This window comes from Schistocerca cancellata, chromosome 4 (assembly GCF_023864275.1).
Source record: "Schistocerca cancellata isolate TAMUIC-IGC-003103 chromosome 4, iqSchCanc2.1, whole genome shotgun sequence".
In the NCBI taxonomy this organism is placed as follows: Eukaryota; Metazoa; Arthropoda; class Insecta; order Orthoptera; family Acrididae; genus Schistocerca; species Schistocerca cancellata.
In genome coordinates this window covers 707,570,686-707,859,043 of record NC_064629.1, presented here as the reverse complement: position 1 = coordinate 707,859,043, position 288,358 = coordinate 707,570,686, and the positions used below count along the sequence as shown (strand labels likewise).

At 41.9% G+C, this 288,358-nt stretch overlaps 1 protein-coding gene and 1 pseudogene across 1 annotated transcript; both read left to right on the top strand.

The window, feature by feature from the left end:
- The first annotated feature begins 135,578 nt into the window (after window positions 1–135,578).
- On the top strand, window positions 135,579–287,404 carry LOC126184855 (homeobox protein engrailed-1a-like). Its single transcript, XM_049927463.1, has 2 exons — window positions 135,579–136,675; window positions 285,640–287,404. Exons 1-2 carry the CDS (start codon window positions 136,210–136,212, stop codon window positions 286,035–286,037), a joined length of 864 nt encoding a protein of 287 aa, XP_049783420.1. The 5' UTR covers window positions 135,579–136,209; the 3' UTR covers window positions 286,038–287,404.
- LOC126186141 (5S ribosomal RNA) lies at window positions 274,678–274,795 on the top strand (annotated as a pseudogene).
- Window positions 287,405–288,358: the final 954 nt, after the last annotated feature.

Genomic DNA, 288,358 nt, shown 5'->3' with positions numbered 1-288,358 from the left:
TGCTCTGAAAAGCTAATCATTTGCAAATCACAGCATCTACTTTCTGTCGGTTAAATATCGCGTCTGCAGCACGTCATCTTCGTAGTGTAGCAATTTTAATGGCCACTGATGTATAGTCAATGAGAAGCAATACTTGGGGTGAACAGTGAATGCCTGGAAACGAGTAATTTGGAATGGCGAATCACGCTCTACGTGGTGGGAATCCGATCGTTTGGGTTCGACGAATGGCTGGAGAACGTTACCTGCCATCATGTGTGGTGCCAACAGTGAAGTACAGAGTAAATAGTGTTACGTTACGGAACTGTGTTTCGTCGTTATATTGTGGCCCCATTACTGAGCTTTAGATGACGCTAGACGTGGACGGATATGAAAAAATTTTACAGCGTGGTGTACTGCGCACAGGAGATACACATATCATAGACGATGATTCTTTGTCTATGGGGTAATGTTTCGTAGACAATAATATTCATGAAATGGACTGGCCTACCTCTACCCAGAGTCCCGAGCTGAGCTCTATGTAACAAGTTTAGGATTAGTTAGAACGACGGCCTTGCTCCAGACGGCAGCGTCCAATATCACTTTCTTTTCTGTTTCAGGCTCTTGAGAAAGAACGGGCTGCCGTTCTTCCACATACACTCCTGGAAATGGAAAAAAGTACACATTGACACCGGTGTGTCAGACCCACCATACTTGCTCCGGACACTGCGAGAGGGCTGTACAAGCAATGATCACACGCACGGCACAGCGGACACACCAGGAACCGCGGTGTTGGCCGTCGAATGGCGCTAGCTGCGCAGCATTTGTGCACCGCCGCCGTCAGTGTCAGCCAGTTTGCCGTGGCATACGGAGCTCCATCGCAGTCTTTAACACTGGTAGCATGCCGCGACAGCGTGGACGTGAACCGTATGTGCAGTTGACGGACTTTGAGTGAGGTCGTATAGTGGGCATGCGGGAGGCCGGGTGGACGTACCGCCGAATTGCTCAACACGTGGGGCGTGAGGTCTCCACAGTACATCGATGTTGTCGCCAGTGGTCGGCGGAAGGTGCACGTGCCCGTCGACCTGGGACCGGACCGCAGCGACGCACGGATGCACGCCAAGACCGTAGGATCCTACGCAGTGCCGTAGGGGACCGCACCGCCACTTCCCAGCAAATTAGGGACACTGTTGCTCCTGGGGTATCGGCGAGGACCATTCGCAACCGTCTCCATGAAGCTGGGCTACGGTCCCGCACACCGTTAGGCCGTCTTCCGCTCACGCCCCAACATCGTGCAGCCCGCCTCCAGTGGTGTCGCGACGGGCGTGAATGGAGGGACGAATGGAGACGTGTCGTCTTCAGCGATGAGGGTCGCTTCTGCCATGGTGCCAATGATGGTCGTATGCGTGTTTGGCGCCGTGCAGGTGAGCGCCACAATCAGGACTGCATACGACCGAGGCACACAGGGCCAACACCCGGCATCATGGTGTGGGGAGCGATCTCCTACACTGGCCGTACACCACTGGTGATCGTCGAGGGGACACTGAATAGTGCACGGTACATCCAAACCGTCATCGAACCTATCGTTCTACCATTCCTAGACCGGCAAGGGAACTTGCTGTTCCAACAGGACAATGCACGTCCGCATGTATCCCGTGCCACCCAACGTGCTCTAGAAGGTGTAAGTCAACTACCCTGGCCAGCAAGATCTCCGGATCTGTCCCCCATTGAGCATGTTTGGGACTGGATGAAGCGTCGTCTCACGCGGTCTGCACGTCCAGCACGAACGCTGGTCCAACTGAGGCGCCAGGTGGAAATGGCATGGCAAGCCGTTCCACAGAACTACATCCAGCATCTCTACGATCGTCTCCATGGGAGAATAGCAGCCTGCATTGCTGCGAAAGGTGGATATACACTGTACTAGTGGCGACATTGTGCATGCTCTGTTGCCTGTGTCTATGTGCCTGTGGTTCTGTCAGTGTGATCATGTGATGTATCTGACCCCAGGAATGTGTCAATAAAGTTTCCCCTTCCTGGGACAATGAATTCACGGTGTTCTTATTTCAATTTCCAGGAGTGTATATTCCTGGCACTTCAGAGATCAAAGCGTTATAGAGCCGGGAGGTGGACTCTTCTCATATTATTGTCCACTAGTATTGCCCAGATACTTTTTATAGATACTATATACATCATTCCCCAATATTGCAACTTGTTGCTAATTTTTCAGGAGCTTCTTCATTAAAATGAAGATTACAATCATTTTCGTCCTCAACATTTCTCATGATGAATTGAGTTAGAGGAATCTACTGTGCTAGAGAGAAAGAGAGCGCTCCTGTCAACCCAAAAAATAATTTGTTAGGCGAGTCACGTGACTGTGATGTAATCAGATCTTATACTAGCCGTTGGTATGGCAATTGCACGATTCCAAAGTGCGCGGGATTAGTGCATTTTCGGACGCTACCGTGACAAAGCTGTTCATTGGCTGTAGTGGTCACTGTTGACTATCACGGACTAGCTGCAGACAGCGGCCGGCCGAGGTGCCCGAGCGGTTCTAGGCGCTACAGTCTGGAACCGTGCTACCGCTACGGTCGCAGGTTCGAATCCTACCTCGGGCATGGATGTGTGTGATGTCCTTAGGTTACTTAGGTTAAAGTAATTCTAAGTTCTAGGGAACTGATGATCTCAGACGTTAAGTCCCATAGTGCTCAGAGCCATTTGAACCATTTTTGCAGACAGCGACCGCCAATTTAACTGTTTTAACAACAGCAGGTGAGAATCCATACCATCATGGATCCCCTGCACCACATGCGTACTTCACCTTACCACACGTCACAGGATACGCATATTATCACGGACGCTGGGTTGCTCGAAACATGTAAAAACGTTACCTTAACTGATGAGCCACGGTAGCCGTTGGTATACGTCGATGGCACAGTACGATTACTTCGTAAGTCACACGAGACGATGCATCCCACTTGTCAACATGCCATTATTCAAGCTGGTTGTAGAAGCGTAGCAATATTATAAATGTTTAAATAGGATTACATACATCCCCTGACAGGAATACTATCATCTCTTGCAGGCGGCCCATATAGGAACGTACGATCTTATCATATAATGCGTTTGTTTGCATACAACATCCCGAAGACGACTTGTATCTTCAGCAAGGCAGTCGGTTCCCGAACCATGTAATAATGGATTTGTGGAACACTCAAAGGGCAAGATGATACTGCTGCCGTTCTCCGGATCATATGAGTACCCACTGCTTTCAGTGTGTCGTGGAGCCATGCTATAATGCGGCGTTACCGTAAACAGTGTTGAAAGCAGATGATACTCCGTACGAGGTAGACTGATGTACTTCAGTTACCAATGAGACATGTCGGAATTTTAGAGCAGTATATGAAATTTACTTTAAAGGAAACAAATGATCATTTAGTGATTCAGAAATGTCTGTTCACTGACACTCACTACATCACCAGTAGCTTGCCACAAGGGAAAAAACTGTCACCCGTTGCCTTGGAGACTGCAAGGTCACATAGTCATTTTCGACTATTTATTTACTTACTGTATGGAACGGGCTGTACTAGGACGAGAGCTGTTGACCTGCGGCTACGAAAAGATTTGGTACATGATATGCCATTCCCTACGTAGTTTAATGAAACATCCGTTCGAAATGACGAGCTTCTTGGTCTATACACAGCTATGCACCACATTATAAGAACAATCTGACACGGTGCGATATTTCCCATGTAACAAATTGGCTGGCCTCTGCAGTGAGCTGTAGAAGTTTATCAGTAGTTGTCGGTTACTGTGCTACCTGGCGGGCCAGAGAACGAGTCCACACCTTCCTGGTTTCGGTTCTTGAGGATGAATGGGCTGCGATTCCTTTACAGCCTTTTAGACACCTCATTGAAAGTATCCCCAGCAAAGTTCAATTAGTCATGCAGATGTAGTGATAACACAAATAATATGAATAATCAAAGCCGGCCGTTGTGGCCGAGTGGTTCTAGGCGCTTCAGTCTGGAACCGCGCGACCGCTACGGTCGCAGGTTCGAATCCTGCCTCGGGCATGGATGTGTGTCATGTCCTTAGATTAGTTAGGTTTAAGTAGTTCTAATTCTAGGGGACTGATGACCTCACTGTTGAGTCCCATAGTGCTCCGAGCCATTTGAACCATTTGAATAATCAAAGGCTTTTCGCGAAACATGTACCGTATGAAAATACTGACGGTTTCGTTGCCATACCTTGCAGCACAGCCTGTCCACAATAGCTCCTCTCTGTCTACTAAGCACCAGGAATGTGCCCCTTCTCATCAAGATTTACACAAATTTTTCGAGTAACTGGAAGGTTTCGTCGTGTTCTCTGACGAACTTCGTGGAAACAAAGTAACGCATCAGTCTTGTGCCCATGCCCAAAGAGTTTCCTGCTTCAGGAATACCGATTCTGACGAGGTATCTTTGCTCCGGCTGGCATTTAGTCTGTTGAAGGCTGACGAAGTACTAGAAGCGCCATGAAATTTGGTACGATTAATGTTTATCTTAGTACATACAGGGAAACAGTCAAATTTTAAGTGTAACGTGAAATGCAATGAAGCATTGCGAATAACTTCGGCTCTTGAACTTGCTCTAGGCTCACATGCTTAGGTACCGAGAAAAACAGTTTCCACAAATGACACACTACGGATTAGGTAACGATCAAGATTATTATTTTAGTTTTAAATTGTGCAATGAGTTTCCTTTTGTTAGTGAATTGCGTTATACATTGTTTAATCACTTAATGCGGCCACTCGTCGAAAGGCTGAATAACCACCTTTCTCTGAGCGAACGTGCAAGAAGAGAGTCAGTGAGGTTCTGGAAGTACTGACAAGGATGTGGACCCATGCTGACTACAGTGCCATGGCCAGCTACGCTAGGTTTCGCGGCTGAGGCTCCACTGTACAAACAGACCGATAGAGATGGTCCCACAGATTCTCAATTGGATATAAATCCGGGGAGGGGGGGTTTGGTGGCCAGGGTACTACGATAAACTCGTAAGTCATCCTGGTGCTCTCCGGACCACACACGTACACTGTGAACAGTGTGACGCGTTGCATTGTCCTGCTGGTAGATGCCATCGTGCCGAGGAAAAACGAACTGCCTGTAGATGTGAACTTCTTCCCCAAGGACAGATGCTTCCTTGCGATTATCTATTGTGTCTTTCAGAAAGACAAGGTCACTCAGGAAATACCACGAAACCATTTCCCAGAGCATAACGCGTGGACCAGGCGCCTGTTGCGGAGCTGGCCGCTGTGGCCGTGCGGTTCTAGACGCTTCAGTCTGGAACCGCGCGACCGCTACGGTCGCAGGTTCGAATCCTGCCTTGGGCATGGATGTGGGTGATGTCCTTAGGTTAGTTAGGTTTAAGTAGTTCTAAGTTCTAGGGGACTGATGACCACAGATGTTAAGTCCCATAGTGCTCAGAGCCATTTGAACCTGTTGTGGAGGCCCATAAACAGAAATCTTCACTGAACGCTTGTTGATAACACACTGTTGGTCGCCCCTTGGTTCATCTGGGCGATCAGCTGCTCAACAGTTGTACGTCTATTCGCCCGTACACATCTCTGCAGCCGTTGTTCACCCCTGTCATACGTTTCCGTTCGAAATGACGAGCTTCTTGGTCTATACACAGCTATGCACCACGTTATAAGCACAATCTGACATGGTGAAATATTTCCCATGTAACAAATTAGGTGGCCTCTGCAGCGAGCTGTTGAAGATTGCAGTAGTTGTCGGTTACTGTGCGATCTGACGGGCCGGAGAACGAGTCCACACGTTCCTGGTTCCGGCTCTCGAGGGAGAATGGGCTGTGATTCCTTCACAGTCTTTTAGACACCTCATTGAAAGTATCCCCAGCAAAGTTCAGTTACTCATGCAGACGTAGTGATAACACAGATAATATGAATAATCAAAGGCTTTTCGTGAAACATGTATGAGAATACTGACGGTTTCGTTGCCATAGCTTGCAGCACAGCTTGTCCACAACAGCTCTTCTCTGTCTACCAAGCACCGTTGCCTCGGCGACGGGTTTGGATAACGCCATTTTACCATGTACCGTATATTTTAACCACGTAAGTACGCGAACATTTTCCAACTTAGCCGTTTCGGAAATGCTTCCACCTTTGGCCCGAAAGCCAATAATCATGCTCTTTTGAACGTCAGAGAAATCGCTTTGTTTCCGCATTACGACAACGACTGCACTATTTTCCGTGACCCCTCCGCCTATTATCTTCATGCTGTTTATGGACTCTGTCAGAAGACTAAATGGGGACGTCTGGAAGCGGACTGAACACTGCTGCTGCACGTTTCGGTGTAGCAATAATTTCCAGATTCCGCGCACCCGGCATGGTCGATGGCTTGCGACCTCACTGTTTTGACGTAGCTATGTGACTGGATAGAGAGCTCTACTACTAATAGTAATACTCATTACGATACTAATCTTCTTTAATATTAACGATCGGGATCACGAACTACATATCAACATTTCATTCATATTTTTGATGTCTGAATGTGCTCGAGCTACATTAGAGTGTACAAGACTCCTCACTCGGCAATTTTCTTCAGGAGTGAAGCTTACTAATGGCAATGCTTATATGAGGCAGTGTTATAAAAGATAATTATGCAACTCAAAGCAATAAACGAGAAAAATGGAAGCAAGGGGCACATAGCGTCCTTCGCTGATGTTACCTCAATAAGTAAACACGGATCGTCACTGGATGGATTACACACAGAATTTGTAAGGAAACGTGTTAATTAAAATCTTGATATTCAAAGAGATAGCTTTTGTTTGATCTAGATAGGTCTGTTAACGTGAAAAATTCCAAAATGCACCTTGGTTCGAAGCACACGCCAATCCGTAGGTTCCTCTACATTTGGGTTGGTTCAAATGGTTCAAATGGCTCTGAGCACTATGGGACTTAACATCTATGGTAATCAGTCCCCTAGAACTTAGAACTACTTAAACCTAACTAACCTAAGGATAGCACACAACACCCAGTTTGGGTTGGTAAACCAGTTCAAAGGTCGGAGGAAAATATGGCTCTGAGCACCATGCGACTTAACTTCTGAGGTCATCAGTCGCCTAGAACTTAGAACTAATTAAACCTAACTAACCTAAGGACATCACAGACATCCATGCCCGAGGCAGGATTGGAACCTGCGACCGTAGCGCCTAGAACCGTACGGCCACTCCGGCCGGCAAGGTCGGAGGAAGGCACATCTTACCATCTCCGATAGGACAGTGCCTACAAATCTACTATGGTTCTCAAACCGACCTTTGAACTGGTGACAGTTCTACTTTGTGTGACGTCAATACAATTTACAATGATTAAATTACACTCTACATACCCTTGTTAGTAGTACAGAGTGAGGAAAAAGAAGAAATATAATGAAAGCCGAATGAACGAATTTTTCTTTCTGCAGAGGGCAGTGACGATCTACATGAATTGGCAGTTTGTTTCTACTGTTGATCGACTGCAAGTCTACAGGCAACTCACATCACACCTATAGAACAATAATATGCATTCTTTTCTCATATCCAGAAAAGTCTACCGCTGTATGTTGTCTTGATTCACAACTTATCAGCGTCGTCTTTACGTGTAAAATGGACTATATCATATGTTTACTGAAACCCACGTCCGTCCTTTTTAATTATTTTTATCTTCTCATATCATATAAGGAAACTCAAGCGCCCAAAGAATGTGTAATAGGCACTTATAAATTCTCATATCCGTCTATGTACGGGCGTCAACGCCTATAAATTAACAGTGCAATTAAAATAATTATGAACCCGAAAACCGGCAATAATAAATCTCTCTGGAACATTGGTACGCCTTCTTAATGAACTCTAGGGCAGACTGCATTTTAGTCTCCTACGTTGTGGGGAGACCGCTTTGGCTGATATGAAAGAAAAGCCCATGATGAAATGTGTGAGATAAGACGGGTACAGCGGGTCTGCTTTATCCGTGTCAGCAGATGCAGAGGTGACGAGCATGACGTGAACCGATGTGGTGACTTGGTAGTCACTAACACTGTTATACCGTGAAAGCTTCACCACTGATTGTTGTCTTAGCTAATTCCCCTAAAACGTGAGATAGATTAATATTCGTTAACAATGTTACTTCGAGCTCGTGATAGTATATAGGAGTTTTCTGTAACTGTAGCCGTTCCTGTTTTCCATTTTTAGTGCGCCGCAAAGTCACTTTTTCATTGTTTACTCATCTGTACCATCACTATATTGGCTTCGCCTCGTTTTCCAACTATGGATCCTCAGCAGCGCCTCACAGATTTTTTTCTTTTACCAATTTTATGAATTCCCACAACAGCCTGCTCTGTTGTTTTCATGCACTTTCTCAGTTATAAGTCTATTGATGACTGCTGTAATTCTAGTTATGATAATAAGAACTGGAGATATCAACTATTTGTGAAACTTTTTCGCCGGTGCGTGGTAAGCACAACGACTGTCTCCGGTTCTGATAACCATTCCAGCAACGTTCTGTCACTATCAAGATGCATTTTCAAAACTCTTCCTGTACTCATCTGTGTATATTAGTCTGGCTTCCTATGTCGACTAGTATCTGCTTTGTTGAGACTGACAAGTAACGCAATAAATTTTTCAATGTAGTTTATAACACAAGCCGACCACACTCTTCGCTTATATTGATGTAAATGTAGCTTTTAGTATCAGTTACCGTTTACAGTATCGCAGTCTATGAAACATTTGCTGTACACCACAGAAATTTAAATTTTATGCAGTCTATATTTCTGTCAAGCTTAGGGTATGTATGTAAGGAAGGCAGAGAGCATCGTTCACTGACAGGGCGGTTGCCATTAGTTATTACTTTAACACTGCTGCACGGTCCTTGTAAAGATTCGAGTTTGCAACTATTCTGCCTCATTGAAGTGTACAAGTCTCATCTAAAATAAATAAATAATTTCAAAAGGATAAAATCATATATTTTCGAACTACCGACTCACGCTCTCTGACAATAAAGCGCAAGAGTATGCTGCAGACAGTTCTGTACGTTTACATTATTTTTATTTGCATATCTGAAGTTATACTTCACATACACTTTATAACTGCATGTTGTTAGTACTTAAACAACATCCAGTTATGAAATTACTTCTAAGTATCTGGAGGTAATATTATTTCTTAGCAGCGAGTAAACAATAAGTGGCTAGAATACCGTACCACAATAACCTTTGTGGTGTCTTGCTTAACACAAGGCCTCATTTATATGTGGTAGCACAGTAGTACTTAGTTTTTTTTATGTTTCGTCTGAAGATTAAAAAACTATTCTATGGGAATTGTCTTCTAAGTAGCTCGACATGAGCATGTAACCAAATTGCCCCGGATACTACCTTTTAACGAGAAACAGCGGTCTGCAGTCGGAAAACATCTTTTTCCTCGTGAAGACATTTGAGCGCACATGTATAGAAATGGGTGATTTTGATGTGGTTCTCATACCATGAACATTATTTTTGTAAGCAATTTAAACCTAAGTGGAATTTATTAAGTGTCACTGAACGTTGTGACCAAAATCTTTTAAGCCTGATGCAAATGTCATAGTGTCACATTAAATTTTAAGAAATATATACTTATTAGACGCATCGAGAATGTTGTGTAAACGGGAAACGTTAGGTCGTACATTGATGCAACTCAGTTGTGGTCAACCGGCCGGTGTGGCCGTGCGGTTCTAAGCGCGTCAGTTTGGAACCGCGTGACCGCTACGGTCGCAGGTTCGAATCCTGCCTTGGGCATGGATGTGTGTGATGTCCTTAGGGTAATTAGGTTTAAGTAGTTCTAAGTTCTAGGGGACTGATGACCTCAGTAGTTAAGTCCCATAGTGCTCAGAGCCATTTCAACCATTTTTTTCAGTTGTGGTCAGTCAAGAAACTATAAATGGGAAGTGAACAAAGAACCTATCATGAATAAATATTTAAGCCTGTGAAAGTGTGTCTGGAAAAAAAAATCCTTCAGATCATACTAATTTTTTTTCGTAGTTTGGAGTAAAATATAACAGAAGGGCCGGCCGCGGTGGTCTAGCGGTTCTGGCGCTGCAGTCCGGAACCGCGGGACTGCTACGGTCGCAGGTTCGAATCCTGCCTCGGGCATGGGTGTGTGTGATGTCCTTAGGTTAGTTAGGTTTAAGTAGTTCTAAGTTCTAGGGGACTTATGACCTAAGATGTTGAGTCCCATAGTGCTCAGAGCCATTTGAACCAAGCCATATAACAGAAGGATATACTTTCGCACATAATTTTTAGGCTTGACTTCAGCTAAATAGAAACAATGATGTTTGAGTGGTTTCAATAGGAAGGAATAGTATGGCATTCGTCAGTCTAAGACTGAATGGTTATCTTCCTTTTCACACACAGATATACAGGGAGTCCCAAAAACATCTTTGCAGAGACGAGCTTCATAACTTTGATCATTTCATAATGCATATTTCAGAAATACAGTTGGGTAGAAAGGTATCGTTTGCGGCACAATTTTCACACACGTCTGAAGTTTTAATATCCGTTTAACAGTGTTCAATGTGTACACCATCCGTAGCACGCAGAATATCTAAGTGATTTTCCAGTTCCTTCCATGCCCGGCCTAGCATGTTCTCATTAACGTGTGCATTTGCTGTCTGATGGTCGGACGTGATGGTTGTGAGTTTCTGTACGGTGTGTGTGAGCTCCGCTGGACCTGGGTGTCAGATTTGGTCTGTATAAACCATACCACACTCTGTCCCATCTGCTGTGGGTAGCCATTTTCGTCAACAGCTAAAAAAATAAAAAATGAAAAAATAAAAAAAAACTTTTGGGGTGTGTAAACACTGTGAACATTATGCCACAAACTTCGCCTCCCTACCTATCCCCATTTCTGGAAATTACGTGATCAAAGTTGTACAGATGGTTTTTTAACACCTTGCATTAGTTCCTTAGAGAGCTTTGAATGTTGTGTCCTACAAGTAACTGTTTAGTGTAGATGACTTTGTTGACAGAATGCAAAATGTAATGACGTGTATGTGTTGTTATTGTATATGACAGAGAAGGGAGAAGGTGACACTCAGTACAAAATCTACAGCTCTTAAATGATATTTGTGGGACTGCCAAGCTTAACGGATCATCGTCAATAGTGTTAAAAGCCCTCAATCCAGACAGCGCGCAAATTTTACAAATTTATCACGCCACTTCGGCTCATGCCATGGTGCTGAGATGCAGCACGCAGCAACTCACGTTCCCTTGTCAGCAAAATACTGAGAATGAAGATGTATTTCTGCCTGCTACTTTTGCTCTGATCGTCGCCACAATGCCGTGCTTTCGCTGCCACGGATACAGAGATGGTTGAGGGCTAATCAAATGGCGACTTGCCTGTAACCAATGTCACAATTGCCTTATCTTCAAATCTGAACCATTTTACAAGCTAATAAAGTTTCTATGAATGTTTGTAGGTTTCCCTTGGCCGCAGAAATAAGTGCGACTCCGAAAGTGTTGTGCTAAAGCTGAAATTGCTCTCTTTTCCTGCACCACCTCGGTAAATATTATATTCGTTTCATATCGTTATATGTTTCTGACCATTAACAAAGATGCACAGCAAAGTGAGAGCCACACAGTTCTAGGATGGTCCACGGAAGAGATCAGTCCTGTTAAATTAATTTTACAGGTGTACACACTCATCCCACGTTCATTATCCAGTACTTGCCGGATTACAAAATCCTAATCCCTTCAATGACGGTGCGAAGCGGATTTAAAATGTATTCTTACCCGTCAACGTGTCAAATAAGTTTGAGCAGCGACGGAACATCCACACACAAGCATACGTGTAAATAAATGAAATGACGTAACAAAAGAGTAACAGGCTGTATCAGAATATTCCAAGGGAACACAGAATATAGAAGAAGCTAATTTTCTTCAGTAAATACGTAATAATTTGACAAAAATCTAATAATAATTCTGACAGTGCACTACAACCATGAATTTGTCAACTTTAAATACTTCGAATAGTAGTGTCGATCCGTGAAAATAAGTTTTGGTAGCTGACTGGTGAAAAACAGTTCCCCTATGCACTGAAGAATGCAGCTGCAAACTCAACGTATGCCAACATAATGTGGAAAAAATGAAAACGAATGTTTAACCAAACTCACTTTAGTAATGAATACGTCAATAACCGACATTACAAGTTTATTAAATATGACTTCAGATATACTTCAACATTTAAAGAATGTGAACTGAGAAAAAAAAGAAAAAGAAAACAGTAAGTTTAAGGGCATGAACGGAAGCTCTAGAAAACAAAATTTACTTCGAGGAAATGTTGTTCTACACAAGACTTTGCATTTTTCATTACTCATTGCTGTCACTCTTTTCTGGTATTTGAAATTAAATTTCAATTCAAGCAATGCTGAGACGTTATAAGGGAGAGAAAGGAATGAGGAGAGGAAAAAAATGGTTCAAATGGCTTTGAGCACTATGGGACTTAACTTCTGTGGTCATCAGTCCCCTAGAACGTAGAACTACTTAAACCTAACTAACCTAAGGACATAACACACATCCATGCACGAGGCAGGATTCGAACCTGCGACCGTAGCGGTCGCGCGGTTCCAGACTGTAGCGCCTAGAACCGCTCGGCCACTCCGGCCGGCGGAGAGGAAAAAGCACTTACTTTGTGCTTAGGGCATACTTACGCAAATCAACAAAAGCGACTTGCATTTTCAACTTTTTACTGCGTAATGAATAAAGAATTGTGTTTCTAGCACGAAACCATGCAAATTTCTGTTCTTCCGCTAATATTTTGGCCGCATATCTACCGGCCATCCTCAGAGTGTGCCTAGAGACACTCAGTCTATAGGTTCATTCAGAGGGTGGCTGAGCTACGTTCGACTGAAATGTCAGAGGAAGTATTTGAATTTGCGCAGCTGCGTGTCGGAAATTTAATGGATTGACAAAAATGACATTAGTTTCTAAGCCCCATCGATCTCGAAGTCATTAGAAAATGAGAAAATGAACAAGATGAATAAGGGCCGTAGTCTGCTTAAAAGAATCAACGTGTTGCTCTTCAGAAGTTCTTTAAGGAAACCACTGTTAATCTACGACTGGATGCCAGACTGGGTTTAGAAACTTGGGCCTTCGAATTTCGTGTTCAGTGTTTTAAACGATGTGCCACCACGGTCGAAAGGAAAGGAAGGCAAATTATGGTTTAACGTCTTGTCGACGACCTTATAGACGACTTCAGTTTATCAGTAGTACAATTCAGCCGCTAAACCGTAGACCTACATCATTGTAATGGCCACAGAAGACATACGCACTAGTTTACGAGCTGCACATGAATTTTAGTTGGGAATGAGACGGAAAGAAAAATATTTTCGCTATCTGGCAACGACCATTACATTGGTAGCACCCTTCGTATATTAAACTAATCTTTCCGGAAGACGTTTAGCTGGACCAACATTATATGCAGCTTTCCAAAATCTTTATCTTCCTCACACTTATCTATCAGACAAACAGCAGCAGAACGACTAGTACATATCCTAAGTTGCCTTTATGCGATTGGCATACACAGTGAGAATAATTTGCTGTCCCTTTCGATTCCATACAATAACTACTGTAAATTTACTGTATTGTCCTGGAATGACATCCAAATAAGCAAGTTTGAGTTACTGACGATCACTCATCACCTCAAATTATCCGTCTGGGATGTAAACACTTCTATTTGGTCCGAAATCACGTACTCGGTAAAGCTGGAATTTTGTTAAAGCCACTTTTACTTTTGCACTCGTTAGTCCATTTCTGAATCTCATTCCGACGTTCAATTGTATATTCGTGCAAGAGGGTCGGATATGCTCACGAAAATTAGAAACATACATCCGACTCACTAGGTATGTAATTCCAGAATATCTAGCGGTTCAACCGCAGTGACAAGAAAAGTAGCTGTTCTCTTAACATGCAAGAAATGACATGAAATAGAGAAGTTCGCCTTTTGCAATGCTGTTCGCTTTTCATACTGCCGTGACTTGTAATGCATTCAGTATGACGTAGTGTTAGCGTTGCTGGCTGGTGTGTTGCGGGTCGCCAGTTCAAATCAGAACACTAACAATTATTTGTAATTTAATTTTAATCAACTCTGGAAAGTTCTTGAAATATCTTACGTTCATAATGTTTTTATATTCCGGAATATTCGATGTTTGCGTAATTACCAGCATTCTGGCAAATTCTATGTTGCCGTAAACAGCTGCTTTATGTATACCTTATACCACGGTCCAAAAGAGGTATGTAAAAATTACACTGCGCACCGCATAAAGAGAAAAAAAATTGTACAAACGCACAATCAACTCGGCATTCAGAGGGAAAAATATTTGTGCATTATTATTATCTTTTAAATGATGGAAAAGTATTTACATTCATTTCTTCTTTATTTCATTTTGACTGTACTTTCGTAACAGAGTTCCGCATTTCTCAATGTATAATAGTTACTATTAACTGAGAACGTTACTTAAAATAACTACCATGGAGGGCTTGTGAATAATTTAGTATAACATCGGTATAGAAACTTGCGAAAATATTATGTTATAGATGCTATTCAAGAAAAGGCAACGACAATCATGACACTCATACTCAAATTCATGACATTAAATCCACTCTTTTGTTGATGAATGACATATATACCTTAGAGCTTCGAGAGAGAAAAGTTTGATGATGATGATGATGATGATGATGTTAGGTTTGTGGGGCGCTCAACTGCGTGGTTATCAGCGCCCGTACAATTTCCCAACCTTTGCTCAGTCCAATTTCGCCACTTTCCTGGATGATGATGAAATGATGAGGACAACACAAACACCCAGTCATCTCGAGGCAGGTGAAAATCCCTGACCCCGCCGGGAATCGAACCCGGGACCCCGTGCTCGGGAAGCGAGAACAGAAAAGTTTGCAGTTCATACGATGACATTTCAGTTTTTCTCTACTTTCTGTTGGTGATCACCACAGAATCTAACATTCTCCATTTACAGTTGTTTCTTTCATGTTTTCTTAAATGTAACTTCAACTACTCTTTGAATGGAGCTCCAAAAACAGTTGTTAACTGGTTTCCTTTCTTTTAAGCTCTATAGCGATATTTTCTTCTTGAGACTTGAACTATTTTGTAGAAAAACTGAGTCACTGTCGCCTGATTGTGATGTTTGTAGAGATGCAGTGCAATAACAGATAGAGTTAGGGAATATTCCAATTGAAATATTTAAATATCTACTGAGGAAATGTAACATACTTTAAATTCTTTTATTGCCTTCGTATTTGTGGCTATGTTTCGGTTACGCTAATACTGCCTCAAAAACATTAATGCGTTTCTCGAACTACTGTAGTGGTGTGATCAATAGTCCAAATTTGACGAATCCAGTGTTAGAAAGCAGCATTTGCTTGCTAGGCAAGACCCTGTTCGATAAGCTCTTCTTAATACTTTTGTGACAAAATCTTTATCCAGGAGACACTGAATTTTCACTTCTTTCAATAAGTTAACTGTTGTTAGCAAACTCTGTAAGCGCAGTTTTGCCTATGTGTTTGTTTTTGCTGAATACTGAAATAACTTTTCGAGTTATGAAGTGAAAATGTGCAATCCCAGTTCATCAACGATAAATATCTAAGGAAGCCCAGGATTCAGACTTCCAGTTACCAGTAGAACTTTGGTAAGGGCAATGTCCGTATTTGTGTAATTTACTTTGCTTATATTTTCTCTGAGCATTCAAAAACTAATCAAAACACTTCTTGTTTTTCTTTAGCCTGATGACAGGGTCCACTGAGTGAATTCGCTCTGTCCATCTTGTTCGATCGTGGGCCATGTCTGGATGAAGATTCACTGTCTTCAGATCAGTGTGCAGAGTGTCTTCCCATCGCTTTCTTGGTCGTCCCTGGTGACTTTTCGCATTTGTGTGCTGCCTTTGCTATAGTATCGTCCTCTGCCCATGTCCAGACAAACGCAGACGGCTTTATCGCATATTCTTCTGGATCGGTTCCACTCCAAAACGTTTCCTGCTAGTGACGTTCGAAACGTGATCCAGTCGAGTGATGCCAATTATCCATCTAAGTATCTTAGTCTCTATGAACCCCAGTTGTCTTTCTGTCTCTTTTGTAGTTGACCAACACTAGGTGCCGTAGAGTGCAAACGGGCGTACATCAGTTCGGTAGATTTTTGACTTCAGATGGTCCCAACTTCTCGTGGATTTGATGTCACGTACTTCTTTTTCGCCATACCGCACGTATGTATGTCTGAAGGACATTTACGTGGAACTACGGCCAAATACAGACACTGCATAAACTGCAGTAAAAGCGTTGCAGAGACTCCCCTCCACGCATTCACGCATACCTAGCATTTCCATTCTTCTGGAAATGTGCTGACTAATTCTGATCAGCCCGCATCTCGTGGTCGTGCGGTAGCGTTCTCGCTTCCCACGCCCGGGTTCCCGGGTTCGATTCCCGGCGGGGTCAGGGATTTTCTCTGCCTCGTGATGGCTGGGTGTTGTGTGCTGTCCTTAGGTTAGTTAGATTTAAGTAGTTCTAAGTTCTAGGGGACTTATGACCACAGCAGTTGAGTCCCATAGTGCTCAGAGCCATTTTTTTAAATTCTGATCAACACCAAAAACACACTTTCATGCCTAATATAATTTAGGAAAACAGTTGACATTGAAAACAGTTTCCATCCGTCTCCGAATGGACAAATACAGGCCCTGTCTGCTTTTCAAGAGAATCTTGCACCATTCTTCCTCCAAAATAGTGGCAAGTTCGGTAAAGATGATGGAGATAGATAGCGATCACGCACCCTTCTCTCCAAAGAGAACCACAAAGGGTCACTAATACTGAGATCTGGTGACTGTGGTCGCCAGGGGAGATGCGACAATTCATCTTCGTGCTTACGAAACCAGCACTGGACGATGTGAGCTGTGTGAATAGGGGCCCTATCGTCTTGGAACACAGTAACACCATTTAGAAATAAATATTGTACCTTGGGATGGATCTGATCGACGAAAATGGTCACATAATCCTTCGCCGTAATCCAAGCTTGCAGAGTATCCATGGGGCCCATGGAATACCACGATGTGGCTCCCCAAATCATCACCGAACCCCCGACATGTTTCACTCTTGGGACGTAAACTCGACCAAAAGTTGGAAATAGTGTGAACAAGAGACATTAGACCAAATGACTATATTTAATTGTTCCATAGCCCAGGTTTAATGGTCTCGGCGCCACGTTTTCCTATAACGAAGATTTGCATGACTGACAAGTGGTTTTCGGATTCCAACTCACCCTGCAGTTCCTTGCTGATGGAGATACCTTCGCTTTGCTCTGGTATTGATGAGATTTGCGAGTGCTAGTTCAGTTCTGCAGTGACTCTGCAGCTGTTGACCTCTTATTTTTCGTCCCAATCCTCTTCAATGACCGTTTGTCATGATCACTCACTTTCATTCGTGTTGTGACTCATCGGATAAAGTTTTCCGGCTTTCTTCGGAAGGGTGTTCTTGAAACACTAAACACTTGGATTACCTTGGTTGCGGAAGCACGCACCATACAATTTGCCCACTTTCAGATTCACGTAGCTCCGACGTAATGAACTCAACTACACAGAGCACTGTTCTGACCACGTCTGACACAAATTATTGATAACACTGAACTGGTGCCATTCGTGGTCAAATACAACAGCACAACCTAACCTGCAGACTTGGATAACGTCTGCATTTCTATTCAAGGACGCATTTCTCGTGGTGTTTCCATGTTGTTATCCAATACTTGTATTGATGTCATGAAATACTTCCCGTCAGGAGTTTAGTTGCAAGCTGTGTCCAAGCACTGTTCAGAAACTGTTCTGCAAAAGGATATGCGGAGTTAATATCAAATAATTAAGTGCCGTATTCGAGGAACAGACTCTAACTCAAGAGTGTGGCGTTGTCTTCTAGTTACCACCGTAATCGAACTTAACCGAATACACTTGCCTCTGACCTCTTCAATGCTGAATACGGCACTGGGGAATCAAACGTCACTGATGTCGGAGGGTTTCTGAGGATAATGACTGGCAAAACGAATTGTTGCTTCTAGAGATGAGAGCTGAATATCACCGCAAGAGTGAGTGTCACGAAGTATCTGAATGACAATTATCTGCTGCACTGGTTGTCGTTAATTCGTTGAAAACGTCCTTTTATCTTGTATTCTTCACTGCTTGGCAGTTCCAGCTGCATAGCCACCGTCAGTTGTTTGAAATACATACCAGATGCACTTCTGTTAGGGTATAAACAAGATTAAATGAAACAACAAGTTTACTGTTACCATTCACCGTTTTATTTATTTCCACAGCGCGTTTCAAAGGTTTAAACCTCCATCATCGGGTGGATTTACATTAGTTAGTATGACATTTGTGTGTGTGTGTTGTGTTACGATTTTTTGGAGGAACTTGTGGCACTGCCTCCAGTCGTCACAGGTTCCTTTCACTGTCGTAACACATCACATGTATACTGTCATATTTGACAGTGAAAGGAACCTGTATCAGTGGAGGCAGTGCCACAAGTTCCTCCAAAAAATCGTAACACAACACACACACAAATGTCATACTAACTAATGTAAATCCACCCGATGATGGAGGTTTAAACCTTTGAAACGCGTCGTGGAAATAAATAAAACGGTGACTGGTAACAGTAAACTTGTTGTTTCATTTAATGTCAATAACAGTCACGGTAAAGCCTGACCTAAAATGTTCGCATAAACAAGATTACTGCACATATACAGAGTAGTGTCTATCCTTTCGGACGTGCTAAACGGAACAGACACTACTCGTGATGCCGCGACAGGTGTATACATTTTATGTTAAATAGAGGAATGGGAAGGGGAGGGAAAGCTTGGGTGGGAAACTAGTCACTTGCAGACGCTGAGGGCATTGTGGAAATGCAATAGCGAGAGCTGAAAATTTGTGCCGGACCGAGACTCGAACCCGGATTTACCGCTCTTCATGAGCGGTTCACTTAACTGCTTCGGCCATCCGGACGCGGTTCCTTGACCACCCAAAATTTCCGACTTATCACCGGCTGCAATGCAGCGTCACTCGTTCATTAACCTTCCACTCGCAAATTATTGAGTCCCTTAGGAGTTCAGAAGATATTAGAGCGTCCATACTGAAGGAACTGTCATAAAGCTGTCACACACACACACACACACACACACACACACACACACACAGATATATATATATATATATATATATATATATATATATATATATATATATATCATCATTTAAGACTGATTATGCCTTTCAGCGTTCAGTCTGGAGCATGGCCCCCCTTATACAGTTCCTCCATGATCCCCTATTCAGTGCTAACATTGACGCCTCTTCTGATGTTAAACCTATTACTTCAAAATCATTCTTAACCGAATCCAGGTACCTTCTCCTCGGTCTGCCCCGACTCCTCCTACCCTCTACTGCTGAATCCATGAGTCCCTTGGGTAACCTTGCTTCTCCCATGCGTGTAGCATGACCCCACCATCTAAGCCTGTTCGCCCTGACTGCTACATCTATAGAGTTCATTCCCAGTTTTTCTTTGATTTCCTCATTGTGGACACCCTCCTGCCATTGTTCCCATCTACTAGTACCTGCAATCACCCTAGCTACTTTCATATCCGTAACCTCAACCTTGTTGATAAGGTAACCTGAATCCACCCAGCTTTCGCTCCGATACAACAAAGTTGGTCGAAAGATTGAACGGTGCACAGATAACTTAGTCTTGGTACTGACTTCCTTCTTGCAGAAGAGAGTAGGTCGTAGCTGAGCGCTCACTACATTAGCTTTGCTACACCTTGCTTCCAGTTCTTTCACTATGTTGCCATCCTGTGAGAATATGCATCCTAAGTACTTGAAACCGTCCACCTGTTCTAACTTTGTTCCTCCTATTTGGCATATATATATATATATTGGTTGGTTGTTTGGGGAAGGAGACCAGACAGCGTGGTCATCGGTCTCATCGGATTAAGGAAGGTTGGGGAAGGAAGTCGGCCGTGCCCTTTCAGAGGAACCATCCCGGCATTTGCCAGGAGTGATTTAGGGAAATCACGGAAAACCTAAATCAGGATGGCCGGACGCGGGATTGAACCGTCGTCCTCCCGAATGCGAGTCCAGTGTCTAACCACTACGCCACCTCACTCGGTATATATATATATATATATATATATATATATATATATATATATATATATATATATATATATATTTTTTTTTTTTGCCTGTCACCCCATAGCAAATAAAATATCCCCACAAAGCATGACACGAATGGAATTGTGGAAATCTGCTCGCAGAATTTTTTGCCACGAATGTTTACCGTAGAGTAGAGGCGAGTGGGTGGAGAAATAACAAGGTTGCAGCAACACGCAGCAGCACTCACAGCTCTCCCCATAAAACCGAAGAGCACTTACTGACGCAAATTTCGCGTCTTCTGACTTAATTAATTTAGCAGATTGTTCATTTCGTCAGAGTAACCGAATATATTTGGGGACTGGTTTATAAATCTAAGAGTCACGCTACTTACGCAGCCAGAATATCGTTATCCGAGTGGGTGTCGGGGAGTATTCGGGGTTCAATAAAACTGCGCGAGGCAGCGGCGTTACAATGCTGCCACAGCCGGTTATTTGAGTCCGCATGGCATCCGGGCCGGGCCGGGTCTTGTGTAACGGCAACAGGCTTCCGCGTGCCGCCGTTTGCAAGGCAAATGCGCGCGCCCGCCGCTACGTCATGCCCACCCGCCGATCCCATCAGCACAAGTTTCACTCGAAATGGAGATTCTCGGAAGGGGCGTCCCATCGCACTTGTTGGAAACAGTCGGCGACGGAAACCACCAATACCATTAGCAGCTGACTGTCACTTTCGGGTGTCGCTTGTGCGATAAGTTAAAATACGCAATGTGATCACTGAGTTATTGCCAGTTGTTCTCTCCACTCTTTTTCTGTACAGCAGCCGTCCTCTGCGGTTGAGAGTTCAATGTGTGTTACTACCAGACGGAGAACCTGATTTCAGCCCACGGAGCTTAACTTGGTTAGAGTATTAGAAAGGGATCCATTCAGGTTCGTCAGGCCAGTTAAGGAACTACGTAAAGAATAAGTAATAGCGGACGTTGATAGGAATAATCAGAATGGCAATACTTTGTGATATTTAAATACTGTTTATTTATTTCCATAACTACAGAGCGGTCAGAAACAATCTGACAAGGTTGTAAAGGCGTTGTATGGTAGTTTACACTGACAAATAATGGTTAGGAAATAAATTTGATACGGTGCGCCATTTCGAATTTATTTAGCATTGAATTTAGCCAATCAGATCGTCGTGCGCTCAAATACAAGCAGTTTGCCAGACGCGGTGTCGCCAAATGTCTTCTTCGTTTGGTTTCCTCAAACCGAACAAACCTAGCTTTAGCATATCTAGTTCAGATTAATCACTTTCAAAAAAAGTCACGTTTTAAATGGCAGGTCATAACTCACTGACTCACACAGGACTGTGCATTTCCACTTTTTAGCGCGTGCAACCGCTTGAATTTGCGAGGGTAGCGACCTGATTGTGTAACTCCAATGCTAAATAACTCGGGGACGACGCAAAGTGTCGATTTTTTTTAGCAATTGTATCTCAGTACAACGTCCCCTGTAACAGCTTTTCCGACTGTTTCCGACCACTCTATAGAGACCTCCCATCTTATGAGTAAAGCGGTATGTGACACTATTTTAAAGCAATTCCTTACATTCGAGATATTAAAGTACTGAAGAACACAAGTACTGAAGTAACGACTCGACTGCTGACGCCAGTCACATCAGGTGACAGTGTACTGACTAAGTAATTTTCTTAGAATTACAGTATGCCTATAGCGTTTAGTTACATTCGGCACTACGGAGCTGGTTAGATTCCGTCAGTGTCTTCTAACTGAAATCACACTAACCCAATACCCAAGTGAATATCATCCAGACAAGGGTATCAATTGCGGATAAAACGTTTTAGAATACACAAAATATCCAATGAGCAACACAATATCACAAATTTAAGTTCAGGACTTATTTCTGTTCCGTCTGTTCCCCATGCTGCCTGCTGTAATTTAGGCTGTGGCCTACCTAGGGATTTGTTTTGTAAGAAGAAGAGGATGTTGTACCTAGAGAATAGTGAAGCTAAGAACACATGATGGTGTTTTGTCGGTGATTCAGTCTAGTGACTGATTTTAAAATCACATGAAGAGATGCGCACAGAGACCACCATAAGCAGTTTCCGCCATTTTCGACACTTCTTGTTGTTGTTAGACATGAGGCAGCGGTTAGTGCAGCTTTTGTACATACTTCGCGTTATACACTTTTATGTCCTATATAACGTGTAGAAGCTATTTGTAATGTACTGTTAATTCTTCAGGGAAGCCTACGCAATTCTGTGCTGCCTATAAAGAGTATCTTAAGACTGCACCATCTTGTACCTTGAAACAGAAGATCTTTTACCAAGGAACACTCGCTACTTGCAAATGAACTGAGTTTCTTTAATGTCTTAACAATTTGATCTGTCTTGAAATGGAAATTTGTGTTACTTTCCAGCAACACCTATTGCAAAATGTATTCAACTTCTGATTGATTTTTGATAGTACTTCTGCTTGATTTGATTTCACTTATTGATAATTTGATAATACTTCTGCTTAATTTGATTTCACTCACTGATTACTGTTGTGTAGTAGAGTAATAATGTATCAGACTGTTCAACACAGCAGTGACAATATTGTTTCTATTGCAACTCTTCTAGTTTCAATAGCATAATTGTTCCTTAGTGCATGATCATGTTGCATCTTGGAACATGTTTTCACATCTGGAAAATCCTTGATTTTCCGGCGTAATATTGGTAACTTCAAAAATGACTTCGGCACTGAAAAAGTGAATGTCAGAATTTAAAAACTGAATAAAAAGATATATTAAACATCCGTTCCAGAGCTGGCTAGAGGCGAAGTCTGAAAAGCATTCGAAGGCACAACACTCTCCTCTACATGTTGAGTGACCTTTCGGAGAACTGATCTGTCAGCCTACCGAATGCTCCCTCTGTGGGCTGTTGTAGACACTGATACCTCTCAGAGGATCTGCATCACCGTTTCTAACAAGTTACAAATCACCGGACTACAAAACCACGTGCTCCGACTTCCCATCTGCGACGCACATACATATTCCATCCATTCTCCTGCTCATTCTGACTAAATAACTAGGATGTGACGTTATATCCCCCTGAGTCTGTGACCTCTCGTAATAAAGAAACCCCAAGCCATATAATTCGAATCACAGGACTAGTGTGCACACGAGCGTGTCTGTATATGTGTGTGTATTTGTGGCTGGATTGGTCCGTTTTCGTTATTCCAAATGTATTGCACCGTTGTGAAACTACTTGATTTCTTTTAGGGACAGCACGTTTTCTAGACAGTCGCAGCGTTGCAGCGATGTTTGTACTTGTATTTACTTGTAAGCACACGAACAAGTTGTGTGTCCCAATGGCAAGCGCAACAGTACCACGGGAGATCATTTATCATGCAAGGTCTGGTACTGTCACACGTCACGCAGCGACCCGAGAAGTCTGCAGAAAGTGAAAACGTACCAGCTGCAAGGTGATACTGCTGCTTACAGTGAGTAATCCTGCTTGAGGTAACTACTTGGCACCATCTAAATGATTATAATCGCGCCAATAACCGTCGTTGCACCACTGTAGCCAGACTCAGTTTGAATTTGTGACTGGAACTGTTAGATATACTCCCATTCAATGGTCACCTGTCGTAGGTAATATTGCTCCGCAAGATCTAAGGGGGGAAATCAGCTATGATAAACTTTGCCCATGAAGATCACTTCTATAAGAACTCTACCTTGTACGATGCCCTACAAGTTCCATTACAACTCGTCTGAAATCACGCAAAACGCCCTGAGTTGATTCAGAAAGTATCAGGTTTTTGTACGTGACCTCCAAACGGCGACAAAGCTGGCTGTAATGAACGTCCATCTTACAACACTCAGCTGCTTCAAAATCCAAGAAGGAAGCAAGTACTGCAACAAGCCACAAGTTTTCTTGAAATGATTTTATTATACCATTACTAGTTTCGGGTCTGGGTCCATCGTCACATGGTAGCTCTGGCGTCTTGCATGTTTTACGTCTGTGTCTTCCTGAAAAGCCCTCCTTTACATATATAAGCCATAGGACTGGTTTTCTTTTACAAACCATACAGATCAATGAACTGGACTAAAAACAAAATGACGGATACATTTGTTTATATCGGCTGCTGATTTGGTTTTAGTTTTTGGTTATAGTATGTACTGTCAAAGAAAACCTAAACTCTGTCTTATAACATGTAACGGAGGGCTCTTCAGGAATATACCGGGTGATCACAAAGTCAGTATAAATTTGTAAAGGGAAGAGAGGTACAAATTGACACACTTGTTTGGAATACATGGGGTTTTATTAGAACGAAACATGTGTGTCAATTTGTACCTCTCTATCTACATTATTCCGTGATTTATTCAGTTTTCAAATTTATATTGACTTTTTGATCACCCGGTACAAGCCACTAAACCACTCCCAATGGTGTCTTGTGATATAACTGGACCCCTACCCTCTGTGAGGGCTGGAATAATGTATATCGTAGCAATATATGATCTATTTAATAAGCAAACGACCACATTTCGCAGCTGGGGAAATCCGATGTAGTTCTACCTGATAGTACTTCATATTTCACGGTACGGAAGTGGAAAGAATTTTTAAGGGAACAGAACACTAAGCAAATCTTATTATCCAGATTTCATGACGAATACAATCCTGTGGAACGTATCTTTAGGGAGTTTAATCGGTTTATCAGATTATATGCCGCCAAGTAACAAACCAAATGGATTGAGTACCTATGCAGTCTTCAAGGTATTTTTAATTATCTTCCCTCACACTTCCAGCAAGCATACGCCGTCTGAATTGGTGGTAAATGAGGTAGAAAGAAACGAATGGATAAACCCAACCCCGTAGTTTCCTGAGTTAGTCTGGAACAAAGAAGATCAACTACGACGAGTTCTACAAGAATTGCAGCTTAGCGTCCAAAAGTGGAAACTACAATATGATTAAAAGTTTGGTAAAATCCTCTGCTACCAAACTGGAGATAATATTTTGCTTAAGACTTATCCAAAGGCTTCATTAGTAAAGAAACAAAATAAAAAATGGCAACCTGTATATTCTGGTCCCTCTACAATTCTTGACATCCCTCTTGAAAGCAATTATTTACTCATAACCCCTGAAACGCGAAGAATAAAGTGATTTTATCCTCATAAAGATGTTGAAAATTATTATGAAGAAGAAGTTCTTTATGTACCACGTTTATTAAGTTCTAATGAGTGATGAAGCTGAATGAGCACGAAAATTTCTTGATTATCCATGTCTGTAGCTGTTTAAGTGTATAATTTCAGAAAGCATATTTATGTTGTTAGTTATTAAGTGTGAAGTTCAAACAAAACTACTGATTGTAGCTTAAGGAAATGTACGGATAATTTCCAACGGAAGTGATAAGAAATAAAATTTCATGAAAAATTTAATTACTGATGATCTTTTGACTCTTAACTGTATGATTTTATCTCAGTGAGTTTTCTGCTAGTAGTTGAAATAATTTATGATTCTGGCTTAATGATCGGGGGAGGTGGCGCAGTGGTTAACCCACTTGCTTCAGGCAAATGCCGGGACGGTTCCTTTGAAAGGGAACGGCCGACTTCCTTCTCCATCCTTCCCTAATCCGATGATCGCTGTTTGGTTCCCTACCCCCCAAATCAACCAGCAAATCATCCTGTCTTAATGAGCCTTTAGCTCTTATTTAAACACAGTAATAACTTTGTTTTGATGAGCCTTCAGCTCTTAATTGAAACAAGTTATGCTTTTATCTTGGTGAGCCTTCAGCTTTTACTTGAAAAAATTTATGATTTTTGCATTCATGAGCCTTTAGCTCTTATGGGAAATATTTTATGACTTTGATGTAATGGATTCAACCTAAATCTCCTATTACTCCGAAAATGCAATAGAAATATTCTTTGTGTAATTGAGAAGTGCTTGCTGCGCAAGATAATTTTAAACATGTGTCAATTGCATAATGATTCGTCATGATTCAAGTCCAAACTTAGGTTCAGGACAGATTTTTTTTTTCTTTGACCTGACGTGTATTTTGTTAACAGAGTTCTCTGGTAAGTCATTTCGGGGCTGCAGGGTTGTACACGGTGTTTGATGAGGAAGGCTAACTGCGAATACTAACGACCACTAAAGTCTCGATAAACAACTACAGCTCTGTAATTGCTTGTGTCTACTTAAGCAGTGGTGACCAAAATTTTGTAAATTTCAAATTAATTAGAGATATATTGAATCTGAACTTTTAAAATGCTAGACTGCAAAGATAGCCGTATAACATGCACCTTTGGATTTCTTGCGATACAGGCTGTACTAACAGATCTCACAACAATGCCAGAGTCACTGAGTCGCCGAAGTGTGCGATAAGAATGCAGAAGCAAGAACGCACTCTTGGTGACATAACTTGTAAAACACACTGTGATTATAGTGTTCACAAACATTAAGAGACAGAATATGATAAAAATGTGATTATAGAGCAGTGACAAAATGAATCAGTCAAAGATAATCTATCGTGACGGTGGTATAAATATGAGAGATTTAACTAAAGTGCACATCTGGAATGATTAGTCAGCGCAAGAGCGACGGGACACAGGTTCTCCCAGATAGCGATGAAGTGGGGATTTTCCCATACGACCATTTCACGAGTCTACCGTGAATATCAGGAATCTGGTGAAACATCAAATCTCCGACATCGCTGCGGCCGGAAAAACATCTCGCAAAAACGGGAGCAACGACGACTGAAGAGAACCGTTCAACCTAACAGAAATGCAACGCTTCCGCGAACTGCTGCAGATTTCAATGCTGGGCCATCAACAAGTGTCAGCATGCGAAACATTGAACGAAACATCATCAATATGGGCTTTCGGAGTCGAAGGCCCACTCGTCTACCCTTGATGGCTGCACGGCACAAATCCTTACGCCTCGCCTAGGAGCGTCAACATCGACATTGGACTGTTGATGACTGGAAACGTGTTGCCTGGTCGGACGAGTCCCGTTTCAAATTGCATCGAGTGAATGGACGTGTAGGGGTATGGAGACAATCTCATGAATCCATGGACCCTGCATATCAACATGGGACTGTTCGAGCTAGTAGAGGCTCTGTAATGGTGTGGGCGTGTGCTACGACTCCCACAGAAGACACGTACGTAAGCATCCTGTCTGATCACCTGTATCCACTCATGCCCATTGTGCATTCCGACGGACTTGGGCAATTCAAGCAGGACAATGTGACACCCCACACGTCCAGAATTGCTACAGAGTGGCCCCAGGAACACTCTTCTGAGTTTAAACACTTCCGCTGTCCACTAAACTCCCCAGACATGAACAGTATTGAGCATATCTGGGATGCCCTATAACGAGCTGTTCAGAAGAGACCTCTACCCATTCGTACTCATACGGATTTATGGAGAGCCCTGCAGGATTCATGGTGTCGATTCCCTCCAGCACTACTTCAGACATTAGTCGAGTCCATGCCACATCGTGTTGTGGCACTTCTGCGTGCTCGTGGGGGGCCTACACTTTAATTGGCAGGTGTACCAGTTTCTTTGGCTCTTCAGTGCATTAACTGGTAAATTTACGTTACGCAGAGTAGACGCTGTTTACTTGTCTGATTAGATTGCCGATTCTCGCACTCCTGTGCTATCACTCGCTATCACTATTTCCGACGATACTAAAACTTTAAACATGAACTAAAGCTCTTTTTAAATCTGCTGAATAGATAGAACTAACTATATCTATCAGATATTCTAGCTCTGTCTCTCCTACACCGATATAGCTAGAATATAATTTAATTATTGTTTGGTCTCCTGTGCAAGATTATCCAAACAATTTACGTGTTCCTGAGAGCTCACACAGGAAGACTTAGAGCAGTGTTTCCATCACCGGAAAATTCGCATGGAGTGTTGTAGAGATAAAGTCCGGGAATGCAATGACCGTGGCAATAACTAAATATGTATTTTTTTCAAATAACATGTTGTATGGTAATAGTCCCGTTATTTTATAGCTACACCTCGCAACAGCAGACTGTGTCTATCGACCGCGTAGGTGAGTATAACGTATTAATGTACAGTTGAACGCAGGTGAACTCGGACAAGGACTACACCTATTATGTACGGTCGTAGCCACTGTCCGGAAACAGTAGGTGACGGTCGACTGACTTCAGGCTGATACCATGGATTTCGGTTGCACTGAGACAAACGCAGCGAGGGGTGTGCCACCTGTGGCGCCTCTAGCGTCACCTAAGATACTTGATGTCAAATCCCCTTCCGATACGCCTGACCTGGCCCGTTCTGTAAGTAGGCTATGTAAGTAGGCTGTTTAGGTTCTTATATTGGTAACGCCGCCGCCATGTAGCGCTCTCTGTATGAAAATCACTGCCTGTGCTGTGTGCAGTCTGTGGCTAGTTTGCATTGTTGTCTGCCATTGTAGTGTTGGGCAGCGGCAGCTGGATGTGAACAGCGCGTAGCGTTGCGCAGTTGGAGGTGAGCCGCCAGCAGTGGTGGATGTGGGGAGAGAAATGGCGGAGATTTGAAATTTGTAAGACTGGATGGCATATATATTATGATTATTAAGGTAAATACATTGTTTGTTCTCTATTAAAATCTTTAGTTTGCTAACTATGCCTATCAGTAGTTAGTGTCTTCAGTAGTTTGAATCCTTTATTTAGCTGGCAGTAGTGGCGCTCGCTGTATTGCAGTAGTTCGAGTAACGAAGATTTTTGGTGAGATAAGTGATTTGTGAAAGGTACAGGTTAATGTTAGTCAGGGCCATTCCTTTGTAGGGATTTCTGAAAGTCAGATTGCGTTGCGCTAAAAAAAATTTGTGTGTCAGTTTAAGCACAGTCCTGCATACATGTTCAAAGGGGACGTTTCATATGTCGACCCTTAGCCGAGGATACCTCACTGGAATCTTTTGATTTTTTCTTGTAGTTTGTGTAATTAGTGTAGATTTTGTTTATTGCTAGTGCGTAATTGTAGAGAGAATCTCCTTTGTAATTGCAGTCTTTCATTGTTGTACAGTAAAACAGTTGTGGCATGCATGTAGATTTGCACCAAGTATTTCGCAGCTGCGCTTGCAATTAACTAGATATTATTTTCAGTGCTATGTTAATGTGTTCCCCTATTTTTGCTCTTCAAATTGTGTTTTTCTGTGTTGTCGTGTGAAATATTGTGACAATAATGGCGTGTGAAAAACGTAACACTAGGCTCCAAAGTAAACTGAGAAATAATAGTGACAACGAGCGTAGCTTATCAACACCTCTGTGTAGTGAATTAACAGACATTCGAAGTAGTAATTTGGTAAGTGTGCATAGGGAAATGGAGCGGGCGGCAAACAATGGCGTAGGCAGTGAAACAATTAGTGAACAGGGAAGCATTATCGATCGATCGCTTGGCAACAGCTCGCCTCAGGAATGCGAAATGACAGGACACAATTTTGCAAATACTGTAGATTCAGGTTTTGCGTCCTCACCGTTTTCTCAAATAAGTCAAGACACATTTTCTGCTTGTCAAAATGTGAATGTTGCCGGTGCAAATGCACTGCCGAAAAGCGTAGAGGAACAGATTCCAGACACTAATGCATTGTTATTACAGCTAATGCAACAAATGGAACAAAATCAGAGGCAAACACAGCAACAGTTAGACACAATGGAACAAAATCTTCAAAAGTTAGACACAATGGAACAAAATCTTCAAAAGTTAGACACAATGGAACAAAAGATTCAAAAGTTAGACTCAGTGGAACATAAGCTTGAACAAACACCTGAAGATTTAACTACTGAGTTACATAACATTGAATCGAAATGTCAAAAAGTCTGTAACGATGTAAAAACACAAATTTGTGAGCATTTTCAACCTATTTTTTCGCGGCATGAAAATGCATTACAGAATCACGAAGCAGCCATAAAAGAACTCCAAACTATTGTTCATGAAAATCACTACGCCTTGCAAGCTAAAATTGACTGAGTTGCATCTGCCGATTCGGTTACGCAACTTGCAAAAACTCAAGAAAACTTAAAGGACACAGTAGATACGATTTCAACACAAATGGACACTCTGAAACTTGGTTCAGAAAAACACACTGAGGAAATAAGTACACTATCGGAGAAAGTAGCCGAACTTTCGGATCAGTTCACTAACTTATCTACAAAGGTAGATGATCTGAATGACACAAGACCTGTAGCCAGCACTGACACAGAAGAGTGCGAACAAATTAGGAAATTCAAACAAAATCAGAATCAAATTAATACGCAACACCAAAGAGAAATCCGGGAAGTACAAGATCAGCTGACACAGGTAATACAAGAATTACGTATTTCAGAGGCCACTCGCGCTCCAATACGGGAAGAGGGTCATAGAAATACGGAACAGCCACAAAATAATAACTCAGGGCACTTCAGAAATTATGAAAGAAATTGGCAAAGTACACCGAATTTTGAGATGGAACCGCCGACACGACGTAACAATGACCGACATGCGACTCGCCGACATGATGATTTTGACTATAAGCTGTTCATTACTACATGTAAATTCAAAACGTTTAAGAATTCTGCCAACGACATTCATCCACAAGCATGGCTCCATCAATTCTCCCATTATTTTCCTCCCAACTGGTCATTGGAGCACAGGTTAGAATTTATGTGTGGCTACTTGGAGAATGAACCAGCTGTAAGAATGCGATCGGTCATTCACGATTGTCACAGTGAAGGAGAATTTTACCATGCGTTCCTCTCAGCATATTGGTCTCAAGCTACACAAGACCGAGTAAAACACAGCATCATAATGATGAAACATTTCGAACAATCTGAAATTTCCACTCTTGTGAAATATTTTGAAGACATGTTGCACAAGAATCAGTACCTGTCAAACCCATACAGCCCCTCAGAACTCATCCGCATTTGCTTAATCAAACTGCCTGAACATTTACGACATATTATTTTAGCAGGACGTGGCAAAGACGACATTGAAGCTTTTCAGGGACTGTTACAAGAACTGGAAATTGACACTGACAATTGCGGAACGCGAAAACAGGAGCACAACAATTACAGATCACATCCGTCACAATTCCACAATGACAGAAATAATATACGACAAGGCTATTCTTTCAATGTAAATCGTGACCGAAACAGACACCACCCATATGATAACCATTGGAGGAGTAGTAATAATTACAGGGAAAGATCACCTCTCCGCGGTAATGACTATCACAGAGACAATCAGAGAAACAGACAATATGGGAACCAAAATAATTATTATCAAGGGAGACAGAATAACTTTAGACGCAACGGTCCAGTGCGCAGTTACGACTCAGGGAGAAATTCTCCACCACGTGACCGACAAGAAAGAAACTATGGAATCTACCGACATGACGACAGACGATATGATCGTAACGACAGACCTGAACTGCATCAGAACTGGCGGGATTTAAACAGGGCAGGGCCCTCTCGTCACAGTGAATTTGTAGAAGATAGGTCTCCAAATCCCAATAACGACGCGCGCCAACAAAGAGACAATAGGCAATGACTCACACCGCTGGCAGCCACAAAACGTACTTATGAAACTGACGACGCAGCTGCCGTAGCTAGTAATTACGTAAAAATGGAAGACATTAGGGACATCTTACTCCCGGATCACGACGTAAAACATAACAACATTGCATATCCTGTGATTCACATTACTGTAAATGACGTAAAATTTACGGCAGTACTTGACTCTGGCAGTCCTATTTCAGTAATTAGTGAAACAGCTTTTAGCAAATGCAACAAATCGAACGATTGCCCCACACTTCCGTTACGTAAGATTAAATTACAAGGTGCAATCTTTGGAAAAAGTGTAGATGTACGCCAACAAACCAATTTAGAATTCTTTTGCCAAAGCCACAGCTTCTCTATGGACTTTCTTATTGTTCCATTATTGTCGACGGAAATTATACTGGGAGTAGACTTTTTGAATGAATACAAAGCAATCTTGAGCTTTCACGATGCTGAAATAAGTTTAGAGAAAGAAGGTAAGTCAATAGCTTTGAAATTTGAAGACTGGCTCTCAAACCATGATGAGGAAATTAATCGGCTTTACCTTCTGTTAGACAACAGTTCGGAATTTTATACGGAACTAGACACTAACAATCACTCTGCAAGTACTGACAGGGATGATATCGACGACATATTTGAAACCAATGAGTTAATTCAGAATAAAATTCAAACAATTGAGAATTGTAATGACACTGATAGGCAGGACCTTTTTGAGATTTTACAAGCACTTTCCACAGTTTTTACTCACAAAACAGGAACAATCAAGGGATTTCAATACCAATTTCGTGTTCGTGAGCATACTAAATTTTGTGTTAGACCATACGTAATTCCAGCACATTATAGGGACCGTGTTACAACAGAAATACAACCTATGCTTGACGAGGGCATTATTGAGCCTGCAGTACGCTCATACAACAATCCGTTACATGTTGTTGAGAAGAAAAATGAATCGATCAGGCTTGTCTCAGATTCGAGACAAATCAATACTATCATTATTCCTGAAACAGACAGGCCGCAGACGATGGAAGAACTTCTTCAAAATTTTAATGGTGTAAAAGTGTTATCTTCCATTGATCTCAGATCCAGCTTTTATCAGATCGAACTTCATCCAGAATGTAGAAAATACACAGCTTTCCTTTGTTTCGGCGTTTGTTATCAGTTTCGGAAACTTCCTTTTGGTTTGAACATTTCTTCAGCAGAATTCATTCGCGGGCTAAATTCCATATTACCTGAGTTCTTAAAACGTCACATCACCTTATATGTGGACGATATTCTAATAGCAGAAGCTTCATGGGAACAACATAACCGCATCCTCAACAGTTTGTTACCAATTTTTGCAGAATCTGGAATTACAGTTAACTTGGAAAAGTCTGAATTCGGTAGGTCAAAGGTGAGGTTTTTGGGACATATTATCTCTTCTGAAGGCATTCAGCCGGATCCTGAAAAGTTAGAAGCAATCAGAGCCATTCCAATTCCATCCACAAAAAAACAAGTCCGCAGTTTTCTAGGTCTCGTAAATTTTTACCGTCGTTTTCTGAATATGCAAATTCTTGTTACACCAAAACTTTGTTCTCTCACTGGAAAAAAAACTATTTGGAACTGGGACGAACAAGCACAGTTGGAATTCAATTCTTTGAAAGAATCGCTACTTAACGCGCCAATACTAGCTCATCCAGATCTGTCACAAGATTTCTGCCTTAGCACGGATTCTTCTAAAGTCGGTCTTGGTGCCCATTTATTTCAAGAAGCCGTAGAAAATGACACTACCATTCAGAAAACCATTGCTTTTGCTAGCCGAATGCTAACAAAATCTGAAAAAAATTATTCCCTTACTGAATTAGAAGCTTTAGCTATCGTTTGGGCATTTAACAAATTCCGTTTCTTTCTTCCTGGCAGGCACGTAAAAGTATACAGTGATCATCGTGCATTACAATTTCTTATGTCTTCAAAATTAAATCATGACAGGTTAAAACGCTGGGCATTGTTTCTGCAAGAATTACGCTTCACAATAGTCTACATTCCCGGCAAGGAGAACATTGTTGCGGACGCGCTGTCACGCGCACCGGCTGGGCTTGAGAAAAGTAACACAGAAGGCAACCTTGAGAAAAATTTCAGTATTCTTTACATTCAGAAAGTCGCCTTTGAAAACTTCATCACCACATCTTTAAAGGACATTGCTCATGAACAAGATAAAGATCCAATTTGGAAAGACATCAAAAGTAAATGGCATGAAAAGACACACACTCAGATTCGGCATTATTACCTGGTTAGAAACAACATACTCTTCAAACGCTGCACTGTTGATGACAAGCTATGGGTACTTTGCATTCCAGACGATTTTGTTAATAAGCTCATTTGGTACAGTCATTTCAGCTACGCACATTTTGGCCCACGAAAATGTTATCATATTCTTCGAACGACTTGTTATTTTAACAATATGGAAAAGCGAATTCGAAGACTCTTGTCTATTTGTAAACTTTGTCAAAAGGCGAAACCATCTACTATCTCACATCGTGCTCCGTTGTTTCCTATTATTCCTTCTAAATTAAAAGAATTTGCTGCTGTTGATCTCTTGTGACCCCTTGTCAGAACATCGAATGGATTTTCGTACGTTCTAGTCGCTGTTGAACTTACTTCAAAATTTGTTTCTTTCGCTCCGTTACGTAAAGCCACTGGACGGTCTGTATCCAACGCCTTTGTTAAAAATTTCTTACGTGAAGTTGGTCACGCATGCTTCGGAATCATAAAATCAAACCTGTTTTTATTTCATTGTACTCACCACATTGTAACCCGTCTGAAAGGATTATGAAAGAAATCAATAAGCTTTGCAGACTCTATTGTCACAGAAAGCATCAGCATTGGGACAGATATTTACACTTATTTCAAAATGTGCTGAATGAAATGCCTCATGATTCCACTGCTTTACCACCTACTCTTGTACTAAAGAATGAAGAACCACCGAACAGAATCAGAGAGCTTGTACGTTTCCCGAATACACGTAAACTTCAACACAAAGACATAATTGATTTGGCTCTTAAAAATATAAAATCTGCAGCAAACAAAAGGAGAAAACTACACGGTAAAGCAAATGCAAAGAAATTATATATTGGTCAGAAAGTTCTCATTAAAGCTCATTCATTGTCACATAAGAAGAAACACTTGAGTCACAAATTCTTTCTAGTTTACAATGGACCTTACAGAATCCGACGTATACCACATGATAATTGCGTTGAAGTTGAAACTCTGCGTACTAGGAAGAGTAAAGGTTTACACCACATTTCACATGTAAAACCGTTTATTGAAAGATAATCTGCTTTTTAACTTTGTCTTTGCCATAAAATGTTTCACTTCACATTTCTAGTATGCATTGTCAGACTTAGAAACTGTTACCATGCAACAATGTTTGAAGTTAAATATCCAGTCAAGAACCAAGAGAACTTATTTAAACAGAAATTACGAATGCATTCTTATTGTGAACAGACGACACAGTGTTATTGTGTGGGTGCATTCTTGCTTGTTAGTTGCACGATTACGTAACGACTATAAGGCTCACATACTTAGAACATTTACCAGTACTGCTAATGAGATTTTAATGCAACATTTTGGTTTACTTGAAAATGCATTCTGAATTAAAGTACTTTCTGAGAGATACCAGATGACACAGTGGTTAGTTTATGTGACAGCTACACGATTATATCACGACGTTACTAATGAGTGACAATTTGCAATGTTGCTTTTGCGGTGTATCTGTTTTATATCTGCACAGTTTTTCTGAATTCTTCTGTAAAGTAAAACATGTTTTAGTAGTAACTTTTGTGGTATAGCTACAAGGAGACAGCCTTTTCCGTAGCACAACAATACGTTACAGCACAGTACTTTCATCATCACAACAATAAGTGTAATAACTAAGATATCTATACGCAAAGCATTTCACTTTTGTTTATCATGAGGTAAGTGCATTGGCTTCTGCAGAACTTAGCTTTCGGAGGAAAATAACTACGACACTTCCACAGAGATTATCTTACAACAAGACGCACATTTAGCGCTACAGGACACGCATTTCAGTGATTAATTTTGTACTTTATTTTTAAAGATTTTTGAATTACAAAGAAAGTTTTCTGTGATACATTTCATTCCATTGCTGTAATCTGTAACACCTGAGGGTATAATTACATTAACCCTTAGAGGGGTACACGCTTACTTCGTGTATCATGTGTTTGGCAAGCACAAGGAGCCCTAGCTAATATGATATTTGCTTATACAACTTTACACATCGGTACCATAATTCTCTAACACAAATTACACAGCTATCTGATCATTTAACTGAGAGAGACAAACTTTTTTACTATGGCAGTGACAGATGTTTACTTAATTACACCGTTGGATAACTTCACACTTACGAAATTGTATTTTGTCTGTACTTTGTGAACTGTTCATATTTTTTCGGACCCATTGTGATATTATGAGAGCTTTGAATGATATATTTGGTATGGGATCACGATTTTTAAAGTACGTTTGAGGCAGATGACACTTTTGACATGAGCAGAGAATTTTTTTAGGTTTTGAAATTACTGGAGGAAGCTACGACGATTTTGAGAGTTGACTGAGGTGTTATGATGTTATTATTACGATGACTATGTGTATTATGCTGTTGCAGTATGTTTATGATCAATAAGCTGATGCTATATGAGGAATTTGATTATGCTATGTATTTATTATGATGAAATATTGAAGTGTCGTCGCAAGATTGACGTGTCGACGAATATATATGTGTAATAAGGTAAGGAGTAATGAATAGTGGTTAGGGACTCTGACTTGTGAAAAAAGATGTTGGAAACCAAGAATCATACTTTAAGAGTTATGAAATGTGTGTAAATGCGTGAATGTATCACAATGCCGGCGAACATTTTTTGGACACTGCTATATTCATAAGATTTTGTTTCTACACATTTGCAACGCAAATTCTCGACCCGTGAAATGTTGTATATGAGACTGTCACTGTAGCGGAAACTGCTGTCGTAAATATTTCCGTAAGAAAGTTAAGTGACCACCTGCACGTAATGCGTCATGGGCACCCAGCTGTGTCAGACGCCTGGAGAATAAGCCATTAGGATGTGCCTTTTCTGAGGCACAGGTAGAAAAAAAAAGGGAGGCCATTATCCTCGCTATTGACATTCCTTTGTAGAAAGCATCGCAAATATGACACGCTCATTACTTGGAAACATTCTTACATCTGCACACCTGATTATGACAAGTATCTTTCTACGAGAGTTGAGAGATTTTTTTTACTACTTTATGAAATGCCATATGGCTAATGAATGATGTTTCATGCCTTCCTTTGTACATATTTTCATTTTTTTAATATCTAGTTTCTAGCTGCACTGCAGCATTGGTTAAAATTGAATTTTATAGATGTACTAATATAAATATTTTGTGTCTACAGATCCAGTAAATACTAATTTTGTAATACATTTCCCAAAAATGGGGGAGCACAAAGACATTTTCCTTCACAAGAATTGCATACGGAATTTTCTTTTCAAGTACTTGGTAATTTTTTTGTGGAATTAGTTTTTGTGGTGCACCACTTTAAATTACATAGACATTAAGATGTGAATATACATTTCCCTTGTCTGCATTGTTGTCTTTAATGTAATATTTTTCCTGCTTGAGCTATGTCATGTTCAGATGTAAGTTATTGCATTTGCTGCTGCTGTTTGCCAGGCATAGTGCTACTAAATTTCACTTTGTATTACTCTGTTAAGCTAGTTTTACTACTGATTTATTTTTCTTGTTTGCTGCACATTGCCTTATATTAGTTGTAATATTGCAATTGCTTTGCTAATTCCTATAATGCTGCTTGCTTCGCAAATCTGCATTTTTTTCATTGCTGTTTGCATTAATTGTTTTGTGCTGCTGCATTGCCTCGTTTCTTAGTTTAGCATCTGAACTCAGTAGATTTAAGTTAGCTTTAGAGGGGTAGACTATATAAGAAACTGACTATGGAGAATAGGTAAAGAATGCATTGTGAAGTTATGTGAAAAAGATTTGGGCCGAAATGAGTATTGTACAATCAGAAATAATTATTTTCAAAGAAATAGGAATAGAATACAGGAAGGAGGTATATATAGGACTTTTTGGGAATAATGATGAATGAAGGGAGATCTCCAAGAAGCAAAGAAAGTTTTGTTTGCAAAATACTGCAATAAAACAAAACCTGTCCTTTCCTTGTGTTATCCCACTATGTGTTTATGTACCCTTGTTTATTTGTCTTTTTCCTGTCTTTATGTGTTTAGCAAATGACAGCTATGTTGTAGAATTTTTCTGATAATATGTTATTTTCTTTGTAAAGATGTTTAGACATTATTTATTCTGTTTTATTTTAATGCTCATGTGTAAAGTTGATGTTTCTGAAGTTATTCTGATCTTTTATGTATGTACTCATGTCATAATTCCTGTAGCACTGAAGTATATGTTATTTCGATTCTTTTGTAAAGCTTGTACTACAAATGTTATCTGTATTGTTATGTTCTTTAATGATGTTTTCTGTATTTCTGTAATTGTATTCTCATGTTATAATATTGTAATTGACACCAGTTCATCAAATTAAGTAACTTTTAAGCATTCATTTCACTGCACACATTTCTGTTGGTCATAGTAATGCACAATATGTGAGAAGTTGGGACTGTTAGTGTTTGCACGTGTGTTACTAATCCAGCAAGGGACTGGTTAACAGCATTGCTGGTTCTAAGGACAATTATAAAAAACTTTGTGTGTGCACAAGTGGTGGTAATAGAACTTGCTATATTCTCCGCAAGACTCTTCGATGGTGAATGTGCACCTGCACAGTCGCATCAGATGGCTGCTGGCCGTCTCTACATGGACTACAGTGGGTCTGCATCTTTGATGGCCCACCATTACCATTATTTCTACAAGGACTGCAGTGGGTCTGCAGTTCTGGTGGCCCACCAATACCATAATCTCTACCAGGACTACAGTGGGTCTACTCTGTGATGACCTACCTACCAATATTCTTCAAAACGTCGACTGACTCTGCTGTGGATTTGCTCTGTTGTGGCCCATTACCTGTCAGCATGTCAAGAGTCAGCACTGTCTTTCCGTTGGAAGGACAACACTTCTTCTTCAAGACTCCATGGAAATCCACTACTTCCGTGTGCATTTTCTTTTACTGCTCAGACTTTGAGAAAAACACTGCAATTTTACAGTGATGAACAATCTGGACTGTCTTTATGGACTGTGAGAAAATTTTAGCTTTTGACCAACATTGTATCAATAAGTGTGTGCATTTGATATCTTTATTATTGTAATTATGAAAAATTTTATCAAATCATTATTGGCCACTGCCCAAAACAATTTGTAAAATTTTTTGTGGGGGCATGGGGGCTATGTAAGTAGGCTATGTAAGTAGGCTGTTTAGGTTCTTATATTGGTAACGCCGCCGCCATGTAGCGCTCTCTGTATGAAAATCACTGGCTGTGCTGTGTGCAATCTGTGGCTAGTTTGCATTGTTGTCTGCCATTGTAGTGTTGGGCAGCGGCAGCTGGATGTGAACAGCGCGTAGCGTTGCGCAGTTGGAGGTGAGCCGCCAGCAGTGGTGGATGTGGGGAGAGAAATGGCGGAGATTTGAAATTTGTAAGACTGGATGGCATATATATTATGATTATTAAGGTAAATACATTGTTTGTTCTCTATTAAAATCTTTCATTTGCTAACTATGCCTATCAGTAGTTAGTGCCTTCATTAGTTTGAATCTTTTATTTAGCTGGCAGTAGTGGCGCTCGCTGTATTGCAGTAGTCGAGTAACGAAGATTTTTGGTGAGATAAGTGATTTGTGAAAGGTACAGGTTAATGTTAGTCAGGGCCATTCCTTTGTAGGGATTTCTGAAAGTCAGATTGCGTTGTGCTAAAAAAATTTTGTGTGTCAGTTTAAGCACAGTCCTGCATAAATGTTCAAAGGGGACGTTTCAGTTCTCACTCACGTTAGGGTGCACTGAGAGCAGTGACGAGGTCAAAAATCTCAGGGCAGAAAGCAGAAGTGGGTATTGGACGGATTTAAATCGATTTGCTGAGGGTACATTTGAGCTAGCACGCAATGTGTCGTCTGTCGGGAATGGGGCCGAGGCCGGCCGAAGTGGCCCTGCGGTTCTAGGCGCTGCAGTCTGGAAACGCGAGACCGCTACGGTCGCTGGTTCGAAGCCTGCCTCTGGCATGGATGTGTGTGATGTCCTTAGGTTAGTTAGGTTTAACTAGTTCTAAGTTCTAGGGGACTAATGACCTCAGAAGTTGAGTCCTATAGTGCTCAGAGCCATTTGAACCTGTTTTTTTTAATGGGGCCGACCTACTTGAAAGTATCGGTCAAGTGCAGAGGGAGAAGTTCTAGTGACTGGGAGCTCCAACTGTAACGCAGCAAGTTATTACGATATAACATTCGTTGCAGTAATGCACGCAGCCGTCACGTACGGTGGCTGCAGGATGGCTACGTTTCTTTTTCGCTCAGCTCACTGCACAGTTGACGCTGCACGCCGTTAGAACTGCATAGCGTAACAATCAGTCGATACGAACATTCATACCCTCTACGAATGTAAATAATCCATATTAGTTATTATCAGATGTTGTTCAAATTTGGTACACAGATTTTTGTTATTCATGGAATGATGTTGTCAAAATTTCAGATTTTTATTTGTTATAGGTCCGAAAATAAATAAAATTACCCAAGAGTCCTAAAACCTACGCCTCCTTTTTAGAACCAAGTTAGGAACAATAACAGATTGACTTTCATTATCATTTGAAGCCATTACAAAGTTGTCAGTGCATTAAAATCAGTTAATTAGAATTTTCTTTTTAAAACGTTAGTCACTTTGCATTACGTAATACATAAACCGGTCAAAATTATTATTTGATTATATTTTGTTATGTGAGTGCGTGAGAATGATTGGAAGAGTGTATGTGGGACATATGTTAAAATTTAATATTTCATTTTATGTAAAACTTTGTATAAACGAACCGTGGGGAAGTTTTGTAGCAACCACTACTCAGGTGACGTATGTCTGTGTGTGCATGCTTTTGTATAAAAGCAGCCAGAATGGAAGTTACAGGCGGAATTAGTTTATTTATCAATTTGAAGAATATTTCGCACTTTGCTTGCTGACATTAATTACTATCAGATTAGTGATTGGATAAGGTAAGATTTGGTGCGAGAATGATCAGGAAGGAACGTTCTGGTTGGTCGTTTAGATCAACAGCCAATTAGAATTAAGCTTTTCCCGCGCGAATAGAGGAGTGTGCAGAAACGAGAGTACCTCGAGAAGGTCGCTTGCTAGCTGAGTTACGGTTAACACGATGTTAGATCGCTCCTTAAAAATACTATGTAAGATGAGGAAATAGTGAGCTAATTTCGGTTCGAACATATCGTGACTGAATCAACTGGAGTTACGAACATTTTAATGAAAGTTTGGTGTTTTTAAGTTAAATAGTTCGAGAGGTATGAGCGTGTAAACGTTTTGGTCGTAGTAACAACTCCGCGTGGCGTGTTTCGTGCTCTGTACAGAATATTTTGGTGAGCACTTCTTACGAAGAAGAACACTGAAACAACCGAATGTTTAACTCGCGAATAGTTGTGTGTCTGTGACTGGTAGAACGTGAAAATTAGTGGGGTCGGACTTGCTGAAATTTGGGCTGCTTTTTGAGTGAATATTTGTTATACAGACAGTGAACTTTCAGTAATAACGTTTCACCATATTAAATACGGACTTGATGGCCATTTCATGTGTTTCAATACAAATAAAAAACAGAGTTAATTTAATTTTAAACGCTTTTCTGCAAGTAGGCTGAATATCCCGAACGCCCCAATTTTAATCATGAACTTTCAGGAACTTTCACCTAGAGTTACGCGGCCTCTGTGTGGTAGGTATTAGGTAGAGGTTTCATGAACGCTGCTCTACATTGCCTATCACGTATTTGCTACCACAGAGTGAAGGGACATCGGCAAGAATCCTTTCGAGATAGGTGGACTGGACGTTAGCGTTAACAACAACACAGACAACCGACCCCGCCCCGCCACACAACTTTAAATGGATGTGGAGCCCCTCAAGAAAAACGAAAGCAACTCGAGAAAGCAGGGCAGTCTAGTGTCTGTATGTCTACCGCACTGTCTCGTCAGAGATATGGAGGAGCCTCTGCCGCCGGTTATTGGGTACACTGATAGCAGCCAGCTACAAATTGTGATTTATGTAGGCACAAATTCCTACAGAAATGAATATCGCAAAGATAAGCCGGATGCCGGTGATGGAGGCGTGTTTATTCCTAAGGGACCAAACTGCTGGAGTCATCGGTCCATAGGCTTACACACTATTTAAACTAATTTATGCTAAGAACAACACACACACCCATGCCCGAGGGAGCACTCTAACTTCCTGTTCAAGGGGCAGTGCAATCCGTGACATGGCGCTTCAAACCACACGGCCACTCCTCGCGGCAAATAATATGATATACCATCTAATACGATTAGTAGATTTTCCAAATGCGAAATACTTTGGGTGGAGATAGATGTTAAAGTTCAACAGGACTTGATAAGTATATGCATTTATAGTCTGCCTCAGGGGTCATAGTGGCAGGACATTGCAGAGAAACTCTGGAGAAAGTCGAGCATTAAATTTGTGGTCGTGTTATAGTGTTAGAGGGATATTTACGTTCACCATCTTAAGACTCTGAGATTCAGTCGATAGCGGCAGATTGTGCTGACGGGCAGTCTTGCGGTAAATTGCCTTGGATACAAGGACTCACTGATTATAAGGCTGTTATAGCACCACTGATATTCAGGTGCCGGCCGAAGAGGCCGAGCGGGTCTAGGCGCGTCAGTCTGGAATAGCGCGACCGCTACGGTCGCAGGTTCTAATCCTGCCTCGGGCATGGATGTTTGTGATGTCCTTAGGTTAGTTAGGTTTAAGTAGTTCTAAGTTCTAGGGGACTGATGACCTCAGATGTTAAGTCCCATAGTGTTTGTAGAAATGTTTGGAAGGAAAATATATCTGGTCAGCAAGTGCTGCAGGCAACAGATTTCAAATTACCTGAGCAATCAATATAAAAAAATTCACAAAGAGAATGAAGATATTGACGATAATTGAACAAAAGTCAAGAATATTGTACAAGACGCCTTATACAGGTACAGGATGACAACTTTTGAACCATATGAAATAAAATCATTATAACTTCTGAACGGTTTGCGTTAGAATGTTCAGACAGCGCGGTTGGCCACGGGGCATGATGGAAATTAGTATGCGCGTTGTTGTTTGGTTTAGCGACGAAAACCACTATGCCGGCCGCGGAGGCCGTGCGGTTCTAGGCGCTGCAGTCCGGAACCGTGGGACTGCGACGGTCGCAGGTTCGAATCCTGCCTCGGGCATGGATGTTCGTGATGTCCTTAGGTTAGTCAGGTTTAAGCAGTTCTAAGACTAGGGGACTGATGACCTCAGATTATAAGTCCCATAGTGCTCAGAGCCATTTGAACCTTTTGAACTGTATGGTGTGCAATGGCCGGTCACGGAATAATGAGTGCGATATTCCTTGATGGCACCGAACGGTACGTCGAGGTTATGGAAGATGATTTCATCCCTACTTCCCAAAGTGACCCAGATTTCGAGGCCGCGCAGCGTAGCCGTGCGGTGAGGCGCCCTGTTACGGTTCGTGCGGCTTCCCCCCGTCGGAGGTTCGAGTCCTCCCTCGGGCATGGGTGTGTGTGTTGTCATTAGCGTAAGTTAGTTTAAGTTAGATTAGGTAGTTTGTAAGCTTAGGGACCGATGACCTCAGCAGTTTGGTCCCATAGGATCTCACCACAAATTTCCATTTTCCTGATTTCGACAAGATATGGTTCACGCAAGACGGAACACGGCCCTATCGAAACAGGAGAGTGTTTGATGTCCTGGAGGAGCGCTTTCTGGACCGCATTCTGGCTCTGGGGTACTCAGAGGCCACTGGTATTGACCTCGATTTGGCCGCCATTTTCTCTGAATCTGAACACATGTGACTCCTTTTTGATGGGCTATATTTAAGACAAGGTGTACAGCAATCACCCCAAAATCATTTGCTGAGCTGAAAACAGCCATTCAAGAGGTCATCGACAGCATCGATGTTCCGACACTTTAGCGCGTCATGCAGAATTTCGCTATTTGTCTGCACGTCATCATCGTCAATGATGGCAGGCATATCGAACATGTCATAACCTAAATCTGAATATCCGTAGTGACGTTTACATGTTGAAAAAAGCGTGTGAACGCCGTAGTTTGTAACTAATTTACGTTTTTTTTTCATATAGTTCAGTAATTGTCTCTCTGGATGTGCGGAGAAAGCTGAGAGGGGTGAGAAAGTTCCGTCGTGGCTGAACAACCGTGTTAGATAGTAGTTCTGGAAGCAAAGGGTTCTTCGATACACATTTAAACGAAACCAAAATCGAACGAAGCCAAACTGAGCATAAAGTGAACTATGCGGGAAGCGTTCAACGAATTCGAAAGCAGACTCCTATCTTATATTAAGTCAGCCACCTGTTCAGTCGCTCAGTGACCATACGAGCACTGAAACAGAGGATGACAGAAAGAAAGACAAAATACTAAATTCCATTTTCGCAATTGTTTCACAAAGAAAGATCGTACTATAGTTCCTCGTTTCAGTCATCGAACGACCACAAAAATTTATATTACATGGTCGCAGGATAAATACACTCCTGGAAATTGAAATAAGAACACCGTGAATTCATTGTCCCAGGAAGGGGAAACTTTATTGACACATTCCTGGGGTCAGATACATCACATGATCACACTGACAGAACCACAGGCACTTAGACACAGGCAACAGAGCATGCACAATATCGGCACTAGTACAGTGTATATCCACCTTTCGCAGCAATGCAGGCTGCTATTCTCCCATGGAGACGATCGTAGAGATGCTGGATGTAGTCCTGTGGAACGGCTTGCCATGCCATTTCCACCTGGCGCCTCAGTTGGACCAGCGTTCGTGCTGGACGTGCAGACCGCGTGAGACGACGCTTCATCCAGTCCCAAACATGCTCAATGGGGGACAGATCCGGAGATCTTGCTGGCCAGGGTAGTTGACTTACACCTTCTAGAGCACGTTGGGTGGCACAGGATACATGCGGACGTGCATTGTCCTGTTGGAACAGCAAGTTCCCTTGCCGGTCTAGGAATGGTAGAACGATGGGTTCGATGACGGTTTGGATGTACCGTGCACTATTCAGTGTCCCCTCGACGATCACCAGTGGTGTACGGCCAGTGTAGGAGATCGCTCCCCACACCATGATGCCGGGTGTTGGCCCTGTGTGCCTCGGTCGTATGCAGTCCTGATTGTGGCGCTCACCTGCACGGCGCCAAACACGCATACGACCATCATTGGCACCAAGGCAGAAGCGACCCTCATCGCTGAAGACGACACGTCTCCATTCGTCCCTCCATTCACGCCTGTCGCGACACCACTGGAGGCGGACTGCACGATGTTGGGGCGTGAGCGGAAGACGGCCTAACGGTGTGCGGGACCGTAGCCCAGCTTCATGGAGACGGTTGCGAATGGTCCTCGCCGATACCCCAGGAGCAACAGTGTCCCTAATTTGCTGGGAAGTGGCGGTGCGGTCCCCTACGGCACTGCGTAGGATCCTACGGTCTTGGCGTGCATCCGTGCGTCGCTGCGGTCCGGTCCCAGGTCGACGGGCATGTGCACCTTCCGCCGACCACTGGCGACAACATCGATGTACTGTGGAGACCTCACGCCCCACGTGTTGAGCAATTCGGCGGTACGTCCACCCGGCCTCCCGCATGCCCACTATACGCCCTCGCTCAAAGTCCGTCAACTGCACATACGGTTCACGTCCACGCTGTCGCGGCATGCTACCAGTGTTAAAGACTGCGATGGAGCTCCGTATGCCACGGCAAACTGGCTGACACTGACGGCGGCGGTGCATAAATGCTGCACAGCTAGCGCCATTCGACGGCCAACACAGCGGTTCCTGGTGTGTCCGCTGTGCCGTGCGTGTGATCATTGCTTGTACAGCCCTCTCGCAGTGTCCGGAGCAAGTATGGTGGGTCTGACACACCGGTGTCAATGTGTTCTTTTTTCTATTTCCAGGAGTGTATATTAGCGTTGCTCAATAATAGAAAGAGGGCTGGACTGATTGGGATACTTGAACGATTGTATATACAATACACGAAAGAACTCACTCCCTATCTAGCAGTGTTTATTCTAGTGCGCTGAACTAACGAAAACTGTTGAGGTAATTCCTTTTTTCAAGAAGTGTCACCGAAAATATGTGTACTTTTATAGACCTGCATCGCTGATGTCAACATGTTGAAGAATTTTTGAACATTTAATCTCGGTTATTTTGCCTTTTCTGGAGTAATCAGTAAACTCTTGAAACCTAGCTTGTCCTGTTCGTCCATGAGACCGAGAAGGCAATAAATACCGGCACCCTGATTGATACAATGTTTCTTTACTTTCGGAAGGCGTCCAACATTATTCCATACTGTTGTCGAATAAAAAAAAGTACGAACGAACGCAATATCAGACGAGCTTTGTGCATGGGCTGAACAGTTCATAACAAGTAGAACAATGCATGTTGTTCTTACTGTAATTGAATATTCCGATGTAAAACAGCTTGGGACGTACTGCAAGAATATAAATAGCTTAGTCAGTAACTTCAGGATATAGAGACGTCGCGACATAATCAAACGTAGTCTACTGTGTGTCAATATGCGGAAAAATCTGTTGGTGTTTAGTTACACAATTTCCAAACAGGCACTGGGACTCTTACACTAAAACGCGTCCGCCAGTTTCCTAGTTTTTTAGTTTCCGCCACTTTGATTACATATGAATGCAAGGACACGAAAGAAAAACAGAAATACACTGATGAGCCAAAACATTATGACCACTGCCCACCGCGATGTTCAGTGCCTCCTGGTGGTGTTGGGGGCACGAGAGGCAATAAGGAAAGAATGTAAGCGGAAGAGAGACGAATGGGGAATCATTATAGACGGCGAAGTCGGTCGGCTGTTTGCGTACTACTATCGTGAGTACCTATGGAAAGTGGTGGAAGGATGGTGGAATAATGCGTAGGCCATATGGTACTCGACGTCGACGTCTAATAACAAAAGGTAGAGGTCGGAGGAACCCCCCCCCCCCCCTCACACACACACACACCCACACACTGTGTAATCCAGGACAGGCAGCGATCTGTGGCACAACCGTTTCGTAGCACACCGTTCAAAAGTCATTGTTGAACATGGAGCTCCACATCACACGACCCCGACGTGCTTCTGTTGACCCAACAACACCGTCAATGACGTTTTCAGTCGGCACAGCATCAGTAAATTTATACCGTGGATCAATAAAAAAGTCTCGTCTCTCCTTGTTACACCAGATCGATGGTTGGGTCCTTACATGCCGTCATTCAGGCGAATGGCTGCTTAAAAGTGCACCACGCGACAGATACAAGTCGGTGAGAGCAGAATTATGTTATGGGGAAATGGGGAACATTGAGCTGGGCTTCTGTGTGTGTGTGAAATCTTATGGGACTTAACTGCTAAGGTCATCAGTCCCTAAGCTTACACACTACTTAACCTAAATTATCCTAAGGACAAACACACACACACACACATGCCAGAGGGAGGACTCGAACCTCCGCCGGGATCAGCCGCGCAGTCCATGACTGTAGCGCCTCAGACCGCTCGGCTAACCCCGCGTGGCAGCTGGGATTCTGTGTGACCTATGAAAGTACTGAAGATACCATGATAGTAGTGAACTGCATCTACGTCTACATCTACATGGTTACCCTGCAATTCACACTTAAGTACCTGGCAGAGGGTTCATCGAACCATTTTCATACTACTTCTCTACCATTCCAATCTCGAACTGCGCGTGGGAAAAAGGAACACCTAAAACTTTCCGTTCGAGCTCTGATTTCTCTTATTTTATTATAATGATCATTTCTCCCTACGTAGGTGGGTGTCAACAAAATGTTTTCGCATTCGGAAGCGAAAGTTGGTGACTGAAATTTCGTAAACAGATCTCGTCGCAAAGAAAACCTCCTTTGTTTCAGTGACTGCCACCCCAACTCACGTATCATATCAGTGACACTATCATCCCTATTGCGCGATAAAACGAGCTGCCCTTCGTTGCACCTTTCTAATGGCCTCCGTCAATCCTACCTGATAAGGATCCCATATCGCGCAACATTATTCCAACAGAGGACGGACAAGTGTAATGTAGGCTGTCTCTTAAGTGGGTTTGTCACATCTTCTAAGTGTTCTGCCAACAAAGCGCAGTCCTCGTTTCGCCTTCTCCACAATATTATGTATGTGATCTTTCCAATTTAAGTTGCTCGTAATAGTAATTCCTAGGTATTTAGTCAAACTGAGAGCCCTTAGATTTGTGCGATTTATCGTATACCCAAAATTTATCGGATTTCTTTTAGTACCCATGTGGATGACCTCGCACTTTTCTTTGTTTAGTGCCAGTTGCCACTTTTCGCACCATACAGAAATTCTCTCTAGATCATTTTGTAATTGGAATTGATCGTCTGATGATTTTCCTAGACGGTAAATTACAGTGTCATCTTCAAACAATCTACGGGGGCTGCTCAGATTATCGCCTAGATCATTTATGTAAATCAGGAACAGCAGAGGGCCTATGACACTACCTTGCTGAACGCCAGATATCACTTCTGTTCTACTCGATGATTTACCGTCTATCACTACGAGCTGCGACCTCTCTGAGGGGAAATCACGAATCCAGTCACACAACTGAGACGATACTCCATATGCACGCAATTTGATTAATAGTCGCTTGTGAGGAACGGTATCAAAAGCCTCCTGGAAATCTAGGAATATGGAATCGATATGAGATCACTTACGACAGCATTCATTACTTCATGGGAATAAAGAGCTAGCTGTGTTGCACAAGAACGATATTTTCTGAATTCGTGTTGGTTATGTATCAATAAGTCATTTTCTTCAGGATGATTCATAATGTTCGCGTACAGTATATGCTCCAAAATCCTACTGCAAATTGAGGTCAGTGATATGGGTCTGTAATTCAATGGGTTACTCCTATTTCCTTTCTTGAACACTATTGCGGATCACCTGCATCCTTTCGTGACTGAAGTCTTCTCTGACCGCGATGATATCTTCCATCAGGACAACTCTCCGCAATACAGAGCCAAAATCGCGCTGCCGTTGTTCGAAGAGCGTAATAGTGAACTCATATTGATGTGTTAGCCAGAAATGTCCTCTGATCTGTAATCATTCGAACACACATCGGGCGCCAGCAGCATGCCCACAAACCACCGTACCGTAATTTGCAGGAATTTAGTGAGCTGTGAGCAGACCTATGGTGCCACATAATTCTGGAAACCTATCAACGACTTGTAGAATCCATGCCAAGCTGTAATGTGTTTGAAAAGTCGACCAACACGCTATTAAACAAGTGATCACAAAGTTTTGGCTCATCGGTGTAACTGTATTGATAAGTAGTTAGCTCCCTTATATTCCGTCCATTTCTAGGTAGTTAGACGCATCTCTTCAACAGGCAGTGTTTCAGCAGGTTTGAAGTCCCGCCATGTAGCGAGGATAGAAACTCGTTTTCATCTTTGATCTGTCATTTCGACTATCTCTGGGCAGAGCGATTCACGAGGGCAGTCTCCTCTGATACACAAAGGTTGGCATCAGGTCACTTGCCTCGTTTGACTGGTCAAGTTTAGGGACCCTTTCTTGCCCAGGGGTGCACGAGGACAAAGGCAGAGTTAGCCACTTTAGATGGTGGCTAGGTAGGGTCCACAGCAAGACAGTGGAATTTCTGTTTCGCTTCGAAGGTTGACTTGAACCTAAGCTGAGACAATACAGTATCAGTCACATATCGATTGATTTTTAGAGTCTTTAAGGTGACATTTTAATTGCTTAGTAGGCACATTATTAATTTTTGGCCATTCGCGAGTGAATGTTTCATTTCTAGATATATTTTTGTTGTACTTTCTTCCACGCGGCTGGGTGGACTTGAGTCTTTTTGTTATGATAGGGCTAACGGAGCGTTTCACATTAGGTTTTTCTTGTAATTAATATTTTTATCTCACTTTAGACTGATTCACGTGCTATTTTTATTTAGCACTAGATTTTTTCTTTTTGGTGAGGGTGCACGTGTGTGAGATGAGGTTTTTCAGAGTTTCTTGTTAGTTCAACCGTTTCATTTCAGCTTTATGTTAGAGAAAATTATCCTTTAAATGAACCCTATCCCTCTCTAGCAACATTTGTCCTAGTAGATTCAAATGTAATCATGATTTCTTTGTGGTCCTGACAAACATGATGCTAACAAGGTTTCACAATCACTCATGTCCCTCTCCAAGCTCCGTTACAGCTTTCTTGCTCTTAAAGCGAATTATCTTTGCATTAAGAAACTTCATGGAGTTCTTTTCGCGGTCTATGCTATGAATTTCCTTGGTTTTCTTTTTGCATCCGCAACACGTAGAACACGCTACGTTCTCGCGCACAGAAGCACGTGGATATCAGTAATTCTTATGGAACTATTTGCAAAATTCTTATCGCTGCTGATGAGGTCACTCACGCGAATTTGGAAGCGATTTAAAGTAGAGTGTAATTTTGCTCTTTCGTTACAGTGTGACTACACTACTTTCGTCGGACGAAGCAATTGCTCATTTCAGTTCCAGTAGCACATCACCAACTCTTTTTGCATGCCTGTCGAGCATTCAGAGCATTGTCGAAGCAATTATTTTTGTGCTATAGTCAAAAGTAGATTCGATAGTGATTCATTTTGGCAAGTTTCCTTTCGTTCCGTCTTACGCTGCAGCTCACTCATGACTGTTTTGAAGTCCATTTCATGCAACTTAAATGATTTTCCGTATTCAGTTGTACTATTTGAATATAAATTTATTTTAAACGCAATTTATATGTGTGTAGGTATTATAACGAGCAAATGAGGAATTAATTGGACCTTCTCTGTTACCAAAGCCGTAGTTAGATAATCCTTTCATCCTACAGTGGTTGATTTATTTGAAGCCGGTACCTGTTATTCAAGTACGATGAGTTCTTCCCTTTTTTGTACCCGTTGCGCGAAATTAAATTTTAAGTTACATATTTCGGCGAGAGGGGAGTGTTTTGACTACCTTGAGGTCCAGCCGGTACCAGAAAGTAAGACCGGAAGTTTCGTCACCTCACGTATGCCCTCTTACAACAGCCACCAAATGTCTGCACATAAGTGTATCGAGTGATTTAAAGTAGAACGACCATACAAAAATAATGGCCGATGTTAGAATGAGATTCCTCAGGAACTGCAGTCCACCTAAGAAAGAGGTAGATTACAAAATCCAAATTTGACAGATATTTGACCATTGCTCCTTAGTCTGTCACCCTTACTATATCGGACTGGTAGGTGAAATAGGGTAGGGATGATTCAGTCGAAGCAGTGCGTTTCATTACGGATTCGTTCAGTAAGGGCGAAAGCGTCACGAAGATGATCGTCCAGCTAGAGTGGCAGACACTGCAAGAGAAGTGATGTGCCACACGATGCGATTTACTTTCAAAGTTTCGAGAGCGTACGTTCCTAACTAGAGTCAACTAACACATTGCTCCCTCCTGTATACAGGATGGTCCATTGATAGTGACCGGGGCAAATATCTCACGATATGAAGAACGAAACTCGTCTAGCTTGAAGGGGGAAACCAGATGCGGCTATGATAGGACCGCTAGATGGCGCTGCCATAGGTCAAACGGATATCAACTGCGTTTTTTAAATAGGAACCTCCATTTTTTATTACATATTCGTGTAGTACGTAAAGAAATAAGATTGTTTTAGTTGGACCACTTTTTTCGCTTTGTGATAGGTGGTTCTGTAATAGTCACAAACGTATAAGTACGTGGTATCACGTAACATTCCGCCAGTGCGTACGGTATTTGCTTCGTGATACATTACCCGTGTTAAAGTGCACCGATTACCAATTGCGGAAAAGGCTATTGTCATCAAAATGCCCAACGGGCGTGTGCTCTGTATGCTGCTCGGTATTCTGGACGACATCATCCAAGTGTCCGGACCGTTCACCGGATAGTTACGTTATTTTAGGAAACAGGAAGTGTTCAGCCACATGTGAAACGTCAACCACGACCTGCAACAAATGATGATGACCAAGTAGGTGTTTTAGCTGCTGTCGCGGCTAATCCGCACATCAATAGCAGACGAATTGCGTGAAAATAGGGAATCTCAAAAACGTCGGTGTTGAGAATGCTAGATCAGCATCGATTGCACCCGTACCATATTTCTGTGCACCAGGAATTGCATGGCGACGACTTTGAACGTCGTGTACAGTTCTGCCACTGGGCATAAAAGGAATTACGGGACGATGACAGATTTTTTGCACGCGTTCTATTTAGTGACGAAGTGCCATTCACCAACAGCGGTAACGAAAACCGGCATAATATGCACTATTGGGTAACGGAAAATCCACGATGGCTGCGACAAGTGGAAGATCAGCGACCTTGGCAGGTTAATGTATGGTGCAGCATTATGGGAGGAAGGATAATTGGACCCCATTTTATCGATGGCGATCTAAATGGTGCAATGAATGCTGATTTCCTACGTAATGTTCTACCGATGTAACTACAAGATGTTTCACTACATGACAGAGTGGCGATGTACTTCCAACATTTCAGACTACCTAACAGATCAAAACGAAAATTTCTGTTCCGACACTGACAATGTTGAGTGTTTATGGAAAAAGTTCAAGGCAATCGTAAAATGCGTTTTAGACAGGTACGTGCCGAGTAAAACTGTGAGGGACGGGAAAAACCCACCGTGGTCCAACAACAAAGTTAGGAAACTACTGCGAAAGCAAAGAGAGCTTCACTCCAAGTGTAAACGCAGCCAAAACCTCTCAGACAAACAGAAGCTAAACGATGTCAAAGTTAGCGTAAGGAAGGCTATGCGTGAAGCGTTCAGTGAATTCGAAAGTAAAATTCTATGTACCGACTTGACAGAAAATCCTAGGAAGTTCTGGTCTTACGTTAAATCAGTAAGCGGCTCGAAACAGCATATCCAGACACTCCGGGATGATGATGGCACTGAAACAGAGCATGACACGCGTAAAGCTGAAATACTATACACCTTTTTCCAAAGCTGTTTCACAGAGGAAGACCGCACTGCAGTTCCTTCACTAAATCCTCGCACAAACGAAAAAATGGCTGACATCGAAATAAGTGTCCAAGGAATAGAAAAGCAACTGGAATCACTCAACAGAGGAAAGTCCACTGGACCTGACGGGATGCCAATTCGATTCTACACAGAGTACGCGAAAGAACTTGCCCCCTTCTAACAGCCGTGTACCGCAAGTCTCTAGAGGAACGGAAGGTTCCAAATGATTGGAAAAGAGCACAGGTAGTCCCAGTCTTCAAGAAGGGTCGTCGAGCAGATGCGTAAAACTATAGACCTATATCTCAGACGTCGATCTGTTGTAGAATTTTAGAACATGTTTTTTGCTCGCGTATCATGTTGTTTTTGGAAACCCAGAATCTACAATGTAGGAATCAACATGGATTCCGGAAACAGCGATCCTGTGAGACCCAACTCGCTTTATTTGTTCATGAGACCCAGAAAATATTGGATACAGGCTCCCAGGTAGATGCTATTTTCCTTGACTTCCGGAAGGCGTTCGATACAGTTCCGCACTGTCACCTGATAAACAAAGTAAGAGCCTACGGAATATCAGACCAGCTGTGTGGCTGGATTGAAGAGTTTGTAGCAAACAGAACACAGCATGTTGTTATCAATGGAGAGACGTCTACAGACGTTAAAGTAACCTCTGGCGTGCCACAGGGGAGTGTTATGGGACCATTGTTTTTCACAATATATATATAAATGACCTAGTAGATAGTGTCGGAAGTTCCATGCGGCTTTTCGCGGATGATGCTGTAGTATACGGAGAAGTTGCAGCATTAGAAAATTGTAGCGAAATGCAGGAAGATCTGCAGCGGATAGGCACTTGGTGCAGGGAGTGGCAACTGACCCTTAACATAGACAAATGTAATGTATTGCGAATACATAGAGAGAAGGATCCTTTATTGTATGATTATATGATAGCGGAACAAACACTGGTAGCAGTTACGTCTGTAAAATATCTGGGAATATGCGTACGGAACGATTTGAAGTGGAATGATCATATAAAATTAATTGTTGGTAAGACGGGTACCAGGTTGAGATTCATTGAGAGAGTCCTTAGAAAATGTAGTCCATCAACAAAGGAGGTGGCTTACAAAACACTCGTTCGACCTATACTTGAGTATTGCTCATCAGTGTGGGATCCTTACCAGATCGGATTGACGGAAGAGATAGAGAAGATCCAAAGAAGAGCGGCGCGTTTCGTCACAGGGTTATTTGGTAACCGTGATAGCGTTACGGAGATGTTTAGCAAACTGAAGTGGCAGACTCTGCAAGAGAGGCGCTCTGCATCGCGGTGTAGCTTGCTGTCCAGGTTTCGAGAGGGTGCGTTTCTGGATGAGATATCGAATGTATTGCTTCCCCCTACTTATACCTCCGGAGGAGATCACGAATGTAAAATTAGAGAGATTCGAGCGCGCACGGAGGCTTTCAGACCGTCGTTCTTCCCGCGAGCCATACGCGACTGGAACAGAAAAGGGAGGTAATGGCAGAGGCACGTAAAGTGCCCTCCGCCACACACCGTTGGGTGGCTTGCGGAGAATAAATGTAGATGTAGATGTAGAACATGATAGATGTCCGGCACATAGCTCGCGTGCGGCTGAAGCGGTAATGAATAGCATATTTCATGACAGGTGGATTGGTCGTCGAAGCACTATACCATGGCCCGCACGTTCACCGGATCTGACGTCCCCGGATTTCTTTCTGTGGGGAAAGTTGTACGATATTTGCTATCGTGATCCACCGACAACGCCAGACAACATGCGTCAGCGCATTGTCAATACATGTGCGAACATTACGGAAGGCGAACTACTCGCTGTTGAGAGGAATGTCGTTACACGTATTGCCAAATGCATTGAGGGTGACGGACATCATTTTGAGCATTTATTGCATTAATGTGGTATTTACAGGTAATTACACTGTAACAGCATGCGTTCTCAGAAGTGATAAATTCACAAAGGTATATGTATCACATTGGAACAACCGAAATAAAATGTTCAAACGTACCTACGTTCTGTATTTTAATTTAAAAATCCTACCTGTTACCAACTGGTCGTGTAAAATTGTGAGCCATATTTTTGTGACTATTACAGCACCATCTATCACAAAGCGAAAAAAGTGGTCCAACTAAAACATTCATATTTCTTTAGGTACTACACGGATATGTAATAAAAAATGGGGGTTCTTATTTTTAAAAAAGCAATTGATATCCGTTTGACCTATGGCAGCGCCATCTAGCGGGCCAACCATAGCGCCATCTGGTTTCCCCCTTCAAGCTAGACAAGTTTCGTTCTTTGTAGTTTTTTGGTTTGACGCTTATTTTGTGAGATATTTGGCCCGGTCACGATCAATTGACCTCCCTGCATACAGATGGGTGAAGGTTAAGGACGGAAGTAACTTTAACTTGTAACATAGCTCGATAAAACTTGTATCGTATGTACAAAGAACTGCTACAGCACAGTACAGAAGGCCCGGCCAGGGCGGCCGAGCGGTTCTAGGCACTACAGTCTGGAACCGCGCGACTGCTGCGGTCGCAGGTTCGAAACTTGCCTCGGGAATGGATGTGTGTGATGTCCTTAGGTTAGTTAGGTTTAAGTAGTTTTAAGTTCTAGGGGACTGATGACCTCAGAAGTTAAGTCACATAGTGCTCAGAGCCATTTTTGAACAGTACAGAAGGCAACGAAAGAAAAAGGTAAGGAAACGAACAGAAATGACACTTTTATTCAAAGACAATAATTAATGGAAGTCAACGCGATTCGTGATCTTTCCCTTGTCGTTACAAACGGTGACACATGGTTCTTAATAAAGTGCGTGATCACTACGACCAGTAATGCCTGCTCTGCAACGTGCTCCCATGCTGTCCACAAGGTTTGGTAAGAAGTTCTTGTGTTAAGACGTTCCGTTGCTCCACCAGCGCAGTTGACAACTGCTGGATGGCCGTTTGTGCATGCAAATCACACTTGCTCGATGGGATTTAAGTCGGGAGAACGGACAGGCCAGTCCATTCGCCGAAAATCTGTTCGTTCCAAGAGCTACTTCACCTGTGCTATTCGACACGATCGTGCATTATGATCCATAAAAGTGAAGGCAGGGCCAAATATACCCTTAAAAGACACACATGGGTAAGGAGTACAGTGTCACAATAACGTTGAGCATTGAGTAATAATGATGTTTGGTATATGGGGCGCTCAACTGCGCGGTCATTAGCGCCCGTGCAAAGTCCCAGTTTTTACACAGTCCAATTTTTTTTACACTGTCAAATCTGGCCACTGTCACGAACGATGATGATGAAATTATGAGAACAACACAAACACCCAGTCCTAGGGCAGAGAAATCCCAAACCCGGCTGAGAATCGAACCCAAGACCCCGTGATCCAGAGGCAGCAACTAGAGCACGAGCTGCGGATTGAGCATTATGTGAACCGTGTTCCAAGTACTTAGAGGTCAGTACACCCACGCACAATTATGTCTCCCCACACCATATCATCTGGTCCATCAAAACGGTCATGTTGGACAGTGCCGGACGTACCTTAAGATGGCGATACGAGGGAAAACGTAACGCACCCCGGAACGTGGTCCAACATAATTGTTTTGGTGATCCAAGTTTCATCGACTTAGGTTACTTGGCAGTGACACATCATGCGAAGGGTACTTTCGTCCTTCAGTTTTGCGTACGAATGCATATTTTCTTTAAAAACCATGAATGTATAATGAGAGTAATTTGAGTTTATGCGAAAGCTTACCAACAGTTCTTCCCGCGCAGCATCACCGCCTAGAACGAAACAGGGGAGAAATGACAGTAGTACACGAAGTACTGGCAGTTGGCTTGCTGAATATTGGTGTAGATATAGAACTGTAAAGAGCGATTGTGGAAACGTTATAGTGTGGAGAGAATAGGTAACAAGTTACGCTGTCCACAACGTATAGTAACGTTCATTACCTACTCGCAGCCATGGCATGGGCAGGTATCACAGTCAGTTCAGGAAGAACAGTGTGTGGATTACACAACAGAGTAGGTCCGAGATGGATGATATTCCATAAATATAGTGGTGGTTTATGTTCGACTTTTCCATGATACAGTTCACCCTGACTTTATTTTTGATGCTCAAATCTCGTCTCAATAAAACTGCTGAAGCACTAGAGAGCGCGAGCGGTTCTAGGTGCTTCTGTCCGGAACCGCGCTGCTGCTACGGTCGCAGGTTCGAATCCTGACTCGGGCTTGGGTGTGTGTGATGTCCTTAGGTTAGTTAGGTTTAAGTAGTTCTAAGTCTACGGGACTGATAACCTCAGATGTTAAGTCCCATAGTGCTTAGAGCCATTTGAACCATATGAACTAGAGAGCGAGAACTTTGTGGAAACAGAGAGGCATACATATTTTACCACCTTGTTATTCCACGGGCACACTTGCGACTTTTGCAGGTGACGTCTTGCTCAAATGTCACCACTTTGGGACCTGAAAATCGAATCGATGTAAGAACTCAACAGCCTACGTACGGAAAATTTGAACAGCGTTAAGGAGTATATCCAAAGAAAGAGATAGAAATCATTCATTTTTGTACACGATGGGTATGCGTTTTATTGTGAGGAGTAATTAATATACTTGTCGTCGTTGAAAATGCTCCAAGGGGAGTTTCCACGGCGAAATTTCTGCTAATCATTAAACTAGCGTTGTCGTGTTTTCTGGAGTTTCTCATGGGTTCGCTTACGTACCTAAATAGTGAATTCTATATAGAAGGTGATTTTGCTATAGGGGGACAAACCGCAGGAAACGATCTCTAAGATGATACGGGGTAAAAACTGGTCATACGGACGTATGGCCGGAGATGCATTCGGACGGAGGTAAGCTACGTAGGTTTCAGTGACTGAAAACGCACGTGAAACACACCAGGCAAGCGGGAACGATCTGCCTGTACTGCTAGGGTTTTGATGCACGGACCGTTGCGAAACGTGCAGAAAGGGAGTCAGTGAGGTTCTGGAAGTTATCAATAGGGATGTGGAGCCTTGACGACTCCAGTGCCATGGCCAGCCGAAACGTGCAGAAAGGAAGTCAGTGAGGTTCTGGAAGTTATCAATAGGGATGTGGAGCCTTGACGACTCCAGTGCCATGGCCAGCCGAAACGTGCAGAAAGGAAGTCAGTGAGGTTCTGGAAGTTATCAATAGGGATGTGGAGCCTTGACGACTCCAGTGCCATGGCCAGCTGCACTAGGCTTCTCGGTTGCGGATCCATTTCGCCAACAGCCCATCGAGGTGGCCTCATAGATTCTAGACTGGTATAAGTCCGGGAAGTATGCTGGTCAGGGGAGTACAGTAAGCTCATCCTGGTGCTCTCTGAACCTTGTACGTACACCTCGAGCTGACACTTTGTTTTGTCCCGCTGGGGGATGCCATCTTGCCGAGGAAAAGCAAACTGCATGTGGGAGTGGACATGGTCCCCAAGGATAGATGCATACTTGTGTTGATCCACTGTGCCTTCCAGAATGATGAGATCACCCAGGTAACGCCACGGAAACATTCCCCAGACTACAACGTTCCCTCCTCCGGCCCGTACCCTTCCAACGATTATTTCAAGGTCGGACATACCAAAGGCCATCCAATCTGTCCAACAGACTATAAAACGTGATTCATCTAAAAAGACCACCTATAGCCACTCAGTGGACATCCAGTTCAGGGACTGCTGTGCAAATTCCAGCTGAACGGTCCTCAAGGAGGCACTGTTGGTAACGCCTTAGTTTATCTGGGTAGTCAGTTGCTCAACAGTTGCACGTCTATTCGCCCGTACACATGTTCGCAGTCGTCGCACACCCTCGTCCTCTGTGGCCCGTGGTACAGGACAGTTGCCCCGGCGCCAGTTTTGAACTGCTCCATTTGGCCATGCACGGAGTGCTTTAACCACTACCGCATGCGAACAGTTAACGTATTTCGGTAATGCTTCCTCCCCCCCCCCCCCCCCCCGCCCCCGGCGAGGAAGCCAATCATCATGCCCATTTGGACGTCAGATAAAACGCTCCGTTTCTGCATTACAACGACAGCGCTGTTTACCGCGTCCACCGGTGATGCTTTATATACCCTCCATTGCTGGCGCTGTCACCTGCCGTCTGTGAGTGACTATTGCACGTTGACGTTGAAAACAGTCGGTGATGAGAATAATGTGACTAGACCGTGTATATAACACGAATGCCGGATCTCGAGTGGGTTTCATCCGAAGTTTGGCGGTCTGCGCTTTCATTGCCTTCCGCAAGTTAAAGTATGCGAAGTGACCGTAACATGTTGCATTCGATGGCACGAAGATACACTACTGGCCATTAAAATTGCTACACCACGAAGATGACGTGCTACAGAAGCGAAATTTAACCGACAGGAAGAAGATGCTGTCATAAGCAAATGATTAGCTTTTCAGAGCATTCACACAAGGTTGGTGCCGGTGGCGACACCTACAACGGACTGACATGAGGAAAGTTTCCAACCGATTTCTCATACACAAACAGCAGTTGACCGGCGTTGCCAGGTGAAACGTTGTTATGATGCCTCGTGTATGGAGGAGAAATGCGTACCATCACGTTTCCGATTTTGATAAAAGTCGGATTGTTGCCTATCGCAATTGCGGTTTATCGTATCGTGACATTGCTGCTCGCATTGGTCGAGATCAAATGCCTGTTAGCAGAATATGGAATCAGTCGGTTCGGGAGGGTAATACGGAACGCCGTGCTGGATCCCAACGGCCTCGTATTACTAGCAGTCGAGATGACAGGCATCTTATCCGCATGGCTGTAACGGATCGTGCAGCCACGTCTAGATCCCTGAGTAAACAATGGGGACGTTTGCAAGACAACAATCATCGGTCCCTAGGCTTACACACTACTTAAAGTAAACTTATGCTAATAACAACACACACACCCATGTCCGGGGGAGGACTCGAAGCTCCGGCGGGAGAGGCCGCGCAATCCGTGACATGGCGCCTAAGACCGAGCGGCCACTCCTCGCGGACAGAGTAATCAATATTGTGGTCATTAATGAGTATGAATGTCACCTACCATGTGGTAGGCGTTTGGCTAAATCGGTTATTTCAACGACGGAAAACCCAAATCAGGACGTAACATTAAAATCGCGGCATACTCCTGTTTGGATATAATTGTAAACATTACATGTTTTCTATAAGTAAATGTGCAGACTTTCAACTGCTGTTGTGTTCAAATTATATATTCAAATAATGCTTTTGCGGCTGTTATTACATCTTCTCCAATACCTTGAAATGCTCAAGTTCCTTTTGTTTGGAGGGTCATAGCGGCCTTAGCAAAAATATTAAAAATTACCTTAGTACAGTTCATTTCCATTGCCATTAGTATTAGTATTTAGAGAAATGTTTTGAATCGTAGAAGCCCATTTTGCCATTCTAGCGAAAGATGTGTTGTATAACACTATGTCCGATGGAGACTGGTAAACGTTTGTTAGGCGGACTTATCTCAGTTTATACTCTATGCTGCAGTGTGTCCGAACCTAAAAGCTGTACTTACCGACCAAAAACTGGCTTTTAAGTGTGAGCTGGTGGTAACAGCTCTGCACAGCCTCTTCGAGAGTTACGTTCGGCAGGTATAATTTGATGTCACATTCACTAGTAAATTTCTCGCTTCGAATTAGTTTGCTGAAAATGGCAAAAAACTGGTTTCATTCTGTAACTTGCTTTCCAAGTTCCGACATCCTCTTTCTGGCTCCACTCACTTATTTCGCAAAAACTTGTCTTCGAGCTTTCTCCAGCACCTGAAAATACGATAAAATAAGAGTTAGTTTCTGGATACAAATAACGAGCTACACCGAGCCAGTTTTACGACAGCATAATGTGCAATAATTTGTCAAGTCTTCTCCTATTCCAAGAGTTAATTGCCGCCACTTCAAGTTAATACTCTTTTATCCTATCTCACACACAACCATTTAAGAACATTCCTGAAACGTCCAGTTTATTACCTAGTTATTTTGTGAAACTGGTTTGAACTATCTCTTTTTCAAACAAAAAAGGAAACCCCTCGATCAGTCTCTGGAGGCCACGCAGCAGTCAACCGACTGCCGTGCCATCTTCACTCATTCATCATTGGATGCGGTATGGAGAGACATGGTGTCAGTACACCTCACATCCCTCCATAGTCGACGTTCCGACCTTGGAGCCGCCACCTCTCACTCATATACCTCCTCAATAGCCATCACTAGGCTGAGTACACCCCTGTCCAGTCCTCCCACCAAAGATAAAATCCCTGTCAGTACCAGGAATCGAACCAGGGTCCCCGCGTGAGGGTCTGTCGCGATAACCATATTTTTAGGGCCTCCACCGTTCCCTTTAGCCCCACCTTACGCTATCCATTAAAAACGCCTTAATTGGCCTAAGCTTGTAGCTCATAATTATATTTTCCTCTCGGAAATGGCCCTGTGGTGTCTTCCAGACTCCGTAATTGACTCGTCCTAGTAACAGATGAGATTCTTCGTGAAAAAAACATACAGATAATTTCTTCATGTAACTGAATAAAATAAAAACTCCCAGGGAAGAAAAAGAAATAAACCTTATCTTAGAAAACTAAGAGACGTCATCATGGGAAGCAAATAAGTTACGACAAACTACTATGAACGAAAATTTTTCTAAAATTAGGGAATACTCACTCCTCTTGAAAACATAATGAAAACTTCTTGAGGAAAACAACACAGCGCAAAGACACTTAATGATAAATGGTGGAAACTTCTCTTGAGAGAAAACAAAGAGTCTCACTACGAAGACTAAGAAAAGAACCTAGCTTAAGAACTTCAGTCTCCCTGGCAGAGATTTTCAAAAAATTACAGACTTTTTTTATACTTCCGTTGTAACTTGTCTTAGAATATCCGTTGTTGCTGAATTAAATAATATTTAATTTCGGCAGCTTCTGGCGTTGAAGTCGAGAATACGCACGAAGCACAGTGAGCTGCTTACCATTCATAGCTGTTGTGCTTTGTTGCCAGACAGAAGTGCCAATTTGGACGTAACATATTGTATATTCTAGGAGTATTCCTGAAGGCGCCTTGCGGGTAATACGAGCTAACCATTTACAAACCCATGTCCACCTCTTTTTGGTTCGGCGCACACGCAACGGTGTACTAGGGTGTCTTGTACAGCACACTTAATTCAATAAGGGTTCGGTGCCACTCCTATTCGAAATACGCTACTGGCCATTAAAATTGCTACACCACGAAGACGACGTGCTACAAACGAGAAGTTTAACCGACAAGAAGAAAATGCTGTGATATGCAAATGATTAGCTTTGCAGAGCATTCACCCAAGGTCGGCGTCGGTGGCGGCACCTACAACGTGCTGATATGAGGAAAGTTTCCAACCGATTTCTCATACACAAACAGCTGTTAACCGGCGGTGTCTGGTGAAACGTTGTTGTGATGCCTCGTGTAAGGAGGAGAAATGCATACCACCAAGTTTCAACTTTGATAAAGGTTGGTTCAAATGTCTCTGAGCACTATGGGACTCAACTTCTGAGGTCATTAGTCCCCTAGGACTTAGAACTACTTAAACCTAACTAACCTAAGGACATCACACACATCCATTCCCGAGGCAGGATTCGAACCTGCGACCGTAGTGGTCTCGCGGTTCCAGATTGCAGCGCCTATAACCGCACGGCCACTTCGGCCGGCGATAAAGGTTGTATTGTAGCCTATCACGATTGCGATTTATCGTATCGCGACATTGCTGCTCGCGTTGGTCGAGATCCAATGACTGTTAACAGAATGTGGAATCAGTGGGTTCAGGAGGGTAATACGGAACGCCGTGCTGGATCCCAACGGCCTCGTATCACTAGCAGTCGAGATGACAGGCATCTTATCCGCATGGCTGTGACGGATCGTGCAGCCACGTCTCGATCCGTGAGTCAACAGATGGGAACGTTTGCAAGACAACAACCATGTGCACGAACAGTTCGACTGCGTTTGCAGCAGCACGGACTATCAACTCGGAGACCATGGCTGCGGTTACCCTTGACGCTGCATCACAGACAGGAGCGCCTGCGATGGTGTACTCAACGACGAACCTGGGTGCACGAATGGCAAAACGTCATTTTTTGGGATGAATCCAGGTTCTGTTTACAGCATCATGATGATCGCATTCGTGTTTGACGACATCGCGGTGAACGCACATTGGAATCGTGTATTCGTCATCGCAATACTGGCGTATCTCCCGGCGTGATGATGTGGGGTACCATTGGTTACACGTCTCGATCACTTCTTGGTAGCATTGACGCCACTTTGAACAGTGGACGTTACATTTCAAATGTGTTACGACCCGTGGCTCTACCCTTCATTCGATCCCTGCGAAGACTTACATTTCAGCAAGATGATGCACGGCCGCATGTTGCAGGTCGTGTACGGGCCTTTCTGGATACAGAAAATGTGCGACTGCTGCCCTGGCCAGCACATTCTCCAGTTCTCTCACCAATTAAAAACGTCTGGTCAATGGTGGCCGAGCAACTGGCTCGTCACAATATCCAGTCACTACTCTTGATGAACTGTGGTATGGTGTTGAAGCTGCATGGTCAGCTGTACCTGTACACGCCATCCAAGCTCTGTTTGACTCAATGCCCAGGCGTGTCAAGGCCGTTATTACGGCCAGAGGTGGTTGTTCTGGGTACTGATTTCTCAGGATCTATACACCCAAATTGCGTGAAAATGTAATCACATGTCAGTTCTAGAATAATATATTTGTCGAATGAATATCCGTTTATCATCTGCATTTGTTCTTCGTGTAACAATTTTAATGACCAGTAGTGTAGTTTCTCTCGCGTCACCACTATGTCGTTGATGTCATTCCACTGCGACCTGACGTTTGCGAGCAGTAAATGTTGACGTATATTAATCCAAACACGCACCCAGTTCCTTCTAGGATGGACAATTAGTCTTGGATGTAAGGGAGATGATTCAAAGGTCCATTGCTATAGCACCGCTATGGATAGCCTTAAAGTTTCCTCGCCAATATAGCAGGCATCATTGTAGTATTGCTTGACATATAGAACGGGAGACTCAGACCTAGACATGCGTACTGGAGGCGGCACGTCTGTCGGTCTGCAGAGAAGCACCAAAGTTTTCGGGATGAAATTTGTTATTTCTTAAAAGATATGATACGTGTCCTTCACGAACACGGTGCGAAAATGAATCCACGGATTTCGTAGAGAGATTCCTCCGACTGCAGTTCCCGGGTGATAAGACATGGTTTACTGTTTTATGTGCTGTAGGGTAGGACGGACGCTACCTGTTGTAACTTGGGTGGCACACACATACTTATAAAGCGCGCCGTATGTAAACGGTTCATGTGGTGTTCTCGTTGTTCACATGTTGAATTGCACATTAAGCAATTACGATTTGCCAGTTCGTTTAATACATAATCTGCAGATCTGCCAGAATGTGCACCCCTAGTTATTTGCGTTCATTTACATTTATAAGTCACTCCGTATCAGGTGGTGCGGTTCCGCACCTGGCTTGGTAAGATCGCGGATTTGTTCTTGTTAAGGACCGCTCCGCCGTCCTGCTCATAAGCTGCTACAACGCGTCATATCCTTAACAGATCGTTGGCTTCCGCCAAGACTGCTCCGATATCGTCAGGGTATGCCTGTGCTGATATTCTGCAGCCATAAACTGCTACGCCCGTGAGAGTTGTGTATAATGGTTGCAGCAACGGCTCTTGACTTTAATTTTAGTGGTAATATCAGCAACGCACCGCGTAGTAGTCTCAACAAATCGGTCGGTAATACCACTTTGACGCAAAAACTTTTGTATTCATACGTTTTTAATATCTAAGAACGCAGAAAATACAGGAAATTTAATAGGCCATCACTGTCATATGGTGGTATGTTGCCATTATATTGGTAATAATTTGTAATTGTAATTACACTACGTTAATAATCAGCCAAGACACGATGTGTAATTTGTTATAGCCATGAACTACCTTTGCGGGTGTAATGCTCAAAGTCACTATCGCAACTCGGTATCGGGCGACAGTGCTATATTTTTTTCGTAGAAGATAATTTTTCGATTAACGTGGTAACGCCTTCTGTGAAAATGGGTGGCAACGTACCTCCTCGTAATAGATCGTTATAAATTTGAATCAATTACGGTCCTATCAAATGCCAATAGCGTTTTTAAACTTCTGCAGGGATTCCATCAATACTCGGGGACCTCTTAGAATATTTCCTTTTTCATTATGACAGCTATTTTATCTTGATTTACGATTTGCACTAATGACTAATGGTTGAAGTTTGTAGTTACATCTTGGTATGAAGGTTGAGACGACCAAGTAAGGATATGAAGGCGTGGCGCTTTCGTATGAGAAAACAAACCTTGAAAAAGTCGCAAACGTTATGTTTTACTTGCTGTTGGGTGTCTCATTTACCGTTCTGAGAGTCGATTAGCAATGTGATAATATGATGATGTGCGCGATGTCACTCTTTTATGATATGATACTTTGTAGAGTTTTACTGAACGTCTGTCGCAGAGTCCTTAGTTCTGATAAAATGTCCCTGTGTAGCAATTTGCGTCAGCTGCACAATTTAAGCTTTGTACCGTTCAATTCGTGTATTTTTTGTTGTATGTTTTCGGTACCTTCATAAGACTGTGTCAACGATCAGAAATAATAATTCTGAGAGTGGTGTCTCCTATGTGCAGTTTCTCTTGAAAATTGTATTAATAGTCGTATAAGTTCGGGTTTGGTAGAGAATATCCACCAGTCAATACCTTTCCGGAACTAGGAGGAAGCAGCGACACAATATTACCAAATATTTTAGAGTTCTGTCTGTAGTAAGTCCCTCTTTAAGTGGCTGATATTAAAGTGCCAAAGGCAGCGTGTTCTAAATACTTTTTGTTTCGTTGGTTTCCATAAAATATGACAGCTGGAATGATCATAATAAGTGGCAATGTTTGACCACTCGATATGCGAAGTAGTAGTTCAGTCTGTGCGTATATATACGATTGAGTCGGCTTGACATGTTATTTGCAACGTAGATGAATGCCGTTTGCTTGGAGTGGTCTTTGCGACATACATCGGTGAATGTCGCGTCCCTGACCAAGTTGCGTAATTCTGGATTATAATTGAAGTTTAGTTCTTGATATTTCTTGTCTATAACACAATTGAATGTCCGGCAAGAATTGTGTTCGGGAACTGGAAAACAACTGAGCCAGTTGCGTTAAAAAAACAGCGATTCTTCAATTCTGTTATCTTTTACGCGATTGTAACTCTGCTAATATTTATGTTTGCTATACGGTACGCTTATAGCACGTTGTTAATTGAATTACACTGTGTCATCGTCAGACCATTTCGTGCCAGGACTATACTCTAAATCTTTCATTATCATTACGTGCTCATTCCTTACTTCAGTATTGACCTTTTGTGTCTCTTGGCTGGGTGAGGTGATGAGCCTATCTTGCAGTTGTGTTTCTGACCGTGATAGCACTACTTTTTTGTGGAGTTTCAACGACCTTAACTGTTTGTTGTCGCTTTCAGTACTGACATTGTCCTGCTGAGTGTTGAGTGGCTAACGTTCTTTTTGCTATGGTGGTTCAGGTGGGTTTCTGGTCATATGTGGTTATAGTATCACAGATATTATATAAAGACTGTGCTCCTTTCATATTTTATGAGCTTGCCATAATTTCACGAATGCTTTTCGCCGGTATGGACGCTTCTGTCTGTAGAGTAGCTCGCTTTCTATTAGCGCTTGGAGCTCTGGTACTTTCCCAACACAGCTACGACAATTTACAACTGTTATGCCGATAGTTCCTGGATCTAAGTTCTTCCTGTGATCGGCCTGCAGCCTTTCTGACTGAAGCCCTTCTTGTGTTTTACCGAGACCCTCTAACACAAAAAAACTGCCCAGTCCACGCCACACAGCCCCTGCTACCCGTGGAGCCGCCTCTTGTGTATAGTGGACACCTGACCTATTCAGGGGAACCCGAAACCCAAACACCCTTTGGCGCAAGTCGAGTAATCTGCAGCCTACACGGTCGCAGAACCGTCTGATTCAGACGCTCCACTCGGCTCTGTACCAGAAGTCCGCTGCAAATGGTCAGCTCTGCTTTCATCTTGCAAGTAAGACTGGCAACCTTTACCACTTCTGTTAGCCGCTCGAAACCACAGAGAATCTCTTCTGATCCAAAGTGACACACATCATTGGTACCGACGTGAGCAGCCACCTGCAGTTGGCTGCACCCTGTGCTCTTCATGGCATCCGGGAGGACCCGTTCCACATGTGGAATGACTCCATCCGGTATGCACAAGGAGTGCACATGGGTTTTCTTTCCCTTCTTGGCAACCAAGTCCCTAAGGGACTCCATAACGCGCCTAACATTGGAGCTCCAAACCATCAATAATCCCATCCTCTGTGACTGTCCACATCTTGCAGGCTGAGAGGTTTCCTCTGAAACAGGACAGGCGACAGATCTGACTCAGCGACAGTGTCATCAACAACAGACAGCACCTGGAACCTGTTTCTCAGACAAACCGGGGACGCCTTATGTGCGGCCTCCTGGGAACTCTTTCACTGTCTACTACGCGCCGGGGCGGCCTTCCACTCGACCATAGGTGAGGGGTGAACCTCAGTGCGAGCTGTAACTGGGCTGGCCACCAGTGAGGATCGATCGGAGGACTTGGTCGTGCTGGACGTCCGTTGGATCCCCACGGCCGACCCACAACAGTGGTGCCCGTCCACTGCAGCCTCAAGCTGTGTAACCGAAGCCATCACAGCCTGGAGCTGAGAGCGAAGTGTCACCAACTCGGCTCGCATCCGCACGCAACAACAACAATTGCAGTCCCTGTCCATACTAAAGACCGAGGAAAACTAAACTATGCAGATAAACCGGGTTCCCGGGTTCGATTCCCGGCGGGATCAGGGATTTTCTCTGCCTTGTGATGACTGGGTGTTGTGTGCTGTCCTTAGGTTAGTTAGATTTAAGTAGTTCTAAGTTCTAGGGGACTGATGACCATAGATGTTAAGTCCCATAGTGCTCAGAGCCATTTGAACCATTTCTGCAGATAAATGGACTATCGGCACTTGCTGCGCAACTCTACAGTAGACCCTGTCGAAAATGCCGAAACGGTGTCTAATAAAGTATAGTAATACGCAGAGATTCAGAAACCTAACTACTGAAGCACTCAGGTGAAACTAAATGATCCACCCCTGATTAGGAACTTCTAATACGTCACAAAATCGGTTTACTTTCCGACACAAATGAAAACGAGAGAACTGTGGCTGCTGGATATTAAATTAACAAGCAGAAACTCAAGAAACGAAACTAATGATGCACACAGATGAAATTATGAAATTCGCTCCTGGCTAGGAACTCGTAAAAGTCACAATATCGTTTACTGCCCTGTTACTGTTTGTGTCTCGGCCGGCTACTGCTGCCTGACTCCTCACATTTATTTAGTACTTCTTCGTCAGTTACTCAATCTAACCATCTAATTTTAGTATTCAACTGTAGCACCAAATTGCTCGAACCTAGACCTGCATTCATTTTCATCTGTACTCTTTGTCGACCATGTTTCATTCCATGTAACGGGATATCAAACAAACACTTTCATGAAAGCGTTCGTAGCACTTACATTTAAATACGACGTTAACATACTACTTGCTACTTCTAATGAATTCTCTTACTGTAATTGATGAAAGTATGTGTGTGTGTATGCAGCTAGCCGCTAACTTGGTGTAATGTTTTGTCTGTACAGAAGTGTATCTGTCGCCTTTATCGCTCTCTCAACCTCATACACAATTCTGTACAATAAAGTCAAGGGCTTAGGTTTTCTTATCAGGCTTATCCGTGCAAAGACAGACAAAAAAATTATACTAATGGGAGGATTCTGATTAACTTCTAGAATTCCATTCGCCCTCTCTTTCTCTCTCTCTCTCTCTGTCCTTTATCTGTGTACAGTTCAAATATAATTTACATGAAATCAGCCTAGTAGAATCTCTGGTGGAGCCCTTCGTCTTAATATTCAGCGGCTGGCTTGCTAGGAAAGATCTTTACATACGTTATTATTATTAAGCGCTGCATTCAGTTGGGAAAATCGATCGTGTGAACACTTCGTTCAGTTTACGACAGATCTAAAATTTCAGATGTGGACGAAGCCTTTTTGGACGATTTCAATAAAACTCAGAGATTGCAGGCTCTCTTCGTCACAGCTGAAACTTCCCAATTAAGTACAGGGCCCAGACAATCATCAATGATTCAGACAGAGAACGCATTCGTCATTCACTCTAGAATAAAATGGTCACAAACCTTATTTCTGAGGAAAATTGTATATTGAATCCATTTCCGTACATGTTCCGTTTCCGTGGATTTTAAGTCTCATGCAATTTACTTTTACAAGTCCTTCTTTCTCTTTATCTACCACGCTAGCGGCACAAACTTTCCTGTCTCGCTTTAGCGCGAAGAAGAGTAAATAAATCTCCTTTAGCAATCCGAAAATCTTCCAACCAATACTTTCCGAAGCTGTTCCTTTCTCTCTCTCTCTCTATAATAACCATGGAGCATACATCTCTGTACCTCTGTTGTTCCAAAGAATAAACGTACTAGAAAAATACCTTGGCGTCGACGAGCTGTCGGCGCATATATTACTAGAAAATCTGCTCAGATACTTTTCAAACGTAAATAAATGTGGATGATTTGATTGACCATTATTAATTATTGCGTGGTAGAGGGTAATTTTCCGTGGGGAGATTACAATGCCCCTCGCAGTGAGCGAAGTTTGTGAGGTCAATTTTTATTCACCGAACACACTTCGCGAGCTATCTATTAGCGTGGATAACCCGGAAGTGATGATTGTCAGTCCTCCGACTGAAAAAGAATATTATGTTTGAACTAGACGAAGAAAAGAAATGTTGAAGACAGAAGAAATGAAGAGACAGGTACCGCGGCTGTATTACTTTTACGTGCATCTAGGTGTTATGTTTGCTGTGCACAACCAAGGAAGATGATCTTTCATGAACTTATGTCAGGGTCTACCCATTCGGGAACTTTCTTAAGCAGGGAAACCTTGGAAAACCTCTTAAGTTTAGACCCCCAGCCTACGGTACATAGAAGATAGGAAAGCCTATAGAAGAACAAAATTAATTTTGAAATTTATCTCTAAAGGAAAGATAGGGCTTAATTTGTATCACGATTTGGAGAAGAGTAGTTTGTGCCTCTAGCAAAAAAAAAAAAAAAAACGTTTTACAATAAATAACGTGAATTTGCGTTTTACAATCTTGCTCCTAGGACAATATCTTGCGGTGCTAAACTCCCCCGGGTCTTGCATGTCCCCGACGTCCACATTTGTAGTCGGTCTTCTATGCGGCCCCCTCTGTCGTTGATCTTCTACGCGGCCCACAATGGGAAGAGTAGAAGGGACAGGGATACTCGAAGACACATGCAACATTCATTCCAAAAGAATTAGCAATGACCAAAAGGGAAACTCTTCCTGTAAGAGAACTGATTAGGTTGCACCGTCCAAGATTCTCCTTTTTGAAAGCAAAATCCTTGTGGCTTCATGGATCCTTTTTGTTACGACGTACTTCAAGGAATTCAACTCTTAATTAATGATGTTGCCAAAAGCATCATGCGATTTACTCTCGTTTGAATACTCGTTTTGACTTTGCCTCCCCACTTGTGCTTATAAGTCCAAAAGTTTTAACAGATTTTCTATGACTGATTTGTTCTTCGTAATTTAAAGGATTCATGTAACTGACTATAGATTTTGGATTCAAATCATCGAATAATGGAAAGTGTAGTTCATTTTATTCCAAGACATCATCCATATTTCCTTGATAAGTCATATAATTTAGCTATACTCAAAAAAAAAACTTTTTATTCTAAATACATATATTTCTACGCTTGAGTGCTGAAATGTAGAAGTTATTAGTACTGAGGAATGCGGATTCACTTCTTTCATTTACTCTCTGATTCATACGGCGTTCATCCATGCTCATATATGGAAATGGATTTTTCACACAAAATTCCCAAACGAACACGAACCATTAAATTACTACTGAATCTATGAATTCTACTTTCTTTAATCATTCATTAATAAATTAAAACTCTTAACTTCAAATTATACCACCTATTCCTTTTAAAGTTCAACATGAATCAGTTTATCCTCGCGTTTGGTGCGAGTCTCTTACAAAGGATATCTGTATCGTCTATATCGATTTTAATTCTCGCGCGGACGTCAACTGTTTTGCGCGGGAAATAATCTTTGCGGCGTTAACCGTCACTCACGATTCACTACCACAACACATCCCTTCACATATTTACACATTTAAGCGTTCACATGAGATTATATATGAATCTTCACTCGAACCTCTTTAGATTATTCAGCGTCATTTGCGGGGAAACACTTCATTCTTCTTGAAGGTCATTCAGATCCTTTATACATCTTGATAACATTAGCAATGCTAAAGTTCTATGTTCACCCAAACCACAGGTGAAGCCTATCTCCACTATCTTTTTTACAACACTCAATAGTACTAATTAGTCACTATTTCTATACTCTATGTCACTGACTAACTATTTCAATTTAAAGGCTTTTAACACTACACACACACAGTTTATTGTTATATTTTTTTTACGAGCGTTCATCTCTGTCACTCGGAACACCATTCCTCCCTATCTTCTAATCTTCATTATATCTTTTTAAGTCGTTATGAGGAAATAACCCTTTTATTTTGTTCGATCCCGGGTATGCTAACAGATAAGCTCCAGGATTCAGAATTTGTAGGATAATGTATGGTCCAGTATATAGTAACTCCCATTTCTTTATACTTTTCTTTATTACGGATGATTTGGTATGTCGTTTAACTAGTACCTTCTCGCCGACATGGTATGTCTGTACCCTCTTGATTAATTTGTCATATCGTTGTTTTCTTTGATCAGACTTTTTCGTCATATTTATGATAGCCTGTCTTATTTTTTCTTCCCAAGGCATCTCGGTTTCCTGAGTTTTGGGGATATGGTCAGTCCAGAAATTTTCCTCTTTTGCTTCGAACATCAATTCACGAGGTGTATATCCAGTTGAGGAGTGGGGCATGTTATTGTATATTTGCTCAAACTCTTCCACATAATTTGCCCACGCAGTTTGCTTATTATGGCAATACGTCCTCATAAATCGATTGAATTCTCTAAAAATCCTCTCCACCAAATTACCTTGTGGGTGGTAAAATGATGTTAGTACGTGTTTCACACCGACTTGAGACAAAGTCTGCTTCCACCGGAGTCCCGTGAATATTTTAGCATTGTCAGTTATGATCGCCTTTGGTGTACCAACATGTGGAAGATAATCTCTTATCAATCTTAATAAAATTACTTTGGCTGTAGCCGTCTTTATCGGGTATAGCTTTACGTATTTCGTGCACACATCTAGAAATGCTAACACATATTTAACACCACCTCTTGAAGTAGGTAACGGTCCACACAGATCGCACGAAATTAATCCTTTTGGTTCTTGTACTAATATAGAGCATAATGGGTGCTTAGTCCCTTTTGAATCCGTCTTTGTTTTTTGGCAGATTATGCACCTCTTTAAGACCTCATGCACTCTGCGCTTTATGTTGGGGAAATAACAGTACCCACTTATCTTGTCTGCACATTTTGTCGCACCGAAATGTCCCCAGGTCAAATGAGTGAACCAGACAAGTTTCTCTATTTGTGCCTCAGGTATACAAACACACCAACGGACTTTGTTTGGCCTTCCACAGCGGAAAAATAATACGCCATTTACCAGCTTGTAATAATTTGCAATCTGATCCGAAGGTTGCTGTTGTAACCTTTGAATGACACTTCCCCATTTAGCATCCTTTTTCTGTAACTGGGCCATATGCACACACAAATTGATGTAGTACGTCTTATATGGATTTTCCTGCAGCAGCAATATAGGGAATTCTGAGGAATTATTTACTTCAATCTCTTTGGTTAAACCCTGCGGTGACCTTGATAGAGCGTCCGCAATAATGTTTTGCTGCCCTGAGACATGTACGATCTTAAACTGGTATTGTTGCAGAGCGAGAGTCCATCTAGCCAGTCTGGGGTGTAACAGTTTACACGTTTGTAAAAACGTTAATGATTGGTGATCGCAATATACGATAGTCTTTGACCCATATAAATAATAATGAAATTATTTAAATCCCCAGACGACCGCAAGAGCCTCTAATTCTGTCGTCGTGTACGTTCGTTCACAGTTGGACAAAACACGACTAGCAAACGCAATAGGACAAAAGGTAAGCTGTCCATTTATCTTGCGTACTTGGAAAAGGCACGCTCCAAGACCCACATTTGACGAATCTGTTGACAAGTAGAATTCCTCTTGCATGTCCGGATGGTACAAAAGCGGTGCATTTACTAATTGCTTCTTTATCTCTTCAAATGCTTCTTGACACTCTAATGTCCAGAGCCAGGGCACATCCTTCTTCAGCAAACTATTCAGAGCTGCTGCATTCATGGCCTGATTCGTAATAAATCTTCTAAAAAATGATGCAAGACCCATAAACCCTTTTAATTGCCTCCTATTTCTTGGTGTTGGAAACTTACTAATCGCCATTAGCTTCTCCTTGGTCGGTAAAATTCCCTTTGCGTCAGTTATATGCCCCAGGAACTTGATTCTATTTAGTGCAAAATGTGATTTCTGTAGGTTAGCAGTTATTCCCATGGTTTTGAAAACGTCCAACACCCGACTCAGTAAAGTAATATGCTCTTCCCAGGTCTTCGATGCATTAAGCATATCATCAACAAATACTGTTATCCTGCTTCTTAGTTCTGGGCCTAATGCGTAATCTAGCGCTGCTATAAAAATTCCAGCACTAATGTTGAGTCCGAAAGGAACTACAGTAAATTGGTAACTTCTTCCTGCATAAATGAAAGCTGTATATCTCCTTGATACCTCATCCAGCTTGACTTGCCAATAAGAACTCCGCAAATCGATGCTCGTCAAATATTGGACATCCTGGAACCGTTGTATCAGTTCGTCTATGTTTTCCGGATGTGTCCTCACTGGAATTATAATTTTATTTATTTCCCTGGCGTCGAGTACCAGTCTCACAGTTCCATTTGCTTTTGGCACAACCAACAATGGGGAGCAGTATGGGCTTGTAGAGGGTTCGATCAAACCCCATTTCAACATGCGATCTATTTCCTTTTGAACTTGAGCCTTTAACCTCCAGGGAACAGGATAGAAAGTTCTACAATACGTTTCGTGCGGCTTAACGTAGAGATGGCATATGTATCCTTTAATCACTCCTGGCCTTTCATCAAACACGTTTTCATACGATGATAATAATTCTTTGAGCTGCTTCTTCTGATCTTCAGTGATGCAGTCGGATTCATTTAACTTCTCATACACTAATTGACCGAAATCTCCTTTGACTTTGAACTCATTATTCACCTGCTGTTTAGAATTTTGTGCAGTCCTGATTACTTGCACACTGATCCCACTATTATATTTTCTGGTAAGGCTTTCTTTTTTCAACAAGTCCAACTCAATTTCTTGTTTATTTACATTTAACCAAATTTTTCCTGTTTTAAAATCTATTCTGCATCCGTATTGACGTAGGCTGTCGACTCCGATAATGAAGTCTACCACCAAATTTTTCACAACAAGGAATGTGCTTAATATTGCTACCTTTCCTACTTCTACACTAAGTAGTGACTGCACTTTTACATTCGCCGATCGAGCCCCAACGGCGCCTATTATTTTGCAATGTTGAACTGGAAAAATTGGTACTCGTCTTATATTTCTGATCTTGTTGAATAGAGCCTCCGAAATAACATTTGTGGTTGCAGCTGTGTCTAAAACCGCCACTATAGGTACAGTTTCCAAAATGACTTGCACTTCGGCTACTGCCACCTGTTCCTTATTCTCATCTTGGGGTTCTAAGTCCTCGGTCAATTCATCTGCCAGTAATCCTCCATCATTATACGTTAGCATGGGTACACATATCCTGTTGCCCCTCAACCTATTGTTGACCGCTCCTCCGGGGCACGAGTGGGTCCTTACAAGTTTGTTGGATTTTGATTCACCTGGTGGTTGACCTCATCCGTCACTTCGGTAATTACCGGTTGATTCGCGGATGTCCGTCCCCACTGATGTTGGTTATTTGAGTTTATTCCCCCCGGTTGGTTCCACTTTCTATTACTGTTATTGTTCCAAGCTTGTGGTCTGAAATTCCTTTCGTTCCCCCATACGGGGTTATATCGTTTCCCATTCCTGTTGTTCCTTGGATAGCCCCTCGCAAGACTATTGCCGGTATTATTATTGAGATTTTGAGGGTTTTCTCCACTATTTATCGATCTCTGTGCGTTCCCTTGCCTACCAATTGGCGGAGGTTCTATCTCCCTATATTGGAATCTGTTGTTACGGGCTTTCTGGTTGTTCTCTTCTATAATGTCTATATGATCTAACGTCGTGAGGAACGACTCCACGTCTTTATCGTTGCCGTAAATTAATTGATTCCGGATGCTAGTTAGTAATCTTGCCTTAAGTATGTTTATTATGTCTGGCAAAGGCATAGGTCTGTCCCAATATCTAGTTTTATTTATATATTTTTCAAAATACTTCCTAAGGCTTCCTTTCGAAAAAGAGAAAGGCTCTGGGTAGAGCACCTCCTGCCTTAGGCGTTCCTGTACTCCTTCTGACCAGAACTTTGCTAAAAACGCTTTCTCAAAATCGTCATAGGTCGAGCAAACAGAAGTCATGTCCGAGGCCCAGATCGCCCCCGAACTTTGTATATACCCAGTAACGAAATTGATCTTCTGCCACTCCGACCAATTTCAGGGTAGAACTCCTCTAAAACTTCGAATAAAAACAATCGGATGGACCCCCCTTTTGTCAGTGTTAAAAATCTGAAATTGCCGATGCTTTATCATTTTTTCTTCGGCATGGCAAAGGCTTTCGTAATCTCCGTCAGATAAAACTTCACGCGAACAACTAGCTCGTGGCAATTTAATATTTGAGTTACTCACACAAGTCGGTATTGTGTGCGAATGTGCAGTAACTGGCTCTATAGTCGCTGGCAACTTCTGCTGCTGGCCTGTATTCATTTGTTCTGAGCCTTGTTGTGAAACGCGTATCGACTCTGCTATCGTTTGTTTCCAATGCTCGAGATCAGCACCTAACTGCTGTCGCACTTCCTCTAGTCCTTTCGCAAACAAATTCTCTTCCTGTTTGCCGCACAGACTCTGGAATGCTTCTTTAACATTTTGCTCAACGTTTTCACACATTAGCCTTTTGTTTTCTAATGTGATTTCGGATAATTTACCCGTTAATACATTAATCTGGTGGTCTATAACGTCTTGACGTTCTGTCAGATGTTCCACACTTTCCTTTAGGTTCGTCTGCGTACGTGCCAATTCAGGAAGTTGCGCAATTGCACATGGCATGGCATCTTGCTTTTGTACTAATTGCGGAACCATTTCCACCTGTTCGCGTACGGTATCTATCTTAATAGCCACGTACTCCTTCATTTCTACACGTACGCGTTGAGTAGATTCCTCACATTGAGCTTTAACCAATTCGATTTGTGCAGTTAATTTTCGTTCCGTCTCTTCGGCCTGATCTTTAAGTTCCTTTGTCTTCGCCTCTATCCGTTGTTCTAATTCGCAAAAACTGTCATGTAACTGCTGCTTAATCTCAGCTTTCAGCTTTTCCTGCCCTTCAGTAACTGAGGCTAACTTCGCATTCAAATCATTTTGCCCTTCATTCATTGCGGCGAACTTCGCGTTAATGTCGGTTTTCAAATTTTCTTGCCCTTCAGTAACTGAGGCTAATTTTGTATTCAAATGGTTTTGCCCTTCAGTAACTGAGGCTAATTTCGCGTTAATGTCGGTTTTCATATTTTCCTGCCCTTCAGTAACTGAGGCTAATTTTGTATTCATATGGTTTTGCCCTTCAGTAACTGAGGCTAATTTCGCGTTAATGTCGGTTTTCATATTTTCCTGCCCTTCAGTAACTGAGGCTAATTTTGTATTCAAATGGTTTTGCCCCTCAGTAACTGAGGCTAATTTTGTATTCATATTATTCACGGTCTCCGTTAACATCTGCATCTGCCTCATGATAATGACCAATGGGTCCAATCCATGTTGCATACTGGCTGTTACATCTCCAGCCGTGTCTACCGGGCGTTCTATTGCGCTATCTGTAGCGATCGGTTCTACAACACTTCTTACTACATCATTATCATCAGTGCTCACAGCTGAAGGCTGTTGGGTGTTGCTCTGCTCTGATTGACTCATCTTAAACATTGCCCTAGTTAAAACCATATAAATGTTCTACAGTCAAGATGTATATATATCTCCCTTCACAAGAATACTTCTGTGGCTACTTTGTTATAGTACTTATACAGGTAAATGCAACTAGGGCAGATCAATCAAACTACTTCTGTTATGAACACAATTAGTAAATGTTCAGATCTACGTCTACTTCCTCAATAGTAGCAAGTTTAATAAAAAAGTATAGATCTGGCCTCTTTTCTGCGTCCAGCGTACCGCTTTTATTTGTAGATCAAATAATACGACTGCGAGTATTTCTTCTCTTTTCCACGTTAAGTTGTCTCGTCGTAGTTCACATGAAACAAAGAACAAAATTATTTTAACAACGTCCAAAAACGTGTCCTGTCACGAATTGGCCATTCTAATGAATTCTCTTACTGTAATTGATGAAAGTATGTGTGTGTGTATGCAGCTAGCCGCTAACTTGGTGTAATGTTTTGTCTGTACAGAAGTGTATCTGTCGCCTTTATCGCTCTCTCAACCTCATACACAATTCTGTACAATAAAGTCAAGGGCTTAGGTTTTCTTATCAGGCTTATCCGTGCAAAGACAGACAAAAAAATTATACTAATGGGAGGATTCTGATTAACTTCTAGAATTCCATTCGCCCTCTCTTTCTCTCTCTCTCTCTCTCTGTCCTTTATCTGTGTACAGTTCAAATATAATTTACATGAAATCAGCCTAGTAGAATCTCTGGTGGAGCCCTTCGTCTTAATATTCAGCGGCTGGCTTGCTAGGAAAGATCTTTACATACGTTATTATTATTAAGCGCTGCATTCAGTTGGGAAAATCGATCGTGTGAACACTTCGTTCAGTTTACGACAGATCTAAAATTTCAGATGTGGACGAAGCCTTTTTGGACGATTTCAATAAAACTCAGAGATTGCAGGCTCTCTTCGTCACAGCTGAAACTTCCCAATTAAGTACAGGGCCCAGACAATCATCAATGATTCAGACAGAGAACGCATTCGTCATTCACTCTAGAATAAAATGGTCACAAACCTTATTTCTGAGGAAAATTGTATATTGAATCCATTTCCGTACATGTTCCGTTTCCGTGGATTTTAAGTCTCATGCAATTTACTTTTACAAGTCCTTCTTTCTCTTTATCTACCACGCTAGCGGCACAAACTTTCCTGTCTCGCTTTAGCGCGAAGAAGAGTAAATAAATCTCCTTTAGCAATCCGAAAATCTTCCAACCAATACTTTCCGAAGCTGTTCCTTTCTCTCTCTCTCTCTGTAATAACCATGGGGCATACATCTCTGTACCTCTGTTGTTCCAAAGAATAAACGTACTAGAAAAATACCTTGGCGTCGACGAGCTGTCGGCGCATATATTACTAGAAAATCTGCTCAGATACTTTTCAAACGTAAATAAATGTGGATGATTTGATTGACCATTATTAATTATTGCGTGGTAGAGGGTAATTTTCCGTGGGGAGATTACATACTGTCCGACTATATTTTGTATCCTACTATGTGGTACATGGCGCGTTGCTGCCGCAGGGAAATTAATTGTGGAAATATCGTTTGAAATTTATTTTGTTTAATTACAAATTATAGAAAGAATGATATTTTTGTCGATAATGAGTACATTTATTGAAACTGAATCGTATGTGAAGGAGAAGCGTAAATGATATTCATTTTATTTTGTTGACTTTCTTATTAAAGTGGTTTAGGGTAGACAGTACTGTTTGTTTCTCCATCTCCAGAAAAAGCTAATAAATTTCTTGGTTCTCCGATTCTCCGACTCGTGAGCATGCAACATACATCTGGCCGTCTGAAAAACATAGTTTTTAAACATTCAATCGGCACACCTGAAGTGACTGAACTTGTGCCTTGTTGATGGGTATCGAGAACGCAAGTCGAATAGGGGAACTGCACTAGTTTGAAATCAAATGGCATGTCGGTTGGGATGATGGGAATGCGTGTAATGAGCACATCTTCTCAGTTTGACTTTTCTTTAAGAATAGTTGCCTTGTTCTTGAATTTTGAAACCAGGTATGTACTGATCTTCGAAATCTTCGTCGGCTCCAAAAGATATCATCTGAAACGCTGAATTATATTTGCGGAAGTTCTGAAAAAAGTGTTTGGAATCAAGTGAGTTGCCCGAAGGGGACGACAACAATGGATCAGGTGATGGAAGCAATGTCAGCAACTTAACTTTGCGATTCGCGCAGCACATGCCTGGTGTTTAATTGTTGGATTGAAGTGAACCGTAATGCCCACACAATTTTTCCATTTTGCGATATTTACACTGGGACGCAAACTGTGATCGTAGTTGACATCAAATTGAAATGCAGCAAAATTCAAATCAACATATTCTGTTCGTCGAGATCGAGTAACTGGAAGTTGGTCTTCTGATTCTAGAAAGCGCGATCGGGTGGCTCGTGAAAGTTCTCCTTCGGTTCTCAGTACGTGTTGGTCTTGTGATTCTCATGCGCGCTGTTGGGTAGCTCTTTCGGTTGTCGTAGTATGTCGATATTCTGATTGTGATGCACGTGAGTAAGCGATTCGCAAACGATCAGCTTCATTTATTGCTGCATGTTGGTCTTTTGACGGTGATGCACGTGATCGCATAGGGCGTAAACGTTCTCTTTCGATTCTTGCCACATGTTATTCTTGAGATTCTGGTGCAGGTGAATGTATAATTCGTAAACCGATCTGCTTCACTGCTCGCTTGACGTTACTCGTCTGTTTGAGAAGCTCGAATTCACTTATTTCTACGTGATTCGTCGATTCACTGAAAAAATAGAAAAAATTGGTGTTTGCACTGGAAAATTTCGATGAGATATAACTCACAATTATCGGCATCTGTTTGTTTCTGTCACATTTAAACATCTAACTACTTCCATGCTCTTTCAAATACATTTGCCGGTACGACACGTTAATTGCACTATGCATATAACGTTCACGCAATTGCAAGAAATAAGTTGAAAAAGTTTTATCCCAGTCTAATGAACGGTATGGCAGCGCGTAAAATACGAGAAAAGGATCAAACGAAGAAACATTAATATTTATATATCAGATTTACTTCTTCCACCGTCAATTGTTTTACTTCCCAGACAGTAAAGCCTGCCTCCTACTCTAAACCTCTTTTAGAAAGCTGACAAACGCTTATAGAAACTAACCATAACCATAAAGTAAAAACTAGGAATAGAAGTACGTTCTGCCATTAAGGTTTTTGAAAAGTTAAGATCGAGAAAAGAAGTATCTAATCTGAAGAATGACTAAAATGTATAGAAACGTGGTTCTCGTTTGATAAGAAGTCGGCAGTGTCAAAGAGGCATTGCGGCGAGATTGAAAAGGACACATAACACACATAGCCAAATGAAATATTTTTCTGTGCTCATTTCAGGATGGCCGGCCGGTGTGGCCGTGCGGTTCTAGGTGCTTCAGTCTGGAATCGCGTGCCCGCTACGGTCGCAGGTTCGAATCCTGCCTCGGGCATGGATGTGTGTGATGTCCTTAGGTTAGTTAGGTTTAAGTAGTTCTAAGCTCTAGGGGACTGATGACCACAGATGTTAAGTTCCATAGTGCTCAGAGCCATTTGAACCATTTTTCATTTCAGGATGAACTAGAGAAATATTCATTTCATAAAGGGATAACAGTTCTAAAACATTTCATATTTATTGACGAACTTACTGATTCAAACATTTTAATCCTTTCAGGATCGAAATATAAAAAAAAGTTAAATGCTTTGCATTTTTTAAGATTATTAGGTATATATTGAGACAGAGCAATGTGAAAAACAAGTGTTGCATTCATTAATGAAACACATAAGGGGTGGTTTCAAATGGAGCCAATATACATGAAATGTCGCTAGTTTTGGTGATAAGGTAAAATGCAGTTCCTTTCTGCAGTTTGGCATAGGGCTACTTGACAGACAGCACACGCTTCCATCTGCTTCTCTGGTGTTCCTTATTTGTGCTTCAGTGTATACAGTGCCTTGAGGTGCCATGTACTGGTGGATGTTTTGCTTCTGTTGTATGTTATTCAATTGCAAAAACAGTTTTACATTTTTTCTGCTTATTATTTTTTGCTTTCACTCTTTGATATATTGTAAAACAACATCTTTTTATGCTTAGGAAAATCGAGATCACTATCTTTCGCTAACACATTATCTGCACTTTCACAGGTACTGTCTGTCTGAGTTGGCATCAAAAGAAACCTCTTAGAAATTTCTTCTTCATGTATTCTGCGAGAATGCATCGTATGAAACTGGACACAAAACAACCTGTCACAGCTACTCATGTTGCCCATAGAGCCGCAATGGTTTTAAAAGAAACCGCCACAATAATTACGAAAATAAATACATAAATTTAATTATTCTCTCAATCACAGATTATAAACGTGAACAGGAGTGTTTTCTGTACCTAATCAATACGCAAAACGTGCCTTACAGATGCAAGTTCAGTCAAAATTTTAAAAGAAACACAATCGTACACTGCATACACAAATGGCTCCTGGATTTGTTCGTCTAACTGCTAAGACTGAAACACATGAAGTTGCTCAAGCTGCAGCCGCTACAGGGCAGCAGCTGTTACTTCCTATATGCCACGAAATGAGAAAATTCTAGGTGGCTTCAAACGGAATAACATCGCCTGAAAGGGTTACCTAAGAGTTTATTTTACTAACTAGGCATATTGGAGATCTTAGAATTACGAATCTGTCGTATTAGCGCTAACAAATTGGAAAAACAATCACAGCTAAGAAATTTGACCTCTTTTTCCGTGGAACAGTCGCATGAGGGCACTGATGACGAAATGTTTTTACATGTTGTCGTTAATATTTTAATCAGAACAGTTCCGAATTCATATGACAAATATCTCTTCTAAGTGTGTAGCCATACAGTAACAAGGCGAATCATGAGGTATATATAAACACACGACGAGAAATGAGAAACCGTAATACGATCTTCTCCACAACAAATGTTAATATTTTAACTTTTTCTCGGTCTTCCTCCTATTCTGTGCTCATATTGTCCTTGAGTGACTGAACGGATGGCTTTGATCAGTGTTGTGATTTTATATATGACCAAATCAACTTACGATTCCAGAGATTGGCAGATCGAATTTTGCTTTAGAATTTGTTGGCTTACTTGGCTCTTCTTAGGCTCATCTTGGCTTCGCTGGAACTTCGGTTACGTTTAAATATACGACTGTGTTTTCTTTACTTACAGAAAAACTTTCTAGCATGGCATTTGAACGACGGCGGATCTCTTCCATGCCTGTCAACTTCGATCGGCGTGTTACCTTTCTAAGGGGTATTGTACAACACTCCATTTATAGTGGACATTATTTCTCCGCCTTCATAGCTGAGTACTCACCGGGTCTGACTGCCACACACAGCATCTGGGTTCAGTTCCCGACACTGTCAAAGATTCTTCCCAGTTAAGATTAGTAGAATGGGATGTACTCAGTCTCGTGAACCAACTAAGGAGCTGCTTGAACAAGAAGTAGCGGTTACTAGGTCTAGAAGGCCGACAACGGCCGGGAGAGCGTTGCGCTGACCACGTGCCCCTCCATAGAACATCCGAATGACAACATTTGGCAGACGATGACACGGCGGTCCTTGGAGCTCTTGGCTTGATTGTAGAAACAGAACAGTCAACATTTTCAGTTCTGAAAGATGAACTTCAACCACAAAACTGTCCTCCTACAATCGTTAACATTCATATTGACACGCAGTCAGTGGTGCTACAACAGATGACACTGATTACCCACACCGTGTTAACTGAATTGACAGTTTCGGACCTGTTTTTAACTAAGAGATCTAAGACATTATGCTCACAAGTCGGTTCTCTAACTGCTCAAAGCAAGTTTCGACTAAGGCACTAAAAACGTCACACGTCTCCCATTCTATAACTTGTACGTTGAAATCTCCCTCTAATACTATAATATGATCAAAAAATTTAAGCACTACGTTCTCTAACCTGAAGTCTTCCGTCACTATGGCTCAATAGGCGAAAATGCGTATATAAACGTAAATCACATTACATTTAACGTCAAATAAATAAAATGAAAGTCGAATATTTATAAAACAGAGTCTGTGAGGATATCCTGTATTGCTCTCTGACCAAGTTTTAATGAAGGCCGTTGTCACACGTCCGCAATCCAGTTTGTATACTAAGTAGCAAGTGCATATTACATCATACTGTTAATACCTGCTGCGGTTAGATCATTTGGGTGATTTAGCTAGTGCCTGTACAGTTTAATATTTCATCTGTTTTTGCTGAGTACAAAGAGAAAAGAAGGAAGATTAGGGTTAACTTTCCGCCAACGGCGGTGTCATTAGCACAAGCTCTATTTGGGGACAGATGCGGAAGGAAGTCGCTTGTGTCTTTTCCAAAGTAAACATCCTCGTATTTGTCGTGATTCAGAAAAATCTAAACTGGTTGCCTGGAAGGGCAATTAAATCGCCGTCTTTGTCAATGCAAGTCCAGGCTGCTAATCACTTCGCAACATCGCTCAGTGGTATGAACGTAGAACGATCGGAATGCAGAGGGTGAAAAGCGGTGAAGTCTCAGTCAATTCTTCTTGAAATTTGACTACATCTTCTGCCAAGCGTCCTAGCTGTTTAGCGAATCTGAGCATAAGTCAACTCAATTATTTCATGCACTTCTCTTTATTTTGACTGTGGTAAAGTTGTCAAGTCACATTGAGGCTTACATTGAGGTAGCTGGTTTTATTTCTGACAGAGAAAACAACACTGCCCGACAAAATAAGTGAATCACCCAGAAGACATCGTCGGATGTCATTGTAACTTCGTACACGTAAACGACTAGCGTTTCAATTCCCAGCAACAAGTACACACATAAAAAAAAAAGTTTGCATCACCTCGGTTCCCAGAACTCCTGATGATAGACGTTATTGTATCACAGACAGTCCCTTTGACTGTACAGAGATGTCACTAAACCCGACCAAAGATGTAAACAACCACGCGTGAGCAGTGCCTATTAGAGGGAGATGGTCCAACAGCCGAACAGTTCCAGTCATTCCACCAGGAAGGAAGTAAACGGCTCGTGTTTTCTGTAGTTCTACCATGCCTAGACGGTCAATACCGCGGTTAGATCGCGTCCAAATTGTTACATTGTGCCAGGAAGGGCTCTCAACAAGGGAAGAGTCCAGGCGTCTCGGAGTGATCTAAAGCGATGTTGTTCGGACATGGAGGAGATACAGAGAGACAGGAACTGACGATGACATGCCTCGCTCAGGCACCCAAGGGCTACTACTGCAGTGGATGACCGCTACCTTCGGATTTTGCCTCGGAGGAAGCCTGACAGCCACGTCATCATATTGAATAATGCTTTTCGTGTAGCAACAAGACGTCGTGTAGTGACTCAAACTGTGCGCAATAGGCTGCATGATGCGCAACTTCACTCCCGACGTCCATGGCGAGGTCCATCTTTGCAACCACGACACCATGCAGCGCGCTACAGATGGTCCCAACAACATGCCGAATGGACCGCTCCAGATTGGCATCACGTTCTCATCACCGATGAGTGTCGCATATGCCTTCAACCAGACAATCGTCGGAGACATGTTTGTAGGCAACCCCGTCAGGCCTTAGACACACTGTCCAGCGAGTGCAGCAAGGTGGAGGTTCCCTGCTGTTTTGGGGTGGCATTATATGGGGCCGTCGGAAGCCGCTGGTGTTCATGGAAGGCGCCGTAACGGCTGTACGATACGTAAATGCCATCCTCCGACCGATAGTGCAACCATATCGGCAGCATATTGGCGAGGCATTCGACTTCATGGACGACAATTCGCGCCACCATCTTGCACTTCTTGTGAATGACTTTCTTCAGGATAACGACATCGCTCGACTAGAGTGGCCAGCATGTTCTGCACACATGAACCCTATCGAAAATTCCTAGGATAGATCGAAAAGGGCTGTTTATGGACGACGTGACCCACCAATCACTCTGAGAGATCCACGCCGAATCGCCGTTGAGGAGTGGGACAATCTGGACCAACAGTGCCTTGATGAACTTGTGGATAGTATGCCAGGACGCATACAGTCATGCGCCAATGTAAGAGGACTGCTACTGGGTTTTAAAGGTACCGGTGTGTACAGCAGGGCGGAAAGGATGTTTATGTTGATCTCTATTCCAAGTTTCTGTACAGGTTCCGGAACTCTCGGAACCGAATTGATGCAAAAGTTTTATTGATGTGGGTAGAACAGCCACAAGATTGCATTCGTCTTGCTCGTATTTAGCGTTATTAGGCCTGGTATGATATGTAAAGAACGACAACAGCGTCAGTATTGAGCTGTCACTGCGCATGACATGGGGATGCCGCGTACCCATGTGAGACAACTGTATCAACACCACACACAGTTTGAAAGGGCCTTATTGTGGGCCTCCATTTGGCCAAGTCGTCGTATCGTGCAATATTCATATTCGCGGAGAATTCGGATGTGACAGTGGCACCTGGAATGCATGGGAACATAAGGGCAGGCATACTCGTCGTCAACGTTCAGGTCGACTACGTCTGACCACCACCACACTTCAGATCTGCGTCTGTCATCCGAGAACAAGTTACGGATTCCCTGCACTATTTTGTGTCATCCAACACCATGGGTCGGACATTAGCGACAGATGGACTAGGGAATTACCACCACATACGTAAGCTACCGTTAATCCAACACCACAAACTGCTGCATTTGGAGTGGTACCGTGAGCGGGGAACTTGGCCTGCAGATGAACAGCACTGAATTCTGTTCAGCAATGAATCGCTGTTCTGCATTACCACGAACGACCATCGTCGGCGAGTACAGCAGCGACCTGGGAAGAGGTCTTATTCTACGAATGCCTTAGAGAGGCACAGAGGTGCTACTCCTGGCGTCTTGGTGTGGTGAGCCATCGGGTATAACTTGAGGTCTCAGCTAGCAGTGACTGAGGGTACTGTGACGGCTCAACGGTATGTCATGGACATCCTGGATTCTCATGCGTTACGTCTCATGCGATAGTAACGCAGTGCCATTTTTCAACAGAACAATACTCGAACACACACGGCACGTGCCTCTATGAACATTCAGCGTGATTTTCGGATACTACCGTGGCCAATAATATCCCCAGACCTGTCCCCTATGGAACATACGTAGGACCTGCTCAGACTCCAGCTCCGTTCCAGTGCTATTATGCAGGATATCAAGGACCAGTTACAGCGATCGTGGGCCCAGGTTACAGTCTCCTCAACCTGTTTCATTTCCTACGGGGTTTCTTTAAATTAACTCCGCCCACTGCCCGCAAAGCTTTTTCGATAAGGTCAAGGATGATTCCTTCCAGTTCCCTTGACAATCGTTGATTTGCGTTGGTGATGACATCGCTCTGAAATGAAGTCAAGTAAATTCCAATTTTAAAAAAACGGAAACTACCTGGTCTACTTGCACAGAGTAACGTGCAGAGCACTAACAAGCTAGTGAGGTCGTTAAATGTGCCATCTTGCGTCAAATAGGCAACACCTGTTGTTCGGGGAACACAACAACCAAGGTACTGCTTTTAGGTGGTTTCCGCACCAGGTGAAGTGAATGTTGCACCGGTTCTCTGTTTCTGTCTCGAAAGTACGATACTCGGAGCGTTGAAATACACATAACAGATTTTACACTTTCAGGACCGACTCCTAATACCGTGTCTCTCCCTATCGGTTAAAGTAGCCGTTTTGAAATGGTGAGACAAGAGAAGGAAGGCTTATGAGTACCCAACATTCTGTCGTCAGAAAGAGAGCGTAAGCTCAGGTTGGGGAACGAACTATTCCATCATTTAAGGAAACTACGGAAGCCAGAACATATATATCTTCTCCTGTGGCAAAATGATCCACAACTGTCGTAACTGCTCTTCGTCAACCTGGATACTGATTCTAGGATGGAGTACCATCTCAGCTGATTACATCGGAGACAGATTTTTGGCCCTTACTGGTCGTGGGAGTACTGTAACGTAACACAGTCAGTCGATAGAGACACGTGCCAGGAGTGGATGAGCGTTGTCTTGTCGAAAAGAGACTGGGCGAAACTGTCGCCTGAGGGATAACACATCTGAAAACAGGATGTCCATGACGTACCGCTGAGCAGTCAGACTTTCCTCAGTCACTACCAGTGACCCCATTCATGATCGATGGTTGCCATATCACGATGATAGCATTAACATCGCTGTGCCTCTCTAAAGCATTGAAAGAATGGGATGTCTTCCTAGATCGCTGCTGCACTCGCCTCCGATAGTCATTCGGAGTAGTACAGAAACGCCGGACGGAGTGGCCGAGCAGTTCTAGGCGCTTCAGTCTGGAACCACACGACCGCTACGGTCGCAGGTTCGAATCCTGCCTCGGGCATGGATGTGTGTGTCTTCCTTAGGTTAGTTAGGTTTAAGTAGTTCTGAGTTCTAGGGGACTGATGACCTCAGATGTTAAGTCCCATAGTGCTCAGAGCCATTTGAACCATTTTTTAGTGCAGAAACACGATTCATCGCCGAACACAATGTGAGGCCATTCAAGCTCAGTCCAAGCTTCCCGGTCATGGCACCACTCCAAATGCAGTCGTAGGTGTTGTGGCGTTATCAGCGGCCCACGCGTGAGGCGGTAATTCCCTAGTCCAATTGCTGCTAGTCTCCGATCAGTGGTGCGGGATGACGCAGAGTTTTTCCGCGAGTCCGTTATCTGTTCTCGGATGCCGGGCCCAGATGTGAAGCGGTTATGATGTGATGAGTGCATAATAAGGCGATCCTCCCTGGTGGCGGTCAGGCGTGGTCTACTGGAGCCCTGACGACAAGTATGTCTGGCCTCACGTTACCGTGCAGTCCAACATAGGGCCACTGTCACATCTAAATGCCTTGCAGACCTATATACAGCACGATTCGATAAGCTGGCCAAATAGTGACCCGCAATGAAGCGCCTTTCAAACTCTGTCAGGTGCTGATAAAGTAGTGTCACATTGGTAGAAGGCATCTCTGGCCCTTGACAATGACCACCCAACATCTGACGCTGTTCACTTCCCTTACACGAGGGTTGGAACTTTCATAGTGGTAACTACTTATTTACAGCTCGTAAAAAATAGATATGCGTTTCAAAGTTTTACTGCCCTTCAAAGTAGTCACTAGCAGTGTGTACAACCCATTGCCAGCGATGTGGAAGTCGTAGGATACTCTTAGCAGTACCAGTTGCGTTGACAGTTCGAGCGGCGCGGTCTATTGCCCGACGAATTTGTAGCAGTTCTGAAGCGAATGCCCTGAAGTGTTTCCTTCTATTTAGAAATCGAATTGAACTCACGAGGGCTTAAGTCAGGGGAGAGCAGTAGGTGGTATAACACTTAGCAGCCCCATCAGTCAAACAAATCTGTAACAGTCTTCACTGCACCTGCTTGAGCATTGTCCTGAAAAATGATGGTCAGGTCCTGCGGAAAGTGTCATCACTTCTGTCTCTGTGCTGTTCATTTTTGGAACACAACCTACGACAAGCTTAGAGACAGAATTGATGACACTTTCTGCAGGACCTGACCGTCATTTCGCAGGACAATGCTCAAGCACGTAGGCCTACAGCGCAAGCTGTTACTGATTTGTTTGACTGATGCGGCTGTTAAGTGCTATACCACCTACTGCACTCCCCTGACTTAAGCCCTCGTGAGTTCAGCTCGATTTCTAAACTGAAGGAAACACATCACGGCATTCGCTTCAGAACTGCTACAAATTCGTCGGGCAATAGACCGCGTCGCTCGAACTGTCAACACGACTGGCACTGCTAAGAGTATCCTACGCCTTTCACGTCGCTGGCAACGGATTATACACAATGCTGGAGACTACTTTGAAGGTCAGTAAAACTTTGAAACACGTATCTATTTTGTACGAACTGTAAATAAATAGTTACCACCTCGGATATTCTACTCGTCCTGCGAATAACATTAAACACGAACGACGCTAACGCACTCTGGTGGCCTTTTTACTTGCAGCTCTAATCATTTACAGATCCGCGGATGACGCGTGTTGTATGAAGCTCCACTGACATATGACCATGGTTTCTCTCTGAGCTTCACTTTTTTTGTCGAGCAATTAACAGTTTATTCTCAAACATGTGAAAGGAATATCAAAATGGAATACGGGATTTGGGCAGCGAGTAAGGAACAATGCTCGATACTTTGATAAGTTTTCATGGTTTGTTCGGCTGTTGCTATAAAAGAGACACCCAGTTTTTAAGACGTCTGGGAGGAATACGAGCCACAGACTTTCACGTAACACTACCTCCGATGGAAGTCGCCTCGGGAACGATGAGCGTTTAATTTGCTTTAGGATTAGCGATGGATCAACAAAAAGAAAATGGAAAGGTGTAGAGACAGAGAGAGAGCGGTGGTCCATCTGCGCTGAGCCATCGATCGCTGCAAGGAAAGAGAGGAAGGCAGGGAGGAGGAGAGGAGAAGAACCGACAAGCAGAAGCGGAAACGTGGGCGGCTCGGCCGCCTCTGGGTACTTTACCGAACATTCTGGCAGCGGGGCAATAGACATTACGTGTGGATCTGAATGGAAGTTGCCGGCGTCAGCATACGAGATGAAGGCCGGTGGCGACTACTTTACGAGGTGCCGGCCGCCGGCCGCCGCCGGATAACGAGCTGAGCCGAGGTGAGGGCGCGCAGTAAACACGGCTCCCCCTCTCCCCACGCCCCTCTCTGTTCGCTCTCGTGCCGCTATCGCGCCGGCCACGCAGCCGCAGCGCTTACCAGTTTATTCTTCTGTCGCCCCTGGACGAGTCGTTAGCGCTACGGACTTCCCGCACCCGAGTTCGCCGCTTCGAGCCGGCGTCGGCCGGCTGGTTGTGTGGAGCTTTAAAATACGCTGTATTATATTCTGCGCAATTACCTCATCCGCGAAAACTCTGCAGCTCCAGCCGCCGGCTTGCTTTAGGGAAAACTTAGTGGCCACCTGAATGACCAATTACAGGATGTCGTTTACGAACTGGGCGTCTTTCGAGGCGATAAAGGAACGGGCAGTTTAAGAAATCACAGAATGGCTCCCGGCGTGCGTCATTTACGTTATTTTCCTGACGTTACCTAGAAGTTAGCAAGACGTTACAGCACCACAGTCTTTGAAAATAACAGTGCAAGACTTCTTGAATTGTTCACGGGCGACCACTAAAATCTAAATGATAAGCCTGCTATTTTCGAACCGGACAGAAAATCTTCTGCAATAATTTTGGCAGCTAGATGCAATAGACTGAACAGACGAAAATATATATGTCAAGAATGCGACACTATTTATGCTCTTAGAGACCTGTCATTAGCTTGCAACAGCTCATGCTCCGTACTCACTCTGAATATATCTTCTAAACTTCAGTGTACGAGGTAAACCCATACTTCATTAACAGAATGTAAGAGCACTGATTGACTGTTCCGTCGGTTTCTGGTAGCATATTTTAACGTTACGAGTGAAAACACACACACAACACTGATGTAATATTCTGCAATATTTATTATTTATTTCACGAACCGGTTTTCGGCTACTACGCCATCATCTGGTATAAAGATAAATATGTGATGAGGTGAAATTTCATGGACTCAAAGGTATTAAACTAGGGAACCTACACAGCATGTCCATTTCAAGACATGAAAATGTTAATTTTAGATTTAGGAATTAAATGAGAGGAATTATTTAAGAGTAAATGCGATGTAAGACATGAAGAATTGTAATTTATATGCTGCTCATTAGTTAATTTGTCACTTATTTTACCTTAGTTAAATAAACTTACATCACATTTGCACTGAATCTATTCCTCTTGTTTTATTCCTAAATCTAACAGTAACATCTTCATCTCTGGGTTAGAGATACTGTGTAGATGCACTACTTTAAAACCTTCGATACAACAAAATTTCACTGCACCACGTTTCTATCTTTGCACCTAATCATGACGTCACAGCCGAAACCGGTTAGTGAAATAAATAACAGATGCTGTAGAGAATTACATCCTAATAATTTAGGAGGTTGTTCAGGAACATTTTCCGAGAATTTTGGTAAAAGACAAACGTGTTATCCGGTGACTTGTTACAGAGTAGTAATGCAGTTCTAAACTGTTACCCCCATTAACTTTGTTTCTGTGAACATACTTTCTCAAAAGTGAAAAAAGCCTGTACTACGCAGTTACCAAACGGTACAACACTAAATAGAGAGTAATGCAACAACACTCAGACGAAACAGACCCCATCGCGGTGTTGTATCGCTCTTCCATTCTATTCTGTGAACCGATGCGTTAGATGTATACCGGACAACTCTTCTTCAGTAAACCTAACCCATAATTCTATGTATCGCTGTTAACATACAACGAACGCTCTTCCCCAAAAAGCAAACCCCAGACGAACCGAGAAGTGCTGAATGGTTCAGATGGCTCTGAGCGCTATGGGACTTAACTTCTAAGGTTATCAGTCTCCTAGAACTTAGAACTACTTAAACCTAACTAACCTAAGGACATCACACACATCCATGCCCGAGGCAGGATTCGAACCTACGACCGTAGTGATCATGCGGTTCCAGACTGTAGCGCCTAGAACCGCTCGGCCACCCCGGCCGGCCGAGAAGTGCTGAAACCAAGCTTGAAGGAGAAGAGAAGAATAGACATTACTATTCTCAACAGGAACCACAGTGAGTGAAGAGCACAACTTGGTTTCCACACAAGATACACAGTTCATACCACTAACGGTTGCGCTGTGCTGATATTTTTAGCGCATTACGGATAAGAAAATAAATTAGCAGCCGCGCGGGATTAGCCGAGCGGTCTGAGGCGCTGCAGCCATGGGCTGTGCGGCTGGTCCCGGCGGAGGTTCGAGTCCTCCCTCGGGCATGGATGTGGGTGTGCTTGTCCTTAGGATAATTTAGGTTAAGTAGTGTGTAAGCTTAGGGACTGACAACCTTAGCAGTTAAGTCTCATAAGATTTCACACACATTTGAACAATAAATTAGCATAGGAAATTAAACGAAATACAATTGCGAACTACTGGAGGCGACGAGTTCCTCATAATAACGGGCTCAGAAAATATCCCCTAACGACCTCCGAAATTTTGTCGTTGGAGTTCGGTTTCACACCGTTTATTGTTATGGCTCTGAGCACTATGGGACTTAACATCTGAGGTCACCAGTCCCCTAGAACTTAGAACTACTTAAACCTAACTAACCTAAGGACAACACACATAACCATGCCTGAGGCAGGATTCGAACCTGCGACCGTAGTAGCTGTTGCGCGGTTCCGGACTGAAGCGCCTAGAACCGCTCGGCCACATCGGCCGGCTATTGTTATGAAAGAGCGTAAAAGATATTGTACTCCAATGTAACGATATGCTATTATATGTAACTCATACGCTGTTTCATTAATTCATATCTGTTTGTTAAGGAGAAGAGAGGCGACTGGTAAGTATACGTATTGAGTTTCACAAGAAATAACAAGCGATTAATCATCTGAGTGCAGGTCGCCATACACGATGAAGAAAAAGAACCGCTCAGTCGAGCTGAGGTGCACTGACATTGTGAGTGACGTCAAGAACATTCGTCGAAAAAGGACAGATGGCACTCTAAAATACTAGACTACCCGAATATAAAAATTAACTGGTATTATGACACTTACCTAAGAGGTACTTCTCCTGGGTGTAAATGGGCGATATGAGTATACGAAAGGCTGGCCGGTATGGCCAAGCGGTTCCAGGCGCTCCAGTCTGGAACGCGCGACCGCTACGGTCGCAGGTTCGAATCCTGCCTCGGGCATGGATGTGTGTGATGTCCTTAGGTTAGTTAGGTTTAAGTAGTTCTAAGTTCTAGGGGACTGATGACCTCAGATATTAAGTCCCATAATGCTCAGAGCCATTTGAACCATTTGAGTATATGAAAAATATAGACAACGTTGCATTGACAGCAAATGCATCTATCTCACCAGAGGTGACTTTCCACTCTAGGGCTACAGAGGACTCCTCGTGTGGCCTCTTTAAGCTAAACCAATAGCTGTAGAATCTTGGCCATCCACCGCGAGTGTGAAGGCTTTAAGGCGTGTCACAGGGCTTGCGCTGCTGGATCACAAGTAGGGTTCCTCCGCAGGCCTCGTACATTTGTGTCCAAAATTAAAGCAACAAACCGCTATTTCCCAGTCCTGTGCCTAATTCACGACATAATCATACAAACTGTCAACAGATGTCCGTACGATCGTGTTCTGCACGGAAGGTAGCATTTCGGTCAACGGACCACCACGCCAGCGATGACGTCAGGGCACCCACCAAACGGTGTAGTATTTGTCTGGTAGTCCCACATCCACAATCGCCGTGCACGCAGTCACAGACGGTGCACTGTGCGCTGTGGCACAGAGAAGCCAGACTATCTGCAGTGGAGAGTCGTAGGAGAAACGGATTCAAGGTAGTCGTAAACTAATATGACCCAATGGCTTAAAGTAGGTCGTTCTGTTATTTCTCTGATGTAGCGACAGTTTATAGAGACCGAAACTGTATCTCAAACAGCAGGAGAGGGACGACCATGTGTGACATTAGAAAGAGAAGACCGTAATTTGGCTGTAAGGGTACAACGGTACCGCTTCAGTACTGCAAGATAACTGGCACCTGACCTCGCAGCATCCACAGGACATGTTGTATCGAGGCAAACGGCATACAGAAGCCTTTGGCAGAGTGGCCGTTATTGTCGGAGACTTGCTGTATGCTTACCTCTGACACGTTTTCACGGAAGGGATCGTCAAGAATGGAGTCGTCAACATGCCACTTGCGCAGTCAAACAATGGGTCAACGTTCTTCTCGCAGATGAGTTTCGATTTGGTCTGGAGAGCGATTCTCGACTCGCCTCTGGAGGGAACGTGGTGGAACACGATTTCGGGACCCAAACATTGTGGAAAGAGACCGATATCGAGGAGGATCACTAATGATGTGGGCAGGGGTTATGCTGACCACTCGAACAGCTCTTCATGAAATTGTACGGGTGAATCGACAAGGTTTAACTGCTGTCAAGTATGACGAGATCTTGGGACCTTATGTGCGGTCGTTGCGAGATGTTGAGAGCCCAGACTTCGCATTGATGGACAATAATGCTAGACCTCATAGAGCACGGGTGGTTGATGTTTTCTTGGAAACGAAAGATATTGCACGCATGCCGTGGCCTGCTCGCTATTCCGATTTGAATCCCATAGATTATGTCTGGGATGCACTAAGGAGACGGGTTGCATCACTTCAGCATCCAACAACCATTCCCCAAGACTTGCGAGCAGCTCCGCAGGAAGAATGGGCCTTCTTGCCTCAACATGAGATTGATGACATCATTCGCTTCATGTCCCATCGTTGCCAGGCCTGTGTTGCTGCCACCCCGTACGGAGCACATTAATCAGTTGCTGGACTATGTGTGCAAATGTGTAAAGTTGGAAAAAATGAAGAGCACATTTTTGTCTACCGTTATGCACGTTGCAGTTATTTAGATTCTGTATTCTTTATATTGTTTATGCTTTACTATCACATGTTTATACCGTTTTGTGGCAAAATAAACGCAGCTTTGCAAAATTTCCGTTTGTTGCTTTAATTCTGGATACCAGTGTAGGTCCAACACTTCAGAGCTCAGCAGCTGAAGAAGAGATCCTTCGCATCTGTAACAGAATGAAAGGAGACTTCTTCTTTCAGGTTGGAGTGAGGCATTGACTTCAGCTTGGTAACAATAAAGGATAAGACTTTTCCCAGTCGCTTATACAAAAGCTGCGCAAGACACGTTGGACATGTAAAAGCAGTAAGATCGCAAAATACGTTGCTCTGCAGAACATAAGGATGAGATAGCTAATGTTATATAATATACGAGGCTAATCCCAAAAGTAAGGTCTTCCTATTTTTTTATATGTACATAGACCTGTTTATTTCTACAATGGTTTACATTAGTTTACAGCTTGAGCATTTAGCTATTTTTCAACATAATCACCATTTCTGTCGATGCATTTTTTTTTGTAGACGCTGTGGCAGTTTTTGTATGCCCATGTCATACCAACTCGCCGCCATGCTATTCAGAAAGTTATGAACCTCTTCTTTCACCTCGTCGTCGGAGCTGAATCGCTTTCCGGCCAAATGTTCTTTTAACCTGGGGAACAGGTGATAGTCACTGGGCGCCAAGTCGGGACTATAGGGTGGGTGGGAGATTATGTTCCACTGAAACTGTTGCAGGAGAGCAACGGTTTGCTGAGCGATGTGTGGGCGAGCGTTGTCATGGAGAATGTGTACGCTCTTGCTCAACATTCCTGTTCTCCGGTTCTGAATTGCCCGTTTGAGTTTTTCACAGTCTCTCAGTACCTGTCAGCGTTAATTGTGGTCCCAGTGGGCATAAAGTTGACCAACAATATCCCTTTCCGATCCCAAAAGACAGAGTTCATGACTTTACCGGCAGACTGTTTGTTTGAATTTCCGCGGCTTTGGCGAAGGAGGATGCCGCCACTGACGTGATTGTTGCTTGGTCTCAGGTGTGAAGTGGTGTGCCCAGGTTTCGTCACCCGTGACAGTTGAGTACAGTAAGTTGTCCTGTTCGGCTGCAAGGCGGTGAAGAAATGCGCGGGAATCATCAACTCGTTGCCACATGTGGTCCTAAGTCAGCTCGGCGCGCTCATGTTTACACACAGCGCGTGAAGCACTCTTCATAACAGTGTGACCAACTGCCACACAAACAGAGTTCTGTACTTGTAAAAAAAATAGGCGACCTTACTTTTGGGATTACCCTCGTATTAACTGCTCAGTGTAAATGATTGAAAGTGCGGGAGCATGTTTCCAGAGTTCTCCCAGTCTTGCACAGAAGGTTGGACGGCACATGGCATGTGGTCAGCGCCAAATAGGGCACGCACCGGAACACGAGGCAGTTGAAGGAACGTCGTGTGTGTGTGTGTGTGTGTGTGTGTGTGTGTGTGTGTGTGTGTGTGTGTGTCAAGCAGCTATCCGCTACGATGCACTGTGGTCGTGATCTTCATTACAACATTGTCCAGAGACATCCTGACGAGTGAAAGAACGACAAAATGTGACGGCTGTAGCCTATGAGTTTGGTATTGCTCGGAGCATTGTTCCACGTGTACACAGAGAGTTCCGAACCACAAGCAATGCTACCCGAAGAGCTCCTGCACCTGCACTGTTCGATGCGGTCACGCATTGTCATCCATAAAAATGAAGTCAGGGGCGAATGCACCCATGCAAAGACGAACATGGAGAAAGATACACAGTCACAGTAAGTTCTTGGAACTCGGGATATTCCACGAAACGACTGGCCTGTCAATTCCCCCGACTTAAATCCCATCGACTACGTGTGGGACGCATTGTGGAGACTTATTGCAGCACGCCCACATGCACCAGCGACTATCCAGCAGTTGACAACCACGCTGGTGGAGGATTGGAACGCCCTACCACAAGAACTTCTTACCATCCTTGTGGTCCGTGGTGGAGCACGTTGCAGGGAGCATGCATTGCCATCCATGACGACCACACACTCTATTAAGAACCATATCCCTCCGTGTGGAATGTCGAGACCATCATAAATCGTGGAAATTTCCACGTAATTATTGTATTTGAGTAAAAGTGTCATTACTGTTCGTCTCATTGCGTATTTCTTTCAGTTATCATCTCTACTATACTTGAGCAGTTTTTTATGTATGTTACTTGACACTGACACATAATGCAAAAGGTACTTTCGACTTTAAATTTTGCACACCAGCGTATGGACAAGTGCTTATAATACTTCAATTTCCATCCTGCCAAGTCTTATCTGGGGACTCGAATCATCGTTTCAACAAGATTTGAAGGAGGTGATCGATTTCCCTACTAATTGTGGCTTCTGTCACCTAGTAATTACGTCTTGTTATTTTGCATTTTGTTCATCTTCCTTTGCTTGTGTTGACAGAATCTACTGAGGCAACTGTAAAATCTTTTAGCTGTATTTGTGATTGATGTTACCTATCCATGCACAATTCAGGTCATAATAGTCTCCCCACAGTCTCCTAGGTAACTGGATGCAGGTTTGTGTCCATGTACTGCAAGTCTCCCAAGTGTCTTAGATGCTGATGACTTAAACCTGTGATCCTTCTCTTTGAAGACCACAGGTCTGTTGATCTATCGTGAAGCAAATACATAATCCGAATGCTGTGGCAGTGGAGCTCTGCTAACAGATTTCTGCAGAATTTACTGCCACACTCAGATACTCCTCCAGTCATAAAAATTTCTGGCACACGATACGGATAGCTATGTCCAGTGTGATTGTGATTAGGTGATGAATCTTGTAGCATTGATGAGGGAATGGTGGGAATCTGTTTCGTTAGTCAATGAACGCAATATTAAAGTAACTATTGCTAGCTGCAGTTTGCATGACAATGCCTTGAGACGATGGGTCGATCTGTACAAAATTTTAATAGCTTTACTTATGCTTTTACCACAGTTTTATTTTTCATCAATCTTACGCCTTTCGACTTTCCGTCATTTCCGAAGGCTGTGTTATGTCAGTCGTATAAAAATATTAGATACATTGTAGCACGAGACAAGTGCAAACTAACTGTTGTTATGTGGAATAATTTGTACTGCTGCAGTCACTTTTTACTAATATTTTATTAGCACAATGCATTTCGGCAGCATGCTGACATCATCAGGTGCATTATACAGTTACTTATACATCAGCTGATAGGATAGGTACATTAGCTCTGTGTGCCAGTGGGGTTAAGAATAGAGAAATAAAGGTGTGTGGAAAGATAAATCGTTACAGTGCGTATGCTATGTGAATAGCATGATTAGGTAATATATTAATACGTTTACTCACATTTCTGTTGGCGATTTAAGTAGTTCTAAGTTCTAGGGGACTGATGACCATAGATGTTAAGTCCCATAGTGCTCAGAGCCATTTGAACCATTTTTTGTATTAATTACTTCTGAAAATTTAATCAATTTATTTACTTTATTCCATCTGTCTCATTTTTATTTGTCTGTCCGTTATATTTCTTAAAGATGGAAAATATAATATCAACACGTAGACAAAAGACCTTTTCTACTTCATACAATCATATAATTTGCCTAACGCCAAACAATTATACGTAATAGGTATCTGTCACTACCCTGCTACGGAAACCGAACGACGTCACACAATTATAAATTCACTGGACTAACATTATGGAGAAGCGAGAAGTATCCTATTCGAGGGGTGTCCATCGACTAAATCCTCTGGTACAGCGCTCCTCCTCCTCCGTATCTGCTATAATTCATAAGAAATACATTACGTCCTTCCACATAGTCACTTTATACTTCGCTCCTGAATCTCTTTCATAAAGGTCTTTTCAGAGGTGTTCCAATTCAGTGATACGACCTTCGACAAACTTTTCCCAATTTGGACTCAATAACCAAAACTAACACTACACAACTAGTGAATACGCCGCTGTGCGCGAAAAGAAATGAACCAGGCGATCGGAGGGGAAGTATAAGCTCATATTGCATTAGTATTTTTTGTGAGAGAAATTAACGTCCTATCCACTACGAAATCCTTAAAGACGGAGCCGAGCCTCTGATTGGGGAAGGAAAAGGAAAGGAAATCGGAAATGTCCTTTATGAAATCATACCGGTATTTGTCTTAGGTGACTCAAGGAAACCACAGAAAATGTGAAACTGAATGGCCGGACGAGGATATTGTACTAAAAGTGCGGAAAACTTTAGATGGCTATGGATTTCTACGAAAGAGAGATTTCCTAATACCGCATTTGACTAGTGGAATCATCTATTACTACAGTCTGTGAAAGCAAGAAAAAAAACATATTTCTGTCGAACAGCAGTGAAAAACCATGAAAAATGCCCGAGTCAATTGTATACAGAGGAAACGGTCAGCTGGGACATGCAAAGGAATCATGGGCAAAGATCTAAAGGAATTTACATGCTTTTGTCTCCTTCCGTCGCTTCTTATGGCATGTAGGCACGTACGTTGCTGTTGTGATGAATATTTGTGAAACTCATGTGAAATTCATTGTTGTGTTTCTGTTGTTATGGACGAAATGATTGGAGAGAGTGAATCGCGACAGCAATACATGCCTTTTTTTTCTCTTGACGACTGCCAAGAGATCAGCCAAATTTCACATCCCTTTCCGATCGAAGGCTCCTCATCAACAGTGTCACATGCCCTCAACCCACGAGACTGTGCAGATATGTGGAACTTAATCTAATACACTAGTGCAAAGTCTGCTGATCAGGAACATTACACCACTACCTCTCTCCTCTTTTCGATCAAGAACTTACGAAAACAATTCATTTGCCACTAGGATACGAAACGACTACCTCCTAATCGATCGCAACTGTAGAAGCGAGCGTTAGCGACCTAGTTCGCGATGGCGGGCAGAAATTTATTAATGTAAACATAAGTTATTTAGAGAAGCTCTTTTTACCACACAGCAAACAGACGGCAGTTTTATATGTACGCGAAATACGCTACACTGTTTACATGTCTGCTGAGAGTTTGCCGAAGGTCTAGCGAAAATATGTTCGTCAGCGCCGTAGTAATGCTTCTGTATTGTGTTCGCCTTACTTCATCAGAAGGGCTGCAGCTTTCCGTGACTTGGAAATGAAAAGAAGTCCAGGAATATTTAGGAATAAAATGTCATTAACAGCGTCATAAGCGACTGAAATAAGCAGCTGCCTTTTTCTTGGAGGGCCCGTATTTTCAAAATATTATGTAGTAGTCATCTGTGGGTGTAATATCCAAGCTGTAGCCGATGATTCCTTACTAACCAGAGTTGTGCGGGAGGCATGTCGTCAGTTTACATACGGATATCTCTCCGAACTTTAGTTCGATAACAAAGTGTTTGACTCTAACCACCGAGTTCGAAACTAGATAGATGATGTACACATCTGAAACACACTTGTAAAAATCGACTGCATCCACCTGAAGATTAGGATGCAAACCCTTGAAAGGTGTCTTAGATGTTAATAACAAATTTGGATATTAAAGACAACCTTTTTGTATCATAGTCATAACTTTCGAAACACGTAGTGCTGTGAGAAGGAACTATGACAACCACAAACAAACTTCATCGTGTATCGTGAAAATCTACTGGATAAAACATTTTCAGTGTTCAGCCTGTGCCTTGTTTGAGTTAAGACTCGAGATTTCAAAGATAATCAGCATCTTCTTTGACAGGGGACGACTGACAACTGATGCTGATGCGTGTTATCTCGTGTCATAGTCTCTGGCTTGCTAGAGTGACGTCACCTAACGCGGCTACCGAAGCGGGAAGGGTTTGTCTTTGTAGAAACAAATTCGAAACATGGACAGTGAAGACAGTTCAGTTCCACCTATCAACCCCTCTCCCACGCCACCATCTCCCCCTCCCCCCCCCCCCCACACACAAACACGCACCTCCATTACCACCCCGGGACAAAATTACGTGATAGAAGAAGAACTGAGATCGCCCTCATTACTTTGAACACAGGTTTTTAATGGTGGTTCTTTGTGAAAGACGCATTTCAAGCAGCCAAAAGCTCGAATCGTAACTCAAACATGACACGGCTTAAGCAGCGAGAAAATTTTATTCGTAGATGACACATAGAAAGTGTCCGGAGTCATAAAAGATCACTACTTCATTCTATATCAGACACAATACCACATATTCAGTGTGCTGATAGTGCATATGTCCCATCAATACAAGAAAAGAGAAAAGCAAGTCCCTGCCCGGTGGACTGGCATGATCATCGAATCTGACTCGTCTCGCAACTTTTCTCAGTGGCTGAATCAAATAATTTATATAAGTGAAAGTAAAGCTCCGCGTTCTGGCCCTAGACGGGCCGATCGGTCCAAACCGACTGTTGTGTCGTCATCTGCCAATGGCGTCATCGGATGCGGTATGGAGGGCATGTGGTCAGCACACCGCTCTCCCGGTTGCCGTCGGGTTTCTTGACCTGGGAACCGATGATAAACTCTCGAATAGCTCCTCGGTTGGCCTCACGAGGCAGCAGAGTGCACCCCATACCAGTCCTCCAGTCCTCCCACCCAGGAAACCTCCCTGGCAGTACTGGGAATCGATCCACTCCGCATGGTAGTCAGCCACGCTAGAGTAATTTATATACGAAACTCAATTTGAAACCGTGAATCACTTGCTTGTTAGGGTAAATCTATTTACTAATGCTTAGAAACACGTGAGGTAGCACTTTTGATGATGAGACACTGATACTATACGAAATTTGATGGCTCAATGGTTCAAATGGCTCTAAGCACTATGGGACTTAACATCTGAGGTCATCAGTCCCCTAGACTTAGAACTACTTAAACCTACCTAACCTAAGGACATCACACACATCCATGCCCGAGGCAGGATGCGAACCTGCGACCGTAGCAGCAGTGCGGCTCCGGACTGAAGCACCTAGAACCGCTCGGTCACTGCGGCCGGCTAAATTTGATGGAATTTTATTCGTTATAATCTAGCAGTAGCTGGTCCAGTTACCCGGGAACACTAATATTTTCTCGCTTCCCACGCCCGGGTTCCCGGGTTCGATTCCCGGCGGGGTCAGGGATTTGCTCTGCCTCGTGGTGACTGGGTGTTGTGTGATGTCCTTAGGTTAGTTAGGTTTAAGTAGTTCTAAGTTCTAGGGGACTGATGACCATAGATGTTAAGTCCCATAGTGCTCAGAGCCATTTTAAACTAATATTTTCGTAAACGAAGAAAAATAAAGTAGAATTGTTCTGGATCGCTCCTCCCAACACCTGATATGCCACCGTCTGCCTTATTTTGACCATACTAGCTGCACACGCCCTATGGAGGGTGTTCTAGGGGGAATGGTCAATATTCAGGGATATGACAGTAACGATTATTCGAGCAAGAGGAGTTCTTCATCTTCGACAATGTGAAACCAATCTCTTCTACTGCAAGCTCTTTGCTTTCCATATTTTAAGAGGTGGTCGTGTGGACCGAAACAAGAAAATAATGTCTAGTGAACAAGAGCTATGAACACTCGTTCATCTTCGTTACTGTGAAACACATTTCTTCTACTGAACAAGTGCTCATAGCTCTTAAGGTTTGCATTGTAGAGCCCACTTTTACCACAAGATTCTTTCTTGTTTTGGTCCATACTGCCTCTTCTCAAAACATGGAAAGCAAATAGCTTGCAGTAGATGAGGTTTGTTTCACAGTAACGAAGATGAAGAAGTGCTCATAGTTGTATATGTATGCATTTAAGAGAACATGTTTACTAGTGTTTTTGCTTCGAACGATAGTTCCTGCCTTATCACTGAATATTGATCATTCCTCTTTGGGCACTCTATTTTGCGAGGAAAACGTAGAAAATAACTGCTTCTACTGAAAGAAACCTTCCTTTTCTTGTTTAAGTTACTGTATCCCGTCTGCGATAGCCATTGTCGCTTGATGACGCCTTAGTTGAGTCCGATGCTTTATGTATGGTAATATACGTAATTTTTATTTGTCATGTGTACCCATAGTAACGCTGCCAGTGGTGAAAGTTATTTTTAAAACTATGACCTTTACGTTCATATGTGCAATGGCTGTGAACACTCTTCAAATAGAACACGTGCAGCACACTAGTATAGCACGATGTGCTGTCGCTGAGTTTTGACAAATGTAGTGTCTACAAACGTCCAAATATCTGAAAATGAACTAAGGTCAAAACTGTACAATAAACAACAGATAAATTAAAAATGACAAATTTAAACAATTTGTCTTAGTTGTGGACTGCATTTCAATGACCATTATCAGTTCGTGGTTTCTGTAAGTTGACTCTGAATTTTTTGAGAGGTTACGAGACATGTTCCATCTTTTCGATACGCAGGGCGCTTTGAGTAAACTATTTCGTGTCACATAAAATATTAATAACGCATGTATCTTCAGTAAACTGTTTTTTGGACAAGGTTACGGCTGGTTTATTCGCGCAATCTGCTACACCTCCGCTTGTGAGTTGCTCCGTGTCTAATGATGCAACGGAGAGAGATGTCTTTTAGCGTAGTGGTAACTACGTATTGAAAGAAGTAACAAACAGAGTACCCCTATTTATTTTTTTAAGAAAAGATGATACGATGTTGGGATCGTGGATGTAACCTGCGTTTGACACATTCATCCATTTCAATAAACGATTGTAAATTTGCTATTCATTCCTTTCTGAGTTTTATTTTGTTTGAAGTTTTGTGTATACCCTCACTTATTCCAGCTATTTATCCATAGTTATAGAGGAAAAACGCGTAAAATTTTATTTCAGCTGAGTTCCCATTGTCAGATTGGGTTCTGTACGAGTAAACGTCCAGAAGCTGAAGACCAATCGATACTACGAGTTTGTTTATATATGAAACGAGTAGTTGTGGAGACACACAAGCGAAAGTGGGAGAAATACGGTGGAGCTGCCCCTATTGAAAGACGGACAATACAAGGTGCGCTGCAGGTTCAGTGCACCACGGGCTGATAGTTAGCGTCGTGCCGGGTAAAGGTCAGACAGTGCTGAGACGGAAACCCACGCAAAACCAAAATGAAAACTATCACAAGCGAATATAAACAACACGCAGGAAGAACAGAACCATTAAACGAAGACCAAACTGAAACAGAATAAAATGGTTCAAATGGCTCTGAGGTCATCAGTCCCCTAGAACTAAGAACTACTTAAACCTAACTAACCTAAGGACATCACACACACCCATGCCCGAGGCAGGATTCGAACCTGCGACCAAACAGAATACTGCAATAAGAAACACACCAAGCAAGGCAGAGACAAAAGGCAACACCAGCAGATAACGAGGACAACGACAACGAGACGATGTCTGAAACAACAATTACGCTGTCACAGGAAGAATCCACAGATGAAGACAACAACAGCAGACCAACACCACGTAGCCGTTAACGAATATCACACTCTCATTAACAACAAATAACTGCGAAAAGGATCGAAGAACAAACTGACAAAATACAGAATTATCCAGCTAGAAACTGAACTCACACAATAAATTGAAAGTGTTACCGTCTACCAAGAGCTCACACTGGAAAATAAACAGAAAAATCAACAAATAGGCCAATTACGATTAACAGTGTCACTAGTCACATCTCAGTACATAGCATAGCACATGAAGATGAACCAATAAGCACAAAGAAGTAATCAGAAGTCTGCGAGACACGATCACCAGAGTTGAATCATACAAAAATCAAATAAACGAGTGTAATTATTTTGATCTAAGCAAAATTTCTTAATACCACGATCAATGACCACTGAGATACGTCACCACTGAAAGTGGCAATATAAGGACTTATCACTGAGATCACGTAGGAAGAACTATGCACAGTTTGACGTGCAAAAAAATGTCCAAATCGTGCAGGTTTTTGTTTTCAAGAAACAAGATGAAACGTAAGGCGTTACCAGTATAAGGTATGATACTTTAACCAAACCATGAGAAAGAACACATTCATCATTAGCCATGGATTAAATCTTAGAACTGTTTCGTCCAACGTAGTTTTGGTCTCCGCACTCTACGTTCCCCTCAAGTATGTAGGTCGGATTAACATAGAGTACTCTACAATATTGGTCCCTTATTTAGCTTCTATTTGTTGTGAATCTCTCGCCCAGTATAGTGTCCCAAGTGACTGGAAAAAAGCGCAGATGACTCGTATATGTTAGAAGGGCAAAAGGACGAACCCGCAGAATCACAGACCAATGTCCCTAACATCCGTTTGCTGCAGAATTCTTCAACAACATGTATGAGTTTGATTATAATAAATTTCTTTGAGACCGAAAACCTTCTGTCCATGAATCAGCAACGTTTTGGAAAGCATCCCTCGTGCGAAACTCTGCTTGCCCTTTTCTCGTGCCATTACTGCGAACTATAGATGAAGGTCAACAGGCAGATTCCATATATTCAGATTTACGAAAAGCATTTTACTCGATGCCCCACTGCAGTCTGTTAACGAAGGCATTTGGTACAGGTTCCCAGATATGTGAAAGGCTCGAAGAATTCTTAAGTAATAGAACCGAGTACGTTGTCCTCGACGGCGAGTGTTCATCAGAGATAAGGATATCTTCCGGGGTGCTCCAGGCAAGTGTGATAGGACCGCTATTATTTTCTATTTGCATGAAAGATATGGTGGACAGGGTAGGCAGAAATATGCCGTTGTTTGCTGATGATGCCGTGGTGTGCGCGAAGGTGTCGAAGTTGTGTGAGTGTAGGATGATACAAGATGACTTAGATAAAATTTCTAGTTATGTGATGAATGACAGCTAGCTCTAAATGTAGAAAAATGTAAACTAATGTGGATGAGTAGGAAAAACAAATCCGAAATGTTCGGATATAGATAGCATTAGCAGTGTCCTGCTTATCACAGTTTCGATTTTTAAATATCTGGGTTGACGTTGCGAAGCAATATGGAATTTGACGAGCATGTGAGGATTGTGATAGAGAAGGTGATGATCAACTTAGATTTATTGGAAGAATTTTAGGCAAGCGTGGTTCATTTGTAAAGGAGACCACATATAGGATGCTAGTGCGACATATTCTTGAGTACAGATCGTGTGTTTGGGGCCCGCACCAGGTCGGATTAAAGAAGGACATCAAATAAATTCAGAGGTGGTCTGCTATATTTGTTACCGATAGGCTCGAACAACACGCAGGTACTAAGGAGGTGCTTCGAGCCGGCCAGGTGGCCGAGCGGTTCTAGGTGCTACAGTCTGGAACCGCGCGACCGCTGCAGTCACAGGTTCGAATCCTGCCTCGGGCATGGATGTATGTGATGTACTTAGGTTAGTTAGGTTTAAGTAGTTCTAAGTTCTAGGGGACTGATGACCTCAGAAGTTAAGCCCCATAGTGCTCAGGGCCATTTGAACCAATTTGAACCATTTTAGCCCTTTTTGTGCTTCGCGAACTCAAATTGAAATCCCAGTACAGGAGGCTCTGTCCTTTTCGACGAATGCCACTGAGAAAATTTAGAGAACCGGCGTCTGAAACTAACTGCAGAATGATCTGCTAACATACCTGTTGCGTAAGGACCACGAAGATAAGATACGAGAAATTAAGGTTCATACGTAGACATACAGAGAGTCGTTTTTTTCCTCGCTCTGTTTACTAATGGAACGGTAAAGCTAATGACTATTAATGGTTTAGGGTATCCTCCGCCATGCACCGTATGTTGGCCTTCGTGTATGTATGTAGATGCAGATATGTAGATGTAAATGCTGTTACGGAATTCTCTGCTGATATTGTTTTTCTGTCTGTCAGCTCTTGTTATACCTGTTCCCAGAAATCTTATTTCAGAAGTTCCTATACATTTGTTCTTCATTTTCGTGATTGACCTTATCTCAGTCACATATATCAATATCAGCAGAGCTGTTGTTACGAGGAACTCCTCAGGGCTTACCCTACTTTTTTAAAAAGTTATAGTAATAGTACAACATACTGCTAATATCCGCCGGCAGTTTTCTCTACGTATTTGCTTTCAAAATAGGAGATGTAACAACCGAAGCAGGTAAAATGGGAAATTTGTTCAAAATGGCTCTGAGCACTATGGGACTTAACATCTGAGGTCATCAGTCCCCTAGAACATAGAACTACTTGAACCGAACTAACCTAAGGACATCACACACATCCATGCTCGAGGCAGGATTCGAACCTGCGGCAGTAGCGGTCGCACGGTTCCAGACTGAAGCACGTAGAACAGCTCGGCCACAGCGGCCGGCGGGAGATTTGTACCAAGACTTAATTTTGTAGTGTGGCTTTTGACAGAACTGTCCCATTACATAAAATATCACAATTTGCTTTTCTCAGTAGAAGAATTGCAGTCATATTCATTTCTTATAACAATAACTGAAGCTCACGCACAGTATCATCTAGCAGAACAAAGTCGTCGGCAAATACACTCCTGGAAATGGAAAAAAGAACACATTGACACCGGTGTGTCAGACCCACCATACTTGCTCCGGACACTGCGAGAGGGCTGTACAAGCAATGATCACACGCACGGCACAGCGGACACACCAGGAACCGCGGTGTTGGCCGTCGAATGGCGCTAGCTGCGCAGCATTTGTGCACCGCCGCCGTCAGTGTCAGCCAGTTTGCCGTGGCATACGGAGCTCCATCGCAGTCTTTAACACTGGTAGCATGCCGCGACAGCGTGGACGTGAACCGTATGTGCAGTTGACGGACTTTGAGCGAGGGCGTATAGTGGGCATGCGGGAGGCCGGGTGGACGTACCGCAGAATTGCTCAACACGTGGGGCGTGAGGTCTCCACAGTACATCGATGTTGTCGCCAGTGGTCGGCGGAAGGTGCACGTGCCCGTCGACCTGGGACCGGACCGCAGCGACGCACGGATGCACGCCAAGACCGTAGGATCCTACGCAGTGCCGTAGGGGACCGCACCGCCACTTCCCAGCAAATTAGGGACACTGTTGCTCCTGGGGTATCGGCGAGGACCATTCGCAACCGTCTCCATGAAGCTGGGCTACGGTCCCGCACACCGTTAGGCCGTCTTCCGCTCACGCCCCAACATCGTGCAGCCCGCCTCCAGTGGTGTCGCGACAGGCGTGAATGGAGGGACGAATGGAGACGTGTCGTCTTCAGCGATGAGAGTCGCTTCTGCCTTGGTGCCAATGATGGTCGTATGCGTGTTTGGCGCCGTGCAGGTGAGCGCCACAATCAGGACTGCATACGACCGAGGCACACAGGGCCAACACCCGGCATCATGGTGTGGGGAGCGATCTCCTACACTGGCCGTACACCACTGGTGATCGTCGAGGGGACACTGAATAGTGCACGGTACATCCAAACCGTCATCGAACCCATCGTTCTACCATTCCTAGACCGGCAAGGGAACTTGCTGTTCCAACAGGACAATGCACGTCCGCATGTATCCCGTGCCACCCAACGTGCTCTAGAAGGTGTAAGTCAACTACCCTGGCCAGCAAGATCTCGGATCTGTCCCGCATTGAGCATGTTTGGGACTGGATGAAGCGTCGTCTCACGCGGTCTGCACGTCCAGCACGAACGCTGGTCCAACTGAGGCGCCAGGTGGAAATGGCATGGCAAGCCGTTCCACAGGACTACATCCAGCATCTCTACGATCGTCTCCATGGGAGAATAGCAGCCTGCAATGCTGCGAAAGGTGGATATACACTGTACTAGTGCCGACATTGTGCATGCTCTGTTGCCTGTGTCTGTGTGCCTGTGGTTCTGTCAGTGTGATCATGTGATGTATCTGACCCCAGGAATGTGTCAATAAAGTTTCCCCTTCCTGGGACAATGAATTCACGGTGTTATTATTTCAATTTCCAGGAGTGTAGAAGTGATGTGAGCCGCTATATTGGGTTTGATGAACCAGCACACATTACATCACCTTAATATCAAATACTAGACAGCTTGGACACAGTTATTCTCAAAACTCCGGAACCAGCCCTCACTCAATCAGGAAATACAATCTATACTCAGCCCATTTGCTGGGATGGGAAAAAATTACAAAAAAAGTTTACCTACCTCCCACACCAAAAAACGCAACAAGGTACTTTGACGCATTCACCTGATATTTACAGAGCAACAGTAATGCTACCTAATATATATGTGGTGTGTAGAACAAACACTGCTTCCAGAAGCTTCAAACTGAGATGTGACCAGCGACAACATAACGAAAACAGCATATATCAACGACCAGAAACCATGAAGATTTCTATAATTGAGGAACTGAAAACTCATTAAGTAGAATTAACAAAAGATAGACGTCAGAAACTTAGGAAACAGAGGACACACTGCGATGAGTAATCATGAGATACAAAAAAGTGTAGCCAGTGGAAAACAAGAAGTATGGAACGACGCGCTTCACACAACAAGCAAGCAGAAACTTCATACGTACTACTGTAATCTCTAACTAGAAGACGAAAACTATTAGGACCAAATTATCTAGTCTACAACGCATTATAAAAGACAGAAATCATCGGAGTGCAGAGTGAAAACTGAAACGTCTTAACTGATTTCTCAGCCAGCAACAACAATAGCACCACGTGTGAAGCACCACCAACAGCCGACAAATTTTGACACAAATTAGATCCCAGAAGGACGGACAACTACCAGATCTAACGATTCCAGCTGAAGTGAAGGAAACGATGTACAACTTATATAGCTACTCAGCGCCCGGTCCAGACCAAAATTCAACAACGACACTTTAAAATCTACCAAGAAAAACTTGAGTGCAGTCACTGAAATTTTTGATAGCTGCCTCATAAACAACTGCCTCTCGCCATCTTGGAAAATCACAAGACAGAATCAGAATCTTAACATGAAAAGCACCTCCTATCGTAGCTGTATAATTTGTCTGAATATTTCTTTGTATATTTGAAAGACTAATCCTCAGTAGAATAAAAGCACAAGTAATAGTAATTCGATCTTAGGAATTTGCTTTTCAAACCAGACATTCATCGGAACTTCGTTTCAGAATAGCTGAGCAAATTATAATCAACACGAACCGAGGTAACGTCCTTCTTAGGTAAAGAAAAATCGTGTGGTAGTGTCTGGATCAAAAATAAACAACGATTACCATTTACTCAGGAATTTCTTAAGATTCAGTATTATCTCCCATTACAGCTTGACATATATGTGAACGACATAACACTGAAACCACAAATACATTGGCAAAATTTGCCGGCAACGCAGCTTTATTGACGAATGGAAGAATAATAGACACCATCTTAAACAGAATGCAACAACAGAGTAACGTTGCACAAGATTGTACAAGGATGAATTTAAAAAAAAATTAAATAACCGCAGACAAAAGAGTAGTAATAAGATATACATAAAAGAAAAGAAAGCCAAGATCCCGAATTCCTTATATAGGCTAATAGTACGTTTCCTCAGTTACAAAATCTTAAACCAAGACATTAAGTGAAGAATTTATATATTGGTGATACCACCACTTAATGAAATAGCACATGTACTCACACACACAGACACACACACACACACAGGAACAGAACAGCTAACACAGTGTTAAATTAGATATTAAATATCATAAAGGGAGATCAAGAAGTTCCCGGTCAAAGATCATACGAACTCCTTTCCCACATGTCGGTGTTTACATACCTGGTCGGTGTCTCGCTGTGTTGCATGTACGCTGCAGCAAAGCCCTCGAACGGAAATTTTTTGATCGCCCCCTATATATAACCGGTCAAGTAAAAGATCATGGAAGAAAAACAGTTCTGTACTGGATGACTTAAAATGGACTGTAAGGCATACAGAGAAACTGATCACACACCTCGAAAAAAACATCGTCTGGCAAAAGTAACTAGAAACATAATAGCGGGACCACAATGGAAACCCAACTGAAAGGGTGGGTTGCAACACTTGTGCGGGGAGACATTTAGGGGCTTTTCGCAGGCAGTATACAAGCACACTAAGAATTTGTTTCTTTTCTAGCAATGCTGCAGATACCTGTTACTACTAATTAGTTTTAACATATGTTGAAAGTTTGAAAAACTGCGACCAGTCAGTTTTTTCGATGATTTGTTTTGCCATTACCAACTTTAGGCTGGTTTGCCCACCTCCAGACAATGTGTAGGTCAGGCTGAAATGTGTCAGTTTGGTTGGGAGCTGGCGAAGCCAATGGATGTAGAAGCAAACATCTAGCTGAAGTGTCTACATATTCCATCTCCGCACTAGTGTCGCTCCGCAAAAAGGCAAGAACGTCAGCAAAACGTCGTGCTTGAAAGCTGACTAACAGAACGTAGCTCCGACTTCTGTGAAAACAAAGCGTAACGTAGGCCTGCAAACCAAGCAACTAAACAATCAGGAAGAAAATTAGAAAGGATAATGATAAATCTTCTAGACCAAACCCATCAGTAAAATTATCAGATTAAAGATAAATGAAAATGGGGAAATATCACCTTATGAATAATAACAACTTCCCCATAGTATAACGTACTATTTCCCTTGGTTTGTTGACATGTAATGTCACTGCGCCATAGCTACTGTCACTGTACGAAGAACTTTCGTATTTCCGTCTTATATATCGTCTGTCAGAATATCTATGGGCCACTCTACGTTTTGTGTAAACACTTTAAATCAGGCAAAATTGCTTAATTTTTCTAGGAACTATTCAAGATGTGCTATTGTTTTACATTGTAGTACTCACATACGCGTAACACACAACCTACCCCGGCAAATTTCTATGTGTTTTCAATAGAAATACAGCTGCTCTCCAGAAATTAATTACAAATAACATCTCAGAAAATGCCTTTTCGTTACTTGAACATACAGGCAAGATAGACCGTCGGTAAAAGCACTGAATAAACTCCGTAGGAAGGTAGCCTTACAACCGACATACTAATTTAATTATTATTAGTGCTGATTTTGTAATCATCTGTAATTTGTTTTTATTTCGGATATCTACTTTCGACAGTCAATAATGTTACAAACGCTTTTTTTTAGTGAACCAAGTAACTTCCGACTTCTGGGATGCTAAAATTATATGTAGCCCTTGTGACGAGTGCAGTCGGCCTTGAAGCTGTCCCCCAGAGCAACACCTTGTTTTAAGGACTGGCGCCGATGGCGATTTTACTGTGTTACAAAATGCTGTTGGAGGTAGAGGTTAAGGTGGAAGCAGAGACAGCCTGCGATAGACTGTTCATTAGAGGTCCTCGTGTAATTTGAGTATATAAATTCCACTTTTATTTGTTGATTCCTCAAATTTGGCCGGCCGCGGTGGCCGTGCGGTTCTAGGCGCTCCAGTCCGGAACCGCGCTGCTGCTACGGTCGCAGGTTCGAATCCTGCCTCGGGCATGGGTGTGTGTGGTGTCCTTAGGTTAGTTAGGTTTAAGTAGTTCTAAGTTCTAGGGGACTGATGACCACAGCAGTTGAGTCCCATAGTGCTCAGAGCCATTTGAGCCATCCTCAAATTTGTACATGAAGCTGTTGATATAAGAAGCTGTTGTACAAAGAGCTAAAGACAGATATATGGTGGCATGGCAGACTGTTAGACAGTTATTACAATGTTTTGCTAAAATTTATAGATAGGCTGCAAATTTTAAAACGCAAAAGAACATTTTTAAAACCACAAGATACCAAAAATTCGGAAAACCGATGAAGTACTGGAATACGTACATTCAAGATTGAGATGAACTGACTTGCTGTTTTCACCTCAGACACAAACACAGTAACATATCCTGCACTTTGTAGATGACGAACCACAAAAAGAAAAAAAAATCGCGATACCGACTGCAAAGAAGCTATCCAACCTTGCATGTAAGGTAATAAATCTGTAAGGAGTCAGACAGTTGCAAAGAACATGTGGAGAAGTCGATACTAAATTCCCAACAGGACTCCGAGGAATTAAAATTAAGATGGAAGAACGAGATCGTGTAGGGGTGTTAAAGTACTGCCGTATAGCTATTAATGACGAGAACATCTACCTTGTTATAAAGGAAAACGCTGCTAATACTTACAAAATCAAGGTATTGTGTGTAGTACATTGCAAAAATTATTTTCCTAATGTGTCAGTATGTGGCTAACTAACAGAAAAGAAAGCTATTATTGCGCGAAATCTAGGGGAAACATCACAACTCCATTACAATAATTACTTCTGAAGTAAGTATTGATTGAATATGTCTGATTCTTAGAGCTATATCGGTTATATCTCTCTCATATTTCTCTGTTACTCCACTATTCTCCATTTCTACGGATCAAATGACGTTAGAATAACATAGGCTCACAATGAGGCTTTTAATAGAAGTAACGGATTTAGTTAAAGCGGGCCAAGACCCAAGACAGTCTGTTACTTTACACAGTGTATATAAACAAAGAAAACGTGGACCGATATTCATAACTGGTAGAATATATTTTTTCTCACCTAATTTTTTCTTGATAAACAGTTTCCAAGGGAAATCTCATAATGTATGTGCATTAATTTGTTACCTTGGGCCTACCCGACGACAGGAATTTGATCCTATGGGTCACGCCTACGCAAGCGACATTTGACTTACCACCTACTCGCTTTTGAAGATAAGCAGTTAATGAAAATTATCGAAATTCCAGTACAATGATAAAAAAGACTTACAGAATGTTGTGACTGTTGTTGTTGTTGTGGTCTTCAGTCCTGAGACTGGTTTGATGCAGCTCTCCATGCTACTCTATCCTGTACAAGCTTTTTCATCTCCCAGTACTTACTGCAACCTACATCCTTCTGAATCTGCTTAGTGTATTCATCTCTTGGTCTCCCTCTACGATTTTTACCCTCCACGCTGCCCTCCAATGTTAAATTTGTGATCCCTTCATGCCTCAGAACAATGTCTACCAACCGGTCCTTTCTTTTTGTCAAGTTGTGCCACAAACTCCTCTTCTCCCCAGTTCTATGCAATACCTCCTCATTAGTTATGTGATCTACCCATCTAATCTTCAGTATTCTTCTGTAACACCACATATCGAAAGATTCTATTCTCTTGTGACTATAATAGTCAATTTATTGTCAAAGGCTTCAGATTTTTGCATGAAGTAGTTACGATACCCGAATAACTTTTTTCATTTATTTATTTATTTTTTACTTACGTGATAGTGTAGGATAGTTATTCTGTCATCGAAATGTAGGTGTCTTACAGTAATGAAGTCAGATCACAGTGGAACAAGTAAGCTCATACGGTGAATTCTGCTTTGCATACATAGAGTCACCTGCACGTTCAAGCTGTTGAACGTTTACAATCAAACTAACACTATTTTACTGTACGATCAACACACCAGTTTTCACACCTTTTATTGTGATATAGTGTAACATGAGCTTGTACTTCGGTTCAGAAGAGTGATTTTAGGTTGCGAAGTGAAATCGGATGGTGAAACTGGGGTCACAACCTTCAATCTTGCAGAACTTTTGCTAATTATTGACAGGAATTATTTACAGAATACTGGAGAAACTGATAGAAGCTGACCTCACGGAAGTTCTCTTTGTGTTCGGGAGAAACGTAGGAACACAGGGTGGGAGGGAGGGGGGTGGGACAATAGTGACACTGTCCCTAAGTCTTATCTTAGAAGTTAGATTGCAGACATGCAAACCTATGTTTGTTGTAATTATAGATTTAGAGAAAGCTGGAGACAACCTTGTAGGTAGGGCAACTAGAGCTATGAGTAGCCAGCTTGGGTATTAATAACGGCTTCAGCTGTATGTAGTCCTTCATTAATGGATCACTACTGGTCACGTGGCACTAAAAGCTATATCTTCAGATGAACAGATGCTGAGCTTTTCCGTTCTAATGTTTTAGTCATGTATTCACCTGAAAATGTGGCTTTTAGTGCCACGAAACTGGTAGTTATCGAATAATAAAGGACTAAATACAGCTGGAGCGGTTATTAATACTCAAGATGATTAGAGAAAGCTTTAGACAATTTTAACTGGACTACATTCTTTGAAATTTTGAAGGTATCAGGTATAAAATACAAGGAGTCAAAAGTTATTGGCGATTTGTACAGAAACGAGACTGCAGTTATAAGAGCCGAAAAACTTTCAAGGGAACCAGTAGTTGATAAGAGAGTGAGACAGAATTGTATTCTAGCCCACATGTTATTCAGACAGTACTCTGAGGAAGTAGTAAAGGGAAACAAGGATAAATTAGGAAATTAAAGTTGAGGGAGAAGAAATAAAACTATATGGTTTGCTAATGACATTGTAATTCTGTCAGAGGCGGCAAAAGCTTGGAAATGCAGTTGGCAGGAATGCATATTGTCTTGAAAAGAGAGTATATGATGAACAACAACAATATCAAACAGGGTTAATGGAATGTAGCCAATTTAAATTAGGCGATGCTAAGCGCATTAGACTAGGATATGAGACACTGAAGATAGTAGATGAGTTGTTTAGTTGTTAAGGCAAAAAAATGGGGATGATGGCCGAAGAAGAGAGGATATAAAATGCGGACTGGCAACATCAAGAAACGCATTTCTGAAAAAGAGAAATTTGCTCACATTCAACATAAATTTTAAGTGTTAGGAGGTTTCTACTGAAGATATTTATCTGCAGTGCAGTCTTTTAAGGAAATAAAAAAAGAAATGAAGTAAGATCTGAACGGCTCGTCGACATCGAGATTATTAGAGATGGAGCACAATCTCGGATTGAATCAAGGGCGGGGAAGGAATTTGACCCCGCCCTTCGAAAGGAACCATCCCGTTAGTTGTCTGAAGCGATTTAGGGAAATCGCGGGAAACTAAATCTGGATGGCCGGATGCGGATATGAACCGTCGTCCTCCCAAATTCAAGTCCAGTGAGCTAACCACTGCGCAACCTCACTCTGTTTTTGGGGAATTGGAACGTGGAAAATAAGCGGTTCAGACAAAGGGAATAGTTGATTTTCAAATGTGGTGCTACAGAACAATGGGGAAGATTAGAAGCGTAGATCAGATAACTAATGAGAAGATAGTAAATCGAAATGGGAAAGAAAGAACTTCATGGAAGAAGTTGACTAAGAAAACAAGAAACGTTTGAGGGGAAAGTCTTGTGGCAAGAAAAAGTAGTCAGTTTGGTAATGGAGAGAAGTGTTGCAGGTAAAAATTGTAGTGGGAGGCCTAAGCACGAATGCAGTTAAGTTGGTTCTAATGGAATTAGTTTGCAATAGTTATTCAGAGATGAAGAGGCTTGCACGGGATACACTAGCGTGGAGAACTGCATCAAACCACTCCTCGAACTGAAGACTACAACAGGAACAACAAACTTTATCTCTTTAAATAAATTTTTCATACGAAGTAACCGTTCTTTCTCATACAGAGGTTATGTTGCACTGGAAGAAGCATATTATTGAGCTTCTCCAGCAGGTACGCTCAACAAGCGTATTTGCTAGGTTCGGAAACAAATATTTCAGCATCTTAACGTATCTCGTATATTTACATTCATCAATGTCGTAAGAATATGGTGGATAAAAATTGTAGAGGTAGACCAAGGCTGGAATACATTAAGCAACTTCAAATTGATGTAGGTCGCAATAACTATGCTGGGGCGATCGACTTGAGGAGGATGGACGAGCGTGCGGAATTCGCTTCAACCAATCTTCGGACACAGGACCACAACAACACAATGTGTAGTGACATAATATTATTTCGTAGCTAATGGCCTGGAAAATAATTATTTCATTGTATAAAAACCGAACATTAGAATCATTTTTGTGTTTACTGATAGTATCCATAGTACGATTCATTCTCTGTGATGTAATTTATCACAGATAATGCATTACTAATTGAAAACAGTAGTAATGTTACAGCTATAATGCCAGATAAATGTACACTAACTTTCATTGAAGCTGTTAGTGACTCAGAAAGACGTTCCATACACATCCACAAAAATTTTGATCTTTTAACCAATATCGTACTATGCCTGACAGCTGGCAAATCAAGTTTTAAATGACCGTTTCTTTTGGACAGTTCCTTCTATTCTGTTAATGATTTCTTAGTTAAGTGCAAGTATCATGTGTAATACAACGTGCAAAGATGTCTAGTTTTGCTGTCACAGTTAAGTAAGTTTCGTTAATAGCACAAGTAATGTTAAGACTAATATGTGCATATTTTTATTAGTACAAAAGCCATTGTACTATAAATGTCCAATATACAAACGTACATGACACTTTTTAACTCAATCATTTTACATCAGTGGGTTAGAAATTGTGCAGACGATCTATGAAGCATGGAATTAACGAACCAAACAACTTCCCCTCTCATGCACACTGGCCGCCGGCTATTCCCAGAGACAGAACCAACCCGATACTAAACTCTGTTTTCCGCTTTTCAGTATAACGTGCAAGTTTTATAATATTAAGTCGATATTAATTTTGCTTGCTGCATTTGGTGCTAAATTAACCGTTATTAGTTGGTGTCTTAAATTATGTGGTTATCTTATTTAGTGAGTGAGAAATCATCAATTACAAATTACAGATTTCACCGAAGGCATGTTTTAGTTTCGTTGCCGGACTCAGACATATCGAGATTGAAGTGGACGTAACAGAGTTGGCCATCCAGAATTGTTTGCTTTTGCATCCGCAGCGTGTTCAGCGTAGTCTAGTGTCAGTTACTAAGACCCTTTGGCAGCGTAAGTGAGGAGAAAATTTTGTACTCTTTCCTCGTTCGGTTGTGTTAACGTTTCCAGACATTTTTGAACACCGACATTATTTTCGCACACATTCGGCCGCTTGATTTTGGTTTTTCTCTCTGTCTGATATGGCGGTTTTGTTTGCGAGCTGTTGACGATTCTTGGCTTTCAAGTTTTAGATTACTTTTGGTTTGTGCTTGAAGATTTATACACCGTTTCCACTGTCGACTACTCGGCCCTTACAACATGCCGTTCCTCAGGAACTGACTCGTGGCACTCCCACACGTGCGCAGTGCGTTACGAAACGTGTATATTTTTGCACAAATAAAGCTACAGTAAAAATAATCATCCTTAGAAGTGTTGTACAGGGTCAACCGGAGCTCCAGCGTCAAGACTTTTCAGGGGTATTTCGTGTTTCTGTCCAAGGGAAACTTGGTCTTCGGCGGATAGTTACAAAGTAATTACATTTCGTTTGATTTCTTACCCACATTTACGTTTCTATCAATAATGTACTGGAAGTATCAGCACAACTGCATGAGCCGTGTATCTTGTTTGAAAATAAAATTGTTCCCTTCACTGACGGTACTTGTTGCTGATAATGGTGGTGTCCACTTAACTCTCTGCCCTAAAGCTTGCATTTAGTACTGCTAGTTCTGTCTTGGGTTTATTTTTCTGGCAATATTAGCTGTACGGTAACCGTGTTATTGTGAGGCCTTGGTTGAGCTGTTTAGCATGCCCATAAGATGCTAAACATCCGATTCCCAGTGACTTACAGTGCTTGGAAGATCCCCATAAAGCCATGCGACTAGCTGGCTGTAATAATTTGATCCGCGAAACGAAATGACTAACCGTAAGCCGTGCGAGTGTCGAAGATGGCTGCGGTGGTGGCTGAAAGTTCTGAATTCAGCTCGCCCTCTGTACCATGTTGTAATTTTCTCTGCAGCACCCTGCAACGACCTGGAGCAAGTGTATTCCCGACAGTGGTCCTTAGCAAAGTGTGCTCTGACTTTACTCTGTGAATCTTAGCCGGTTCTGCCGGTGTCGGAGCCTCGCCGGCCAATTGCAGCAGATCTTACCGGCTCTGACCAATGACAATTTTACAAACAAACTTAATAATTTATTACTCTTCTGGATTTTGTCAAGGTTAACTCTTAACTCACGAGGTGTAGTCTCTCAGACTGTGCGAAAATTTTCGAACTCCCCTCCAAGGCCAGTTGTGGTGGAATGCTTTTATACTCCCCCTATCCTCCTTAAATGTTTTGTTGTCGGTTGCGTTATCGCCTTCTGTGCTTATTGTCGACACGTGTTACTGATGGGTGTTGGAATCTCCTAGACCCCGCCTCGTGAACCACGTACGTATTTTCTTCAGTACGATACCGTATGGCTCAAAATGTGTTCGCACGAATATGACAGTTTTTCTTTCCCGAGTTTGATGCAATTGTTAGTCGGTCTAAGGAGGAAGGTGTCAGTGCTATAGTTCAAGAAATACACGAAAAAGACGACGTTTTTGAATTAGCCAGTGATCACAGTTCTGCTACCGAAAAAATGCATCATTCAGAGGAAGGACTTCAGGAAACTTGTGATGGGGATCTGTCTGTTTCTCTAATGAAATACCTAAAGTGTCTGTTAAAATAGAATGTGTTCTGAGTAGTGATAAGAAAAATGTAGTTCCCAACAGTGAATGTCAATTTGACTGACTTTCATTTTGTACCTGTCAGGGGGAATTTTTATGTGCAAATTTAAACCCTGGAATTTAGTTTTATTTGGAAATTTATTTGCTACAGAGAGTGTATAATTTTTCAGAATGTTAAATTCAGAACTCCAACAGTCCATTTATGTGTACTATTTACAAGAACCACACAAAATTATGTGTTTTTCTGTGATAAATAGTAAAATGCTGCAAGCTTTGTTTAGTGCAATAAAATAAACAAGAATCATTTAAACAACACTTAAATAATTTTAAAAATAAATGTTATATAGCATAAATTAAAATTTTCAAATGATTTTTGCCTTAAATCTCCGTTTGAACATAGGGGTCCTAGAGACCCCACCTCGTGGTCTACGATACAGAAAAGTCACCTCGAGGGTTAAGGGTTAACCAATACGGAATGGCGCTGGGAAGAAGGCAGAAAATCTCTTCCTTCTGCACGGTCCAGTTGCATGGACATGTCAGAATGACATCCCCTGTTCTATACCTGCGCGAAGACGGCTTTCAGCGTCAAACAGATTTAAGACTCGACTGCTAACTTCCCTTCTGCAAACCAGCTAAAAGGTCACTGAAGGCTGCCGAAATAACGACCCCACCCCACCGTATCAACAGGAAAGAAGAAGTGGTAATAACGAGCAATGCATTCACTCGCAGTAATGAATACTGCTAGCAGTTTTCATGCAGTGTAAATGATCTGACTTTACCGATCATTTGGAACTGCATATTAAATTATAAAATAAGTTACGTGACAGTTTTGGTATAAGCTGCCACGTAATAGTATACAGAACTGAGGATAGTTTACTAATAAACGGTTGACAGATATGCACCTCGTGTATTGCTTCACTAAATGGATTTTGCCGCTGTGAGAGGGTAGTTGCGTTACTCTGTTTTTGCATTGGACGTGTTGGTGACTGCATATTACAGACTCTTTCAGCGTTGTGAAGCTATTTTCATAGAAATAATTGTAACTGTGGTAATAAACCAAATAAATCATGACCACCATATTGCTCTGTAACGAGAGACCTAAGACCATGGTTTCCTGATGCCAATGTATCCAAAAAATATCGACGAACAACCTCCAACCTCTTGTCGGCGGAGTTTGCTTCATCCTGTGCAGGGAAATAGACTGTTTTAGCACCATTTTCAATGTGACGTTCTTAATGTGAGTAGTAAATGTTGATTAATTTCTTTAGATCAAAATTTACTAATTCTAATTAACTATGAATGCTTAATACAAGCAATAGCGCTGCATCAAGCGACGTTTCTTCTTAGCTTATATCTTATGCTGCACTGATTACTGTTGTTATTAGTACTTAGCAACGTTAATTGATTCAGTAATCAGTGGGCAATATTTTCAAGCCTTCATCTGAACTGACGAGTGATTTAATAAATTCTGAGTAGCTCATTCGATGGCGTCTTCAAGGATATACCTATAGTTCTCCGTCGTTGGAGGTCTGTAGTGTCGGGCATGATTGTTTATCATTACAACACCACAATGGCCACAGACCATCTAACGGTTCAGAAGATTCTCAGATACTGTAATAATAACTTTTAACGAGAAACACACTAATACCTTCCTTCGCTAAAACATATCATATCGTGTAGGGAAAAATTTATACAATATCAGTAGCAAATCAGTCCGGATGAAATGGTGAGTTTTGGTGTGAGGTGGGACGGATGTACCTAGATGCCACTGACAGACACTACCGTATCGGAAATAATTCTCACGTGTCAGTAAGAGCTTAATAGAGTGCTAATCTGACCAGAGATTCAATAAAAACAGCATCGAAGTGAAAGAGTTCCTTTTTGAGTTTGGCAATCACCAAAATAAAGTGAGAGCTTAATGTGTAAACCGCCCCGTCCCCTCCCACTCCCCCGGAGAGCAGCGAGTGTTCGCAAGCCTTTTTCGGGTTTCCTCGGGGGCGGGGCGTGGGCGGAGGGGGATGTGGCAGATCACAAACCCGAATCCGTTACGCTAGGGCTAGTGTGCCGGCTTGCCTGGATGTGGTTTTTAGGCGGTTTCCCTCATCCAACTGGGTGAACAGCTGGGTGCTACACAAGTCCTGCCACTGTCACGCCATTCGCAAACATTTAGGTTTGGGATTACATTGTACGCAGACAGTTGGGGTACACAAATTCCATCCCATGGGTTGCGGACGAGGGGCCAGGGGTGAGGGCACAGGAATAGCATCGGGCCACCCTCTACCACTAATATTGCCAAATCCAATAATTAACACGCCTACTCCATGCAGATAAGTGATATAAGCCAGGAAAAAGAAAATAGTGAGACCTAGGTGTCCTGCCAAATTTGGAGTGACTTCCGGTTAAACAATAATAGTGGAATTAATCAGCCTTCACCTTGTTCAGGGACTAAATGAACCATTCGCTCCATGAGATTCGGAGAAGTGACGGGTAACCTGAATCAGTAATGAAATACAGGAACATGTGTTTTTTAAGCGCACAAGCCCACTGTCTCAACCTCTGTGCCACTTTTCTCCACGTTCTTCAGGCCAAGAAAGGAAGATTACAGTTCAATGTCTCGTCGTTAACGAAATGTGGTGAAAATTAAGATAGGTTATGGTATATCATTTCGCAGCCTATATAGTATACTCAAACTGAAATTGGTCACATTTGGGGTGGGGTCTTGACTGGGGCTTTGCCTAACGACCCACCATCCTAGAATTCCCGCAACGCTTTGTGGGGAAACCACGGAGACCAAAATCATGATTTGAGCTCGGCTCCTCCTGAAATCAAGTGCAGTGTTTTAACGATTGCATCTCTTCTCGGTTCTTTGTTACAAAACCCAAAATTCCCATGAAACCAGCACTAAAATAGTAGGATCTCGTAGGAAGTCTTGTGTGTCTCGATTTCAACAACAGTCTATGGTATTTTTGATTTTCATGAAATGCAGCCAGCACAGATATTATCTCCCAAACCCACCCCCCTCCATATCGTGGTGGCTGCCTTATAGACGCAAGCCCACACCCGGCCTGCGCGTTTTTATAGCTTCATCGTTCCCCGAGCACCGGCTTCTGTCACTGGCAGCACAAAGGCGTTTAATGAAGCCCTGCCGAAATAAAAGGCCTCCTCACAATACACCGGCCACAAAGGGCTTCGTTACGGCCGCAAATGTTTGCACGTAGCACGGGACGAGCAACAAGGCTGCGACAACAGCTTCCTTCCGACAACCCGTAAGTAATCACAAATCGCGTCTCTTCCGGCAGTGGAGCTGATTGGCAGTCATAGCATTAAGTAAACGAATTGGCGTTCTCCCTAATACCCGTTGTGGAAGCTGGAGAGAATGTGGGCATCACATCGAAACTTCGTCGGCAAGTGCTAAGATTAAAACGAGGGAAACACAGAATCATACTATGCCACAGTCCGTCAAAGTTTAACTAGCACGCTCATCAGTTTTTATAACCAGGCAACAAGCCATATCCAGCTAAAAGCCTGTTCTAAACGGTTCAAAGTATCTTATGACGCACTGTGGATACATAGGCTAATGATGGAGATCAAACTATCGTCCACCTACCATTAATTACTCTTCAGTAACTCAAAGAAAGAAAGGGTACTCTTAGGACACAAGTAAGTCTAAATGAAAAGGAAGGAAAATCCCAACAAAAAATCACACTTGGTTCATAAATTCATCAGGGCTTTTTACAATTTTTAAAACTGAATGAGATTCTCAGTTATATGACAATACTCTGGTTTTACGTATAAATTTATTCGTAGCGTGAAAAAATGGATCTATGCAATAAGGCTAACAGATTCCTAATCATAACTCGTAAAATCAACAAGGCTCTCTCTTACGTCTGACCAGGTACAGCACATACAAAAAATATTACATGACAATCACAATAACAATAATTTGCATTATTCACAAAAATAATATTTGGGAATAATAATAATAATAATAATAATAGTACCGCTAATAATGATGATAAAATAGTGGAGCAAATAAAAACGATATGAATTAGTTATTATATAACAAACCCAATAATTCAAATTTTAATTACTGATAAAAACTAATAATTTTCAATTATTACAGTAATTGTAACACTAGTAATAATACTAATGTAATGGAAGCTTTAAGAAAGATATTAATTAGTTTAGCAATTTTGAAGCCTTGTTTGATCGCAATGGCTGGCAGGATAGAAGAGAATTTCAATAGATAACTCTGCAGAGAAGGGGAGGGAGAAGTGTGTGTGTGTTTGGGGGGGGGGGGGAGGAGAGGGGAGGTTGACGGGAGCGATCTACAAGAAGAAGTAGCTATTTTGACAGAAGGTGGGACATTATCTATCTTTTGAAGTTTGAAAGAATTTTAATTTGTGTAATATTTTGTGGAAGATTATTCCAAAGTCATATTCCTGATACAGAAAATGATTTAGAGAATATGACAGTGTTGTGTAGTGGTACAAAAAGGGTTTTACTTTGTTATATGGATAACATTGTAAGTTAACCTACAAACATGCCGTACCACGACGTAATTGAATATGTTAAATAAGCAACAGTACTCCCTGGAGACTTAAACAGCCCATTGGCAGTGAGATGATCGAAAAATAAAGCTTAAATCCTAAACTATGTCATCCGAAATCGCTTCTCCATTCTCCAAAGACGAACAGAAATCAGATCCTGCCATTGACCGTCGCATATATGAGCAAATTAAAGAAACAGTAATAATTGGGTGCTGAAATGCAACTTTGCTTAAGTTGCTAGATAGAGGAAAGGCCACTGTACAAAAATGGTTCAAATGGCTCTGAGCACTATGGGACTTAACATCTGAGGTCATCAGTCCCATAGCACTTAGAACTAATGAAACCTAACTAACCTAAGGTCCTGCCAGAGGCAGGATTCGAACCTGCGACCGTAGCGGTCGCGCGGTTCCAGACTGAAGTGCCTAGAACCGCTCGGTCACACTGGCCGGCGCCACTGTACATGACGAGAGGTCCGTTAGAGTCTGTCTAGAAAATACCTAAGATCTAGCCTGAATTCTAGCAATGATTTATCGTAGATAGTTGGGACGACGAATAGTGTTACGTGGCTTGAACATGCTGCTGATCGTTACAAACCGTAAGACGGGAGGAAGGACAGATGCGCAGAGCCATACATCATTCTTAGGGATGTCAGAGTGTTACAGAATTATTTAGCATGGTTTGTGATAGACTATTATGCTTCTCGCGGGACTGAGCAAATTCTCTAGGTACCTCCAAGTCCCGACCGTGAAAAACTCAACGCGCTCTGTTCTTTGGTGATATCCATAAAGTAGCAGACAACAGAGCTCAGGTTGTTGGTATGTTTCTCGACTCCCAGAAATTCTTCGGTGCAGTTGAGTATACGGAATGTCCGAACGTATAGGCAACTGGACTGAAGAATTCCTAACGCACAAAACTCAGTACACCTTTCGTAATGGGGAAGAATTGTCAGAAGCAGAAGTAGAGCATAGCATACCTTAAGGTAGGGATGTGACAGCTACTATAAAATTGTACAGACTTCCACGGCCTCTTCTTGACTTGCTGCCTGTTCCTGTTTTCGCCACTTACCGTATCTTTGATCTACACCAGTTTAGTTGCAGGCACGGCGCCAGGGAGCGGTACTTGATCGCCTTTGCGGAAATAGAATTAGACGCCAGCCTGACGTTTACCGTGCCACAAATACCTACGACTTTAATAATACTACTATTAACTTAAATAAAAATAAACTTCTAATACAACGCGTTTTTGAACCGAACTGGAAAGCATGAAATAATTTCTCCTAGGCCCATACAGATTCCCAATCCATTACAGATAGTCCTGAAAAGTTCTGACTGTGAATGTTTAATGGCTATGAAAATACTTGGAAGCCTTAAAACGAAAACCGTGAGGTGTATGCAGTACTTAATTGATGCATGTGTAGTTCACATCCTTACTATTATCTACTGCATGTGCCCCATGTTTTTCGTTCTACATCTTACAAGAATTTTATAGCTATAAAAAATCCACACTCACAAATTTTCAGGACTATCTTTATTGCGTTAGCAATCTATGTGAGGGTAGGAGAAATTATGTTATACCTTTTAATCCGATTTAGAAAAGTGTTGTGTAAGAAATTTATTTTTATTTAAATGATTAATTTCTACTTTTCAGTTTTGTGTGTGTGAAATTCCTCAGTTGACTTTAAATATTTTGATGAGATTGTAAGAGACACATGGGTTAAATTCCAGATTTATGTCGATGTCTTTCAACTTGATGAAATCCGAAATAGACTAGTGCTCTTCTTGCTGATAATAAGTCAATCTGTTTAATTTTTTTCCCTAAAAACTAAAGTAAAGAAGCAAGCTAAATTTAATTTATATGATTTTTATATCCATACTAACCTTATACCAGTGGCATTCGCCCTTGTATACGTATGTCAAACATCTTACACACATCAACTCCCTGTGTCTGTCCATCTCCTCTTCCCCCTGTTTGTGCTCAGCCGTGCCCAACCGAACAATATCCCCTGAAACGCATTTCGATACTACCCATATAGCATGCCATGACCCAGGAGAGCCTAGATTTCAAGCGTTACCAAAATTTTCACCCCCCACCCCAACCCTAACGAACAGCCGGAAAAGAGAGAGAGTTAATACTGCAATGTCATGAAGTTATGAGGTATGTTTATCAGTTCTAGTCTCGAGCTCGCTGGGAAGTTAGTTTCAAATCAATTGAAAAATTTGTACCGAACAGATAGAGAGACAAGGAAGTGACTTAATAAAACTGTGTCAATAAAAATCAAAAGTAAAATATTTTGGTATAATGACATTTACATTCTGTTTAAATCCACACTTAGCTCACCGCTTTAGCAAAGCTTCCAAGAATTTGTAATTCAGAGGAACACAGGATATGAAAACGATTCATCCAAAGATTTGGAAAGTACATGTGTCATGTAATTGGCACAAGAAGCTGAATAGCAACAAACTTCCACACTTTTGAGTATGTCCCAATTTACACAACGTAAATCGTAGTGCATCCCAGCATTAACAGTATTTCACTCACATAGCACTACAACTGCGAACGTAGCTCTGCAGACCACCCATGCGCGAGCGTGTAAATGCTGTTTCTTTCAGTCCTCCACGCCTACATTCGAGAAATCTGTTTGTCTGTTACCTTTTCCTTAGTGAAAAATGCTTCCCCTTTCCTTCTTGCCTTATTCAGTTTCTTTAGGTTTGCCGGTCCTACCGGTGGACTCATTACATGTGTAGGATTTGTTGTTGAGCGTACGTATGGCCAGCCAGTGAATGTGTGCTTATTTCTGTCTGGAATATTCTCTGAAGCGGGTCGTGCTGCAAACCCATCCTCTTCGGCAGGTCCTCGAGGAAGCAAATGAAAATATCTTGTGCTAAACAGCTTGTAATTATAGAATTCCTTGGCATTTTAGAGATTCTTAGTTTATATTCTACTGTACTCTTCGCAAGTTTGGAAGTTTGGAAATTTGTAGATGTGCAAACACAAATACTTCTGCATAAATGTGGTGGAGGTCAAATCCGCTATGAAATTCTGTTCGTGCTGGTAAAATGTCAGAAAAATCTCTAAACGACCGTCGGCCGGAGGTCTCCAAACTAACGCCAAAACGCAGCTCGTTGGCGCAGCTACTCTTCACGATACAACACGTCAATTTAAGAAGTTGCGAAACTGGATTAATAAGAAATATAGAAAACTTAAGACTATTATGCTACAGGGGCTCTACACAGCCTCCCCCCACTTGTGTACTACGCACAGAACTTCTATATAACCATGTGAAACTGTGAGGAAAGTCTTTCGGAATGCCGGTCAACTCAAGCGTCACATTGGCCCCAATGTTGGTTATGTGATCAAAGCTTTGGCCCTTAGTGTGACTTTTCGCTTTATGTCGTTTTGTGGTAAGTTCGTATTGATAACTTCAAGTCTCTTAATTCATGATCTTTTCCAGAAAAGAATTGTACACATTTTGCATTTCAATCAAGTTGCGGCAGGTGTCCACACGTGGCTGTTTTTGTTCGGGAGTCGAAGTGAGCAGGAAAAGCTCCGCACACACTTCTCTCTTCTTCAAAACATTCTGAAGAATGTCTTATATACTTGATTTAGAGAGGTTGCACCATCGTGATTCGTGGCAGAACCACGTGACACACCACGGCCGCGCGTCTGCTGCTTGACACTGCCCGTTCACAACTGTCTGGTCGAATGCACATCTGTTGTTTGCAGTTGTTAGTCCAAGAGGCCACAGTAGTTACTGCGATAACGTCTCTTACGCTGTTAGGTGTGAAATCAGTCTGGGAACATTTTGGACACACGGTGTATATAAATTACTGTTTTCTGATCATGTAGTTGCTGAAATAGCTAGGAAGTTATAACGAAATGAAGGGCAGTTGACTAGCCAGTATAAATAAGTATAACGTAGTGCACGTACTTGTACGAAGAAATGCTATATTATTTGAGTACACGATTCGTAGTCCATCGCTGGAAGTCGTCAAGTATACAAGAGTTTCTGTCTAGTACGAGTTAAAGTAGAACGATAAGATAAATCTAGCTGTGTGAAATGCAGACGGAAGATTTATAGGAAGTTCGTGAAGAAGAGTAATTCAGGAAAGGAAGTGGTTCTTTATATATTCCTCATTTGACCAATTCTTCAGTGTACTTTGTCGGTATGAAAACTTAAAAAGCTGGATTATTTGAACAGATACAGAAGATCCTTAAAATACCCGCACTCTTCGCTACGGGTACGTTTAGTCATGTGGGGGTGCCCAACAAACTGTGGCGGGACACGCTGAAAGAATATTGTGCGTCACATTGAGCGTAAGGCCCGTTCACACCCGCAACTAAAGTGACGCCAGAGATCACGGCAGACTGCTGTGGCATATGTGAACACCCAGGTGCCAGCTTCCGCCATGTGAGTAACAGCTAAAGGCTGGTTGTACTCTGTGAGCCGGCCGGAGTGACCGAGCGGTTCTAGGCGCTTCAGTCCGGAACCGCTCGAGTGATCGGTCCCAGGTTAGAATCCTGCCTAGGACATGGGAGTGTGTGATGTCCTTTTGTTAGTTAGATTTAAGTAGTTCTAAGTTCTAGGGGACTGATGACCTCAGAAGTTAAGTCCCATAGTGCTCAGAGCCATTTTTTTTTGTACTTAGTGACGCCACTAGCTTCACCCCACAACCGAATAACACCATTTGATTAATCACTGGTGGCTTTGTTTCGAAAGACCAACAATTTGTCCCAGCTTTAGCTGAATAAATTTTACTAGCCCATGGTCAGTTCGATTTCAGTGTGTTATAACCTATGGAACAAAAGGGGCGAGCCGTACCAAGATTGTGGTACGAGAGACCAAGGACTGCTAGAAATTATGAATTATAGTTGTGTAATAGTTCTCGAGTGACATGTGACAATTGTGAAAATTAAAATTAGAAGTTTTCTAAACGTCCATAGTAACAAATACGATAAAATGAATCTCTCACATGTGTATTCTATTTCTGAAAGGCACTCGATACACCACCAAGCACTCGTTAAGTCATTTGGAAATGGTATGCTAATAAATTTTCGCCTTCAAATGTTATTTATTTTGTAAATTTGATTCTTCCTTTCCTTCTTCTTCTCCTCTTCAGTCTGGAACCACGCGACCGCTACGGTCGCAGGTTCGAATCCTGCCTCGGGTATGGATGTGTGTGATGTCCTGAAGTTAGTTCGGTTTAAGTAGTTCTAAATTCTAGGGGACTGATGAGCTCAGATGTTAAGTCCCATAGTGCTCAAAGCCATTTGAACCATTTTTGTTAATTTTTTGATTTGGCGGTGTAAGTGGTAAAGGATGATCGCGGGGCCTTCCTCTCAGCATCATTCTCCGCCTTTCCCCTTCTCTCCTCTCCACACTCCCCACGCTCCCGGGACGGATTTGTGTATCCTAACTGTCTGCGTCTAATGTTAACCCACGTCAAAGTGTGCGAACGTTTTCTAAATGATTGCGAATCGCGTAAGTAGGGCGTGACGTGGGGACCAGACCGGTATTCACGAACTCGGATGTGGGAAACCTCCAAGAAACCCTATCGAGGCTAGCCTGCACATCGACCCTCGGCCCTCGGCCCTCGTCGTTAATCCGCCGGGCACATTCGACGGTGCTGGCTCGCCTCCCCGGATCCCGTAACTGGCCTGCTAACGCGCGCGGCCATCCGAGTGAATAAGTGTATAAGTAACGATTGTTGCCACCATTTTATTCCATGCGTGAAATCCATTTTCAGATCTAACGTTTGGATTTTCTTTTCCTTTAGCTCTTGCCTAATCTCTAATGTCATAAGCTGCACTATAACAGAAATTCCACCCGAATTATCTGACGCCATATTGAAAACCTAGCCACTACATCGACTTACTGGTGTCCTATGTGGACGGTGTGTAACACACCGTGGCACTGCAGTATGCCTGCCACCAGCTGAGCCGGCATTAAAGTTACACGTATGGACACGGCTTTTCTCGCAAAATACTGGGAACCCACATGACTAGACGGGTCAGCAAACAAATTGCATTCCCCACCGTGCATCTCGAGCAAGGAACACGATGTGAAAATTAAAGAATTTCTGGCCTAAGTGCACGCAGTGTGCAAGTACACGCGGGCAAGTACGTGTGCTAGTGCACATACAAAACTTCCATTTCTGTCCCTTCTTTTACATTTTTAAGTATTGTAATGTTAACATAGACACATCTCACTTTTCTTTTCTCTTACATAACTCACATCATGCACTTTTTGAACCTCCGAATCTATACATTCGGCGTGAAACGCTTTTCAAATGGTTCAGATGGCTCTGAGCACTGTGGGACTTGTATGATTATTCTTATATATTTCTATTTATTGATGAGGTAGATAATTGTTTTTCTAGTATAAATAGTACATTTGACTTCCAATCAGAAAGCTTGATATAAATCAAGAAAAACAATCTTATTCCTATCTACAAGAGTTTTTATTAGATTTATTATTCCAATAATTGTTATAATCCTTGCAACAACAGTATCAAAAAAATTAATCAATGACTGGGAAAAAAGATCACCATTCGAGTGTGGATTTGATCCATAAAGATCAGCACGAATACCGTTCTCCCTTCGATTCTTCCTAATCGCAGTAATTTTTTAAATCTTTGATGTAGAAATTGCATTCATTCTACCAATTGTAATTATTTTCAAAACTTCAGACATTATAATCTGAACAGTATTAACAAATTTTTTAATCTAGTCCTATTAGGCGGACTTTACCTTGAATGAAATCAAGGAGCCTTACAATGAGCAGAATAACATCTGAGGTCATCAGTCCCCTAGAACTTAGAACTATTTAAACCTAACTAACCTAAGGACATCACATACATCCATGACCGAGGCGGGATTCGAACCTGCGACCGTAGCGGTCGCTCGGTTCCAGACTGAAGCGTCTAGAACCGCTCGCCCACACCAGCCGGCGAAATGCTTCTCAGATATTCATACGAAAGCCGTGTATATACAGAGTAGATATAATTAAACTTTCGCTACTTCAGGGGGCCCACATGAAAATCAAATGATCGTACTACAATGGAACATTGTGAAAACGTTTGTGAGGTTATGCAGAGGAGAAATAATGAATAAACCACTGAAAGAAACGCATTTTATTTTCCAAATGAGATGGTAACATTTTTTAAACGCGCATTGTTTATGTTCGAGATTACAAACGTCTGCATCCGCGACTGCGTGGAGCCGCACTACAGATGCATTTCACAAATTTCTGCAGCACTTTTCGAACGATGGATCATCGAATGTGAAACAGCTAGTGCACTGCATGAAGATCGTACACTGCGTCCAACATTCTTAACCATTGTAGGGCAACAGTAATGTCTTCAATCATTTGTGGCGCAATTGGCCGTCGCCCTCTCCCAGGAGTAATTCCCAAATCGCCAATTAATTCCAGCTTCCGAATCATGTTCTTGAACCGCGGTGCGGAAGGGAGACCTCTCCTAATTTATTTAATGCATCGATACTGGTAGAGAGCAGCAGCACTATTTCCGTCGTTTTTGTGAAACGGTTTTACGTGGAAAGCCCTGCTCACTTTGTCCACATGCATGTTGACTGTCCGCAACTGTAATGCACGCTGATGCTTGTGTTTCAGCCCACCGTCGCCATACTGGCAAGTTAAGCATTTAGTACGTAACAGGACGTAACACTTAAATCCCTCAACAGCCAACCTTTACGGCAACCAATAGTAACTATCAGAAATTTCGCATATTCCTTAAGGACAAGCCGGCCGCTGTGGCCGAACGGTTCTAGGCGCTACAGTCTGGAACCGCGCGAACGCTACGGTTCGAATCCTGCCTCGAGCATGGATGTTTGTGATGTCCTTAGGTTAGTTAGGTTTAAGTAGTTCTAAGTTCTAGAGGACTGATGACCTCGGATGTTAACTTCCATAGTGCTCAGAGCCATTTGAACCATTTTGTAAGGACAAGAGTAAAAGTTTGTAAGACTGCGAACGTCTTTACGTTTCCCATTAATAAGGCAATAATCAGGTTTCTTGGACTGCAGGTGAAACTCTCCCAACAAAGTGATAACAAAATAATTAACTAAACATCTACACATGAACGAGATAATTGTTTACTTGAAAGTTTTTTATGTATCGTTTATTTTTCAGTCACATTTGTACACTTTCCACAGTGTGACCGGTTTCTATCTCAATGGATCATTTCCAAATTTATATAGTTCTGTCAACAAACTATCGTGTTTGTAGAGGAGCTACAATCGCGAAGACTAAGTTCTCCTGACCTGATTTTTCATTCGAATAAAATGATCGATAGAATACACGAGTTTGTACAGTTTCTACTTGTCTTACAATGCGCTTTTTTAAAGTTGAATTTTGGTAAAAGGTACAGAGAATGGATGATGTTAAACTACCCCTAAAATGCTTTAGCAGAATTTTTAGTAGTCACTAAACAAATACAGATGACAAAAGCTGGTGTTAGAAATCGATTAAAACAAAAGGACTATTCACACTAGCTGGGATAAACATGGAATATTCTTTTAATTCTCTCTCCTGTTAACTATCGCTTGGGTTTTATTACAACTACTTCAGCTATTATTTTGAGAATCCTCATCAGGAACGGATAGCTGATTTTAAAAAAAAAAATGTGATTGCTCTCGCTCGGTTCGTTTCCTAATAATCGTTTATCTCGCCATTGCGGCGTGAACAACAAATTAGGAGGCACTCTTTCATTGTACTCCGTAGACATTGTGTGAGTTTTGGTCTGCAGATTCTTTACAAGGCCCATTATATTCGCTGTTATTAGTTCCGCTATTGAAAATTTTACTAAAAAAAATATTTGTGTTGGATATACTTTATACATGAGGTACTAGTCGTGTTTGGAAGAAATTGTGCACTCCATATGCGAGTCACAGCAATATACCGGAGCAACAATTACTGCGAAAATAAAAGAAGTAATCCAGCTATTCCCGGTGACAATGACTATGAAACATGCCAAACAATATTGACTCAGATATGGGGAGATCTGTGGTACTTATAAGTGTACAAAAGGTTACGTATGAAAAAAATGCTGAAATAAATTCAGCTGTATTTTATGTGGGACAAGAGAACCCAGCGAAACGAGAGAAAACTGGAGGCGCCACTCCGTGACACTTCATGCATCATCAACATTTTTTTCTAACTATACCTTCGCACACTTAATGAGAAACACTGATAGTTCTTTCTACTGATTTACCCAGCAGAAGAGAAGATAAAGCGTACTGTGTAGAAACAATTAAATCTCCTACCTATGAGCTTTGCTGTCATGCTTCTTGCCATCTGATACCTTTTGGCCGACAATGGAACTCTCTCTTCACTCGAGTACATTCAACACTGAACATAGAACACACAAGTTTAAATGTATTAAAAATACTTTTGACCACTTTTGTTGAGAATTTTTCTTTGAATCTCATCCAGCAGCAACAAAAACAAAGAAGGGGCGATAAAAATAAAATTTTCTTGAAATATGACCAAATTTCGATGACAGACTTTTGGAAGTACTAGTGTAACAGGTATGGGAAGACAAAGTTGTGATACGTGACTAACCTCGAGGCAAAAACTGACGGGCAGTTAGAAGTGATAACGTAATGGAGCGTCTGAGATTAGCTAACCAGTTTCAAGTTTCTCCAAAATTCTCTTTAAATATTTCAGCTTTGGCAGCAGTTAACTTATTCGAAAATTTTGTCTGTGGTGTGTCACAAACAGTAAATAAAGCTAAAATTAAATATGTTACTAAATACACTTAGTAAATTAATAGATACATAATAATCATAAAGTAATGAGGGACGCCAGAACCACTGAAGAGCTTCAGAGGGAGGGTTAAAATTATGTTAGAAGTTAACGAGTAGAATTATTTTTCTGAAACTTTCACTGAATGTTCTTCTTCGCATTTTGGAGAACGACGGTTAAAATTCCCATTCCCGTTTGGGTTTTAAGTGATTTCCCTAAATCGTTTAGGGAAAATGCTGTGGTGGTTTCTTTGACAAGACAAGGCCGATCTCCTTCTCATCCTACCCTAATCTGAGGCTGTGCTTCGTCTCTAAGGAGCTTCTCTTTGCAGAAACGATAAATCACTCAATGTCCACATGGGCCTTGCGGAAACATTAAGAAAATTTTCTGTGTACTCGGTTTATCAAACACAAATTTCCATCAAAATATTTATAAAGATTTATAACATCTGAAGCTTATTATCCAAAATGATACTAAATCCTGTTTGGTAGCAAGTTCTCTTGAGCATTAGGTACACTTAAGAAACACATTCTTAATTTTTATATAATTTACTGCCGAAACACAGAATCTTCCATTGTTATTTATTTTTCTTAACTTTGTACATTGTGCCGTTCATCCAACTGTTCACCCACATCGTGCGTTATAATTTTGAAATATGTTAATCCAGAAGGAAGGATAGTGGAGGTAAGTTCATGGTTCAAAGGCTTATGAAGATGTGCTAATGTGAGCGAATATTACAAATTACGATGGATTTAGAGCAAAGGGCAAGTACCGTTCGAGGCTTTATTCATATTCGTTCATAAGTCGTGTAGAATTACAGGATATTTGAGCTTTCCTGAAGAATTCAGGATATTTGAGCTTGATCTGCGCAAGATTATCGCGCGATGTATTCGTGACGCGTGACACAGTGGAACATTGTTTTCACTCCTTCACTCTCCATTATTTGAAGTCTTGTCATCCCATCGTATTTTTGTATCTCCGTACTTGCCAACACTTTCACTCAAAATAATTAGAATTTATGACGCAGAGAACGAAGGAGTTCATACTACATGACGTCTCACCTAGAGTTATACAAAATGACGCCCGACTCTCCCGGAAAGCCTTATATGAAGCCCCCGCTGAATCCAAAATGTTGAGGTTTTAAGGATTAAATTGAAGTCGTCGAATTACGTGTGGACTAACGCAGTTACTGTACTAAAGTTACAAATCTACGATGTCTTCTCAGGAACGATCGGTAAAAAAATAAAAAAAAAATAAATTAAGGAGGAATATTATGTTTGAAAGCAATAGTGGGTTCCATCGTGTCCACAGTCACAAGTAAGCATTTCGTTCCATGCCGGAGACTGTGATGCGCAGAATTGTTTTCTTTGAAGAAAGGAAGTGAAGCTACCTCTCAAAAAGGACTGCAGCCTGTCTCAGCCATATTCATCCGCGGCAACATGGCTTAGCAGCCTCGATCATTCGTCTTTCTTCGCTGTCTTCAGCCTGGGTTCGGCAGTGGCAGATATCTACAACTAAAGGAATATCTACAATCACCGCCTGGTCTACTTATCTGAGTATCGGCAGAAATATTTTTTTGTTATTTGAGCATAATGAAAGAAAACCTAAGGGATGAGTACACCGCTTCCTAAGCCGCAATTGCACGCACACACACACACACACACACACACACACACACACACACACACACACACACACAAACAAACAAACAAACAAACACACACACACACACACACACACACACAAACACACACACACACACACACACACACACACAAACAAACAAACAAACAAACACACACACACACACACACACACACAAACACACACACACACACACACACACACACACACACACGTGTGCACAAGTGCGTGCACCAATTATTTCGTTCTCGTGTAACTACACATTAAGGAGGTGAGCTGCGTGCTCTCGGCTTCAGCCTGTATACTAATGCATTGCGGTTTAGCCTATCATATCCCCCTTCCTTCTCGACGTCGTTCAACAGCTGTCTCGACAAAATAAATACCTTACTCTAAACCCTCTTATTATCTCCCATCATCCCAGCAGTAATGAAAATCTCTGCGGTAACTGTTTCTCCCCTTCCTACGTCTCCCTACTTCGCAGATTTCAATTCCATTATCTCACACATTTCTTTTTTTCCGATATATAAAACAGCTCAATCCTGCCAAACCTCCAACCCGAAGTTAACTAATAGAAACGGTGACGCGGCCAATGTGTGTCCGCGGAATATCGCCCCGCGGGGAGGGATGTGAGGCGTTCCGCGATTGGCCAGCCAGCTGGGCGGGGCGTCGCGGCGGACACCTGGCCTCGGGACCTCCCCACCCCTGGTGGGCGTGGCCAATCACGGCGCATCTCGGCGCGCGCATCCCCTCCTCCGGCGAGGCGACGCGGGCCGCGGTCCCGGCGGAGCCTCGTCTTTTTTTGCCTCGCCGGTACTGCGGCGTCGTCGGCTGCCCGGCCGGCGCCCGAGTTAGATTGAAACGTTGGCCCTAATGTGAGCAGTAGTGCGCGTGTGGAGGGGTGTCGCCGTCGCCGTCGCCGTCGCCGGGGGGGAGGAAAATTGGAGGGGCGGCGCGCATCTCGCGTCTGGCGCGTCGCACGTCAGCTGCCACTCAAGCGGACACACGCGCTCCGCCGAGCCGCCGGCTTACAAGTCATTTCCAGGCGCCGTCCTGCGTCGCGGCGCCTCCACTCGTCCCAGACTTCTTTACATTTCCCCGCACGAGGCAGTTTACTCCGGGTGCTCCTATGGTTTACGATGTTCAGTCGGTACTCGACCGGCCACTTGTACGCGCCTGACATTTTTTTTCGGAACAGAGAATAACTCGTTTAAGGGAAGGACGCTAGTGCGTGAGGGAGTAAAGACGTGGAGGTCTCGGGCTGTCGGATGAGAATGCCACAAATTGTGCTCTCGCCCAGTTTTTCTGCAACCACTAGCTGAATAACTGCAAATTGACTGGGCTCAGCTGTGGTGGCAGACGGGTCGAGAAATAAAAGAGAAAACGATGGCTCGAGTCTGGGCGCGGCTGTAGCGAGGGGCGGAAGTGCAGTGCTAGGACTGTCGTGATGGCACTGGACACGGAGGGCCGCGGCGAGGCGGCGGGGCTGCCCTTCTCGGTGGCCAACATCCTGCGGCCCGACTTCGGCCGGCGCTGCGTGCGCCTCTTCCGGCCGCACGAGGCGCTGCCCCTCATTCCCAGCGTCGCCCCCGCCGCCCCCAAGAAGCCGGTGGCACAGCCGCCACCCCCGGTGCCGCCGCCCCCGGTGCCGCCTCCACCGACGCTGCCGACGCCTTCGTTGCCACTGCCCGTGCCGGTGCCGGTGCCGGTGCCGGTTCCGGTTCCAGTGCCGGTGCCGCCCCCGCAGCAGCCGCCGCCTCCGCAGCCTGCGCCGCCCCCGCCAGCCCCCGCACAGGCTCCGACGGCCACCGCCGCCACCACCGCCGCCGCAACCCCCGCCTCCCCCGCCGCAGCCCAGCAGCTGTGGCCGGCTTGGGTGTACTGCACCAGATACTCGGACAGACCCTCTTCAGGTAAATCCCATGGAAACTCCTCTTACATTGACTTAAAATTGTTGCAACATGATAATAAGTAGTAACATCATGAAGATACTAACACCATCAATAAATCGGGAAGTAAGGGACATATACAAAAATCGTTAGAAACCAAACACGATGGGTCTGTTCTAAATTCTACATTTTCAAAGCTAAGTGACCTGCTGTTATTTCCGGGTACGCGCGTAAAATCTTGACAGAGTAGGCAGACGCTTTGTGGCTCCGTTCCTACGCTGCCGGTTGTGTTTACTTCGCTCCTACTGATACCCCAGTCCTGTAGTTAGGCAAAGCCCCTGTAGATAGCGCTCCGGTCGTTCCACTGCCTGTCTAGACGTTAAGCCTGTTCACGCCTCACAGAGCCAGCAAGCCAACTGTATCACGCACGATGCCAGTCTACCAAGATTTCGAAACTTCGCGCTGTTAATGAAACCTAGATTATCTCATAACATCTCTGAAAAAAAAAGTCATCGCATTCCTTGAAAGTAGCTTCGTGTATGCTCCCATTTTGTTTAATTCGAATATAACAGGTACACGAGAGCACCAGCTAGGAAATCATGTGCGCTATTTCTGGTAGCACTTGGTTTCCGGTGACCCTGTATATGCCGAGCAGCCTTCCTATGCATGAACTCCTCCTGGCTTAACTCATTAATTTCTGTTGGCCTTCTAACTTATAATTTTTTTTTTAAATTCAGCCTCTTCATTAATCGGTGTTATCACTATATACACATCACCTGGTACCTGAAAAAGGCTGTGATAGAGCTATAGTTCTATAGTGTACCTTAAAAAATGTGGCTGTCCATCAGTTGCATCACAGTGACTTATCTTCCTATCGCACATCCGTTTGTCTTCATCAACGTCCACTCTTCCGCAGCGCGCAGAGTTTCGTCCCTGTTATACAAACACTTACTACTACTACATCTTACCTGTGTTTGTGTTATTTCACTCATGAAACCACCATCAAAGCATCTTCTACCGTAAAACTGTTGAGAACTTGTTATAAAATTTGTACTGTCGTAGCATGCTATATACACAGAATCAACTGTATTTGTCTTTACAACAGAATATTTTCAATGAATTATAATTTTGTGTTATTCGTTGCTAAAGTTATTTTTATTGTGATTGGCTATTACATAGTCTGACTTAATCAAACGCAGCTATGGTGTGTTGTGTTAAAAACTGTAAAAACAGAATAGAAAGAAAGACAATGGGTCTTGCGTTAAACAAAGTTAGAAAGGTTATTTTTATTTCTAATTTCCTTCAATTTACCATAAGTGATTCATCTGTAAATATTTATTTATATTGGGCTTCGTTGCATGTGAAGTCAGCTTTCATTGTTGTTCTCGTTCTTCGTCGATGTTCCACCAGTAACTCATTTTTACTCCCTCTATGGCACGCGTCATGCAGTGATTATGGCACTGTATTCTTCATTTCTTGAGGGATTCCTATTTACAATATAATAATCAACGAGTTTACTAACTACCGTTTCTTATAAGTATCCTCAATTTTGTATTATTTGAAATAAAGTGGTTAAATATGTTTCAAATCAGGCAGTCTTGTGTTTCTTACAGTTATACTGTATAATGATTAAGACATTCAGACGTATTGTTCACTAAACTGCTAGCAACACGTATTGGTCGTGGAATCTCACTTTCACACTGCGGATGCTTCCATTTTACCACTTAACTTATTATCATACTAAGGGGAAACGTTTTTGTCGGAAGTGGAAATTTTGGAAATTTGTGGTAAGTTCCTATGGGACGAAACTGCTAAGGTGTTCGGTCTCTAGGCTTACATACTACTTAATCTAACTTAAACTAAATTACGCTAAGGACAATACACACACCCATGCCCGAGGGAGGACTCGAAACTCCGACGAGGGCAGCCGCGCGAACCGTGGCAAGGCGCCTTGACCGCACGGCTACCCCGCGCGGCTGTTGGAAGTGGTTCATAGTGAGTTCAAGGGGTTTTTCACAAGCAATTCTACAGTGCAAAGAGGAGTATGTTTTGTGCTGTCACAACGGTCATTGCATTCTAAGACGCAGAAACGGAATGGAGGCTCACTTATATATCTTTACCTAGCAACCGTACCGGTCACAATGATAAGCGAATCAGGAATTTTAAACGTTGGAAATCTGCTCGAGAGGCTAGAAATAGGACTCCTTTGCAACGAAAATAGTCGTGTTTACGGTTTCAGAACTCCAATGTCACTCAAGAGTAGACGTGACAAAATTCCTGTAGGTGAGAAGTGACAAACAGATAGCTACAATCACAGACTTTGAGATAGTAAACAGTAAGGCACCCTGCACAATCAGTGCACATAGAGATGAACGGGCCAAAGTCATAGTGGATTTCGATAGTTATATTTATTCAGGAATGCTGATGCTAGCTCTGCATCTATAGTAAATTTTCAATTCATCATCCAATTATAAGGGCACTATCTTGTCATTTAAGTAATGAAATATGTTATACAACAACTGCAATGTTCTTTACTCGTACGTCAATGACATTTCAGTCTGTGAGAATATCACAATTGTGAGTTTTAGATTTGGGTGTCAAGTAATAGTGAAAGGCCTTTGCCTTGTGCCGTAGAGCTAACCCGCGAAAGACACAAATTTGTGTTCAGTTCCAGCCATCTAGTAGTATGTTTCCAACAAGAAACTGCTCTGTAGTAGCATCTCAGCCGGCAACATTAGACAGAGGGGAATAGCTCAGCGGGCTCCGCTATACTACGATGGAATGGCGTCGTAGTCTCCATAACACAATCGGGCGGAGACGCGACATGTATTTATTACGAGATCAAGAGGTGTAAGCGACTAACGCAGCGCCGTCCCGCGGACAGCACTAGAGAAGCCACAAGTCTGCTGATTCCTTCCATCAGACGCCTTGATTCGCTGCTTGTCATCGAATCGCGTCTACGTTCCCGCGCCAGACTGTACAGTTGACGATGCCAGGCAATACCATGATTCATGCACGGGGTGCAGGGGGAAGATTCCTTTCACACAATAATCTGCTTCTCCAGTTTGAAGCCCACAGCAACAGTACAGATAAATAAGATCTACGGAACAAAAATGTTCAAATATGTGTGAAATCTTATGGGCCTTAACTGCTAAGGTCGTCAGTCCCTAAGCTTCCACACTACTTAACCTAAATTATCCTAAGGACAAACACACACACCCATGCCCGAGGGAGGACTCGAACCTCCGCCAGGATCACCCGCACAGGATCTACGGAACATTTTCATCATATTTTACAGACTAGATATTTATCACAGTGGAGAGCAGACTTTCGTTGTATATGTAATGTGCTAGTTAGGTAAAATTGTGATTCTTGCTGCCAGGAGTCTGAGACAATAGCATGTAGAATGTTATGTCAGAAATTAAATGCAGTGAACTACATTTAACAGGAACAGATATATGTGCAAACATCTTGATCCATGTCTCTAATAACCTCAACAAGCATTCATGCTAGACTCTACCTTTATCGCTCTTCATAATCCTTTATTTCCTTTTATATTCTTCTTTGCTGTTGCAATGTAATTACAATTTACTGTTGCTCGACTGATATTCTCATTTCTCGGTTTACAGTATATCTTTCCTAAAGACTTCACGAGAAAATTTAGAATATTTGTATCAAGACACATAAATTGAGTTCAATAATGCAACATGGCATACGCCCAACCGTTACTCTCCTTCGGGTAACATACTCCTCTGCTTCAGTTAAAGAAATTTTTGTTTATAAAGCCTGATTTATGGTTGTGTTGTGTAAATAATGTTCTTTTCTCTGAGGTAATAATTTTAAATGATCGATGTAGTGCAGTTCTTGTAATACAACTGCTCTTGAGGGAAAGCCTTATTGAATATTTCATCTAAAGTAATGCATTGTTCTAGATTTCAGTTCTTATCTTAGTTTTAGATCGACTAAGTTCGGAAAAAAAATTATAAATGTATGGAAGTTTCTGCTACTCCCTCCTCGCCCTCCTCCACCTCACTGCACTCACACATACATGCATACACAATGAAATACAATATTTTTGTATGAACGCGAGTGTTTGGAAAATTCTCCATTTATTTTGTAACACTGAGATGTAACAGGCGAGATTCCCTTTCTACAACATTCAAAATTAGGACATTTGGTGAATGTGATTTGAGGGATTCCTTCCGAATGATTCAGAAAAGCCACCGACTATATCTGAGTCAGCCCAATGGAACAGCGAGTACATTGCTGCTCTTACAGTCTCTCATTATGTCCAGCATGACGCAATGTGAGGCAGCAAAAAGGAGAAAAAGCGAGCAGCTATAGTGATAGTTTTATTCGGTGATGCGTCTTTCCACCAGATGCAGGGAGACAGTTTCTGTTTTGTGGGCGACTGGTATCCAAAAGTTCACGAAGCTTATCGCTGGATATAACGGCTACAATGTGTGGGTAGACTGAATGGTTATCTAGTTGAAGCTAGGCATCAGAAATATTACTTTATGAATTTCGCACAGCAAAATTTCTCATGTTGGTAATAATGACCAAATTCTGTAAAACGAAGATATAATTATTTTTACAACACCTAAGCTAGTGTCATATAGAAAGAACTTCTAGCCGGCTAGAATGGCCGAGCGGTTCTAGGCGCTACAGTCTGGAACCGCGCGACCGCTACGGTCGCAGGTTCGAATCTTGCCTCGGGCATGTATGAGTGTGATGTCCTTAGGTTGGTTAGGTTTAAGTAGTTCTAAGTTCTAGGAGACTGATGACCTCAGATGTTGATTCCCATAGTGCTCAGAGCCATTTGAACCATTTTTGAACCAAAGAACTTCTACCGTTGATCGTCTGATAGTCCGAAATTTGGTTTATAGAAGTGATCAACACGAAAACTTCGGGGCCCGCTATTACTAAACTTTTTTGGTAACTGTTGTAGAGTTCTGGAAAATACTGTTTCGAACTTCATCTAGAGCGAACTTCGTGAAATAAAAAACCCCTGATACAAATATAGAAAAAATTCTAACAATATGAAAACTATGTCACAGGGTGAGAACATAGCTGCAAAAATCAAGTATGGCTGATCGTAGTTGGATATCTCAGTTTTAAACACTTGGTTTCCGATTGGCTGTCCGAAAAAAGAAAGGCGCTATAGGGCCCCAAGAATCTACCGAATGGTGGTTCAAATGGGACTTAACATCTGAGGTCATCAGTCCCCTAGAACTTAGAACTACTTAAACCTAAAGACAGCACACACATCCATGCTCGAGGCAGGATTCGAACCAGCGACCATAGCGGTCTCGCGGTTCCAGACTGAAGCGCCTTGAACCGCCTGGTCACTCCGGCCGTCTACAGAATGGTGGAAGAGGGAGGAGGAGATTAGTGTTTAACGTCTAGTCGACAACGAGGCCATTAAAGACGAAGCACAAGCTCGGATTAGAGAAGGATGGAGAAGGAAAGAGGCCGTGCCCTTTAACGATTTACGGAAGTCACGGAAAACCAAAATCAGGATCACTGGACGCCGGTTTGAACAGTCGTCCTCCCGAATGAGAGCCCATTGTGCTAACCACTGCGCTACCCCGCTCGGTTAATACTACTTAATGGTCGCTCATAGGAAGTGTACTGGGTGAAACTGATATTTGTGAAGAAATGGTGAGGTATCGTTTAGAGATAATGGTTGCTTGTAACGAAAAAAACCAACTTTAGTCTTCCGTGTCTTATTATCAACTAATCGGAAGCATTTTTGTTGCAGTTTATTATATCTTTCGACCGAAAGCAGAAAATACAAAAATTTATAGAGAAAAACTTAATAAAATAATTATATAATTACTTCTTGTTTCATTAATTTATTTTTATTTTAGTTCTTAAAACTGGTATATAATATCGTTGGTGAAATTTTAAAGCTGTTGATCGTCTGATGGAGGTTATACTTTGCAGTGCCTATCGCACCCACGCTTGCATTCCAGCGTAATGAATCGATACGCCAAAGGGTGTCGAGGCTACGGCACACGATATTTTGAAAAGAAACACAAGTTTATATCTCAGATAAAAAAATAGAAAAAAACATATAGGCCTAGCTAGTCTATTGCAGCACACTTTCATTCATTTCTCAGTCAACGAACACCACCCACCTAAAGGACTTGACGTCCAGAGTAATAATATTGTAATAACGATTTTCGTTGTACACTTTTAATCTTTTAAACAATTACACAAATCAGCTTTGCTTAATGAACGAAATAAATAAAGGAGGCCGTAGGTTCCTTTCGTCAAAACACTCGGATTACATTTCAGAATAAACAATCCAAGTTTGTCGATGATTATTCCTACTTCTTGTATTGTTCGATGCCAGTTCAGTGACTGGCTGGCATTGATTCCCCGAATGAGCAGAAAATATTTGATCTTGAAGCTGGCTTAAAAAAATTGTATGCAGCTGTCTCCAAATTTTTTCATGCATATCGTCAGAAGAGTGGGCTGTAGAGGAGGTTTGAATTCCTCGCTGATGGCCCTTGCGTGATAGACTTTACTTCTGAGAGTACTAGAAAACTGTGGAGCAATTCACGCTTGCCACTGCTATGCCCGTTGTTGTTTGGAGACCGTCAGGCTTGATGAGCGTTCGCAGTTCTGTCGTCGTGGACGACATTTTATCTATTTATTCCTAAATTTAATTTATCAAGATCGAAGCCTTCAGATCGTAGCCTGTCTCACGTGTAGCCAGTCTACCTTCATAATATCCTATTTAGAAACTACACTGATTAAACAGAAGAACAGAAATACAAATAAAATTTTACAAATGACATAGAGAATGGCTCAGATATTCCGAATGAGTAGGCAGCCCGATGGTAACAGAAGAGCCTTAGCGTCATCTTGAATGCAGTGTGATATTGGATCAAACGCTGGTTACTGAGGATCTTTTTGCAGTGTGAAATACCCACACAGTACGCTTTCACTCTCGCAATATCATATAAGATTTTTATTTTTTTTTATTTTGCCGTCGCTAAATGATTCGTTCATCTAAATTACTTGTATTTGGCTACATATATTATCATGTATTCAAATTCGAACACTCACAAAAACAGAAGAGCGATGATACCTCGATGTGTATCGATCTCCAAGGATCATTTTAACATATGTTACTATCAGCCAACAATCGATTCTATTTTCACTAAGCCTTACTTATTTCTATTTCCACTGTCATGATTCGGCGATACTAATCCATTATCAATGTGTGTGAGCTATAAGAATATGAGAAAAAGGCACTACCCTCCAACAAAGGAGAACGATTAAATGTACAATCGGATACGAATATAAATTAACATATCAAATAAAGTAAAGGCGTACTGATGATAGCACGTAAAAACTGAAATACATTCGGATAAATATATGAAAAGGTCATAAAAATGACACTTTTATGATCAATAGTTAGAATCTATAGTACTAAACGGCTAACCCGGGACAAGTTGTCGTTTGCAGGTCACCTACGTAAATGTTTCCAAGGATAACAAGAATTTAATTTTTAAAATTTCATATAGTTATTGACCAAACTAAAAGATTTTGAATGCAGTTATAATGTACTTAAATAGAGCTATAATCTTATGTTAAAGATCTAACACAATAAGTCAAGTTTTACACTTAGAAACAGTGTATACGTCTTCACGCAGCGTAACACAGGGCGCGCAAGCTACCCAGACTATACTCACGCAGTATTTGAGAACAAGAGCATTTAGCGACTTTCGAAAAGCTTTGTACGTTATTTAAAACCTCTGCGAAACTTTTTCTTGCTTGCAACCCCCACGAAATGATAAAACCAAAAATGTTTATCGCTACTATATATTCGCTGTTCAGTGGATCTGCAGCATCAGGCATGCATTTTAATTTGTTACCTTATTACTCTTACCTCTGTTCGCAATATATTTTACAGACGGTATCTACAAAGACCACTGAATGTACCTGCAAGATCGTGTCATTGTATAACATATTTTGGGAGATATGACGTTCTGTACGTGGGAGTTCGATTCTTCAAGGAATAGGAGGTGGGGATTTACTGGTATTTGACTATCGTTTGCGTATTATCGGTCCAGTCAAAGCATACAAACAGCCCTCTAAAAGATTCCTGCTCAAGCGCAGAGAATACTTCGCTTTCCGATGCACCGTAACAGTATACGGAAACATCCTCGACAAATTCGACATTCGTGGTGTTGTTGATTGCTCTCGGAGGAGGTAGCCATTAAGGCCGCAGTCGAAGATGGCACAGCGGCCGCCGTTATTAAATGCGGGAACACTAGAGGCTGCGCTGGATCCCCTCCACACACGGATGTTCGGCAAATCTGCAGCCATTACGAGCCGCTGGCGCTGGCGTCCCCCAGGCGAGGCGCGCGAGGGATGCTGCCAGGGCGGAGGGGCTGCTTCGCGACCACTCGCAGTAATAAGCTCTCCGGAGATTTGCGGTGGCCGCCCTCTGGGGCTGTCGTCCTCGCGTGTACAAAAACACCGACACATGCGCCGACCCGCGTCTACATTAATGGCACGGCACGGCATCGACGTGCAGCGACCAGCTCTCTGTCACGAGAAGCAGTGGAAATTTTCCTTGTCTCGATGCGCTCCACGCGAGCTGCACTTCCAATCAGCTTAAAATTCTGTTCCAGAAGGGAGACGTGAGGGGCTTCGAGCTACTGCTCAACGGACGCCAGCCGGCACGGGAAGCTGTGTTGGTGATCTGGCACGAAAAAATCATCTGCTCTCTCTTTTCTTCAGTTCTGCGTAACTTAAAAACATTTCTTCGGCTAAAAGTTAAAAAAGAGCACAGAAATTTAACCTCCCGTTGACTACAAGGTGGTGGGCACACATCTGCGAGGAAAGTGGTTCTGGTGTCGTTGAAAGGTCCATCCTGGCGTCATCCCCATGTTATACGAGGAGTCCTGTGGAAATCCGAAAGCTGATTGATCACTCCTGCGTTTCAATCCAACACCATCCCCAACCATTGCGTTCTATTAAGACTTCATTAAATTGCTGAATACCAAGTCATGAGTTCGCTTTCTATAACAATTTAAGTGCTTTTTTAGAGAAGTAGCATTTTGATGACATGGTTTAAAAAAAAAGAAAAAAAGAAATCTACTCACCGTCTATGCGACTGTCACCAACGTTTGTTAACAAGGTATGTGCTTTGAAACTGAATAGGTACTCAGAAAAATAGTTGACAGATTTAGGCCAGAGCGTCAAGAAGCAATTCCTGCAAAATAATCAGTAATGAGATGAAATACTTTAAATTAACTTCTCACGATAAATAAATCATGAATAAATTTTCTTCCAATGTGACTTTCGGCTCGATATTCAGTAAAATTTTCAGTCAGCTGGAAACGCTCCGAAACTTCATAATTGCTATAGAAAGTTTGATCAGCATGCATATCTTTGCCGGCCGCGGTGGCCGAGCGGTTCTAGGCGCTTCAGTCCGGAACCGCGCGACTGTTACGGTCGCAGGTTCGAATCCTGCCTCGGGCATGGGTGTGTGTGATGTCCTTAGGTTAGTTGGGTTTAAGTAGTTGTAAGTTCCAGGGGACTGATGACCTCAGATGTTAAGTCCCTTAGTGCTCGGAGCCATTTGAACCATTTTGTATATCTTTCGAAATAGCTTCTGCTCGGTGAGCGAATAATCTAGAAATTGAGTAGAAATTAATGAAGCTCTTCCTTTTGCATATTAACGTTAGGTCCATAAATCGGCAACGTTTTGCCATATAGAGAGTGCGGAACCTGGAGCTGTATGTTTGCTGTTAACAGTGAGGTGTGTGGAGGTCGTTCGTATTTGTAAGAACGAGCAACTGAAATTACGTTGCTGCCATTTGCAGCCATTGTTCCCCCGTTGCTGCGTCAGTTACAATGATCATGTACATGAAATTAAATATTAACTATCCTTTCGAATGTTTTATCATTGTTTTTAACAGAACATGCTCTATTTAAGTACAGGTCAATTACGCATTGTTAGTGGTTTTTATGCGTCCTATTTCTTGTGTCTGCAAAACTGTTATACAAGGTGGTTACACATAAGCCAATGGGAACAACAAAAAGAACAGGAGGCATAAAAACCAGTCATGATTGCTAATGTGATTAGATGAAGCATGTTTGGGTATAAATAATAATAAACCTTCAGCAGCAAAGACGGATAATATTTATGTGCATCTAATGTTATTATTGTTGTAATCTTCAGTACGAACGTAAGTAAAACGATACATAATTTTAAAGATAACTGTTAAAAATGGAATATCAAAGCAGAAAGTAATAGGCCCTTTGTATTCAGTAGTGAAAAGTAATAATTATAAATAATTTTAATAATAAACGCCGAAAATTAAAATTCGAATTAAAAAGTGCTATAGTACTCTGTCTGTCTTTGCTGATTAAGATGGCGGCAAAGAGCTTTCAATCAACTGTAAAGATACTCCTGGAAACCACACTTACGTGAGGATATCTTCTGCAGACTTGTAAATACAACACTTTTAACTGACCAAGAGATTTGAGTACGATCCCTTTCGTGCACTCCACGTATTTCGTTGTAAAAATGTCTTTTAGTCACCGATAAAAATGTCTTTAGGTATCTTACAGTCGATAAAGAAAGAAAGTAAGTCACTTTATACTCACTAGAATATCAAACGGTTAAATCTCTATAGCAACGAATTTAGGCTCTAGGGATTAATCAGGTGGTAAAAGTGGGAAAATGCTTTTCAGGGTGCTTGATTAATTTTCGAGTTTACTGTAAGTTTTATTAACTGCGGGGAAATGAACTATTAAATATTTAAATATATTGAAATTGCAAGACTCGTGTGCAGCCATGGAGTATTTCCTGTGTATGTGCAGAGAACGACAATAAAGGAAGCAATGAATCAGACGGATGTTTTCGTGTCTTTTGTAGGCGTCTCCTCTGGAAAGGTGGAATAAACTACGGACTGTACTTCTGGTCATCTGAAGTTTCGCGGGATCATGTCACGGGAATGGAGTTTCAAGGAGAGATTAAGAGCAAGTGCTAAACAGGAGGCGATAAATCTGTAAGACTGCTATCTAAAGATGACAGTCTCAGTTAACCAACAACTTTGGTGACATTGCCTGAAAATGGCTACTGAGTTTACGAGACATGGCTTTAAAACTTTGTGTGAAGATACATTACTTCCGGTGGATTACACACCACGTGTATGGGATACGGGCGCCGATAACGTAACGAGACTACAAAGACTTACAGCTATCGGTCTTTCAACAGAATTTATTTATAGTTAAACATATATCCTCGACAAAAATACTTCGAATTGCGTTTAGCAGATGCGACTTTCGTTCAACCAGAAGCATAATGACGTTGTCTTACTTTAAAAATACCTAATTTAATTCAGTTATTAAACATATTTCGTCGACTCCTGATGCCATATTTGTTCCTTAATATATAAGACATTTACCAGATTGGGAATGGTGCGTGGTATTAGTTACATCTTATTTATTACTGTTTTACTTTTTTAAATTCACGAAAAAAAATCTTTGTAGTGCTCATGGCCAAGATAACAATTATAAACAACTGTAGTAGCTCAGAAAGTTCACGAACGAAGGATAAGTGACCATAGGACTGAAGGACATACCACAAAGCGTTGTTTGGAATGCATGAAAAATGCGAATCAAAATCAAGCAACTGAGTATCTCATAAACCAGATCAGCGAAACGGAACAGGAAGGACCATGGTTCAGAGCAATACTACTTAAAGAAAATCACCACGTAATTTAATGTAAGTTTAATACGCTAAAATTATTTCAATAATAATTACCACATATCAGTCTACTAAAACTAACGGTACAGGTAACGAAGCTGTGATAGCTGAGGTGTCAACAGACGAATTGAATGCTATACGGTTACATTTTATCCCAAAGTTTTTTTTATTTTATTACAAAATAATTGTCAAAACCTGTAATAGAATGTAATTTGACTCGTTCTAACTTCAACCAACGCTTTGCTAGAGAAGTCATAATTAGTTGGAGAATACTTTGATATGAATAGTCGAAAATGCTAAGAGGTCTAATGGGTACTAATAGCTGTCTAAAACCTTGCAATGAGCAATGAAACTTTTTCTGAAAGGTAATATGTGAGGAAAGACAACCACAGAATGTTCCTAATCGGAGTCTGGAAGCAGTTACGTACTGTGGCTGAGTGCAGGGATAACAAGTGTAGCATCGCGGAATAATTCCACTTCTGAAAATGACGTGCAAAACTTGTTATCACTACGCAGAAAAAAAAACAGTTACAACATAAACATAACTGAATGAGAATCTGTATAATGTTAAAGATACTGAATTTTTTTTCATTCTCTTTCACGTGCCAAAGAACCTTCAAAATGTAAAATATTTTGCTGTATATTCCGCGTGTTACATGATAAATTAATTTTAAAATGCAATTTAGCAATTATTTACCTGTTGAAAATTATGATTTAATGTGCACTACAACATTTCATGTATGAACTCAGATGCGTTATTTTCACTTTTTTCTGCCTGTCATGTTCCACGTAACGCTATCCGTTACGCACGTCCAATTTTTAAATGTTAGTTGATAGCAATCACCATAGCGGAAACGGTAAACTTAATCCAATGGAGAGTTATATAACAAGTACTGAACAACGTTCAGTATATAGAACGTTCCATTAAGAGTGTAACAATTACGTGTAACACACTTACTCCTTATGTGTGAAAAATTATTACTTTTCATCGTATTACAAGTGAAAGGAACCTATAATCATGAACGCAGTCATCGCTCTTGTGACAGGCTACTGCACAAAGTGGCGACAGAGAACTATATGGCCCATGCTGGAGATAAAAGTCTTACTTGAGCAGATGAACGATACAAGTGCGAGCAGGCACAGCGTTAGAGATGTTGTAATGTCATTACTCTGGACTTTAGCTATGTTCACTTCAGTTTCTATCGATTACTAATCAATTCAGCTGTCTATTGGAATGGGAAAAGCTCCAATAGATACTCTATAATGAAATTAGTTATCTATCTCGAGTGCCATTAAAGCCAGGAAGAAATTAAGCCAAAAGGAAAAGAGCAGCCTACTACTGCAAGATGCGACACAAAGGGCTCTCGAATGAGGCGAACGTAATGAACTGTAATTCTTGTCCATAGAACTGATGTAACAGTTAGTAATATTTTGGGTAGGATTAAAGCAGCAACAGCTGCTTCCTTACTGAATTCGGCATGAAATAAAGGTACGTGGAATATAGATTGTTTCTTGTGACTGTAGTTACAGCGTGTCGTTTCTTTTGCCATGGAATTTAATATTCCATTTATTTGTTAAACTGATCTGGTATAATATTCTTGACATATTTCCTTCTGTTGTTCAGAGATGTTCATACTACCAGCTACCGTCCTTTTTTCAGAGAAATATGAAGTTTGAGAAGACGTACACCTAATGTTATACGTTCTAGTATCCAAATCACTTGACGCACGTAGAATTGCCACGCTGAAATGGAATGACGTGGGTCTGTGATTTACGAGTACAACAACGAAGGAAATAATATTAGTGTAGTTATTCAGTTTAATAAATGACGCCATACCTTAAGATCCGTGATCTCTTTTGTTATAAAAAACAGCTGGATCACAACTTTTTATCACCGACTACCGGTTTTAGTCTGTGCTGCAGATCATCTTCAGGTATCCTGGATGTAAATATTAGGAGAATAGAATTGATTCCAGTTATTTCCGCTCGTATGTGCAGTACCAATCAATTGTACACTTAAGAACGAAAATAGCTGTGATTAATACTTATCTGGTAGTATTAACATCCAGGAAATCTGAAGATGATCTGCAGCGCAGAATTAAACCTGTAGTCGGTGATAAAACGTTGCGATCCAGACGGTGTTTGTTTATTTATTGTATTTCTGGTGTATTTATAACAAAATAATCCCCAGAGGTACTGCCGGTTGTTGGTGTCAAAAGAGCACAATATCCCAGAGATCGATCCTGTGGTCATCAAGTGCGCTGATGAACAGTTCATCAGGGCACTCGATGATGGTGAAAGTGTCTCTCTCTCCCAAAATAATGTCTGCTCTGAAACTTACTGGGAGATTAAAAATGTATCCAGACCGGGACCCGAACGTGGGACCTTTGCTTTTCGCAGAAAACCGAATGAACTATTCACGCATAATGGTGACCCACGGTTTTACATCTGCGAGTACCTCACCTCCTACCTTCTAAGCTTCACAGAATTTCACCTGCATATCTAGCATAAAGAACACTCCTGAAAAAAAGAAAGATATTGCGGAGTCATGGCTTAGCTATAGTGTAGGGTACTGATGTGAATAAAGCTGAAGGACGGGTCATAAGTCGTATATGGATAGCTCTTGTCAGCAGATAACTTACCTGCGAAAGGCAAAGGTTCCACGCTCAAGTCCCGGTCTGGGACACAGTTTTAATTTGCTATGAAGTTTCAAATCCGCGAACACTCCGCTGCAGACTGATAATTCATTGTATAATGTATGAACTTCCTGAAACTAAATATCGCTTTATTTAAATCAGAGAGTAATTAACAGTTTTTGGGATCGTACACATAAAGGTGTAACTTAAGGAGGCATGTACTCAAAACAACCACCTACTGCCGCAATGCTGCGTTGCCAGCTGCTTGGAATAGAGCGATATACCAACTGTATTGTTTCTAATGGAATAGCATTACAGGCTCGCTCGGTTTTCTGTCTTAGATAATCCATCGCTTGTGGTATTGTGATGTATGCTGCGAGCTTGACACTACCCAAATGTATAAGTCTAAAGAGGGCTAAATCCGGTATTCGCGATGGACACTTCATAACACTTCCTCTTCGCCCTGTCCATCTCCACGGGAATGCGCGACGGAGAAATTCCCTGACCATATTGAAGGTGGTGTGGCGCTCCACCCCATTGGAAGTGATAATCTTCATTGACAAAATTGTCGTTAAGATTTGGAGTTACCATGTGCAACATTTCTAGGTAAGAGTCTCCTGTGACATTCTCTTCAAAGAAGTACGGCCTGATTAATCCTCTAGACGATAGAACACACCAGACTGATACATCTGGCTGATTAGCATGAGTTTCTTCAGTTATGTTTGGATTTTCGATAGTCCAGTACACGCAGCTATGGAAGTTAATTGTTCCGTTGAATTTAAAGGTCGCTTAAGCCGGGAAAAGAATTAAATCTTGGAAACATTAATCTTCTTCATGCGTGTTGATGAACAACTCACAAAATTCGGTTCGTTTATCGGGAGCATCCTTGTTCAGAGCAAGTAGAAGTGTCGGACTGTAAAGCCTCCATCTACGAGTCCGCAAAATTCTGTGATCATTGATGTCTCTGGTCCCAGCCTTATGAAAGCATTCCCTCATAGACTCTTTCAGGGATCGTGTGTACGCTTGGATTACTGCATCGACACATTCGCCGTTTACTGAAAGTCTCTTTCTTGCGCTACGTCCCTTCCTCACACCATGCATCGTTGCATCGACTTCAAACTTGTCTCAGGTTCTTTTATTTTTTAAACGTAGAGGTGATGGTGTTCAGAATTCACCAATCCAATTTTCTCGGATCACGCTCACATTCTCTGTTTTCCAGTAACACTTTGGCACTCAATTCTGTCCTTCAAACGAAACAACTATGTTTATTTCCAATCTTGCAACAAATGGATGCGTTGTTAAGATTTTCGCTGTCTCCTGAACTATTACTCACAATTTTTGTATCTCCTTTATTTATTTATTCGAATAATCATTTTGAAGGGTACAATAAATCAACTTTGACTTTGCTCCTTTGTGTTTAATTTGTCATCCTTCGAAGAGTGTCGATCCTTTTTCTCCTATGTCCTCTTCCTTCTATTTGTAGATCACTTTCTTTCCTAAATTACTGCCTCTCATGTTGCTTGTCTAAAAGTATTCTATTATCTATTATGTCCATTCTAATTCTAGTGTTTTCAATATCTTTGTCAATTTCAGCGAGATGCGTGAGTTTGGGTTTGTAGCTGTTTAGTTAATTGAAGATTTGCTTGGTTAGTCTAGTATTATTCATTCGGAATATGTGTCCTTAAAACTATAGTATTCTTTCCCTCATTAAGTCAGTTAGCTTTTCCATCTTCAATTAGAGCTCTATGTTTGATCTCAATATTTATTCGGCATTACCATTAATGTTTGGTCGTAGTATTTCCTTAAAATTCTCCTTTCAAATTTTTCCAGTCTTTCAAGATCCCAGCATCTTGTTGTTCTATGTGTTTTGTTGCATACAGTGTTTCAGGCCTTACCATTGCTTGACAGTGTCTTAGTCTCGCGTATCAGTACAAGGACTTTATGTTTTTCGTTATGTGTAAAGCGGTTTCCATTTTATGTAGGACTCTGTTTCCTATTGTTAACTTTTCATTTGTATTGCTCGTTATCCTTACTCAAAGGTACTTAAAACAGTTTATTTTAGATACTGATTTGTTATGAAATTTAAGATTTTGGAAGGCTTCATTGATATTGGCCATAAATTTGTTTTTTTTTTTTCAAACAATACTTTTAGTGCTATTTTCTCCGCTTGTTACTGCAGTTCTGTGAATTAGCTGTGAATGCCATGACGTCAACAAACGCTGGACAATCTGTGGTTGTTTTGATTGTGTTTCTTGCTACTTGATTACTCTTAGTAGCTTGTTGATGAATTTCTTCCATTCTCTCACTACATTATCTAATGCGGTGTTGAAAAGTTGAGATGACAAACCATCTCCTTGTCGTCTCCTGACTTTATTTCATAGCGTTCAGAAAGTTAGGTGGGTTGCGGGGGTTGAGGCGACCAGACTACAAAGGCTATCGGTCCTTCAGACAGTTACACCATAGACTGACTTATCTGCATTAATTAAAGAGAGGTGCGTTTTCAAAGACTCTATGTAGTTATTTGCATGCCCTGTATTTTGCAAAACATAAAATCGTCTAAATAGCTTTGATTAACTGTTGATTATCAGAGGCTGCTAGTAAGATAATTAATTATCACGTTAAAGGAAACCGACCACCGGTTTTTAATATTTCGGTATAGAGAGATTCTACTGAACAATTTAGCTTTAACAGAAGTTGCACTTCGAAAGGTCGCGCAGATGAGCGGAAAAGTACTTCGTCGCGTCGGAGGTGCAGCTGAATTCCTAGCTGATAATTGGGGCGGTGATGTATGCGCGGCTGCGGCTGCAGCCTGTGTGTCGCACGCCCTTTGTTTCGCAGTAATTGTCGGCTCGTTAGCGGCGGGGGCGGCCGCACTCGGCTCGCGTGCTGCTCCTGCTGCGTTGATTTATCGCGGCCACACCGAAACACTAGTTTCAGCACCAAACACTCATTACCGCAATTGTCTTAATAACACAACAGTTCGCGCGGCTTGCTGGCGGAGACGCTATAGTGCGTCCGCACCCGTCTTACAGCTCGTCGCTTCGTCTTCTGTGAAGAGACACTTCACTTTCGTTAACGCAGTTCAACACTCGAGGTCGCTCGTGATGGCAGTATCGCGGCTCAGTGATCCGTTACTGTAGTGTACGGTGAGCGAAAAAGGCGCTGTACGACCAAATGACGGCTGATAGGTTCTCCGTGACACAACCGGTTTGCGGCCAGTGTATCAGAAATGACGAGCTCGTATTTCAGCGCATAAACAGGGAATGGCGGCCATGTGATCGTATAAACGTAAAGCAAATACGCCTGCTTTATCTTCGTCTGTTTAGGTTCGGCGACAACGCAGCAAAGATAGCCAAGAACGGAAGCAGAAGAAATAGACTTGACAGAAATCAAAAGAACCATATAGTAATTGCTTTTAATTTTCATTACAGGCAGATAGATGCATGTCGAAATTGCAGCCAATTGTTCTGCCCTAACATCCAGACAGTAAGTCGCGGGAATGCAACAGTTTCAGATTTCCATTCGGTTATCGGTTGCAAAAAGACAAATCCCAGGGGCTATCGTGAGTGTTACTCCATACGTAATTTATTGCTTAGTGTGGATATTTTCTGCTGCAATTCTAGCGGCGCTCTGCGAATATTTCACCATACCTCTCGGCTGTAATATTTGATTTTTAAGTTACTCAACGACATGATACTGTTTTTCACGCGGTTATCCAGGCGACTATTGATATTATTGAAAGTCGAAAATCGGTTAAGCAAAAGAATAAATACTATATATCATCTGAAGTTTGTGTTTCTCATTTATTTTGTGAAATATTCCTACCAAGAAGCGACAGGAGAATTTTTTAACATTGTGGGGAAATCTGATAAGATAGTTTCTTATGCCGCAAGTGTGTATTGCACGAAACGTTTGTTCCGAGTCTTGTGGGCCATCAGCGGACGGGCAGGGAGGAGACCTCCACACCCTTATGCGGCACTTTTTCGTTCCATATAAGAAAAAAAAGAAAAAAAAACTGGCATTGCCGCTGAATTACAAATTCTACCCACAAAACAGAAATTTGCTATTTTCAATTTAACGTATCTCATACTCTATGGATAAGGCTAGCAATAGAAACCATCAGCTCAAACAGGAGATGCCGATTTTCTTTACAACAAATCTATTACAGTAGCCTCTAAACCTGCGTCAAAGACAACATGGATGAGCTGTGCGTGCCAGTTTGTCAAAAAGGACTATTTTGATTGTACTGAAACATTTAGTGACTGTGAAACCACTCGAACTACCTTCAAACACGTTAACGCCATGAAGAAGCTTCTGAAACTAAAAATTATGTGTATGGATAGAAGTACGATTTGACGTCGAGAAGATCCGCATTTGCAGATGGTACTTACTTGCAGTGAAAAATGAATATTACTGCATATTGCAACTGATACAGTTCTACTCATGTACTTGACATAGACGAGAACAATAAATTTCTTCATCCCCAGCCTTCGTGTTGTATCTCGTTATAATATACAGTCTCCTATCCGACTGACTGCCGAAGATTGTTTTTAACCTAAAGCAGCTGTGCTGATCACTTTCAGGTGGTATTACTGTAGTTTTATCCTATTAATTTCGTACTGTTATTACACCTGAGAAAGACATGCTTGAGCGCCTCTGTCTAACGTGACTTTTATTTTAATGTCCTTTATCTTTATCGAGGGTACACACTGTGTCAATTTAATTCCCTACTTTATTAGAATTTTGCATTTTAGACACTAGTGAAATGACTATTTCATTAGTAATCAACTTGGCCCGCTAACAGTAAGTGGTTTTGACTTTTTATTTGCCACTTATTGCCAAGTAGTGGTGCAACTATCTTAGAATAAATATTGTTCGATTCAATTTATTTAGTGTGTTTTAAAAGATATACATTTTCCAGTGTGCCCATTTAATATTTATTTATTATATTTTATGAAGTGTAACTATTCTTTGTGTCATATCAACATACCATTCCGATAGTTCAACTTATTTCCAGGTATATATATTTTTTAATCTCGTTAGTGTTAGGTTAATCGTTTCCAGGAGACTGTTTCGTTTTTATTTCGCTATCTGAACTTACTCCCTGGCACTAAAATATGTTACTGAGATCTTTTACAGTAGAGTTTTGGAACCAGGAAAGCAACAAAGCTGTGCACCATCACAGCTAAAAAATCAAAACAAAATTTTGTTAACCTTGCTCTCTGAAATCCCATAGCGCTATCGTAAAATTGCCGAGTGCCTGCGAAATCTGCAATGCTGAAACAAAATGAGCAACGGTTCTATGCCTTTTCGTCCAATATTTTAGAGGCCTGATTGGCGATTCTCCCAAATCTGAAACTTCATGCGCTTTACAGTCTGCCACAAAAGTATATCTTAGCGATCGTAACCCGCACAAGTGCTAATGTCCGACACACAGAAGCACCGCAGCTTTCGTGATCAGTGGAAACATTTCTGTTCCAGTAGCGTAGTGCGGAACAGGGAAGTTAGTAATGCAAGTGGTTGCCCAATATCCTTCGCAAAATTGCATCTCCTTAGTAAGAATATATGTGGACCGCCTAAAACTATCTGGTATTGCCCACTGCGGAACTCTTCCGTTTCACTAAAACCTCACCAAAACCTCTACCACACATACAGCACTGTCCAGTTAATGGCTTACCAACGAGACTTGACAATGACTCCAAAGAATGTCATAGGATCCCTCGCATTCCCATGCGACCTCAGTGCTGTTATTCAATAGTGAATCCAGCTTTTCTGTACTTATTTTACTCTTTATATACACTGCAGCCACATCGAATTCTCTTTTCGCAGTTTATCTTAAGAGTTTACACAGTAACATGACTGTTACATATAATATTTCTGTCGAAATATATGTTAATGGAGGTATTTATCCTTCACTACACTTATCTGTATGATGGGTATCTCAGCTGCGTTTAAAAAAATAAACGAAAGAAACCTACAAATTGGAAATGGCATATAATGCTAATTCATTCGAGAAATTAGAGTTGAAACAACAATCGTTCTTCCCACGCGCTATTCGCGAGTGGAACAGGGAAGGTGAGATCAGTTGCTGGTATCAGAAGTACTCTCTGCCGCACATCGTCAGGTGGCTTTCGGAGTAGTGATGTAAATTTAGACGTAAAGAACCGTACGGTCGGAACTATAGAAATTATGCATTAAGTATTATTTGGTAACAACAGTTTTCGACGCTTGCTGAAAGCTATTTTCCGTATTCCGTCTAAAACTTGGTTAAAAACTTATTATAAGGCACATAGTGGGTTATTGAAAAGATGGAATGTGCTAATACTCAGCTGGAGCTTGTGTTATCAAACACTTTGTGTCCTTGGGCAAACTGAACATTTTCTGTATAATGCACGCTGATCATCATCACACATGGTCAGATTTCATCCCCAGCATGCATATTTCAGACCTTGTACTCTTTCCTTCTCCATCCCGAAATATTACCACGGTATGTTCTCTTCCTGTTCTGACTGTAGAATAGAAGCATCTCCAAGGAAAGCAGACAGTCGCAAATTTGTGCCGCGCCTCTCACAATACGAAAACTTGACAGCAGCGAAAGCAACATATTTTACAGGATCGCCTTGGCTCGACCAGAGCTCTAGTTTATAGAGTAACTTCTTAAAGTGGGAGCATTCGGACGTGATTTGTTTGAAGCGAGCTGCTTAACGGGCGCAGTAGCAGCTTATTATGCATTTATTAAAGCCACTGCTGGGATTACGGGCAATACGAGGGGCGGCCACCGCCTCCGGGCCGCTTTGATCGGGTTTCTATTATCCGCAGTTTCCAGAGTAATGAGATAATTCCGAGTCCGGCCGCGTCTCGTCGAAGTGTAATTCCTCGCCGGGAAATAAAACGAGAAGGACATCTCATTCGGCGCAGCCACAAAGCCGCCGGCCGGCTCGGCGCATTTCGCGGCTCCACGCGTGGCCGTCATTAACTGCGGAGGTCGGCATCCTTAAGCAGCGACCGCGTGAGAAACTACTCCGTGTACCAACTGTGGGCACTGATAAGCCAACCGACCAGTTGCTACCGTGAAGGAGAAAGGCACTCTCCTGCCACCAGAGAACGCCCGTGATGAAACGCTCCGGTCCTCTACCGTCTCACATTCGGTAGATATGCACGGAATGTCTGTCCGGTGAGCCGCACCTGTACGGAAAGTACACAATCGCGTCTTATCCGCTGGGGAGGATTTTCTGGCCCGTCGTCACGATTTAGAGTCTCGCTCAAGCTGACCAATTAACAAATGAAGATTTGGGTAATTCACTGAAGATTAGGAAGAAACGGTAATTATTACTTCCTGTACTTCTTATCAGTACTGATGTAGCAACTGTCTCCGTGAAGTCTTACCCCGCATCTCCACCTTTTGAGTTTCAGCAGTATTAATACTACCACTACTACTATTGCTGCTGCTAATAATAATAATAATTCGGAAAACTGCTGTAGCGACGTCTGGAACTTTCCGAGATGGGAAACGAATAACTAGTGCCAAACTGTCAACTGAACGTCATGTTAGCCACAGTGCATCGACACAAAACTGTGAAAACTACCATACTCGTTATTATATTATCGTAGTCCTTAGATGTGGACTAACGAAATAAATAGGTATTGAAAATATAACTTACAATGACGGATTTAAGGTACGTACACGCTGGTGAACTAAACTTCAGAACGAAAGTAAGTTCCACGTGACGTGTCATCGGCAAGCAACACAGATCCATGATTCTTGTTCCATACACAGAAACAACTGCTACACTACAGTACATAAGCTAACTGAAAGGAATACCGAATGAGACTAACAGAAAGGACGCTTTTATTCAAATACATTAATTAGACTAAAATTTTTGCAATTCATCACGCTCCCTTGGACATCACAAAAGGAGCGACATCGTTCTCAACAGGATGTATGATCACCATGAACGGGAATACATGCTCTACAAGTTGCTCCCATGTTGGCTACAAGATTCGTAACGATTGCTCGTGGTAGGGATTCCATTCTTCCACCGACGCGGTTGTCAATTACTCAATGGTCGTTGGCATATGTGAGCAAACTGCAACGCATTCCACGTTGGTTCGATGGGATTTAAGTCGGGGGAGTGGGAAGATCTGTGCATTCGCCAAATATCCCCTCATTCCAAGTGCTCCTTTATCTGCGTCCTTCGATGTGGTCGCACATTGTCACCCATAAGAATGAAGCCTGGGCCGATTGCACCCATAAAAGACGCACATGGTGAAGGAGTACAGTGTCACAATAACGTTGATCGGTTAGTATACCACGTTCAAAGTTTTAGATGTCAGTACCCCATGCAACACCATGCTTCCCCACACCAGAACACGTGGACCACCAAACATATCACGCCCCGAAACGTTCGAGGGTGCATTACATGTGGTAGTGCAGGTTTTATTTTGTGGGGAGGCATAACACTGCATAGGCGTATGACCTCCAAATCCTTAAATATGGCAGACCCAACGGTCAACGTTATTATGACACTGTATTCCTTCATCATGTGCGTCTATTGAGGGGTGAATTCAGCCCAGACTTCATTTTTATCGACGACAATACGAGACCGCATTGAGCAGTGCAGGTTGAGGAGTTCCTGGAACGAGGGGATATTCGGCGACTGGACTGGCCTGCCCGTTCCCCCGAAATTTTGGGAATTTGTGGTAAGGTCTATCGGACCAAACTGCTGAAGTCATCGGTCCCCAGGCGTACACACTACTTAATCTAACTTTAACTTACACTGAGGACAAGACACACACCCATGCCCGAGGGAGGACTCGAATATCCGATGGGGACAGCCGCGTGAACCGTGACAAGGTGACTCGGACCGCACGGCTACCCCGCGCGGCGTTCCCCCAGCTTAAACCCTATCAAGCACATGTGGAACGCATTGGGGAGACTTATTGCTGCACGTTCACATGCACCACTGACCATCCAGCAGTTGTAAACCACGCTGGTGGAGGAATGAAACACACTGTAAAAAGAACTCTTTTTTCCAACCTTGTGGTCAGCACGGGAGCACTTTGTAGAACACGCATTGCCGTCCGTGGTGATCACATACCCTATTAAGAACAATGTCTCTCCGTATGTAACGTCCAGCGGCCATTATGAATATCAACGACTTCAGTGTAATTATTGTCTTTGAATAAAAGTGTCCTTTCTGTTCGCCTCACTGCGCATTTCTATCAGTTACCTTCTGTAGTATATGGTCCAAGTTCCAGCGCTCTATGACACATAATGCGAGAGTACTTTCGTCTTCAAGTTCTGCACACTAGTGCAACATGTAACACGGCATAAACTTGACAGCGGAACCAACGAGAAAGTCTCTTACGTAGAGTAACTAATATTGTCACGTAGAATCCAGGATCAGGCCCTAATTAGGAGCATAAAGTCATCAACAAGAAATAAAATTTCACACTATAAACAATTTTATTGAGTTCACACGAAAGTATAGACGGATCTGAACCGCATCATCATCATAGTTTTCTCCTATTTATGCAAACACTGATTGTTCTACCAATTTACTGCATTGGATAAATACGTAAATCCCGTAAATCAGGTACTTTAAATCACATCTAACTTCTGGAGGTGGCAATAAAGCACGGGATTCTCCAGTCTCCTCTGCACCACAGCGTACGGTGCCCTCACAAAATGTGGCAATGTATTTATCTTACACAGACTACTAATGTTTCGAAAAGCAGTTGCCAAGAAAATGATGTAACCTTTAAAATTTCGTAGTCACTTCAGTTTCAATGGGTAGTTTCTTCGCAAACTAGTATTTCTTGTTAGATCCCCATCGTTAGACTACTTACCCTGTTCCTTTTGCACTGTAGCCAAACTAGTCTCGTTGCAGACTTCATGCTGCTGTCTCATTTTATCGCAAACAAAATATTTGATACAACTTAAACACAGCTCTTCTCTGTCAGATTCCGTAGCAAAAGTGCAAGGGAATTAATGTGGTGGCGGTAGCAATCTATCGTTATTGTGTAATTTGTCCTTCATCACTGCCACGTCATCGGCCCTAAAAAGGGATGATATGGATAGAGTTAGTTACAACGATTTCTTTGAATAATGTCAGACATATTCGAGGGCAAATCCTTCAAAAAGGCCGCGAAGTTAACCAGGTCATAACGGAGATGTGCCATTCGGAACTGACGGTGTGATCTGGAAGTGCTGACGGCCATCACTCTTCAGACGATCCGGAAGTTTTGGTGGGTACGTCCCTGACCTTACACAAAACATGCATTACCTACTGATACTCCTCGTGAAATAATAATATTCACAATGTTTTAAAGATAGCAAAGCGTTGAAACTTCCAGCCCGTGCAAGCTGTAGTCTTAGGAAACGAAATTGTTTGACGAAGTTTTGAAGGAAGTTATCTGCAAGTATTGGAAGCGTTTAGAGATAAAGAAAAAATTAAAATTTATAGAAATGCGCAAAAAATTAATGTCTCAGTCTTGTAGCAAGTTTTATATATGCATTTCTTTCTGACCTTTTACAGCCAGTCACCCCTTACTAGTAAGGCCCGTATCTCACCAGCATCCAACTTTTACATTCCAAACGGCGTCTTACAGGAAGACCATATTGAAAGCATCATTACGCGTAACAACAACTGCTGCAATTAAGTTATTTAAAGGGCTTCGGCGAAACAGCGACCGCGTAATCGTTGCGTGGACCGATGCAACCATGAAACAATAGCTGTGAAATTGACGCTTCAGCGCAGAATACCTCCTTGCGGGCTATCACATTTTCAACAGCCTGTGTCGACAATTATTGGATCCTACTGATCTAAACACGCCAAAAAGGAAGAAACTTCTAGGAGAGTACTGTTACATTTGCGGAGGACTCTTATGCACGCCAGATACGCTGGTCTGCTGTGCCAGAGTAGCTGCAGAGCATGGTGCGAAAATTGAAGAGGGCGTGCTACGTAATTGCATGTAATTATGTTTACGCGCGGCCGGGCATGCACGCATGCGAGCGGAACAATGCGCTGGCTTGTCTACGCGCGCAAAGTTCCCATTTAATCCGCCTGTTTTCTCGGAGATCGCTGAAATTAAGTGTTTCGCGTTAACAGCTTCCAGCTCACCCGGTGCCACGAGAAGGAATTTGTTAGCAGGTGTCTGCTAGCAAACTTTTCATACGTCGTGGGAAGGTGTCGCTGATGCATGAAAGTGAACCGAGTATTTCAGTTAACAGATTTGAACAGATTTAACTACTCAACGGTGTTAGAGGCATCACCACGAAATGCTGAGAGCCTGAGAAAAATCACATGGCACCGAACTGAAGATGGTTTTAAAAGATGTCTGAGTCCTCAGAACTAGATGGAAAGCTTTAAAACAATTTTAGTAAAGTGGTGTTGAAACAATGACATATCTCGAAGGCAAAATAAATTTCTAAGGTACGCAAGGGGTATTGTGCATATCATGCATTTATCTATAGAAGAAATGTATATTTTAAATTGTATTTTCCCTTTTCTATGGGGAGGGGGCGGGGACAATGATCCATTACCAGATACCTCCACAATCTTCAGATGTTATGTTTGTAGCTGTCCTTTTTTCTTTTCTTTTTAAATGTTTATAAAAGCCCTGCACGAATTAACAATCGATACGTGGTTTTAGCCATTGAGCCGAACACCTCTTGGGACGAGTGACAAAAGTTTCATTGCCCGCATCTCGTGGTCGTGCGGTAGCGTTCTCGCCGCCCACGCCCGGGTTCCCGGGTTCGATTCCCGGCGGGGTCAGGGATTTTCTCTGTCTCGTGATGGCTGGGTGTTGTGTGCTGTCCTTAGGTTAGTTAGGTTTAAGTAGTTCTAAGTTCTGGGGGACTGATGACCATAGCTGTTAAGTTCCATAGTGCTCAGAGCCTCGAGCCAAAAGTTTCACCTACCTTTACATCATTACTGTGCAATTCACGCGAAACGAAATACTTTGGCATTTGAAGGAAAATGATGGTGTTTGACATTTCTTGAGAAGGTGTTGCCGCAACGTAAGATGCCATTATTTGAATGATTGCCCCTCCAAGTCGCGTGTGATATCCATGACACTAGCTTGCACGCATGTTCTCTCTCTCTCTCTCTCTCTCTCTCTCTCTCCACCCTGTTTCGCAGCAATACGAAACAAGCTGCCCTTCTTTGGACTTTTTCGCTATCCACCGTCAGTCCTATATGGTATGAATCCCATACAGCGCAGCAATACTCCAGAAGTGGATGGTCAAGCGTTGTGTAGGCAGTTTCATTAGCAGATCTCGTGCAACTTTTAAGTGTTCTGCAAATAAAACGCATTCTTTGTTTCGCCTTCCTCACAACATTATCTATGTGATATTTCCAGTTGAACGGATTAGTACTCATATGAACGACCCTAAAATGGGACTGGATATCAACCAGGTATCAACTAGAATAAAAATTCTTATTGTTTGTGTCCTTTTTTTCTTTTGATTTGAGACTGCTTCCGCAAAACTTATCTCTGATTATCTAAACGCTTTAATAAAATTTGGTGTAAGAGCCTTAGAAACAGCACTTTGTAAGATCTTTGAAATAACTTTGACATCATGCATCACTACTGTCGAAATGTGAAGAATTTTTTCTGTTTAATATCGTGGAATGTTGGTTAATTCTCCGAGATGCATGTGGATAATCAGCAGCAGCGTTTGAATTATGTTTTCAATGAGAAATGTTGATTTAAATAGATGATTTTGAATCCACTAAATTCGCATGTTTTAGACGTAAGGACATTGCTGCGCAGTACAAAAAAGATGGAAGTATTCAGTTACGTAAGCTTGTTGTTAGAGGAATGTGTGTGCGTCACTTCATTGTTGTAATACTTTGCGTTCATATTTCTACTCTTATCACAAACAAAGTCGTTATGATTTAAGTTAAAAATATGTTTTGTAAGATAATTTTGCTCTCATCTACTAATGATACAAACAAAAACCCTCAAAATATTTTGTCGATAGAGCTAGATAGGTATCGTGTAAAGGCAAGTTATACTGACACAAATTTAAATTTTCTTTCGTCGGAAATAGTACTTTCTCAAGTCCTTTTCACTATTTTTTCTAAAAATAAGGACATTATTCTCGCACTCTTAGGAATAAGTACGATGGAGGGTGAATAGCCAGTCATTTGTAATCGGTTCCATTAATCACTAGATTTCTATCTATGGAACGTGTTCAATGCGAGTTGACGATGAATTTATGAGTAGTTTCAAGTACCTAAACCCAATTAGAATCCCCCTCGCTTAGTTGTAGTACGGAAGTAAATTTATGTGGAGTTCAAGGACTCAGTAGTATTTATTTACTCTTCGTAAAACCTAACGGCACTATTCTTATCTTATGTTTGCATTATAGGATGTTGGAATGTTGTCTTAAACAATGATATGGGCCTCTAGCCAGCATGCGTAGCATGAGTTCCGCTGAATACCATCACAAGTGAGACCACTAAGCAGAAAAACGTTCATCAAACTTTCCTTTCAGATTCTCGTGCTTCAGCGCATAAGAATTTCAAGATTCCTTTAAGTCGCCAAAAGATGTTTTTATCTTACTAAATAGGAAACACTTCCTAATGTTCTGCAATATCATATCTATTTGGTTACAAATCGCCTTTTGGTTTCTAAGGGCATCTACGAAGTTTCAGAGGAAATAATAGACAGCAGATCACCTTTTCCCAGTGATGTGGCTTATGCCTGTAATTTAAGAATACTGGTTGCTCTCAGGGCTTAATTCATTAACTACGGAATTTTCCTGTGTTTCTATGTTCCAAGAGGTAGAGCCTCAATGTGATCTTCTTTTTATGTAGCTGCGTAAGTGTAGGACAGATTCAATAGGAATGTAACTGCCCTGATTCATATTCGAAGTAGAACGTAGCGTAAACACCGCCTTTGAACGCAACCTTGGCTGTCCGCCTGCTCTGGAGATCACCCGCTGTAATTCCTAACCAGCATAGATTTTCATATACATGCAAGTTGCGGAATGGCAGTATTTTCTTTATCTCAGTCGGCAAAAGAATAAACAACTACACATTAGAGTACTGTATATGGCACATAGCAGAGCAACAATTAGTCAGGTCGACAGACACGGTTTCGCTAAAAAGTATCTGCGCAATTCTCTCATTATACTGCTCAGAGACAGATTAACATTTACCGTTGCGCCGTTGGAATAGATATGTTAGAAATAGCTATACAGGAAACTACCGTTTACGTGATAACTAATTGGAGTAATGAAGGGAGTGGGTCGATTATTAGATGGAATTAATGTGTCAAAGCACAGTTACCTATGTGCGTCAGCCAATGTTAACTGGTAGGACACATTCATATTATAGAGATTGTAAAGACAAATATTAAGTTTAAAGAGGCACTTTATTATTTCTATTATTATTATTATTATTATTATTAGCAGTAGTAGTAGTAGTACAAGTAGAATTACCTAATAAAATGTACGTATGTTGCTGTTGAAACGCTCATTGAATTCAAAATTGATAAACCAATATTTTCTTTTCGACAAAGAAATGTCGAGGTTAGTGCTGTTCGCATCCTAGCGACTGTTATACATACTGAATAAAACATATGTTTTACTCATTAAATGAGCTCAAACACATGCGTGGATGAGTAGATAAAATGGGCTGTTTCTTGCACCTCATTGTTGCAATGTTTGTGGTTTAAATTTTAAATGCGGCTGTTAATGGAATAATTTTCCAAGCACTGTTGAATAGTTCAGCATTAACTCTATTATGTTCTAGCTAATACTGTTCTTCTGAAAGGAGTTTGGAATTGTGTTCAGTATTTGAAATTGTTTCTTTACTGACGTGACAAGCGTATATGAAATGAAGCTTATTCAGCGTTGAGAAGCTAACTGAAGAACTGACTGAGTGCTTATCGTCGAAGTGGTGTCATCGTGGAAGACATTTCGTTTATCAATCTGCCTAACTGCTGTTGTTCTTGTAAGTACGTAAATTTGTTCCCAACAGAAGAGCATAGATATTTGGTGAGATACTTCTAACAAGCAAATGCGCATTTTTTTTTATTTATTTCATTTCGAGGAGCAGTGAAGAAAACAGGAGATGTGGTAATAGAAAAACTTGACAAGGAAATGTAGGTTGTTTTTTCATTATATTCCACTTTTCCATGTTACTAGTTGCAAGCTCAAACAATATTTTTAATGTTCTTGACTTGTTAGGATTCCAGTTCCATTAGGGAACAAGGTGTACCGCATTTAACGTTGCCGTTATGAGTGTTATCTATTTCGTCATGCCTTTAAACTATGTTATTTACTATTAACAACAACAAAATCGATTATGTGCATAAGCACTTCATGAATCATGTATAAAAAGACAGGATGCACGAAACTGGATGCACAATCAAACGAAAGAAATTGACTAAACTAAAACACACATGTAAGCTAAGATTTTGAAATTCCACTAGACGACGTCATGAAAGGTGTAAACATAAACTTACACCCGTTTTAACTTCAGCAACATCTCGAGAACAGTAGGCCAGACATACTGTTCCGTTATCTTCAAATCGTAAATAAAATTAGAGGAGCAGCTGCTGTTCCCAGTGGTATGTTGTGCAATGGAAATGTCGCATACGCCTTAAACCTCAATATCAAGTTCCTAAGAGCCTAACGTTAGGTGGTGTTGATGTGGCGAACGAACTTTTTAGTAATTAAACCACCTTTCGTTTAAGCGCCTGAAGAAACATACATTCAGCAAATAATTCCGTGCAAGGAGAGTGGCTTTCCGCTTGAATAAATTGGGTTCAGTGCACAATATTTTCAGGGTAAGTGTTGACTGCTGTAGAATGTGCAAAGACAAGCACACTCAATCTGAGCGGCAGTCACTTCCTGTCAGGCTAAATCATCAAGCCAGACTAGTGTAGTTGTCATTGAATGATCTTCCGGATTCAGTGGGAGATGTGGTGACTATTACGACTTGCCAATAAAACGGTATTACCACATGAACGAGCGGTTTATGTCGTTTTATTTAACGAGCTAGGGAAGTATCGCACTAGCTCATTATTTTTGCTGTTTGCTGTAAATGTAATACACCATATAACACACCGAACACTTACACAAGCTGACGGTGTGAATTAATGCAAGATAACGGTGTCTCTAAAAAGAACTTCTTACGTTTGGATTACATTTTTCTATCGAATAAATGACAACAAAGATAAATTAGGTAGCTCAAAAGACATTCTGTCGATGAAACAGATGAGATATATGTGTTTCTGTAGCGTCAACAGATAATTATTTAAGTGCATACGAATGTGATCCCATTAACATAGCTACTGAAAGTGGTTGTTTATACGAGAATTACAGTGTAGCGTACTGTAGTCGAAAGCGGTAAAGTGACAAATGGGTAAGTTCCTTTGCTTTCCCTTGGAATTGTTACTTAAATTAGTTCCGTTATTAGAAAAATAGTGTGACGGGTCACGCCTAATTAAAGACCATAAAGAAAAATAGATGAGTTAGACACCTGATTTGAAATGGTTCTAGTACGTAAACGGTACGATTCCGGACATGGCTCCTTATTTAAAGTATTATGTACTCACTCCCCTCTACAAGTCCTAGATGTTTGTAGCCGGAATTTCCAGACAATCTGGATAAAAGAGCATTTAGATTTTATTTTCTGATAACCTCTTACGACACTCTTCTGTTTGGAGATATTCATCTTGTGTCACCCTGTACCAAAAACTGCGTATGAATGGTGTGATACTTAAATAATTGTTAGTAAAAGCAATAACACTGAGTTTTGATAATCAGCGTAAAGTCCTTAGATCTCCTTTTACCAATTACGGAAGATTTCTGCAGAAAAAACTGAAAGTCGTTCAGTTGCAGGCCAAATCCCCTTCATTTCATACGTTATTCAGCACGTTCTTATTTCCACTTCTTCTCGGCGCAAATGCGAAGAACTATTTCTGCCACGGCGTGCGCCAGTGTTTAGTGAAGAATTCCGCCGGGAGAGAAAGTTGCTTCCTGTTTATAAACGGTGAATTTATTTGCTAGGCGGGGCTCGGGGAGACGAGCAGAGTCGTTAGACAGACGATATTGACACAACCGGCCGTGGGAAAAGGACGCCGAGAGCTGCGTGTGCGCGGACTCATCACGGGGGTCCATGTGGCTCATAAATTTGCAGCCACAGTAGCCAGGGTGTGCTCGGGGAGGGTGGCAGAGTGCTCGTTATCGCTTGCTTTCACCATCCCCGCCACGCACGCCGCGGGTTTCCACGCGATAAAAGACGTCTCGCGTACCGCCGGCCCCGTGTTTAGCTAATACACGCCCTCACTGCGGCTTCCGTGCCCGGAACGGCCTGCCGCGCCGCCCTGGGAAATCAGCCGCCACTAAGCAAGGTCGGCAGCGACGATACTGCGTCGCTGAGATCCGGTTTAATTAAATTTTCATATCAGCAGTGTCGGTACTATCTTTGCTTGAATGTAGGTGCACGCGAACGGGTCTAAACGTGTGTGTGAGCTGGTCCTGAGAGCAATTTGCGCTTCAGACTCAGTGGAACGGGCGGAGGGGCGGATTATAAGACCTCTCGAAGTAACACCGATGCGGTAACTGTACTGGTGTTCGGTGACTTTTAGATACAGAGACGAAACTGAAAGTATTTGTGTCGTCGGCTTTTGTATCTAAGAATTACGAGAGGCGTTCAATAAGTAATGCAACACACTTCTTTTCTCGGCCAATTTCGGTTAAAAAAATGCAGACTTTGTTGTGGAACATCGTGAAATATTCCTGCTTCAGCCTCTATCGTTTTATGAAGTTCCGATAGATGGCAGCGCTATACGTGGCCTTCAAAATGGCGTTTATAACAGAGATTTTTTCCAAGCACTGGTAGCTACTGAGTTTTCTTTGGCAAAGAACTAGAGCATCGCAGATATTCATAGGCGCTTGCAGATTGTATACGGAGACTTGACAGTGAACAAAAACACGATGAGTCGTTGGGCGAAGCGTCTGCCATCATCGCAACAAGGTCATGCAAACCTGTCTGCTCTTCCACGTGCCGCCAGGCCGCATGCAGCTATGACTCCTGTAATGTTGGAACGTGTGGACACTCTCATTCGAGGTGATCGACGGATTACAGTCAAACACCTCGCTGCACAGCTGGACGTCTCCGTTGGTGGTGCTGACTCACTCGTCCACCAGCTGATGCAGGTCTACTCAAAGGTGTGAGCCAGCTGCGTTCCTCGCCGCCTGACAGAAGACTATAAGGAGCAACGAAGGACCATCTGCGCGGAATTCCTTGGGCGTTATGACGATGATCTTGACTTTTTTGTCGAACATTGCCACATGCGATAAAACATGAGTTCATCACTTCGAACCGGAAACAAAACAGCAATGCTTGGAGTGGCGCCACACCACCACTCCTCCGAAGAAAAAGTTCAAAAATGTCCCATTAGCTGGTAAAGTCATGGTGATGGTCTTCTGGAACTCTGAAGGGATTATTCCGTTTGCTATCCGTCATGGTACAGCGTTACGTACACCAGTAAAGTGGTATAATGCGGACATGCAGGCCTTACTAATAATGTGGCGAAAGGCCGTCGCATTATCGGAGATTATATTAAAATATTTCGTAGGCAAAAAATGGGTATAATATGGTGTATTGAAACCCTGAATGAAACCAACCTGCTTCCAGAAAAAAAGGTCGCTACTACTTGTTGAACGCCTCTGGTACGTTAGCCACTGAAGTCACACGAAGTCCATTGTAGCTGGGTAATGCTAAAAAAATTTCCAACCTAAAAAATTCTTCACTGAATGTTCATTCCATATCTCTAAAGCATATAATTCGTCTAATCACCACTACTCTTACAACTTTCTCGGTAGCACATAGGCGAAATCGATTTCGTCTTATAACAATACCACCACTTGCAAAGTAGATTAGAAATCATATTAATAATGTTGCTCACGCGGCATATGTTCGCTTCATCGGGCAACAACAAAGTTATTGACTGTGGATGGTATCGTCAGAATGGAAATAATAAAGTCACTGTAAAAAAGTCATTAATTCTGACACTTATCTTGAATGGATTCCCCCGTAGGTTTCATCGAAGTTGTTATGACTAATCTTGTTGATTCTAGGGTGATTCCACCTTGACTGCTAGAAGTTTCAGATCTGTATTTTAGCAACATTTGAAGACCTAACAAATGCGTTTTTCAGGAAATTCTTAATGATCAAACATTCCCAGATCAGAACAATGGTATGGTAGAAATAATTTTTGACTTGGTGTTCACGATCCACATTTTTATTAACCTTCTTGTGAATTAACATATACTTCTTCTTAATTGTCACATCATCAAGAAAACAGTTTTGTATCAATCTTCATATATTTAATTTCCACTTGAACCAAACACAAGACTTGACCGTTGTTTTACAAAGAGAAATAACAACTTAACTTCTTCAAAGTGAAACAAAGACGGCTCTGTGCGCATTCGTGCCAAAACGGTTACAACTAAGTCAAAGATTATGACAGTCTCACAGAAATGAATACACACAAGATCCATATCACTGTAATATATCGATACATCGGAGTACCTCTACATTAATAAAACCAAATGTGAATGCTATCACAAAAATATGTCTGTTACTTCGCAGAAAAGTAGTACGATATTGCTGGTATCGAGAACTGTGGTTGGAGTGCCGTAATGGTCACGTAAATAATGAACCATTACAGAGTGCCATAAAAGTTAAGGCCGATATTTCATGAGATCTAAATAGGAATTTCTTACTGATTATTTTCGAAAGGGCAACCTTGTTATCACAGTACAAGGGTTGTGGACCAAATGCATAATAAATGTGCATCAGCGCCAGGATATTAAGTGACACACGTTGTACCAGCCCATAAAGATGCTTTGCCACTGGAAAGTCGGATTTGACCTATTTTGACATACCACTCTTGCGGGTCTATTGGTAGCAATCGACAGCCGTGTTATCTTCCGGCAATGGCGTTAATTCGTGCGATATGGAGGGGCGCAGTGTCAGCACACCGCTCTACCCACCGTTGTCAGTTTTCCTGACCTGGAGCTGCTACTGCTCGATCAAGTAGCTTCTCAGTTGGCACCACGAGTCTGACTGCGCCCCGTTTCACTCCTCTGACCAAGGAAACATCCCTTGCAGTATCGGGAATCGAACCCGGGTCCTTCGCCTGGCGGTCAGCCGTGCTAACCGCTCAGCTACTGAGGCGGACATTGTTGGAACATACATCTTGTTAGTTACATATTATAACCTCTGACTGTAACCTTCTGACAGAGTATAAAAATTTGTTGCATTGTTAAAATCTCCAGTTCAATTTTGACAGCTGTATTTGGACATGTTGTAGGCCATCTAGACAATCGCAGTTCGAGGAAAAAGTTAGACGAAGTGTAATAACGTAAATGTCAAGGAGAGAGAAGTTTTAACAGCTCGTTGATGAAGAATTCTCTGTAGACAGAGTAAGTGTCTGAATTAGATAAACATGTGGAACGTAATAGGCACTTTCAAACGAAACGTCGGGATTTGCCTTAAATATGACTTGTTTAAGAAACCAAGGACAGTGTAAATCCATTTGGACGGATGACGATTAAAATTCTGCTCCTCACAAGTTCGATACTGCTACAAGGACATTACGCTGAAAAAAAAGTGAACTTATGACCTCAAAGAAAGTCCACTACTAGGTCGAGCTATTTCCACTTTGACCTCATAAAGTAATATGAACATAGCCATTAAAGTTTAAATGGAAATGAACGCAAAAACGCTTCAACACGAACATCCATGAAGCTTTCAGAATCCATTCCCAGAAATCCGTTTGTGAAACGACGATTTACAACTGCCAGAACGATTGTCATTAGGTTTTATCCACAAGAAATCGTTGAAAAGAAATGTGACAACAGGCACTTGCACCACGGCCGGACAGAACAACATGATCACTGATAATCGAGGAGTTTCGAGAAAATTTGTAGAGGGATGGAAGGTTATGGAGAACAGTGCTTGTGTGAAGCAGTAAATCAAAATTAATAACCAATGATGCAGTACTGTGGCAATCGTAAGAAACAGATGAATGGGAGCAGATAAAATAAATAGCATAGGGTAGTTATCAGCGCTGATGGAAACCGATGCGGCTTAGGATTCCGACAGATGCGTTGCCATAGTAAAGTTACCATTAAAATGGTGGTAACACTTCTTTTTCGCCGGGATATTATCGCTGACTGACTCTAAAAAAGGCAATTATTCTCTTCCACTGATTTGGACTATAAAGCAATCTGGCGTCCACTGCCCGCAATGCTAAAGTATTTATACTTCGCCAACTTGTTTTTTCACCTTTAAGTCACACTTATATTTCAAACATCTAACCATGAAGTTCTTGCTTCGGTCACCAGAGATTAAACGTCTTCACTATTGAAGCACATGAACGACTACTACCAAATCGCCCAGCTAATTGGCAGCAGCGAAAACTGGAGAATGCAGGTTTTCAATAACACTAATGCTGTTACCTTAGATCAAACGTGTGCATAATGGTAAATTGAAATTCTCTAAGTTTGTGGCTTTTCATGAGCAGCATTGCGATAAACTACTATGAAGGAATATCTTTTCTGTGACTGTTTATGGACAGAGATAATAAACTTTAAGAAATGACGATTATTCCAGTAGTATGTTTTCCCCTTGGATAATTTGTTTCTTCATTAGTCGGAATGTTTTCACAGTATATGAGGCTGTCCTCCTCTCTATGAAGGAGCCATAATAATAATTGTTATTGTTTAAAATGGAGTGGACTGCTAAGCGATAGTGAAAGAAGCAAAAGTTGAAATTAAATACAAAATGGGGAAATCATTTGTAAATCCAAAAAAGTTGACGATACATGTACCTATCTTATATTTTATACGGGGACTCAGAAAAGAGTATAGTTAAGCGCCCTGTAACACGTCATCTAATTTTCCAGGAACTTAAAAATGTAATAATGAGCTACGATTCGGAAACAGCATATAAATCCTAAGGGACAATTCAGAATAACAAGGGGCCATTGTCTTCACTGTCCCTAACAGGGTACATTACCATGAACAGTGGAGCATATTGTCTCTTGAAAAATCTCGTTTCGCTTTGTTGCACCAATATGATTTGAATACAACGTCAGGTTACACGTTGTAGAGCAAATGAGATGTCTATCCCCGGTTACTGCACGTCACACATAACAAACATAAACCTCTTCTGGGCGTACAGCCTTCGCTCAGGTGTAATCGCTTAACGCCAAAGTACTGGTGCTTGACTTCAACTGAACATAGATGTACTACGCATACACATGACCAGCGAAAAGCTTGAAGTATTACTGATTCTACGTGAACTATATATGTTATTGGGCTCTTCTCTACCCTTGTATTCAGATATAATGATTTCTCGGACAGGCAAGGACTATACGGAAAATAATGATGCATGTCTAATAAAAATGGAAGAAATGATGCTATTTCAGAGTGAGTGGCACTGCAGTTTTTCTTACTGTCTACATGGCATGAAAAATGCTCCAAACTGGAACTGCAGCATTGTTCTGGTAGAAGACGTAGTGGCTGTTTCAGTTCCGAGGCCCACCAAGCGCAAAATTGGAACTTCGAAGGGAAAAGTCTCAAAATGGAATACAACTTTAGTACCCATGGTGATACGCAGATATTAGTAGGAAACCTGAAATCTTACACTATTCAGAAAGTGTTGTTAAGATTTTCTTCTTTTGTTGTACACGTAGTAGGAAACCTGAAATCTTACACTATTCAGAAAGTGTTGTTAAGATTTTCTTCTTTTGTTGTACACGTAGAAAGCCACGTTCGTTTTTATGTCGTAGTATCCGAGACTACCTAAAATTAATAAAATGTTCTCCATGGTAAACAGACAAGTAAAGTAAATCTGTTACTGTTAGTTACGCAATATAATGATAGCTAAAGACCTTTTTAATATTCAATTAGGCTGTCGGAACAAGAGAGAAACTGTAGTTCAGGAACAACAGATTCAACCTTTGCGGGACATCTTTTAACATAGAAACATCTATAAGATGTATATTGTGACGTTTTATATAATATTAAGCAAATTAGGAAGATGACACTGTCGGAAATACTTGAAACCACTGAACGTCTGACATAGGCTACCAAGATAGCTTTAAATAATCGAACGCAATGTCCTTTTTCCATTCCGTTAAATTGAGTTTCATTTACGCGAATCTCTGCGTAACGTAAAAAATAAAGCTTTCCTTCATAAACGCCTTATATCTCATCATTTTATGTATCATGTGTATTAGTCATATCTGTGTAAGTGGCACGTCATTATATCTGTGGATGTGACATTCAGTTTTCACTTGACTACGTCCTAAGAAGGCAAAAGCCGGTTTGTGAACTAACAATAATTTGCAAAACATGAGGAAAGTATTTCATTTTTAATATTATAATCAGTTTTCTCAGGCACAAGTGGAAAATTTAGTTAGTGTTAAAAAGTTTTTTGTATGAAGAATTATGCTTTGTGTGATAAGGAATGGTAGTGGTCATTGTAACGTTGATGTGCGGTATGGATTGTTTGTTACTTCTTTGATATTGTGTGGATAAATTAACTTCAGCCCTTCGTTCACTTAATTAACTGGTGAATATAAATTAGAAGTAAAGTTGACGAAGAGTTCAGAGTCCTGAAGAAAGAAGAATCTGCGTTACCGTTCGTCACTTTCGACCCAGTAATGTGTAGTGGGCATGGGTGCATACTATCGCATTTTTTTTTTTTTTTTACGATCTGACGCGATGAGACGTTTTTTAATGTCAGAAAATGACAGTTTATATTTTTGTCACTGAGTTTCTTATGATATTACGGGCATATCTTGTTTTCATGATACAAATTGTGTATTAATAACGGTAATTAATTTTGCCTGTAATATATATTTCTGCCACAGAACGGAGCGTCACAGCGGTGTTCTACACGACATGATCAAAGAGTCTATACACCCTGCTAGACAGATACTGAAGTAGTCACTCATCTGCTGCGCTAACTATACAGACAGGGTCCGTAGTTGCAACAAGGCAGCATCTGGCACCGGAATAGACGATTCTATGGAGCTCGTCGAATCCCAGCGTGGTCCACAGACTGTGTGCTACCGGTATGGTGTCTTCCGTCTGCCTCGCCATTCTTAGATAAACTTACAAGCGTTGGAAAAATACGAAGTCACCGCGAGAAATGCATACTTGAACATAAATGCAGATGCTAGTGAAGCCTGCAGGTTGTACTATTGTATTTGACCACGAAGTCTGCGAGTTTCAGTCGTGGTTAGAACCGTGTTATGTGTATTTGTGAGCGTATTATGTCAGAGATATGTGACTACGTACGTAGACAAATTGTTGGTGGTCTTATGGTGGTTGCTTTCGTAAGTAGATAGTGTCGGAAGTTCCATGAGGCTCTTCACGGATGATGCTGTAGTATACGGAGTAGTTGCAGCATTAGAAAATCGCAGAGAAATGAAGGAAGATCTGCAGCGGATAGGCACTTGGTGCAGGGAGTGGCAACTGACCCTTAACATAGACAAATGTAATGTATTGCGAATACATAGAAAGAAGGATCCTTTATTGCATGATTATATGATAGCGGAACAAACACTGGCAGCAGTTACTTCTGTAAAACATCTGGGAGTATGCGTACGGAACGATTCGAAGTGGAATGATCATACAAAATTAATTGTTGGTAAGGCGGGCGCCAGGTTGAGATTCATTGGGAGAGTCCTTAGAAAATATAGTCCATCAACAAAGGAGGTGGCTTACAAAACACTCGTTCGACCTATACTTGAGTATTGCTCATCAGTGTGGGATCCGTACCAAGTCGGGTTGACAGAGGAGATAGAGAAGATCCAAAGAGGAGCGGCGCGTTTCGTCACAGGGTTATTTGGTAAGCGTGATAGCGTTACGGAGATGTTTAGCAAACTGAAGTGGCAGACTCTGCAAGAGAGGCGCTCTGCATCGCGGTGTAGCTTGCTGTCCAGGTTTCGAGAGGGTGCGTTGTGGATGAGGTATCGAATATATTGCTTCTTCCTACTTATACCTCCCGAGGAGATTACGAATGTAAAATTAGAGAGATTCGAGCGCGCACGGACGCTTTCCGGCCGTCGTTCTTCCGGCTAACCATACGCGACTGGAACAGGAAAAGGAGGCAATGACAGTGGCACGTAAAGTGCCCTCTGCCACACACCTTTGGGTGGCTTGCGGAGTATAAATGTGATGTAGATGCAGATGAACTGTTTCGTGTTTCAACAGGCAACTTGTCGAAGATTTGTACCGGATAGAGGGAAAGCGGAGAAAAATCATACGCCAAGTCACAACGCGGACGAAAATGTGGTGTTGAGTGATTGTGACAGACCATTATTGAGGAGTATTGTGCCAAAAAAAAAATCAGAAGACGACGGCTACAAAAGTCACTGCAGAACTGAATGATGCACTTTCGATCCCTGTCAGCATCATAACAACATGAAGGGAGTTGCAGAAGCGGGGAATCGCAGGGCGAGCTGGAATTATGAAACCACTCCTCAGAGATGACTGTTTCCAATTTCTGGCCGAGTTTATGTCCCAAGAGTGAAACAGGGCTGGGGTTCGGTTACGTTTTAGGCAGCCATATCGTCATGTTCCATGGGCCCTTTACTGCTAAGGACTATGTGGCCATTTTGGTTCACCGAGCGAGGTGGCGCAGTGGTTAGACACTGGACTCGCATTCGGGAGGACGACGCTTCAATCCCGCGTCCGGCCATCCTGATATAGGTTTTCCGTAATTTCCCTAAATCGCTCCAGGCAAATGCCGGGATGGTTCCTTTGAAAGGGCTCGGCCGACTTCCTTCCCCATCCTTCCCTAATCCCATGAGACCGATGACCTCGCTGCCTGGTCTCCTTCCCCAAACAACCCAACCCAACCATTTTGGTTGATCAGGTCCGTCTCAGGTTACAATGTTGTTCCCCAGTGGGGCTGCTGTGTTCCAAGACGACACAGCCCCTGTTCACATACCTCGTATCGTCGAGGGCTATTTTCACGAGCACAAGGATGAACTGTCGCATCTTCCCTGTGCATCACAGCCACCAGACCTGAATATTGTTGAGCTTTTGTGGTCTATTTTGGAGAGAAGAGTGCGTGATCGCTATCCACCGCCATCATCGTTACCTCAACTTGGGACTATTTTGCAAGAGGAATAGTTTAAGATTCCCTTTAAAACAACACAAGACTTGTATTTATCCACCCCGAGACTACTGGAATCTGTTTTGAATGCCATCGGATTTTCTACATCGTATTAGGCATGGCAATTTGTTGTGCTTTTGGCATTTCCATATTTCGAATTTACAGTAGAATGAAAACATGAGTAGTCGTTCACAGCTCAAAAGTGACCAATCCGGTTAATATCTTTCGAAACTTCAAAACTTCTGAGCGTAGAAGAGTCTTTTTAAGAAATGAGCAACCTCCTATCAGCATATTCAACCAGAAGTGCACACTGCACCAACATCTGTGGTCTCTACCGCGAATGATTTTTGCGAAGCTCGTAAAATGTTTGAAAGAAACGATTTCGAAGTGATGAATTCTAGAATACCGTTTGGTGGTCATACGGAGGCGTGACAGGTTGAGAAAGGAATCTAGAACCCAGTGTAATGGACGTAGTCACACTTTGAGTTGAGGTAGTGTGAATTCGTCCTGTCTCTAGTTGAGAGAGAGAGAGGGAGAGAGAAAGAGAGATAGAGGTTAGGAACACTGTTACTCTAAACATCATACGAGAGTGTTAAAAGGATGTTGTTTCCTTCCTGGTTGTTGTCATTCACTGGAAAACAATTTGGTATTCCATACAGCCCGTATCAACATGAAAGAGCATCCGTTCATACTCTAAAGTTATAAGTGACTGAGTTAACAGATTTAAAGTAAACTAAATAGTTAAAAATCAACCTGTTATTCAATGGATTTTTCATAATTTGTACTTATTGTGTACGTGTCTCCTGTTGGAAGGTGTGTTCTCAGAGCTTTAACAATAATTGCTTCATAAACAATATGGCTCTTCTTTGAATTTCATGTTTCTTATCTGAATAGTCACTACTCTTCTCGCCTCCATTTTTCAAGAAAACCTTTCTCAATTAAATGGATTAAATGGGGTTCCCGTCAGATTAAAGGGTACGAGTATCTAATGATAAGCAATTGTCCGTCCCCATGTTCGAAACAATTCCATGAGATGGACTCATTTTGAGCGTCCACTATTATTTTTAACTGGCACCCAGGTAACTTGGATTACATATTTTTTCTTTCATTATACCAGTGTGCCGTACCTACCAAATTTGAATCTACAAAAAACATCTCTGTATGAAACTCGGTGTTTAAAGTCGTCAACACGATATTTTCGCAACACATTGTGCTACTCCCTTCTTACAGGGGCAAAAATTAAGCGATCCTGTCACCGCACAAATTGCTCTCTAACCACAATATCCGGTTTATCCATTGCGTTAAACTCTTCCGCCTTGTTAATGGACTCCTGAATGTATGAACAACATCCTCTCAAAATTACCTCTGTAAAATGTCACAGGGAAGTCGTCAAACGCATTTCATTAATAAGAATGCTCTCTTTCTTCAGTTGGACAGAAAAAAATAACACGTAATTATGTGAAAAGCAAAGAAAATAACATAGAAACTCTCTTTCTACATAATAGATAAGATTCAGTTTCACACAACACAACTAAAAGATCCACAGTAACGTCTCGTAATATAACAGCAACCTCTCATTTCAAGGTACCCGGTGAAAAGTAAATACTTAAAAAACAATCTGTTCCAAAAATATCGCTTTAGGGAAGGTGTGTTTGTGGTGGGAGGGGGAACGGAAGAAACTGCTCTTAACGAACTGCTTCATGGGGGTACCCACCTACTTAGATATAACGAATCATCTGATAACAGCGACACCAGTCGATGAGATGCATAGCAACACTTCATTTATGATTAGGTTTCCATGATATTTTCTGGAGAGAGAAAACTCGAAAGTCTACAGCAGTCCCAAATTATGCTTTCAAACTAAACTCGTAGTCTTCAGAAAAACCAACATTATTTTTTCATCAAACGCAGATTTTCCTTAAAACGTAATATATTAAAGTACCACGTTTTAAAAGACGAAGTCTTGATGTTTCTCAACAGATGCAATACCACATTGTCCCTATGCATGTTCTAATTAACTTCATTGGACATCAGGTCTCTTCGAATGCTGTCGGCTCGTTTCCAATACTGAATCACTCTAAAGCAGAGGTACTGCCCAATGGGAGAACGGCACGAGAACTAACCCTGTCCATTAAATATTATTCCTGCTGCAGTATTAGTGTACAAATACATAATATTTCTGCATATTTTCGTCGAAATTTTCATTGTGGGACAGTCTTGATCCATATTCCTATTAGCGTATATGTAGTTGCTTTTTCCGCTTGACTTCAGTACTGTGAATATTGAGCTAAAGCGTTTTAAAGACTGAAGAATGTTCAGCAACTGGTATACAAGCATAGCCTTAACAATAAGAGATTCTTACGAGGACGTGCTGAAAAGTAATGTTTCCGAATTTTTTTATGTGAAAACTCTTAATGATTTTCAATAATACAAACGTTATTAACATTATACGTCCTTATTATTCAAGTCTACATATTTATTTCCCGACTTAGTCACCCTGGCGACGAAGACATTTCTCGCAACGACAGACCAGTTTGTTGACACCGTCACTGTAGAATGTCTCACATTGTTGACGGATACACAACCTCACCTCTGCTTGCGTGGCGTCGTCACTATCAAAGTGAAGTCTTGGAAGATGTTCCTTAAGTTTTGGAAACAGATGAAAGCCGGTTGAGGCCAAGTCGGGACTGTATGGAGGATGATGTGACAGTGAACCCAAGGCGTCAGATTGTTGCAGATGTTGCAACGTTCATGCGTGGTCTGGCATTGTCATGCTGAAGGAGGGGGTGCTTCTTGTGTGGGCGAAGTCTTCGAATTCGAAACTCTATTACAGCAGGCTGTTCCTCAAGCACCCACTTTTAGTTACGATACACAGCGCCATGTTACACGCTACAATTCGAAGATCTCCAGAGGCAGAGGTTCGCAGATATGTGGACTTGAAGTATCGGGATGCAGAATGTTAACAAGGTTTGTTTTATTTAAAAGGCCTTAAGAGTATTCAGATAAGATATTCGGAGGAATTACTTTCCAGCACGTCTCATATTTTGCTCTATACGCACTGATCAGCCAGAACATTACGACCACCTACCTAATTAACAGCCGGTATGTCCACCTCTGGCTCGGATAATAGCGGCGACGCGTCGTGGCAAGGAAGCAGTGCGGCCTTGGTAGGTCGCTGGAGGCAGTTGGCACCGCATCTGCACACACAAGTCACCTAATTCCTGTAAATTCCTGGGAGGGTGGCGGTGAGTTCTGAAGCCACGTTCAACCACCTCCCAGATGTGCTCGATCGGGTTCAGGTCTGGCGAGCTGGGGTCAAGCGCATCAATTGGAACTCGCCACTGTGTTCCTAGAATCACTCCATCAGACTTCTGATTTTGTGATATGGCACATTATCTTGTTGAAGAATGCCACTGCCGTCGGGAAACATGATCGTCAGGAAGGGGTGTACTTGGTTTGCAGACAGTGTACGATGGTCATTGGCCGTCATTGTGCCCTGTACGAACTCCACTGAACCTATGGATGCCCACGTGAATGTTCCCCAGAGCATAATGGAGCCGCCACCAGCTTCTTTACGTTCCACTGGCAGACGACGTATTCGCTCGCTCCCACCGGCACGATAAAAAAGGTATTCGGATTATTCAGACCATTCAACGTTGTGCCACTACGCCAACGTCCAGTGACGATGCTCACCTGCCTATTTCAGTCGTAGTTTCTGATGTCATGGTGTTAACGTGGGCATATTCGTTGATCGTCGGCCGCGGAGGCCCATCGTTAGGAGTGTTCGGTGCACTGTGTGTTCAGACTGTGTACTCTGCCCAGCATTAAAGTCTGATGTTAATTCCAACACAGTTCACCACCTGTCCTGTTTTATCAGTCTGCCCAGCCTACGACGTCCGTCATCTCTGAAGCGGGGTGGCCGCCCAACCCCACGACGTCTGGACGTGGTTTCACGTTGGTATCCGCCACGTGCTGAAGACACTCACCACAGCATAACTCGAACACCCGACAGGTAGTGCAGTTTCCGAGATGATCGGGCCGAGCCACTGGGCCATCACACTCTGCCCTCCGTCTAACTCAGATAGATCGCACGCCTTCCCCATTCTACACACGGGCAGCACGCTCACTGAGACCACATGCGCCGTTCGTGTGTATGGCTAGCAGCCATTCCTCTCCAGATGAAGCTGCTATCCCCTGGGCGGGCTTATATCGACAGTAGGTCGGTGGTCACAATGTTCTGGTTGATTTGTAAGTGGAATACAATAGTTCACAAATACAATTTTTGCAGCGTTCAGCTGATAATTTGTTCATTATCGTAGCTGTTACTAATTATGAGTACAGTTTTCATGTTTGTAAACAAATATAAATGTAAGTTCAAGTCAGAAAGCAAGAGGGCAAGGCAGAGGAATATCAACCCCATTAATTGCCAGGGTTCATCTGGTCCGGATGAAGCACCCTGTGAGTGCTCCTACCTAGGGAACGGACGAAGAAATTGTCAGTGGTGTTTAGTAAGTCATCTGAGCAGCGGAAGAAACGGGAATAGGTGAAGATTGGCCTCCAGAGTCCAGAAAGACAGTCAATATTGGAGGAATCAAAATCACATGTTCCTCCAGATTAGGGTTGATGAGTCAGGCCGGTTCCCTGTCACTTTTAGAAGATTTACATTACCAAAAAGTCCATTATTTGCATCGAAAGTACGGATGAATCACTTGGTAAATGAAATTGTCTACGGAAAAGTAGCATGAACGTTTGAATCTGGAGTATACAAGGAATGAAGAAGAAGTTGTTAGAATTTACATAACAATTAAACAGCCTAAAGACGGACATAGTTGTGCTGACGGAAACAAATAAAAAGAAAACAGGCTCAGAAGTGTCGGACAATTAAGAACGTATTTTGTTGTGGGTCAGAAAAGACCGACGAGTATAAAGAGAGGTCTCTTTCGAGATCAATAATAAACAATAGCATAAAATAACAGACTTCGAAGCTGCAGAGGAAATCATCTCACGACTTAATAAAAATGGTTCAAATGGCTCTGAGCACTATGGGACTTAACTTCTGTGGTCATCAGTCCCCTAGAACTTAGAACTACTTAAACCTTACTAACCTAAGGACATCACACACATCCATGCCCGAGGCAGGATTCGAACCTGCGACCGTAGCAGTCGCGCGGTTCCGGACTGAGCGCCTGAACCGCTAGACCACTGCGGCCGGCACGACTTAATATTAATTTATATCAAACAACAACAACAATATTTAGTTTTCATGCAATTTTCGTTATCGACTTTCTACTAACAAAGATAAGTTATTTGGAAGGGTTACCGATGAAACCCCTAACATAGGGAAGACAAGAGAAATAATCATCCAAGGGAATTTAAACAGTAGAGTGGGTCGCAGAACGAACAGCAAAATAGTAGGACAATGGAGAAAAGCTAATAGAAATTTGTCAGCGTCCTATACATGGATGAAACATGCAAGAAACCTGTAATCTTTCAATGACCATGGCATAGCAAAACAGATCAGTAGTACGCAGTTCAATGACGTTAGAGCGTATAGAGATGTTGCTTGGGGCTCAGATAGCAGTGTATAGCTAAAACAGCGCTTTCTTACAAGCATCAGAAGCAGGAAAGCATATAATTACAGGAAGAAACTGAAGAAATTACAAAAAAATGGTTCAAATGGCTCTGAGCACTATGGGACTTAACTTCTGAGGTCATCAGTCCCCTAGAACTCAGAACTACTTAAACCTAACTAACCTAAGGACATCACACACATCCATGCCCGAGGCCGGATTCGAACCTGCGACCGTAGCGGTCTCGCGGTTCCAGACTGTAGCGCCTAGAACCGCACGGCCACTCCGGCCGGAGAAGAAATTACAAATAAGGGTTACAATATAGACAGTCTGTTACATGGCAGAGCACGTATACTCCGTAAACAGACTCAGTCAGAAGTTTGATGAAACAGCTAAATCCGCAGATGATAAATGACATGTATAAAACATAGTAAGTGGTGATCGAGTAACGGGAGAGGAATCTTTTGACACAAAGAGTGGAAGTCAAAGGAAGAAACTGTGGTGAAATAATTAAATAGAGACATTAGTAGGTCAAAAAACATATTTTATAAAAAAATGATTACCTAGTAAAAGCACATTACGCGGAATCTAAGAGAATGACCAGGCAAGCAATTTCAGCCACTAATACACAAATGTGGGATAGAAAAAGCACTGAGATTTATACACATTTAAAACGGGTAAGATGTTCAGATGTATGAAAAATTAATGCGAGAGTTAAGTCAAACAAGAAGAATCTTACCAGTATAAAATTAATATCAACAAAACATTGGTTAGACCATTACGGGCAACTACTGACAGAAAATAGGGGTGAATAAGAAACTAATCCACAATCAGAAATATTAATCGAAAACAAAGACATAAACATTGACGTCTCCACACTTGAAAGTTCAAATGGTTCAAATGGCTCTAAGCACTAAGGGACTTAACATCGGAGATCATCAATCCCCTAGACTTAGAACTACTTAAACCTAACTAACCGAAAGACATCACACACACCCATGCCCGAGGCAGGATTCGAACCTGCGACCGGAGCAGCAGCGCGGTTCCGGACTGAAGCGCCTAGAAGCCCTCGGCCAGAGCGGCCGGCTACACTTGAAAGAGGTGTACATAAATTAAAAATGGCCGAGCTACTGGTCCAGAAGAAATACCAGCAGAATTAATCAAATGTAGAACAAGGAAGTTATCTGAAGTCTTGATGCAGCCTATAAACAAGTTCTTAAACGGTGTTTCTGTAACAGACTACTGGAAGGATGCCTGGATATTTTCTATTTGCAGAAAAGGAAATAAACTTGAAAGTGGAAATTATAGAGGAATTTCAATGGAAAGTACGATGAATCATTTGTGTAGAAGGATATTCAGAGATATAGTGGAGTCAGAACTCAAAGATCAAGAGGAAAAATAGGATTCAAAGCTGGAAAGACTTGCACCGGTAATGTGTTTTGTCTGAAACAACTAATAGAAGAAAAATCAGACATCAAGCAAGAAACCGATATTATGTTCGTAGAACTTCATAAGCATATGATGTAAAGGCTCTGGGAAGTACTATAGCACTCAAATGTAAATTACAATTTAATAACTGCTCTCCCAAATTTATATAATCCTTCAATGTCAAGAATAAAACTTTGATAATAGATTATTCGATGCTTTCCTGTCAGTAAGGGAGTGCATTAAGGCTGTTGTGTATCACCTAACTTGTTTAAAATACATGTAACAAAAAATCTCTAACTCACTGAAAAACAAAATGATCGGAACAGGGTTAGCTATAGGTGATATCTGTTTATTTACGCTGTGGTTGCTAATGAAAAAGATGATATAGAATATATGCCACAAAAACTACAGCAAGAATATAAACGACAGGCCTTAGAACTTAACACTCAGGGTTCAAATGGTTCAAATGGCTCTGAGCACTATGGGACTCAACATCTTAGGTCATAAGTCCCCTAGAACTTAGAACTACTTAAGCCTAACTAACCTAAGGACATCACACACACCCATGCCCAAGGCAGGATTCGAACCTGCGACCGTAGCAGTCCCGCGGTTCCGGACTGCAACGCCAGAAAAACACTCAGGGAAAAAAGTATCTTCCAGGAGGAGGAGAGTTACCCAACATCCAACTCGAAGCAGAGGAAATTGCAGTTTGCAGTAATTACACATATCTGGGAGTACGAGAATTTAAATCAAAGGTAAAGATGATCAAGAAATTACAAAACGAATAATTCAGGCTAGAAGACTGCCCCCTGGTTGAAAGGGAATCCTTTGAAGAAGCGAAACAGGAAAGAAACGGAAATACATTACCTAAGAAACTCTGAATGCAGGTACCTAGTTGTATAGGGTAGGGACATGGAGAGTTGCAGACAAGAAGAAGAGGAAGTTGGAGGCTACTGAAATGGATGTGTTCAGACTGTCACTGGGAATACCCAGAAGAGAGAAACTATGTAACGAAGAGGTTCCAGTACGAATGGATATAGAACTATCATAACAACTGACATTCTATGGAAATAACTAAAATGGCACGGTCATGTTCAACTGATGGATGAATTCAGGTTACCTAAGGAGACTTTGCTACGGACTCCACCAAAATGCAGAAAACACGTAAGACTGAGAAAAACCTGGAAAGAGGGAATTGTAAAAGCAATGAGATCGAGAGATTTAAGATGAAATCAATGGCAAGATAGAGAATCATGGAAACTCAACATCGGACAATGCCGGAAGATTTCTTAAAACAATATAATAATAAATATACAGGAACATGGGTCTGCTAAACGTTATACGAGTATTACAAGTTTATTGTGTTTTCTAAAATATACAAAGGAGAGGAGAACGTTACTGTTATTTGCTTTCGTACTTGAGTACTGAAGCACCGGACTTTCTGAATAATCCATCCTCAGGTATCAACATACTTGTACACAAATAACACGTCCGTATACACGTCTGAATACAGGTTTACTTCTGTGGGGCTGACTGCGGGAAGAAGCTCGACAAGAGTGTTATTCGCACGGTAGGCGCCAATCCGCAGCCATACAACAGAATGCGCAGCGGGAAGATGGCGTCAACGATATGCAACCAGTTTGCTCACCCCAAGGCAGGTTTTTCACGGCTCCCAACTCGCTTCGTTACCATAAGCCAGCGAGCTTCCGAGCCACTCCAATACGACCGGGTCTGTCGTATGGTGCTAGAGGTAATATTGGAGACAATGCTTAGCAATACGGAGACATGGTATGCCTTGCTTGTTACACAGATGACCAGTAGTCAAGTACCAGCTGTTGAACGTCTGATGATGATGCAGCCTAATAACAAGAACAGTGTTGCCCAAAGTAATTTCCGCTCTCTTCACTATGAGAAGGCATCGGTCGGAAGAAAGCGATCACATATTTTGACTAGACTTTTTGTCTTTTGTTATATCTGTTATATAATTCATCGGCGAAATACACAACCATTTCATAACTGCTTACTTGTGGTAGTTGTTAATGCCTCTTTATTGGTTTTATTTAAAAACTTAGGTTACGTTAGCGGAAAACATGGAACGATATATGAAGAAACAAATCATCACGATTATCTGTTTGTCAGCTCATCAAAATACATCCAGAGAGCCTTCATGGCGTGAAAATGGAGTTTACTGTTCGCTTTTGCTTCTATAATCCTGTATCTTTCTCTGGAATTTAGTAAGTGAATACAAGAACCCGTCTTACTTTCTGCTTCAAAGAGACGAAATATCAACAATATTAATGATAAAATACTTCTTCAAAATAATGAAATCTGATAACAATCCTGTGAGGGTCGGAACTTGCAGCAAAGTACATGATCAATAAAATTGAAATCCAAGGAAGGCAGATCAAGGTGTCGCAATGGTTGATTCAATGTATGTAGATAATCCTTATATTAAATCCTTGTTTTGAGATTAATGAAGACTGAGAATGTGTATGTTCAACTTTTATCCCCTATATAAAAGGGAATTGTTTGTATCGGTCAGTTGAACTGGTGTAAACAAAAGGTGTTTATAGACGAAGGCACGAAACGAACAGTTGACATATATAAGGTATATAAGCCACACCATTAGGTGGGCTGGCAGAGTATGAGTGTAGAAGCAGAACTGTCATCATATCTTTCTTCACAACCCGTATCATTCTATGAGCATTCATTTAAGCGAGAAACAGAGAATCAGAGCAAATTTACTTAGTAATATTTATCAAATGAACTGAAAATCAGTAAGACGCGAAAACGAAAAACGTAAATGGTCTGAAACAGTGAGAGGGAAGAGCAGTTTAAGGATGAAAAGAGAGAGAAATATGTTTTCCGTGGCAGTTAATAAGAGAGCATTTTGTTACGAATCATTATAACGGATGAGAACGACGTGCACAGGCAATTCGTGATATAGCCTAATACTCGAGAAACTTTGCAAAAGCAGTGTATAAACAAAATCATCGACCCGAGAAGAGAAGGAGAAGATACACCAACATCGTGAAATCGTTATTAAGATCTGTAGATAGAAGATCGGTGAGGCATGGAAACATTCTGACTACGAGGGAAAAATCGAAAACATCTGCGAGTCGGGCGCGCACGATAAATAATTCCCAGAGACCGTGACGCGAGAGCATAAGGAACGAGTGGATGGAGCGAGCAGTTGGTTTTGTGGACCATAACAGGCGTGAAGAGCGAGAGCTTGTTGACTGACTTCGCAAGATTCCAAGTGGATAGTGAAGACATTGAATGAAACTCTGAAAAAAGAGTAAGAAATAGGATTTCACCACAACTGCAGAGCATAGCACTGTGTTTGGACACAGGATGTCAATGAAGAAGCGCTGAAACGTATCTGGAAGTAGCTTCTATCTGGGCATTCAGTTTCACGGGGATTTGTTAGACAGCTCCCCCGTACCACCGCATCACAGATAAAAGAAAGGTTTCGCCTGAAAAAGACAAGTAAAATAGGTTCCTAGCGGAAGCTAAGCGTCACAGTAATCAGTTCCTTAGAGCTCAACTTGAATGAGAACCGCAACACAGTCATTCACGCACACGGGAGTCTGCGAAATCTCGATTACGTACGAGTTTGGTAGTATATGCAAATCGTGTCCCGTAGAGGTATAATGGATATGAACATCTTTATGCGGTGTGCGTTCGTGTACTAGCGGGTGTGCGTGAGAGGGAGGGAGGGAGAAAGAGAGAGAGAGAGAGAGAGAGAGAGAGAGAGAAAGAGAGAGAGAAACTATGCGTAAAAGAATGAGAGAGAGAGAGGAACTGTGTGTTATTTGTGTGTGGTTACTATATTAAGCGCATTTTGCCGAAGAACATTTAGCTGAACTCCGTAACAGGTGGATCATGGTTACTGTTTACCAAACACGCTAGTCTTTGCCAAGGACCGAGATCGGCCCATCTTCATGGATTGATCCGATTCATTCACGGGAAACCTCACTGAAGATGCAGAAATTCAGAAGTAAAATGCCGTACGATGAATGCGATATGCCACACTTCATTGATCTAGTAACACGTTTTAAGACGAGGAGAAACCCAAAGAGGATTATGTAATTTTTTGGTTTTTAGTGAGATACTGGCAGTCATTTCGCATGCTGGTAATGAAGAGCGAGTTAGTCAGATGGTAAAACGATCTAGACCACTGGTATTGGAGGGACTGCTTGTCTGTATTACTGAGACACCGGCAACTTCATCTCACACAAGTTGCCATAACACCAAAAAGAGTGGTTCTATGAATATGTGCAATATGACGCTACTATCGGCTATAAATCGTGAACATAAAGATAATTTTTGGTACGCAGTATAATGTTTCAAGGATATGCATTCACGAAGGCATCGTTTTGGAGAAGTTATCAGAGGTTAAAGTGCATTCTCCATCGGCAGCTCAGTGCCAGAGAGACGAAATCGTACGGCATTTTACTTCTCAATTTCTGCATCTTCAGTGAGGTTTCCCGTGAATGAATCGCATCAATCCATGAAGATGGGCCGATCTCGGTCCTTGGCAAAGACTAGCGTGTTTGGTAAACAGTAACCATGATCCACCTGTTACGGAGTTCAGCTAAATGTTCTTCGGCAAAATGCGCTTAATATAGTAACCACACACAAATAACACACAGTTCCTCTCTCTCTCTCATTCTTTTACACATAGTTTCTCTCTCTCTTTCTCTCTCTCTCTCTCTCTCTCTCTCTCTCTCTCTCTCTCTTTCTCCCTCCCTCCCTCTCACGCACACCCGCTAGTACACGAACGCACACCGCATAAAGACGTTCATATCCATTATACCTCTACGGGACACGATTTGCATATACTACCAAACTCGTACGTAATCGAGATTTCGCAGACTCCCGTGTGCGTGAATGACTGTGTTGCGGTTCTCATTCAAGTTGAGCTCTAAGGAACTGATTACTGTGACGCTTAGCTTCCACTAGGAACCTATTTTACTTGTCTTTTTCGGTTTTGATTTTCAGCTCTGAGTCTGAATTAAATGTTCCAGAAAAATTTGTTATGGAACTTAGCGATTTCGTTTCGTCAAAATATACAATTCCAACAAACTAATGGTGGACCAGTACACAAAAGAAATTAAAAACAATTAAGCTTCGTTAAAAGACAATCAATGAACGTAATAAGTTTTCATAAAATTAATACAATCAGCGTTTACACGAGTTACTGTTCCGATTATAAATGGCAGTTTTAATCTCAGTACTGTACATTATCCAGCTTATCTGGAGATTTTTACCAGTTACTAGGCTTCATACGAACAAAAAAGCATGAAAAACTAGTCTATGAAGATAATGATTAATTACCTGTCATTGAATGGGTTTACTAATTTTGCTAAATATTGTGAATTTTTCGAATTTGCATCAATATTTATTTGCTGGCGTGTCACCCACGAGCATATTTTCAATCTTCCTGAATTCTCAATTGTAAGGTTACTTCAGTGCACTATACAGAATATCCGAACGAGACATGATAGAAGGAATAAGCCACAGGCATTTCGACAGGGCAGATTAGATTTACTGCCTTACCTACTGGGATCAGTTTGAAGAATGCTGAAACTTTAAATTAGAAGTACTTTCACCCCAGGTTTCAATCATAGTATCACGTATCCGTTCTCCTCTTATAAGTGAGTTTTGATTAAGGTCCGACCGGTCGTGAATGACATCTAACGATATAAGGTCGTGAGTAATAGCTACATTCATTTTCAGTTAAAGAGATGCGACATAAACGGTTAGGAGTTAAGTTTAAAGCCTCGCGATGAAACGCTCTCAGTATAGCTAGAAAGCCGGTAATTATTTCGGCTAAATGAGTGACCTTCTTAACGGTGAAGGTAATCTTTCGTATCAGGTTAATTTAAACTGCGCACGCGAGCCCCAGCAGTGGCGACGTCTAAATGATACGGCGTCCAAGTGCGAATTACTGGCGCACAATTCACCCATAACGACGTCGCTTGCCGCGTTACACACTAACTACAATCATATCGCGCTTTGGCGAGCTTATCTATCACAGGTTTATAACACAGCGCGTCACTGAAACCTGTTTATTAAATTTCGCTGGGTGTAGTGCTGCACTTGGCTAAGAAAGATCGCTTCATTTGCAAAAACATTGACGCCACAACTGTTTTCACTTCCATAACATAATGGCTAATGACACCTGTACGCTTTCTGATCGTTCTATTCTGAAGCAAAATCAGTAGCGACGGTATAATTACTAGATTACCGTACAGATCAAGTATTTCAGCTTTGATCGATGGGTGACATTTTCACTAAATGACTATCGAAGTTAACAGGAAAACAGAACACGCCAGAGATGTTCAGCATTAACACGCATCATTCCGGCACAGGAGCATCAGACTCAGCGATAGTCTGTTACTTCATAGGCTTATTACCATCCTTAATTTAGACTACCTTCTAGACACATAATGTTAAATGCTCTATTCGTCCGCTGCACTCATCCAGAACAACATTACTATAAAGTCGTCTGTAGAAATCTTGGTAGTTCCAGACACTTAGTAGATGTATTTCTTTAAGAGTATTAAGATGCACCTGGCACAGGGTCTGTAACCACTTACCTAGATTTGAATAACCTCTCTTAAGTGGTCAGAATGACAATTGACATAACAACTTTACCAAAATTAACTACCACATGTGAAAATTGTATTCAAGATGGATACACGTGAGATACATGGAGTTTATACTTCAAATTACGTACACGTTGATACACAAATCACTGGGATCACAGACCTATATATGATGCCAACTGTGAGAAATCTGAATGGTATGAAGCCATCGCATGTTGCAAACACAACATACAAACGTCGTTGACTCATAGACGATCTGTTTATGCTCATATCAATTTTCCATCCACCCGCCTTTTATGAAAATCCGAAAAAGCTTCAGTGACTGTTGCTAGAGGATCATGTCGAATAATCGGAGTCAGAACCGCATGTTATATCCAGTTCAATCCCAACAATTATACACAGCGTGAGCATGGTATGCTACTCAGAGATGAAGGCGATAGCTTGCTGTCGACACGATATCATCTGAACAGTCTGCGGCCATTAAAACAGGACAGGTTGAAGCGAGCCTCTTCCGGAAATAGAACACCTGGCTACACAGGATTTCAATGAGTGTGTTCACGTATCCACTGCGGCTTGAAACATTTATGGCTTATAATGGATGGTAGCTGCTGTAATGACACGTGTTTCGTCTCTTTAGTCCGCGGCAGACGGTGTCGAACCACCGACACAGACAGACTCATACCCACTGTAGAGCTCCAACTTCTATCGAATCCTGTGGATGAATCTGTACGGTCCGTTACAGTGATACGTTAGTACAAGTGGACTTTCTTTAAGTGAACAGTCTTTTCAGTGTGCAAGAAACACTGAAAAAGTATTTTGGTAGTTCCAGTTTATGAAGTATTGTACGGTGTGGGTGAGCCCGAAGGAGCTTGAGATGGCTGCGTGACAGTACTGGCAGAATTGAAGCTGTGAGGACGGGTCGTGACTCGTGCTAGGGTAGCACAGTTGCTAGAGTACTTGCCCACGAAAGGCAAAGGTCCCGAGTTCGAGTCTCTGTCCGGCACACAGTTTTAATCTGTCAGGAAGTTTCATATCAGCGCACACTCCGCTGCAGAGTGAACATCTCATTCTGGAAACATTCCCTACGCTGTGGCTAAGCCATGTCTCCGCAATATCCTTTCTTCCAGGAGTGCTAGTTCTGCAAGGTTCGCAGAACAGCTTCTGTGAAGTTTGGAAGGTAGGAGACGAGGTACTGGTAGAATTGAAGCTGTGAGGACGAGTCGTGAGTCGTGCTAAGGTAGCTCAGTTGGTAGAGCAGTTGCCCGTGAAAGGCAAAGGTCCCGAGTTCGACTCTCGGTCCGGCACACAGTTTTAATCTGTCAGGCAGTTTCATATCGGCGCACACTCCGCTGCAGACTGAAAATCTCATTCTGTCTCCATGTTTACTTCAGTGCAGTTATTCTATTTATCCGAGTTCAAAGAACACTAAAACACAATATAATTTAAAATTACAGTACAATGGTATTTATAGAGAGTTTCACACTCTGTGAGTCCAATGTTCAGTAACCAGAAAGGCACGATCATTTGCTGCTAACAAGTCTTCCATGTCACAGGTTTCGCTCAGATTACTGCAAACCAACAAGTGTCCAGAGTCATCTCGTTGAGATCAGGTGTTTTACAGTTGATCCGCGTCTTCCCAATGCGATATTTCGAAGCCGCAGCTCGACGTCTTCATCAGCTGTTCGCTAGCGACGGTGTTCAGAGTCCTGATTTGCACAACATTCATAAGAATCATCATCAGTGATACCTGACATCTTCAAATTAATCTTGCACCTTATCACCCCTGTTCTGAACCAGTTGAGGGTCTGCCACGTCCCGTATTGGAGACCACAGCCAGATAGTAACTTCTCTTTTGGTGTCCGTAATCCTCCGGAAGGCCGCGTGGGGTATCCGTGCGGTCTTAGAAACCTTGCCACGGTTCGTGTGGCTCTCCCCGTCGGAGGTTGGAGTCCTCCCTGGGGCATGGGTGTGTGTGCTGTCGTTAGTGTAAGTTAGTTTAAGTTAGATTAAGTAGTGTGTAAGCCAGAGATCGATGGCCTTAACAGTCTGGTCCGATTGGAACTTAACACAACTTTCCAACTTTTTTCCTCCGGAAGACTTTGTTCTCCACAGCTTAGTTCGGCGGGCTTCTGCAGAAGTTGTAATTGGTGGTGTAGGCAACTTTTTCTGGATTTCAGTCATGACGTTCCGGTAACGGTTGCCTTGGATCTGTTTCTTGCTTCTTCTTTTCATTCTCTGCTGCTTCTTGTCTTCTTACATCTGGAGGTGCTACTCCCATGGGTGAAAACATCTTATTGACTGGAGTTGGTCTTAGGCACCAGATGACTACGCAGCCTGTCTCATCAATAGCCACATCAAGTTGGTTATAATGTGCAGATTTCCTCCAGAGTGGTGAGGCGTCTTCCACACTACAGAAACACAGAGCACGTGGCGAGAACGCTAGGCTGCGCTCCCCATGTGATGTCTGTCAGTTTGCGGATAAGATTGTTCCTGGTGCATACCCTCTGTCTGGTTCAAATGGCTCTGAGCACTATGGGACTCAACTGCTGTGGTCATAAGTCGCCTAGAACTTAGAACTACTTAAACCTAACTAACCTAAGGACATCGCACACATCCATGCCCGAGGCAGTATTCGAACCTGCGACCGTAGCGGTCGTGCGGTTCCAGACTGTAGCGCCTTTAACCGCTCGGCCACTACGGCCGGCCCCTCTATCTGCTGTCTACGCAGTGTTGTTTGTACTCGTAGGTTAAGGCACCATCCATCTTTAATCGCAGGTACTGGGTGTGGACAGAGTGATTTAGACCACGTCCTTTCCAAGTACGTTCAGATTTCTTGTTCCTTCCTTACTGCGTAGATGAAAAGCACTTGAGTTTTATCCGAAGTGGGTTTCAAGTGTTTGCCGTTATAGCAGACAGCAAGTTCTTCGAGAGCAGATGTTAGCTTGGATTCTGCTTCACATTCGCTCTCTGAGCAGCGACAGAGCGACAGATGTGTGATCTGCATAACTGACGGACTGGGTTCAGTACAGTGCAAACAAATGATTAAATATCTTACGCAGCCAATATCAATGTGCCCCTAGACATCATGCCAGCACCACTCTATTAGTCACGTAACTGTGGCTGCTCTACATGAAATTAATGCCATTGTGGTGGTATACCACTGATAATCATCCTGCATACCCCAATGATGTAATTTCCTAGAAAAGAAGGTCTTCTTATAAACTACCAAGTCAAATGATTCTCTGCAGACGTTTACCTACGTCAGGTTTAAGGAAACGGTGTACGAACGTTTCCCTTTATGTGACACATCCATATGTTTTTTTTTCCGTAAAAGTTTCTACTGTGTATGTTAGAAAGCCAAATTAGTTTTAGTAGTTGAGAGAAAACATCCCAATAATATTTAGGAGTAGGAGGTATGTCAGTACGACATTTTATGCTATGAAGTATCCAACTTATCACTAGATATATGTGTTGTCAAATAGGATGGAGCAGTGGTTAAAAGGTGAGACTGGTACTCGAAAGGAGCCATCTTGCTTTAAATCCAGTCTGAGCTAATGCTCTGGTCTTTCCTTCATTTTAAGTCGGCGTCTTGATGCTGCTTCCGCTTTGTGGAATCATTGCACACATACTTATTACGCTTAGCTGGTAAGTGGAATCTGAAGATGTCCAAGGCAAATACCATAATCGTGTTGTGCACGACGGGAGTTTTTGTCCTCTGCAACGCTACACACAAGGATAACTCTTACAAAAGTTTCTTCATTTAATCGAGCCTGGTGCGCTTGATGAGGTAACAGAGCATTAATACCACTTTCTAAAAATTTCGACGCTACTGGTAGCTCTAAAAAGGCGTATTTCTGTGATCATTCGTTGAGAAATCTTTCCCCCTTCAAAAAGTTGTCCAGTTTCTCCAAAACATGATAGCTGAACGTAAAAAAGTCGTACCATGTATATGAAAGTTTCATATGAGAAGGAATGTAGATATTTCGCTCTCTTTCTTCCTACATGGGAACATCTCGAAGCGAGGATAAAACATCATTTTTTACGTACTGTCCACATTGTTTGCCTATTACTTCACATTCTGACATATTGAAATCAGCAGACATTAGAAGGTTTTACCCAGCATCGGTTCCCTGTTTTCAAGAAACGATAACGATTTCTGTCAGTAGCTCGTCATCAGCATTTTCTTCCAATTAACGGAGAAATCGTCGTCTATTGACAGTCGTTTTGGTACGGCATCAATTGTTAGAAACAGTCCAGTATTTTCTTTAAAAAATATTTGGGTCTTTTTGTTCTGGGAGGTCAGAAGTTAATTTCGAGGCCTGATCGGAACTTTTAAGTATAGCGGTGAGATCCGTTTATCCGCAACTATTTGAAGTTCCTGGCTGCTCGTGCTCTGCTATTGTTAAGTTTAATCTCGCATCGAGGACCTACGAGTAGGCTACCTAGTACGTGTCCACCGTGGGTCAGTACGCACGTGTCACTTTCCGATACATCTTCCTTGAGTCGACCAGAAGGCAGACATTTAATATGCAGAAAGCTAATTTTAGCAAGCAGAAACAATTTAATATTCATGTTCTCGAGACGTGTCCACAAACCTGAGCTTCTGGTTTATTTTGAGAGCGACGCAGAAATGAGAGATACATGTGTCTGCTGTACTCCCGGATGGGTTACACGCACCTTCCACAGAACCATCACAGCTGTCGGACGGCTGGAATAGCGACTTCAAGTGGCAGAATCGTGTCTTAATTACGGAGAAGTGACATGGATCGGCGTGTGCATACGCGGATTTCAGGCGTGTCGGGTCGGCCGCCTCGTTAGCAAGCTTTGTTGCAGGTTGCAGGTGGCTGCCGTATACAAGATGAGCGCCCAGCCGATACCATCTAAATACTCGCCCCTGATGAATGGACGTGCTGCAAGCGCACCTGCGCACTATAAAGATGTCGATCCGTGTCATTCGTTGTCACACTTTATTGGCTATCCACAATGTTCTACAGTCCATTCTAACAATTAAGACAAAACAAAAAATTGTAAATTGCACTGCAAATTATATATCAAAGTGTAAGTAAGCTGCAATTTTTCAGGAACCTCCTTAAACATGTCGTGTAAACCGGTTTATGCTTCTAACTCGTTTGGTAATCTTAATTTCCAACAGTTTCCGTTTTCTTCAACTCGCTGAAGGTCTAACTCATTTTACGAGTCAATGATCTAACGATGCCTCAAACGAAAGTGAGTCAAGCCTGATTCTTGTCAAAGTAATAGAAGCACCTGAACCAACAAGACTAACTCAGCGTATGATCATCTTCAACCAGCTGTACAGATGGGCCTGCTGTATATTGTGGAATGGCTGCGAACAGCTTGAGCATTTTCGTATTGTTGAAGAATTCGTACGATCCACCAGACAGTGAAGTAATTAGTTTCCTCATTGAAGATCGTCAGTTGTCTGTTATAGAACTAATAAGTAAAGACGTTTGTAACCGTAATTCGCCCGTGGAGAGGACCAGCGAAATGCAAGGAAACTGATATTCATATGATCTCAAAGTTCTAGGATCGAGGCAGTGCGTCACATGATATTTTTGGCTTTCCACTGTACTAAATCCAATCTGTTCTCCACGACATGTACGAGGGCAGTTCAATAAGTAATGCAACACATTTTTTTTTCTGAAACAGGGGTTGTTTTATTCAGCATTGAAATACACCAGGTTATTCCCCAATCATTTAGCTACACAACACTATTTTTCAACGTAATCTCCATTCAATGCTACGGCCTTACGCCACCTTGAAATGAGGGCCTGTATGCCTGCACGGTACTATTCCACTGGTCGATGTCGGAGCCAACGTCGTACTGCATCAATAACTTCTTCATCATCCGCGTAGTGCCACCCACGGATTGCGTCCTTCATTGGGCCAAACATATGGAAATCCGACGGTGCGAGATCGGGGCTGTAGGGTGCATGAGGAAGAACAGTCCACTGAAGTTTTGTGAGCTCCTCTCGGGTGCAAAGACTTGTGTGAGGTCTTGCGTTGTCATGAAGAAGGATAAGTTCGTTCAGATTTTTGTGCCTACGAACACGCTGAAGTCGTTTCTTCAATTTCTGAAGAGTAGCACAATACACTTCAGAGTTGATCGTTTGACCATGGGGAAGGACATCGAACAGAATAACCCCTTCAGCGTGCCAGAAGAGTGTAACCATGACTTTATCGGCTGAGGGTATGGCTTTAAACTTTTTCTTGGTAGGGGAGTGGGTGTGGCGCCACTCCATTGATTGCCGTTTTGTTTCAGGTTCGAAGTGATGAACCCATGTTTCATCGCCTGTAACAATCTTTGACAAGAAATTGTCACCCTCAGCCACATGACGAGCAAGCAATTCCGCACAGATGGTTCTCCTTTGCTCTTTATGGTGTTCGGTTAGACAACGAGGGACCCAGCGGGAACAAACCTTTGAATATCCCAACTGGTGAACAATTGTGACAGCACTACCAACAGAGATGTCAAGTTGAGCACTGAGTTGTTTGATGGTGATCCGTCGATCATCTCGAACGAGTGTGTTCGCACGCTCCGCCATTGCAGGAGTCACAGCTGTGCACGGCCGGCCCGCGCGCGGGAGATCAGACAGTCTTGCTTGACCTTGCGGCGATGATGACACACACTTTGCCAAACGACTCACCGTGCTTTTGTCCACTGCCAGATCACCGTAGACATTCTGCAAGCGCCTATGAATATCTGAGATGCCCTGGTTTTCCGCCAAAAGAAACTCGATCACTGCCCGTTGTTTGCAACGCACATCCGTTACAGACGCCATTTTAACAGCTCTGTACAGCACTGCCACCTGTCGGAAGTCAATGAAACTATACGAGACGAAGCGGGAATGTTTGAAAATATTCCACAAGAAATTTCCGGTTTTTGCAACCAAAATTGGCCGAGAAAAAAAATGTGTTGCATCACTTATTGAACTACCCTCGTACATTGTGGTGATTACATGTTTTTAAGACTTTCCGACAAACGTGTAAGTGCACATGTCAGCAGTCTGTATCGACGAAACAGGATGCTCAAAATTTTGAATGCATGTATGTCAAAATGCAAAAAAAAAAAAAAAAAAAAATTGTTCAAATGGCTCTGAGCACTATGGGACTTAACATCTATGGTCATCAGTCCCCTAGAACTTAGAACTACTTAAACCTAACTAACCTAAGGACATCACACACATCCATGCCCGAGGCAGGATTCGAACCTGCGACCGTAGCAGTCGCGCGGCTCCGGACTGAGGGCCTAGAACCGCTAGACCACCGCGGCCGGCAGTCAAAATGCAGCTTGTGGTATATTAATTCTATGTTATGACGCGACACGAAATAATAGGCTTGGGAATGGAGAAGAATTTTAGTAGACTTCCCTCGGTAATGCAAGACTCGAGCAAAGCGGGTCAATAGACTACCGCCGGCTTGAATACCATCAAGGAAGGACTGGTGATGTTACATGCAATGTGGACACAAGTAGGATGTAATTCTAGAGAATCCACAACACGTATAATGCTCTTGATTACCGATTGTAGGTTTACCTTTGCTATTACGCTTCGGTAACGCTGCATTGGCACTAATCGTGGTTATCTTGGACACCGCACCAGCAGAAATGCGTAACCAATCTATGACACAGCTGCACCAGAATACGTCTCCTCAACCGACTGCTCTATGTGGATATCAGAGGACTTCTATTTTGCCTCACTTATTTCACCAGTTTCTCGTATGGTTATGCTGCTTCCGTTGTAATAAATAAGAGTAGTCTGAATTTCTGTCTATTTGTGTGTATTGGATTTCTGAACTATTAAAATAATCTTTCTTTATTCGTGTCAGAGGTACACTAAAATGAACACATATACAGTACATACAAAGAAAACTATGCAGTATTCACCAAGAATTGGGCAACTTTGGTAGCATTGGGTGTTGCAGACGTTAAGTCCTTCATGCTACAGCTGGTTGGGCATGAGTTACATTTGAATGTAATAATTAAAATGTAATAATTAAAATAATAATAATAATAAAATAATAATAATAATGTTTCAAATTATCACACCACAAATATGTGTTCGAGGACACAGATGTTTCCATTATATTTTAACAAACCTTTTTGTACATAATCATTTGATGGATATTTCTCCAACATTCAGACATTTGGTGCAGTGAAGTTCCGTATTTTGATACTGATAGTCCCACAATGAAACGTTTGAATTTCTGGTAATTCACAATGAAAATTTCACTGATTTAGTGTACTGAAGAGGAAGGCGGTCTTAGTCGCTATGTTTTGGAGGACGTTACTTAAACTCCATATACATAACACTCAGATATCATGAGTGGATAGCGCGTGCAGCCGGCCCAGGTTCGATACCCGTCCGGGTCGGAGATATTCTCCTCTCTGGAACTGCGTGTCATGCTGTCCTCATCATATCATCATCGACACGCCAGTCGTCCAATGTAGCGTCACCTGAAACGCCTTGCAACTCGGCAGCCGAACTACTGCAGGTGGGGTCTCCCAGAGATAAGAATCATACCGTCATTTCTAATCACCTAGAGAAAGATAACATAGAACTCATTTTTAATAGTGCACATGACTGAAATACCCCTATCACTCTACCACTGGGCGACACGTCGTGGTAGATTCAACTATAAGTCAGATACGCTAAGGAGCAGTACTCATCTATGACTGTCCACAACTCTCGAACAGCGATCTGGTCCCGCATGCAGTTAATCGATTAGTATCTTCCTGTATTGGTTGCCAACGTCAGACAATAGAGGATGAAACTAATCACCCCACACACACGGAGTACCGCTATCAACTGCCTGGATGTATCATCTCATGCAGTTGCCGACGTACTCGGAGTGTGCCACTGACATGTACCAACATGCACTGCGACTAATTTAGTACATGCTCCTAGCTTCCGATGGCATTGTTCCTACTACTTCCATGCTGAACACTTTTACTTGTGACGTGCAGTGAGCACAGATACAGACGTGAGTCGATGGTTTCTGTGGCCCGTGAGGAACTGATTATGGGTGGTATCGGTGCTCCACGTTTGTTGTTGTCCAGCATCGAACTGGTTCGTGCTTTGTTGTAGATCTACTTCTACACCTTGTTACAATTGACGATAGATGATGGAGACACTTGTAATCAAGAAATTGTTAGTCCGGGCAGTGGACTCAAGCGGTGGTGGTTTCCCATGCACATACGGTATATTCCTACTCTTAACACAAGGCTATGAAAAGCACAATGTCAACACGACCTCGGAAATGGGGTGTCACACCTGTCGGGCACCCATGATCTGACCGTGATCGCATTCGATGATATGGGGCGCCTTACCCAACCTGCGCTCGCTGGTCACGTCACTGGCTAGCTGAAAGTCTGGCGATATTCCAGTTACGTGACACTCTGAACTATTGTTTTCATCACGGCGACCAGAGCGTTCTCCTGTCACAACAGCTATCTCGACTTCAACCGACCATGAGTATGAAGGGCTACTATAAACGATTCATTCGTTTTCGAAGTTCTCTATTTTCTAAAAGTATTACGTGAACGAAAATGTTTGATACATGAATATAACAGTAAATCCACTGAGTTTGCATTGCGGCCAACATTTGGCATTAAGAGTGTAATGTCTAGACAAAATGGTAACAAACCACGAAAATTGTTTACGTGTGATGGAGTATACGAGATGTTTATCTGTTACCACAGAGCAGCGTACACTCAGAAGGAATCATGGGAAAGGACTGCCATTTAAACAGTGCATTATGCGTTGATATCAACAATTTAGGGAAACTGGTGGTCTCTGTAAATACAAAAGTACGAGTTGACCAATTGTACCAGATGCAACCTTGGAGATGGTGAGAGAAAGTTTCGTATGCAGTCCAAAAAAGTCAAATGTCCCTGCAAGCCACAAGCTAGGAATACCGCAGAAAACGTGAGATTTTGCGATGGCGTTTACATTTCACACCTTACCGTTCGTGCAACAGTAAAACCGGAAGACTGTGGCCGGCCCCTTCAATTTTACATCAAATGTTGCAAGTGTCTGAGAATGAACATTTCTCCTCCACGCTTATATTCCGTGACGAGGTAAACTTCCATCTGGAAAGGTTAATTATCACAATGTGAGAGTGGGGAGCATAGAAAATCCTCATGAGATTGTGGAGCATGAACGAGATTTTCCGAAGGTTAATGTCTTCTTTGAAATGTCACAGACAAAGCTATATCATCAGTTTTTTTTCCTTTTAGAAGGCTGTACCACCTACCTTGATATGCTGCAGTTGTGGTTCTTTCCACAACTGAATGCTGATTCGGAGAACTTTATTTTTCAACAAGACGTGTCATATCCTCGTTGGAACATCGACTTTAGACGCTACATAAATGATGGACATTCGCGTAGCTGGATTGGGCGTAGTGGTGAAGATGTCGTTGCTCTGTTCCATTGGCTCTCCAGGTCGTCTGACCTTATGACCTTTTCCTTTGGCGGTACATTAAGGACCGTTTATACGTGTCTCCACTGCCACGAACACTGCAACAGCTCACAGAACGCATCAGTGATGTTGTGATGACCAGTTGCTGCTTAAGGTATGGAGTCAATGAACTGACTACCACTTGGACGTGTTTCGTAGGGCCAGAGGGGCACTTTTAGCACGTTTGATGAATGAAAAACGCTAACTTGCTAAGTTTATGGTTCTTTTCATGCATCAATCATATTTTAGGAAAATATGAGGCATTGAAAACGTGTAAATCACTTATAGTAACCATATGTGTGTAATAAGAGCTTAAATAATGCAAGCAAAGTCAATAATTTCACAAAGTTAAATCATTCTTTACTCTTAGCCTTTATATATTTGTAACAAACCAACTGTATATTATTAGGTGTGTTAATTCTGTACACTATAATAACAAAGAAACTTTTATCTCTGAGAAAGCATTGTCTTCACTCATCTTCACTCAACTACTCCTTCCAATATGTTCGGCTCTCTTCTCCCTTCTTATTTGCGTTAAAATGAACAAAATAACCTCCTCTCGCCTATCTGTGTAGTATTAGCTTTTACTGTTATAAGAAGGAAATTGAAAAATAAGTTGTAACTGTTTCCTGCGATTCTTTAAATAATTTTGGTCGTATGCTTCATCTTCTTTCTTCTGGCCTGATCCCTTATCTTCATGGGGTCGGAATATTAATCTGGATTTCGCAGGGTTAGTGATAGAGAGTGTATGCGTGCCCTAAATAACTTTGATCATATCAAAAACCGTTATTTTCATCGTCCACCACAGCCAAACTAAAATAATATATTTGACCATATTTAGGTCAGTTTCTTTGACTAAACACTAGCGGGGAAGTATACGTTTCATTTAAACTGCGACATTTGACTGTGGCAAGATAGCGGAAGCTACAGATTGCGTCACATCATGTTAGAGTCTTTTCTGGAATAGATATATTATCACGACAAACAGATATTTGGTTATATCAACGTCAACGGCGTAATAAATTACGCTGATGTCGCAGAAAATATTGTCTTCATACGAGTTTGTGACTAAGGAAAGAATACTACGTGTACGTTAGCTAATTGTACATACTCGTAACCTCCTAAAGGAAGGAGATCAAAATGGTCAATTAACGTAGGCTATAGCCAGCAAGGTGAATTGCGACGTGTAGCCTTGATCAGATATGTGGACACTACTAAGCCAGCCCTTTTGCAACGGAACGGGACCGTAAAAGCCATTACAAAACGAAAGGAATTGCATTCTGAGTTAATTAACATTACAGAGAAACATTCGACCTAATCAGGTGGAAAATGATAGCTGGCTACTATTTATATGCATTTCCGAATGCCTTCAACAACATCTGCTTGTGGTGTCCGTAAAGTACATGCAAACATTATCTTATCAATTACGTTCTCTGACTGCTCATGATTAAGTCAGTTTGTTTTTTCATTTGCACCCTACTTCCTCAGTTATACGTTGAATATATTCTAAACTGTCTTCCCTTACAGTTTTTATGCTCCACAGTTCCCTCTTGTAGCACGAAACTTATTCCGTAATGACTTAACTCATGTACTATCGTCCTGTCCTTTCTTCTTGTCACGTGATGACTGGGTGTTGTGTGCTGTCCTTAGGTTAGTTAGTTTTAAGTAGTTCTAAGTTCTAGGGGACTGATGACCATAGATGTTAAGTCCCATAGTGCTCAGAGCCATTTGAACCATTCTTCTTGTCAGTATTTTCGATATGTTCATTTAGTCACCGATTTTGCGCTGAACTTCTTCATTCCCTGTCTTATCAGTCCACGGTATTTGATGTCCTAAAGATTATATAATAGAGTTAAATTTTTGCAATAAAGTAAATTATTACTTCTTCTTGGTTCATATCGTAACTTATTATACACCATGTCACATTTTCATTCTATGTCGTCTGTCAATATCCCATGCCCGATTGCTATGAAAAGCTTCATAACGATGAAAATTACCAAACGCTACGCCCCGTTTCCTCATCGATTAATGATAGATAGATGTACTTTTAATTGATGATGGTGGGCGGGAGATATAAATGTGTGGAAGCAATTAGTTTTCAATTTTTTTATTCGCAGCTTAATAGAGGAAGTCGAAATAATGCTGGTAATTGTAATGCAGATATCTATGGCGGCAGTACGTCTGAGACTTGACAGATATAGGGGTACTTACGTATGACGAACGCACAAAGCCACCATTACGCCAGTGGACAATCATTTCATCATGTAAAACCTATTATTTGTAAAAAGCAACTAGGCATTAAAGGAACAGTTGTATCAATGGCTTAAAGTCGTTAATTCCACACCTCATATGGCAGCGAAGAGCTGTAACGAACACAGAGGGAACTTATGGTTTTGACCTGTGGCTACACAGCAAGAAATCAACACGAGTACGACAGAAGTTTCAGAGAGGAAACTCACGTCTGAACAGTTGTCTGTCGCTCATGCTTTCACCCATATATTGTAAGCTCTCTCTTGAAACCTCACGTAATAACCATTAAGCGAAGCACGAAACCACAAACGAAGTTAACCTGGGGCTCTCCCGAGACACGGCTGATAATACAAGCTACTGTGGTACTACGGGTTCAAGGGAATATGCTTCTTCTATTGCGCTACTTCTCGAAAAATGTTTTCTGAGAAGAATAAGTACAACAGTACTTGTCGCATCTGGTATTAATGAGATCAAATGTTTAGACATATATTTTGTATGTTCGTGAGACACGAAGCTTTTCCTCCATGTTGCAGTACACTTAAAAAAATATCTATATTTCATGTCTTTGATATTTCCATCAGCTATGTGAATATAATAGGTGAGAACGAATAAGAAAGTACAACCAGCTTATCTTAGGGTTGGTATGGATGATTGACACTGTCCATGTTTCACGTTACTGGCTCTAGACAGCCGAATTCTACTTGTCCACTGATGGAGAAAGTCACTAGAGGCCCAGCTAACTAAGTCTGCAAAAACTACTCGATGTGCGTCACGTCGCAGTTCCTTGAAAGCGTAAGAGTGCTGGAATTCCGTGCGTGGCTGTTCCTGCCGGATGGGCCTCGTTGAGCACCGCCGTTGGCATTTCATGTAACTAAGGTGTGAAAACCGGAAATCCTCTTGACTATGTAAGAATTTACAAATACTATCTTGTCCCGAGAACTCAGCACAGATGTTGATCAACAGTTGAATCAACTGTAATTCTGTGGGCAATTATTATGCACTTATTTGACGTTTGGTGAACTACAGAGTGAGTCAAGAAGAAAGGTGCAGGCTCTGAGGGGTGACAAAGGACAAAAAAGTAATATGAACGCATGTCCTGTTCTTAACAGTTTCCGAGGAAACTAATGAAGCCAATGGGGAACAGGACAAATGCAGGTGATAGTAAATGAGACACTGTGATCTAATGTTTTCTTTAATTTTGTACCTTTCCTCACAAAGATGTTAAAAAAGTCCATCGTCAACTGCAATGCATTTTGCAGGTCTTGTAGGCAGTTACTGTGTTGAAACTTCCTGGCAGATTAAAACTGTGTGCCGGACCGAGACTCGAAAGGCAAAGGTCCCGAGTTTTAATCTGCCAGGAAGTTTCATATCAGCACACACTTAGCTGTAGAGTGAAAATTTCATTCTGGTTACTGTGTTGTTGATCTGAGCTCATTCGTATGGTCCTTTACTTGAGCGCACACATGTACAATACGAGCGAGAACTTCCTCCTTTCTGTTCACCTTCCGCTTGTAAACTTCGCAAAAAAAAAAAAAAAAAAAACACGAAAAGTAATCTAATGGAGTAAGATCGGATGTTCTCGGCAACCGAGAAGTGATTCCACGCTGATCGGTCCAACTCCCAGGATACGTTTCAGAGAGGCACTGTGTTATTGGACGTACGTAACGTGCAGGATATCCGTCGTGGTGAAAGTACATACGACGTCATGTTGCCAGAGGAATATTCCTCAAGTATTTTGGTAACACATTTTGAAGGGAATCAAAATACCGTACTGTTTTCCTATAACAACTGGACCATCGAGTTGATCATCAATAACAAAAAAATGGTTCAAATGGCTCTGAGCACTATGGGACTTAACATCTTAGGTCATCAGTCCCCTAGAACTTAGAACTACTTAAACCTAACTAACCTAAGGACATCACATATATCCATGCCCGAGGCAGGATTTGAACCTGCGACCGTAGCGGCCACGCGGTTCCGGACTGCAGCGCCTAGAACCGCACGGCCACCACGGCCGGCTGATCATCAATAACACCCAGCGTACTCATTGAAATGGTCAGTAAAGGCGACACTACACAGCATAATGTCGCATTGGTCGTATTCGCATGTGTTTCATGGTGAAGAAGGACATGCGACTGACGCCAGTGTTTTTCAGACAGCTGTACGTCGCATACGGTTAAGGAAAGGGCATATGTTCATTTTAAGTTTTTTGTTCAGAATCTCCAGTACTATCACCCCTCAAAGCATATACCTTTTCTTCTGACTTACCCTGCACATGGGGGAGTGTCAACTGCAGAACATCTCTCCTGAGAGCATGAGAGTATTACACTGCCGAAAAGCAGGTGTATTTTTGTATCTCCAGGACCGGATCGAATGCGCTCGGAGGATTAACGACGAGGGCCGGTATGCCAGCCAAACTGTTTGTGATTTTTAGTTTGATTACCGGGCTGATACCACATCTCGCCTCAGTTACACGACTCTGAAACATTTACAAAATGTTCGCACACTTTCACAAGGATAACGCTAGGGGTTAGCAAAATAAAAAAAAATAAAAAAAATAAAAAAAAATAAAAAAAAAGCATAACAATTTACCACCCTTAATACGCAGTAGGAAAACAGCTCGCATTCAAAACAACTTCCAGTCGTCCCGGAATGGGTAAATACAGGTACTCTATTGTTTTGCAGGGAATCTTATATCATTTTTCCTACAAAATAATGGCAAGTTCAGGTAACGATTATGGAAGTGGTTAGCGTTCACTCACCATTCTCTCCAAATCCGACCACAAGATGTGCTGACTGTGGTGGCCAGGGGAGATGCGAAATTCATACTCGTGCTCACAAATACAGTCCTAGACGATGCGAGCGATGTGAACACGAGGGGACCTGATCAGCCAGAATTGTCACATAGTCGTTGGCAGTAATGCTATCTTGCAGAGAAACCATGAGGCCCATGGAATACCACAATGTTGCTGCCCAAATCATCACCAAACCTCCGTAATGTTTGACTCTTGGTACGTAAACTAGGCCAGAAGTTGGAAAACAGTGTGAAACAAGACTCATCCGACCAAATGACTTTCTTCCATCGCTTTATAGTCCAGGTTTCGGCATCATGCTTTCCTGTTACGGGCATTTGCATCACTGACGAGTGGTTCTGTAATTCCAGCTGACCCTGCAACCCCCAGCTTATGTAGCTCCCTTCGTTTTGTTTTGGTATAGACATGGTGCTCAAGTGCGTCATTCAATTCTGCAGTGGCTTTTGCAGCTGTCATCCTCTTATTTTTCGTCACAGTCCTCCCCAATGACATCTGTAATGACCGCTCAGCACACACTTTCTTCGGCATTGTGATTGAGCGGATGATGTCTTACCGCTTTCAGTGAGTACGGTATCAATCTTTGATATCGTGCCTCTTGAAACACTTCGGCTACCTTGTTTACGGAAGCACCCACCATAAGCGCAGTAACATTTTGCCCGCGTCGGAATTCACTTAGCTCCGACATAAGGCACAGCTGCACATGGCGCTGTTCTAACCACGACTGCCAGTTGCAACGTATTGAGGACATTGTACAGCTGCCTTTAGTGGTCAAATTACGACAGTGCAACCTGCAGTCTTGGCTAGGATCTGAATTTATGGTCAAGCATTCATTTTTAGTGGTGTTTACATATTTCCTTCCAACTCCAATGCTTTTGAGAAGTAATCATTCGAACATGTTTCAACATAACGTACTTCTAAGTTGATTTCTCGTAACCGTTCCCCGAATTCCGGGAACATATGTCTTTAGACATCCGGAAGAAAAGTCTAGCTTCAGCTCATTCATAGTTCATATACATAGTGCTTTACCTAACAACACATTTTTCCGGAATTTCTTTTTAAGTAAATTTTATAGAAGTAATACTAAAGTATTCCCAGCGTTAATTTTGGGTTCTAAGGCTACGCTAATCCATTTTTTTTTCTCGATCAAGCCACGTACATTATCTTAGCCGACAAGATCGCACAATGGATAAGATACTCATTTATCGTTACGGAAAGCGAGGCTTCAAACCCTATAACATTCGTGGTATTAAAATATGTTTTATATTCATCTCAGTAGCAAACAGTCTGGATGAAGTTCAGCTGAGTAACAGAGCTGCTGAGTAGCAGTTTTCCCTGAATATTACCACCATTCACGATGTTTAATTTGCTCGCTATTAAAAGTAGAATGGAATTTTGCACCGTATGTAGTAGCTCACTTAATAGCTATTAAATTCATATTTAGCAGTCCGAAGTCAACTAATATCGTGGATAGGAACATGGACTAGGATGAGAAAGGTTGTTAAAAACAAATATACAAAAATAGCAAATGTGCAAATTATTATTCAGCTTAAAAAGCAAGTAGAATCATTCAGTCTCACAAGGTGTTCGTTATAAATTAATCCTATGGAACAAATTGATTGCTGTAATAATTAGATGCGTAGATCGTGTAAGTTTGTGGAGGTACTGAATCGTATTGGGGCGAAAATAAATTTAAAGCACAACTTGACTAAAACACGGGATCGGTTGATAGGACACAGTCTGAGGCATCAAGGAATTGTCAGTTTGGAATTGGCGCTAAGAGTTGTGTAGATGGAGACGAAGCGATGAATACAGCAATCAGGTTAAAATGGAATGTAGGTTGCAGAAGTTATTCGGAGATGAAGAGACTTGTACTCGGTACATTAGTTTGTAGAGCTGCTCAAATTAGTCTTCGTGTTGAAAACGACAGCAACAACAATTATAGTGACGATTACCCATGGTTCTGTGCAATTTATTGTGCACAAGTGTTACCGATTATTCATCTCGTTGTACGACATTTACTGTACTTGTGTTCAGAATGGCTAAATGGCAACCCCTGAAACAATATAATCTGTCATTTTTCTTCCGTTTGCTTCAATACATATCCGTGCTTAGAGGATTCTAACGTCGGGATAAATTACTCGTTAGCCACTGGGCCCTGTATCTTCAAAAGAGAGGCGTCAGCCGAAAACAAGTGACTGCACAAGTTACTTTTTCTGTTATAGCAAATATCATATTAAGATTTAATTAACTGTGACTCGAAGCTAAATTTGACATTTATACAGGTTAGAAAATGAAATAACAAGAGATTATCTTTTTCGTAATACTATATGTCATTTTACGACACACATGCCAAAGAATTTACGTAATATCCATTTCCTTCTCCATGACAATTCTCGGCCGCACATTGCGGGTGCAATGAGGAAACTCCTGCAGCGTTTTTGATGGGAAGTGTTTGATCACCCGCCATACAGCCTCCTGATTTTCATCTCTGCTCAGATGAACCACTGGCTATAAAGACAACATTTTGGCACAGACAAGGAGCCGCAGTCCAGTGTAGAAAATTGTCGGGAAGCACAGGATGCTGTCTTCTATGGCGAGGTTATTGGAAAAATGGTATAACGCTACAACAGACGTCTACGTCGGGCGTAGGTAGATGGAAGGTGTAGCTAACTGTTGCAGATAAAACAGTTTTGATTTTCACTGTGTTTTCCATTTCGCGATCGATCGTTCCTTACTTTCCGAATAGCCGTCGTACGAAAATTATAGCTGATTTACTACCCCCTTCAAGTGACAACTTGTTCTTGTGAATTGTTCTCCTCTTCCATGTTTATTAATTTATTTGCTTCGTTTATTTTCCGTTATCGGCAGGGAACCTTCCAACTGCCTGGTAATATAAGTAATCATGACTTCGTACTGGAAATAAATATGCAGGCGATAAAAATAATTTGTTGTTTACTTCATTCTGCAGTGTTTGAAGTCTAATGTGACAAAAGTTACGTAGGAACGGACTATATAGTTAACGATACGTACTGTACATTTTAATGACGTTGCCTGGAGAGCAGTTAAATTTCCCTAAGAGAAACTAAAATTAAGTGATAGTGATAGGAAACGGAATGCAAAGATAACGGAACGAGGGGTGATGATTCTGCGTCATATACGTCCTCGAAAAGCGCTCCATATTTCCTTGCCACGGTTGCATTCCGTTGATATAGCTCCTTAGCCAGTAATCGTGGGTGGCGTGTAAGATCACGTAAAGGAGGGTGCAGTAGTCAAGTCGACCCGAGCCGACCAGTGGGTGGCGGCGATAAGGTCGCGGGGCGCCGTCGACGGCTGCGTTGGCGGTGTCTGCGTGAAGAAGAGGCAGCGGCCCGCCGCCGGATGCGGCGATGGATCAGGCGCAATCGCGCGCCTCATCTGCCGAAAAAACGCCGCCCGCCTATTGTCTGCCGGCGCTATTCATTCCCGCCGTATCGGCTAATGCTCGCCGCCTCCGACTGCCTTAAAAGCATTCCCCAGTACTACTCGTCGGGGATTTATTTTCGCGTTCGACTAGGGTAGCAGCTTCCCATTCGCCTAACGGAGTCGGTATCCGTCTCTGTAACTAAACCCACTGCGAGCTACTGCCGCCCAGGCTGTTTTCATCGCCGAGAAATTTGTTTCTCTCGGATGGCTAACAACGACAAGAAAAAGAGACCGAGACATCGTAAACATCAATCAAAAGGTGACGGCTACCGTATCACCGAGCTAACAGTCTCTGTAACATTCTACTCATGTCCATAGTGTCCACATTCGGTTCTTGATTCAGTTTTTTTCCTTCGGTTAGTTCTGGTAGTATACTCTTTTTATAAAAGGCGACTATACTTATGAGGGAAGTTTCTCGGCTCGAACAGCAATTCGGTGTTCCACTTGTATCTAGAATCTTTAAGTACCACTGTGATTAGGATTGTGAAACCATTCGATTGTGTTACTCTTAGTTTGCCCATTATTGGACTTTAAAAATGTAATTAGGTTCCTCGGCAAAATGCTAGGAACAATATGCTGAACAACAATAGACACATTTGGCGAAAGCAGTATCTGGACAGAAGTTTTTCCCTGAAGGCAAACATACAGTTTTTTGTTAGGTGTCCAGTCCTTGACAGTCCAACATCTAATTTATAACTGTGAGTTGCATTGTGTGCTGAGTGGACCAAGGCAGCTGTTGATTTTTCTCCTTTTTTAGATAGTGCCGCACCGTAAGTTAGTTCATAAGTGAACCCACTTTGATCAGTGTTACAAACGCAGTGTGGCTGTATCTGGAATCTTTCAATTTTCTGATTTACTTCTTCGACAAAGCAACCCCAAAACTGGCGAAATATCTTAGTTTTCCTGTACATCTTTGGCAGTCATGAAAGCAGTGATGTGTCTACGGTACATTCTGTACTCTTTCTTGACACGTGCTATGAGAGTTGTTTTTTGCATGCCAAAACTTCAGGTACCAGTAATGGACACATTTTCCATCGTTCCTTGTTATATCAAATTGGGATAGAATTTGCTGTTTTATCTCCGGTTCTGTGATTGCGTTGTTTCCTCGAAATGGATGTTCGTTAAGTCTTTTTTCTCCTCGTACTCAAATATTCTTTTGACGCTCGATGTTCCTTTTATGGACGTATGTCTCTTCAATAACGAGTTTTAGGTAGCAACGTTACGTGGAAGTGTATGATAATGACCGCAAATACCTTCAAGACGTACTTTCGAAAATTTTGTCAAAATACTAACAGTGCTAAATTTCTTTAATGGTGAAGGTTCGTAGACACCAGGACTGTTAGCTTGTCTTTGAGGGGTACTGTGTCCGCCACTGCCACCAGTACTATAATCCTGAACACTGTTAATCACGTTATTGCCTATAAAGTCTTTTTCTTCATCCAAAAGTCGATCCCCTGCAACTGGAGTTAAGCAGCCAAATGATTATTCACGTTTCTGAATAATCAGAGCCACCAAAAACATTGCGAAAGTGTTGTCATCCTGTCCTACACCGTCTTCCGTTGGATAACGCCTTCTTAACTTGGACGCCACAGTATTTGAAACATCCCAAACACTGACAGTTTCATCCACTTTTGCTGTAGATGTATGACAATACTGACACACGTACACTAAACACGTCAACTACTCGCTGTTGTAAACCCCCCGCCCCTCCTCCAAGACTGCAAGCGCTGTGTACAAACCAAGAGCAAGATAGTCACATGCCGTCCCAAGCGTCGTTAGAAATGTGAGATGATTTGTGTACAAATGTTTTAACAAAAATTCCTGTTCGAGCCGAGAGACGCCCCTTGTTGGTATGATACTTTTTCACTTTTGCTTATCGTGATATTCTTGAAGAAAATCTACCAAAACTACCCAGTAGCAGTTCAACTGTAAAGTACAATTTTTGAATTCCTGTTGGATTCAACCTCTGAGTAATCGATAGCTTTAACTTACCGGACACATCGTACTCTCGTAAGATGAGAGCGCTTTGCGATGCTTCGTACATCCGTTTAGTGGTTGGTCACTGAGGTAAGAACAAAACAGTAAGTGAAGGCTACGCTCTCAGAGAAGCTGAAGTATCTCGAATCACAAGGGCTTTGTGTTTGTGAAAATATTAACCATCGACGAGACTGACAATCGCACGCACGATGTGTTTAATTCGTTACTGATTTCAAGGTCATCCGAGATGAGCGAGTGTGGGATGAAATACAAACCAGAAGTGACGTCTGCACGTAGGCTTCCGTCACTTAAGCATAAGAGAAAACACGCCTCCTAAAACGGCCAGTGATGACAGGCACGGTTCCTTTTAAAACGGAGGCAAGCGCAGCCCGTAAAAAAGCACTCTTCCCTTCGCTGCTTACCTCGGCTCCTCAACGTTCTCCTCTGCCTCGGTAATTAGACTGCTTGTACAGAAGCCGCTGCGTAGCGGAGCAAGTTTTTCGTCGTTTTGTGATACTCTCATTACTATAGCAATTTTCGTTAGGCACTTATGACACTTCAGATCCATTATGCCCGTCGTTCTGATGATGAGACTTGACAACTTTTTTTGTTGTATTCCCCTGGCCTTATCCATCCGGTTTCTTCAAGCTCATCCTTATAACTACGATCATTTCGTGAATTACGTCTCCAAATTTCCTTTCACGTTACTATGAGTCGTGAATAACGACATAAAAGATACCATCTGTTGTTCCGGGACAATGATACACAGGGCGAGTTGAAAATAATTTTCTCTCGTTGATGGCTACAAAGTAAGTGAATAACGACTTTCTTGTGTATTGTAGTTTCTATGGTGTAAAAAAGTCTTGGTTCTGAAACTCAATACTGCAAGGAAATCGAAGCAATTAGAAACCGCATCTATTTACACCTTGCGTGCATACGTGCTCTCAAGCGGTCAGTGACCTAAGTTAGTGCAACGTTCTCATGTAGTATCTTCATTAAGGCCATAGGAGGGGAATAAATACTTTTAGGGATTTTCAGGCTAAAGCCTCAGTTTAGTGTATAATGTCGTGATAAAGAAATTAACAATGATACGTGGGGACTTTCCCAAGATTTGTATATGACAGAAGCTACCCGAACAGCGTCTCGTGAGCTCGATACCGAAATGACGATCTGACTGAAAGAGATTTAGACCTAGGACATCAAACGAAAAATAAAACAGATGATAGCATCTTGTTAGTGCGTCGGATACTTACAAACTTTTATGAGGTCGTGGCCGACAGAACATTGGTGCCAACCTTCGATCCTCTTTACATTTGATTACAGAACGTCGTAGACAGTATAGTGTGTAAAATCTGTCCTGACCTTCTGCACGCATCTCACAATCCAAGCCACAATTCATTAACTGTTTAAGATGACGTTTTCTTTGATATGAATTGCGCGTAAAATTTCTTCTTTCCAAACTGGAAAGAAATATACCTCTATAACAGTTAGTTTCTGCCTAAATAGTTTTAAAAAAATGGTTCAATTGGCTCTGAGCACTATGGGACTTAACATCTATGGTCATCAGTCCCCTAGAACTTAGATCTACTTAAACCTAACTAACCTAAGGACATCACACAACACCCAGTCATCACGAGGCCGAGAAAATCCCTGACCCCTCCGGGAATCGAACCCGGGAACCCGGGCGCGGGAAGCGAGAACCCTAAATAGTTTAATGTTTCGTTATCTATTATAATATTCCCCTTAATCATCAACTATTAACATCTTTCAAATTACGACATGAATCAAACTTGGTTTAGAGTCAATCAGTACCGACTACATAGTACGATGATCGTGAGCGTTATGCATATTTCCACTCCCATTAAAACACGTGCTGTGCTTGCTACTCATTCCGGTGTCACCGACACTGCCTAAAAACGGTATGAGAAACCTATGACATACAGACATCGACTTAATTATGACCACAATGTTACGAAATTCAAAAAGGATGTCTTGAATTTTGCTTTAGATGTCGGCAAAAAATTATAAAATGTTGGAGCTATCGAGAAGCAAGAGTTTTAATTTGTTTTGTGAATATTACATGTCTGTTAGCTGTCTCAAGTCGTAAGGTAAGCGATCGAAGGGGAAACGCGGTTTACTCTGGAGACAAAGCTATCTCTGGTACGAGTAGGGTAGATCATTTAATTTTAATTGTGTGTGAAGGTTGGGGTTTATTTGAAGTAAACTGAGTTTTCATGTCAAATTTTATATGTAAATGAATGTGTTGTTGAGTAGTTGTTAATACGTCTGACTTCCGAATATCTGTTCCACCCTATGATCAGGAAGAGACACCAAATGTCTTTCTTACTGTAGCATATTTTCAGTACTGATTTCCTGCCTTAAGGATGAGCTACCACGGACCATTAAGATGTAATATACTGTGTAAATAGTCTAAGTATATAAATTTACTAATTCAACAGTTGTTAATACGTCTGACTTCCGAATATCTGTTCCACCATATGATCAGGAAGAGACACCATATGTCTTTCTTACTGTACCATATTTTCAGTACTGATTTCCTGCCTTAAGAATGAGCTCCTGCAGACCATTACGATGTAATATACTGTGTAAATAGTCTAAGTATATAAATTTACTAATTCATCAGTCTTAAAATTGTCAGTGGTGCGCAATCCAGCCGGCCGTGGTGACCGAGCGGTTCTAGGCGCTTCAGTCCGGAACCGCGCGACTGCTACGGTCGCAGTGTTTGAATCCTGCCTCGGCATGGATGTGTGTGATGTCCTTAGATTAGTTAGGTCTAAGTAGTTCTAAGTTCTGGGGGACTGATGAACTCAGATGTTAAGTCCCATAGTGCTCAGAGCCATTTTTTTTTTTTTTTTTTTTTTTTTTTTGCGCAATCCAAAAGTTGATGGGCGTAGCTTGCGAAAGCACCAAACAATAAATTTCTTACCAATTAAATCAATATCTACTCTCGAAACCTCTGAGGTTTCCACCTCACTGTAATGTCATAGGGTATTGACTGTATCTTTCTACAACTGTTATGGAACAGTATCATCCACAGCAATTACTGTTTGTTCTCTGTCTATTGCTCCCCAAGTTATTAGTAGCAATCATACACAAGTTTCGTACTGCTACACATTAAGGCAACACAAATTGTGAAAGCAGCTCATATTAAGAGAGTTATCGGGAACCGGCAGTGAATAGGCAGTACGAGCCAGATGCGGTAAGAAACAGTTTGAACAGAAAATTGTGAAGAGGAGCTTTCGGGGATGAGCACACATTTCGGAGATTCTAAAAGATCATAAAGTATATAGACACAATACTATCATCAAAATAAAATAAAATTATTGATCAAAAGTATCCGGACACCTATTAATGGACACTAATATGGGGTGTACCTACCCTTCGCCTTTATGTCGGCTTGAACGCTGCGGCGGACACTTTCAGTGAGGTGCCTCAGTGTCTGTGGAGGAATAGCACCCCATTCGTCCTCAAGAGCAGAAATCAGGAAAGTTAGTGATGATGGACGTTGGGGTCTGGAGGGAATTCTACATTATATGTAACTCATCCCAAAGGTGTTCGACTGGTTTCCGACCGGGGCTCTGGGCAGACCAGTCCATTTCAGCAATGTTACTGTCCACAGATTATTGTTCCACAGATGCTGTTTTATGAAAGGGTGCATTGTCATGATGACACAATCATTGTCTTCGAGCTGTTTCTCTACCGTGCGCAATACACAGTGCTGTAAAATATGTTCATAGCTTTCGATACTGAGAGTTTCCTTAAGCGCAATAAGGGGACCACACCCTAACCACAAAAAACATCCCCTATACCGTAACATAATCCCCTCCCTACTTCACCGTTGGCTCTACACTTGATGGGAGGTAACGTCCTGCAGGCATTCCCCAAACCCAAACCCTACCATCGGATGGGACCAGATATAGCGTTATTCGTCACTCAAAATCACTGGTTTCACCCATATTGTGCTAACTGGATTACTAGTAACATTTTGTAAGTCACAAGTGATTCCTTCCGATGATCTGATGTAGTTATTAACGACCACCCTCCGCAACGATCGACGGTTCCTATCTGTCGGTACATGACGTCTGCCTTGACTGCCAGCTGTTGAATTGCACAAATTTAGAAGGGTTGAAATGCCCCCGATCGACATGTCACTCAGGTGACATACAATAATTAGTTCACGTTCGAAATCACTGAGCTCTCCTGACCAAATCTTTCTGCTGTTAATGTTTCTCTACTGACATTACACCAAGCCTTATGTTATACTGGCGGGTTCACCTGTCGTGACCTGTAGTGGTCAATTCCATATTAAATTGGGGCGTCTGAATACCTTTGCTCAGACAGTGTGCTTTAGATGAATCACCGAAATTCCTTGTTTGATACCAAGATATAAGAAAATGCTGAGACGATGCCCTAGTGGGAGATGGGCGGATGGTATTCGAAAATATGTAAGAGGAACATGGGTGTGTGTGACCGAGATCTGTAATGAAAGTCTATAACAGGCATTTGTCCAGCAGCGTATGTCAGATCGCGGCTGTTGATGAATGGCGACATTAAAAAAATACATCACTATACGGAGATAAAATTGATTAAATGCGAAAGGATTTTGATTTACGTTCGGGTACGGGAAATATTCGTTAAAATAGTAAGTAACAAATTTTTAAGGCGTTTTTGCCCTAATTTCGACAAAAAATTGGTGAACCTGGAACCACTACAAAGTGACATGTACAATAATTATGTAATTCAGTTTTCGGATCACACAGAAACCTTTTCGAGGTACTACACGAATTTTAAGTGGTGTTGGAGAATACATAAAAACGTAGATGGATGAACACACTAGACTGAGATAGTAACTGTTCTGTAACTTCATATTAGTGAATAACAATAAGCTGTCAGTTCTTGCGGTAGACAACTACTACCACTACCAGCTTCATGCAATTAATAAATAATTTGTTTACGGTTCCTCAGGCGGAAGGCGCACGCCCAGAACGAGGAACAGAAATGATGCCATTTCAATAGCATCTGGCTCTAGATGCTGGTTTTCCACATGTCGGTTATTCCACCGAAGGAGCTCGGTCAGAAGCCATTGCTCGCTAAATGAGCACCCCCTTTAACGGACGTGCAAGAGAGATAAAAATGTTGGACTTGCTTGCTGTAAAACTGGTTGCTTCTGCTGGTCAAAGAAACGCCGACTGCAATTTCCAGGCAAAATTTCTCGTCGTATGACGTTCACGTATTTGTCGTATGTCACGCGCCCTAACACTAACGATACTTCTGAAAGCTCCAGATTTTGCAGTTTCTTTTTATCTCCTTGCGAAGAGCCAAGTGCTTCAGCGACTACTTACGCAGACAGAGTTATTGTACAGTCAACAGGAACCGCTTTCTGAGATTCTAGCTATCAAAAATACGTATTTGGCGTTTCCATTGGCACCATTTATCCTCAGACTTAATAGGTGCTTACATCCTTACATTGCTTTAGCGTACTACTAGTGTGTGGCAGACCTATGTCTGTCACGAAGGGCAAACAGCCGAAGTTTCTAGGCGTCTTCACTTGGTATCGTGTAGTTAGGTGGAGGCGCTGTAATTATGTGGACAGTTTAACTGAAAGAAAGAAAAGGGTGCAATCATACATCAAAGCACATATCCAACAGAGCCTATTCACGACCTACGTACTCTACAGTTATGGCCCTCTATTTAGATTGCAGTTATTGCGCATCTCTCGCCCAGCGCCAAGTCCTATGCGTCTGGGAAAAAGCGCAGGTGACTCCTGTATGCAAGAAGGGTAAAAAAAAAAGAACGAACTCTCAAACTTACAGACCAATATGCTTGACATTGGTCTGCTGTAGAGTTCGTGAACGTATTCCCAGTTCGAATGTAATAAATTTCCTTGAGACGGGAAAGCTTTTGTCCGCGACTTATTACGGTTTTAGAAAGCATCTCTAGTACGAAAATCGGCTTCCCTTTTATCATCTGGTATCCTGCGAACCATAGATGAAGAACAGAAGGCATATTCCATTTTCCTAAATTTCCGAAAAGCATTTGACATCGTGCCCCGATGCAGCCTGTTAACGGAGGTACGAGCATACGGTATAGGTTTCGAGATATGAGAGTGGCTCGAAGTGACAGAACCCAGTACGTTGTCCCCAGGTAAGTGTGAGAGGGCTACTGTTATTTTCTGTATACATAAATAATCTAGCGGGCAGGCTGAGCAGCAATCTGCGGCCGTTCGCTGATGATTCTGTGGTGTACGGGAAGCTGTCGTCATTGAGTGACTGTAGGACGATACAATATAACTTAGAAAAAATTTATGGTTCATGTGATGAATGCCAGCAACCTCTAAATTGAGAAAAACGTAAGTTAATACAGATGAGGAGGAAAAACAAACCCGTAAAATTCGAATACTTAGTAGTGTACTGCTTGACACAGCCATGCCGATTAAATATTTAGGTGTAACGTTGCAAAGCGATATGAAATTGCAATAAGGATTGTAGTAGGGAACTCCAATGGTCGACTTTGGACTATTGGAAGAATTTTAGGGAAGTGTGGTTCATCTGTAAAGGGGATAGCATATAGCACCCTAGTCCGAACCATCCCTGAGTACCGCGTGAGTATTTGGGATCCGCACCAGGTCGGACTGAAGGAAGACATCGAACCAATTCCGGGGCTGTCCGTTATATATGTTACCTGTAGGTTCGAACAACACGCAAGTGTTACGGAGATGCTTAGAGAACTCAAACGGAAATCCTGGAGGGAAGGCGACGTCCTTTCCGAGTAAAACTATTGAGAAAATTTAGAGAAACGGCAGTTGAAGCAGACTGCAGAACGATTCTACTGTCATCAAGGACCAAGAATATAAGAGAAGAGAAATTAGGCTCCTACGGAGCCTCTCTCTATTTGCGAGTGGAAGTGGAAAGGATGTGGATAGTAGTGGTACAGGGTACCCTCCGCCATGCACCGTACGGTGGCTTGCGGAGTATGAATGTAGATGAAGATGTAGATACTTCATGTGCATATGGTGCCTGATAATGAGTAACACCTCTCGAAACACGTCACTTAAAAGAAATATATAGACTGGGAGTCATCTGGGATCTGGGCTAGCTTTTTGGTGTATGTACACTCCCCGAAATATTTTTATCTACCAAGCTATTGAAATGTATATAGTTTTAAAGCTTCGATTTTTTAAGGTGGTTCGATAGCCTTTGGAAAGTGAAGTAGCCTACAGTGAGATGACGCTTGTTCTCGAGAGCAGTGAAATATTTCGGAACACGAGATTGGAATGTACTAAATACATAAGTACGAAGCCCGCGATTTCTTCTACAGTGCATGTCCTGTTCTGATATTCACTGTTAGTGTGGCTTGATGGCTAAGTGGGTGAGTGTCACACTCCAAATCCAGGGTATCGGGTTTTGATCCTCAGTTTCTCTGAGAAATTTTTGTATCATTTGCCGTTCGTGTCAACTCTGGCAATGATGTATTAATATGAAAACTGACAAGATGCACCGTGGTTCTGATTCCATGTTAAACCTTAGGTCCACATAGAACTGGCTGGATAAATAAATAAAACGGCCAATACCAACGCAAGGACGTATCAGCTCCAAAAGAGCCGGTCCTAGTTCAAGTGGTCAAATGGCTCTAAGCACTATGGGACTGAAACATCTGAGGTCATCAGTCCCCTAGACTTAGAACTATTTAAACCTAACTAGCCTAAGGACATCGCACATATCCATACCCGAGGTAGGATTCGAACCTGCAACCGTAGCACAGCGCGGTTCCGGGCTGAAGCACCTAGAACCGCTCGGTCACAGCGGCCAGCCCGCTCCTAGTAATGATGTAGAGACCAATTTTCGGTTTGAGGATAACTTCTGTTTATATGGTGGTCACGGACAAAAGCATATGAAAAAGCTTTGTGCCAGTATCATTAGTTACGAAGTTAGAACATATCCTCTGTTTTTAGTTGTTCAATAATTGTTCATCATAAACCAAAACAAGCTCCATATCTCGTAAACTATCACGACGGCTGTAAAGTTAGGGGCATTGCAAACTTGGCACATGGCTTACTCTTATTTGTGCTAAACCTTCCAGCGTTATCCTCAGTGATTCTAACAGTGGGATTAAATGATGTTGACAACTTACATGTCAGTATACATAGCTACTGCTGCCATATATTTTGTTTCTCTTGCCTTGGTTTGCTGATCATCATTTCGTTTGAATCTGCTTCGGAGATGCAGTTATATCTGCAGCGATACCAAGAACTAATTAAATAACAGTAGAAGATTCATCACAGTCATACAATGTTGGAATCTAGGTTTTTAAATGTCATAATTCAGCAGAAACTTTTTTCTGAAGGGCACAGTTTTAAAAAAAATTTAAAAATAAAGAAAAAAATTTTCATTAATTTTTCCTGGGCCCTAAAATTTAGCCCAAAAGCAGATTTTAATAATTGCTAGAATGTGTATTTATTTTAGAAAGTCACACTCTGAAATGGAACAATGGTCAATAGCTTTAAAAGGTGAATCTAGAATCATTTAGATTGTCAGTGGTACTTTTTTTAGAATGAAGTGCAAGTAGTTCACGAGTAGTTGCAGTCTTAAAGTTGTAAAGTGCAGTTTCCTCAGCATTAACTTAAGGAATCAAGTAAAAGACTAATGGTTTATATTCTCAAGAAGAAAAACAATTCGCTTTCAAAGGTAGTGTTCAAAACTCCGACCACCAATTTTAATAAAAGTTTCAAGTTTGAACTGTAAAGACTAAAGACTGATGCTCGTGTTCTAGCAGTACATCAGAAATTTTAACGCAGGTGACAGTAATATGTCGTTTCGTATCATCTCGTATGGTAGGTATGTCCCTGTAGCCGGCCGGGATGGCAGAGCGGTTCTAGGCGCTACAGTCTGGAACCACGCGACCGCTACGGTCGCCGGTTCTAATCCTGCCACGGGCATGGATGTGTGTGATGTCCCTAGGTTAGTTAGGTTTAAGTAGTTCTGAGTTCTAGGGGACTGATGACCTCCGATGTTAAGTCCCATAGTGCTCACAGCCATTTGAGCCAGCTATGTCCCTGTAAACAGCGCCTTTTAGATCTTCGCAGAGAAAAACAATCCGATTTACACTAGTTCAATTTTGTAATGAAGATGGGCATAGTTATATTAAAAATGTGATGTTTTGAAATAAATACCCATTCTAGTGATTACTAAATTATGCTTGTGGTGTGAAATTATGGGCCCCTATTTATACTTTATTTCTGCGACAGCGGCACATCTATAGCATCTTTCATTTCAGAAGTATTTGGTCTGTAGGTTTTAGGTGATTCAGCCAGTTTAACATGTTGCTGGGATATCTGTACACACAGAGGAACATGGGAAGCATGTTGTCTGTTTCCTGTTTGCAGCAGCTGTTAGACAAATCTGTTTGCTACCTGATAAACATGTAACGTCTTATCCTACATGACAAATTTTATTCACACTCACAGCGAAATTATTAAGATAATCACTTCCCCTACTTTTTTATTGCCCAATCTGCTCTGGATACAATGCAGCACGTTGTCTCTCAACGCAACATATGACTAACAAGAGGAAGAGACTTCTGAGCCCTAATCCAGTCCTCCTGATTTGGTTTCCCTCAGGCTCTCTCTGTACGACTTACGAAGAGTTTTGAAGTATGTATATGCAATGAAAAGATCGTATTTAGCTACAATGATCAAACAACTAAAAATAATTGTCATATATCCATAAAAGTTTTTCGTATAACCTATACTTACAAAACATGACATTAATTACAGGACATGTGACCAATTATGACTACTTGGATCTAAATGGTTGGACGTTAGCAATGTAATTAATGTAGTTTATTTGTAAATACAGGTTATGTGACGAATGTTTTATGGATATGTGTCAATTATTTTTGATTTGTGATGATTGTGGCTATTTATGGTCGTTTTTTATTGTGTGTACCCCGTCAATTCAAAACGTTTCGAGAGTGGATTAAGAAAAAGAAAATAGAGAAACGCGTAAGATGGTATTTCTAATGCTTAAATTGTTGTATAGTCTCCCCCCTCCCTCCACCTACTTGATTACAAAGCTCATAATTTTCATACAACCTTGTGCAACTATCAGAAATATCTTTATTTGGATGTTGTTCAACTCGCGCGTCACATTGACTCGAATGTCGGTTATATCGACAAAGTGTTGACTCTTAATGTGAAGGGCACATTGTCGTTTTATGGTGTGGTAGGTTGGTACTGATAGTGCCAGATCCCGTCACAAGCGACGATTTATTCCTGAAAAAAGATTTTCCGCGTTTTGCATTTCAATCGAATCGTGGCAGGCATCCATGCATCATTGTTTTTGTTCGGGAGTGAAGGTGTGCGGGACAAACTTTGCACACACTTTTTTCTCCTTCAAAACGTTCTGTCTTGAACGCTTGATTTAAAGATGTTACTCCACTGCGATTTGTGACACAACACTGAAGCACTACAGTCACGCGCTCACTAATTAACACTGTTTACTGACAATTGACTGGTCGGACGCGCATCTGCTGTTTACATTTGTTAAGGTCGGTATTACACTATCAAATTTCTTTGTCAAATATTTTTGTCAAAGATATTTGATGGTGTAATAGGGAACTTTGTCAAATGTCGTCCAATATTTGATCAAATCTAGGGCCTCGCTGTAGATTTGATCAAAGAAGTCGCTTGTCTTCTGTTCACTGCTGTGTGACATGTTACCACATGGAGCGCTAGCATCGCTGCAGCGTTCTGTCGTCTGTAGTGTTTTTATTAACATCGCCGGTAAATACAATTGGTGTGTGCCCACAACTACAAAAGTGATAGAGATGTATGAAGCTTATGAGGCGCTTTACAACGTGAGGTACCCTGAATACAAAAATAGATTAAGAAGATTGGAGACCTAACCTAACCTAACCCTCTCCTGTAGCAATGAATCGGAGTGTTCAAGTGAGCCTGTCTTCTGCAGATGCTGTTCTTAAGTGAATATTGTGCTTTGTGATATGAGGATACACTTCACTGAGCACATACAGAAATGTATGCTCATCCATTCTTAAGTAATTGATGTACGACTTGACGTCCTCCACTATAAGCTCACGTAACAAGTTTGGTTGAATGCTTTTATCGTATCGTCTTAAAACCCACAGCTTCACCCAAGTATGTTTCCTTTTTTTCCCCTGCTTCTGTTCCGCATGGGCACACAGTGCAATTGTGGTAGATGCAACTGCTGCGGTTAATAACAAGATGTTGTTGTAAGCCATCTTGAACTTTGACGAAAAATATGATGACAGTGTAACACCCCTTCTAGCGCTACGTCAAAGATCTTTGTCAGATATATTTGACGGTATATTTGATCGCATCTTTGATCAAATCTTTGACAAAGAATTTGATAGTTTAATACCGGCCTAATTATAGCTGTCATCGTAGTTACTGCGCTAACATCGCTTGCACGCCAGAAGTAAAATCAGTATCGGCACGTTTTGGATAGTCAGTGTAGATACCTGAGGATAGTTTCGGCCAAACAACAATGTGGCTTACAGCTATTTTGCCAGATCATATTTTTCGAAAGTACGGAACAGCTACCACAGCGAGGCCATGGCTGATCCTTGATTTATTCTTCTGCAGCCGGCTGGAGTGGCCGAGCGGTTCTAGGCGCTACAGTCTAGAACCGCGAGACCGCTACGGTCACAGGTTCGAATCCTGCCTCGGGCATGGATGTGTGTGATGTCCTTAGGTAAGTTAGGTTTAAGTAGTTCTAAGTTCTAGGGGACTGATGACCTCAGACGTTAAGTCCCATAGTGCTCAGAGCCATTCTTCTGCAACTAAGTCAGTACTTTGTCCTAAAACTACCTTTGCTGACTATATAAGTAATTACTACAAAACCTACAAAACAAGAAAAGCTAATTAAAAGATGGGATATTTATCCGGAAATCATATTAATGCTAACGGAGAGTATTTTTTTCGCGTTATGTTTAACTATATGAGAACCAGAAAAGTGAAATACTGTTGCGGACATCCTCAGAGTTAGTGAGTTAGGCTGACGTGAGAGAAGTCCGAGGCCCGATAAGCGGCGCGGGTTGTGGCGGCTGACCCCACGACTGGTGAGCGAGTCACGTTCCCGCCATTTGTACAGGTAACAGGCGGCATGTCTGCAAGCGCCAGCCGCCCGCAGTGCCGGTAATTGTGCGAATCGACTCCGCCTCCTCCGTAGTTGAGCACAAAGTGCAGGCGTGCTCGTCGAGAGACGCCGGGAACTTCTGCTGTTAGCTTTACAATATTTCGGGTGAGCTACTGGACGTAATCCGGTACCAGCGCTGATGGCAATAGGACAGCCGAAGAGTAAACAGACTGGGCTGATTGCATAGCAGGCAGCGGTTGGTCTGCTTTTGTTACAGTGATTACGTCAGTCCGAAAGAGTCGGAGTTTTATTCAGTAGCCCACAGGCCTCTGAGACAATACCTAATTGTCTATCCATTTTCGCCTCAAGTACTCCTTTAAAAATGTGGATAACGAAAATTAAATGATTGCTCTAGTGTTTAGGTAACTCTTCTTAGCAATTATATTTCAATTACTATACCCGTGCAAGTAGCACGAGATCATTTCAGATACTGGTGTGTTCGGTTTAAAATACTAGTAAACTTCTTTTCAGTGAATCAAGAAATCTATGTGTAATTTTTGGAATGTGGGAACAATTTCCATGCGGGATTGTCAGAAACAGTCTGAGAAGCTTATAAGTGTGTTCCAGGGTTGGTTGTACTGAGAAATAATTGTGAGGAAAAAAAAATTTTTTTTTGATACGCTGTGCCGTTTTCGTGTTTATTAGTATTGAAGTTAAATCGTTGTGCGCAATAATTCAAGCGGCCCGCCAGATACGACGTGTCAGTTGTTCTTATAGCGTAGATGATAAATCACGAGACTGCTCAGCATTTGGTTCACGTTAGATCCTTACTAACGCCCCACGTCCAGTTTTTGTATCAATTTCTTGTTCGGTTTTAGGTTCAAATGGTTCAAATGACTCTGGGCACATGGGACTTAACATCTGTGGTCATCAGTCCCCTAGAACTCAGAACTAATTAAACCTAACTAACCTAAGGACATCACACACATCCATGCCCGAGACAGGATTCGAACCTGCGACCATAGCGATCACGCGGTTCCAGACTGAAGCGCCTTTAACCGCACGGCCACACCGGCCGGCTCGGTTTTAGGGAAACAAAATAAGAACACGTTAGGTAACACCGTCTCTGGCGGGTCTCTTAACTTTGCGCGCGCAGCGACATGATGGGATAACTTCAATGCTAGTTAATTGGGAAACGGTATAACGTATAGAATTTTTTCTTAATGATTATTTCTTAACGTTTAAACAGAATACCCTGCAACGCCCTTACAAGCTTTTCAGACTGTTGCTGACCACCCTATGTAAACCAGATGAACCCGAAATCCACAGAAGAAATTTCGGTTGTTGTTCAGGGATGAAACAAAAAATGTTGAAATGTGTGTGAAATCTTATGGGACTTAACTGCTAAGGTCATCAGTCCCTCAGCTTACACACACTTAACCTAAATTATCCTAATGACAAACACACACAGCCGGCCGAAGTGGACGAGCGGTTCTAGGCGCTACAGTTGGGAACCGCGCGACCTCTACGGTCGCAGGTTCGAATCCTGCCTCGGGCATGGATGTGTGTGCTGTCCTTAGGTTAGTTAGGTTTAAGTAGTTCTAAGTTCTAGGGGACTCATGACCACAGCAGTTAAGTCCCATAGTGCTCAGAGCCATTTCAACCAAACACACACACCCATGCCCGAGGGAGGACTCGAACCTCCGCCGGGATCACCCGCACAGTTCATGACTGCACCGCCTTAGACCTCTCGGCTAATCCCGCGTGGCTGTTCAGAGTTATTTTTTAACCAGTGATGTGCGATGGCTAGTTAGAGTAATTGTATTTCACTGATTTATTACTACCATGTGTCTTTGTATCTGCGTCGCTTACTGAGTTATAGTATTCGTCGGAAGTAGAGAATGTGACGTGGTCTGAGGCTTAGACGTAAGACGATATGACGCAGACATTTTGTTTCATTAGTACCTCGTTCCGGTCCAATGACTCGTTGGATAACGATGGTTACTTGTAATTTTGGAGAGAGAGACAGACTTTATTCCTATGCTAAAATGGTTCCAACCTTTTCATATTACAAGCTTAATGATGAAATAAAATTATTTAAAAATATGTATGAAGATCTAATTATTAATAAGGTTAAAGTGTATGCTTATAGAATAAACGCACCGATTGAAGGACTTACTAACGATAATCAGGCTGCTGAAAGATTCTTTGAATAACAAAGGGCTACAGAAAAATCTAGGATAGCAATAAGCAATAAGTTAACCGGTGTTCCTCGGCGTAGTTATGATGGTAAGAAATCATATGTTTTTACTGTACGTTCTAAACCAAAAACATTCGTTCCTACTAATAAAGTTACTAATTGGGAAGATTTTAGAAAAGTTATGTGAAGCAAATATGTATTGTTCCAAGGCAGTAATCCATTTTATTGTGGAATGAAGTAGTATGGTCTGAGCCTAAGAAGGATAATGCTGTACAGCCTGAAGCGAAATATGTAAATTTTATGTGTACCACAAAAGTGCATATGATATTTTTTAAAATAACAGCAAAATTTACATTCTAAATAAAGATATGGTATTGCAGCATATGTCTGTTTCGCGTTTACTTATTCCAGCTGGTATGACCTCCGCTACTATGCAGCCGAGCTAAAGAGAGCCATCCTAGCACATGATGAAAAACGTATTCAGTATGTTTCTTTGATATTTTATGGCAACCGGATAAACTGTTCAGCCACTGTATTAGTAGTAGATGAACTGCGTGTGTTATAAACCTAACTGAATGGAGCTACCACAGATCATTAGGGAGAGCTACAGAGAATTTTCTTTTATAACAAACGACGTTAAGTGCAAATACAGATGTATTTTGGCATACATATTGGTTTGTACAGAAAATTGTGGCATAGTTATTAGAACTGCGCCGAAAATGTATGCATAACAGTGTATACGTCGACGGTATGCGCTGCATTTCTTGTTTGGAAATAAACATATTGCATTCTTTCATGATACTTGCTGTTGACATGAGTAATGGCCAATTTACCATTTGATCTGATGCTTTCATTCCGCAATACTACGGTCTGCTGCGCCGTCATTTTTTGGGTAATATTAGTCGTACGTTAAGAGAGATACATAGCAGTATAGGTAGTTCTACTGATGAAGATTTGGCTGATATGAGCCACCTATATGGGTCCACTGAATCCAATGGAAGAACGGCACAACGATGCTATTCTGAGATGTAATGAAACCACACCACAGTACTTTTACATCTGTAACTTTTGCATCTCTTCTTCAGTAAACATACACATATTGCTGTGTCACCGTTAACATACAACTAACACTGCTGGAAGACAGAACGCGAGACAGAATCGAGCATTGGTGAATGCAAGTTAGAGGACAAAGAGTAAAGTGGACATTACTGTTGTCAACTGGAAGCATCGTAGGTGAATGGAATAAGTTTGTTCCTAAACAGGAAACACAGTGCATGTCGTCTACATACGCACGGCGTGCAGATATTTGCCGACCGATGTGGCCGAGCGGTTCTAGGCGCTACAGTCTCGAACCACGCGACCGCTACGGTCGCAGGTTCGAATCCTGCCTCGGACAAGGATGTGTGTGATGCCTTAGGTTAGTTAGGTTTAAGTAGTTCTAAGTTCTAGGGGGCTGATGACCTCAGATGTTAAGTCCCGTTGTGCTCAGAGCCATTTGAACCTGTTTTTTGCAGATTTTTCGGTGCAATACAAGGCCGGCCGAAGTGGCCGTGCGGTTAAAGGCGCTGCAGTCTGGAACCTCAAGACCGCTACGGTCGCAGGTTCGAATCCTGCCTCGGGCATGGATGTTTGTAATGTCCTTAGGTTAGTTAGGTTTAACTAGTTCTAAGTTCTAGGGGACTAATGACCTCAGCAGTTGAGTCCCATAGTGCTCAGAGCCATTCGGTGCAATACAAAATGGCTCTGAGCACTATGGGACTTAACATCTGAGGTCATCAGTCCCCTAGAACTTAGAGCTACTTAAATCTAACTAACCTAAGGACATCACACACATCCATGCCCCAGGCAGGATTCGAACCTGCGACCGTAGCGGTCGCGAGGTTCCAGACTGAAGCGCTCGGTCACTCCGGCCGGCTCGGTGCAATAGGAAAGATGTGAAAGAACAGACAGTCTTCGTTGCAAAAATTCACGCCGCATAGACTCGGTGCCTCAGAAACGTTGAAATTCTTCTTTTACTGGGCTATGAAAGGATGTTTGCGTTTTGATCATTAGTTACTCAACTAAATTACTGTCATACTGGAAATAATTTGTGTAGTGTGACTGTCCATCAAAAATCTGAACACAGAATATCATACTGTCAGTCAGAAGGTAGCTTGTGTAACCATTGAAACTGAATTAATTACTCTATATTAAACGGCTTTCTGGTATAAAAGAGAGGGAAGACATACAATGGTTTCTATTTACGACGAATTCTTAAGCCGTACTTGCTGGTCAGATAAGGATTAGTTCCGTCTTCATAACACAGTTCTATGTTCGTTCCACATTTTCATTTCAAATATGAGTGTTCAGTGTACGGTAGAGCACTTTCGTGTTTTTCACAGAATAGTATAAGTGAAATCCACCTGAGGCCTAACCAAGTTCTATGAACTCAGTATTGATGACCTCTATTATTACTCTTAGTATGTAACGCATTACCAGAAATTGCTTTAAGTATGTAGACAGCTCAACTTTTGTGCTACAACTCGTGCAGGACCTTGGTACATTGAAAAAACCGCTGCTCCGTCCTCTGCGCTAGACGTTATTGGACGGCAGTAATAGATTAATGCCTCTAGTAGCGTCCCTAACGCCAGCTATCAGAGTCCCGCAGATTCTGCTTCAAGTACCCTCTATGTTCTTCTTGCAAATTTGGTGCACATGTTGCCGTTTTCTCAGATAGAGAGATCCTTAGCAGCGCCGGGGTCAAACGTTAGTTCCCCGTGTGGTCTCGCAGCCCCCAGTGTGGTCTCAAAGAACGGAAATACGACTCCATAAATGTGTAGATGACAGCTAAAGGTATTCCACACTGCTTTTATTTTTAGTTTCAAAGCAAAAAAAGATCGTGTGTCAATCTCTTGCTCAGTATCTTTTATCTTCCTGCAACGCGACAATAGTATGGTTCTTTGTTTGGAGGATGTTGCGGGTTATCAAGATATTTTAGAGTTATCCAGCAAATACCGTAGGTAGCGAGTACCAGGCATGAGTGCTCCTGTGTCCATTAATACCTAATGGACTCCAACAGACACATAGCCAAAGACGCTGTGGAACAAAGTATGAATCAGCACTCTCGGACTGACTGATCCATGCTTCATGAATGAGCATGTACGTTACCTGTAAATATGAAGTAACCAGCTACAAACCATAAATAATCTTCCTACAGGCGATTGTAGGGACGAATCTCACGTTGACAGAATTTTAAAAGTAGAGTAAAACTACGGATGTTAGCACCTCCTTAATCGTAAAAGCCAGTTCGATTTTTGTTTTTATTTTCTTAAAGACCATGAAAAGGAAGTGTTAGCGTAAAGCCGACTGTGAAAAACGACTTTAAAGCCTCCTCGACGCCAAACCGGAGCATGTTGTTGAATGTTATGCAGCTGTACTCAAGTGTTCGGTCACGAATTAAGGAAATGTTTGGCTAAAACTTGCAACACATTCTCTACAGCTTGTCATATCAGCTTACGGACTGCGCTTTTTCTTCATTGCGGATTTCGTGCTGTTCGTTGTTCATTGTTCAACACTATAGCTATTAATGAGAGGCAGCTGCTCAAGTATTTGCTCATCACATTCATCTCTGGAAACCGCTCAGAATGGACACTATTTATTCAGTAAAATTGTTTTTCTTTCTTTGGTTTTGGTAAAGAATTGTTGTTAGAATATAAGTCCGAAATTTTCTTTGTTATTGGAGGAGCGGCCTTATTCAGTGAACTGAGTTGTGCAAATAAGTAGCTGTATTCACCAAATGCGTTGCCGTGAAACATGTGATGTATCACACATATGATTTCTTATCACCGACGCTAGTTGTCGCAGTGAGGTACTAGCTGCACTTAGCAACTATGCGGCCTCGTCACACGACCAAATAGGGTTAGGCATCAGTGATGGCAACATGATTGCGACATAGATTAGCAGCAATTTACAATAATTTATTAACAGAAACTTGAAAACTACTTAACTATAGTATGAAAATATTGGGCAGAAGTAGTTCAGTATACACTAACACTGATCTGTCTTTAACTCTGGTCTAATCCTGAATCGATTGGGTAATGACTAACGTAAGATCACTTCTAGGATGTCCAGTTTGACTGTTCTTAGCGGCGACTATGGAAGAGTTCTACTGCTGTCTTGAGTGACTGCTGACAGTAACTTGAGAGAAGCGATGTGGCTACCTATATCCGTGTTAGGCAGATGGATATTTACTTGGGAATTAACTTTGTTTTATCAGACGTTGAATAAAATAAGTCTTGCTCATTTCTCACTCTAAGGAGGCTAAAATCCGCCTGACTTTCAGGTAGCGTGGCTACCTTCTATGTAGGCCTATGAATGTGTTCTGCACCTTCCGGAGGACATAGTAAGTGGCACATGAGACAATGAATGTCGTTGAATATTACACACATAAAATTTTGATTCGCAGCACAGGATAGAGAAATGTAGCTCAAAAACATTATAAGGAGCGGATGAAATTATTAATATGCAATACTATAAATGGTTCGTGAGAAATCAGGCTGTTTGGCTAAAAAACATTCAGCTTTCACAGAATCATCAAACACGCATAAAGTTACCCACATGGAAAAACATTCCATGCAGTATATACATTATTAATCTTTTACAAAAGACCTTAAAAATTTAATTTAGTAACGGAATTCGTTAACAAATTCTTGCCTTGACCCCAACATACAAATTTAACTAATTCACAGTGATATAACTTGAGAACTATTCCATTAGTTTCCACAGTTCCTTCCTCGTGCTCTGCATTACGTTTTCCAACACAGTTGTGATAATGATGCTTGGAGAAGAGATGCGAAGTTCAAAGACAGCTTGGCACGTTTATGCTAGGCGCCCTGGAGGGTCGTGTCTAATTGTTCCCTTTTTCTCTCTATCGAGATGCAGCACTTAACACAAGCAGAACTTCGCCAGCCTCGCGTGCCGAGATGAGGCTCCAGTCTCTGTCTACAGTGAATGGAATGCGGCCCAAAGCTCGTTATGCCGAGCGTCTACAACCCAATTAACGTGTCAGCGCTCTTGACACGATGCCTACCGAAGTTATTGCGAAACTCTTGCCGTTCCTTCTCACGGCGAAAATTTCCCTATCATAAGCATTCATCGATTGGAAGAAGTAACTGTTCTTCGACTACTTTTGAATGCAGAATTAATGTATAGCTACAACATCGTTTCAAAAATATTTATAAGGCTAACAAGAAGAAAATCGTGGTATCACTTATAACCAACTTACCTTCGCACTATCGTCGGGGCGGTAGGGACATCACACCATTATGTAGTTGGACAAATATTACGTTACTTTTGTTTGTAATTTCGAAGATAAATCTCTGTCACAGCGTTCGTTCTGCATAATTCCTCATATTCATAGTCACTGAAATAACGGTGAAAATGTCACAAGGAAAAATATAATTTTTCAACTTTACTATTAGGACATAACCTTAAAAGACAAGGTAATACATCAGATACCTCAAACATAATACCAAACTAAATAAACTGTTCCTTTGCTTGAGATATGTTGAAAGATGCAGGTAAAAATGAGTAAAAGTACAAAGGGAAACGCGGAACAATTACTAGTGACAGAAACACTTGTTTGTGCTATCAATATAAGCTATTATTTGGGAAGTCCATATCACCAAAAGTATTCCAAGCACCGTAAATGAAATTTTGTGTTCCTTCACTTGGCTATAAGAAAGATAAATGCGTGCTTATGGAATGTACCTAAACTACTTTCATCATGCTGATGCCTGGTTCTAGTGCAGCTAATCTTCAACAGTGTATTGTAAAATTATTGGAGCAAGTCTGGAAGTTCACCTGATAGTCAGTTATAATAAGAATAATATAATGCGTAATCAACACAACGAAAACTAAAGGGAACATTCAGGATTAATGGGACAGTTTAGGTTGCAAAAATCTCCTCGAAAACTCAGTACATTTCTCTAAATGTAAAGGAATTACACATCCACATTGTGGATGCTCTGACAATCACAATATTAGTCGAAATGAGTTTCACAAAAGAGTCGCCACTACATCAATGCACAAGATATATAAACATAACTAAAGTGTGGTAAGTGTCGTACCTGATGGCATAACATACTCCACATCTTGTCGGAGGAAGACGTCGGCATACCACTTCGAAAAGAACCGTGTGCTCTCATGTTCAAAGTAACCTTCCAGTAGAAGATAGTTTTAGATATAAAACAATATAATAAAACGTGTCTATTGTTACACAAGTACGGTCTTACGATGATATTTCACACCAAGATTGTAGACTCAAGGACTTCCAGTGTGTGTACGGGAAGTTACGTCTTAAAACTAAACTAATCTCCACCGGAACACACCATTAAGGTCGACCGTACCGACCGGCCGCCATGTCATCTTCATCCACAGGCGTCACTGGATGCGGATATGGAGGGGCATGTGGTCAGCACACCGCTCTCCCAGCCGTATGTCAGTTTACGAGACCGAAAAGTTACGTCTTAACTTAAATGAAACACAGTGCTACTGACATTTTTACAAGAAACATTTTATGAAATATGAAATTTTTGAAGCTTATGTCATCATAGTCCGATAGAAAATTGTAAATTTATGTAGTGATACAAGATATAAGAATACAGGATACAAGAAACACGTTGATAATTGTAATAATGACAGGATCTTGAGACGTTGCTCTTCATTCGTTGTTGATCGAAGGTGAGTCTTTAATTCTTCCACGTCTTGGTCTCCCTATGGATGGAGAAGACGTTGCCTTTTATAACGGTTTTGTGTAGGCCCTATTACTTAATCTGAGGGAAAAAATTAACTGTAAGACAGCAGTTATTCACGTTGTAGAAGTTTCTGCTGTCAGTTACAAGTTTCAGTTTCCTATGTAGGCATGTAAGGTCTGCCCAGAATTTTTTTAAAAAATAGGTACATCACCAGATGTGATTTGTGTTCCCCATTATAGTGAAGACTGCTCCTCTGTGCCTAGGATCGAAAGTTACAAGTCCTTGAGGATAATAATATGTTACAGAAAATTTTCATGTTCGTTAGGGAAAATACTTCGGATTATAATCTTTGATTGATGCTTTCCGCGTGTAACTGCGATATGTTATCGAAAATGCCACGAGCAATTGGACGAACGAGGTTGCAGTTTACTATTTCTCAGAAATTGGCAATTCCTCAGTGTTGCAAAACTGTCTACGAATCTTCAAGAGTTCATGAGTATTTTATCAACTACAGCTTTTTAGGGAATATTTTAAATGCGTTGAAGCTTCCTCATATCTTTTACAGAATGCACTTACAAAACATTTGCTTTTTACAAATACCCTGATGGGCGTCTGACAGAGAGAGCAGTCTTGCCAGAGTTAGATACATGTTTCGTAATAAATCCTTATGACAACAAAGAAACGACAATTTCGAGACTTCGTCCTCTCCCACAAATGCGTCATTCTGGTAACATTCATTGTAGTAGCTGTTCTCATCATTATAGTCTTCCGGAATATTGTCATAATTGATTTACCGTTTAAGTTACTGAATACTTGTCAGACTATACAATCCAGCAAATAAATAAAAATAAAAATAAAAGGTTCTGCGTGTCTGAAGTCTAAAAACACATTTGAACTGTTTGTACTGCTTTCGAGAAAAAGTTTTTAGAACACTGAAAGGCCTTTTAGGAATTCCTATTTCCCACAATTCCTCCCCATTCCCTCCACTAAATAGCATCAAAAGGAATCTGTAATCATTGAAGCAAACGGTAAGATGGAGTTGATATTCTTTACTTTTCCTATCAGATTTTAAGTAACTAGTGTGCACAGTCTTTTTCTTTGATAAACCCACCAGGTCGTCACAAGAATGCGCGAAGTAGTGATTCTATCGTCTCTCCATGACGCGATTGAGATCTTATGTGTAGGTAGTACACTGGGAAATCTTGTACTTATCGGGACATCTATAGTGAAAACTCGTACACTATTTTCATTATTTATTTTCAGCATAACAACACAGGAGCATTTCCTAGTTTAATTTTGCCACGAGTTTCAAATATGTAATCATTTCAGTAATCTACAAGACGTGCAAAATTAACGAATACGAATGAAAATTTCCGTAGTTATGGATCGAAATATCAAGCTCAAATGATCAAACGATGAATGCATGCAAATGTTTTCGAGTCAGGAATAATAGTTCCATAAGATGTACGAAAATCAAATAACTTTTGTATATAATATAATATGAATATATATAATAATATAATAACGTATGTAATATAATATGAACATCGCTCTAGAGTTCACGTGGTTCAAATTAAACTCAAGAAAGGTTCTTATACGAAAAGGAGGAAATTTCATCAGGTATAAACAAAAAGATGATGATAAGCATATACCTGAGTGAAAGATATAAAAGAATAATCGAATTAATGAAGCACTGTCACAGAAAATAATGTGCCAAAATTTGTTGTTGGTAATTGCTTTTTCACACGGTAATCATACATCGTCGTAAATGAAATACGCAATATAAATTATTCAGGTGTAAAATTCACGTAAAACCGAATGATGTCACACAGTTAATAGACTATGAACTTGTATCTCTGGAAAGATAAAATCAAATTGTCGCCCGGCCAATTAGCTTTTTTAAAAAAATTCTCTAAATCGCTTTAGGCGAATTCCGGAGTAGTTCCTTTAAATGAACAACAGCCGATTTCTTTTCCTGTCCTCTTACGACGTAGTTTCATCTCCACATTTAAGTTAGTTTAGTTTTCTCCTTTCTTCCCCGCTTGTAAACTAAAGGGCAGACCCTTTATTTTTTGATAGACGATAAAGGACAACTACACTTACTAGAAATAAGTTTTCCCTTATTTATTGAGATAATCCTTCTTCTTAGTGACTGTTGCTCGACTGAGGTGTTGCTGCTGCTACGCAGTCTTTTACTTCACCTACTGTTCTTGTTGGACTCTAATCACAATTAACATTATAAATGTAAAAACTGACTTAACATATATGGAAAATGGAAGTAAACGTTTTAAGGCCACAGTGGTGAACCTCAAGAATCCTTGTAGTAAGTGAATTACAACAAGTTGCTGATAGAAAGTATTCAGCTTAGTGTACTTTTATGGCAACGAACCAACAAGTGATTTTGTGCGGGATAGGTATCTGAAAGATATTTAGCTAAGCTGAAATCATGTAAGTTATTGCAGACTTCCGATTAGATCATTTTATAGACACAATGATAATTACTGATTTTCATATCTCAGAGCCCTTTCATTTAAGTTTGTATCGAGAGTGTAATAAAGTCTGTAATCGTTTTAGTGTCAATGTAAAGACATGGTGGATCTTTGCTTGGAAGCGTGGAGTCCTGTATTTAGGGTGAATGTTCTGATTCCGTTTTGTAGGTAGGTCATTAGAACTCTCCTCTGCTTATACTACCTTTCGCCGTAGTATCATCGAGGTAAACATTCTCCATCACAGTGCGGAACAGATCAGGCAGTTTGCTGCTCAGGGTGCCGTAGGGTGGTTGGGTTTCGGGTTCCGCTGAATAGATGAGGAGTATAGGAGGCGGCTACACGGATAATAGGGGCTGTTTGGTGTGGACTGGGCGGTTGTTTTTAGGTTTAAGGATCTCGGGAAAACACAAAAAGGGTTTCAGTCACAATGGGTACAGGCCGAACACAGCAAAACATGGATACAGGAACCATCGGTATATAAGTTGTAAATTGTCGTAGCTGTGTTTGGAAAGTACCGAAGCGCCAAGCGCTAATAGAAAAAACTAATGCTCAAAACACTATAGGCACTGAAAGCTGGCTCAAGAGGGTGATAAGTTCAGCCGGAATATTTGGGAAGAACCTAACGGTGTGGTGAAAGGATAGGCTAAACATAGTTGTCGGCGGCGTTTTTGTTGCTGTTAGAAGCAGTTTATCTTGCCGCGAAATTGCAGTAGATACTTCCTGTGAGTTAGCATGGGCAGAGGTCATTGTTGGCAACCGGAACAAAATAATAATTGGATCCTTTTACTGACCTCTCAATTCGGATGGTACAGTTGCTGAAAGGTTCAAAGAAAACTTGAGTTTGACCTCGAACACGTATCCAACTTACAAAATTACAGTTGGTCGTGACTTTAATTTATAGTCGATATGTTGGCGAAAATACATGTTTAATTCCGGACGTACACATAAAACATCATCCGAAATTGTGCTAAACGCATTCTCTGAAAATTATTTCGAGCAGTTAGTTCATGAGCCCACGTGATTAGTAAACAGTTGCGAAAACACACTTGGCCTCTTAGTAACAAATAATCCTGAGTTAATAACGACCATGAAAACGGATACAAGGATTAGTGAACACAGGGTTTTTGTAGCGAGGCTGAACATTTTAACACACAAATACTCCAAAAATAAACGAAAAATATGCTTATTCAAAAAAGCAGATAACAATTCCCTTGACGCCTTCCTCCTAGATAATTTCCACTCCTTTCAAATTAACAATGTAAGTCTAGACCAGATGTGGCTTGAATTCAAACAAGCAGGCCGGTGTGGCCGAGCGGTTCTAGGCGCTTCAGTCTGCAACCGCGCGACCGCTACGGTCGCAGGTTCGAATCCTGCCTCGGGCATGGATGTGTATGATGTCCTTAGGTTAGTTAGGTTTAAGTAGTTCTAAGTTCTAGGGGACTGATGACCTGAGATGTTAAGTCTCATAGTGCTCAGAGCCATTTGAAGCCAATTCAAAGAAATAGTATCGGCAACAACTGAGAGATTTATACTAAATAAATTAACAAACGACGAAGCTCATCCTCCTTGGTACACAAAACGGGTCAGAACACTGTTACAGAAGCAACGAAAGAAACTTCCCAAATTAAGCAGGCTCAAAATTTCCAAGATTGGCAATCTTTTCCAGAAGCTCGAAATTTAGCGCAGACTTCAATGCGAGATGCTTATAATAGTTTCCACAACGAAACTTTGTCTCGAAACCTGGCAGAAAATCCAAAGAGATTCTGATTGTATGTGAAGTATGCTAGCGACAAGACACAATCAATGCCTTCTCTGCGCGATAGCAATGGAGATACTACCGAAATGCCTTCACAAAAGAAGACGTAGTAAATATTCCAGAATTCGAATCAAGAACAGCTGTCAACATGAGTAATGTACAATTACATATCCTCGGAGTAGTGAAGCAACTTAAATCACTTAATAAAAGCAAGTCTTCTGGTCAAGATTGTTTACCAATTTGGTTCATTTCAGAGTATGCTGATGCAATTGCTCCATACTTAACAATCATATACGACCGTTCCCTCGACGGAAGATCCGTGCCCAAAGAACAGAAAGTTGCACAGATCACACCAAACGTAGTAGGAGTAATCCACTACATTACATACCGATATCAGTATTTTGGTGCATATATTGTGTTCCAACATTACGAATTACCTCGAAGAAAACGATCTATTGACACACTGGCAATACGGATTTAGAACACATCGTTCTTGCGAAACACAACTAGCTCATTACTCGCACGAAGCGTTGAATGCTATTTACAAGGGACTTCAGATTCATTCCGTATTTCTGGATTTCCCGAAGGCTTTAGACACTGTACCACACAAGCGGCTTGTAGTGAAATTGCGTGCCTGTGGAATGTAGTCTCAGTTACGTGACTGGGTTAGTGATTTCTTATGAGAGAGGTAACAGTTCGTAGCAACTGACGGGAAGTCATCGAGTAAAACAGAAGTGATTTCTGGCGTTACCCAAGGTAGTGTTATAGGCCGTTTGCTGTTCCTTATCTATATAAACGGCTTGGGAGACAATATGAGCAGCCGTCTTAGGTTGTTTGCAGATGAGGTTGTCATTTATCGACTAGTAAAGTCATCAGAAGATCAAAACAAATTGCAAAACGACGTAGAAAAGATATCTGTGTGGTGCAAAAATTGGCAGTTGAACCTAAATAACGAAAAGTGTGAGGTCATCCCCATGAGTGCTAATAGAAACGCATTAAGCTTCGGTTACACGACAAATGAGTCAAATCTAAAGGCCGTAAATTCAACCAAATATCTAGGAATTCAATTAGGAACAATTTTAATTGGAAAGAACACATAGAAAATGTTGTGGGGAAGGTTAACTAAAGATCGCGTTATATTGCCAGGACACTTAGAAAATATAACAGATCTACTAAAGAGTCTGCCTACACTAAGCTTGTCTGTCCTCTTTTAGAATACTGCTGCGCAGTGTGGGAGTCTTAACAGATAGGACTGACAGAGTTCATCTAAAAAGCACGTTTTGTATTATCGCGAAATAGGGGAGAGAGTGTCACTGAAATGATACAGGATTTCGGATGGACATCATTAAAACAAAGGCGTTTTTCGTTGCGGAGGAATCCTCTCACGAAATTCCAATCACCAACTTTCTCCTCTGAATGCGATAATATTTTGTTGAGGCCGACCTATGTAGTTAGAAACGACCAACATGATAAAATAAGGGAAGCCTTCCGCTCGATATACGAGATTGAAATGATAGAGAATCATGAAGGTGGTTCGATGAACCGTCTGCCAAGCACTTAAATGTGGTTTGCAGAGTATCCATGTAGATGTAGCTGTAGAACAACGATCCTTTCAGAAATTTATATCTTTTCGATAAGTTACTTACTTTTTTTATTTATGCATTTATTTTACCTGGCAAGATTAGGGCCTTCAGGCCCTCTCTTATACCTAACCAAGCATACTCAGATTCAACAAATTTCAGTTTCTACAGAACATTAAGGACATATAACATGTTATACAGTATTAATGTTACAGAAAAAATTAGAGATTATAAAAGTACTACAATGATAATTATAACAATCAAAAAGTAATTATAATAATCAAGAATAATGATAATAGTAATGACTATGTATAGGAAAGTGAACATATTTTTTCTTTTATGAATGTCAGTCCTACTGCTAGTTGGGAATTTTCTCGTTATATTCTTGCAGCTTGTGAGTTATTCTCATCAAGCAGAGACATAAGACGATAGAATGGGGTGAAAGAGATATAGAAAAGGTAGATAAGTTAGAGGAGGAGAAATATAATGGTAAAATTCGAAGCTATGATGGAGAGGAGAAAGAAAAAGATGAGAGGGGTACAACGATTATGAGGGCGTATGTCGCTGCAGTAATCACTATATAGATCGTTGAGTTGATAATCGACAAGTCAAGACACTTTCTATTATTATAAATGATAGAGGCTATCCAAAAATGTTCAAATATGTGTGAAATCTTATGGGACATAACATAGAGGCTATTCAGTTATAGCCGGCCAGAGTGGCCGAGCGGTTCTAGGCGCTACGGTCTGGAACCGCGCGACCGCTACGGTCGCAGGTTCGAATCCTGCCTCGGGCATGGATGTGTATGATGTCCTTAGGTTAGTTAGGTTTAAGTAATTCTAAGTTCTAGGGGACTGATGACCTCAGACGTTAAGTCCCATAGTCCTCAGAGTCATTTTTTTTATTCAGTTATATCCAGATTGGCCAGTCACGGAGTGATCCTGCAAGGAGTTTAGGTAATTTTGGTTTCTAATGAAATTAACTAACTGGTTGCTTGTGTATATTTTAAAAAAAATTAACCATATCTTTGATTTCCAATAAAGACCACCCGATTGTGAATTTTTTTCTGTGGCTGCTTTTCTCGGTCCGAAACAGTAGTGAATCTCCGTAACACATTGTTTTCAACACAGAAAATTTCTTTCGGAGAAATATAGTAATAAATCCTATTCTTCTTTGTGAAAGAAGTGAATCTTTTAGCTCTATGTAATACATTATTCAGAATTAATAACGGCAATAATGAATCATCTTATCATATTTTTAAGCAGTAGTAACTTCGAGCAGTAGTAACTTCACCGGCTATAAACAGTTTCCAGTAATATGAGTAAACACTCATGATATCAAAGTGCTATGCAAAAACTACAATGCAAGTAAGCCTACCCTGAGATAGATCTTACCTCCAGCACTGGCAACACTGTGAGTTGCAGAACAGTCTCGAAAGTAAAATGCAATGAATAATATTGAGTGTTTGCGACATTACATAGAAAGACATTCAAAAATGCTCCAAAGGAATGCTGTCATTGAAAATAAAATAGCAAGATAAATAAAAAAATCCTGTTTATTTTTGTGAAAATCGTTCCATTCTTATAAAAAATGAACAGGTACAAATGTGAACGAATCGAAAATATCATGGAACATTAATTCACATTTTGAGTTAAAAAGACTACCGAAAGATTCTTATTAAATTTAATGTAGTAGAATTATTTATTAGTAACGTATGATTTCAGAGAATTATATGGTAACAGAAAAACAAATATAAAGGAAAGCGTATCGATGCTATAAAGTGAACAAGTGCTGTTATCGCGAATTATCATATGTAACTTAGATGAAGGTTCTGTTCTAGTAACGAAGTTACAAGTCAAAGGTATATTAGCAATATAAACATACTGTGATATGTCAGCTATTCATCGACAATTACAGAAATCTGCCAAGAGACGATACTGATGAACACAACCAAAGACGTATATTGATTTGATCATGTCAGGTGAACGGTTTTGAGAGGGAGGGAAGTTGATCTAATGCGTTGAAGAAGGTACATAATTAATGGAAAGCGATGCTGGCTAAACAGCACCTCAGATAAGAGCAAATTACTGACAAGAAAATACATACAAAAACAGTTTCTTAATACTCAAGAACGAAAGGTACAAGAATTCCCACTCTTTCTGTACTGAAAAGATATTACTTATCGAAAGGAGCAATTTATTCTGAAGGAAACATGTTACTGTTATGTTTGATTGGCCGGCTACTTGGGAGAAACCGTCAGTTCTCGTATCATAGCATTACATCTGGAAACGAATTGCCAATAAATTTAGTAGGTGTGAGAAAAAGAATCATTTATTCAGGCGGGTGACGTGAAAACTTGCCTCGTGGACGATAAGAGCCTCGATATGAACTATACGTAACATCGTTACGAAGTATCTAATTGCCTCTCCCGTATTAAAAGGATAAAAGTCAACGAAATTAATTTTAAGCAGGAAACAGAAACTAACGGTGAATATAAGAAGATTAACGAAGTGCACACACACGTCATTCCGGCGCTCAGCTCCTTATCAATCTGCAGACGATATTCAATGTCCATTTTTGTGTCGCGTCCCTAAATTATATCTGGATACGAATACAACAAATATATTAATATTTTAAACTACTTGAAAAATGAAGAAAGATTAAGTTTTATTGCGCCGTCGACGACGAGGTCATCAGAGACGAAGCACCGGCTTCGGTAATACTAAGATAGCAAAGGACGCCGGCTATATCTTTTTCAAAACATCCGTCCCTGTTTTCGCCTTAATCGACTGGGTGAAACTGTGAAATATCGGAATCTGACGGGCAAGCTGGAATGTGAACCCCGACTGCGATAGCAGTGTACTAGCCCCTTAGTCACCTCGCTCAGCCTGTAACACTTCAGCACTCTCAGTGGTAAGATCTTAAATATCAAATTTGTGTGCAACTGTTCTCATAACAATACGTTTTAATTCTACTGATTATTATTTTTGGTACTGAGTAAACCGTAGAAGTACTTGTTAAAATATTCTGCCTCTAACACTTAACGCTTGCCTAGACCTCTTCACCTGGTGGGAAGACGACCTGAGAAAAAATGTTGATCAGTTTAGCGAAGATTCGTTTCCGAACCACACACACACACACACAGACGCACGCACTCACACACACACACACACACACACACACACACACACACACACACACACACACACACACACACAAGTTTCATACACAATACATTTTTAGTTCCTTTGCAGACGTTTAAGAACTTGCTGATACATAAAACATTATGTGAGGAAAGTGGTTGCACTGTGAAGATGCTGACAAGACGTTCAGCCATCGATTAATCCTCTTCACGACTTAGTTAACACGGCTTGCCGTCTATTGAGAATAGGACATAAATAGCTGAAACGAAAATGTACCACTTCTAGTCTCTGTATACTTCTATCACATAGTGTGCTGTATCTGTGTTTAGAAGTTGTAAATTGTCCATTTTCCAAAGCTACCGGCTTGTTTGAAAGGAATTTTGCACGTGTACAGCTTTTCAAATGTATAAGGACGAGACTGTCTCTGCTCATACTGTTCGACACATTATCTCGGAAAAGAAATTGTCTCTGCCAATTTCATCTACAAGTAGCAAGCGTAATCAGACAGGATCGAATTTTAGCCGGTCTACAATTTGGGCATCGATATCATTACGCAAAAGCGTTGTCAGTTACTGTCCTACTACAAAACTGTCCTTTAACGGCTTTTCCATTCATAGTGACTTCTGTTCTAATATGACTAACGAAACGAAAGGGTATTGCTGAAAACGAATATGAGGGATACTAGTATATTCAGTACTAGACATTCATAAAGAATGAAATTCATGAAGTGATGTGTACTACAAAACCCTTTAAGGAGTTCAAGGCTTAGCCATATAAATTAAATGACTGGTTGTTAACAAACACGGAATATTTGGCGACTACCGCCACAAATATTCGACCCTATTCTGGCAGTGTGGTACCCTGAGAGCTGGATACCATACAGTTTTCAGTTGAATATCTATAACTTTCGACTCCTCGCATAGTGTGTTAACAGATGATAGATATTACAGTAGATTTTATACATGAGTGACATTTATTAAAGAACGTAATTTTCTGTATATGCAAACTATGCAAAAAGAATATTTGTATGGCTACATGCTGGCAATTTTTTCTGCAAAAACCGTTAAGTATTTGTATTCAAGTACTCTTTTGTGATACAGGAGTAGTTATTAAAGAGAAACATCTTCAATGTACACTTCTGCTATCAGTCAGACGCTCTACTTCCATGGGTGGATTTTCAAAAATGATTCATAGCTGCTAATTTCACCAAGTTTTGTGCCAAAGGTAGATTAATTACAGTATAATACAGTTCATTTTTTTCTTCTATGTGATGTACGTCTGAATATCTCTGTCGCTCACATACTGAGATGAATTTTTGATAACAGATTTCGTATGTGAACCAATGTACTGTGAAGCTGTGATTGCTATTCAAAGATTCTCAAAGACATGCCTGCAGGATGTATGCAAGTGAGCACCACACATAATTCGAATTACTTTCTTTTGTACAATGAATACCTTTGTGTAAGTGAGGAGTTAGTTCAGAATATGATACAATAAGATATCAATGAATGAAAATGTGCAGAATATGTTAATTTGGTGACTTCTGTATCACCAAAGTTGGTAATTATTTTTGTGCAAAACTAGCCGAACCTAAACGTGTTAGCAGGTCTATTACCTGTTTTTTTATAGTTTTCATCAATATACGCATTAAATAACTTAGATTTTTTTAACCTATTTGATATTCCTTCCTCCCTCGGGCATGGGTGTGCGTGTTTGTCCTTAGGATAATTTAGGTTAAGTAGTGTGTGAGCTTAGGGACTAATAACCTTAGCACTTAAGTCCCATAAGATTTCGCACACATCTGAACATTTTTTTTGCTTATTCCTTGTTGGTATATTAGGTTAACTGGAGGTGTGATATTTTTGACAGTACAAGATTGGATGGTTGTTCAAAGTTTACTGCCAACCAATTTGTGCAAAGCTAGTCTGTAACTTTCATAAAAACATCATTTACTATTTCCTCTGCTGATGCGTCTCTGGTCTCCTTCACAGCAAAGCTTGTATTATTGGCAAATAGGATTAATTCCGCCTCCTAATTCAAATAAACTGGTAGATCATTAACATAGAGGGAGAGCAGAAGTGGGCCAATGCCTTTTGGGACTCTCATTTTAATTTCTCCCCAAGCAGATGACGTAGCAATATTCTTTGTATTACTGGAACATTCTAGGGTAACTTCCTGTATACTGTTTCTTAAATAAGAACTAAACTAGGAATGTGCTGAACTATGGTTCAAAAATGGCTCTGAGCACTATGGGACTGAACTTCTGAGGTCATAAGTCCCCTATAACTTAGAACTACTTAAACCTAACTAACCTAAGGACATCACACACATCCATGCCCCCGTGGCAGGATTCGAACCTGCGACCGCAGCGGTCGCGCGGTTCCAAACCGTAGCGCCTAGAACCGCTCGCCCACTACGGCCGGCCTGAACTATGCATTAACTGAAACTTAGTTAATCTTATAAAACATTATGACTGACACAGTCAAATGCCTCCAGTAAGTTATAAAAAACCCGCACTGGTAATATTTTGTTATTTAGCGATGTTTCTATGTACTCAATAAACGTATGAATAGACCTGACTCAATAGTGTTGCCCTTTTGAAATCCAAACTGTGAATGGCTAAGTTTTGGAAATGTGCTGCTACAGAAGAATGCTGAAGATTAAATGGGTAAATCGAATAAATGATGAGACCATAGTGAATGTAATCATGGGAAAAAGAAGTTTATGAGACAACTTGAGTAAAAGAAGGGTTCGGTTGACAGTACACATCCCAACACATCGAAGAATAGTCAGTTTGGCTGTGGAGGGAAGTGAGGGGCTAAAAATGTAGAGTGAGTTCTAGGCAGGAATACAATAATCGGGTTAAAATGGATGTAGGTTGAAGTAGTTATTCGGAGATGAAGAGGCTTACTCAGGGTAGACTATAGTCGAGAGTTTATCGAAAAAGTCTTCGGACTGATCTCAGCACCACCAAGAACAACATGGACTCTTATGTGTCGATGATTTTTTCACAATATTTGTTTTCCATTATCCTGAAATCAGTATTTAGACCGATGCGGCACAGAACACGCGTCACCGTTTCCATTGGCGCTCTACGCGACATCTGCTTCTGTATCCACTAGCAAGTGGCCTCTAAGCACGCAGCCCGGCTGGCAGCTGGTATTCGCAGGTTGCCTGGTCTAAGGCGCCTTGCAGCCGAGCTGTATGCTGAGTGTACTCCTCAATATACGCATACTTTTTAGCATCGGTGCAAATAGCTGGCAGTTCTGTTGTTATCCGCCATATCTCCTTTACCCCATTCTTTGTGTTCTAACAAAATTTTTCATCGCGGTCGATAATGATTAGCCTATGAAATTCTGCGACTCTTGTAGGCTGGGATGATGCGCAACGAATATGAAATTAAAGATTCCGGACGTGGTCTATGCTATGCCAATTTATGATGTAAAGGTGGTATGAGTGCCAAACAATGCCTCAACATATTACATGGATTTACTGTAAAACGGAACAACAGAGTGTCTCCGAAAGGACTGTGACTGCAAGGGCCCGTATGTTGAAGTATACTGCCAGAGAAATTTCAGAAGAATTAGGGTTACCATGTTATTGTGAAACGGAGATGTCATTGAAATGCTGAACCCAATATGTAACACGCCGGTATAAGAAGTAAATTAATGGGACTGCCGCTTTCTAAAAATCTAGCTGTAAGAAGCAATCGTCATATAAATTTGTGAACTACTGCAGCAAGTACCGTGGCAGATCAGGCTCAGAGGATTAACACTGAACGAGGTAGATAAGTTATAAATTGGTTTACAGTCTAGAAACTAAAGATCACAAGAACAAACGCTCGATGTTTCTCAAGTTGTACAAACAGTGAAGGTAGTTGTCTATGCGGCACAGGCAGAAGGTTTAAGGGATGGTGATTTACAGTGAATAATAGTGGTACCCAAACGAGCATGTGTAGACATGCTTAATGATCGAAAAACGATATTTTATTGTATGTGTAGTGACGATAGTGTAATAATTAGTGTGATCGACTCTGGTTTGACCTCCGATCATAGATCATTATTCTGGTCAATGGCAAAATGTATGCAAAAGTTCATGAAAATGTTTTAAACGACAGTATACTTCCCGCACTGTACCAGAAGTTTGGAATCGGTTCGGTTCAGTATTTATACTATGATAAATTTCCTCTTCACAAAGCGAGAACTACTGTACTGTGGTTTGCAGACAATGCGCTTAACCTGTGCTCGTGATCTGCTCACATTCCCGACATAAATCACTTAACAATCTTTGTGAAGGAAAAAAAATGCCCCCACAGTTATCTGTAGCTAGTAAGCCAACTTCTCCAAAAATTATTAATAACCAAATATTTCCTATATGTTTACTCTATGACTTCTTTGGAACACATATCACTGATTTTCTGAGGACCTATCACAACATATCATACAAGCTGGAAGTGAGCTCATCCATATGTCATAGTATTCAGAACAACAAAATATGTGAGACAATACTAGTCTCTCGGTTAGTTGGCAATAGATGGTAATAATAGACTTAGTAGAAATTGTTTTACTAAAATCTGGTATTTTCTTCTAAATTTGGAAAAAGATGAAAGCAGAAATTTTATTCAGCCCGTCTGATCGGCTCACTACGTCTTGCGCCTAAAGTCATTGAGTACAAGCCAAATTAGGTTAAATGGACGGGAATTTTAAATGATTCGTCTCTCAAATATGTCTCTTGTGTCCTAACAACTTTTCAGCCTCGTTGAACTGTAAACACTAGCCATTCAGAAAATTCTGTCCAATACTTGAATACGATATTTTGTATATTCTCTTGAACGTGTGAATACGTAAGTATTTTCCTTGTTATTAATGTCTATGAACATCATGAAAGTATTTTGTTAGAATGTATCCAAACGAGATGGCAGGCTCACCGTGGTAATGTCAGAAATATGAAATTAAGATTGTCGAATAAGTAGTGTTAAGCTTCTAGTTAAAAACATATCTAACTTCAGTATTATGCTGATATAGTTCTAGGTTTCTTTTTTCAACAAGTAATAAGTTCCGTAAACATTCATTGAACAGTTTGACGTTTGCTTTTAATGTCTTTCCTATTATTCATTTGATTTTTGTAAAACTCATAAAGAAACAAAAGCGTGTGTTTTATTTGCTGGCTGTAGACGTTCAATAAACGAATTCTGCAGCTGTATATTACCGGAGAACGCTACACAAACATTTTTGGTGCCCAAGGTGGAAACGGTTGGTAGTTTATAATATCTCGCAAGGACTCAGAAGATTCAGATCAGGCTCTGAGAGCTTAGTAAACTGTTTAAATTTTACCACTTGCACCGATACGAGAATGTTGCTGCCCTATCTCCCCTTTTCAGTGATGTTTCCTACGAAGACTATGGACTGTCACTTTTACTGCAATGCGGCTATCAGTTGTTAGGATGCCAGAAATCAGTCGTGTGTTGATAGTGTATTGGAAAATGAACTAGACACATGAATAAGTCTTCCACCACGAATTTTCAGACACTGTTGTGGTACTGCAAATGGAACTTACTGTTTTTAGTCAACATTTTTCTATCCCTGAGGAAAACAGGGTTTCTCAGTGCATTAGCCTAGTATGCAAGGTCACAGCATCAGCTCAAAATTTGAGGGGAAAAATAGTCAAATCCATATTACGTCATTTACAGATTCTGTCATGTTCGTTAGGTTGGTAGTTTTAAATCTAAAGTACAAACCTCTATGTGATATTCAACATATTAAAATATCTGATTTACAATGGCGGAATTGCATTTTTCGTGGATTGCAACGTAATTCATCAAATTTTACGTGGTAATAAATCTTATTCCCCTACCCCTGCACTACTTAATTAAACCCGTTTCTTCTCCTCAGTTTCAGTGCAAGCCCAGTGCCTCAACATTCTTCGTTGATGAACTACCATCGGCACTTTACTCCACATCTAGTTGGTTTACATAGGTTTGCCTGGAACTGTGATGTGTGTTCGATTTCTTCTTAAGATAATTCTAGATATCTTATGACATTCCCAAGTCTTGAATGTCCTTTTTCATTACTAACCCCTACCGGCCAGATCTCTTATTGCTCATAAATGTACAAAAATTCGATTGGACATCTTTTTGATCTCATTCATGTTTGGTGTCCACAGAATTAAGTCCTCATTTTTCGAATGGTGTTCGTTACACTCTCCAAATAGAAATATGGATCATCGTTATGTCTTCTTCTGTACTCACTATTATTTCGTGCCGCGTTCAAGATCTTTCTTATAATATTTCTTTCTTTGGTCCAAACTTGTTCTACTGAGCGAGATGGCGTTGTGGTAAGACATTGGACTCACATTCCGGAGAACGTCGGTTCAAATCCCTGTACAGCTGTACAGTAGGAAATTTTCCGTCGGTCCCCTAAACTGACTGATAGAAATTACGGGGTGCTTCCTTTAAAAAGGAGATGGCCGATTTCCTTTCTACCCTTCTCCAAGCTAAGACTGTGCTCCTCTCTAATGACCTCATCGTCGATGGCAAGTAAAACCCTAACATTTCTTCCTTTCTAATTGTTCTACCAGGTGTTAGGACTTTGCAGTAACGTACATATAGGTCTAATGCGTAAGGGTTAACGTGAGGAACAAAGATCGCTTAAAGTTAGGCGGGTTTCACGGCTACCACGGGCTATGTTTTGCAACGTATGGTCGCAATAGTTCGACTGTGAGTACAGGGTTTGATTAATCAAACATTTATATGAGTGTTGCGACGGAGTAATTCACCTTCCTTTGACAAGTTTTCGGTAAATATGTTGCCAACCCTCCTGCCATGATGTCGATTATTGGAAGCAGCCTAGACGTAGTTACAGACATAAGTGTGCACTTTACTAGCGTAGGTTAGTCAATTTTCGAGCAGTCCAGACATGTCGTTTCAAGTATTTGCTGTAGTCTGGTGAGCATGTGATGGCAAATGTCTACATTTTCAGAAATTTACTTCCCTCAAAGCCATTACGGGCAAAGAGATGATTTTTTAAGAATTAAATTGTGAAACGGCGTCGTTCTGGAGGGCATTTCTTTATGCTTGATTTACCAGTCGCTGAAATTGGCCACAATATGAGTTCTGAACACCTCCAGGAGGTTACATTACGTTACACAACTTAATGTGGTACACGTCTCTGTACTTCCAAGAAGTTATTTAGAATTATGTTAGCCGTCGCACTGGGATCTAGAATGTTATTTCGCTGGAGAGTTCTTCCTTCTTATACGGTTTTAGTAATTACTTACGTCCACGCGTGCCTGCATGACATCCCAGAGACAGCAGTGAAAGAAATGCAGGAAATACGGAGTATTTCCAAGCTGGTGCAGAATACGTACTCTCGTTGCACAAAGATAATATGAAGGTAAGGCAGCAGCGTCAGCTTTCTTCTCCAATGGAAAGTAACAGGCTGTTACATTCCGTCCTGAAATACCGTTCTAGAGAGCCTTGCACGGTATTGCAATTGCCGGTGGCAGTTTCTGACATGGTATGAAGCTAAGCATCCTATTTGGCACAAGACGTGAACACGAGCAAAAGTATTTATCGTGCAGTTCACAGAAAGTTGTACCGAAAATCCTGTCTCTTGAAGTAGCACACTCGACAACGGCGAGCTCAGACTGTGGTGATGCCACGTTAGTTGGTAATACAAGTAAGGAAAAAGCGAGAAACTTACGCATTACTTCCACGTCCGCGTACATGCTCCACCGGTGGTGAACTGTACTAGTCTTCCATGCTGTTAAAGACGTAAAGACCTGCTTAGCACGTAACGCGACATGGTAGTTTCACCTGCAGTTAGTAAGATGATTTGAGAATATTTAGATATGATTTGTTGATTATGTTTTTGGTATACCTGTCTGCAAAACGGACTTCGCTCTCTTACAAACACTTAACAAATGTTTACTAGCGGCTGCATGTATAACTTGATACAGTTTGTATACCGCAGCTGTTCCGTCTGACTTCGTACTCCTATGGGAAGGTACAGTCATTATCCAAGCCCTCAAGAATGTTATATTGTACGAGATAATACTCAGAAGATTGTAAGATATGAACGACTTGTAGCAACCACTCTTAGCACGGACTGGTTATTCTATTCTGCATTACACACTGCAACTGAGGTCCTACGTCTAGTGGTGAGAGCCTTTATTGAGTAAACTGCGACGAAAAATATGGCCCTGGGTGACTCATCCAGTAGAACACTGACACAAAGATTTTTCTTCTTAAGGGAAAGAAACAGTTTGTCTGTATAGTCAGCAGCAAATCGTTCTAATAGTGGAGCAGAATTTCCTTTGTATTTTTTTGGCCATTAACAGTATTTCCATATAATTACGTGTTATAGAGTGCCTACAGGAGTTGGACAAGAATATTTAAGGATCGCGAGAAATGCAAGCTTGAACAGAAATGCAGATGAAGCCAAGCCTACAGACGGCGCTGCTGAATTCCACCACGAACAACACCTCTGCTATATCCTCAATACGTTGCAAGTGTCAGTCGTGGTTAGAACAGTGTTCTGTATAATTGTGAGTGCATATTGTTGGAGTTAAGTGAATCACAACGAAGCCAAATTGTTGGTTCTCGTACGGCGGGTGCTTCTGAAACCACGGCAGTCGAAGTGTTTGGTGTTTCAGGAGGCAGAAAATCAAAGATATATAGCGTATACACGGAAAGTGGAAAAACCCCACGGAAGTTTGTGTCGAATGATCGTGACAGACGGTTATTGGAAACAATTATGAAGAAAAATAAGAGAACGGCAGCTGCAAAAGTCAGTCCAGAACTTAATATCGCTCCCGTGAATCCTGTCAGCACCAAAACAACACGAAGAGGACCTTATAAGCTGGGAACTTAAGGGAGAGATGAAATTTCAAGACCAGATCTCACTGATTTCAATGCCCGTAACAGGAAAACATGGTGCCGAAATCGGGAAACCTGGAGCGGCGCATGAAAGTCATTCGGTCGGGTGGATCTTCTTTCACGTTGTTTCCAACTTCTGGCCGAGTTTACGGCTAGAGTACACCGTCCCAAGCCTACGATGCCGACTAATTGCTGTCAAGATTGAAAAATGTAGGCGGTTCGGTGATGATATGGGCAGCCATGCTGTGGTATGCAATGGGCTCCGTGGTTACCCTGCAAGGTCACGTTACTGTCAAGCATTATGTGACCATTTTGGTTGATCACATCCATCCCACTGTACATTATTTGTTTCCCAGTGGTGTTGCTGTATTCCAAGAAGACAGAACACCTGTTCACGTGGGTCGCATTGCTCAGGACAGGTTTGTGAGCACGAGGATTAATTTTCGCATTTCCAGGCACCACATTTCAACATTATTGAGCCTTTGTGGTCTACCTTGGTGAGAAGCGAGAGTGATCGTTGTCCATCTCCGTCATCCTATCCTGAACATGATACATTTTTACATGGAAGAATGGTATAAGGTTCCTTTGAAAACAGTACGGGACGAGTGGAAGCTGTTTTGCATATCAACGGTTTAATGTGCTGTGATTTTGGTGTTTCCGTATTTGTGTCCACCCCTTAAAATCTTCTAACTAGTCTACACCTACCCGTGCATAATTACTCCTCAACTGCCGGCCGGGGTTGCAAAGCGGTTCTAGGCGCTACAGTCTGGAACCGCGTGACCACTAAGGTCACAGGTTCGACTCCTGCCTCGGGCATGGATGTGTGTGATGTCCTTAGGTTAGTTAGGTTTAAGTAGTTCTAAGTTCTAGGGAACTGATGACCTTAGAAGTTAAGTCCCATAGTGCTCAGAGCCATTTGTTTTACTCCTCAACTTACTGTAAAATTCATTTATAGCCTTATTTGATCCTTCTAATAGTGCTCCACTGTCGAAAGGAGCGCGGGAATGTACCTTGCTGTATGCCATCGCCTTTATTTCACTTATCTGATTCTTTCCGAAAGACTAACGATTAGTACAGAAGAAGGGTTTCATAACTTCTCACAACAATGGTTTTCTATACTTGCCCAGAGGCGTTTGATGAAATGAAAGCTCGCCTTTCTTGCAACGATTCCTGTGTGTTTGTTGAACACTCTATAACACTCTCCTATTGTCTTATCCTATTGGTTACGAATATAGCAACACCCGTCTTCCTGTCTGACCAAGTGTTGTCCTCATAAACACAAGAATGAAGAATAGGTTGCAAAAGAGTCTTGTACGCGGTAATCTAATACCTTTACCAACAGATGTAATAAGTTAATTAACTTTCTCTAAAAGCGATTATACACTCCTGGAAATGGAAAAAAGAACACATTGACACCGGTGTGTCAGACCCACCATACTTGCTCCGGACACTGCGAGAGGGCTGTACAAGCAATGATCACACGCACGGCACAGCGGACACACTAGGAACCGCGGTGTTGGCCGTCGAATGGCGCTAGCTGCGCAGCATTTGTGCACCGCCGCCGTCAGTGTCAGCCAGTTTGCCGTGGCATACGGAGCTCCATCGCAGTCTTTAATACTGGTAGCATGCCGCGACAGCGTGGACGTGAACCGTATGTGCAGTTGACGGACTTTGAGCGAGGGCGTATAGTGGGCATGCGGGAGGCCGGGTGGACGTACCGCCGAATTGCTCAACACGTGGGGCGTGAGGTCTCCACAGTACATCGATGTTGTCGCCAGTGGTCGGCGGAAGGTGCACGCGCCCGTCGACCTGGGACCGGACCGCAGCGACGCACGGATGCACGCCAAGACCGTAGGATCCTACGCAGTGCCGTAGGGGACCGCACCGCCACTTCCCAGCAAATTAGGGACACTGTTGCTCCTGGGATTTCGGCGAGGACCATTCGCAACCGTCTCCATGAAGCTGGGCTACGGTCCCGCACACCGTTAGGCCGTCTTCCGCTCACGCCCCAACATCGTGCAGCCCGCCTCCAGTGGTGTCGCGACAGGCGTGAATGGAGGGACGAATGGAGACGTGTCGTCTTCAGCGATGAGAGTCGCTTCTGCCTTGGTGCCAATGATGGTCGTATGCGTGTTTGGCGCCGTGCAGGTGAGCGCCACAATCAGGACTGCATACGACCGAGGCACACAGGGCCAACACCCGGCATCATGGTGTGCGGAGCGATCTCCTACACTGGCCGTACACCACTGGTGATCGTCGAGGGGACACTGAATCGTGCACGGTACATCCAAACCATCATCGAACCCATCGTTCTACCATTCCTAGACCGGCAAGGGAACTTGCTGTTCGAACAGGACAATGCACGTCCGCATGTATCCCGTGCCACCCAACGTGCTCTAGAAGGTGTAAGTCAACTACCCTGGCCAGCAAGATCTCCGGATCTGTCCCCCATTGAGCATGTTTGGGACTGGATGAAGCGTCGTCTCACGCGGTCTGCACGTCCAGCACGAACGCTGGTCCAACTGAGGCGCCAGGTGGAAATGGCATGGCAAGCCGTTCCACAGGACTACATCCAGCATCTCTACGATCGTCTCCATGGGAGAATAGCAGCCTGCATTGCTGCGAAAGGTGGATATACACTGTACTAGTGCCGACATTATGTATGCTCTGTTGCCTGTGTCTATGTGCCTGTGGTTCTGTCAGTGTGATCATGTGATGTATCTGACCCCAGGAAGTTTCCCCTTCCTGGGACAATGAATTCACGGTGTTCTTATTTCAATTTCCAGGAGTGTATATGTTTCTCTCACTGCGCCAGTTCACTACATTGTTTCCTTACACTGTTTTTATTAATCAGCGATGCACCAGAGTTAATCTTCCATTCTTCAATGAAGTATGTCTTGAAATGAAATCTCTGACACCACTGGAGCCGTATTCTGTAGAACTGGGCTTTAAATCCTTCTCCAGTTATGCAAATTACTTTTTTAATGTGCTTCCCTTACACTGGTCAGATGAATGTCAGAATAGTTCTTTAGAACCGACCACGCCAGAATTCCTTCTCTAGCCTTGTCTGCCTAAGAGTTCCATCTACGCTACTTGACAAAAACCTGCGGCACCCAAAGAACATTGTCGAATGTCAATGTAACTTCATACACGTACACACTATTGGCGGGTGTGTAAATGATTAGAGTTGCATTTCTTGTGACATGTAGAACGTCTCTATAACGCCAGATCGCATTACTGTTGTTCGTATTTAGGTTGTTACCAGGCCTGATAGGGTACATAAGGGGCGTGAACAGCGTCGGATGTAGAATAACCATTGTGAAGGTAGCGGAGATGCCGCGTACGCATATGAGACAGCGTTATCAGCACCTGACAGGTTTGAAAGGGGCCTCATTGTGAATCTCCACTTAGCCGAAAACGTGCAATTTTCAGAAGTACGTGGCAGTCGGACGTGTCATTGGCCCGATGCTGGACTGCATGCAAACGTGAAGACAAATGTCCTACTCAGCGTCAAGTTTCTGGTCGACCATGTCAAGAACACCGACTGTGCACCAATCACATAACAACCGCTTCAAAAATGCCCCTGCAGCGCGATAATAAGTAATGGACTCCCTGCAACACTCTGTGTCTCGCCGGACCATTGAACAGAGACTAGCAGCGCCCGGTCTACGGAATCACCGTCTCATTTGTAGGCTCTAGTTAACATCACAACACAAACGCCTGCGTTTGGAATGGTACCGTGACTGGGAGGCGCGGATTGTTAATGAATGGCGCCCCTTTGTGTGCAGCAGTGAAACCTATCCTCTCCACTATCCCAGATGACCTTTGTCTGCGGGTATGACAGAGACGAGAGGAGAGGGCTCATTCTTCCAATGTTCTGGCGTTACGGATGGCGTCATGGTCTAGGGAGACATCGGGTATGACTTCAGGTTACGGCTGATAGTGACTGAGGGAACTCTGATGGCACAACGGTAAGTCACAGATGTCGTGTGTCCTCATATGCTACTTCGTGTGCGGCAGAATCGTGGTGTAATTTTTTAACAGAACGATGCCCTACGAACTTTTTGCGTGATGTTGAGGTACTCCCGCATCCGACTAGCTCTCCATATACGTCCCCGATAGAACATATGTGAGTTCAGTTCAGACGTCAATTACGTCCCAGTGCCAGTATCTAGGATATTAAGGACCAGTCATAAAAGTTGTGGGCCAGCTTACCTCAGGAGAGAATAAAACTGCCTATTGACACCCTTCCCATCCGGGTCAGTGCATTCATTCGGTTCAAAGCGCGCGCAACGTCATGGTGATGAGTGAGTTCCTATTGCCAAGTTCTTGTAATTATGACTCATTCTGTAATCATTATAATAACATTAATTACCCTTTCAAACCGTAAAGTTTCGTTACGTTTAGTCGATATAGTCCTGCCCAGCGAGTTGGCGCAGCGATTAGGCCACTGGCCTTATATACTGTAGTTTCGTCCCAATCCCAGTCCGGTCATTTCGATTTAAAATTATCACGATTTACCTGCTTCGGATCCAGTGAATGATGGGATGGTGCCCATGGAACGTTTGCTGCTGCTTTTCCCTATCCTTCCCCTGCTGAGACGTTGAATTCTAACCTTGCTTCCTGCTCTCTGACTCCAGCGTGAGTAGTGGGCCAGGACGGTGCTTTTACCAGCTCGTCAAACAGGAGCTCCGAGAAGATTTCCCTCACGCAACTGCGGCCGCCAGCCCACTGGACACAAAGCGCGTTTTGACTTAACTACGGGAGGCGACGGCAGCACGCGAGCGCCAGCTCGCACGGAAAACTCAAATAAGGGTGGGCAGTAGCAAAGGCGCTGCTACGTGTTGCTAAATCTCACCACTTCAGCAAACTGTGGGAATAAGAAGTATTTTGTATAACACCCCTGAAGACGTATTCGATAGGAAAATACATCAACATCTACACTACGCAAAACACCATAACGTGAGTGGAGGGTGAGCCGGCCGAAGTGGCTGTGCGGTTCTAGGCACTGCAGTTTGGAACCGCGAGACCGCTACGGTCGCAGATTCGAATCTTGCCTCGGGCATGGATGTGTGTGATATCCTTAGGTTAGTTAGGTTTAACTAGTTCTAAGTTCTAGGGGACTAATAACCTCAGAAGTTGAGTCCCATAGTGCTCAGAGCCATTGTTTTGAGTGGTGGGTGACAAATGGTGTATCAGTATCATTCCACACTTAACACTCTTTTTCAGTTACAATTTCGCTTCGTGATCGGGTAGAACAACTGTTCGTACCCCTAGAAATAATTCCCAACATCTCTAATTTCACCGTCATGATCGTAAAGCGAAATATTTAGGTGAAGAACAAAATCTTTCTTGTAACGTGTTCCATTGCAGACAGTAGTGACTTTCTACTGTGCCGGCCGGAGTGGCCGTGCGGTTCTAGGCGCTACAGTCTGGAACCGAGCGACCGCTACGTTCGCAGGTTCGTATCCTGCCTCGGGCATGGATGTCTGTGATGTCCTTAGGTTAGTTAGGTTTAATTAGTTCTAAGTTCTAAGCGACTGATGACCTCAGAAGTAAAGTCGCGTAGTGCTCAGAGCCATTCGAACCATTTGAACCAACTCTCTACTGTCGGATAAATAAAACTGTTACAGATTTCACAGTTGTTTCAGTCTTTCTTATCCTGTCCATGATCCAGAATGATAAGCGTCCCAAACTTGGGAACGGTATTTTGGAACTGACAGAACGGTATGGTTTTGTAAACGATCTCTTTTGTCAATAACTCAATCTCCCTTTGAATTTTTCCAGAGTGTCTCAGTCTATAAAATGCATTCTGCTCAATTACATTGTTACGATATTTCAATTTTTGGCGCTTCGGTTACAACAGTAGGTAACAGTATCAAGAAATCTATAGTAGTAACGTGATAGAATTAATTAATTTAATAAAACTATTCCACAGCGTCTCCCCGAGAGTGTGGGAAATACAATGACACTAACGACAATTTGACAAGGGGACAACTGGAAATAATAATAACACGATGAAATCATAATACTAATTTGTGCTGGGTGCACATTACATGGTATCAGTTAAGATCGCAAATAACACAGTAACTGAAAACAGAGGGTAAACTGGTGAAGCATTCGAAGATTTCTTTAAATGTATAAATGTATGTGTAAAATTCAAGGGATGAATCACACAGTTGATAAAAAAAACAATGATTATTCTGTGAAGTTTTGGGATAGAGCCGGATGATATTCTAGAAGTAAGATCAGACGAGATGTATAAAGTCATTCGAAATACGAAGAAAGCAAAGATGGCTACAAGTGATGAAGTTCGAATAGAAATACATAAAGCTCGCCTAAAAGAAATGCAAAAGAAACTTGTATAACAATTTACAGAATGTGTAAAGAGTAAAAGAAGTCCCCAGAATAGAAAGAATGCCGTAACCGTTCTGCTTCACACGAAAGGAGGTAGACATAAAATATTATGGACTATCATCTGTCTCTCACAGTACACTAAATATGCACTAAAATTAATACTAACCACACAGAAGAAATATTGAGTTTTAATTAAATAAACGAAAGCAAAAGTGGATATAACACAATGAACCATTTCCATTTCTTGGATGTAAATTAGAAGGAACTAATGATCCCGAATTACTACTCTGCCAGAATTCACATATTTTGAGAAACAAGTTTAAAAAATCTCTACCACCAGCTCTCCAGATATAATGTATTGATTCAGCTTATGTTAGTATACAGACAAACATATATGTCACTGCTACAGCTTCCATTAGACTTCGTCTGGGTAGTGAGAAATTCATAATTGAAAGCGGAGTCAATCATGGAAGTTCCATGTTACGAAACCCGTTCTTATGAGCCATAGAGCAAATTTCCAGATCATTACACCGCGAAAACGAGAAAGGAGTACGTATTAATGTAGCATATCTGAAGCACTTTCGTTTTGTTTGTCTCTAGTGCAGAAAGACTTAGACATAAATTGGTAGAACATTACAGAAAAATTTGACACTAGGCTTGAAAAGCAGTTACAATAAAATTAAATTTAGGTATAATCAATACATCGAAAAGAAAATAGTTGACAGTAAACATGAAGTCTTAGATCCAGTTGGTAAGGCTTGCTATTTAGGAAATTTTAATACATCGACTAGATAAGTAGCAAAAGAAATTTTTATATCTGTTTTCCATCCTTGAAATGATACTGAGAATGTGTGCTGGAATTGTTTACAAAATCTTATGTTCGTCCTGAGGCTTGAAGTGAGTTCCAGTTCTGAAATGATTTATAATTTAGTTCATTAATTACTGCATTTCTGTATATTTTGTCACCACTGTTCTTACACTACTGACGATTAAAATTGTTACACCACGAAGATGACGTGCTACAGACGCGAAATTTAACCGACAGGAAGAAGATGCTGTGATATGCAAATGCTTAGCTTTTCACAGCATTCCCACAAGGTGCTGACATGAGGAAAGTTTCCAACTGATTTTTCATACACAAACAGCAGTTGACCGGCGTTGCCTGGTGAAGCGTTGTTGTGATGCCTCGAGTAAGGAGGAGGAATGCGTACCATCACGTTCCGACTTTGATAAAGGTTGGATTGTAGCCTATCGCGATTGCAGTGTATCGTATAGCGACATTGCTGCCCGCGTTGGTCTAGATCGAATGACTGTTATCAGAATATGGAATCGGTGGGTTCAGGAGGGAATGCCGTGCTGGATCCCAACGGCCTCGTATCACTAGCAGTCGAGATGACAGGCATCTTATCCGCATGGCTGTAACGGATGGTGCAGCCATGTCTCGATCCCTGAGTCAACAGATGGAGAAGTTTGCAAGACAACAACCAATTGCACGAACAGTTAGACGACGTTTGCAGCAGCATGGACTATCAGCTCGGAGACCATGGCTGCGGTTACCCTTGACGCTGCATCACAGACAGGAGCGCCTGTGATGGTGTACTCAACGACGAACCTGAATGCACGGATGGCAAAACTTCATTTTTTCGGATGAATCCAGGTTCTGTTTACAGCATCATGAGGGTCGCATCCGTGTTTGGCGACATCGCGGTGAACGCACATTGGAAGCGTGTATTCGTCATCGCCATACTGGCGTATCACTTGGCGTGATGGTATGGGTTGCCATTGGTTACACGTCTCGGTCACCTCTTGTTCGCATTGACGGCACTTTGAACCGTGGACGTTGCATATCAGATGTGTTACGACCCGTGGCTCTACCCTTCATTCGATCCCTGCGAAACCCTGCATTTCAGCAGGATAATGCACGACCGCATGTTGCAGGTCCAGTACGGACCTTTCTGGATACAGAAAATGTTCGACTTCTGCCCTGGCAAGCTCATTTTCCAGATCTCTCACCAACTGAAAACGTCTGGTCATGGTGGCCGAGAAACTGGCTCGTCACAATTCGCCAGTCACTACTTTTGATGAACTGTGGTATGGGGCTGCATGGGCAGCTGTACCTGTACACGCCATCCAAGCTCTTTTTGACTCAATTCCCAGGCGTATCAAGGCCGTTATTACGGCCAGAGGTGGTCATTCTGGGTACTGATTTCTCAGGATCTATGCACCGAAATTGCGTGAAAATGTAATCACATGTCAGTTCTAGTATAATACATTTGTTCAATGAATACTCGTTTATCATCTGCACTTCCTCTTGGTGTAGCAGTTTTAATGGCCAGTAGCGTATATTGCATCCACTTCTTCATCTCTGGATACTTAATTGAGCTAACATCCTGAACAATGTTTGTGTCTATTTTATAATTCAGTTCTACCAACGTTTTACTTAAATTATAGCTCACCAGTAACTTGACCATTCCAGCACTTCATTTCTTCCACACAATGCACCATTCTGATGTATTTTGTTCAACAGTTCATCTCCTCTTTCAGCCATCCGCAGTCTTCAATAAAAGGCTTCTGTTCTACTTTTGATTTCTCATGTGTTTATAGGGTCTGAATTTGACTGTCACGTGGTTTGATGTTGAGAACTCCGATTTTAGAAACCCATGCGAGGTAAAAGAATTTTTTTTTTCAGTAAAACTTGGTTTCATTTGTGGCAGTCTTTATCATTTTTGTCTTCGGTACTTCGATAATTTGGGTAATTCTGTACAATACCTTCACGCCACTACCACGTCTTCTGCACCATGAAAGCCGAAATGGTTGAATTATTATTTTAGGTAACGCAAGGAAAGTTCCTTTGATAAGGTCACTTCCTAGTCCACTACGAACTAGTGTTCTGTCTCTAATGACCTCGTCATCGACGGGACATTAAACTTTAATCCTCCGTATTTTTTTCCTACAATTGATCTTGTAAATGTAGCTATTTTCGTTTTGCTGGTCCTCACAATTGCCTTCTGCATCTATCTTCCACGAAGAGTGCACTGCTGATACGATTTTCCAGTTTCCCTTTCTTTCGCTGTGCTACTGTGTCCGTATTTTTTACCGTTTATGCTTGCTGAATGTACAATTCAACTGTGTGCGTGCGTATTAGTCCTATCTCCTGAACCCAAACGCAGTATCGGATGGAAAACTGTTTGACAGCTCTGTCAGATTAACAGTTACGTGTTGTATCGAAGAAATAGTTGCTGAATCAGAATGGTAACCAAACAGCACCTTTACTTAAAACACAGTTATTTACCATGTAGCTACGTACATGACTTTTCGTATGATTTCTGAATATCTAAGTCGTCTGTTATTAGGTTCCTGCGCACCGCCAATCTGTTTGTAAAAGAAAAAAGTATGAAACTGTATTAAAAGCTCGATCCATTATCTTTACCATTCCACTAGTAGTTTAATTGCAGTATCAATATAATACAGCATTTTAAAGATATTTAGTTTTTGTTCCTTCCCTTTTCACTAAAAACTATAAACGTGTTTCAGAGCAACGTACTTCATGTATTTCTTAGTGTAAGATTTACAATTCTGAAGCAATAAAAGTTTAGAACAACGTTTCTTATAAGCTTTTGCAGTGATTCACGTATATGTTTTTAACTTACGTAGAAAAGTCTATGACACTGTTGGCTGGAATACATTCTATGACATTCTAAAGTTATTCGCGTTTAAATATAGAAGGTGATGGGTTATGTGCGACTGTTGCAGAAACTAGACAGCAGTCTGATCCAGTCGAAGGACATGTACGGGAGTGGCGCAGTGTTGTAGCCTAACCCTCATTTTATTCAGTGTGCACTTAGAGCTATCACACAAAGAATCAAGGTAGATAAGTGAGAAAGGAATCAAAACTCAGGAAAAAGAAATAGAAGTTTTAAGATGCGTCGCTGACGTTGCATCTGGTGAGGGAAATGACTTGGATGGTAACTATTAGGAAATTTTTCTGAGATTTAGCGATATATAGAAGCGAGATATTGGTGATATATCGTGCAGACTAAAACGGCGAGTAGAAGGATTTTAAATGTGATATTTAAGAAGAACGCTCTAGGTTATGTTGATAGCTGAGATAGCTAAAGATGAGGAAATAAACTCAATCAGGCGGAAAAGAATTTTATGGCATAATTTGACTGAAGTAGGGGTCAGGTTGATAGAGCATAACCTGAGGCATCAAGTGATAGCTAAATTGGCAACTGAATCATGTGATGGTGGCTGAAATCGCAGAGGGAGATCACAGCAGTAATACTGTAAGTAGTTTCAAATTGATGTATGTTGCCACACTTACGCACAGATATTGAGACTTGTGCAGGAAAGACTAGCTTGGACAGCTGCATCACACCGATCTTCACACTAGAAATTACAACATATTTGAAAAACTGTTCTGAACTAAACATGTAGTTTTCCTTCTTATACTTCTTTTTACCTCATGGTATTTGGATTTCTGAATGAGTGCATCAATTTCATGTAGTAGGTGACGAGACGAAAATCACTTATTATGGAGTAATCAGAGTCATGAGCCAGAATCTAATGTGAGACGTATAAAAAATGCTGATGATCGTTAACTCTAGGTCCAAAAATGATATAATGTTACCAGGAAGACTTGATTTGCATGCTGGTACCTGCGTGGAATGTTTTTGGAAATATTTCAGAATTATTAAAAGGTAACTATCCCTTTTATAATTCAGTGAAGTTGAAACGTGCTCCAGTCATATATTGTAAAAACCTATCCGGATATTCCCGTAGACAAAAATATATTCCTTGAGTACTGTGTTATCCTGAGGAGTTTCGTCTCGTAAAAGACGAATGATAGACAAATTTCGAACATCTGTTAGACAATACAACCACTAGATGCCCATCTGCAACTACATCGAAAAGGGTTAAAACTGAACATGGAGAGCCGTCGTGCATAAATGTCGGGTTTGAACTTCAGCTTGCCGTGTGAAAAGCACAGCGCCACTTCAAATTGCGTCGTTCGTGACAGGCCGCGCTAGAACGTGCCCTGCTTCAGAAAAAAGTCTTTCTTCGTCACGCGAACGGTGCAGGAGTGGCGTGTACAAGCTGCATTGCCCTGGCACAAGCTGACCTGTTACAGTTTTCTCGCTTGTTTCATGCGTACGCAGTTTCAAATATCAAATATATTACCTACTGAAAATAAATAATAGAAACAGAGAATGAAGTCGGTATTAAATTCTTTTGCAAGAGAGTGTGTGTGTGTGTGTGGATTTTATGGGCGCTCAACGTCGAGGCTATCAGTACCCTTTTGTAAAAGAGGTAGATAAATAGATTCAAGGAGACACACATGAAAGTAAAGATGTGAGACTGTCTTAATGATAGCTTACGCTCTTCGTCGTGGCAGGGGAGACTGACGAGATCTGTATCTATATGTTAACTATGTAGTAAGTAGTTGTACCATATTAGCAACAACTTATTCCTGAGTGATACTGGGATCAACCACACTTCATCAGCCGCCTTTAAAATAGTTTTACTATTGTATTATCACACTTACATTGTTTTTTATGACTGTGTAATCACGTCTTGAAATACAAAACGAAATAGCTATAGCAGCCACAAAAGCTACCATAAAAGTAAATAAATAAATGACAGAAAAAGGAAAATGTACTTTATTTTACTTTGGCTCTCAAAGAAGTGGATAGGGAGAGACAGAAAGCTAGACAGACAGGTATATAGATAGATAGAGAGAGAGAGATAGAGAGAGAGACAGAGAGAGAGAGCGAGAGAGAACAAGAGGAGCACATTACTGAAGACTGAAATTACCTTCTGAAAGTGGATAAGTTATGCTATCGTTATCTCTAGCATAGCTTAGTTTACACGCCAGTTAATCGGCGCCTGGTTACGAAAAGATTGCATGTGGTGCGACTGTAGTTTATCATGGTTGTCTACAGAATACATAAAGAATTTCCACGTGATGTAATGAACGATGGTAGACGCCCACGAGGGCACTTTCATATAATGGACACGGTGGCAGAAATTATTCGTGTCTGCCTTTAAAGACAAAAACACTGGCGGATCTATTGGTGGTCAGGTGCTAGCGCCTTCCAGGGCACAACGCGGATACATCGCCAATCCGAAGCACGAAATACATTGTGAAGAATCAATAATTCCGTCAGATGTCGTTCGTGATGTTTCTATTATTATGGAAGTGTTAATGATACATGGGTGCACTATCCCACTCATCTGTCTTCATTTATGACGTTTATAGTTCAACAGCTCGCTGGAATATTCCAAACTTATATCATTGATAAATTCAGCAGAACGCACAAGAGTTTCACCTAATAAGAATGGATAAAAAGTAAAGCTTCCTCCGTAATAAAAAACTTAATAATGAACATTTAAGAGTGGAATTAGTACAGATCATATCGTGAACTCTTCTCTGTACAACACCACCGTTCAATACAGTCACCATGCGTTTGCATAGAATTTCGCCATCGTTGAACCAAGGCTTCAAAACAATTGTAAAATTTCATGGTTCTGTTTCTTTGGCCATGATTTTAAAGTTGTTTTAACCTCATACATGAAGAAAATGTACGGGGATGCTATAATGGACATCAGGGATGTGCAGCTTTGAGTGACGAAGTTTGGTAACGGACAAACAGACGTTGCAGATAAACATCGCAGCTGCCGGCCGACAACATGTGTCAGAGACGCAAATCGAGATGGTGCTGATCAAGTGATACGAGGAGAAAGACTCGTTAGAATTCACAATCAACAGCTTTAAAGTCATTCTGAGAAAAATGGGTCAAGAAGCAGAACCCTGAATTTTTCAAAATGGTTTTTATGTCTGAATTCAACGACAGAGCAAATGTGTGGTGACTATGTTGAACGGCAGTGTTGTACAGAGAACAGTTGAGGTTGTTATCTGTACTAAAACCGCTGGTACAGGTTAATTATTAAATTTTTAATACACAGGAGGCATTACTTTTTGATCCACTCTTATAAAGAGATCAAACAAAAATGAGATAGTGTTATTTTCAGCAACCAACATGTTGTGTGCGTTCCACATTAAAATTACAACTAGTCTGCTTTCATATTCTGGTTCCCCTGCTATTTTCCGATTTCCGCCGTTCTTCTTTCCCCCCTGGAGCATGTCTAAGTTTACGCACCAGTTGGTTAGTTGGTTGATATGGTGGAAGGGACCAAACAGCGAGGTCATCGGTCCCATAGGATTAGGGAAGGATGGGAAAGGAAGCCGGTCGTGCTCTTTCAAAGGAACCATCTCGGAATTTGCCTGAAGCGACTTCGGGAGATTACGGAAAACCTAAATCAGGATGGCTGGACGCGGATTTGAACCGTCGTCCTCCCGAATGCGAGTCCAGTCCACTGCGCCACCTCGCTCGGTTAACGCACCAGTAACCTGCAATATTGTACTTAGTTATGATGCCGTTGGTACCATGGAACTAACTCAAAGGGTAGATAACGAGTCTTTCCAGAACCAGTGAAGAACCTAACACAAATCATTTCCTTCGAGGTTTTCATCCCACGGCGGTGATGCAACTCACTTCCAATTATCAAAGTCCAATATATAAAAATACTCCTACGGAGCTCTCCAAACTTAAAGTGGGAAACTAGATTTCGAATACATACCGCGTGTATGAATGGCTGCTTCTGTGATTTCGAATCAAGCGAGAGAGTAGAATGGTTAAGAAACTGGACTTGTACACGGGAGGATTTTTATCCAAAGCCCCATATTCTCATCCTGACTTCGATTTCGCGTAGATCCCAGTCTGTCAAATGCAACGATAGGTCTTTCAACAAATCCGTGACATTCCACATACTGGTCTAATTCGATCTGTTTCGGATGACATTAACTACTGATCTTTCTTACTTCTTTTGTCGTTACGATAACAAATGAAGCTAATGGAAAAGCACGCCTGACAGATTGATCATGCAAACAACACGTTCACAACTTTCAGGAATGCTGCCCGTAGCAGTTGTTGTCATCGGGCTGTTAGTAGTGAAGTTTCTATTACGGTACACCAGAGACCCTATCGTTGTAAGAATATTGTTCGTCTGTCATCGATATAAACTGTTTGTCACTTAAAGTGATTCTAAAAATCATATGCTTTCAGAGAACTGTTTATAAGACGTTGTATACAGCCTCCGGCTAGCCTGAGTACGGATTTCGTCAAGCCGTCTGAAACAAACAGATGATGGGCTATTTTAAAATAGAGACGAGTACGTCGTAGCTGGCCTAAAACGTGTTTGATGAGTCGCCGCGAGAAACATTTTAGTAGCGTCAGAGCTGCCGGAATTCAGCTGCAGCGTGCTTTAAACTGTTTGGTCAAAGGCACTGTCACATTAAACAAACAGTGTTATAAACTGCTGTGCCTGAAAGCTGTATGCAACTGCGCTGTAGGTCGCAGCAGGAACTGGAAAGTTATACCATGGGAAACGATAGATAATAAGGATATACGAACAATACGTCACGTCCGAACGGAGGCCATTCTCTTGTTTCCGCGACAAGGTCAGCTTAGTTTTTCATCACGTTAGTTAGCAGTGTTCGCTAATGTGAATAGATATATGAAAGGTCACGATCTCGATTTCCCTCTTCAGCTGTTGTAGAAGTTCCGTGTCTATTGTCTCGGCGTTGCTGCCTGCACGTGTTGGAAGTGGTTATGGGGAATGTTTCTCTCATAGTTTCAGAGTCCAGCGTTGCCCATAAACATGTAGATTAATTGGTAATAAAGATCCAAATTATGAAAACGACTTGGAAAATATTTGTCGTTACTATTATTATGATAGATTTTCAATCACTGCCGGTATTAAGGACAATCCTGACATATTTGAAGTGGCATTCAAGAAACACCCAAGTGCTCTTGACGGTGGTGGTAAGTTTTTGACTCTAGAGCTGTGCGACAAATAAAAGAGATATTACCGTTCAACATTCCAAAATTCGATTTATGGAAGGAGAAAGCAAGAGGTCGATTGCAGTGTTTACGAAGGACATATCTTACAATACGTCTAAACTGATTTGCGGATTAGCGGTATTTAACTTGTGTCGGATTTCTGATGAAGTTCTTCGATGATGTTCTTCTGGAATACGGGTCCATTGTTTTAAATACCTTGGCATCTCACCCGCTGAGAGTTAAATGAAATAGTGTTGTTTTTTTATTTTGTGTCAGTATTTCTCGTAATATTGAACAACGTCGCGAGATGCAAGACCTTGAGCGCAGCAACGATGGTTTTCAAGAGTGGCTGCTTCATAAAGAACGTCTATGAACCCGTATACAATGACATGTTCAACTGTTTTCTTCTAAACTACGTCCGCGTTGCACTCAATTCTGTAAAATTCAGACGAAAAGGAAACATACGTTTCAGTCATATGTTATCTTTCGTCCGAAGTGGATAGAGAACGATGTTGTTTCCAAACATATAGTGAAGGACGTATCGCAACGTTCTCGGTAGTCGGATAAAGATACTGCAAAATTTGGGCTCTAGCACTGTAGGTGTGTAGCAAAGTGCGTTATTATAAATGTTATCTTACAGTCACTAGATGGTTTTCGTGATGTGAATGTACTACATTGTATAATGAGACCCAGCTGTATCCTGTAACCCTCACACCCTTTTTTTTCCCTTTCAAATAAGGGAAAAAGCGAATCGTTTCAGACACTCCATTGTTCCCAATTTTATATAAATATCATGAAATAAATGCTATAAAAACATTTTCTTGAATCACCTCGAGAACATACAATGTTTAAAAGTGAGGATTGTCACTGATGCAACTCCGGCTTGAAACTGACTTAGAAAGCCACGCCAGTTATCAGCTCGTTCGAAACACTAGTGTTCGCAGCTTTGATACGGAAGAAATGCTTTGAAATAAGACTGCCGTTTTAACCTCAGTCTAAAATTAGACGCATATTGTTTTGGAATTGTTAACGCAGAATAGTTATTCATGTGTCATCGTTTACTAAAAACACTTCTGAAATTTTGACAAACTCATTGTACTTACGTTTCAAACATATTTACGTCGTCGCTATGTACTATCCCGTTACAGATTTTGAAATTGGAAAATGACTTTTAAATGGTTATCATCTGTGATGGTGAAGCATAAGTTGAAGTAGCACATGACATATTAAGTACATGTGACAATAGCACAAAAATTGCTTTGCTACCTTCTACATAGCACTCATCAACATGCATTTCTCTAAACGCGTTCCACGAATTAATATCAGTACGCAATTATAAGTATTTTAAACATACGCTGGAAAGTAATGTCTGCTAACTATTTTAAATAAAAATAACACTTTTCCCTTTCTAATGTTCAAACGTAGATAACTGTAACAAAAATACGAATTTGTGAAATAAACGGCAGTGAAATGGAAGGGCCTGCTGATTGGAGCAGTGATTGGCCTTGAGCGCTTTGAGGTTGTGCGAAGTTCATCCACGTTTCCTTCGTTTGCTTCATATCGACATCGGCCCACCTGTAATCCACGCGTACAATAATATTAAAGGCATCTGTCAGACATACCTGAAACGCTAGAAACAAAATCTTGTAATGCAGAGCCAGTCGGCACACGTGTATCCCACGGATTTATTATTAACTCATCGCAATGTGTGGTATCGAGCAAAATTACCATGTGTAAAGTGAGTGTATATACAAATTACATGTTATCTGTTAATCTATTTGGAAATAATTGTAAAGAAGAAATAAAAATGTCTGAAGATGGCCTTGTAAGCCGAAAACTGGCTAACAATAAAAGTAAGATTGTAGAATAAAAGCAAACTGGTGCTTTTCATTTATTAATAAATAATTTCCATACACTGGTTTTCATGAGGTTGTTAATTACAGAGAGGCAACATTTCGTGGTATTTTTAATCTGTATATGCCTTGAAGACGTTGTATTCATAAGCATCAAAGTCAAGACTTCCACAAAAAAAAAAAAATAAAAAAAAATAAAATAAAAAAATAAAAAAAATAAAAAAAACACTTAGCTGGTAGTCCTTCACAAAGTAACGAAATAAGGCTTCTTAAAGTATCATACAATGTCTTTTAAATGCTGCTACCGTTATTTAAGAATGTTCTACCGACTAAAAGTGTTTGTTAGGAGGTGAAAGGTTTGGTTCTTTGCTGAGGCGTAACGCTACTAGAATTGGAGGACCAGTACATTCGGATGATAAACTGGAACCGAGTGACTAGTGGCATCGCTGAACGAACTATTCTAGAGGCATCAGCATAGAGTGGCCTACTGAAACGAAGAAAAGTTTGAAAAATTTGATTAGGAAAGGATGAGAAGTCAGTGCTCCGAGGATACGAGTTGAATGTGCCACCTCATATGATCCATGCTGTAATAATTCCATTAAAAATCATGATCACGGAAAGACAGAAATGGATTCAGTGCTACCGACCCAAAAGAAATTACCCCTGTTCGCTTGAGTTGTGTCAAACACTGGATTAATTTCAAAGTAAGGCAACACGTACAGTAAATTACGTCATTCTCACAGGGCTGTGACATATTTGTCCCTGTGTTAAGGAAATGTTACTCAGATTCAGTATTCAGTTTGAGAATAATCATTTACAACGAAGGCTGTCAGTTGCCAATAATTGTTATGACAGTGAGGTCATTTAAATAAATACAAAGGTGAACGTATGAACGCCGACAAAAGTAGGTTGTCGTGAAGGTCAGCCTTCTAAATCATTGCAATAATATGTTTCTACATGCAAATCTAGCAGTAGGTCTTAAGAAAAGCTAACATTTTGCATTTTGCTAGATCATAGAAATACGACCTACCGAGGAGGCACAGTGATAAATACGCAAGATGGGAGATCCGGGATATGCTACTCGTGTTTTGTACAGCAAATTTTAGGTATGGGTCGAATAAGTGCATAACTGAATAATAAATGTCAAACGATCCATAGTAATGTCTTATAAAAAAAAATTTCTTTTAAAAAAAAAAAAGAAGGAGAGAAAAGTTGAGGGAAAATATGCTTCTGAAGATATGCGCGAATTAAGTTACATGTTGGGTGTTTCTCGGTGTAAAACCAAAGTAACTGTATTTGAGTGCTATAGAAGACGCTATACGTATAGCGTCCATACTTCTGGAGCGTTTTGAAAAGCTAGTGTACCTGCCGAAAGAATAGCATGAAACGCCAAAGCATATCAAACCTCATTTCAGGATAGCCTGTTGCTGATTTTTCCATACATCAAAACAAATTCTGGACACATTACTCAGTTATGCATTAACCCCTCAGCTCAATCATACATTAGAAATTATGCAATGTAGTCATCTAAGGAGGTGGACTGACATTCTTGCTGTATGTCAGTATGTGAAATGGTTATTTCAGCAAAATACAATACAAAATAAGTGGTTCTGTATATCAGCGCCAGTTCTTCAAATCAAATGGCTGTAAGCACTATGTGGCTTAACATCTGAGGTCATCAGTCCCCTAGACTTAGAACTACTTAAACCTAACTAACCTAAGGACATCACACACATCCATGCCCGAGACAGGATTCGAACCTGCGACCTTAGCAGCCGCGTGGTCACCGACTGAAGCGCCTAGAACCACTCAGCCACAGCGGCCGGCGCCAGTTCTTCTTCCAGGTTTTCTTAACGTTATAAGCGTTTAGAAAGAGCCACATTCCGTCAAAGCGTCTGGATAAGGAATATATGGGTTCTTCCACCACATGAAGAAACTGGAAATTGTGTATTTATGTACGTCCTCATCCTCAAGTAACAAGCAATTTAGGCTTCTGAAGTTTTTCATTACTCGGTTTCTTATTTTCTTTTCAGTGCCATATAATGGCAGTTTTTATAATGATATATCAGTTACAGAAGATACATATTTTATTTGTTTTTCTTTCAAACGATAGAGCACTGCAATCAGTCGTCCTTTTCTTTCAGGTTTTGTTAAGCAAATCTAGATTTCGGCTGGTGCCTAGCCATTATAGGTACGCTATTTCATGGTATCAGTGCATGTCCTAGTACGTCGGTCCCCTGTGAGTAGTCTTGAACGAACTGTGTCAGAAGCCCCAATAACACGGGACCGACGTACTAGGACATGCACTGATAGCATCAAATAGTGCATTGATAATGGCTAGGCAGTAGCCGAAATCTAGATTTGCCTAATAAAACCTGAAAGAAAAGGACGACCGATTGCTGTGCTCTATCATTTGAAACTCATATCACAGTCGTTTAGTGCTCCCACTTTCCTAATGGAAGGTAACTTGATATTCTGTTTGTGTTTATAATATACAATTTCTAAAGCGTTCTGTTTAATGTAACCAACAAATTGAAAAGCCAAATAACAACAAATTGCAGCAGTTTAAAAGAAAAGCACCTTTTTGCTTGCTGTACGTTAAGTTTTTTTTATTAACTAATGCACACAGACGTGTTTCGCCTCACTTAAAAGGGATCTTCAGTGGGTGCAGCGAGCAAATAGGCGTTTTTCTTTTAAATTACTGTAATTTGTATACAGCTTCTGCCAAAATGGCCACCACAAGAAACATGTCACATAAAAACGTCTTTGGGAGAGATTTTACTTGCACGTAGCAGAAATTCAGGATGAATTGCTGAAATACTTTAGAAAACAGTTGTTATATTATTAGTAGATCATATCACAGTGTTCCATTTTTCTGTAACATCTGACTCATGCGTAAATCTCAGAACATCCTGTTTGAATACGTAACTTGGGTATGCACTGAAGCAAAGATTTAAGCAAAAGTGGCTTTAAAGACGCATTTTTCGAGAATTTATCTAAGTTCTGAGTGAGACTAACTTTTTTATTATTCCATCTTATTTTTAGTTACAATTCATTGTTCTATTGAGAGTGGACATCTAGGCAGAATTAAATTAACATATTTGAGGGCTCTTCCCCTCAATTATTGGATGTATGCGAAGGGGGCTGGAGGGAGGGCAGACACTGAGCAAGTTCAGCGGTGAACATAATGGGCCTTGGAGCCCTGAGAGTTTCAGGATTAGTTCCTCCTCATAAATAAATAAATTACGTCTACGCGAAGCGTCCTACCCTATTTCGTTACACATCGCGGTTCCCCCGAAGGTACCTACAACACATTTGATGGTTCTTTTATCTCGCGTACGTTGCGCAGCATGTGTGACAGTCAGCGAGAGACAAAACAGATGCGGAATGCTGAGCAGACGTCCCGCTGTGTCGGCTCAAGTGGGAAGGCTGGCGGACGCGGCCAATACATCACTCCTGCCTGTGCGGCTCCAATAAGCGGAACGCCTCAAACACAAAAACAGAAACCGCGCCATCGCTAATAAGCGGCCTTTGTTCGCAGCTGCAGTCGGACAGCGGACGAGGACCAAGAGATCACAAATGGCTCCACTGTTTCGGTGGGATGACGCGAGAGCGCTGCGCCTTCCACTTATCTGGAAAGGCGCACTTCTCGTATCCACGATGCGTCACACACGCCTACCTTTCGGCGGCACGTCGTATTCGATGCACAACCGGGGAGCGGGGTTACTTTTGTTCTGATCTCCATTACGCAACGATAAAGGGCCTCCTGCAGTGGCAGCTGCACCGTCGCGTGGAATGTCGCCCTCAACTAAATTCTCCCGACTTCCTCTGGCTGTGCTGAGCTTCCTAATGAGCCTTCTACGTCTCAGTAACTGCGCCTCGTAAATGCGCTGCCATGTTAACGCCCATTTCCTTGATTAATCCTTTTGGGCGAGTCGAAACGATGTCTCGTTTAAGGCAGCTACGCCTTAACGTACGTGTTGGATACCGACCGAACAGAAACGGAAAAACGCCGTTTTTATAACTAGCAGGGCGGTGTCCATCATTACAGCAACATCACCTCGTACCTCTATCTCCGGGTCCACACTGATGGCTGCAGATGTGAAACCACCTCGTCAATTATTCAAATTGTAGAAAGGACGATTTAAAATTAACGTCCTGTCGACGACGGTGTTACTGCAGGCGGAGTACATTCCAAGACAGAAGCGTCATAGGTCAAGAATTCAGAAGTGATAATTTATAGGGAATCTCGCAGACATTTTCCTTAAATGACTTACGGAACCCAAAATTAGGATGGTTGGGTGGGGATTTGGATTTCAATTCTCCCTCAACCACTGGGGCACAATGGTCGGCAGTGGACTTCATATCCCATGCGCATACAGAATGTGTCACAACAACCATAGAACAGACCCAATGTAATGTCGCACTCATCCATAGTGGTTCAAATGGCTCCAAGCACTATGGGACTTAACATCTGAGGTCATCAGTCCCCTAGACTTAGAACTACTTAATCCTAACTAACCTAAGGACATCACACAAATCCATGCCCGAGGCAGGATTCGAACCTGCGACCGTGGCAGCCACGTGGTTCCGGACTGAAGCGCCTAGAACCTCTCGACCACAGCGGCCGGCGTCAGCCATAGTGAAATAGTGTCAATAATCAGACTTAGGCCGCAGAGTCGCGTTTGATGCTGATCTACCATACAGCCCAGATTTTGCACCATACGATTTCTTTCACCTGCGGGGGAGGGGGGATGCTTTCAACGCTGAAGAAGTTGACACAGCGGTTCTCGAATGACTCCGTGATCAAGGAATGGGTTTCTGTCGTCGAGGGATTAAACGATTTCTAGAAGGTTCCGACCATTCTTTACAGAGAATCTTGATAAATAGTCTCACGTATCAACGTCACTGTGAAGTGTAGTGCTGCATTCAATAAAAGTTAACTGGCTTGCCGCAATAATGTGTAACGTACCATTTGAACTCCCATAGAATGTCCGTGGTAGGTCCTTCGAGCTTCTGTTTCAGTGTGCCGTCCCGCCATACTACCGGTCGTTCATCAGTGCGCCTCTTTTCAAATTTTGGAATGAGTTGAGGACTTTCATCTAGCTAATATTACATTGTGATTGCTAGTTAAACAATTCAAGACATTCTGACAGATGATCTAACCACGAGAAGTCAGATACAAAATCGTAGCCCTCCAAACACGTAGCTGTGTTTTAACATCACGTGTGGGTGTTTTTTGCTAAGGAAATACTGTATCTGATCAATGGCATCCGTACACCTATTAGCGGAAATTAATATGAAGTGGGTTCGCCTGTATGTCGGCTTGAACTGTGCTGGGGATGCCAGTAAGGTGCCTGAATGTCTGTGGAGAAATTGCAGCCGAAACGAAGGAAGATAGAGATTTTGGCCGCTGGTACTCCGAAAAAAGTCGCCGTTATAACTCATCCCAAAGGTGTTCCATTGGGTTCATGTTGGCACTCTGGATAGGAAAGCTATAAACCATAAATCACAGCCTTAGAAATGCTGCTTTATGACAGAGTGCATTGTCATTGTCTCCTAACTGTCTCTGTCGTACGGAGTACACAATGCTGGAAAATGTGTTCACATCCTTCCTCATTCAGCATTATCTTAAGAGGTGTATCGGGACGACACCCAGAAGGCGAAATAACCTCCCATATCGTAATGCCACCTGTTCCGCACTTCACTGTTGTCGCTACACATGAAGACAGGTAATGTTTTCCAGGTAATTGCCAATCCCAAACCCTTTAATCGGATGACCAAATCACTAAGAATCACTTGTTTCAAGTCATTCTCTGTCCAGCTGCGTCGCTCTTTACACCAAGCGTCGCTTAACATTCAGTACAGAAATGTGTAACTTATGAAGAGCTGATCGACCATTGTAAACCATTCCTGTAACTCTATACGCACAATCATTTTACCGTCTGGAATGATGATAGCAGTTTGGAACTCTCGTGTGATTCCTTCCGCTATGTTCATGTCATTTTAACAATCACCTTCCACAATGATCGACGGTCCCTGAGGTCTGCCTGTTTGGTTTAGCTGTGATTGTTCCTTCGTGTTTGCACTTCAGTGTCACATCACAAACTGTCTACTTGGGAAACTTGAGAACGGTCGAAATGCCCCTGATGGACCTGTTACCAAGCCGGAAATAAATGATGAGTCCACGTTCGAAGTCACTGAGCTCTCTTAACCGATCATTATGCGCTACTGCTTCTCTAGTGACAACACAACACTCCTCGCTTTCTTTTATACAGGCATGTCCCGTTCCGTGACATCTAGTGGCCAATTCCACATTACCTTGGGTTCTTCGGACAGTTTTGATCAGATTGTGTACAATGATTCATTTAACAGCTTCTACCTCAGAATAGCCCATAAAATGATTAATATTAAAATTAGCAATATATACATATATATGGTTTTCGAAAGAACAGACACTACACATACCGAGTGTTTGAAAAAGAACTCCCTAGTCTTAATGTGTCATAGAATCTGTACAGAGTGACATAGACTATTCTAGTTTGTTGTGTTTGATTCATCAACTCTCCAAGTTTGGCTCCCCTGCAGTTGGCAGGTCTGTTTGACTTTGAGAAGGCACCAGTGCTGCTTTTTCCTCTGTTCTCTCAGTTCAGTCCACGCATGCGTGCAGTGAAGTACAGAGCAATGAGGCTACATTTCATGTCAGTGGAACAGTGCAGAATTTGAGGGGCAGAGCATCCACATGAAGTTATTCAGCATCAACGTGACTCTCCCAAAGTTGATGTCTGGTGCGGTTTGATGGAAGATCGTGTGATTGGTACTTTCATTTTTGTAGAAAAACAAGAAACGGAAACGTTTACTGTGACAGGGCAACGACCTTGCGGCAGTGGATACACCGGTTCCCGTCAGATCACCTAAGTTAGGCGCTGTCTGGCGTGGTCGGCACTTGGATGGGTGACCATCCGGGACGCCATGCGCTGTTGCCATTTTTCGGGGTACACTCAGCCTCGTGATGCCAATTGAGGAGCTACTCGACCGAATAGTAGCGGCTCCGGTGAAAGAAAACCGTCATAACGACCGGGAGAGCGGTGTGCTGACCACACGCCCCTCGTATCCGCATACTCAACTGAGGATGACACGGCGGTCGGATGGTCCCGACGGGCCACTTGTGGCCTGAAGGCGGAGTGTATTTTGCATTTACTGTGACATATTGACAGAGTTCGTCTTTCCACAAATGGACGATATTGAGGCGGGACAGGGGGCTTGTGTTTTCCCAACAAGATGGCGCCCAACCTTATTACAGAAACCGTGTGCGTGCGGCTCTTGACACTCGGTGGATAGGTAGTGCTGGCTCAACACCTTGGCCACCACGAAGCCCAGACTTAACCCCACTGGACTTTTTCTTTTGGGGCCACATAAAACATGTGTACAGTGAAAAGATCAGAGACATCAATCATTTGCGGGAAAGAATATTCGCGGCGGTTGGGACAGTTACACCTGAAATGTTGGTGAATACATGGCGAGAAGTGGGATACCGTCTCGATGTGTGCAGGGCAACAAATGGATCCCACGTTGACGTCTACTAACATTAAACAAAACTTGAAGGAATTCTCTTTCATGATATGTACTCATTGATGTAATTTTTCATTAATTTCCCCATTAAATTTATATTTAAAACTAGGTAGTTCTTTTTCAAACACCCTGTATATATAATTAAGGAGAGACGGCGAATGATCGCTTCAGTGCAAATGCACACCAGGCTCAAACTCTAACAGGAATCGGCGAAATGTCACGAGTAATGAGGATAGTGAGCAATGGACACTACATTAGTTGTGTGTGAGTGACTTGAGAATTTGGGTCTGATGGAGGCGTGCTAGGGTAGTCCCTGCAGTAGCGATGACAACTGTGTCCGGGTGGCGCAGTGGTCAGCACATTTGCCTACTAAGCAGGAGACCAGGATCCGAATCCCTATCCGGCACAAATTTCCGAATTTCCCCATTGATTTAAGTCAATGTCCGCTCGCACCAATGTCTGTAATCCATTTGTGTCTTACAAATTAACAAGTTGTTGCTACTAGATACAGGTATCATAATCATTTTAAGTCATCGCACCTGAAACGTGCTCGAATAAAGTTTCGTAGCGCTCCTTTTTTTGTGTAGCGAATCTGTAACCAGATGCACTTGTGTGCCTGTGTGTGTGTGTGTGTAACGAGATGTGCGGGAGGTTATGCATTCATCACATCCTGTACGACATGCGTTGGTTTAAAAGGGATGTAATTGTTCCGGAATAAATGCAGAGGGGAGCTGAGGATGATCTGCTCCCCTAAGGAAGTGCCATTAGAGAGTTATTAAGCTGCAACAGGCGAGGGTGTAGGCGTCATTGCGAGAGGGCCGGGTGTGACGAATGAGGCGCCAAATACGCGACCGCGAGATCCCCGGGGACAGGACACGCGCCACGCCTCACGCCTCGCCCGCCTCAATTGATCGCCGTCGCGCCATCCCAGCTCACACGGCTGCAACCCTGCCAAACTGCTCGAACTCTCTGTCGCACCTTTACAGACGCTTTCGAAGGCGTTGTCTGTTATTAAATTGTATAAAGAACGAAAAATTAAACTTTACTACTACACTACAGGTCATTAAAATTGCTACACCAAGAAGAAATGCAGACGATAGACGGGTGTTCATTCGACAAATATATTATACTAAAACTGACATGTGATTACATTTTCACGCAATTTGGGTGCATGGATCCTGAGAAATCAGTACCCAGAACAACCACCTCTGGCCGTAATAACGGGCTTGAAACGCCTGGGCATTGAGTCAAACAGAGCTTGGATGGCGGGTACAGGTACAGCGGCCCATGCAGCTTCAACACGATACCACAGTTCATCAAGAGTAGTGACTGGCGTATTGTGACGAGCCAGTTGCTCGGCCACCATTGACCACACGTTTTCAATAGGTAAGACATCTGGAGAATGTGCTGGCCAGGGCAGCAGTCGAACGTTTTCTGTATCCAGAAAGGCCCGTACAGGACCTGCAACATGCGATCGTGCATTATCCTGCTGAAATGTAGGGTTTCGCAGGGATAAAATGAAGGGTAGAGCCACGGGTCGTAACAAATCTGAAATGTAACGTCCACTGATCAAAGTGCCTTCAATGCGAACAAGAGGTGACCGAGACGTGTAACCAGTGGCAACCCATACCATCACGCCAGGTGATACGCCAGTTTGGCGATGACGAATACACGCTTCCAATGTGCGTTCACGGCGATGTCGCCAAACACGGATGCGACCATCATGATGCTGTAAACAGAACTTGGATTCATCCGAAAAAATGACGTCTTGCCATTCGTGCACCCAGGTTCGTCGTTGAGTACACCATCGCAGGCGCTCCTGACTATGATGCAGCGTCATGCGTAACCGCAGCCATGGTTTCCGAGTTGATAGTCCATGCTGCTGCAAGCGTCGTCGAACTGTTCATGCAGATGGTTGTTGTCTTGCAAACGTCTCCATCTGTTGACTCAACGATCGAGACGTGGCTGCACGATCCGTTACAGCCATGCGGACAAGAAGCCCGTCATCTCGACTGCTAGTGATACGAGGCCGTTGGGATCCAGCACTGCGTTCCGTATTACCCTCCTGAACCCACCGATTCCATATTCTGCTATCAGTCATTGGAACTCGACCAACGCGAGCAGCAATGTCGCTATACGATAAACCGCAATCTCGATAGGCTACAATCCGACCCTTAGCAAAGTCGGAACGTGATGGTACGTATTTCTCCTCCGTACACGAGGCGTCACAACAACGTTTCACCAGCCAACGCCGGTCAACTGCTGTTTGTGTAAGAGAAATCGGTTGAAACTTCCCTCATGTCAGCACGTTGTAGGTGTCACCAACGGCGCCTACCTTGTGTGAATACTCTGAAAAGCTAATCATTTGCATATTACAACATCTTCGTCCTGTCGGTTAAATTTGGTGGCCGTAGCATGTCATCTTCGTGGTGTAGCAATTTTAATGGCCAGTAGTGTATTTGTTGAGGCCTTGGTGCTAGTATATATGAAGCACATTCGACAAGACAGGTACGTTCGGAACAGTGACTAGATTAAATAAGTGCATAGCAAGAATGTCTGAAACGTTTGGTTCTTGTTTTAGTTTTACTTTCATTTCCCGCTTCAGTTAGCTTGAGGCAGCATAGAGCTGAAATCTGGTGGCTTACTCCACATTGGCTAACAGCAAAACAAACGTGATCAACAATGCTATCTGATTAACGTTGCAAGCGCGTATAAGCAAAAGTCTCGGACAGATTTACTTTCAACCAGAAGGAACCATTTCCTAACACATATACGTAAACAACAGTATTTGGAGACATTATGCGAATTCCTTACAGTGGCAATAAATCCACACACCAACCCGGGAAGACTTTGCAGTACATATTACACAAATTTATTTGTCACAGAACTATTTCTTATACACAAATACGTACACTGTGCAGCGTTCAAACCCAAAACAGGACCCAAATATATGATACGATGTTGAGACAGACCACTGCAGATAGCTTGGTGTTGAGACGTCATTGCTCTTGGGATAATCTGTTAAGGTATAGGTAAGTTTAACTCGTAAACATGTGAAGTCCATCAAGATTCACACTGAGAGTCAGTTCATAACATCGTTAGAAGTGGCTGTTTTGCCGCCGCCTTCAGACATGTTGGTGCACGCATGCTGCGGTGGTGCATGATCCGTTGGTACTCAAAAATTTTTGAGAAAATCGACTTTGACGTTTCTCTATTGTCTTTAATGTCCTAATATACGATCAGTGTTTCGAAGGGGCAGTGTGTGTCTGAGGTAGATTGCTTATATTGCTCGTGGCGGCCTTGGTTCTGGTCTGGGCTGCAGTAAATTTTTAACAAAGGTCTAATTTCTTCGCACATATCTGTGAAAAATAAAATACATGAAGATGAAAACAAATTTAATTTATAATTTTTTTAAATTAGACACTCATTTATGAAAGATCGGTAATTAATAATTTGTGTTCACAATGGAAACTGGGTTTTTGTTTGCAGCATGTAACTGTAAAAAAGAAGATGTGCAATTTTCATAAAAATGACAATTTTATATGTGCTAATCAGCATATATTTGATGAATATAATATTTAAATTATGTGGTCATTCAAACTGAGCGATAAAAAACGAAAACACTAATAACCAAAACGATACTCGAACCAGTGATTACCGGATTCGAGCGGTACCGATTTTTTTCCTTCCTTATGTAATTTATGCTTCACAGAAATGTTTGTAGAACATGCACTACTGTTTAAAATTAGCTTTGGTCAGGAATAGAACCCAAGCCGCCCACGTCGCAGGCAAGCGTTCTACCACTTTTTTCCCTCCTTCCCTCCCGCTTATAGCTCTGCCATTCTCTCAACTTTAGCTGCCGTCTCGGCCTGGCTTCTATACCCTTATATTGTTTGTTGAACCATGGTAATGCTCCTGGAAAATAGAAGAAAGTGACTAATGCGTTTCATTTCATGTGATAATTTCTTCTTTTTTGTTATTTATTAAAATTAAATTTTTCTTAACTGTGAGGTAAATGATAATGAACAAGTTTTCATTTCGTGAAACTGAAAAGGAGAAGTAATAATGCAGCAAATTCCATTTTGATGGTAGTATATTCCTTCATCCTTAAAATGTAAAGTACTCTCTCCTTCTTTTGAAATCCTTTATGTCTCTCTACCTTCAAAAAATTCTTCTTCATATGTGGGAAGAATTCTGATATTTTGTATAAATCCAATCAGCTGTCGTCTATAGAAACTGAGGTTCCTGTTTCTCTTTCAGGAAAATCAGAGAAATACGAGCAAATAAAAGAAATTTCTTCTCCTTCGTCATAGCATTTTTTTTTCTTATAACCTGTATCCTACTTCCATATCGTAAGGTGCATTTCAGATATAAGGAGCATAATTACAAAAAACATTAATCTTAATTACTAAGTAAAAGGAGAGAATTATTCACTGTGTACACTGGTCTTAATGTGCCAGATGCAGCAACTGCTTTCATAATTTCGTTTGTTATGCAGTACATGGTGTAATGTTTAACTTCCGTTAAACGCGGTGTGTCTGATGTTATCACGTAAGTACGAATTGTTTCGATAGCCAGATTACCATATTGCTTTTCCGGCCGAGATACGGCTGTTGGTCTGGTGTCAAAACGTCTTGATATACAGAGGTGTAGTACGCAGTTGAGCCCAATTCCAGACAGCTCGTGGATGGTGACATTTGAAACTGTGTATAAACGTGTCCTCTTCATTACGCTCATCAAAAGGCGGTGAATGCGCAAGATGGATATATTATTGCGCTTTGGAATCGTTTCATTGACGACCTTGTCCCATTTTGTCCCCATACTTGATGTAAACTATTTGTTATATCATGCATAATGTAAGCTGTTTGTTATGAATCATCTTCCACACCTCATGACAGCTGACATGAAGGTATTTAGTTTCCATTCTGTTAAGAGCTGAACATTTCTTAATATGGTAGTAATATTTCTTTGCGTTGCACATTTTGTCTTCCTGGGTTACGTAGCTGTTCTCGACTATGATGGTTTTGAAAAAGCTGAGCTTTGAATGTATTTTACCAATATTAACGGGTGCCACTCGCCTTTCAGGGTGAACTACATTTAGAACCATACATGTTAGGTTGTTAGGGCTGAATTTTGATTTTTTAAGAACATTGTGAACTACTAATGTTTTGCACTTTGCGCCAGTAGCTATTAATCCCATCCTGCATTCTTCAATGGGTAATGTTAGCGTGCTGTATTTCACCTCGAAAGTATACGGAACATCATCTTACTGATAATAAACTTTTGGTTATTGGCGCTCGTACTATCAAAATGGACGGTATGGAATACACTTTGGATAATATGACCTCGTTCACTAGTTTTACTTCCTGTATCATATCGAGACATCGCTTGAAATTTAGCTGTATTCTAGCCCTAACTTTGTTCAACATTAATCGCCAGCTGAATGTTTGCACCCATTGTAGGCCTGAAACCGGGTCTAGCCCTAAACCTCATATCTTGGTTGCTGTTGGTAACCAACGTTGTTCTTCCAGCGGTAAAATTTTCCCTAAGTTCATGATCTTGGATTGTATATAGTTCATCATTTCTCCTGTTGCCGCCCAGAAAGTTCAAATGATTCAAATGGCTCTGAGCACTATGGGACTTAACTTCTGTGCTCATCAGTCCCCTAGAACTTAGAACTACTTAAACCTAACTAACCTAAGGACATAACACACATCCATGCCCGAGGCAGTATTCGAACCTGTGACCGTAGTAGTCGCGCGGTTCCAGACTGTAGCGCCTAGAACAGCTCGGCCACCCAGGCCGGCGCGGTATCTGGCCTTATGCTGACACAGACATGCTTAGATCATCTGCAAGTGCTCTACATACGAATTTCTGTGGGGGTGAGCTGTTAAGTTTCCTTGGAAGAGGCATAGATGGCCATCGATAGTGGGAAATCCTGACAGACTGGCCGCTTTATATCGAATGGCCCACTTGATCACGATTTTGGACTGAGGTCCTTGCAAAATGACTGTGAAAATTTGGAAGAATTTGTTGCAGATACATTTCCGCACTTATTTTAGTATAAAACTGTGGAAGACCAGGTCGAAAGCTTTCGAAAGATTGACAGATGTTACAAATTCCCATGGTTTTCAAATATCTGTAATAGATAGTATGCCACGGTAGTTACACAAGGTGTCGGTTATACTGCGTCCAGGGACTGCGGAAGTTTGGTAATTGGACATTCCATGCATCACTGAATTCGTTAATTAGATCCTCTTTCAGTATATCCCAATAAATGAGGTAAAATTCAGCTGGTATTCTACTGCTGTTGACTATCCTTTCGGGCTTCATATATTTACACTTCTTCAAATTTTTCGTGGAGAGAACTGTTGTCTGCTTCGGTCAGCACGTCGTGTAGTGTCGCAAGCCTTCCATGTTTCCAGCGCCATAATTCTTAATTCCTGGTCTCTCAGTATGGTAGTATTTAATTTCAAGTATCCTTTTTCACAGAAAGTTGTTTGTGTCTGTAAACTGAGACTGGTAATACACTGAAGAGCCAAAGAAATTGGTATACCTGCCTAATATCGTGTAGGACCCCGCGAGCTCGCAAAAGTGTCGCAAGACGATGTGGTATGGACTAGACTAACGTCTGAAGAACTGCTGGAGGGAACTGACACCATGACTCTTGCAGGGCTGTCCATAAATTCGTAAGAGTACGAGAGGGTGATGATCTCTTCTGAACAGCACGTTGCAAGGCATCCCAGACATGCTCAATAATGTTCATGTCTTGGAAGTCTGGTGACCAGCGGAAGTGTTTAAACTCAAAAGAGTGCTCCTGGAGCCACTCTGTAGCAATTCTGGACGTGTGAGGTGTCGCATTGTCCTGCTGGAATTGCCCAAGTCCTCCGGAATGCACAATGGACATGAATTCAGGTGATCAGACAGGATGCTTAAGTACGTCTCACATGTCAGAGTGATATCTAGACGTATCAGGAGTATCATATCAATCCAACTGTACACGCCCCACACCCTTACAGAGCCTCCACCAGCTTCAACAGTCCCCTGCTAACATGCAGGACCCATGAATTCATGAGGTTGTCTCCTTACCCGTACACGTCCATGCGCTCGATACAACATGAAACGAGGCTCGTCCGACCAGGAAACATGTTTCCAGTCATCAACAGTCCAATGTCGGTGTTGACAGGCCCACGCGAGGCGTAAAGCTTTGTGTCGTGCAGTCACCAAGGGTACACGAGTGGGCCTTCGGCTCCGAAAGGCCATATCGATGATGTTCGTTGAATGGTTTAGACGTTGACGCTTGTTGATGGTCATGCATTGAAAACTGCAGCAATTTGCGGAAGGGCTGCACTTCTGTCACGTTGAACGATTCTCTTCAGTCGTCGTTGGTCCCGTTCTTGCAGGATCTTTTTCCGGCCGCAGCGATGTCGGAGTTTTGATGTTTTACCGGATTCTTGACATTGACGGTACACTCTTGAAACGGTTTAATGGGAAAAACCCCATTTCATCGCTACCTCGGAGCTACTGTGTCCCATCGCTTGTGCGCCGACTATAACGCCAAGTTCAAACTCACTTAAATCTTGATAACTTACCATTGTAGCAGCAGTAACCGATATAATAACTCCTCCAGGCACTCGTCTTATACAGGCATTGTCGACCGCAGCGCCGTATTGTCCCTGTTCACATACCTCTGTATTTGAATACGCATGCCTGTACCAGTTTCTCTGGCGCTTCAGTGTATAAGTAATATGATGATTGGAGAAATTTACAAGCCATATTTCTGACGTAGTGACGTTACGTAGTAAGCTTTGTGAGACGTAAATCCGGTCTATTCTGCTCGCTGAATGACTAGTGAAGCAGGTGTCTATTAATGAGTCTGCATTTGTTGCCTCCCACGCGTCAATCATATTTAAATTCCAAGCCATATATTCGAGTGCCACAAGTCTGTTTAAATTTTTCTTGAGGTTCTTTTTTGTTAATAACACAGTTAAAATCACCGTCAAATATCACTCTGCTCCATGTCGTTGAGTTCTGAACTTCACGTACCATAAGTATAAACAATTACAAAAATACGATTGCTGTGTGGTCTCCTAGAAAGATATTCATTTCCACAAAATGCCATAACTTTAGTTTTATTTGTGAGTATGTTATAATTACATTGTATTGGTTCAAATGGCTCTTAACTTATGAGGTCATCAGTTCCCTAGAACTCAGAACTACTTAAACCTAACTAACCTAAGGACATCACACACATCCATGCCCGAGGCAGGATTCGAACCTGCGACCGTAGCGGTCGCTCGGTTCCAGACTGTAGCGCCTAGTACCGCTCGGCCACTCTGGCCGGCCGGTATGCATTTCGTAACAGCTATTTCGCGTTATATAGGGCGATTGGCTGCTTTTGATCAGATAATGTATTTGAGTGAAACTAGTCAAATAAATCAAACGTAACACGTTCTGTAGAGGTTTATCTGTACATGAATTACTACATTCCTGTGGTCCCTGCAGGTGAAGGCTTCGTTTGCTGAGCTCCTAATAAATGTTTCCGCCTGCCGCGGTGGCCGAGCTGTTCTAGGCACTTCAGTCTGGAACCACACGGCTGCTGCGGTTGCAGGTGCGAATCCTGCCTCGGGCATGGATGTGTGTGATGTCCTTAGGTTAGTTAGGTTTAAGTAGTTCTAAGTCTAGGGGACTGATGACCTCAGATGTTAAGTCCCATAGTACTTAGAGGTACACTACTGGACATTGAAATTGCTACACCAAGAAGAAACGCAGATGATAAACGGGTATTGATTGGACAGATATATTGTACAAGAACTGACATGTGATTACATTTCCACGCAATTTGGGAGCATAGATCCTTAGAAATCAGTACCCAGAACAACCACCTCTGGCCGTAATAACGGCCTTGATACGCCTGGGCATTGAGTCAACCAAAGATTGGATAGAATATACATGTACAGCTGCCCATGCAGCTTCAACATGACACCACAGTCCATCAAGATTAGTGACTGGCGTATTGTGACGAGCCAGTTGCTCGGTCACCATTGACCAGACGTTTTCAGTTGGTGAGAGATCTGGAGAATGTGCTGGCCAGGGCAGCAGTCGAACATTCTCTGTATCCAGAAAGGCCCGTACAGGACCTGCAATTTACGGTCGTGCATTATCCTGCTAAAATGTAGGGTTTCGCAGGGATAGAATGAAGGGTAGAACCACGGGTCGTAACACAACTGAAATGTAACGTCCACGGTTCAAAGTGCCGTCAATGCGAGCAAGAGGTGACCGAGACGTGTAACCAGTGGCACCCAATACCATCACTCCGGGTGATACGCCAGTATGGCGATGAAGAATACACGCTACCAATGTGCGTTCACCGCAATGTCGCCAAACACGGATGCGACCATCATGATGCTGTAAAAAAAACCTGGATTCATCCGAAAAAATGACGTTTTGCTATTCGTGCACCCAGGTTGGTCGTTGAGTACACCATCGCAGACGCTCCTGCCTGTGATGCAGCGTCAAGGGTAACCGCAGCCGTGATGTCCGAGCTGATAGTCCATGCTGCTGCAAACGTCGTCGAACTGTTCGTGCAGATGGTTGTTGTCTTGCAGACGTCACCCTCTGTTAACTCAGGGATAGAGACGTTGCTTCACGACCCGTTACAGCCATACGGATAAGATGCCTGTCATCTTCACTTCTAGTGATACGAGGTCGTTGGGATCCAGTACAGCGTTCCGTATTACCCTCCTGAACCCACCGATTTCGTCTTCTGCTAACAGTCAGTGGATATCGACCAACGCGAGCAGCAATGTCGCGATACGATAAACCGCAATCTCGGTAGGCTACAATCCGACCTTTATCAAAGTCGGAAATGTGATGATACACATTGCTCCTGCTTAGACGAGGCATCACAACAACGTTTCACCAGGCAACGTCGGTCGACTGCTGTTTGTGTATGAGAAATCGGTTGAAACTTCCCTCATGTCAGCACGTTGTAGGTGTCGCCACCGGCGCCAACCTTGTGTGAATGCTCTGAAAAGTTAATCAGTTGCGTATCACAGCATCTTCTTCCTGTCGGTTAAATTTCACGTCTGTAGCACGCTATCTTCGTGGTGTAGCAATTTTAATGGCCAGTAGTGTATTTGAACCATTTATAAATGTTTCCAAAGATAAGGGCGTGCCTTATCAGATTTTTTATGAAGTGTCGCGCCCTGGTAAAACTCACAACATTTGCTTTACAAGTTGTTTTCCCTTGTTGCAGGTCCTCGGTCGCGACGGCTGAAGCGCAAAGACAAGAAGCCGGAGGAGAAGCGGCCGCGCACGGCGTTCAGCGGCGAGCAGCTGGCGCGGCTGAAGCACGAGTTCACCGAGAACAGATACCTGACTGAGCGCCGCCGCCAGGAGCTGGCCAGGGAGCTGGGCCTCAACGAGGCGCAGATCAAGATCTGGTTCCAGAACAAGCGCGCCAAGATCAAGAAGGCCAGCGGCCAGAAGAACCCGCTGGCGCTGCAGCTGATGGCGCAGGGCCTCTACAACCACAGCACCGTGCCCATCGATGAGGATGACGAGGAGACGACAGCACCGCCCCCGCAGCAGCAGCCGCCGGCGACGGCCCCGCAGACCGGCCCCGGCGTCCTGGCTGCTCCCACAACACCGTGAACCGCCGCGACACTGTGCAGTGACTTGGACTACTGGCAGCATCAACAAACATTTTGCAGTAGCAATAGCAGTGCACCAGCCTGTCAGACAATTCCGCTGTGCGTCAAGAGGGAGTAACGAAACGAGAACTAAAAATCCCTCCTGCGCGGACGTTTGAGAATGATCTCCCATTTAATCCACCGTAGCTACTAATCGTTGTGGAGTGCAGGTTGCCATATTCCTACTGTATGTGGGATTTATCTGAGAAGCTTGTGGCTTAATTATAAGTTTATGACTGGTGTCTTGTGTTCTGTTCACGAGAATAATGCTGATAATGAGTGATAGGCAATTCCAGCAATGTAAGAAAGTGTGAAAGCTTGGTTTAGTTCATTTGGTTTGCTCGCTGCCTGTTATATTGTCTTTACCTAAAATTACATTATTTATTTCTGGTATGCTAGTAGTTGGCTGAAAACGCTCCAACAAAAGATAGTAGAACAGATTAAATCACATTCATGTCTAAATTATGAGATATATTTTTGAAATAATATAGCATTAATTCTGTAATTATCCGAGTGAAACAAACAGGTGCTTGTACATATCAGTAGAACACTTAAAAAAAGCAGAAAGACACGATATTCTCAATGGTAACCACTGTACCACTGAAATGTAACCGTGGCCGTTAAACTGTAGATGCGATATTTCCTCGAAGTAAAGGTTTACTGTCGGAGGTCGCTTCATTGAGAGTATAATTGCGCAAATGAATTTTTATTAAAAAGAAATAAACATGTATATTATATTTCAGTGCAACATGTTTAGTACCGGTATGTCTCAAGATGTCTGTGTCTCCAGGCTTCTAGTCCATTTCATAAACAATATGTTATCACGTTGATCAGCTGGTGCACTTACTGGGAATAATTAGTTTCCCTCAGACTGTTGGAGGGAATTTCTAAGGAATATAAAAAAAATCTCAAATTGCTGCAAGTTGTGATTCTTCTTCAGTAATTTTATTGAGTTTTGTAGTGAAAAAATATCTATTTCCTTCCAGTTTGTGAAAAGGAACATATTACCAAAAACATTTCATTTATAACTATAAACAATCATTTTCGTTTGTCTTATCCGAAATTATAGACAAATATTTAGTTGATTTAACACAGTGATAAACTTAGAAATGCACTCGTGTTAACAGTAGACAAAATGTTGTAAGAAAAGTGAATGCATGTCAGCGCTGTAGTATTTATATGTAGCAGAGCAATAATATATGGTGATTAGTACACTACATCGCTAAAGAACAATGCTGGGAATAAGGCTAACATTATCAGCAATATAAATGACAGTAAGTGAATACGACTTTTTCGTGACATCCTTATATAATGTAAATATAATTAAAGTCAGATATGAATAAAACATTTCCTAAAAAACATTTTCTACTTTTACCCCTATCATCAGCAGTACTTGAAAGTTATAAAATCTAATGCTCTTACTAAAACTAGAAACAAAAAATATATTGCTGTAAGCAACTGATACTGAATATATTGCATGGGTGAATTGGCAAAGGTTTTGTACAGTTTTCACACTGTGTTGCAATAGGATAGGTAACAGGCATGTAGAAGATACAGAAAAAACGTCTTAAAATGGTAAAAGCAGTTACAGTAATGTTTATTATTTTCAGAGTTTCGATTTGATATCATCATCAGACTGGCTAATCATAATAACAAAGGAGGACTGTTTATTGCTATTAAAAGTACACGCAGAACCCTGTATCAAGCATCATGGTTTTACACTATACTTCAGTTTGTTGACTTCACATGAACAAGTTATGAGTACCAACTGTATAGCGCAAAAGTGCACTGGATGAATGTCTGAAAACATTAGAACCTCTAAACACCATAAAAATCATAAACACTTTCACACGTCTAACTAGAATCCAATTCTGTTTTCGAAAAATAATTACAGGCTTCAGTCAAGTGAGCCATGTGGAGGTAAGAACACGCCAAAGGACCCACCGACACTCGTACAACATTTGTAATAAAAAAGACAAAAGAATAATTGTCGTAATCACAAAAAAACGGAGTATACATTGGGGAGAATTTTTAGTAGTTTCAGATGCCAACCTTTTGAGTTTTTGTAACAGGACATAATGTAATATTTTGTTAGTTTAATGTCTGTTTGGAGTAATTGTAGGTCATGAGGCTACTTTAGAAGAATCAGGATAAAGATGTGTTTCATAAGGTAATTGCAGATCTCAAACAATTCTATCACAATATGGCTACATTAAAGGCTGAGATGTAAATATAACAGTTATTTTTCGAAAGTGTAATTTAATGAGAATAATGCTTATGTTT

Bases quoted from the DNA above. Each gene is read 5' to 3' on its own strand.
- LOC126184855 (XM_049927463.1), top strand. From the start codon at position 136,210: ATGGCACTGGACACGGAGGGCCGCGGCGAGGCGGCGGGGCTGCCCTTC. The intron at 136,676-285,639 runs GTAAATCCCATG...CCCTTGTTGCAG, and splicing joins CTCGGACAGACCCTCTTCAG to GTCCTCGGTCGCGACGGCTG.